The sequence below is a fragment of the Cynocephalus volans genome, chromosome 11, assembly GCF_027409185.1.
Source record: "Cynocephalus volans isolate mCynVol1 chromosome 11, mCynVol1.pri, whole genome shotgun sequence".
Lineage (NCBI taxonomy): Eukaryota > Metazoa > Chordata > Mammalia > Dermoptera > Cynocephalidae > Cynocephalus > Cynocephalus volans.
Window position 1 is genome coordinate 91,806,263 of NC_084470.1, and position 282,705 is coordinate 92,088,967.

A 282,705-nucleotide genomic window follows, 5' to 3' on the forward strand; every position below is an offset into this window, starting at 1 on the left:
TCTGTTCCAGAGGAAGCAATGGTACATCTGATGTATCTCAGAACTCCAAAATAGCAAGTATTTAATTGAATGCTCAAAAAGCCAATTTCAGAACAGCAGCTGAAACTGGGAGGGGTTTGCAGCAAGGACAAAGGATGCTTGGTTAAGTCTGAAGGGGCTGGCAAAGTCCGAGCATAACAAACTTAATTCTAACCTGCAAAGTTCCCTTCTAGTACAAAGCTCCACACTGAAACTCCTTATAGAATCCAAATGGTAAAAGACAATCAATAGAGATTGGGGGTGCGAGGAAGATCGCATTAAATGAACTGTTTTTAAAAAGAATGAAATTGGGCCGAGCCCGTGGTGCACTCGGGAGAGTGCGGCGCTGGGAGCGCGGCGACTGCGGGTTCGGATCCTATATAGGAATGGCCGGTGCACTCACTGGCTGAGTGCCTGTCACGAAAAAGACAAAAAAAAAAAAAAAATGAAATTAAGATTGTCCCATAAAATCCAGAATGTATTATCCTTATGGGAACAATATAAGGATATTAAATAACAACTTGTTCTTTAACTCCTCAGAGAAACAATTGGTCATAAAGTTCTAAGTATATTCTGCACTGAATTTAAACAGCTATGGTTTGCACAATTCATATTTCAATATTTTACACATAGAAAAAAAATACAACCATGAAACTAGAAAAACTGTCAGAAATCATGCCTCCTTTCTAAAAATGCAGTCACTTAACTCCATATAAAAGTTGGTAATAGAAAAGGATCAAAGTCAGATGCCACAAAGTTAGAAGAAAAAATAAGGAACAGAATAATATCCCTACAGACGATGAAAGCATGCCAAAGACGTGCAGATAAAACATTAAAAAGTAACAAATATCTCAAGAAACTAGTAGAGGGGAACTTACTCAACTTAATGCAAACATCTACAAAAAACCTACAGCTACTTAGTGGTGATACTGGAAGCTTTCCCTCTAAAATCAGGAAGGCAAAGTGGCCCCCCCTGACCACTCCTTTTTAATATTGCACCGGAAGTCCTAGCAAGAAAAGGAACTAAAAGTGATATGGATTTAGGAGGAAATAAGACTGTCTTTGTTCACAGATTATGATGATTATGTAGAAAATGCAAGAGAATCAACCAAAAAAACTTATGGAACTAATAAACAATTATAGCAAGATTGCAGGATACAAAGTTGATATAGAAAAGTTCATCAATTTCCTACCAGGGAAATTGGTAGGTGAAGGACTTTTGTATATATCAGCAATGAACAAGTAGAGTTTGAAATAAAAACACAATACCATTTAAATTAGCACCAAAAGATGAAATGACCTAGGTGTAAATCTAACAAGATATGTACAAGATCTATAAGGAAAACTACAGAACTCTGATGAAAGAAATCAAAAGAACTAAATAAATGGAGAGATATCCCATGTTCACGAGTAGGAAGACTCAATACCATGAAGGTGTCAGTTCTCAACTTAATCTGTAGATTCAGTGCAATCCCAATCAAAATCCCAGCAAATTATTCTGTGGATATTAACAGACTGATTCTAAAGTATTAAACATTCTGACACTACCTGACTTCAATACTTAACCATGATGCTGCAGTGAAAGAATAGGCAAATAGATCACTGGAACAGAAAAGAGTTCAGAAATAGACCCAAAAAAATATAGTCATTTGGTCTACAGCAAAAGAGCAAAAATGAAACGATGGAAAAGAGATGGGCTCTTCAACAAGTGGTGCTGAAACAACTGGATATTTACATGCCAAAAAAAAAATAAAATCTAGACACAGATTTTACATGCTTCACATAAATTAACTCAAAATGGATCATAGACCCAAATGTAAAATGAAAAACTATTAAACTCCTGGAAGTAAAATAGAAAACCTAAACCTCGGGTTTGACAATGACTTTTTAGATATAACAACAAAGACACAACCCATAAAAGAAGTAACTGGTAAGCTGGACTTGATTAAATTAAAACCGTCTGCTCTGCAAAAGACACTGTCAAGAAAATAAGACAAGCCACAGTGGGAGAAAATACTTGCAAAAGACATATCTGATAAAGGACTTTTATCCAAAAGATACGAAGAACTCTTAAAACTCAACAAGAAACTGAGCAACCCAATTTAAAAATGGGCAAAAGATCTGAACAGACACCTCATGTACAGATGGCAAGTAATCATATGAAAAGATGCCCAACATCATATATCATTAAGGAACTGCAAATTAAAACAACGAGATACCACTATACACCTACTAAAATGATCAAAATACAAAACCAAATGCTGATAAGGATGTGTAACAACAGGAACTCTCATTCTTTGCAAGAATAGTACAGTCACTTTATAATAATACAGTTTGCCGGTTTCTTACACAACTAAACATAGTCTTAAACATACTCACTACCATGAATACCATACAATCCAGCTGTCCCCACTCCTTGGTATTTACCCAGAGCTGGAAATATGTCCACACAAAAACCTGCACAGGAACATTTATAGCAGCTTTATTCATAATTGCTCAAACTTGGAAGCAACCAAGATGTCCTTCCGTAGGTTAATGAAAAAATCAAACTGTTACTTCCAGACAATGGAATATTTAGTGCTAAAAAGAAATGAGCTGTCCTAGTACTACAGTGGTGGTGTGTAAATCACTTATAACTCTAATACAAAGGTTAGAGGACAAAAACATTAAAATAACTATAATTCCAGAAACTTTAAGTTTCTCATAAAAAATAAATGAAAGACTTTTTATTTTTAAAAATAACCATATCTAAAATAGTTTGTTAATGGATGTACACAATATAAAATTACATGAATTTTTAATTCAAAAATGTAAGTGTGAGGGGGGTTAAAGTTGTAGTTTTTACATGCAATTGAAGTTAAGTTGTTATCAGTCAGCTTAAAATGGACTTATATGGCCAGCCACAAAAAAAATAATGTCTTTTTTTTTTTTCAATGTAAGCATCATGGTAACCACAAAGCAAAAATCTGTAATAGATACACAAAAGAGAAAGTAATCAAAGCATACCACTACAGCAAATCAACATATCACAAAGAAAAACAGCAAGAGAAGAACAAAGGATCTACCAAAACAGCCAGAAAACAATTAACTAATCGCAATAGTAAGTCCTTGCCTATCAGTAATAACTTTGAATATTAAATTCTTCAATAAGAAGACAGAGTGGATGAATGGATAAAAAGCAAGGCCCAACCATATGCTCCCTACAACCTACTCACTTCAGCTTTAAGGACACACATAGACTGAAAGTAAAGAGATGGAAAAAGATATTTCATGCAAATGTAAACTAAAAGAATGTAGGGGTAGCTTTACATGTGTCAGACAAAATATTCTTTAAGACAAAAACTGAACTGTTAAATGAGACAATAAGAACATTATGTAATAATAAAGGGGTCAGTTCATCAAGAAGATATAACAATTATAAATATATATGCATTTAGTGTCAGAATACCTAAATATATAAAGGAAATATTAATAGATCCAGAGGGAGAAATAGCAATACAAAGAGACTTCAATGCCCCACTTTTAATAGATCATCTAGACAGAAAATCAATAAGAGACATTGGACTTCAACTACACTTTAGACCAAGTGGGCCTAACAGACATATACAGAGCATTTTGTCCAATAGCAGCAGAGTACACATTTTTGTCAAGTGCACACAGAACATTCTCCAGGATAGATCATATGGCAGGCCACAAAACAAGTCATCACAAATTTAAGAAGACAAATCATATCAAGTATCTTTTTCCAACCACAATGTGTTGATACTAGAAATTAATAACAGGAGGAAAAGTGGGAAATTTACAAATATGTGGAAATTAAACTCCTGAACAACCAATGGGTCAAAGGAGGGGACTTCAAAAAGTTCGTGGAAAGCAGAATTTAAAAAATAATAGAAATCTTTCCATGAACTTTTTGAAGTCCCCTTGTATAACTTGAGACAAAAGAAAATGGAAACACAACATACCGAAACTTATAGGATGCAGCAAAAGCAATTCTAAGAGGGAAGTTTATAGTGATAAATGCCTATGAAGGACAAAAGGGAGATCTCAAATAAACAACCTAACTTTACATTCTCAAGGATCTAGAAAAAGAACAAACTAAGCCCAAAGTTAGTAGAAGGAAGTAAATAAACATGAGAGCAGAAATAGATGAAATAGACTAGAAAAACAATGATTAATGAAACTAAAACTTGGCTTTTTGAAAAGATGAACAAAATTGACAAACCTTTAGTTAATCTAAGAACAGAGTCTCAAATAAATAAATTAGAAATGGTAGTGGAGACATTACAATTAATACCACAGAAATACAAAGGATCAGAAGAGACTACTATGAACAATTTTATGCCAACACCTTGGATAACCTGGAAGAAATGGATAAATTCCTAGAAACATACAACCTACAAGGACCATATTAAGAAATAGAAAACCTGAACAGACCAATAATGAGTAAGAAGATTGAATGAGTAATCAAAACTTCTCATCAAATAAAAGCCCACAAGCTGGCAGTTAGCTCAGGTGGTTACAATACAGTGTTGACCAAAGTCAAGAGCTTGGATTCCTGTACTGGCCAGCTGCCAAAAAAAACCAAAAAACAAAAACAGGGCTGGCCAGTTAGCTCACATGGGAGAGCATGGTGCTAGTAATGTCAAGGTCACAATTTCAGATTCCCATACCAGCCAGCTGCCAAAAAAAAAGCCCAGGACCCAATGGCTTCATTGGTGAATTCCAATAAGCATTTAAAGAAGAATTAATACCAATTCTTCTCAAACCCTTCCCAAAAAAATTGAAGAGGAAGGAACACTTCCAAACTCATTTTACAAGTTCTGCATTGCCCTTATATCAAAACCAGATAGGAAAGCCTCATACCACAGTCACTATAAGGTAAGAAAATTACAGGCCCATATCCCTGGTAAATATAGATGCAAAAATTCTCAACAAAATACTAGTAAACAGAATTCAACAGCACATTAAAAGGATGATACATCACAAGTGGGATTTACATCTGGGATGTAAGGGTGGTTCAACACACACAAATGTGGATGCACCACATTAACAGAATAAAGGACAAAAATTCATATGATCATCCCTAAGATTGGATGCAGAAAAAGCATTTGACAAAAGCCAACATCCTTTCATGATAAAAACTCTCAACAAATTAGGTATAGAAGGAATGTACATCAACACAATAAAGGCCATATATGACAAGCCCACAACTAATATACTCAGTGGTGAAAACTTGAAAGCTTTTCCTCGAAGATCAGGAATAAGACACGGATACCCACTTTTGGTTCTTCTATTCAACATAGCACAGTAAGTCCTAACCAGAGCAATTAGGCAAGAAAAAGAAAGACATCCAAATCAGAAAGGAAGAAATTAAATTACATCTGTTTGCAGAGCACATGATCTTATATATAGAAAACCCTACAGACTCCACAAAAAAAACTAGTAAACAAATTCACTAAAGTTACAGGATACAAAATCAACCTACAAAAATCAGTTGCATTTCTATACACTGATAACAAACTATCCAAAAAAGAAGTTAAGAAAAAAATCCCATTTACAATAGCATTAAGAGAACAAAATAATTAGGAATAAATTTAGCCAAGGAGGTAAAAGATCTGTACAGTGAAAACTTTAAAAATTGATGAAAGAAATTGAAGAAGAAACAAATAAATGGAAAAATATCTTGTATTCATGGATTAGAAGAATCAGTATTGTCAAAATGTCCATACTACTCAAAGCTAACTACAGATTTAATGCATTCCCTGTCAAAATTCCAATGCATGGGCTGGCTGGTTAGCTCACATGGCTAGATCAACCCCTATATCACCAGCTTCATGGGTTCAGATCTCTATACAGGCCAACCACAAAAAAAAAGAATAGACTCTTCAAAAAATAACAGGAAAACTGGATATCCAGAGGGGAAAAAAATGAAATTGGATCCTTACCTTACACCATAAACAAAAATAAATTGAAAATGGATTAAAGAGGGCTGGCCAGTTATCTCAGTTAGAGCACAGTGTAACACCGAGAGCAAGGGTTCAGATCCCCATACCGGCCAGCCATAAAAAAAAAAAAAGAAAGAAAATGGATTAAAGATTTAAACATAAAATCTAAGACTATAAGACCTCTAGAATAAAACATAAGGGGAAGCATGATATTGGTCTTGACAATGATTTTTTTTTAATATAACACCAAAAGCACAGACAAGAAAACCAAAAATAAGTGGGACTACATCAAACCAAAAGTTTCTTTGTAGCAAAGGAAACATCAAAATATAAAGGCAACCTATATAGAATAGGAGAAAATATTTGCAAACCATGTATCCGAAAAGGAGTTAGTATCCAAAATATGTAAGAAACTTACACAACTCAATAGCAAAGAAAAAGAAAGTATTTTCACAACACACACAAAAGATGGTAACAATGTGAGGTGATGGATATGTTAATTAACTTGATTGTGGTAATCATTTCACAATGTGTACATATATCAGAACATTATTGTACACCTTGATTACATACAATTTTTTTGATCAATTATACCTCAATAAAGCTGAGAGGCGGAGATGAGCTATCTAGCCATGAAAAGACACAGAGGAACCTTAAATGCATATTACTGTGAAAGAAGCCAATCTGAAAAGACTACCTACTATATGAGGGTACTTCCAAAAGTTTGTGGGAAAATAGAATTGAAAGATTATACAAATCTTTCCATGAATTTTTTTCCTTGGTGGTTGGCGGCTGCTACAGGGATTGACCCTTGACGTTGCTGTTATCAGCACCATGCTCTAACCAACCTAGCTAACCAGCCACCCCCTTTTCATGAACTTTTTAAGTACCCTTTTAGATTCCAACAATATAACATATTTTGGAAAATGTGAAGATATGGAGACAGTAAAAAGAACAGCGGTTGCCAGGGATTGGGGGAGAGAGAGGGATGAACAGTCATAGCACTAGGGAGTTCATAGGGCAGTGAAACTTTTGTGTAAGATACTATAATGATAAATAAACATATTATAAATTTGTCAAAATCCATAGAATGTACAACAACAAAAATGAACCCTAACGTAAAATATGGACTTTGGGTGATAATGTGTCAATGTTGGTTCATCAATTGTAACAAATATATGGCTTTGCTGGGGGATGTTGATAGTGGGGGAGGCTGAGCATGTCAGGGGAAAGGGGTATACTGGGGTTCTCTGTACTCTCCGCCCAATTTTTCTGTGAACTTAAAACTGCTCTAAAAAATAAAGTTAAAAAAAAAAAGTCACAAATACAGAAGACAGAAGATAGTCAAAGAAGATGCACCATATGTATAATATGAGTTTCCAAAGAAGAAAAGGCAAGGTAAAAGAATAAGCACCAAAAGCTATAATTTAAGAAAACTTTCCTGAGATATTTTAAACTATAAATCTAAAGAGCATATTGCATACCTAGTAAATTCAAACCAGAATGACCATATCAAGACATTCTAGTAAAATTGTTGGATTTTAATGATAAAGAAAATATCTTAGGCATCCAGGCCAAATAGAAGGGTACTTCAAATAGTTCATGGAAAAATAGAATGAAAAAGATAATATGTGCATGTAACCAAGTGACTAGAAGACAGGAGATTAAACATGCACATCACAAAGAAGTGATTAAAGTTTGCAATGTTGAATAGGCCGATTACCCTGAATAGATCACACGTTGTATACATGTATTGAAATATAACTCTGTACCCCACAAATATGTACAATCAATGTTTCAATAAAAAAAATTTTTAAATAATACAGATCTTTCCATGAATTTTTTGAAGTACCCTCATACACACACACACACACACACACACACACACACACACGTATATGTATGTTACTTATAATGGGAAGAATATTAGGCTGTATCAGACTTTTTGATAGCAATATGTATGGCAAAAGAAAATGGAATAATTAATATAAGGAGAGAGATTATGAGCCAAGTATTTTGTACCAATTGAACTTACTTTCTAGTGTAATAGCAGCAAACTGTCATCAAAATGCAAAAACTTGGGGAATTTTATTTTCACGAACTCTTCCTTAGGAATCTATTAGATTTTTTTTTTTTCTTGTCAGCTTGCCAGTGCAGGGTCAGGGGGGTGGCCCAAACCGATGACCTTGGTATAATAAGGCTGTACTCTAACCAACTTAGCTACCTGGCCAGCCCTAGGAATCTGTTAGAAACTAGGCTTCAGACAACCAAAGTCTGGTAGTAAGGATTAATTATATGTAGTTACATGTAGAACAGACTAAATAAGGGATACAAAGAGAGAGTATCGTATAAAATGATTTGTGTGGCTGCGAAATAGATATCGTACAACTGTATATAAATAAGCAGAAGAGTATTTTTTTAGTAATCATACTGGTGGTAGTATATCCATGTGTTTTAATATGGGATAAAGCAAATGAATACAGTGTTCTTGAGAACCAAGATTCTCAGTGTAGGGGAAAAGGAGATACAGATGTTATAGAGAAGAGGCTTAGCTGAAACCCTGTGAATATCAATATTAACTCATGAGGTATTTTATCACAGGTAGAGAGAGAGATATCCCTTATCTGTCTGTCTATCACATGTGTCTTAGCTCTGTCAACCAGAAAGGCGTAGAAACAGGGCTTCTCAGAGAAAATGGCTATTTCCAGGTCTGGGGAAGATAAGTATAAGGTTAGCCTGGAACATCTTGGCATACCAGTGACTAAGGATACTTAGGGTTAGGTTTAAAGGACTCACAGCAACTTAAAGAGGATTCTGCTGATCAAAGATGAAACATTTTAAGCATTAATTAGGATAATAAATGCAACAGAATTAAATACATCAAGCATGTTTAAGTCCATGAATTCATAATGATACCAAAACATAATTGTTCATTCTGGAGGATGTTAGGGAACCAATTCTTTATTTTTGAAAACTGGTAAATAAAGGGGAAGACCCCAGCATTAATCTTGCCTTTCCTATATGAGTTGTACAGCTGGGTAACTACGTAGCAATTGAAGAAAAGTTTCCCTTTATAGAGGTATTCCCACGAATAACTGAAGAAAGAATGGTAGAATTGAAACATCACTATTTTGCAGCCCCTGATGAATTAAAGATCTAAGCACTGAACATCAACAGCTACTAGCAACACAAAAACAATTAGACATTTTGTATCTCTTGACAAAAAATGTGAAATAGTCATTAAAATGTGAGAACACACACGCCTGAATCTGATTAAGCATCTAGATCCAATTACCAATTTGTTGGAAATACAGAGAACAAAGGAACTTATTTAACTACCCCACAGGGATGAAGCCAGCAAAATTCCAACTGTGGTACACTACATAACAAATGGTCTGGTTTCTATAAAAAGAGACGAAGTGTGGAAAGACATATGAGAGAGAGAAAAGGCAAAGCTAAACTATTGTTTAGAGACACTCACTTGGGTGAAAAAATATAAACAAAAGTTGAGAAGTGATCACAATAAAAATCAAGACAGTGGTTACCCTTAGGAGGGAAGGAAGCGGATAGTGTTTAGGAGCACATAAAGGGGTTCTGGGTGGCTGCCAAGATTCTGTCTCCTTGGTGGGGGTTAGAAGGGTAATTTCTAATAATTCAGGAAGTTGTACATTTATGCTGTTTTCTGTATTTGTGTTATGTTTAAGAAAACGAAAAGCAGTCTTACCTGGCCACTCTAAACAGGCAAACAACCCTGCTGCTAACAGGCCTGAGATAATTGATTGAGCCATTGTCTGATTAATTTCTATATTCCTAGAATCCAGCAGTAGCTGACTTGAGTAAGCATTCAATAAATATTTTATCGAGTGAGTACATGAATTTGAAGAAGGCTCCAACCCACTCAGATTGAATTCCTGCACTGTTTCAGCACCTCCGATGGATCTGTTTGGGTGCCGGCAGCCAGCACCCCTGGTCCTTTGCTCCGCCTAAGTGGCCTGGAAAGGAATCTCAAATTAGAGCTCTATTTGAAACTTTTGTGGGCTGGCCAGTGAGCTCAGTTGGTTAAAGCATGGTATTATAACACCAAAGTCGAGGGTTCAGATCCCCATGCTGGCCAGATGCCAAATAAAAAGAAACTGTGTCTAGTGTGTTCTACCTCATGCTTCTATCACCCTCACTCATCTCCACCAGTGAGAGTGTGACTGGCCATCTGGCCTTCTGGTGCTGTCTGCTCTTAACCATGCAGTTGGCTCTCTTTCCCTGCCCTGTCCTTCTCTCCCAGCCTTTCTGCAGTGTTCTCTGGACACCTTCTCTTTCTCTGATGGACAAAACCTGCCTCCTCATGTCATCTATCGGCCCTCACTGAAACCAGGTTCTCTCCTCAGGACACCACCCCCTGGCAACCCATATAAGTGCAGGCTGCTCCTCTCACACTGTGCTGCATGCAGGTTCTCCCCAGATTTTTCCAGTCAAATACATCTTGTTCCTCAAAATTTCCTACTCCACTGATGCTCGCAATATCCAGTTATTGTATCCTCTAGACCTCATTGTTGCTGGCGTCTTTTAACCTTCCAACCACTCTCTGATTCTTGGACAACGCTAGCTAGTCTACTCCCCCACCCCAACTTCTGCCATTTTCTCACCACTTGGAGGGACATCCTAACCAGGGTGCCTCTCATCTCAAAGTCTTCTGCAAGAATTACTCAGAGTATTCAGGTCAAACACCCAGCTCTCTAGTAACAATCTCCTATCCTTCCAGCTCTGTCACCTCAGCATTAGTCCCTTAGTCCCTCCATTTTCTCCATCTACCGACCCCATTCCAGGCTGTCCTTTTTTGACATCCAACCTAGATCTCATAGCGGGTCTCTGAAACATTCTTTCAGGACACTCGGCTTACCTGGCACCTACCTATCAATCCATAGTCTACCTTCTCTGTGCAACCTCCAGTCTATTAGTGCCACCACAGATTCATGGTCACCTATCAGTCCTTTTATTTATCTTTAGCTCCTTTAGCAACTGTTCCAAACTTTCACCCCTCATCTCAAGACCCTTGGTCCATCCCATTTCTCTTCAGTAATCAACATTGTTTCCTGCTTCCCTGAAAAAATGGATGCGTCAGGCAGGAGCTCCCTAAACTTTGCATTTTCCTTTACCCCAAAAGTGACTTACATCTTTCTGTTTCCTCGCCTCTTCCCAGGCTTACTGGACAGGACATCTCTTGTCTCTGCAAAACCGTCCTCTGCACCCTGGGCAAGCTCCTGCTCACCTCCCTGGGGCCTTGTTCCTTCAGTCATCCTCTCTGACTTTTTCCTCTTACTTGCCATGGCCTGTGGATGTTTGGAAAGCTCCCATATTTAAAGAAATACCCTCTTCTAGGTAACATGCTGATCCTTGTCCACTGCTCGTTCCTTTCATGTACTTGATAATTCCTGAATGAATTCCCATCACTTGTTTCCCCTTCTTACCCGCACTTCAAATTGTCATCTCCAGTCAGTCTCCTCCCAGTCTCTCCCCCACCAAGCAGACCTCAACTGCTCTCCCCACACTCCTGAAATGCTCTTACCAAGTTCAGTGGTGGCCTCCTTGTTCCCAAATCCTGGGGACACATTTTTCCGTCCCTCATACTGAACCTCTCTGCTCCATCTGACCAGCTGACCTTCTCCTTGAACTTTAAGTCCTCAGTTTCTGTAACACCACACTCAGTTCTCCTTACAGCCCTCTGGCCCTCTCTCCGTTGTCCTCTCCTCTGTGGACTTCCATTCCTCTGGCTGTCCTGGATGTTGTGGTGTTTGCCAGTGTTCCATGGCCCCGTGCTCTTTTCACACTAGACAGTCACCCTGAGCAGGCTCATCTGTGCTTCTGATTTCAACCATTACCTGTGTGCTGACATTTGTGACCCAGATTTTTCTCTTGTGCTCCCAAATCTGTATAAGTCAACTGTCCTCTGGACACTCCACCAAGGTGTTCCACATAGATCTTAAACCTAGCACATCTCAAACTGAACTGATCATTTTTGTTTTGGGGGGTGGGGGATTGTTCACTTTTTGGCAGCTGGCTTGTGCAGGGATCCAAACCTTTGACCTTGGTGTTATAACAACGTGCTCTGAATAACTGAACTAACCAGCCAGCCCTGAACTGATCGTCCTGACCCCTGCCATATTGGCAGATCTTGCTAGTGTCTTCCTTAAGGCCAGTCTATCCCCATCCGCACAGTCAGTTGATTACCAAGTGTCCTCAGTTCTGCATACTGATTACCGAACTTCTTACCTCTCTACAGAACCACTGCCATCACCTTGCTTCAGGCAGGCTTCTCATTCCCTGTCATTGAAATTGTCTCCCTTTAACTCAGCCCCCTAACACCACAACCCAAGTGATCTTTCTAAAATGCAAATCTAATTGTGTCCCTCTGCTGATTAAAATCCTTCTGTGGTCCCCATTGCTCTTATGTCCGATCCCTGTACATAGCCTCTGAGCTTTTTCATGATGTGGCCGCTGCCTGTCTCTCCAGACCCCCCTCTTGCCCCTCCCTGCCTCACGCTCTACACTTCAGCATTGCTAAGTGGCTTTTGGTTCTCCACTCACATAATTCTGCTTCTTGCCTCGGTCTCCTTCCTCAAGGTGCCTCCTATTCCGTGAACAGCCTTCCTGACCCTTGCCTGCCTAACTCCTCCTCATACCCCAGTAAAACCTTCCCCTACTCTGCCCACCCCACAAAACACCACGGAAGGTGTCCCTACCCAGAGCCCCCATGACACCCTGCACTTAGCAAATTATACTTTATTTTTACATGTTCATCTATCTCCCCAATCAGACTTACCCTTAAGATAGGGTCTCTGTTCTGTTCATTTTTTTCTGGCTTAAGTGCTTAGCGTACACTAAGTGCTGGAAATGTGTTGAACATCAACCATTATCAGGCTTGCTAGAAAGAAAAACTGTGTTGAATGAAGAAGATTCATCTCCCAAGGGCAAAAATTATAGTCAACGCGGCTACCATATGGGTACATTACCACCTACCAGATGCTGTGCTGAGCAATTCTCATAAATTCCGCCCTCGTTCCTTACAACTTCCCTGTGAGATAGTCACCACTGTTTTCCGCATTTATTCAGCAGGGATTTAGAGAGAGGTGAAGTGACTTATCCAAGTACACACAGGCAGAAGACTGTGATACTTGTTTGCTTTAGTCAGAGTCTTAAGTCCAAAGTCAAACCGCACTGTCAGGAGTGTGCAGAGACTGCTGACTACCCACTCCATTCATTCTCTCCTTTCTAACAGAACCCCAATTTTATTTAGGTTGACAGTGTGCCCAGACAACAGACTACATTTTCAGCCTCCTTTACAGCTACCTGTGCTGTGCGACTCAGTCCCATGGGATTTCCAGAAGTTTCCTCCAGTGAAATGTAGACCAGGTGACTGGAGCTCTGGCAGCCGTCTTGGGCTATGAGGTGTTCCTGAGGATGGAAGCCAGGGTTGAAAATGGCTGTGCAGAAAGATAGGAGCCTGGGTCCCTGAGAACATTGTAGGCCATATCAGTCATGCTCCGGCTACCTCCAGACTTGGTTTTTTTTGTTTGTTTGTTTGTTTTTTAATGTGAAAGTAAAATAAACTGTCTTGTTAAGCCACAGTAGTAGGACTCAGTTAATACACAGCCAAATCTGATACAAGAGGTCAGGTTGAATCTCACCCCTCTTGATCCCATGGGGGCTGACTCAGAGAAGCAGCAGCCAGCACGGGTGATATAAAGCATTTCTTTATTTGAACGTCATTCCACCTGCACTGAAGCTCAAATCCAGCAGCAGCAGAAGGGGTCAGGACCAAAATAAATGTTACCAAATTGGACAACGAACAGCAAGGACACATTCAGACAGAACTTACTAATGGGGTGTAGACAACACCAAACTATCCTAACAACACACAGCACAGGCCCTCAAAGGACCACCAGGCAGAGCTTTGGGAAGGACTGTGGCTCCCTCACTCCCTTCTCAGGAAACACCAGTCCCCCCGCAAAGCCTAGCCCTGAGCCAGACAGGGGCCTGCAGAAGATTCTTGTGCTGGGAAGATCCCAGCTTCTCCAAAGAGAGCATTTTGTTTTCTCTGTTCACACTGGAAGCTGGAGAAGGGTGATTTCCCCTGCACCCAAGCAGGAATCTCAAAAGGCCAGAGAATCTTTCCAAACAGCCTTGTCTACAAGCTCTCATCTTCTTGGCTATTCCAGGATGAAAAGAATCTTGATCCTACCCACATTCTTCACTCCCTCAGGGAAAGTTTTCCTCCATGGTACTGGCCCCACTGAGAAGCTTTTTCACATCCCCAAGGCCCAGAAGGACTTTACTGACCAGTGCTATGGACCAGAGACTGAAACATGTCTAGGTGGTGGCTGATTTGGCCTCTCGTGAAAGAGTCCCCACACCAGGGCAGAGGAAAGTGCGTAGTGCCAGGTCCTCCCTGATCCAGTCACAGCTGGGGGAGGATTTCTTTCAGGGACCTAGTGCCAGAAGGCTCTAGTTTAGGGCCTAAGAGGTCTTCCTGGAGTCAGAACAGAGATGCTGACCTTCTCTGCTGACCACCTCCTGAAGGCTAAAGCCAAATTACCTGCCTCGAGTGAAGGCGAACCTTCCCATGGTGTCGGCATCGCCCCGGGAAAGCCTCACCTGGGGCCCCTGGCTGAAGTGCCTGTTACCCCCTCTGTTCCCACCTCTGCTGACCCCTCAGGGACCAGGCTACAGTTTGGTCCCCACTCCAACCTCTGTCCCTTCCCTGTGTTACTCTGGGAGTACCTCAGACTTCAGCCCACCCAACCCCGCTTCCCTAACCCCAAACTAGTTGCTGTATCTCCAGGCTGCTCATTACTTGCCAGGGCAGCGGCTGGCTCGGGTTAGGGGCAGGGGGCATGGGAACATTGTCCAGTGGCCCCAAAGGAAACTGGCCCCCCTCTTCTGTACCTCACCCACTCCTACCACAGCCTGGACTCGGTTCCCCTCTGCCCACCTTTGTGGGTCCCCCACCCCAAGCCTCCACAAAGGGATGGTGTCTCAGCTGCCTGTGCCCTGGGCCTCCAGCCTTTGGTCTCTGAGGGGGTCAGCTGTAACCTCTCCACCAGGGCACAGGGGTCTGGTGGCCCTTTGGACGGTAGGTGTCCTTGGAGGAACAAGTGCTCAGGCTCCGTCTCTCCTTCCCTTCTCTCTGCATCCCAGTCTTGCCGCCTTTCCCCATACCCCCTCTCCTGTCACCGCTCCCCCAGTCCTAGTCCTTTTTCCATCTTTCCATCCATCGCCCAATCCCCCTGCCATGTTCTCTGTCCCGCATGGTCCCCTCTGTCTCTCTTCCTCTCTCCTTCCTCCATCTGCCCCTCTTTGGTCTCTCTCTGTACCTCTCCTCCTCCCGGCCTCCTCTCTGTCCCCACTCTGTGCTCTCCCAATTCCTGATCACTTCTCCCGGCCCCTCCCCATCCGGCACTGGGCTTTGGTTTGTGGCTTGGAGGAACTCACTCCTGCCCGCCCCACCATGAGGTTCCCCTCACCCTGCCATGTCACACGGACCCTGCTGTACAGCCCCACCCGCAGGGGCGTGGCTGCAGGGAGGGGCTTGCTGGGGACAGGAGAGGGGAGCACAGTGCTGGGGCCAGAGATGGGGGAGGTGTCTGCCCAAGGGGAGCCAGCGGAGGAGGTGGGGTCAGGGCTTGGTAAGGTCCTGGCGTCAAGAGTCCTACCAGGACCCAGTGTCTGATCCGCTTAGGGTCCAGATGGGGGAGCCAGGCAAAGACTTTGTAGGGTCTTTCTCGGCAATGCTAACTCTCAGGTCCAAGTCCTGTGGGAATGAACACAAGGTGGGCAAATACGTGGCACTCAAGCTGCCTCCCCCCTCTGGCTGAGGCCCCCGGAACTACAGGATAACGACACGCTTCCCCATTGAGCCTGCAGGGGGCGCCGCGCTCCGGCTCAGCCGCGGACCCGGCAGCCAGGAGGAGGCGCCGTGCATGAAGCCCGCCTGCCGCCCCTCAACTAGGCGCGCTCACGAGTTGTCCCAGGGTGGGGACAACCAGGGCTGGATGGCTCTGCCGCTAAATCCACAAGGTAACGAGGGGTGTTCAAAAAACACCTGGAGTCTCCCTCACCTGCCCCCTGCCAAGGGGGAAGGAGATACCCCCACAGTGGGAGGAGGGGGAGAGAATACTTCTCATCTGCCCCCCCACGCACACACTCACATGCGCACACTCACACACACGCACACGCACCCTCGCACACGCACACGCACACACTCGTGCCCGGCTCTAAGCTCTGCCCGTCAGGCTGCAGACCCTGGGCATATCACAAGGAGAGTAGAGGGAAAGGAGGAGAAGGCGGCGGGGACAGGTGACAAGGCCTGGGGGTGGGAGGACAGGGGTACCCTGTTCAGAGGTGACCTGCAAGTTCAAGTTATGCAGAAAAGTATCAAAGAGGCAAGACAGTCTCTGCCCTTGGCAGATGCCAGGGTGTGGAGGATGTGAGAAAGGACAGAAGGGGTGGTGCATCCCCTAATTCCCCACCTTTAGGCCCCCTCCGCACCCCCAACACTGACAACAGGGCCAAGAAGTCTGTGCTGTACAAAACAGGCCAGGGTCAAGGGTCCAGTCACGGTGACACATCCCAGCAGAGAGGAGGCCAGGCCAGCCCAGTCTGCGCAGCTCCCAAGCTCCAGCTGCCGAGATCAGGGGCCACCTCCTGTAGCCTCCAGAGCCTGAATGTCTTTTCTCAGGCTCTGGGCTGAGCGGGGCCCAGGCAGCAGTGGACAGGGAGGCCCTGTGCTTTCTCCCTCGGCGCAGCTCAGATTCCTTTGGGAGAGCCGCGAGCAGGCTGTAGCGTAGGCAGAGGAGGCCCCGGGGAGGCTGGTGGCACCTGGAGCTCTGTGGCAGATGTGGTGGAAAGGGCAAAAAAAAGTAGGAAAGAGTCCAGCCCCCCATGGGGCAGTGTCTTGAATACATTTCTGTAGGTGGCAGGGACCAGAGGAGGTGAGGATACAGCCAAGCCACAGCCCTCCAGTCTGAGGGGGCCTGGGGAGCTGGGGCCTCCAAGCCAGGCCAGAGAGGAGAAGAAGAAGCCCAAGCAACTGGGGATTCTGGCTCCCTTAGGTAAAATTGAGGTAGGAGCCAGAATCAGGCCCTCCCAGCATCTGGAGCCCCTCTCCCCTCCCCCCAGCTGCATCCTGGCCCCATTCTCTCATCAAAGCCTGGAGCTCACAGGCCAGCGGGAGGTGAGAAGTCAGTCTGAGATTGGGGTCTTCCCTCGGAGCTTGAATGGAGGGATGAGAGGGCAGGAGACAGGACAAGCTGAGGTCAGGTCAATTCCTGGGCTGTGATCCTGGCCTTCAGGGTCCCTGTGAGTGAGCGACAGGGCAGGGGAGGACTCCCCATCCAGAGACATCACCCCCTGGCCGTAACACGGAGCTTACTGTAGTGCCCACAAAATCTAAGAGAGAGAGAGAGAGAATTGGAGAAAGTCAGAGACCACCCAGGCATTAGAGTTCCCCTCAGCCACTCCCCAGGGCAAATGTGGGCAGACGGGTGAACTGCAAAGGGCAGAGGCTCTGGAATCCCAACCAAGCCTCTGACTAGCAGCATGGCCTTGAGCAAGCCACTGGTCCTCTCCAAGCCCCAATTTCCTCATCTTTTTTTTGGTGGCTTGTCCCAATACAGGGATTCAAACCCATGACCTTGGTGTTATAAGGCTGTGCTCTAACCAACTGAGCTAACCGGCCAGACATCCTCATCTGTAAAACGGGGATAATAGCCTATGTCACAGGGTAATTCTGAAGGGTCAAAAAGAGACAAATAATGTCAGCCAAGGACTTGGCACAATGTTTGGCACAGAGTAAATGCTGGAAATAATATCAATTTTAATTTTTACTTCTGTTCCAGAGGTCTTCGGTTCAGAACTGAACTGCGAGGCTCACTCTCTGCAAACTCCCCATAAGGGATGGAGATCCCCAAGCGCTGAAAGAAGGCAACTTTCTCCCTTCCATCACTTATAACACTGAGTTGTTAGGTGGCTTTAGGGAGGGAGGTGGGAACCCCAGGTGGGCCGACCTCACCTGTCACTTCCCCAAAGTCTTGCACTTCTGGGAGTTGCCACCAGAGGGCAGGCCCTGACCCCACACCAGGAACCACAGAAACCACCTGGTCTAAGAGTCTCTATCAGAAGGAGCTTCTGAGGACCGGTTAGCAAACCAGCAACCCAGGAGACACTGGGACAGGAAATCTCTGGCCTCACCAGGATGAGACAGGCAGCTTGATAGCAGGCAAGAGTTTGGGCTTTGGACTTGGACCTGGGCTCAAATCCTGACTCCACCACTTAAATGACCTCAGGCAAGTTACTAAAGCTCTCTGAACCTGGGCTTGCTTTCTCACTTGTAAAATGTGGCCGTGATACCTGCCTCATCGGGGGTTGTGAGGATTGACAGTTTTGACAGAGCATTCACCACGTGGCAGACCCTGCCTGCCACTTCACAAGCACAATCATTCTTTCTTCCTCACATGACAGCCCTGGGAGGTGTACAATTCTCATCACCCTCATTTTATGAAATGCAGGAAACTGAAGCTGAAGGTTAAGTAGTTTCTAAGCTCAAGCTGCTTCCAATACAGACAATCTGCTTCCACAGTCCAAGAGTTTAATCACAACACTAAACTACCTCCTGCCAAATGAGATAACACGGTGCATATGTTAATCTCACTTGATCCTCACTGCCGTTATTCCCATTGTATAGGTGAGGAGAGACTCCAGGAGATGAATATAATTAATGTAAGTGCTAAACACAGACCCAGCACATACCAAGAGCTCAAGAAGGGTGTGACTATGAACATCACTACTCTCATTTCTCAAAGTAAAGAGCGCACGCCCAGACAGACAAGCGTCCACCAGTGCAGCATGTCCCCTTGCTCTTGGGGAGGGGTCAGCCTCTGGGTCAGAGGACTGCTGGGTACCACCCCTTTGGAAATCGATCTGGCACTAGCATTACAATCTGAAGCACACAATTCCACTTCTGGAAAGGCACCAAGAAAACACTCGCCCATGTGTAGAGAAGGCACTACAAAGATGTTCATTAGGCATTGTCGGTTATAGTAAAAACCTGGAACCCTCCCTAACAGTCCCTGAAGGAATAATTAAATAAACTATAGTTCCTTCATCTTCTGTTGTAATGTTTGTACATGCATAGGAAAGGGTCTGATAACGACCGTTATTCCAGAGGCTCTGGCCTTATGTATAAAATATTTCTTTATTGTATTTTAACCTTATTTGATAATACTAATCATAAAGCATACTGTAATAAACACCTGTTAACTCACCAGTCCAGAACTATAACACTGCAGTAATGTGCACATCCCCACCTGCCTTTGGCTTGTGCCCAGGCTTTCTCCTTCCATCCCAACCACAGGTGACCACTATCCTGCCTTTTCTGTTTTAATCATTTCTTCCCTGTTTCTTATATGTGCGTGCGTGTGTGTGTGTGTGTGTGTGTGTGTGTGTATAGTACTACCATAAATGCATATATGTTTAAACAACACGCTTAGTTTTTCTTGGTTTTGAGCTCAATAAAAATGTCACTCTGTCATCTCTGGAACTTGATCTTTTTTCCCTTTCTCAATATTATGTTGCCAAGACGCATCCATTCCGCCACATAGAACTGAAGGGCATCCATTTTCACAGCTGAGAACTACGCCGTGGTGTGAATATACCACCATTAATCTATCTATCCTCCTGTCGATGGCCATTTAGGTTGTTTCTAGTTGTTTGCTCTTATGAAACCGCTGCCACCAGCATTCTTGCACATTTCTCACGGGTTTTTTACTGCGAGGTGGGTCTGCTGGGTCAATGAGCAGACCTGAGGGATAAGGCCACCTTTGCAAGGTGCTCTCCCACGTGTGCGGAATGCACCCGTGCCCCGCGCCCCGCGCCCCGCGCGTGCACTCGCCTTTGTTCCCCTGCTTCAGCTCCTCCTGCAGCAGGTCTGTTTGCCGGTTGCCCAGCACGAAGGCGAGGAAGGAGAGGATGAGGGCGTTGAGGATGCCGATGATGGCCAGGATGTACGCCCAGCGCACCGAACAGTCCCCCAGGGAGTACTTCCCCGTCTTGGCCCCGCACATGTCCCGGATGGTCTCAGCGTCCCAGCCGTCGGGGAAGATCATGCAGCCCAGGACGAGGCACAGCGCTGAGGGGCGCGAGCGCAGGGCCCACCGCCGGGGCAGGAAGGAAGAGAGAAGGGGTCGTTACGCTCCGGTCTCCGGACACCAGAAGCCCTCCTCGCACTGGCTGCCAGCGCGCCCCTCCGCCCATCAACCCAGCCGAGTGCTTGTTAACCCCTTCCAGTGGCTTCCAGAGGGACAAGAGACAGGGACGAGGGCCTTCCGCCTCGGGGAGCAGAAACTTTCTAGAACCCTCAATGCCCTCTCCCTCCCCCATCAAATCAACTCCTTCTCCAGGAAGGCTTCCAGGAAATATGAGAAAATAGCAAAGCACAGCCACCGCCTTCAGCTCCTTCTAGCATGTTGGCCATCGTTTTTTCTTTTTTTGTCATTCGTTCAACAAATGTGTTTATTGGGTGCCATTTTCCTTTCCTTCAAGATGTTGGAAATTCGTTCTCACTCAAGCGGTGGAGCGCTGTGCTAAGAGAACAGACTGTGGAGTGCGAAGGATAGGGTTTAACCTAGTTCTTCCACTTACTCAGCTGTAGGACCCTGGGGGGTGCCACTGACTCTGAATGGGCCTGTTTCTGTCTGTGCAATGGAAACCACAGTACTTACCTCGCAGGGTGGTTGCCAGGATTAAATGAAGTAGTGCTTGTAAGACACTTCGCTCAGTGTCAGGCACTCACTCAGGTAGCGTTTATTGAAGGCCCACTGGGTGCCATGCAGTAGACCAGAACCGGGGTGGGGGGGAGTACTTGTAACAGGGTACTTTGAAAAGTTTGTGGAAAAGTAGAATTGATAATATGAATCTTTCCATTAACTTTGGGGGGGGGCAGCCAGCTGGTAGAGGGATTGAACCCTGGACCTTGACCTTGGGGTTATCAGCACTGACTGAGCTAATTGACCAACCCCCATGAACTTTTTGAAGACCCTTCATATTCTAGCCTCGTGGAGTTTGCAGTGTAGTGAGGAAGAGCTGCTTTATGGCAAAGCGGTTAAGAAGGCTGGGACTCAAATCCTGGCTCAGTGACCTTGAGCCAGTTCCTTCATCTTTAAGCCTCAGTTTCCTCATCTGTCAAATGGGGATAATGATGGTATCACCAAGTGATTGTAAAGATTATAGGAGGCAGCAACTGTAAAGTGCTTGTCACAGTAAGTCCCTGAGAAATGTCAGCTGTTATTATTAAAGCTAGTCATAACAGTAAAAATATTACACAAATAAGGAAACAATGAAGGGGGGGCGTTGGTTTCAGGTGAGGAGAGACAGACAGAGAAAGGAAGAAGGGGCAGATCAAGAAGGGGCTTCAAAATGGTTCCCTCATTAGCATCCACCAGCCCTTTGTGTCTAACAACCCACCTCTTCCACTTCTAGCCCAGGTGGTCTGGGTGGGCTCTTTTCCAGCACTTAGCCTGGTGCCAGTGACCCAAGCCTGAGCCAATCAGCACATTGCATCCCTCTGGCAACAGCCAATCAGAGCCACCCAGATTAAGTAAACAAACGTGGAGGCATGGTCTTCCCTTTGTTACCAAACTGAAAGGGGTTCCTCACCCACCACTCAAAGGACTAAGAAGTCTCTCACACCAAAGTTTGCCGTGTTGAAAGTTAGCATTTATTTAAATGGCCTTTCAAAGGAGCCATGGTAGCTAAAAGAGCTTTAAGACCCTGGACTTCCTGAGAACTTAAAATCACAGATCTTTACAGGGCAGAGATTGAGGTAGAGGGTCTCAGGAAGCATGTGGGTGTCTGTGTAATTATTTCTGGCATCCTGGCTAAGGTCCTCCTTGTCTCCTTCAAGTCTGGAAGTGTACAAACTTCAAAGCAGGTTTGTAGCAGCAGGTATTCTGTGAAGACAACTTGAGATTGGTATTACAGATGTTATATTAAGCCTTAAGGCATTCGGTTAAGGAACAAACATCCTGACCTTCAAATCAAGTTTTAGCCTAAGGGAGTATATGTTTAATCAACTCTAATCTTATCCTATTATTAACTGAATTTGTTTCTCCTAGGAATCCAGCCTGTCCTACTTGGTCAAGCAGATTTTCTTTTGCTATTTTCCCCTTCCCCCCAAGCCAAGGTCAGTTCCAGCTAGGGTTAGGCAAATAGCTAGAGGAAATCAAGGTCTGGCCCCCGGTTTCACCTTCTGTGGAGCTATGACTTTGTCTGCTGGCTTGATGTTTCCCTCTTATTATCTGTTGGTCCCACCAGCATCTAGGCTACTGTGTCTGAGACCCAAAGGTTCCACAGGGCTCTGGTTGGAGCTGTGGGGCCCTTGACCCCACTCCAGACCCTCGGGGTACTTAACCTGGGTTTTACATGACAGTGATGACATTGTTGGGGTGGTCAGCTCTGCCCATTGTTCATGTGCCCACCTAGTCCTCAGGGTGGGGAGGGGGCCATTGGCTTTGCCAGCTCCCTCCCTCAGCTACTGTACCAAGGAGTGCTCCCTACTGTGTCAAGGAGTGCTCCCTAGGCCCTGGATTCCTCTGGCCTCCAACAGAGCCCCTCCCCCAAGCGTGAAGATGCAGGGCTCTCCCACAGTCCTGGGATCCCACACTTCCTCCGAGGCAAGTCTTCGCTCTAGTGGAACTCACCGCTGCTTAAGGGATGGGCAGAGAGCTCCAGGCAAAGCGAAGGGCAAATACAAAAGCCGAGCGAGTTGAAGAATTAAACAAGTTTGAAGATGCCCGTTAGACACCTGAGCGGAGGCAAGTCCGGAGCCCAGGGGAAAAACCGGGACTGGAGATGTAAATTAGGGAGCTGTGGGCACGTGGGGCATTTAAATCCTTGGGACCGGACATTGTGGAAACTGAAGAGAGGGCTCAGGACTGAGCCCTGGGGAGCTGCAGCATTACCGGGGCGGGAAGAGAAGGAGGAGCCTGCGGAGAAGGCTTGACCGTCCACCTCCCCACATACTCCTGCCACTTTGCCAGACCCTCCAGCACCCTATCGAGGACAGGAGGAGGGTCAAATGCCACGGACGGAGGCAGGGGAGAGAAGAAGCTGCCTCAGCCCGGCCTTTCGCCCGCCCTGGCGTCCCCGTCCCCTGGCGTTCCTAGGCGGGAGTGCTCCTGCCTCCCCAGACCCCGGGCTCTGAATCCGCAGAAAGCCTGTATTGTGGAAGAGCCTGGGCACGGGCCGGACCCACACTGACCCTCCGTCTCCTCTCGGGCCCTCCACTCCCCAGGGCCGGAGGGGCGGGCCCCGCGGAGCCTCTTTCCGCTCCGGCCTGGAGCATCACCGTCTCCATGGAAACCGCGCCCGTCTCACCGCGCTCCGGCTGGGCAGCCCAGGGTGCCTGTGGGCGGTCTCCTCCTCTCCACAGCCCGGGCGGGGGCCCCAGCCAGGTTTTCTTCCCTTTACTCCGCCACTGCACACTCTCTGTCTCTGTCTCTCGCCTGTGCCTCCATTCCTTTCTCCTCTCCTTTATTCGTCTTTCTTTGCCTCTCTCCCTCCCTCCCTCTCTCTCCCCCCTCCCCCCGTCTCTCCCTCTTTCTCCCCCGTCTCTCTGCCCCTCTGTCTCTCTCTCTCTCTCCCTCTTTCTGCCCCCCCTCTCTGTCCCTCTGTCTCTCTCTGTCTCTCTCCCTCTCTCTCCCTCTTTCTCCCCCCCCCGTCCCTCTGTCTCTCTCTGTCTCTCTCTCTCTCTCTCTCTGTCTCTCTCTCCTATACTGTGCTCAAGTCTCAGTCTCGACCCTTCCTTTTCCTTTTTCCGTTTGTCTCTCAGCATTTAACATCCGTTCAGTACCCCTCCTCTTCTCTATTCCTTCTCTGTCTTTTCTCCCTTCTCTATGTCTATCCCCTCACCCTATCCTCTCTCTCGGCCTCTCCCTTGGTACATTCCACAGATAAATGTCTGAGTGCCTATTATGTGCCCGGCACTGTGCAGTGTGTTCGGGACACAGGCAGGCGTGGAAGCAGAGGCATGTGGGGAGGAAGAAAATCAACAAGTCAACACACAAGTAGACTAGTTATCCAAGTCAAGGACTGCTTCAAAGTAAACAAACCAGGAGCTGAGACCCACAATAACCGGGGTGGGCAGAAAAGGCTGGGTCATTCACTCTGCCTCCCTTGCTCTGCAGGGAGAAACACCCAGAAGTCAAACCAATGGAGAAAAGCCAATCAGACAGGTTTCCTTGGACCTGGGGGAAGAAAGGAAGAGCCCCATACGGACAGCCTAGGCCAGGAAAGTGCCCAAGAGGCTCAACCATCAGGAGATGAATGAATGCGGACAAGTCAGGCTTCAGCATTCCCATTTGCTAAATGAGGAAACTGAGGCTGTGGTCTTTGGGTTCCAAGTTCAAGTCTCTTTTGGAAATAATGAGCTGACTGAAGAGCTAGCTACTGCTGAGGCACAGACACGGGTGCAGGGTGCAGAGTGGGGCAAGGTTTCTCAACCTCAGTGTTTTTGACATTCAGGCTGGATGATTCTTCATGGCAGGGGGCCATCCTGTGCATTGTGGGATATTTAGCACCATCTTCGGCCTCTACCGGCCAGAAGCTAGTGGCACCACCACCCCCAGTCGTAATAATTTTTTAAAATGTCTCCAGACATGGCCAGATGTCTCCTGGGGGGGGGGGGGATAGGGGGATTATCCCTGATTTAAAAATCACTGGTGTAGGGACAGGGGCTCTAGGATGGACTCTCTCCAACCAGTTGCCCCAAAGTCCATTGACTTTCCCTGCTCCAAGCAACCAGGAGGTGTTATGACAAAATTAAGGTGAATAATATTAGTATTATTAAATAATGTGATAATAATGTTAAAAAATAGCATTGAGTGCTTAACTATGTGTCAGGGTGCTAAGATCCTGACATTCATTGTCTCATTTAATCCTATTAAAAAATTATGAGGTGGGAAAAAATATCACCGTTATTTTAGAGATGGGGAAACTGAGGCTCAGAGGAATCAAGTATCTGATCCAATGTCACAAGCTAGTAAGTGGTGAGATCTGTATGCAGATAGGTCCTTAATGTTTTTCTCTGAATAGATTTGCTTTTTAATACAGATTTAAATTTAAGTCACTTTCAAAGAAAAGGAAACCAGGATCATTTGCCATAAGTAGAAAGACACTATAAATATAATGAAACCAAAACAATGTTTTTAGATTCTAGTAGATACTTTTGCCTGACAAATGCTCTGAGCCTGAGGGCTAGTCCCTCTTTGTTTCAAAGACCTATTAGTGTGAGAGGAGTTAAAGACATATTAGCACCAAATTAAGACTTCCTCTTTTAAGTTATGAAAGAAATTGGAAATGTACTCACCACTGACTGCCTGATACCATCTTGCATGTGTCCTATATTTGGGAAACACATCCCACCTTGTCCTGCCCCCATAGAAAGATCAGCTTTATTCTTTACACTGTGATTTTAGGCAAAGTCAGTTTACCTCTCTGGGCCTCAGTTTCTTCACCTGTAAAATGAGGGTTACGACATCTGCCCTACCCATTTCATAGAGCTTTTGCTAGAATCAAACGAGAGATAAGAAGTGGCACGGCATATTTCTAAGGGTGGAGTCGGGACAGGACACAGTGACTTTTGGCAGAGTGGGAAAAAAATCTTGGGCAAAAGAGACATGGCTTTTTCCAGGTATTCAAGAAATGCCAGCAGTGGCTGCCCAGGGAAGGAGTTAAGCTTATTTTTTTACCGTGTAACCATGACAGAGACAAATAATTTACTACAATAGCTGTTCATTCCTTCTTAATATTAGAAGCTCCAACTTTTAGCTAAGAACATGACTGTAGAGAATAAAGACTGCACTTTCCAACCTCCCTTGCAGCTAGATATGGCCACATGGCTAAGTAAAAAGTCACGCAGATGTGTTACATGGCTTCAAGGAAACAACTTCCCATAAACAGATTTATAAGGATGCCAGAGTGTGTTCTTTGCCCCTTTTTCTTCATCCCTTTCTCCATCCTGCTGCCTGGAATGCAGATGTGATGGCTAGGAATCTAGCAGCCATCTTCAACAATGAGGATAGAGTCATACCCCAGGAGTGACGGAGCAGAGAGCTAGAAGTTGCTAATGACCTCAGGAGTTATCATACCAGCTCTGGACATTTGTTTTACATAAGGGACTAGAACCCTGGGTTGTTAAATCATGATTATTTGGGATTTTCCTATCACATGCAGCCAAACCTAATCCTAACTGATAGAATAATATTTTATTATGTTTGAATTTTGTATAATGTATATTTATTGGGAAAAAAAATTGTGTCACAGGGCAAGTGGCTTTACCTCTCTAAACTTCAGTTTTGTAATCATAGGAGGGTGATATCTACTTCTCAAGGCTGTGAGAAGGACTGAGCAGTCATCATCGTCAACTGTAATGGCGGTACGCCTCACTGATTGTGGAGTGTGAAGTGGCATGTGCATTTTTGTAAACACACTGACCCCTTGACTCAATTTTATCCTGTGGCTATACTTGTGCATGTACACAAAGGACGCATACCAAGGTGTTCACTGCACCAGCATTTTATAATAAAGGACTGAAAATGTATGTCTATTAAGAAGGAACTGGTTAGATAAGTTATAGTGTATCCATGTTATGGAATACTACTAAGCCATTGAAATGAATGGCTCACAATTGTATATGTTGTCATGGAAAATCTTCTAAGGTATATTAAGAAATAAAAAGGATACGAGGGTACAGAATATCGTATATAGTATAAGCCCATCTATTTTAATAGACTTTATTTTTTAGAACAGTTTTAAATTCACAGCAAAACTGGACAGAGGTTTCAAATATTTCCCATAGACCTCCTGCCCCCCACCCCACAACCTCCCCCACTGTCAACATCCCCCACCACAGTGGTAGATTTGTTAAAATTGATGGACCAACTCTGACACATCATTATCACCCAAAGTCCATAGTTTATATTAGGGTTCACTCTTGGTGTTGTACATTCTATGGGTTTGGACAAATGTGTAATAGCATTTATCCACCATTGTAGTGTCATACAGAGTAGTTTCACTGCCTGAAAATCCCCTGTGCTCTGCTTATTCATCCTTCTCTCCCTCCACACCCTGGCAACCACTGATCTTTCAAAACTGCCTCCACAATGTTTCCTTTTTCAGAATGTCATATAATTGGAATCCCACAGTACGTAGTCTTTTCAGACTGGGCTTCTTTCACTTAGTAATATGCATTTAAGGTTCCTCTATGTCTTTCCATGGCTTGATAGCTCATTTCTTTTTAGTGCTGAATAACAGTCCATTTTCTGGATGTACCATAGTTTGTTTATCCATTCACCTGCTGAAGGACATCTTAGTTGCTTCCAAGTTTGGGCAATTACGATAAAGCTGCTATACACAGCCATGCAGGTTCTTGTGTGGACATGAGTTTTCAACTCCTTTGGGTTAATACCAAGGAGTGTGATTGCTGGATCATATTGTAAGAGTATGTTTACTTTTATAAGAAATTGCCAAACTGTCTTCCAAAGTGGCTGCACCATTTTGCCTTCCTACCAGCAATGAATGAGAGTTTCTGTGGCTTCACATCCTCACCAGCATTTGGTATTGTCATTTGGTGTTGTCAGTGTCCTGGATTCTGGTGATTCTAATAGGTGTGTAGTGGTATATTATTGTTGTTTTAATTTGCATTTCCCTGATGATATATGATGTAGAGCATCTTTTCATGTGCTTATTTGCCATCTGTATATCTTCTTCGGTGAAGTGTCTGTTCAGGTCTTTGACCTGATTTTTAATCAGGTCGTCTTCTCATTTTTGAGTTTTAAGAGTTCTTTTAAACCTTTATATTTTGAATAACAGTTCTTTACCATATATGTCTTTTGCAAATATTTTCTCCCAGTCAGTCCGTGACTTGTTTTTTCATTTTTTTGGACAGTGTCACTTACAGAATAGAACTTTTTAACTTTAATGAAGTCCAACGTATCAATGCTTTCTTTCATCCATCATGCCCTTAGTGTTATATCTAAAAAGTCATTAACAAACCCAGGATCATGAAGATTTTTTTCTTTTAATTTATCAATATACAATGTAGTTGATTTTCATGGCCCTTTACCAATTCCTCCTTTTCCTCCCTCCCTCTTCCACCTTCCCCCCTAAATTTTTTCTATGTTACCTTCTATGAGTTTTACAATTTTACATTTATGTCTGTGATCCATATTGAAGAGTGTAAGGTCTGTATTTATATTGTTAATATTTTTTTGCATGTGGACATTTACTTGTTCCAGCACCGTTTGTTGAAGAGACTGTCTTCTCCATTGTTTTGCTTTTGAGACTTCATCAAAGATCAGTTGACTGTATTTATTCTGGGCTCTGTATTCTGTCCCATTGATCTATTTGTCCATTTTTTCACTGATGCCATTCTGTCTTTTTAAAAATTTTTTTGGTGGCTGGCTGGTAATACCACACTGTCTTAATTACTGTAGTTTTATAGTCAGTCTTAAAGACAGGCAGTGTCAGTCTTCCAACTTTGTTCTTCTCCCTCAATATTGTATGGTTATTCTGGGTCTTTTGCCTATCCATATAAACTTTAAAATCAGTTTGTCAATATCCACAAAATAACTTTCTGGGATTTTGACTGAGATTGCATTGAATTTATAAATCATGTTGGAAAGAACTGCTGTCTTGACAATATTGAGTCTTCCTATCCGTGAACATGGTATATCTCTCCATTTATTTAGTTCTTAGATTTCTTTCATCAGAGTTTTGTAGTTTTCCTCATATAAATCTTGTACACATTTTGTTAAATTTATACCTAAATATTTCATTTTGGGGGGTGCCAATTTAAATGGTATTGTGCTTTTCATTTCATACTCCATTTGTTCATTGCTGGTATATAGGAAAGTGATTAACTTTTGTATATTGACTTTGTATCCTGCAACCTTATATAATCACTTATTAGTTCCAGGAGGGGTTTTTTTTTTTTTTTCTGTTTTGGGGTTTTTTTTTTTTTGGTTGATTCTCTCAGATATTCTACATAGATGATTGTGTCAAACAAAGACAGTTTTACTTCTTTCTTCCCAATCTGTATCCCTTTTATTTCTTTTTTTTTTTTTTTTTTGGTCTTTTTGCATTAAGGACTTCCAGTACAATGTTGAAAAGCATGGCTAAGAGGGGACACCCTTGTCTTGTTCTTGATCTTCATGGAAAAACTTCTAGTTTCTCACCACTTTTTTTTTTTTTTTTGGACTGGTAAGGGGATTGCAACCCTTGGCACAGTGCGGTCAGCACCATGCTCAGCCAGTGAGCACACCGGCCACCACTATATAGGATCCAAACCCGCAGCCTTGGTGCTACCAGCACCACACTCTCCTGAGTGAGCCACGGGGCTGGCCCAAGTTTCTCACCATTAAATATAATGTTGGCTGCAGGTTTTTTGTAGGTATTCTTTATCAAGTTGAGGAAGTTCCCCTCTATTCCTAAGTTACTAAGAGGTTTTATCATGTATAGGTGTTGGATTTTGTCAAATGCTTATTCTGCATCTAATAATATGATCATGTGATTTTTCTTCTTTAGCCTATTGATGTAATGGATTATATTAATTGATTTTCTTTCTTTTTTTTTTTTTTTTTTTGTCTTTTTGTGACTGGTAAGGGGATCGCAACCCTTGGCTTGGTGTCGTCCGCACCGCGCTCAGCCAGTGAGCGCACCAGCCATTCCTATATAGAATCCGAACCCGCAGCGGGAGTGCCGCTGCGCCCCCAAGCGCTGCACTCTCCTGAGTGCACCACGGGGCCGGCCCTTAATTGATTTTCAAATGATGAACCAGCCTAGCATACCTGCGATAAATCCCAGTTGGGCATGGTGTAACATTGTTTTTATACATTGTTGAATTCAATTTGCTAATATTTTGTTGAGAATTTTGCATCCATGTTCATGAGAGATATTGGTTTGTAGTTTTCCGTTCTTGTAAAGTCTTCATATGGTTATGATATTAGGGTAATTCTGGCTTCATAAAGTGAGTTAGGAAGTATTCCCTCTCCTTCTATTTTCTGACAGAGAATGTAGAGAATCAGTATCATTTCTTCCCTTAATGTTTGTTAGAATTCACCAGTGAACCCATCTGGGCCTGATGCTCTCTGTTTCAGAAGGTTATTAATTACTGATTCAAAATCTTTAATAGCTATGGGCCTATTCAGATTGTTTATTTCTTCTTGCATGAATTTTTGGCAGACTGTCTTTCAAGGAACTGGTCCATTTCATTCAGGTTATCAAATTTGTGGTCATAAAGTGGTTCAAAACATTCCTTTCTTATTGCTTTAATGTCCATAGGGTCTAAAGTGATGTCTCTTCTTTTATTTCTTATATTAAAATTTGATTCTCTCTCCCCACCCCCACATTTTCAGTTAGCCTGGGTAGAGGCTTTTCAATTTTACTGATCTTTTCAAAGAACAAGCTTTTTCTTTTGTTGATATTCCGTATTGATTTCCTGTTTTTAACTCAATTGCTTTGTGCTCTAATTTTTATTATTTTTTTTTTCTGCTGCATACTTTGGACTTAATTTGCTTTTTTTTCTACCTTCTTAATATAGAAGCTTAGATAACTGGTTTCAGAGCTTTCTTCTTTTCTAATATATGCATTCAATGACATAAACTTCCCTCTAACTACTGCTTTCACAGCATCCCACAAATTTTAATGAGCTGTATTTTCATTCTCATTTAATTCAAAATATTTTAAAATTTCTATTGAGATTTCTTCTTGGATTCATGTGTTATTTAGAAGTGTTGTTTAATCTCCAAGTATTTTGGTATTTTCCAGCTATCTTTCTGTTATTGATTTCTAGTTTAATTCCATTGTGCTCTGAAATCAGATATTGTAAGATTTCTATTTTTTAAAACAGTTAATGTGTGTTTTTTGGTCCAGAATGTGGTCTGTATTTCTGAATGTTCCATGTGAGCTTGAGAAGAATGTGTATCTTGCTGTTGCTGGATGAACTAGTCTATAGCTGTCCATTATATCCAGTTGATTAATGGTGTTGTTGAGTTCAACTGTGTCCATAATGATTTTCTGCCTGCTGGATCTATCCACTTATGATAGAGGGGTGCTGAAGTCTCCAACTATGATAAGTAGATTCATCTATTTCTCTTTGCAATTCTATCAGGTTTTGCCTCATATATTTTAACACTCTGTTGTTAGGTGCATATACATTAAGGATTCTTATGTCTCTTGGAGAATTGACTGCTTTATCATTTGGTAATGCCCCTCTTTATCCTTAATAAATTTCTTTGCTCTGAAGTCTGCTCTGTCTCAAGTTAATACATCTACTCCTGCTTTCCTTTGATTAGTGTAAGCATGGTATATCTTCCCACATCCATTTGCTTTTAATCTATGTGTGCCTTTATATTTAAAGTGGGTTTCTGGTAGGACAACATATATTTGGATCTTGTTATTTCATCCATTATGACAATCTCTTTTTTTAATTGGTGCATTTACAACATCAATGGATGCTCAAAATGATTATTGATATAGTTGGATTAATATCTACCATATTTGTTACTGTTTTCTATTTGTTGCCCTTGTTATTTGTTCCTATTTTTGTCTTTCACTCTTCTCCTGCCTTTTGTGGTTTTAATTGAACATTTTGTATGATTCCGGTTTTTTCTCCTTTCTTAGAATATCAGTCATACTTCCTTTTTTTTTTAACGTTTTTTAGTAGGTGCCCTAGGGTTTGTAATATACATTTCCAACTAATCCAAGCCCACTTTCAAATAACACTATGCAACTCCAGGGGTAGTACAAGTACCTTATAATAACAAAATAGTCCTAATTCTTCCTTTCTGTCCCTTGTATCATGGCTGTCATTCATTTCACTTTAAGCATGCATAATCATATGTACATAATATACATATGTACATACACACATATGTACTTATGTCTGTATGTACATATGTGTATACATGTGTATATATGTACATACACAATTAAATACATTGCTGTTATTATTTTGAACAAACTGTTATCTGTTAGATCAATTAAGTATAAGAAAAATAAAAGATCTTATTTTACCTTCACTTATTCCTTCTCCCGTGTTGTTCCTTTCCTCATGTAGATTTGACTTTCTGGCCTGTATTGTTTTCCTTCTCTCTAAAGAACTTCTTCTAACACTTCTTGCAAGACACGCCTACTGGCAACAAATTCCCTCAACTTTTGTTTTTCTGAGAAAGTCTTTATTTCTCCTTCATTTTTGAAGGATAATTTTTCAGGGTACAGAATTCTAGGATGGTAGGAGGCATGTTTCTAGGAACACTTTAAAGATTTTACCTCACTCTCTTTTTGTTTGCATGGTTTTTGAGGAGAAGTTGTAATTCTTATCTCTGCTTCTCTATAGGTAATATTTTTTTTTCCTTCTGGTTTCTTTCAGAATGTTTTATCTTTGATTTTCTCTAGTTTGAATATGATATGTCTAGGTATAGTCTTTTGGCATTTATCCTGGTCGGCATTCTGAGCTTCCTGGATCTTTGAGTTGGTGTCTGACATTAATATGGGGAAATTATCCATCATTATTGTCTCAAATATTTCTTCTGTTCCTTTCTTTAGTCTCCTTCTGGTAATATGAACACACATATGTTACACCTTTTGTAGCTGTCCCACAATTCTTGGATATTCTGTTCTGGTTTTTATAAAGTATTTTTCTCTTTGCTTTTCTGTTTTGGAGTTTTTTTGTTTGTTTATTTTGTTTTGTTTTTTGGCAGCTGGCCAGTACAGGGATCTGAACCCATGACCTTAGTGTTACAAGGCTATGCTCTAGTCAACTGAGCTAACTGGCCAGCCCTTGGAGGTTTCTATTGAGATATCCTCAAACTCAGAGATTCTTTACTCAGCCACGTCCAGTCTACTAATAAGCCCATCAAAGGCTTCGTTTCTGTTACAGTGTTTTTGATCTTCAGCATTTCTGTTTGGTTCTTTCTTAGAATTTCCATCTCTCTGCTTACATTGCCCATCTGTTCTTGCAGGCTGTCTAATTTATCTATTAGAACCCTTAGCATACATATCATAGTTATTTTAAGTTCCTGGTCTGATTATTCCAACACCTCTGCCATATCTGAGTCTGGTTCTGATGCTTGCTCTATCTCTTCAAACTGTGTTTTTGCCTTGTAATTTTTTCATTGCCAGAAATTATGTACTGGGTAAAAGGAACTGTTGTAAATAGACCTTCCGTGATGTGGTAATAAGATGTGGGGGGAGGGGAGGTGCAGCGGAAGCATTCTATAGTACTATGATTAGGTCTCAGTCTTTTAGTGAGCCTTGCCCCTGGACTGTGAACTTCACAAATGCTTCTAAGGTTTTTTTCCTCCCCCTCCTTAGGTGAGACTGATGGCTAGAGCCAGATGGAGTTGAGTATTTCCCTTCCCCCAGGTCATTTAGGCTCTGCTAATACCCTAGCAGGTTAGGCCCAGGTTACCTAGTTTCTTCTTAGGGCAGGCCTTTTTTAAGAAGAACAGAGTTCTCTGTCAGATTTCAAAATTGTTCTTTTTTTCCTCCCCCAACCAAAAGTATGAGGGCATTTTTCTCCAATATTCACTATGAGAATCTGGTAAAGCTCCAGGAGGTAAAACTCACAGAAGTGTGGGGGCCCCAGGTGACTGGGTCCCCTGGAGTTCTTATTCTTTCAGACTTGGCCACACTGAGCCTGCAGCAACTTGTCAATTACAGTTCAGTTTTCCTCTGCCCAGGCACTGGTTTCCATAAAGGCTTCTCCTGGTTGTGGGCTTTCGCTCAGGTTAGCTATGATTCTCTGTATCCACCATCAGTCTCTCCAACTTGGAGGGCAGCAGTTTGCTCTGTGAACTCACTCGTTTTAGGAGTTGTTGGTTATTCAGTTTGTCCAGCTTTTCAGTTGTCAGGATAGAGTAGTGATTTCCAAGATTCTTACATTCTCAACCAGAAACCAGAAGTCCACCCATCTATGATTTTATAAAAAGGATGTACATACTACAGAATGCATTGCATCAGTGAGAAAGAACGGGTAGCTCTATAAGGACTGACACAGTGTGCTTTCTGAGACATGGTGTCTACTGGAAAAAACAATCATAATTTTAAAAATATCATACCTGTTTCCAGTGCTAGGCACTGTTCTAACCGCTTTATACGTATTCATTTATTCTTATCCCCATTTTTATAGATGAAGAAACAGGCCCAGAAAGGTTAAGTGGTGTGCCCAAGGTCACACAGCTAGAGGTAACAGAGCTAGGAGTCAGACACAGCCCACCCGGGCCTGAGTCCATGCTCTTAACCACCTCCCCTCTCTCACATAATAAGCAGTTAGAAAGACCATACATAGGCATGATCCCTCTTGTTTTAAAAAAAAAGTAGGGGGTGAGATATGAATGTGTGTATATGTATATTAGAGTCAATCCTCTCAAACACTCTGCTACACCCCACACCAGCCAGAGCAAAAAAAATCCCCCGAAACCCTGCCACTGCTTTATCAACTAAGTTTGTGTGATATTCTAAATCCTTTATTGTCATTTCAACCATGTTCTACAGCATCTTTTTTTTTTTTTTTTTGGTGGCTGGCCAGTACACAGGTCCAAACACTTGACCTTGTGTCAGCATCTTCACTAGAAGATTTCATCTCAAGAAATCACTTTCTTTGTTCATCCATAAGAAGCAATTCATAAAGTTTTATTATGAGGTTGGAGCAATTAACTCACAATTTCTAATTCTCTAGCTATTTCTATCATATCTGCAGTTTCTTCCTCCACTGAAGTCTTAAACCCCTCAACATCATCCATGAGGGTTGGAATCAACTTCTTGCAAACTCCTGCTAATTTTGATATTTTGACCTCCTTCCATGAATCATGAATGTTCTGAATGGCATCTAGAATAGTGAATCCTTTCCAGAGGGTTCTCAATTTGCTTTGCCCAGATCCTTCAGAGGAATCACTGTCTATGGCAGCTATAGCCTTAAATAATAAAACTTGGAAGTCAAAATTACTCCTTGATCCATGGGCTGTAGAATAATGTTGTGTTAGCAGGCATGAAACTGACATTAATGTCCTTGTACATCTCCATTAGAATTCTTGGGTGACCAGGTGCATTGTCACTGAGAAGCAATATTTTTAAAGGAATCTTTTTTTTTTTTTTTTTTTTTTGAGCAGTAGGTCTCAACATTGGGCTCAAAATGTTCACTAAACCATTCTGTAAACAGATGTGCTGTCATCTAGGCTTTGTTGTTCCATTTATAGAGCACAGGCAGAGTAGATTTAGTATAATTCTTAAGAGCCCTAGGATTTTCAGAATGGTAAATGGGCACTGGCTTCAACCTAAAGCCACCAGCTGCATTAGCCCCTAACAAGAGAGTCAGCCTGTCCTTTGAACCTTTGAAGACAGGCACTGACTTCTCTCTAGCTATGCACATCCTAGATGACATCTTCTTCTATTTAAGGATTGTAGGGAAAATGAAGATAAATGGTCAGGGCCCCTCAGATGTTCAGAATCTTGCCAAGTCTTTGATGTAAATATGCCCATGTGTGCAGGTGTTCCTTGGTTACTGTTTGATGTAACTGTGCATTGCACTCAGGTGCTCCTGGGTTGTCTGACTCGCACCCAGGTGTCCTGGGTTATTGGACTTAAGTATAAAGGATGAGTGGCTCTGACCCACGGTGCCCCCCACCCTCAGGATGCCCCTGGTGGGGGGAGGGGCCCAGGGAGGCTGCTACTGCTTCTGGAGGCTGTTTTTTACTGTGGCAACCTCCATCAGTGATCTCAGCTGGATCCTCTGGATCACGTGTGCAGCTTCTGCACCAGCACGTGCTGCTTCTCCTTGCACTTGTATGTTATGGACACGGTTCCTTCCCTCAAACCTCATGAACCAACATCTGCTGCTTCAGACTCTTCTTCTGCAGCTTCCTCACCTCTCTCAGCCTTCATAGAGTTGAAGAGTTAGGGCCTCGCTCTGGATGAGGATTTGGCTTAGGGAATGCTGTGGCTGGTTTGATCTTCTGTCCAGACCATTAATACTTGCTCCACGTCAGCAATAAGGCTGTTTTGCTTTATCATCTGTTGTATTCACCAGAGTAGCACTTTTAGTTTCCTTCAAAAACTTTTCCTTTGCATCCACAACTTGGCTAAACTGTTTAGCAGAAGAGGCAAATCTTTTAGCCCATCTTGGCTTTCCACATGCCTTCCTCATCATTTCTGGCTTTTGATTTAAAGTGAGACACGTGCAACTCTTCTTTTCACTTGATCACCTAGAGGTCATTGTAGGGTTATTAACTGGCCTAATTTTAATATTGTTGTGTCTCAGGGAACAGGAAGGCCCAAGGAGAGGGAGAGAGTTGGGGAAGAGTGGGTCAGTGGAGCAATCAGAACACACAATACTTTTTAAGTTTGTCGTCTTACATGGGCGCGGTTCCTGACACAACAAAACAATTACATTAGCAACGTCAAAGATCATTGACCACAGATCACCATAACAGAAATAATAACAATGCAAATTTTTGAAATATTGGGAGAATTACCAAAATGTGACACAGAGACATGACATGAGCACATGATGTTGGAGAAATGGTACCAACAGACTTTCTCCATGCAGGGTTACCACAAATCTTCGATTTATAAAAATGCAGTGTCTGTGAAGCCCAATAAATTAGGCATGCCTGTACATATACACATATCTAAGCTTGCACATCTATAAACATTCCTGGAAGGACACAGAAGCAATTTAACGATGGTTCTTACCTCTGAGAAGTGGCCTGGGAGAGAAAGGGAGAGAGAGGGAAAGGGGAACTTTCATCCTACACCTTCCTAGGCTATTGAAACAGTTTAACATCTACATATCACTTTTATAATAAAAACAATACTACTGTACCCAATCCTAATCCACCTACTGGACGCTATGGAATCCTCTCAAGCTTTTAAGAAATAATTAAGTAACTAAATAATAATAATTTAAAAACTAAAGGAGAGTTCAAAGAAATACTTGAGTTTAGGGGATAAAGCTAGAATGAGACTAAGAAATGGTGAATAATAAGAGAACATATACTTTATACTCAGGTGTTTGTTTAAAACATGTTATACATGTGCCTTTATATAAAGTTTATTAATGCATTTTATGCTTAGCTATTTTAAAAGTTTAATTAAAATACTGTTACACCATCCTCAAGAGGCCCCTGCTGAGTTGGGGACCCCAAAGGGGGGCCCTTTTTTTTTCAGTTGTCCCCTCCATGCCTGACATGCCACAGCTGCTACCCATTACTGTGGGGTCAGACTGGATGTGCCCCAGGGCCTTCTGTCCCTGCACAGACTCTACAGAGTCCCCCCTCCTCTTTCCCCTGATGAGGCCCCTCTGATCTTCCATCTCCTGTCTTGTCACCTGGGTCCCTCTCACCAGGCCCTGCAGGTGGAAGCTCAGCAGGATGTGAGAAATGGGCCTCAGTGGGGCCTGGCAGACATTGAGAGGCTGCACGAGCTTCCAAAAGGAGACTTTGGTCCCCTAACCACCCACAATTCCCCAGTGGCTCTGTGTGGTAGGAGCCCCTCAGCAAGAGAAGAAAAATCCTGCAAAGTCAAAGGGAGCAGGTGTTGGAAGGCAATCCAGCACTGGGTATCACAGCCTGAAAAAGCTGCTGGCCATAGAATCTGTGGAGCTGAGTCCACGCAACCGTCCCCTAAGGCCCAGCCACCCTCGTTCAAGGTATACCCAGCTGAAATGTGTAAATGTGCTCATCAAAAAAACATGTGCTAGAAGATTCATAGCAGCTTCATTCACAGTCCCAAACTTGGAAACAACCCAAATGTCTATTAATGATATAATGGATAAAGAAATTGTGTGTTTTAATCCAATGGAATAGTATACAGCAATGAGGATGGACAGACTGTGGCTATGCGTGGCAACTAGAAATGTGTGATTCTATTTATACACATTTCAAAAACAGGCAAAACTAGTCCATAGAATTAAAGTCGGGATAGTGGTTAGCTTTGGGGATAGTGATTGGCTGGGGCATGAGGTTTGTGATCTGGATGCTATTTTCACACCACGTTCACTTTGTGACTTTCTTTGAGCTGTAGATGTTTGATTCCTGTGCTTTTCTGTACGTTATACTTCAATGAAATTTGACTTTTTTTAAAAAGGCCGCATGCCATGGTATGTAATGAGTAAACGTTGGAGATAACCAAAATGCTTACCAATAGGTAACTGATTAGTTATAGTACACCCTCACAGTTTGCATACTATATGTCGTTAAAGAGAATGAGGGAGCCCTTTATGTGCTGATGTGGAATGATCTCTGGATACACCTGCCAAGTGAAGACCAGGTCCAGCATGACAGGGCGCAGCACTCCCATTTCTATCAAGAGTGGGGGAAAAAATATGTACGTGGGGAGTGTACAGTGGTACATCAGAAAATTCTTGGGAAAATACAATTAAAAGATAATATGAATCTTTTCATGAACTTTTTGAAGATCCCTCTTGTTTTCTTGTATGCATGTACATAAAATATTTCCAGAAGCATTTATAAGACACTGATAACCTGGTTACTACTAAAGAGGGGAACTGGGTGGCTGGAGGACAGGGGTAGGAGGGGAGTTTTCAGTGATAACGTGCAGCACCTTTTGAATTTGGAACCATGTGAATAAATCACCTATTAAAACTGTGAGGTGGGTGGAAGTTGACTACAAGTAAGTGGCCATTGCCAGAAATTTTCATCCACTTGGAGTGAAATAATTAAAGCAATAAAAAATGGCAATGCACAGCCAAATGTAACTCACCGAAAAAATGGGTTGATCTCAAAAACAGAAAAATGAAAAACAAATAAATAAAAACAAAATCAAAAACAGGAAAATGAAAATCTCTAAGCCCCTTTTGACTGAGCTTGCCAATTTCCAGGAATTTATCCTAATAAAATTCTCATGGATATGCTCTACGATTTAGCTATGAGGATGTCATCACATTGTTTTTTATAAGAGAAAGTGAGGGGGTGAGAAAGAAAAAGAAAAAGAGGAGGGGGAGGGGGAAGAAGAGGGAGAGGAGGAGAAATAGTGGGAAAGAAGGAAAGAAATAACATAATATTCAACAATACGGGAATACAACTCTTTTGTACGATGGAACATTACTCGGCTATTAAATGAACATTGAGGAGAGGGCTGGCCAGTTAGCTCAGTGGGTTAGAGTGCAGCGTTGTAACACCAAGGTCAAGGGTTCCGATCTCCATATCGACCAGCCGCAAAAATAAAAAATAAAAATAAAGCATATGGAGGAAGGTTTAATGACATAGGAAATACTCATTATATGTTAGGTTTTTAAAGGCTTTAAAAAATAACACACACTAATTTCATTTTGGAAAAAATACTTACATAGTTACAGCAAATAGTTCTACAGAATGTACCATGCCGGGCACTATACTAAGTTCTTTACACACACAAATTCATTTCATGTCTACAATGACTCTGGTGTAGGTACTATTATTATCTTCTTTTTACAGATGAGGACACTGAGGCACAGAGAGGTCATTCACATTATCCAAGGTCACACAGCTAGTAAGTTGCAGAACCAGGACTTGAACTCAGACAGCCTGCTCATATCCAATACTCTATACCGTTATGAGTGTAGACCAAGTAGTTAAGAATGACTATCCTGGAGCGAGTGAGATTATGGGTGTAATTCTGCTCATCTAGATTCTCCAATTTTTCTAGAAAGAACAACGATACTTTTAAAAAGCAATAAGAGTCTTAGAAAGGGTGAGATATACAAAAAAGCAAGCATCACAGCATAGAATACATCATCAGCTGCTTGAATGCTCTCAGAGTCCCTCCCTCGAGCTGAGAAAGGTTTTTCTGGAAAGGACCAGACTAGGTTTGGGGCTGAGGAGAGTCTGGTGAAGATCTGTGTCCACATCGGGACCATAGCTTTCAAAGGGAATAGCTTCCCCAGGATCCGGTGCCTAAGGGGGCTGTAGTGAGAACCATCTCACAGGGAGACTCTCAGGGGTAGAAGGTTGGGGTGAAGGAGGGAGGGTGGAGATGCTTGACCACACATCCCTACCTGCCAGGTCTGAGCCTCTCGCTCTGCTCCTGCTTACCCAGGGCAGGGGCTTATCTTGCAAGGGAGGCTGGGCTTCTCCTAACTGTCAACCCATGACCCACCAGATTGGAGAGGTCAAGGCCCAATCTCCATGCCCCTATCAGCTCCCAGGGGGGGACTCCTGTGGCAGGGTTCCTACTCCCCTCCAACCACCCAGACTCTGGAGCCAATCTAGGAGGCATCCTGACTCCTCCCCTTCCCTCACCTCCCACACCCAATATTTGCAAGGCTGATAGGCTCAACCTCCAAAAAATGTCCAGCATCTGACCCCTTCTCTCCATCTCCACCACTACCCCCTTGCTCCAAGCCCCACAGCCTCCCACCTGGAAGATGCAGGAGCGCCTAACTAGTTTCTCTGCTCCCAGCCCTGCCTATCATCGTCTATTGTCCACTCAGCATCCAGAGTGAAAGTTCAAAACAGCTGCTGTCCCTACCCTGGTTAACTCTCTCCAAAAGCTCCCCGTGGCACTCAGGATAACATCCCGACACCTGATCACAGACTACAAGGCCCACAGGCTGGCTCCACCTCCTCTTTTCTTTGCTCCCTACACTCCCGGCCACACTGGCCCCCTCTCTGTCCCTTAAAACATGTCAAATTCATTTGCTCTGCTGGGATGCTCTTCCTCTAAGTCGTTCAGTCCTTGGCTCATGGTTCCTGACCTTGAGGAGCTCACCATTTAGGAGGGGGGTACTGTTGAGAACACAAATACAGTCACTGTAGCTGGTGCCACAGATGCCAGTATGGACAGATAGAACGCTGGTCACTTTGTGTGATAATTACTTGGTAACAGAACTTACTCTCGTCCACCACCCCCGGGCCCAGCCTGCATGGATCTCATCGCCTGTTAATAACCTTCAACCCGCCCCTCCTCCCCTGTTCCCCCATGGCCCTAGTTCAGCTCGGCCACACCCACCTCTAGGATTTGGTTAAAAGCCTCCTGCTGTTCTCCCCACATTCTCTTTCCATTCCAGGTGTCTCCATCCCTCCCCAGTCCACTTTTTCTCCTCCAAAGAAGTAGCCTTCCTCAAGGTGATCTTTTTCAGTTTCTCAGTGGCTAATTTGCCTCCTACCGCTCTGAATTCTCTGTCGCAGTCTCCTTTTCTGGATCTGCCTCCTCTACCCACCCCTTAAAGATTGGTGTTTCCTAGGCAGTCTCCTGATCTCCCTCCACTCACTCTCCCTGGCAATTTCATTCACGCTCAGATTCGTGTGAAGACGCCTCAGATCTCCATCTCCAGCTGAGACCTCTCTCCTCCGTTCCAGGCCTAAATATACAACTGCTTGTTTGAACTTTCCCCTTGCACATCTCAAATTCAACATTCCCAAGCAGGCCTTATCTTCCTCCTCCCCAAACCTGACCTTCCTCCTGCATACTTTGTGAATGTCACTCTAGAGACCCAATCATCCACGGAGGAGACTTGGAGTCCTCTGCAACAGCTGCCTTGTCCTCACCCCCAAGATGCCTTTTGGTCTCCTAACAGGTCCCTGATCTTTCTGCTGTCCCTGCACCAGCCTCAGCATCTCTCACCCAGACCACTGTCCAGGCTCCTCCTTGGGCTCCCTGCTTCCCATCAAGCCTCCTTCTGGTCCATTCCCCACAGCAGCTGCCCAAGCTGTCTTTCTGAAGCCATACCTGGCCCTGGCCTCCTTCATGCCTGCAAGTGATTGCCCATCACCTCGGAATAAGACCCAAACTCCAAAGCCCAACATTCAAGGCTCTCCATATGCCAGCCCTGCTGTGGATTAAATGCCCTCCCCCCCAACTCAGTGAAGCTTGAATTGTGTCCCCCAAGTTTTATGTATTAGAAACTTGGTCCCTACTGTGACTGTTGAGGGGGTGGGAAATCCTATTATGGTAATTGAAAGGGGCCTTGAAGAGGTGATTAGATCGTGGGACCATGCCATAGTGAATGGATTAAAAATGGTGGTCATAGCCACGGTTCTGAGGGCTTTAAAAGGAGAGTACAGGAGGAGCTATCTCTCTCTGCTCTGCCATTTCCTGCCATGTGAGACCCCTGGGTCACTGTCACCACCAACAAGACCCTCCCCAGATGTGTTCCCTGGACTTTGGACTTCCCAGCCTCTGAAACTGTAAGCAATAAATTTTGTTTTCTTGATAAATCACCTAGTTCTAGGTATTTTGTTATAAGCAACAGAAATGGACTAATACACCACTTTTCAAGTCTTATCTCCCAACTCTTCCCACTATTCAACCTTTCCTCCCTTGTTCTAGCACAGACCATGGAATGTTGAAGCCAAAGTGATTTGATTCAGGTCACATAACTAATAACAATTGCTACCATTTATTGAGGGTTTCCTTTGTGCTGGGGTATGTATACATAGTCACAATCAATCCATGAGGTAGTTACTATTATTGTTCCCATTTTATAAGTGATGACTGAGACTCAGAAATCATGTAATGTTCCTAAGGACACTTGGCTGGTAATACCACAATTGGGATTCATTCAGATTGTGTGACCACTGAACTATGCTACCTCCAAAGAAGTGGTTGGTGGAGCTAGGACTTAAATAAGATACCATCATTCATTCATTCAATAGACACATATTAAGCACCTACTATGTGCCAGGCAGTGCTCTCATTGTGCCATTACAGTGCTCTGGGATTAAAGTAAGGTTGACAATGATGAATAACATGAAATAAAAATTTAAAGAAAAAGATAAAAATAAGAGGCTTTCAGAATAAGAACAGCCCAACCCTTGTCCTGAAACCTCTAACCTATCCACTCCACCAACAACCAGGTCTGATTGTGTTTCCCCATGCTTAAAATACTTCAGGGCCTTTGTAGGTATAACACTAAATCCAGGAGCCATAAAAGAGAGAGTTGATGATTTGCTGATGTTAAAAAAAAAATTTTTTTTTTCACCATGGGCGAAAAAAATCCATGGACAAAGTCAAAAGATAAACTGGAAAACAATATTGGAAACTCATATCACAAAAAGCTGTTTCTGTTTTTGGCATTTTTGGGGGTGGCTGGCTGATACAGGGATCCGAACCTTTGACCTTGGTGTTATTGGCTCCACTTTCTACCAAGTGAGCTAACCAGCCAGCCCACAATTTCTATTTTATTTTTTTTCTTTTCTTGGTGGCTGGCTGGTATGGGAATACAAACCTGTTACTTGGGTGATATAAGGCTATACCCTAACCCTAACTGCCCAGCCCTTAAGTTTCTTAACACATAAAAAGTTCTTACAGTTCAAAGAGGAAAAATACGATTAACTTGACAAAAATATTTAAAAGGGACAGCTTACTGAAAAAAATCTATATAAGGTGCTCAACCTCATTTATAATAAGAAAAAGGCAAATTACTACTATAAGAAGTGTGGGTTTTTGTCCATCATGTTGGAAAAAATAAAATGTTTGATAACACACTCAGTTGGCGAAGATGTGGAGAAATGGTTCCTATCAGACATTGCTGGTGAAAGTGTAACTTTGAGCGGCCTCTGTGGAGGACACCATCACTAGATCTGTCAAGTTATGAATATAAACAACCAAATACACACATGGAAAAAAATTGTAAATATATTTATGACTAAATATATATATGACTATAAATAAATGTAAATATATATATATGACTATAAATCTAGCAATTCCCCTACTAGGGCTTTACACTATCCTTATACTTACACATGTATCGAATTATTTATATACAATATTTTTCATGGAAGCATTATTATAGCAAAATATTATAAACAAAAATTAATTGAATAAATTATGACGTATCTATGAAAAAGTTTACCACATAGTAGTTAAGAAAGAGATGGCTCTTTATACACTGACATGAAACAATCTGGAGCAAGACACAGAACAAAGTCTTTAGTATGTTACCATTTGTGGTGATTTGAAAATATGTCCACAAATTCTTTGATATGCCTCCCTTCACAAGGGGAGCCTAATTCTCCTCCTCTTGAATGTGGGCTGGATTTAGGAACTCACTTCTAATAACAGAATGTGGCAGAATTGATGGTATGTGATGTCTGACGTTAGGACATAAAAGGCAGTGTGATAGCCAAAACAATCTTGAAAAAAAAGAACAAAGTTGGAGGATTCACACTTCCTGATTTCAAAACTGACTGCAAAGCAACAGTAATCAAGACAGTCTGGAACTGGCTTAAGGACAGATATACAGATCAGTGGAAAAGAATTGAGAGTCTAGAAATTAACCTACACATTACAGTCAGTTGCTTTTGACAAGAGTACCAAGACAATTCAATGGAGAAAGAATAGTCATTTCAATAAATGGTGCTGGGACAACTGGACAGCCATATGCAAAAGAAGGAAGTTGGATCAGTACCTCACACCACATATAAAACTTAATTTGTGGGCTGGCTGTAGCTCAGTTGGTTAGAGCACAATGTGTTACACCTAGGTCAAGGGTTCAGATCCCCATACGTGCCAGCCACCAAAAAAATTTTTTTAATTGAAAAAGAAAAGAAAAGCTGAAAATTGAGCAGAACAGGGACACAGAGGAAAGAAAAGAGAAGATATAGACCAACATGGGAAGGGGAGCAGAGCTAGGAACTCTGGAAAGCAAGCGGTCACTTTTTTTAATGATACACAAAACAAAAGAGAGAGTTCTGAACTTAGGCTTTCCTGAACCTTACTTTATCAGGAAAACCAATTCCACATAAAAATAACAGAAAAGTTTTTGAGGTGAAATCACATACAAAGTTATTACTATAAGAAAAAAGAGGGGGCTGGCCAGTTAGCTCCATTGGTTAGAGTGTGGTGCTGATAACACCAAGGTCCAGGATTCAATTCCTGTACTGGCCAGCCACACACACGCAAAAAACAAAAAACAAAAAAAATCCTCTTAGAAGAAAACATAGAGGTAAACTTTGTGACCTTGGATTTTTGGATCTGGCAATAACAAAATTAGATATGACACCAAAAGCTCAGGCAATGAAAGAAAGAAAAATAGATAAATCAGACTTTGTATAAACTTTAAACTTTTTTCCTTCAAAGAACACTATCAAGAAAGTGAAAAGATGACTCACAGAATGGAAGAAAGTTCATGGAGTTTGGATGTGTTGTCCCCTCCAAAATTCATGAGGAAATTTGATCCCCAATGTGGCAGTGCTTGAAACTGATTGAGTCATGGGGGTGGATCCCTCATGAATAGATTAATGCTCTCCCTGGGGGAGGGGGAATTAATGAGTGAGTTCTCGCTCTATTAGTTCCCACGAGAGCTCCTTGCTTAAAAGGACCCTGGCACCTACTCTCTCTCTCTTGCTTCCTCTCGCCATGTGATCTGCTCATACCCACCGTCAGCCTGCTATTTTCCACCATGAGTAGAATCAGCCTGAGGCCCGTGCCAGATGCAGCTGTCCCAGAATCGTAAGCCAAATAAACCTCTTTTCCTTATAAATTACCCAGTCTCAGGTAATTCTGTTATAGCAACACAAAACTGACTAAAACAAAAGTACACTATATGCAAATCATCTTTTTTTTTTTTCTTTTTAAGATGACCGGTAAAGGGATCTTAACCCTTGACTTGGTGGTGTCAGCACCACACTCTCCCAAGTGAGCTAACCAGCCATCCCTATATAGGGATCCGAACCCGTGGCCTTGGTGTTATCAGCACTGCACTCTCCCAAGTGAGCCACGGGCTGGCCTGCAAATCATATTTTTAATAAGAGAATTTTATCCAGAATATCTAAAGAACAGTTACAACTCAATAATAAAAAGACAAACTATATGAAAAATGGGCAAAGAATCTAAACAGACATTTCTCCAAAGAATATATACAAATGGCCAATAAGCACAGGAAAAGATTCTCAACACTGCTAATCATTAGGGAAATGCAAATCAAAACTACAGTGAGATACTACTTCATACCCAGTAGGATGACTGTAATCAAAAAGTGAGATAATCACAAGTATTGGTGAGGATATGGAAAAATAGGGACCCTCATACAATGGTGGTGGGAATGTAAAAGGTCCAACCACTATGGAAAACAACCTGGCAGTTCCTCAAAATGTTAAATATAGAGTTTTCATTTGACCCAGTGATAGAGTTTGGATACATTGTGCCCCCAAAGCTCATGTAGAAATCTGATCACCAGTGTGGCAATATTGGGAGCTGTTTTGGTCATGGGGGTAGATCTCTCATGAATAGATTAACACCCAGTGGGGAGGAGGGGAAGTGAGTGAGTTCTCGCTCTATTAGTTTCCACAAGGGCTGGTTGTTTAAAGGACCCTGGCACCTTCCCCCCGCCCCTTCCTCTCATCACACAATCTTGGCACCCACTGGCTGCCTGCCATTTTCCACCATGAGTGGAAGCACCTTGAGGCCCACACCTCTCAGCATCGTGAGCCAAATAAGCCTCTTTTCTTTATAAATTACCCAGTCTCAGGTATTCTGTTATAGCAACATAAAAACAGACTAATACACCCAGCAATTCCACTTCTAGGTATATACCTGAGAGAAATGAAAGCATGTGTCTACACAAGAAGTTGTACGTGAATGTTTATATACCATTATTCATAGTAGCCAAAAGGTGGAAACAACCCAAATGTCCATCAACTGATGACTGGATAAGCAAACTGTTGTATGTCCCTACAATTTAATATTATTCAGCCATAAAAAGGAATGAAGTACCGATGCATGCTACAACATGAGTGAACCTTGAAAACATTATGTCAAGTGAAAGAGGTCAGTCACAAAAGACCATATATTATATGATCCTAGGGCTGGCCAGTGAGCTCAGTTGGTTAGAGTGTGGTGCTGATAACACCAAGGTCCAACAAAAAGAAAAGAAAAATAAAGATCCCATTGATATGAAATGTCCAGAAGAGGCTAATAATACAGGGACAGAAACTAAATTAGTGGATGCTTAGGGATGGGTAGGATGGGGGAAAGGGTATTAGAGGATGATAGCTAAAGTGTATGAGGTTTCTTCTTGAGGTGATGAAAATATCCTAAAATTGATTGTGGTGATGGTTAAACAACTCTGTGAACATACTAAAAACCACTGAGTCATTCACTTTATATGGGTAAATTGTATGACATATGAATTATATTTTAACAAAGTTGTTACCAAAAACGGTGGAGTGGGTTGGCAGATGGCTTCTTCCTCTCTACCCCCCACCCCTTTTTTTAATTTGGTCCAACTTTATTGAAACCTGTTACAGAAGACAATTCAGATAAGAACCATTGTGTGTGGTTTTAAGACCCATAGAAATAAGTTATGTTAAAAGAATATAAAATACATTAATTCAAAATGAACAACATATTCTCATTTAAATTAAATGGTTGCAAATGGTTTCTTCCTAAGCACTTACAACTAGTTATAGCTTTTTGTAAAACCCAGATAACCACTTTGAATTTGAGAAAATCTGCACTTACTGTACATGGAAGACACCCACAGTGGGGGTACTTCGGCCCCCAACTTCCACAAACTACCAGAAGTTAGAAGATACTTGGCTGCTAGATGAAAAAACTTCACATTTTTTCATATCAGGGCAAATTATGCTAGACAAGCAGTTTTAAATGAGCAATAGCTCACATATATTAGAGAAAAATCACCTCTTGCTTTCCAATGCAAAATAAATTCTCTAGACTCCCCTGTCTATAGAGACCATCAGCTCACTATTAAGGCTTGGACCTCAAGAAGGACAATTTGGGAAAAAATGAAAACAGACTTCAATATGAGAATTGGCTGTAGTAGGCTTTTCCTGCAGGAAGCTTCGCTGATTGTTTTTCTTAAGCATTCTCTCAGTCTTCATGCTCTTTTGGGGGTTAATGGGGGGGGGCTGGCAGGTACAGAGATTGAACCCTGGACCTTGGTATTATCAGCAGCATATTCTAACCAACTGAGCTAACCTGCCAGCCCTTCCAAGCTCTTTTTTAAACACACTCCATTCCCAAGATCACTCTGAAAACTTAAAAAATGAATTTGATGGCCCTGACAGCAATCTTCATTATATATGAAGGCAGTGTTTCAACTCATGTCTCTCGATATTTCATCCCATTTCCTACTGACACCGTCCCCCCACCCCTTAGAGTATTTCTCTGCATTGCATTACAAACCCTTACTTTTTCTTAGCTTTAGGTATAACATTTTTCTGTTAGTAAACACTTTTCAAGTCTACACCTAACTTCCTGATACATAAAGCATGGAAGCAGGTGGTGTCCCCTGGGACTGTCTAAAGCTTACTTTTGCATAAACTATTTAGGAAGGTCCCTTGACCTCCAAGTTTGCATTTAGAGATTACAATTCAACATGGAAAACAAATTCGGTTGTCAAACACCTGTTTCTAATTTAGACTAAAGCTATATACCATACAGCAAAACTCTGCATATTAAACTTTATCTCATGCAAACTTAATATTTAAAAGAGTTATTCCAGGCTCCAATGTAGATCACAAACCTACTTAGACTCAAACATGGTAAAACAAATTTTTTAATTTTCCCACTCTTCCTAAAAGAGGTGTGGTCTTTTTGGCTGACAAATCAATCAATGTTATAAATCAGGAACACAATTTTTGACCTGGTAACAGAAAATCATTCTGGTAACCTGGCACATGGCCAAGATTCTACGACTAGAATTAAAGGCATTCTTTTGAATTTTGTCCCTTAATAATTTTTAGAGGAAAATCATGGAGAGGCTTCCAGCTCAGTAGAGACACTGATCAAAGCTTGCTAAAAATGGGTTGGTTTGTAGACCTTGGGTAATGTTCTTCAACAAATTCAATAGGTCAAAGAGTGAGTTTTTCACTGATGGAACACTTCTCTCTCTCTATCTATCTATCTCTCCTCCCCTTTTTCTCTCCCCCTTTCTCTCTCATCACTCATTCTAAGGTCTTCTGCCAACACTCACATGGATGAGCTCAGTGGATCCTTCAGCCCCAGTCAGTCTTCAGGTGACTATAGCCCCAGCTGAGGTCTTGGTTGCAACTCACTACATGAGAGACCTTGAGCCAGAACTACCAACCCAACTAAGCTGCTCTCAAACTCCTGTAACTCATAGAAACACAGATAATAAATGCTTGTTGCTTTCAGCCACTAAGTTTTGGGGTAATGTGTTATGCAGCAACTAATTTACCATTATGTAACTATTTATGGAATTTCTGGGAACGATACTCAAGAAACCGGTAATGTGGCTGCCTCTGAGAGAAACAATGGGGGATGAGGGTGGAAAGGAGACTTACATCTGACTGGATACACTTCTGACTTTTTGAATTATGTATCATGGGCATGTATTAACTTTTCCATGAAGTCAATAGAAGTCTGGGAAAAAATAAAGCAATTTAAAAAGAACCTTTCAACTATCTGCTGCCTACAGATAAAGCCTAAACTCCTTACCATGACTCAGAAGGCCTCTAGGATCCAGCTCCTGCCCACCTCCCCTGTCTCAGCTCTTACCTCTCCTTGCCCTAATTGCTCATAGTCCCCCAAACACACCAACTATTCCCACCTCCGCACCTTTGATCATACTGTCCCCTCTGCCTGGCTTGCCCTGCTCTTTCCTACTCATAATTCAGTTCAAATGTTGTTACCCTTTTTGGAATACTCCCTGGCTGTCCTTAATTGTATTAGAAGTCCCCTTCATGCCCCCATTTCCCTATTATGATTCAATAATTTCGTGTGTCATACCATACTGTGATGATCAGTTTTCTTTCCTGCCTCCCCCAGTAGACTGTGAGCTCCCTGGGAGCAAGGACTCTTACCCAGGATTCCCAGAGCTTTGCACAGTGCCTGACACACACAGGAGGCCTTCAGTAAAGGGCTGATGTGAGAAAGAAAGGAAAGGGGTAGGGAGAGAGGGAGGGAGATAAATGCTGGCAGGCAGGGAGGGAAGGAAGTGAAATGGAGGAGAGGAGGGAGGAAGGGAGACCTGGAGGAGGAGAAAAGAAATGAGGGAGGGAGGAGAGAAATTCTCCCGATGTGCTTAGCAGTGTCATGCACACACAACAAAGACCTATTGGACTGATAAAATCCCAAATCAAATCTGAACCAAAATGCAAGGAAATGGAGAGAAATGTGGATGTATATCCTAAGCGGCAGTGATGGCAGCTCCTGTGATTGCTGCTCCTAGCCCAGAGACTCCCAGTGATTAAAGACCTGCATCTGGAAAGCTGGAAGATACTCACCTCTGGATCTCACCATCCAGCCCCCTGCTGCCACCTCCCACCCCAGCTCTCCCCCAGCTTCCATTCCATGTCACACACTGTTCTCTGCTGTGACCCAAGCACCAGGGCAGTGCCTGGCACATAGTAGGCACTTAATATTGAATGAATTGTGGTCAGAATCATCTCCTTTCAGTGGAAAGAGGAGGGACCTAGGTTCAAGCCCTACTCTGTGACCATGAACTTTTCTCTTCTCTCTGGGACTCAGTTCTCTCGCCTGTGAAATGAGGGGGTTGAGCAAGCTAATTGGTAAGATCCTTCCCAGCTGACAGCTTGTAACTTCTTAAGTTACAACTTCTGTGATCATCCCAGCAAGCACAAACTCTGAGCACCAAGGACTCCTCACAATCGGCTCTTCACTTGGATTCCATCACAAGAACAACAGCGACCATTTATTAGTGCTCACCAGGAACCACACTCAACACTTTACTCCCATCGTTTCATTTATTTCTTTCCACCACCCTCTGAAGTAGGTGCAATAATAATCTCCTTCACAGATGAGGAAACTGAGATTCAGAGAGGCAAACCCACTTATCCAAGGCCACACAGCTGGGAAGTGGCACAGTAGGGATTCTAAGCCCTCTGCACTTAAACTCCTGCCCCACACTGCCCCCTCTGGCCCTCAACCAGCCTTCAGCTGAGTCTCAACTCCAGGTGCGAACACCCCCACCCCAACCCCCATCACCCCACCTCCACCCTCACCCCCACCCCCACCACCCCTCCCCCACTCCCCACCAGCTTACCTCTCCCAGCCCATAGGTAACATTTAGTACACAGAGCTTACAGCTCTAAATTGTAATTTGCGTATGCACTTCCTGCATTCCAGTCCAGTGCTAAGAATAGGTTCTAGATCAATCTAGACTTGCATTGAGTTTCAGCTCCACCTTCTACTAGATGTGTGACCTTTGAGCAATTCATTTTAACAGCTGAAAATTAAATGACACAATGAACGTGAAAATGTCTAGCATAGATACTGGCCCATTGCATGTTCTCAGGAAATGAGAATGACTAGCAGACATCTCCGAAGAAGCCCTGAGGAGCTGACGCCTAATTCCATCAACAGCCACGTGGCTCTTCCATCTCTCTACATATGGCTTTTCTGGCAAAAACCTCCTGCCACTATCTCCATCATTAATTTTCCTTTAACCAAAAGCTTGGGCTTTCAATTAAGACAGATCAAGTTACAGTCCTGGCTGCACCATTTACCACCTGTATGACCTTGGAAAAATGACTTTTTCCTCTTTGAAGCTCAATTTTCTCATCTATAAAATATGAATAATGGTACCTCTCCACAGGATTGTTGTGAGGATTAAATAATATTATGCATGTAAAATGTTTAACACATGGTCTAGCGTATGGTAAAGGCTCAGAAAATGTTAAATATTTTTCTTGAATATTAATAATAGTCATAGCAGCTTCCAATTAACTACTGATTAAAGTCCAGATTCCTTGATCCAGCACACTATGGCTTCCAGCATTCCTTCCTGGCCTCTCATCCTGCTGTCCTCCATGTGGATGCCATAGTCACGCCACACATGGCTTTTTTGCCTCTTTGTCTCCATCTTCCTCTCCATTCAGAATGTTCTCCCACACTTCGCACCTGTCAACACCCTGCCCAGCTCAAGCCTCACTTCCAACTAAGCCAGCAGCCACCTCTGTTGCTGTGGGTTTCCACAGCACATACAGCCCAGCACATATTAGTGTGTATTAGTATGTGTATATTAGTCCGGCACATGTTAGACAGCCCGAGGGGAAGCTTCTGTCTGCACTTGTCTTACCCGCAGTACACCATTTCCAGTTATCACACTTGACTTACCTTTGTGGGAAAGGACCTTTCTCCACTATCAGTCCACATTTTGTTCCAGGGATGGGCATGTGATTCAGGTCTTAGACAAAGTCATTATGATTAATTAAGAGGTGGGCACTTGACCAAAGCTGGGCCAATGAGAATCATCCCTGGAACTTTTCCTGGAATTATTTTTTTCCCACAGGCATTGCTAAACTGAAGAGATGTGAATTCACATCTGCCAGGAGCCTTATTTGTCAGCTTCAAAAGAGAAGTGGACTTAAGATGAGTGAACACAGAGGAACCAAGAAATGGAAAGAGATAGATTCTTCATGGTATTATTTGAGAATCTGAATCCAACCATGCCTGAAACCAGATACTCTTGACTTTCAAGTTGAGTGAGCCAATAAACCCTACCCTCTTTATTTTATTTTAATTCATTTAAGCTAGTTTGAGTTGGATTTCTGTCACTTGCCACTGAAAGATTGCTGACCAGTACTCATACAGTGACCCTATTAGTCGGTAAGCTTCCTGAGAGCAGGGACTGCATTTTATAGACCTAAGATCCTTGGGGGTAGGGATGATATCTTATGCATCTCAGTATTGCAGTACCTAGCACAGGGATGACCACAGAGCAGGTGAGGAATAAACAAAGAAATAAATATCTCTTTGTATTTTCCCAATGGTCCAGTGCTCTGTACTTAAAAGACTCTAAAATACTTGAATAAAAGTTCACTGGAACAAGAATCATATGACATGTATCAGATTCTTGTCTGGCATAATCAAAGCACCATAGGGCTGAAAGAGATACTTTAAATCAACTCACTAATTGCCTCCAGTTACCCATTGTACAAATGGGAAAACTGAGATTTAAACTAAAAAAAAAACTTAACCTGAATGGTGAGTCACAGGCATAGTCAGCCAAGAACCCCCATCCCAACACTCGGAGTCCGTGCTCTGGCCTCTGTCCTGGTGTCACTTTATTAAGCAAAGTGAATTGACCCAGAGAACTCAGAAATCTCTAAGCAAAGTGAATAAACTCCCCAACTCTGCCAAGTGCCCCTCAGCCCACAAGGGAGGGGCAGTAACACAAAGGAAAGTGCCCTGGGCCAGGAGTCAAGAAACCCAGGCCTTAGACCTAGTTTGCTCCCTCACTGGCTGTGTGACATTGGGTAAGCCCTTCAGTTCTCTACACTCAGTTTTATCTCTCTAAAATAAGTGATGGGAAGGTGGAATCTGAAGGAGCTGATCTCTAAAATCCCTGAAATTCTATGATTACATGGGGGTTGTTGGACAGTTCATCAAATCCTCAAGATTAAACCCACATGGATTACAGAGAATTTGAAGGCCAAGAGGTCAGCAACCCATCTGCAGACTCCAAATAAAGGTTGATGAATTGGGGGTTCCAGCTTGACTTTGGAAGAAAAATAGAGTGGAAATACATATCGTTTCTCTAGTACCACTGAGAAATGTGGACAGATGCACCTTACATCCTAAAATTCTCCTTCCTCACCCCCTTTAGAGATTCTAAAATATCCACATCTAAGTTGAATGGGGTGAAATGAATTTGAAACAAGCCCATTACAATGTCCACATCTGAATATATACTGTCTTCTTCAAGGTAGTCCTTTTAGTAATTTAGGCAATTCTTTCACTGGGGCAGTAATTCCTCTCTGCATTTGTATATCTTTTCTTTTCTTTTCTTTTTCTTTCTTTTTTTGGGGTGTGTGTGTGTGTTTTGTTTTTGTCTTTGTTTTTCCCCTGCATTTGTAAAAGTCTCCTTGGGGAAGCAAGCCAGCCTTGTGACTTTGTCCTTACATTTTGGTTTTTATCCCAAGTGACAGTTCTCAATTTGATCACCCATCATATTATCTACAGTTGACCCTGTGTGATTTTCAGCCATTTTCAAAAATCACATTCCTCCTTCAAAAGATGGAGGTTTCCCCTCAATGAAGATATTCAAGAGAATACACCCCGTGCTCCAAAGACAATTCCCTATAATGCTTTGAGTAGTGGAATCATCAGCAAGTGATATAACACCTCCTCTGGGGGTTTCTTTTGTAAAGGCAAACATTTGTTGAATGTCCTGAGGTGATTATTTTAAAAATCATCTCTACTATATGATTATCACATTTTTCCTTCTCTTTCTCATCCCTGAAGCACCCCAAACTTTTTCCTAGCCTTCACCAGTCCTCCTCCCCCATCCTGCCATCCCCTGACCCCACTTTTTGCAGATCAACTCTCTTCCCTCTCAGCAAATAGGCAAACGCCCAAGTTTCTGAGTCTTCAAAATCTGTCTTCGATCGAAAGGTGGGCAGAGGTGTGGGACTCTAATGGATCCTGGAAAACCGTCTCAGCATTTCTTGTTCCCAAGTGGCCCTTCTCTAGTTCTTAGGGCAAGATGACTGTCTTAGCCAAATATTTCAGAGGGTCCCAGGGACTCATTCCCACTGGGCATGGCACCAGAACCCTTCCTGCTTTGGGGGGCGGGGAGGATGAAGAATGCTCTCCAGAGACCCATGTTGCCAGGTGCTGTCAACCACTCACATGTCAAACATTGGATGGACTCTATAGACAGCCTGTTTCCCCCACCCCTACACACACACACACACACACACACACACACACACACACACACTTATCACAGACTTTAAAGTTTACAGGACACTGTTTCATTTGTCCTCTTGGAATCCTCAACATTGTTTTACAGATGAGGAAACCGAGCCTCAGAGAAATAAAGAAAAACACCTAAGTTGATAATGTCAGCAAGTTGGAGGTCCAAGCCGGATCTCTCCATTTCCCATCTCAAGCTTTTTTCAATATAATAGAAATCACACCTAGAGTAATCCATCATTCAGATAAATATTTCCCCTAAGACAGCCAAAAGAGACTCTTAGAGACACTAACATAATGCTAACCAGTCAATACAGGTGGTCTGCCCATATCCAAGCACACAGACCCAAATACCCAATTCTAAGGCTCTGCGCCTGCCCTAAGGTGCCTCTCTCTCATTGAATCCCCTACCCAGTGGCTGCTGAGGGTCAGCCAAAGAGGGGAGTGTCTTAACACAGAGGGACAGAATCTATCTCTGACTCCTCCAAGAAGAGAACCTGTCAGGAAGGAGCCCCCGTTCTCGGCGCCTGTTCTGGGGGTTCCGCCCCCGCCCCTACCCTACCTGCCAAGAGCTGCATCCAGGCACAGATCTTGTAGACCGTGGCGGTGTTGCAGAAGAAGAAAAGCGCAAAGCAGGTGATGCAGCCGAGGATCAGCACCATGGAGAGCAGCACGAAGAAGGCGGCCGCCTTGAAGGCGCTGGACGGGATGGTGCTGAAGTCGGTGAAGGAGCCCCGGCAGGTGAGCTCGCGGCCGGCCAGGCCGCTGCCCACGCAGTAGTGGAAGAGGCCGAAGTAGCCAGGCTTGGGGGTGCTTACGCTGTCGCCCACCCAGTAGGGCTGGATGAAGACCACCACGTTGATGATGGCGAAGCAGATGGTGAAGATGGCCCACAGCACGCCGATGGCCCGCGAGTTCCGCATGTAGTGCTCATGGTAGAGCTTGGAGGCCTCCTGCGAGGGCAGCATGGTGCCCGGGACGGACCGCCGGGCTGCCGGGCGGGAGCTGGGGACGCACGCGAGAAGTAGCCCTGAGTCAAGGGACTCGCGAGGGCGGGGCCTGGGGCGGGGAAATGAGGAAGGGGTCACAAGAGTGTTGGGGCGGTGTGGGGGGGCACTGGCAAAGATCTAGTAGGGGGCTTAGGAAGGGACCATGTGTAAGTTGGGGGGCCCTGGGATGAGAATACGGGAGCTGGAAGTGGGGGGAGCTCGAAAGTGGTCATGGGGGAGTTGGGGAGGGGGTTTGGGATCTAGTATTGGGGGAGCAGGAGGGCGCAGTGGGGAGATGGAATGGAGGCTGGAGTCCGGTATTGGAGGATTAGCAGAGGTGCTGCCTATATGGAGCTCAGAAGGGAATCTGGGGGCTGGTATTAGGGGTAGAGGGAGGTCTGGTGTGGGGTGTCTAGAAAGGGGCTATGAGGCGGGGGCGCTTCTATGAGGGAGGAAGAAGGGGGTAGAAGGCGCTGGTACTGGGGGGTTAGGAAGGTGATCTGGGGGCTGGGACCGTAGGGTTTGAACACGGAGCGGGGGTGGGGGTGTCCTCAGAAGCCAAGGCTGGATGCAGACTGCGGGGAGCCTAGGACTGGCGGGCCAGGACTGGAGGACGAGGGAGCGGGGCCGGCGGGCAGCCCAGGCCGCGAGGGACAGGCGGCGGGCAGGGGCCGTCCCCGGGGCGCTGGGCAGCGGCCGGGCCCCAGGAGGGTCGGGGATGGGGAGGCGGCGGCCCCGCGCCCAGGCCGGACGCGCGCGGAGGCTGCGGCCGCGGAGCGAGAGTGCAGGGAGACCAACCTGGGCCGGGTCGGGGGCGGCGGGTCCGGGACGGGCACTGCCTAGGCGCCTCGGCTCGGCGCTCCCGGCAGCGGCGGCCTCGGCCCAGGCGGCGGCCTCCGCGCGGCCTCCATCTTGCTCGGGTTCTCCCCGGGGCGCGCTCCCGCGCCGAGGCGCGCGCGCTCGTGCACCGGCGGGGGCGCGCTCGCTCGCGGGCGTGCGAGACGAGGCGGAACGGGGGAGGGGCGCTCCCGGTCCTGGAGGTCGGGGACAGGAGTGCACACGGTCCCCGGGGTCCCCCAGCCAGAGCGACAAGCCCCCTCCACAGGAGGGTGCTCTGATTTGGGGAATTCCCTTCTTCCCGCCTGAGCTGTGCGGCTGTCGGTCCCCCCCAAGCCCGTGGGAATGGGGAGGGGCCGAACTGATATGATTCGACAGGGTTTGAACTGGATCTCTTGCTCCCAAATTATCTCCCCAATCACCTATCACGGTGCCTGAAGGTGCGCCATTATGCTTCCAGTCCTTTGAGCCCTGGAGGCGTTGAAGGTTTCCAGAATCTCCTAGGAAACTGCCAGCACCTCTGTGAGAAGGAACCCTCTAAACTGTCAGCAGCCCGCGCCTGCGGTGGGGATTCGCTGGCCGCCAGGGCAAGGAGTGGGGCTGGGGAGCAGGATCCACGATGAGTACCAGGACACAGGTGAGAAGGGGCTGGGGAAGTTGTTGGTTTTCCTCCCCCCATTGTCCCCAGCGCCCAGCCCTGGCATGAAGTGGGCACACCATAGAGATGTGTTAAAGAACAAAGCACCAAAGACAAGGCGCATGGTTAGGGCGCAGAACACGCCAGGAGCACTCCAAGGGAGCCCCTTTGGGTCACTTCCTTCCGTGCTGGAAGATAGCCTTTGGCTTAGGATCTGTCGAGAGCATCGGGGTTGGAACCCAGACAGACTGACTGATAGTTACTAACTCTGTGACCTTGCACTTGTGCTCTCTGAACTTGTTTCCCCATCTGTAAAGTGGGCAGATGGAGCCCCACCTAGTATAAGTGTGTGTAGTGAGGGTGTGTGAAAAATAATTCATGTTCATGGGTCCCAAACACTGAGTCAATCTGTCAAAATTTACACCTATCTGTAATACGACTATGTAGGATTGCTGATTGTCTTTTTTCCAGGGAGGAAGAGAACTGCTCTTTTTTTCTGAGATTATGTACTTTCTACTTTCTTAGCACAAAAATATATTCTTTTTTTCTTTTTTAGGCAGCTGGCTGGTACAGGGATTAGAACCCTTGACCTTAGTGTTATACCACTGTGCTCTAAGCAAGTAACCAGCCAGCCCTGGGAGGGTTCTGTTTTTAAATGTCCTTATTTTGGTAAATTAAAAAATAGGCAACCTTACTTCAACCTCAAATTTCAAAAAAATATTTAAAAATTATGGATCCATGAAATCCCATAATTTGCGGACCTCAGAGCTATGTGAACTGATCTTGTCCACAGCTTGAGCACCGGGTGCTCAAAAAATTTACTTTCTCTTCCCATTGGTTTCTTGGAGAGGGCCTCCTGGCTGTCTCCTGAGAGCCCAGGCTCCTAGGATCACAAGCTGATGGTGCTGTGGCTCTATACCTTCTCCCACCTTACAGATGGGGAACAGGGGCCTAGAAGGGGATTGGCTTATCCAGAGAGATAGATGGATTCTGCCAATCAGACTGACCAATCTGATTTATTAATTTATTCATCCAGCCAAGAAATATGTGTGGGGCCCCTGCAATGTGCCAGGAACAGGCCCTATGCTAGGCACTCAGGAGAAGATGGTGGGTAAAACAGACGTGATCCCATGGGGAGATGGAAGGTGCTGGAAGGAGGGAGCAGGGAAGTGGTCATCCTCAAAGAGCATCTCAAAGGCTCCTTCTGTGAGTGCTCCAGGTTTGGATACTGTTCTGAACATTCCAAGTTACTCCTTACTTTGCCATGGATTGCCGTTATTGTTTTTTCTTCCCCCTAGCCTGCTGAGCCAAGGTAGATGGTCCTGGGGAAACACACACATACATACACATACGCACATCCAGTACTACTCTCCTCAAGGCAAGTACTTAGAGTTCTTGCTGAAGTGGGCCCCCAGTTCCTCTCTGGCTGTTCTATTCTAGCTCTGCAGAACAAAGGCACACTGTAGAGATCAGCCCACCACCCACACCACTTCTGACAACAGTGCTTTTTCTTTGAAGAAATTCCTTTTCCCTCACCCAGGCCCTGGTTTTGGGTCTCTCTCTCTCTCTCTCTCTCTCTCACACACACACACACACACACACACACACACACACACACACACATCAAACTCTACTCCAGAGGGGGCAAATTATCAGGCCTGGACAATGAGAATACCCCATTGTCCTGAGCACAATGACTGTTTTGTCAGTGGGCCCATAACCCAGGCCAAATAGTTGAGAATAATATCCTGGTCATTTATTGCAGTTTACAAGAAAGAGGTGTTCTCTCTCTATTGAGTTTGTTGACTGGGGGGATTGCAAGCTGCAACTAGTGGGGGCCATCTTTGACACACGAAACAGAGAGAGAGAGTATTCAAATGACATAGTTTGAGCACCTGGATCCATCCATGCCTGAAGACATACTTCTGCATTGTTCTCTTAGGGTGAGCCAATAAATTCAATTTTTGCTTAAGCCAGTTTGAGTTGGGTTTTTGTCACTTCCAATCAAAATAGTACTAAATAATTTACCTAAATTTCTCTAAAGGAGAGAGCAGTGGCTTGTATACAGGATTGTTTATATTATAGAATACCTGAATAGGTGAAGTGATTCTGACATATTGAAATTAAAAGACCAGAATTTGAGGCCCTCTCTGCCATGTATTAACTGTGTGACCCAGGACAATGATGCTACTCCTCAGAGCCTTATTTTCTTCATTTGTAAAATGGAGAAAAACATACTTTCCTCCCACAGATGTTGTGAGGATTAAAAGAGATAATGGATAGAAAAGAGCTTTGCAAACTGAAAAAGGCTATAAATGTAAGTTATTATCATTAAATTTTAATAGTAAGCGACTTGTCCAAAGAGTGGAAATAGCAGTAATATTGGAAATGCACTTGCTGAGCAGTGAGTAGCTGGGAAAGCATATGTCCTCATTTTAAAGACTACACTTGGAGCCATTACAGAAAGAAACTTTGAGAACTTTCTACAAGAAAAGCATCTTCTTGACCTCAGGGAGGGGCCGGAGCAGAATGGAAGAGTTGTGGGATCAAGATGTGGACTATAGATCATAAGGCAAGATGGTGTTGGACTGAACACCTGGACAGGAAGAGAAGCCCTCCAGGTACTTCCAGCCAGTATCCTAATGAGGAAAGATTTGTAACTTGCTGTGTCCCCTTATCACTAAGTTAAGTGTCCAGTTATGTCTAACAGTGAGTAAGCTCTTACTTCATTCTAGGTCCCTGATCATTGCTTTACATGTATTGTCTCATTTAATCTTCAAAATAACTCCGTGAGGTAGTGTTATGGATAGAATTATGCTCCCCCCCGCCACCGAACAAAATTCCTATGTTGAAGTCCTAACCCCCAGAACCTCCGAGTGTGACTGCATTTGGAGATAGGACCTTTAAAGAGTTAATTAAGTTAAAATGAGGTGATATGGGTGGGTCTGGGACATAAAGAGTGAGTACAATTTGTAACAATATGTATGCTGGTAATATTGATTTGATCAATATATCTCAATGTTGAACCCCCAAAATATGTATAATCAATTTTGATTCAACAAAAATTAAAAAATAAAATAAAAATAAATAAAGAAGAGATTAGGACGCAGGCAACACACAGACCAAGGGACAACCATATGAGGACACAGCAAAAAGGCAGCCATCTCGAAGCAAAGGAGAGAGGCCTCAGAAGAAACCAAATTTGCCAACACTCAATCTTGGACTTCCAGCCTCCAAAACACTGAGAAAATTAATTTCTGTTGTTTAAGCCACACAGTCTAGTATTTTGTCATGGCAGCCCCAGTGTATTAGTCCATTTTCTGTTGCTTATAATTGAATACCTGATACTGAATAATTAATAACTAATTTATTTCTTGTAGTTTTGGAGGCTGGGAAGTCCAAGTTTCAGGAGGCATACCTGGTGAGGGCCTTCTTGGTGGGGAGTCCCTTGATGACACTGGGTATCACATGGGGAGGGCTGAGAAAGAGCATTTCCATATGCCTTCTTTCTCTCCTTATAAAGCCCCCAATCTACTCCCTGATACCCATAGTCCTCACAATCCTCTTAAAACTCCCACTTTCAAATACCATAGTGAGGATTAAGCTCCAATATGAGTTTGGAGAGGACAAACATTTAAACCCTAGCATCCAGGAAACATATACAGGTCGACAATATTGTATGCTCATTTTACAGATGAGAACACTGCAATTAAACTACTTGCCCAAAGTCACATCTCTAGCAAGTAGAAGAGCTGGGATTTGTCCCCAGGCACCCTGCTCCAAAGCCACATTCTTAAATGCTATGCCATATGAATCATTCTATGGAGAGGATTCAGTTCTTCTCAACTGCCCCTGTTTCCTTTTAACATCCATATCATTTGGTTACAAACACATGCACTGGCATCACCATCTGAGTTCAAGTGTCATTTCTGCAAATCACTAACCGCTCTTAAGCCTCGTTTCCTCATATGTAAAGTGGGGATGATAATAACAGAAATATCTCCCTCCAAGAGTTTTCAAGAACATCAAATGAGATATTGCGCACATAAAGAGCTGAGCACCTGGAAAACATTCAAAAGCTATTTGCCATCAATATTGTATAAATTGGTAGTTCCAGGATTCAAACCTGGGTATGTTATGGTCCAGAGCTAATGCACATAACACTTACAATGAACTGCCCAAATTTCTGAGCCCCTAAGGAGAGGAACTGAGATAGGAAGTGCTCAGTCACCCAGAGGATTGGGTTTCAGGCCACTCCCCTGAGTTTCAGGCCACTCCCTTAGGACTCAAGCCCCACCTCTGAGTCCTAAGCTACTGTGGCCTGTAGTACCATTTTTGGCACCAGAAGATGGAGATTGAGACCACAGGGGGCAGATTTACGTCATCTCTGTAGCCAAGCATGCTCAGTAAAAAGGAATTTACCCCTTAAATGACCTTTCACTGGAGGCACTAGAGAGCACTGTATTAAATATAATATTATTACATCTAATTATATAAATAACCAAATTTATATTATTAAATATAATAATAATATCATTACATTTAATTTATAAATAACCATATTTATATTATTAAATATAATGATATTATTATTTATAATAATAATATTTATTCAAATAAGTATATTTGAATATATTTGATGCATGTGTAGGAATTTGACCAATGAGCATGCTCTAAAAGAGACCAACTGAGCATGTGCAGGCCCAGGGTACATAACTGGGAACCACCCCCTTAGTTGAATATTCATTAGATAGTATGAATATGTATAGACAGCCAAACTATAAAAGCTGAATCCTGGGAGACAGCAGGGCTGTTGCTCCCTCTCCTAGAGCAATTCTGCACTTTGCCTGAGGTGTGTATTTCTTACGTTTTTCTATCAAACTTGCCTTTAGCAGGCTGTGCTCACTTTCCAGCCAGCCTGCACTTTGTCCGTGAAGTGTGTATTTCTTACTTTTGTATTAAACTTGCTGTGGCTGCTGCTCAGTCTCTGGAGCTAGGCTGCACTTTCCCTGTGAAGTCTCTATTTCCTATTCTCTGTATTAAACCTGTTTTCACTTTCTACTGTGACTCTGCTCTTGAATTCTTTCCTGTGGTGGAATCAAGAAACTGGTAAGAGGATGGGATGAGTTGAGGCTGTCTATGGGGCCTCCCCAGACCTCTCCCCCAGTATCAGGACCAGAGCTTTTAAGTCAGATAAATAGGTATTTGTATTCTAACCCTGATACCTAATAGCTGTGTGAGTTTGAATATGTTATCTAAATTCTCTGAACTTCATTTTTTTATCTATAAAATTGAACTAACAACTCCTTAACCACACATGATTTAAATGAGGTAAAATATGTTAGTGGGCTGGCCAGTGGCTCACTTGCGAGAGCATGGTGCTGATAACACCAAAGTCAAGGGTTTGGATCCCTCTACCGGTCAGCTACCTACCAGCCAGCCACCAAAAAAAAATTTTTAGGTGTTGGTCCCATAGTAGATACTGAATTAACATTAGCACAGAGGGTTAACCTTTTGCGAGAAAAGGTTACAGAGGTTAGGTTCTTAGGGATCCCAACCCTTGACTTGGTGTTGTCAGCACCACGCTCTTCCACGTGAGCTAACTGGCCATCCCTATATAGGGATCCGAACCCGCAGCCTTGGTGCTATCAGCACCACACTCTCCCAAGTGAGCCACAGGCCAGCCCAAGAGGTTAGGTTCTAAAGACAATGGAATTGGGGAGGAGTGTGGTGTAAATTACCCTTTAAAAGTCCCTTAATTATCCATAAAATATAATAAGGAAAGTTTTATGTATATCACCCCATCCTGTACCTCTTAGGTACTAAAGTTTAAGAAAACTGAGATAGACGAAAGAAACAAAAAGAAGTTAGTTTAGTTGTAGAGACATTCAAACCATCCTGCCTTTAAAATAATTATTAATCCTTAGAAAATGGGTGAAAGACAAATTTCTAAACGATTCATATTTGCCTGTAGAATTTCCTCTTTACTTATATATGAAAACTTCAAAGCATTAACACATGAAATAGATTAGTTTGTGCTTGTGAGGATTAAAATAAATAGGATAATCACCTCTTAAGGAATCAGTCCTTAAATTAAATGTGTGTATGAGCTATCTGTATATGCTTTAATGGAAAATCCACTGGATTTGTCTGCCCAGCATTCCTTTCCGCCTTTCTTATGATAATAGTAATAGTACCTGGATTCTTTTAGGGAACTTCCCTCCTTCCTTCTCTGGGACATGGGAGTGGATGTGTGTCACAAGCCAGTCAATCATACAGCCCGATTCACCTGGCTTTAATGTTTTGCCCCAGGATAAACAACTGAGCCCATTCCTGGTCAATCAGACATCTACCCTGGGGGGAAGGAGAGAGAGAGATAGAGAGAGGCAAGCTCATTTCTTCATTCCTTGGATCAGAAGCTGTAAAGTGCTACCCTTAAGTTGCAGATGGTCATGTTCACCTCCCCGTGCAGAGCCTGAAGAATAAGGCCAACATGAGCTCAGAAGCTGGGTTGAGAGATGGAGAGACTCTTGATGCCATTTGAGACCCTATGGTCAAAGTTCTACCTGTCTTTCCATGGTTTGCTTAAATCTCCCTTTTTTATTTGAAATGCCCCTTTCAAACAATGGTTTGAATTCACTTTCTGTCTCATGTTCCTGAAAGAGTCCTGGTTGGTACTCTTCCTCAATCCCACACATTATCTCTTGCTCTTTGACATGGGAGTCAAGTCATTCATTCCTTTAAGCACTCAGTCAGTAAATATCAGTGGCACCTCATGTATAACAGGCCCTATGCCAGGCACTGGGGGCACAAAGATGAATAAGACCCAATTGCTGCCTTTGAGGAGCTCACTGTCTAGCAGAAGACCAAGGGAACAGATGGAGTATAATTAGAATGATAGGGAGTCACTCATAGACATTGAGAACCTGTGAATGGGCTCACTGGAGCTGTGATCTTGATTGAATCATCTAAACTCTCTGGATATCAGTTGCATCATCTGTAAAAGAGCCATCATAAAAAATACTATTTCACAGATAATTAAATAAAATAATGTTCTTTATACTTTAAGCAAACTAAAAATGTCAGGAATTATTCATATAATATCAAGATGCTTGCATAATTGTACCATACTTTACTTGTAAACATGTGTATTATTCAGGACTCCTGGGTTGCAAGTGACAGAGACCCAACAAAAACTGGCATTAGCAGGAAAAGGGTCCAAAAGGATTCAGCTGCTCATGTGATGGGATTAGGATTCAATCCCTCCCTGTGGACTCTGCTTTCCTGTTCGTGGTTGTCTCCATGCAGGATCTTCCCAAGCTATGGCAAAATGGCTTTGCTAGCAATTTGGTCAGAGAATGTGATCCGTGTGATACTCATATTTTGGAATCTGTGGAGTATCCCTTTGAGGCCTAGTACACGGTCTATTTTTATAAATGTTCCCTTTGTACTTTAAAAGAATGTGCATTCTCTGTTAATGGAAGAAAGCTTTTCATATGTCTATTAGCTGAAGCCTGTTAATTGTGTTGTTCACATTTTGCAGAGTGTTATGAATTTTTTTTGTCTGCTTGATCCATCAATTTCTGAGAAAGATGTGTTAAGATCAACCATTATGATTGACTGAGAATAGACATGAAGGAATCTTATGGGATGATGTTCTATATCTTGACAGGGTTTAAGTTACACAACTATATGCATTTGTCAAATCCCAGCAAATATACACTTAAGATTTGTGCATTTCATTTTGTTTCAAAAGAATAAAATTGCAATAAGATATTCAACTATAGTTAATAAAGCCTTTAAGGGGAAAGGTACTGATTCTTTAGTTTACTTTGACATGCATAAAAAATAAGATGGGTGAATAAATGGATAGAGATTGAGAGATATGTAAAAAAGCAAGTATAGTAAAGTATTATTGGTAGAATTTAGGCAGTGTGTGGGTATACTCTGTAAGATTCTTTCAACTTGTGTATTTGAAATTTTTCATTAAAAAATGTTGGGGGGAAAAATCCCATTATGATTGATGAGTTTTGAATTTCTTCTGAGTCCACCAGTTTTTGCTACATATATTGAGACTAAGTTGCTATACATATACTAGGATTCTCTTGGTTAGTATTTCCCTGGTGCGTATTCCTTTACCTTTAAAAGTCATTATATTTTTGGAGTGTCTTTTGTAAAAATGAAATAGCTACATAAAAGTAATCCAATATGAGAGTCTCTGTCTTATAATAGGTGAAATTAATCTGTTTACATTTATTGTGATTATTGGTCAATTTGAACTTATTTCTGCAATCTAATTATGTGATTTACATTTACTATGCTTTTTCTATGTGTCTTTTTTTCTCCTTCCCAGCCTTCGTTTCATTGGTCTAGTTTTCTTTATTCTTAGTTTTCTTTCTGCTGGTTTGGAAGATCTGCAATTCATACCTTGTGGGATCTTTCCCAAGTTGATATTTTCCTCTTCATAAAGATAGATTCCAACTACTATTGGTAGAATATCAGAATCAAGTGTTCTTTGAAAAGTGTTCCTCCAAGTCAACAAAGGGGGTGTGAATCTCAGATGTTGTTGGTGCTAAGAGATATCATAGTGTCATGTTATTGCATACAAAGCAATGTTTTGCTAATAGCTATATTATTTGTTTGGTGGTTAGGAAGCAATGATTTTTGGTTTTGACTTTTGAGTAAAATATACACAACATAAAATTTATCCTTTTAAATATTTTTAAATATACTATTTAGTGGCATTAAGCACATTCACAATGTTGTATAACCATCACCACTATTTGTTTCCGGAACTTTTTCATCATTCCAAACAGAAACTCTGTACTCATTAAAAAATAACTCCCTATCCCCTCTCCCAAGCCCCTAGTAACCTCTATTCTACTTTCTTTCTATGAATATTCCAGGTACTTCATCAAAGCAGAATCATGCAATATTTGTCCTTTTGTACCTGGCTTATTTCACCTAGCATAATGTCTTCAGGGTTCATCCATGTAATAGCATGTGTCAGAATTTCATTCCTTCTTAAGGCTGAATAATATTCCATTGTATGTATATGCCATATTTTGTTTATCCATTCATCTGTTGATGGACATTTGTGTTGTTTTGAGCTTTTGACTATTGTAAATGTGCTGCTATAGACATTGGTGTACAAATATCTGTTTGAGTCCCTGCTTCCAATTCTTTTAGAAGTATACCAAGAATTGAAATGCTGGATCGTATGGTAATTCTCTTTAACTTTTTGAGGAACTGCCAAATTGTGTTCCATGGTGGCTGCACCATTTTATATTCCCAACAATAATGCACAATTTCTCCATATCCTTAACAACACTTGTTATTTTCTGGTTGTTTGTTTGCTTGTTTGTTTGTTTATATTAGCCATCCTACTTGGTATTAAATTGGCATTTCGTTGTGGTTTTGATTTGTGTTTTCCTAATGACTAGGGATGTTGAACAAACATCTTCACACGTGTATTTATTGACCATTTGTATATCTTCCTTTGACCATTTGTATATCTTCCTTAGAGAAATGTCTATTCTCATTCTTTTCCCTTATTTATTTGTTTATTTGTTTATTTATTTATTGGTGGCTAGCCAGTAGGAGATCTGAACCCTTGACCTTTGTTATAACACTGCACTCTACCTTTTCCCATTTTTGACTTGGGTTGTTTGTTGTTGAGTTCTAAGAGGTTTTTGTATATCCTGTATATCAATCTCTTATCAGATATATGATTTTCAAATTTTCTTCCATTCTGTGTATTGACTTTTCACTCTCTTGATAGTGTCCTCTGATATACATTTTTCATTATGATGAAATCCAATTTATCTGTTTTTTTCTTTTGCTGCCTGTGCTTTTGGTATTCTATCTAAGAAATCATTGTGAAATCCAGTGTCATGAAGCTCTCTGAAAAAGTGCCTGCCTCATTGTTTACCCCTTCCCAGGAGAGGAATCTCAGTTCCCAGACTCTCCCCTTGTTTTCTTCTAAGAGTTTTATAGTTTTAGCTCTTACGTTTAGGTCTTTGATCTATATAAGTTCATTTTTGTTTATAGTATAAGGAAAGGGTTCAAGTTCATTCTTTTGCAAGTGGACATCCAGGTTTCCCAGCACCATTAATAAAAAGACTATCCTTTCCCTGTTGAATTGTCTTGGCACCTGTATTAATCTGTTTTGTGTTGCTATAAGAGCATACCTGAGACTGGATGATTTACAAAGAAAAATGAAATTTATCGCTTACAGTTTCTGAGGCTGGGAAGTCCAAAGTCCATCTGGTGGTGGTGACAGTGACCCAGGGATCTCACATTGCAAGATGATGGAAGCAGAGAGACCAGAGAAAGAGAGAGAAGAGAGAGAGGAAGACAGACTCTCCTCTTCTTTCAAAACTCTCAGAACCACTCTCCTGATCACCATTTTTAATCCATTCACTACTACATGAGTCCTACAATCCAATCATCTCTTCAAGGCTCCACCTTTCAATTACCATAATAGGATTTCCCACCCTCTTAACCGTCACAGTGGGGGCTAAGCTTCTAATACAAAAAACTTGGGGGACACAACTCAAACTTCAGTGAGTTTGGGGGGACATAATTCAATCCACTACAGCAACCTTGTTGAAAATCAACTGACTATACGAGGGTACTGCAAAAGGTTCATGGAAAAACAGAATTAAAAAAATAATACACATATTTTCATGAACTTTTTGAAGACCTCTCATATATGTGTGTTTATTTCTGGACTCTCTATTCTGTACCTTTGGCCTATATGTCGATCCTTATGCCACTAACCTTCACTGATGTGAAGGAAGTAATGGTTTTAATAATTTTAAATCTTGACATAATAGATTGTTGCTTGTGTATAGATGTTTTACTGTATTTTATTTGTTTTAGAAAATTGGGGGTTAGTGTTGATATGTCATGCATTATCATTTTTCTCATTTAAAACAATGGAATGATAACACCAAGGTTGGAGTTTCGATCCCTGTACCAGCCAGCTGGCAAAAAACAATAACAAGAAAGAAAAAACAAAACAAAAATAAAATAAAATAAAATAAAATAATGGGAACTAGGCTTCCTCTGGTCTATGTTTTCACACAGAACATCTGATTTCTAACACACCTTACTGATGTTAAGCAAGAGATGCCTGTATTTTATTTCCACCCTTTATTGGTTACCCCTATACAAGGTAGTTCATTAAAAAATTGAATTAAAAAGTAATAAAAATCTTTCTAGGAACTTTTTGAAGACCCCTTATATTTTAAAACATGCATACCTAACATAATTTCTAAAATAAATTAAGATTTCTATATTCCTCCTATGCAGAAATGGATTTTAGAATGCTTTAACTTTAAGCCATACTCTTTTTCGTGGCAGAGTAGTGTTTCATTGTGTATGTATACCACATTTTCTTTATGTTTATCTGTCAATGGACACCTAGGTTGATTCCATATCTTGGCTATTTTGAATAATACTGCAATAAACATGGGAGTGCAGATATCTCTTTAGTGTGCTAATTTCCTTTCCTTTGGATAAATGCCCAGCAGTGGATTGCTGGATCATACGGTAGTTCTATTTTTAGGTTTATGAGGAACCTCCATTCTGTTTCACATAATAGTTGTACTAATTTATATTCCCACCACCAGTGTATAAGAGTTCCCTTTCCTCTGCACCCTCACGAGCATTTGTTATTTTTTTGGTTTTTTGCTAATAGTGAAACCAGTGACTTTTAATTAAAAAATAAAACCTGTTTCTCACTCAGCTTGCTCTTTGCCTTGCCAGTAAAATTCCACTAAGGAGCTCCTCCCATAAAACTGTTCCTTCCTAAATAAACAGAATAGTTCAATCAAGATCATAAGACTTTCTTCCTGACCTGTTCTTTAAGATAACATCTCTGACGTTAATGTCACAAGTTGTTTGTCTAAGAGGTTTTGCAAGACCCTTGGAGTCAAACTGGTCTGAACTGACTGTACGCACAGATCTCTCTTCTGAGCCTGCCAGGGTGTCCAATGGGTGACCTTTTGATGTCAGAGGGCCGAAAACTCCACCTCCAGATCATGCTAACACCACAATTTTGTTTGAACACGTGACCCATGAACAGGCATGAAGACAGCTTGCACCTAACAGATAGCTGAAGAACTTTCTCAAAGTTCTTATCCAGTACTTATCCAATACTGCCCTACATGATCCTCACCACCCCTAACCCACTCTCCATAAATGTCTCTAGCTCCTCTCCGCCAAGAAGGCAGATTTGAGATTATTTCCCCATCTCCTTGCTTGGCTGCCTCACGAATAAACCATTTGCTCTGCTGTAAAGATTGGTGTCTCAGCATATTGGCTTGCTATGCATCAGGCAATGGACCCCATTTGATTACAATAGCCATTCTAACTTCACAAATGAGCCTAGAAGACATTATGTTAAGTGAAATAAGTCAGGCATAGAAAGATAAATACTGTGTGTTCTCACTCACATGTGGGGGCTTAAAAAATTAAGATGAACTTTTAGAAGTAGATAATAGAATTGTGGTTACTAGAGGCTGGAAGCAGGAGGATGGAGGGAAGATCAGAGGTTGGTTGATGGGCACAACATTGCAGCTAGATAGGGAAAATAAGTTCTAGTGGCATACAGTAGTTCTAGGCATCTATGATTAATAATTTACCGTATGTCCTCACATGGCTAGAAGAGAGGAGAGCAAATGTTCTCATCACAAAGAAATGGTAAAGTTTCATGGTGATGAATATGCTAATTATCCTGATTTGGTAATCACACATTGTATATATGTATTGAAATATAACTCTATGCCCTGTAAATATGTACAATCAATACATGTCAATTAAAAAATAGGGCCTGCCCATGGCTCACTTGGGAGAGTGTGGTGGTGATAACACCAAGGCCATGGGTTCGGATCCCATATAGGGATGGCCGGTTAGCTCACTTGGAGAGCGTGGTGCTGACAACACCAAGTCAAGGGTTAAGATCCCCTTACCAGTCATCTTAAAAAATAATAATAATAATAAGTTCCTTTAAAAAAAAACCCATACTCTCCCATTTTGGGTGTTATCATTGCCTATGTATTTTCAGTTTCAACTTTTATTTTAAATTCCCTAAAGTTTAATTTTTAAAAGTCAAGTTTATTGAGGTATAATTTATATACAGTTAAATTCACCCTTTTCGGTGTTGACAACCACATACACTTGTGTAACCACTACCAAATAAAATAAAATAAAATAAAATACACAACAGTTTCATCATCCCCCAAATTCCCCACTGCCCTTTGATGATGGCTCCTCACTTCCCTCAAGCCATGGGGAACCACTTATTTGTTTTCTATCCCTGTGGGGTTTGCCTTTTCAAAAACGTCACGTAAATGGGATCATACAATAAGTGCCCTTTTGAGTCTGGCTTCTTTCACTCAGCATAAAGACTATGTAATCCTGTCATGTTGTTGTGCATGGCGTCCAGGGCTGGCCAGTTGCCCCGCCTGGTCAGAGCACAATGTCATAGCACCAGAGGTTGGGGTTCTGATCCTCTTACAAGCCAGCAACCAAAAAAAAAAAAAAAAAGTAATTGGTCCCTTTTAATTGCTGATTAGTGATCCATTGCTTGGATGAACGATGGTTTGCTTATATTTTCACCATTTGAGGGACTTGTGGGAGCATTTGAGTTGTTTCTAGATTTTGACAATTATGAATAAAGCTACTGTAAACATTCTATAGGTTTTTGTATGAATATAAGTAATCATTTCTATAGGGTAAATACCTCGGAGTAATATTGCCGAATCACATGGCAAATACACATTTAACTTTATAAGTGCAGCATTTTACATTTTCACCAGTGATGTACAACGGTTCTAGATGCTCCACATCCTTACCGGTATCTGGTATTGTCTTTTTTTTTTTTTTTTTTTTTTTTCCCAGCCAGTGCAGGGATCAAAACCCAGATCTTGGTGTTATCGGCACCACACTCTAAGGAACTGAATTAACCGGCTGGCCTTTTTTAAAAAAGTTTTTTGTGGGCCGAGCCCATGGCGCACTCGGGAGAGTGCAGCGCTGGGAGCGCAGCAACACTCCAGCCGCGGGTTCGGATCCTATATAGGAATGGCCGCTGCACTCACTGGCTGAGTGCCGGTCACGAAAAAAACGTAAAAAAAATAAATAAATAAAAAGTTTTTTGTGATATAAGTCATTTGAGTAGGTATCTCATTGTGGGAGGTTTTCTGTTTGGGTTTTTGGGGGGTTTTCTTGTGGCTGGCCAGTGTGGGGACCCTAAGCCTTGACCTTGGTTTTACAATGCCGCACTCTAACCAATCGAGCTAACTGGCCAGGCTTCATTGTGGTTTTAGTTTGCATTTCCCTAATGACTAATGATGTTGAGCATCTTTTTATGTGCTTATTTGCTTCATTGGTCATGTTTCGATTCAAATCTTTTGCCCATTTTTTATTGGTTTGTTGATGATCTTATAATGAAATTTTGAGAGTTCTCTGTGTATTATGGATGCAAGTCTTTTATTACATGTGTGTTTTACAAATACTTCATCCCAATTTGTAGCTCATTTTTTCATTCTCTTAACAGTGTCTTTTAAAGAGCAAAATTTCTTAATTTTGATAGTCCAATTTATCGTTTTTTCTTTTAGGGATTATATTTTTTATAGAATAAGAAATTTTTGCTTGATCCAGGTTACAAAACCTTTCCTCCAAGTTTTCTTCCAGAAATTTTATAGGTTTAGCCTTTACCTGTAGGTCTATAACCTATTTTGAGTTAATTTTTGTTTATGATGAAATGTTAGGGTCAAGGTTCGTCTTTTGCATATGGATAGATAATTATTCTGGCATCATTTGTTGGAAGACTATCCTTTTTCCTTCTAACAGCCTTTGTACCTCTGTCAAAAATATATCAAATCACATTGAGATACTTTGTCACATCCACTAGGGTGGCTAAAATTAAAAAGACAGATATTAACAAGTGTTGATGAAGATGTGCAGAAATTGGAACCCTCATACACTGATGATGGGAATGTAAAATGTATTAAAATATTAAATATAGTGTTATCATGTGACCCAGCAATTCCACTCCTGGAATAGGGGGAAAATGACTATGCAACAACCTCAGATCTGGGCCACAGGAAGGCTGCAGGAGCAGAAGTCATTGATCTTGGAAAACCCTAAAGTCCAGTAGATGACATAGAGGCAGATTACCTCAATGGTTCTAACCCGACCATCAGGAGCTTTAGATACACACAGCACACACAATTTAACTTAGTTTGGGGGCAACTGAATGTTCTCCATGTTCCAAGCTCAAGGATCTCACCGAGAGAAATGAAAACATATGTCCACACTGAACTTGTATAAGAAGTGTTCATAGCATTATTCATAATAGCCAAAAAGTGGAAACAACTCAAATGGCCATTGTAGGGGAGGGAAAAATGGCCTGCCTCCACCCTTCTGTGTTCTTTCGTTGGGCTGCAAATTAAATCAACATAAGACAGATTAAAAGGAGAAAAAGTATACAAATTTATTACCTGCACAGGGGCATCGCATAAAAGAAAAGTGAATACCCAATAACCTACTGAGATCTAGAAGCTTATATACCACATTCATAAGAAAGAGGTGAGGGGGAATGTAGGCAATTTAGGGAAGAGTAAATAAATTTTGAGAAAGATGAATGGGCCCTCAGAAGAATAGGTGACTGCCTGGGTATGGTATCAACCTCCAGTCTCCTTTCCTGTTATCTAGTTAATCTTCCCTGGTTGGTAAGATACCCAGGGAGGAGATTCATGACAATTGAGTTCCTTTTGGAGAATCCATCTTTAGGCAGTTAAAGGGAACTCAGAGAAAGCCTCTGCCTGAATCCGCTGTTTCCCAAGTGCCCTTGTTACCAGGCACACAGGTCCGGCCGCCTGCCCCCTTTCAAAAACAAACTGCTCAAAAGTCAAATGTTGGTGAAAATGGAAGTCAGCTTCTATTCAGTAAAACCAATGACCTGAGGAGAGATGTTAGGCAAAGGAGAATGGCCAGACTAAAGCCATTTCCCAGACTCAGGTTTACTCAGAGGGTTTTAAAGAGAGGGCTGAGAGAATGGAACGTGGGAAAGAAAAAGCAGGAGGGAGGGGGACGTGTGCAGTGAGGGCTTCATGCAAGGTCTCAGGTGCAAAGTCTCTCCGAGACTCCATCTGGATTATGCTCCTGTCCTTGCTGTTATCTCAGGGTCCTGCTGGAGGGGTGGAATCAGCATAGCTTTATTGATGTCTTCTTTGGTTTCTCAGTGTGTGGATAGTACGTGCAAGTCTGCAGCTGCAGGTTGGCTGGAAAACAACTTTACATTCATGAAAATAATGTCTTCTTGCCCCTAACCAAGGTTTGAAATATCAACTAACTGTGGGAAAATAGGGAACTCCAAGAAAAGAAAAGGGTGTCTTTTTAAAATTTGCCTACAGCCCATGCAGGTTTAGTTCCCAACATGGCTTTAGTCCTGCTCACCTCAAACCCTCAGCTCAAAGTAATCATGTTTTAGATTCTATTCTCAGGTAATAAAAGTTGTCTCTGAGCAGCCCTCTTCCTGATACGGATACTTTAATGAATGTAGGTTTTACTTATAGATGTAAACTTATTTTACAAAAGGGCAGATTTTTAGAGCTACTCCTGATCTGCAGTTTCTCATGATGAAGGGAAATGATGTCAGTTTGGTCAAGCTACCTAAAATGGAGTCAGGAGGCCATTTTAGCTTGATCTTCAGGCATGTCTCATCTGAGGGCACCTATAACTTTTGAATTCTTGCAATCAATCACATTCAAAGACACCCTGAACTTTTAAACTTGCCTAATCACAAGAGTCACAACCTCCTGGAAGTATAATGACCAACATCTGACAATTGTCTGTCTGCCAACCATTTGTTAACTGTTATTCCACATACCTCCTGTCAAAATGAAAAATTTCTAGCTGATGATTTTCTCACAGACTGTTATAACCAATCCCTTACTGCCAAGACTATTTTCAGATGCCAACACCGATCATGATATTAGTCAATTTTGTAACCACCTCCCCTTCTGATTTTTTTTTTTTTAATCAACCCAACTTCCTTTTTGTTTCTCCAGAGTACTTCTCAAGGAATTTGGAATTGCCTCCCAGGCTGCAGTCACTGAAATTCGGCCCAGATAAATTCTTTGTTGTTTAAGCACGCCTCAGCTTCCTTCCCAGTTCACACTCAGAAAAACTAAGTTAAAATATTCCAAAGAAGTATATTTTGGGGTCATACTCTGTTCTCTTACAGTCATATTTTGGGGTGGTGTGTCCTGAGCCCCAACATGAACTGCTGACTGGATACATAAAATGCGGTATAGCCATACAGTCAGTGGATTATTAATTGACAATAAAAAGGAATTAAATAATCATACATGCTGCAATGTTGCTGAACCTTGAAAACAGTACGCTAAGTGAGATAAGGCAGTCACAAAAGACCACATATTGTATAATTCCATTTTTATGAAATGTCAAGATTAGGCAAATCTATAGAGACAGAAATTAGACTAGTGGTTACCGAGGGTTGAAGGACTGGGAGAGTAGGAAGTAGACAGCTAATGAGTTCAGGGTATTTTTGTTTTGTTTTGTTTTTTGAGGTGTGATAATGTTCTACACAGATTTTGGTGGTGGTTTCACAACTCCATGAACATAATAAAGCCACTGAACTGTACACTTTAAATGGATAAATTTTATGGTATTTGAGTTATATCTCAAAAAAGAAGTTTTCAAAAACCAGTTGGGCTGATGGGGAGCAATAATCAGCTACAATGTATATCAACAAAATAAAATTTAAAAAAAAAAAAAAAAACCAGTTGGGCATATATGTGTCTTTTGCTAGACTCTGCTTTGTTCCATTGATCTAGTCATCTGTCATTTCACCACTACTACTGCACCTTGATTACAGTAGCTTTGTAGGAAGACTTGAGATCGAGGACTATGAATCCTCCAACTTTGCTCTTCTTTTTCAAAATTGTTTTGACCATTCTAGTTCCTTTACTTTTCCACATAAATCCTAGCATATTCTTATTGACTTCTACCAAAATTCATGCTGGAATTTTAAAATGGATTGCACTATAGCTATAGATCAGTTTAGGGAGAATGGATAACGATGCTGAGTTTTCTGATCCATAAACATGATATATCTTGCCGTTTGTCTTAGTCTTCTTTTATTTCTTTCATCAGTGTTTTGTAGTTTTCAGTAAGTGTATAAATCTTACACATATTTTGTTAGGTTTACACTTATTTCATATTTTTTGGTCCTATTCTAAATGACACAATTTTTCACATTTTTATTTTCAATTGTTCTTGCTGGTATATAGAAATGCAGTTTATTTTTTATTTTAATTTTATTTTTGTTTTGTTTTTAGGTTTTTTTGCTGTTGTTGTTCTTTTTTGTTTTGACCTGTAAGGGGATCGCAACCCTCGGCAGGGTGTGGTCTGCACCACGCTTAGCCAGCGAGTGCACCCGCCATCCCCATATAGGATCGGAACCGCGGCCTCAGCACTACCAGCGCCGCACTCTCCCGAATGAGCCACGCGGCAGGCCCTTGTTTTAAGTTTTTATTAAATAAAAGAAGCAGAGGAAAAGAGGGTCCTATGGTCTCTCGAGATGTGGGAGACAGCCATGCCCCGCCCCCCGCCTCTGTTCAAGGTGCACTGTGTAGTGGGTGTAAGCTGTGTGCAGAGGGCAGCTGGGAAAGGCCAGAGGTCATGACCTGTGACCCATCCACCCCTGCTGGAAGACTCCGTGGGCAGGTGTGCAGGCCTGCACGGTGGAAGTCTTCCTTGCTGTAGGTGAAGTCCTTCAGGTAGGTGATGCACTCTGTCTCGTGGTTGTAGCTTCTGACCATCTCCAGCAGCGTGATCTCAATGGTGGACGCCTCCAGAGGACGATCCGGTCCTCACGGCCCAGCTGCAGGAAGCCAGGCATCTGCTTGGCAAAGTCCACGATCTCCCGGACTGAGATGATGGCCAGCTCCGTGAACTGGGCTAAGCGCTGCTGGCAGGCATCTCGGGGATGGGGGTCTGCGCTGGGGGGACGGGGCGTGACTTTGGGCTGGTCAGAGAAGGAGTGTTTGTTGCCCTGCAGCTGGGCCGCCACCAACTGCTGGATCATTAGTCCTGAGCCGCTGTTAACTGGACACCCTCGCCGTCCCCAGAGCCTTGGGCACCCGCCTCGAACCCTCCAGGGATACCACAAGCCCAGAGGCTGAGCTGCCGCTGCCCCAGTTCCCCCAGCTCCACAGGCGACTGCTGCTGTTTTTGCTGCTGCTGCTGCTGCTGCTTCGGAATCTTCTTCAGGAGCCTCCTCCCTGCCTCCTTGCACTTGCGCCGCCTGCAGGCGGCCCTCTGGCAGGCTCCACCGCCCCGGCAGGTATAGCGCCCAGCCCCGACGTGGACCACACTGCGCCGGGAGAAGCGCGGGCAGCCTGCGCCCCCAAGCACGCTGCGGTGGCAGCGGGAGGCCTTGTCCCCGCACACGCGCGCACGCGGCAGGGCTCGTGGCCCTGCTGCTCTGGAGCCGGGCCCTTCTTTCGCTTGCTCTCTGGCTCCTGCTCAGGGTCTGGGATGACCACGCTGCAGGCTGAGCTGGCCCCATCAGTGCCTGGGACATCAGAGTCCGGACCCCGGGCCACGGCTCAGGACTATCCTCCTTTACAGTGGGTGAAGAAGGGGGGGTGCCTGACTGATGGGGGCCATTTCCAGGCAGGGGGGTGTCCAAGGCACTCGTGGTGGGGGGAGGACATGGTGGGGTCTCGCTCCAGGTCCCGCCACTCCGAGCACCAGTGGGGGGCGGGGCACATGGCCGCTTGAGGGTCTCGTGGATGGTCTCTCTCAGGGTCTGCTACTCCCGTTGTCCTGGAAACAGCTAGTGGAGGTGCGAGCTACTCTGTCCCCTCGCTCTGCGTCTCCTCCTCCTCTGTAGCCCCTGACACTCCACCGCTGCTCAGGTCCCTTCGAAAGTAACTTCGCCCGCAATTGACTTTTTAAATTTTGACCATGTATCCCCTGGTATTGCTAAATTACCTATTAGTTCTAGTAGGACTTTTTGGTGGATTCTTTGAGATTTCCTAAATAGACAATCATGTAGTCCTTGAGTACAGTTTTATTTCTTCCTTTCCAATCTATTTATCTATCTATCTATCTATCTATCTATATATATATATATATATTTTTTTTTTTTTTTTTTTTTTTACTTACTGTAACGTTTCATTACATTGTTGAATAGGAGTGATGAGAAGGGATATACTTGCCTGGTCCTCTTTTTTAGTGACACTGGGACACAGAAAACTACTCCCCAAAATATAGTGCTTTGGTGTGCTGAGTGCTTTGAAAATTAAAAGGCCTCAGAATCAAGGCTCCTCTGATCTTGTCTTGTTCTCCTGACCCCAAGTGCAGGGAGGGACCTTCTCTGGAATTTCCTTCTCTGACTGAGAAAGCGTCACAAAAGAAATGCAATTGTCTTGGCATCCTCTCTGTAGGAATCTCATCAGATAAAGAAGAAAGAACAACCCCTGATTTGTCTGGAGGGACTGTGAGGGCACCACACCTGGACAGACCTTTTCACAAGATAATATCTGCCTTTCAGGCTCATTTAAATTCCATTTCATCGTTTACTATCCCTCAAAAGAATTGTCTACATTCCCCTTTTCCCCTCCCCTATGAAGAAGTGGTGTGTAAGTTTCTGTACCCCATTGAGTTATTGAGAAATTACTTTCTTGCGATTCCCCTGTGCATTGCCCCCTCCCAGTATGTTAAAATAATACAGTTTGTTATGCTTTGAATCTGTGTCTATCAGTTGATTTTTCAGAGAAACTTCAGGAGCTGGAAGGGAAAGTCTTCTCTTGGCTCCTACAGTGAAAAGCATTCCACCTTTTACATTAAGTATAATGTCAGATGCAGGTTTTTTGTTAATGCCATTTATCAGGTTAAGGATATTCTCTTCCATTCCTAGTATCCCGGGAGTTTCTATCATGAATGATGTTGGACTTTTTTCTTTTTTTGATATCTTCCTATGGTTTTCTTCATTAGATTCTAGATATGATGAATTACATTTGATTGCCCTTCAAATGATGAATCACCTCTGCATTCCTATGATAAACCCCGTGTGGTCATGATATTGGCATGGTCTGAATGTATCCCTCCAAATTCATGTTGAACCCTAATCCCCATTGTGGTGGTATTAAGAGGTGGGACCTTTCATGAAGTGATTATGTCAAGAGGACTCCTTCCTCATAAACGGGATTAGTGCCCTTGTAAAAGGGGATGAAGGGAGCTCTTTGGTTCCTTCCACCATGAAGACACAGCAACAAGGTGACATCTATGTGTAGTGGGGAACCCTGAGCATTTTCTGACTGTTAGACCTACCTCCTTCCACTGGAGAAACTGTTTCAGAAATTTTATGCTCGGCTGTCTTAATCGCAAACTCCGGCTTGCCTGTTTCCTGCACCCGCCTGTATCTATGTGCTAAGAGGAGACAACAACAGTCTCACACTGCCCTATGGTCTGGATACAAGTTAGGCTCCAGAGCTGACCAATGGACTGTGTCCTATAATCAGCCAATACGGATTAACAGAGCTGCATCCCTCGTTTACACAAGAGGACCTGAATGGGAACTTGGGTGGGAAGTTAGGGTGGAAATTTTGGCTATAAAGACTGCCTCTCTCCTTTGTTGGAGGAGACATTGATCTAGGAGTCTTCACTCCCCAGTGCTCTCCTTGCTTGCAAGCAATAAAGCGCTATAACATCAAAAAGAGCTGTAACACCAAAAAAGCTGTCAACTATTAAAAGAGCTGTAAAACCAATGTTGGTCTTGGATTCCTCTGTGCCAGCACCTCACAACATATGGTGCAGATGGTGAGCTCTTACAAGATGCCAAATCTGCTGGTGCCATGATCTTAGACTTCCCAGTCTCCAGAACTGTGGGAAATAGATTTCTATTGTTTATAAATTACTCAGACTGAGGTATTTTGTTATAGCAGCAGGAACGGACTAAAACAGAAATATTATCTTTTTTATATATTGCTGAGTTCATTTTGGGTCTATGTTAATGAAAGACATTGGTCTGTACTTTCTTCTTCTCTCCCTTTCTCTCTCATAATATCTTAGTCTGATTTCAGTATCAGGGTAACTCAAATAAGAATTAAAATGAGTTGGGAAGTGTTCCTTCTCTTTTGTTTTCTGGGAAACTTTATATAAAATTGGCATTATTTCTTCCTTAAATATCTGATAGAATTTAGTAGTGAAGCTATCTGGGCCTGGAATTTATTTGTTGTTGTTGTTGTTGTTGTTGGAAGATTTTTAACTAGGCATCCAATTTTTGTACAGATATGAGACATTTAGCATACCTATTTCTTCTTAAGTTCCCTTTGGTGGTTTTTTTGTTTTTTGGGTTTTTTTTTTTTTTTTGTACCTTTTAAGGAATTTGTCCATTTTACCTAAGTTGTCAAATTTATGGCCATACATTTCTTGATAATATTCCCTTGTTAACCTTTTAATGTCTGTAGGATTTGTAGGAGTGTACCCTCTTTTGTTCTTTATCTTTTTTAAAAAAATTGTGGCAATAGTCACATAACACAAAATCAACCATGTTAAAGCATACAATTCAGTGGCATTCAGTACATAAAAAATGTTGTGCAACCACCACCTCTGTCTTCCTCCAAAATATTTTCATCACCCTCATCCCGAATCCCTATTAAGCAGTCAGTCCTCATTCCCCCTCCCGACCCAGGATTGGCAACCACCAATTTGCTTTCTGTCTCTGTGGATTTACCTGTTCTACGTATTTTGTATAAATGGCCTTTTGTGTCTGGCTTCTTTCACTTAACATAGTGTTTTCAAGGTTCATTCACGTTGTAACATGTATCAGTAGTTCATTCATTTTTATGGCTGAATAATACTCCCCCTATTTCATTCTCGATAGTGATAATTTATGTCTTCCCTCTTTCTTCCTTGGTCACTCTGGGTAAAGTTTTATCAATTTTATTAATATTTTCAAAGAAACAGATTTAGATTTCATTTACAGTCTCTATTGCTCGATTTTTCAGATTCAGTCATTTCTGTTCTTATCTTTATTATTTCCTTTGCTGGTTTTAGGTTTAATTTATTCTTCCTTTCATACTTTCTTAAATTGGATGCTTAGACTATTGGTTTGAACCTTTGCTGTTGTCTAACATAAGCACTGAAAGCCATAAATTAAAAGATAGTTTTTAGATGTTCAGACTTACTTAGATTTCCCAAATATTTATTAATTTCTTTGCTTTTTACATTCTACTCCCACAATCTGAGCTTAATTTTCTTCTTGCTAAAGTACGTTTGTTACCGAGACCCCAAAGGTCCATTTGCTCACCACTCAATGGCCAATAATTGAGAGACAAGCATTGGTGTAAAGAAAAGTAGCCTTTTATCAGGAAGCCAGAAGCCTGGGGAAATGGTAGACTTAGTCTCAAAGACCATCTCTGCCTCTTCCAGGTTTGCCAAAGGGTTTTATACTGGTCTGTAGTTGAAAGCTGATTCATGGTGACCAAGCAGAGACGTGCAGACATGCTTGAATGTTTCAGATAATCATCAAGGAACTTCCCAGGTAGGAGTTGACCAGTGTCATACCTCATTCTCCATGGATTCAGTTCCTGTTATTCTCAAATAATATCAGGTCAGTAAACTAGTAAAGAATGGCTGTCTGGGTTAGTAATTTTTCTCTCTTTGTGTACAATGTGAGAGCAAGAGTCATTGTGTTCTAGCAATTAGCTGCAGGCTATGTGGTTTGGGTTACAGGAAAAAACAAGTTCTTAAATTCAAAGGCTTAACAAAACGGAGTCACTTTTGTTCAGGCTGTTACAAACTCCCCACTGTCAAATGTTCATTCCATTTCTATGGAATAAGGGGTGTCTGGTTCGTTCTAATTGCTACTAGCTGAACTGGGACTATGAGGGGATTTGAAATAAAATAAAACGTTTTAACCCCCCCCCCTTTTTTTTTTTAATCTTTCTTGGTCCCCTTGTGGGGAACAGAATTCTGTATCATAATTTTAGATTGGGGAATGTACATCTTTTGAGCCAACCATTCCTGTATTCCCATGTAAAGATTGTAGCAGCATTATTTGGTACAGCACAGTAAAATTCCTAGAAACATAATTATTAAAACTATTAGTACTTTTTTCATCAGGACAATCTTTTTTCTCCAAACCAGGAAGAGAGCCAATCAGTTAGAGATAAAGTGGGATCAGACACAGAAACAACTTGTGATTGTATATCTTTTAAAGTACATGATATGTTACCTGAATTATCTGAGATATATACACAGCATTCAGCTTTAATTATAGCATAAGTTCCATTTGAGCTGCAATTAACACATCCAAAGCCATTCTATTTTGTAAAACAGTTTTTGTCATCAGGCCCATTTCTGAGTTAATTAAAGCTGTATTACATATAGTGTGTCTACAGACAGTTGGGCTAATCCAGCCTAATTTGGGGGTATATTATTGGGCCAATGGTCATGAGTATGGCTTCTTTGTTCCCTGCATAAAGGGGCAACACAACTTAAGTGCCTCGTGGTGGGAGTTAGATAACCACTAAGGTAGGCCTGAAATGCGGGAAAGAGGAAGTAGCCCATATATCCAGCAAAAATCTACCTGCAGACTGTCAGCATAGCGCTGGGCCCATTGTAAAAACAAGTTGGAATCATTTGTTTGGCACAGCAAAGGTAAACATAAGAGTAGCAATAGAAAACTGTTATTAAAATCCATGCTGTTAATTACTTTCTTTTTTTAAATAGAAGTTTGAGGTCCTCTAACAGCTCACAAATCCATGGGTCAGGCTTAGGTTCTTCTTCTGGTGGTGCTTTTTTTATCCATGTGGGATGAATCCATGACTTTTAACACTGGCAGGCTTTAGGGAGGCACGGATGGTGGGAAGACATCCAAAGGCCCCTTGCACTCCTCAGTCAGGGTCTGGGTCCTGGTCTCTCCGTGTCTTTAGTAGCATTCTGTCTCCTGGGTTGAAAGGGTGCAGAGGTTCATCTGCTGGAAAAGCTGATCTAGAAAAGGCAAACTGATGTAGAATCTTTAGAGTTTGACATAACTGTTGTACACAAGCTTTCAGATGCAAGTCATATTTTATGTCTAGAGAGGGCGTCTCTAACATGGAGGCTTGGGAGGGTCTCCCATACACAATTTCAAAAGGACTCAATTTGAGTCCATTTCTAGGTGTCACCCTAATACAAAGCAAGGCAATGGGTAACGCTTTAACCCATTTCAGATGAGTTTCCTGGCACATTTTGGCAAGAGTCCTTTTAAGGCATGATTCATCTTTTTCGTTTTTCCTGTGGACTGAGGTCTCCATGACGAATATAGTTTCCATTAGATTTGTACAGCTTCATTCACCTCCTGTGTTATTGTTGAAGTAAATGCAGGTCCATTATCGCTTTACATTGGGCTTTGTAAGCCAAATCAGGGAATTAATTCTTTTAACAAAAACCTGGCTACGTCCGTGGCGTTTTCAGTTCAGGTGCGGTAGGCTTCTACCCATCCAGAGAAAGTATCCACAAACACCAACAGAAATTTAAAATTCCCCATTGTTTTGGGCATTGAGTGAAGCCTATTTGCCAGTCTTAAAAGGAGCGTATCCATTTATATTGTACCCCCTTCTTAGGTGGGAGCTTTTCAGTTTTAGGATTATTTCTAGCATATAGGTGGCATCCTTGAGTGATTTTTTTTGTATAGTCCTCTGAAGATGGGGTCCTTTTAAGTAAGGCCTGACTAAATCTGACAAAGCCTCTTGGCCGTAATAAGTCCCTTTGTGTAGGTGTTTCATAACTGGATATACTAGGGTGTCAGGGGGTAATATCATTCCATGGGTATTTATTTTCCATAAAGAGTTTGAGTCTGTATTTGTAAAGCCCCATTCTTGAATGCATTCCTCATCTCGATCTCTGTAATGGGGCTTAAATTCAAATAAGTCCACATGCGATATCAAAGCCCCTAGTAACAGCATTTCTTTAGCTACCTGTTTTGCTCTTCTATTGGCCATTTGGTTTCCCTTAGTTATTTGGAAATCATCTCTCTGATGGCCTGGGAAACCTTAACTGGCAGCAGAACTGCTTTTAACAATGCCAAGATTTCTGCTGGAAGTTTTATGTCTTTGTTGTCGGAGATTAGTAAAACTGGTTGGATGTCTTTTAAGACTTCCCTTTTAGCAGGTACTGTCTCTTATGTGGACATGTGCCACCCTTTTCAATTCATTGGCTACTGGTTCCACATTTTTGGCACGACCAGGTATCCCATCTGCCCAAACAAGCTCACTCACTCTTTCATAGATCTCTGGTGATATGAGTTCTTCCTTTTGTTTTTTCGGGTGGATGAGTAGCATCTGCAATCGTAGGACTTGCTCTGGGGGTACGTGGACATGGTGTTGCCATTTTTCAGGAGAAAAATGTTACTTGGGCATTTAATTTACATAAAAATCTCAGCCTAACAGAGGGATTGGCCATTCAGGCATGTAGAGGAAGCTGTGCCTCGGTTTCTTATCTCCTAGTTGGCCTTCTAGAGGTTGGAGAAAAAATTTTTGTTGCATCTTTCCCATAACTGTGGCCATGGGGACAGTTCACTGTGTACTTCTAGTCATTTTGGTATTTAATATTGAGCAATTGTTTGGGTCCCTGCTGTCAGCTGCGCCTGGGTTTCTGGTAGGGAAATAACTGTAGACACTGATAAATTCAGGGGAGTCCCTGGGCTTCCCCATTTTTCATCAGAGTTTTCATTCTGTTCTATCATCCATCTCTTGGATTTTTCTTCTTCTTTTGTATTAATACCTCTAGCTGAGTATTGTCTTAATAGAAATTGCCCTGCCCCCAAAAGGGGAACACCTGGACCAAAATGGTGCCCTGTCACGTCTTAGAAGGGGGGACCATCACATTGCCTTAGTCGTATTGGGATGGGGCAGTAGCCCCAGCAGATTCCAAATCACCTGGAAAGTTTTGGGGAGGAGGTGGTGAAGGCAGAGATGTTGCAGGAATAAGCCCTGGGGCTTGTGCAGCGTTCTGATTACCTGTGGGTTTGGAGCGTTTAATGTTGCTAGCAAGTTGCATTCTTCATCCTCTTTCTCTTCTGGACAACAACTATCTGGGAAGGGCTCAATATTTCTTTCTTTTCCCTTTTTCTGTACCATAAGCCATGAGCCTCCCTGTTAGGAATCTTTATTATGTAACAACAAAAAGGCTTGTACATAAAGAATTTTATCTCATTTCCTTGACCTCTGACAAAACAACTTTATTTGGAGTATAGCAGAGTAAAGGAACCGTTTAGAGGCCCGTGCTCTCCTGAATCCAAAAGATACATGGGCCAAGCAGTATTGTAATTAAAAAAAATCATTTTTCCTTTTGTCATGGGATTATAACTATAACTGGATGATTCAGCTAAAATTCTTTTATTTCTAGCTGGGACTGAAGGTACAGTGATGCCCCAAACCCGAGGATCAAGAATTTGTCTCCAACTTCCCACTAGAGAGTTGCAATGGTAGTGGGGACACACATGTTTTACAAGATATTACCCAGATATAATCATCTGTCTTGATGGTCTGAAATACCACCTGTAGAGTGAGGGGGTTTAGGGGTCCCTTCCCAAAGGGATCAGCAATAGCTGGACACTGAGTGTACAATCCCTGGTATAATGTTTCCTGGGCATGGATGTTTCCCAACAGCCAGTTATTGGGTTTTTTTGGAAAATGTGAATCCCCCTGGTGCTGGGTCATGTCCCTGCACCCTGAGATTGCACTCCTTCAATAAGCCAAGCACCTAAAAGAGATGTTGAAGTAACGGGGGCTGGCCCACACTGTTGTAACCAACGTAATTCAAGATTCAAGAGCCCAGTCAGTGCCCCGAGGAGCTGAAATCTAGGTCTGACATTGTGACCAGGACACACGTCCACATGAGGGTCATTCTGCTGGTTTGCTTTAAAGAGAGAAAGAAGCCTAATGACTCTGTCAGTGACTGAGTGCCCCCGCTATTCCAAAATGGAGAAGAACCGGGGTCTGACTGGCAGTCCTCTGGCACTTAATTAAAACAGCAAAACTCTTCCAAGGTGTACCTGCCAACTCAGGAAGACAAGCTGTACCAGCATTTGTCCAGCAGACCAGCTGCCATGTAACAGTTAAAGGACGGGTAGAAAAACCTTGTTTTCCTCTCCCAATAGGTCAAGACAAAGTTAGAATGAGTAGCCAGAGTGACAAACAGAAACAAACATGCGCGTAGCAAACAAACTCCCCATCCTGGGGAACCAGATTACAGTCCTTAAGTTCTTTTCTCCCCAGCCAACTCGTTGCCGCAAATGACCCAACCAGGTCCACACAAGCCAAAAAGGGTTCAAATGGCGAGGCAGGGTGCTCTCAGTGTGCACCCTGATGCGACTTACTGGTAAAAAAATCTCATCAGTGCTTCCAAATGACTTCATTTTCTTCACCAACTGAAAGGGAAAAAGGCAGCTGGCGCCTCAGCTGGGAGGACAGGGAGTGTCCCCAGAGGAAAAAAAAAAAACCCCGCTGGCGGCCACTGCAAAAGAAGTTTCTAAGATCACAGCCACAGAATCAGCTAGCTGCGGGCAACCAGGGCATCTGAGCTGCCACAGCCTCTGTCACTGCAGCAGCCGAGGGGACTAGGCCACCCAGATTGTACCGTGTCCCATCGCGGTTGCCGAATTTGTTACTGAGACCCTAAAGGTTTGTTTACTCACCACTCAGTAGCCAGTAATTGAGAGACAAGTGTTGGTGTAAGGAAAAGTAGCTTTTAATCAGGAAGCCGGAAGCCTGGGGAAATGGTGGACTTAGTCTCAAAGACCATCTCTGCCTCTTCCAGGTTTGCCAAAAGGTTTTATAGTGGTCTGTAGTTGAAAGCCGATTCATGGTGACCAAGCAGAGACGTGCAGACTTGCTTGAGTGTTTCAGATAATCATCAAGGAACTTCCTGGGTAGGCGTTGACCAGTGTCATATTTTGTTCTCCATGGATTCAGTTCCTGTGTTATTCTCAAATAATATCAGGTCAGTAAACTAGTAAAGAATGGCCATCCGGGATAATTTTTCTCTATTGAGGATGTGAGAGCGAAAGTCATTGTGTTCTGGCAATTAGCTGCCGGTTATGTGGTTTGGGTTACAGGAGAAAACAAGTTTTTAAATTCAGAAGTTTAGCAAAATGGAGTCAGTTCTGTTCAGGCTGTTACACATTTTTGACTACTCATCTTTCAGAAAGGACCTTTGAATAGTTAACCGTCTGGGCTTTTTCTTCTCCATCATTCTTGTTATTCTTTCTTTCTAGAACTCCTATTATGTGCATATTGGACCTTCTCATTCAGTTCTTCATATCTTCTAACTGCTAACTCCATTCTACATCTCTCTGTGCTATATTCTAGATAAGTTGATCAGATCTATCTTCAAATTCATTAATTATTTCTTCCACTATATTTAATCTGTTTAACTCATTTAGTAAACTTTTATTTCAATAATTTATTTTTTCATTTTTAGAATTTCTCTTTGGTTCTTTTTCCCACCTGCTTTCTCTTTATGTCATCCTGTTTTAGCCTTATAGTTTTTGGCTCTTGGAACATTCTAAACATAGTTATCTTAAAGACTCTTTCATATTTTAAGTTTCTGTTTCTTGGGGTAAAAATATTCACTTATTTGTGACATTTGTTGAGTATACCAAAATAATAGTTCATTTCCATGTGTGCTTAATCATTTTGACCATGAGACCATCTTCAGCAAGGCCTCCTTCCTACAGGAATCCATATGCCCTGAATTACAGAAATATTCTATGGAGATATGTCACATTTTCTCTGGTAGGGCCTTGTGAATGTCATCAAGTCTAGACCAACTTTTAAGACTATTTCTTTGCTTGGGATGCTTCTTTAAATGGGGTGTAATGGATTCTGACCCCTTTTGCATTTTTGCAAAGATGTGTAGCAAAGATTTAGGATTCTCAGGATAACTTTATGACCCATCAATGACGTCAAGAACCCAAGAACTTTCCATCTTCCTACTCTGAAATCCATCTGTAATATTCTTCATCATGGTCACTAGATGGCTGCAAAAGAGATGGTCATGGCCAGTGAAGAAGAACGGCAGCATCTCCTACTGTGTATCTCTTTTATTAGGGCAGGAAGTCTTTACAGAAGTTACTTCTCAGACTTTTCCTCAGATCCCATTGGCCAGGTCAGGGTAACCTGCCTGCACCTACCCACAAGAGACCCTGGGAAAGTGAGTCTGGGCATTTTGCTTCTCTATAGTGGGAGGTGAGCTGTCCATTGGTGAAGTAATAACAGGTAGGAGTCAGAAACGATTTTTTGGTAGACAACATTTTCAAACATATCTGTGAGAGTATACCGTGAAGAAAAAGATTTTACCACTGTATTAGTCTGTTTCTGTTGCTCATAACAGAATACCTGAAGCTGGGTAATTTAGAAAGAAATGAAATTTATTTCTTACAGTTTTGGAGGCTGGGAAGTCCATATGCCAGGGGACTCACCTGGTGAGGGACTTCTTCTGGGTGGGAACTTTCTACAGGGTCCCATGATGACCAGAGTGTCATAGGGTAGAATGGGCTGAGTAAGAGAGAGCTAACCTTCTCACTTGCTCTCCTTATAAAGCCAACAGAACCATGCCCTTTACTCCATGAATGGATCATTTCATTCACAAGGGCACAGTCCTCACAATCTAATCATCTCTTAAAAGCCCCACTTTTCAAATACCATAATTGGATTGGATTTTGTACTCTCTTAACACTGTTACAATGGCGGTCAAGTTTCCATTACATGAACTTTTGGGGGACACATTTAACCCATAGCAGTCACCAACCCCACCAAGTCCACCATACTAACTGAAATTGAGTATTACTTTTGTAATTAGAATAAAATAGGGCTAATTAATGTTTTCAAAATCTTTCCCAAGAGTTCCAGCCATTTTAGCTAACCTCCCAGCCATCACCTCTAGCAAAAACCCAACCTCTTTGGAAAATCCAACTTATGTATCGTCATTTCGTGTTGCAAGGAAAGAACAAAGAAAGCAACATTTGGTCTTGTATGCCTTGTGTTAGGTCTTTACAGTTCATTACTGCCTTTAATCCTTTCAGTAATCCAGTGATAGATACCAGTGTCACCATTTTACAGATGAGGAAACTGAGGCTCAGAAAAGGGAGGTACTTTCTCACAGTCACACAGCTTGGAAGCCCAGCACAGCCAGGTCAGCCTGACTCCAAAGTCTGTACTCTTTTCTTGGAGCCATTCTGCCTCCTTTCTCCACATCCCAGTTATTTGTAAGGATCAGATTTGAGGACCAAGAAAGTAATCTCCTGGACATCAACTGGTCCTAAAACATCCATTTTGAGGTTGGAAATAATCAGAGTGGGACTTGTTATGAAGTAATCCACCAAACAGGCCCTTGATTATACAAGTGAAATTCCACCAGATTATCTCTGTGGATGCCATTTAGCAATATTAAATTGAGGACATAATTTGGTCTGACTGGAAAGTTAGCTCCCTCTCTCATTCAGGCAGCTGTCCTGAGAGGGACATCCACTGGGAAGCTCAGCCCCCTGGTTCAGATTTTCTATGAACAAGATTCCAATGGAGCCACACATTCCCATAGCACCCAAACCATCTTCCTTGCCACTCTGCCCACCAGACTTGTTGTTCAGCCTCTGCCTTCCCTGTGAGACTGTGACCAGCAAAGCTCGGGGATCTCCCCAACCTTAAGAAACACTGACGTCCAGGCCCTGCACACTGCCTGACATGGAGTATCACTTAGTATGCTTGCTTAATTAGTTGACTGATTAGCAAACCATTGAGAAGGCTAGCATTCATTTGTTCCCAAATTAAGTTGAATTGTGTGTGCTCGGGGTGTTTAAAGTTCCCAATGGTCAGGTAGAAGCAATGAGGGAATCTGCCTCAATGGTGCCTGCTGGTCTTTGAGGGTTTCCCAGGAGCAATGACTTCTGCTCCTCAGGGTCTTCCTGTTCCCCAGATCAGAGATTGTGGCTTAGTCACTGTTCCCCTAAGCTAGACTTGGGGCTTCCTTCCTTCCCATCAGCCCTTGCCTGGTACCCCTGGATGGTAGTACCTCCTCAGAACCAGGAAAGAGGGACCCTTGTCCTTGGCTCATGCTCTAGAAGGTTCCTCATGTCATGAACACATACAGGAAATTTTTGTAAAGGCATTTCTATCATTTAGGACCGATGCTCAGTGCTGACACTGTTCAGCCCATAACCCTAAATGTCCACTCTCATGACTAGCCCCATTCAGACCCCAGGGAAGTGCTTATCCCTATCTCTAAAGACAACTTCAGCCCAATGTTTTCAGTAATTTGTATGTCTGCTGACATTCAAGACAGGCACTGTTTCAAGGTGTGGGAAGGATCTGAGTGGTGAAATCACTGGATAAGAGAATGGACAAATCAATTAATTTGTCAAATCCTTCCCCACAGGCAGCATGAATGCAATAGGCTCTTGCCCAGTGAAGTATGGTTTCCCAGCAGTGCCGGGAGGACAATATCTCTGAATTCCAATGTGTGGTTCCAGAAGGATTCACAAATTAGTTCTGTCTTCACAAGAGTCGCACATGGTAACTGAGAGACATTTTGCAATATTGACAATTACTTTTAACTTTGCATACATGTTTGTCTAGATGTAACTTGTGTGATATGTGATACCAGTTCTTTACGGTGGCAACTAGATGGATGCTGACATTGCAACTGGAGTTCCAAATGGTTTTATCTTTCTAAAAATATTTAATTATATTTAATTAGATTTTCAAAAAATAATTTCAGATTTTTAAAAATAATTTTTTATTTTAAAATTTAACATTCACTTATTGTAATTCTGTTTTCCATTTTAGTTTTAATTTTGTGTATGTTAGATGAAAACACGAACAACTTTTAAATTTTAATATTTTACATTTACTTTAATTACATTTTTAATGAAAATGTATTCAAATTTTTATAGTTTGAATGTAATTTTTAATCCTATGATCATTACTGTCAATAGGACACAGATGATGCAAAAAAACTTGACTTAAACAACATAATTAGTGATGTTTCTGAAAGGACAGTGAGAAAAATAAAGTTAGGGTGTGGTGGTATAACACCAAGGTCAAGGAATTGGATCCTGTACCAGCCAGGTGCCAAAAAAAAAAAGAAAGAAAGAAAAATAAATTTAATAGAATAAATACATAATTATTTATAAATTATGTATTATTTTATTATTCCCTGAAAGTCACATCTGTTAACAAAACACTTAATTCACAATAATTAAATTCAGTCATCTTTAATATTGTGTTGACTCTCAGTCATGTAAAACTGTGACTTGACATATATTTTCCAGTTTTGACATTATGACAGTATAGTGTCAGTGTAGGAGGCTAGAACGTGTTTTATTTAAGTTTGCTTGCCTGCTATAACTGTAAGGTATTTAAACACATGGCATGGGGGGCCTTTATGTGTACTCTTGTCCCAGCTTCTGCAAACATGAGGGGCAAAGCTTCTGCTGGTCTCTCTGCCTTTGCCCTCACCCCAAACCTATTCTCCATACAGAAGCCAGACAGTAATTTTTTTTTCAACATGTTCGTGTCTCGATCATGTCCCTCTCCTGCTGGAAACACTCCTGCGGCTGCCCATTGTCCCTTAAAATAAAGTCTGAATTCCTAACCAAAGCCTGCAAGCCCTTCCTGACTGCCCCTTGCACACCTCTGCTCTCACTGATCTGCCCTTCTCATCCTCGGTCTCTCCAGTTCCCTGAGCTGCTTTCTCTTCCGCAGACACACCAAGTTCATTCCTGCCTCAGGGCCTTTTCTCTTGCTGTTTCCCCCTCCCCATGGCTCTTGGCTCTTCTCAGATCTTCATGGAGTTACTTCTTTCTCATCATTTAGGTCTCAGCTCAAAAGACACCTCCTTACAAAGGCTTTCCTTTTTTTCTTCCCACATCTATTGAGCTCTTACTACGTACCTGGCACTGTAGCAAGTGCTCCAGATCTGATACACAATTTAGTACTTCCAACAGCCCTTTGAGGTTGGTACTTTCTGAGTTCAGAAGAATCAAGTAACTGGAGAACATTATGCTAAGAGAAATAAGCCAAGCATAGAAAAACAAAGACCGCATGATCTCACTTAGATGTGGAATCTAAAATTTGAACTCATAGAAACAGGATAGAAAGGAGTCTGGTGGCAGGGGAAATGGGGAGATGTTGGTCAAAGGGTCCACACCTCCAGTTATATGCAGTGCTGGTAAAACCAAAGTCCCGGGTTCAATCCCTGTACCAGAGAGCCGCAAAAAAATTAAAAAATAAAAATAAGGGCCGAGCCCGTGGCGCACTCGGGAGAGTGCGGCACTGGGAGTGCTGCGACGCTCCCGCCGCGGGTTCGGATCCTACATAGGAATGGCCAGTGCACTCACTGGCTGAGTGCTGGTCACGAAAAAGACCAAAAAAATAAAATAAAATAAAATAAAAAATAAAAATAAAATAAAAATAAAACAACTTTCAATTATAAGATGAGTAAGTTCTGGAGACCAATTGTACAGCATGGTGACTATAGTTAATAATAATATATTACACACTTGAAATTTGCTGAGTAGCTCTTAAGTAAACCCCCCCACACACACACACACGAAAGTAACTCTTAGTAAGTTGAATTATATGAAATTGCCACTTCTGTATGTCAGGCAAGGATTATTTTACTTCGGCAGCTGGCCAGTATGAGATCCAAATCCTTGATCTTGGTGTTATCAGGTGAGCTGACCAGCCAGACTTATTTCTTGGAGTTCTGCTCTTTCATTCTGTTTCTGACAGTGAGTGATAGTTGCCTACACAATACCCATTCTCCCACAATGTCTTCTTTTCAGGAATAAAACTACAGTTTTATTTTGGGAAGCAATGTGCCCGAAAAAAAAAGTCTACTTTTCTCAGCTTTACTTGCTGAGAAAAAGACCAATATGATATAAGTGGAAGTCACTGGATTAGATTTACAGGAAAACCTTTTCTGTGCTCCCTCGCCCTTCCTGCTTCTTGCCTGTAATGTAGATGTGATCTGGAGCCCCAGAAGCCATCCTGAACCATGAGGCAACCATAGGGAGAGAGGCCAAGTGCTAAAGATGGTGCAACCACGGACAGAAGGACCATGTGTCTCTGTGGACCAGGGAGTCACCATGCTGGTCTTGAACTGCCTTTTCTCAGACTAGTTTTATGTGAGAGAAAAATAAACTTCTATCTTGTTTAATGTCTGGTTTCTTATATCTGTTCTCTGTCACTAGCATCAAACAAAATTCCTAACTAATACAAGGGTACTTTTAAAAGTTCATGAAAAATGGAATTAAAAGATAGTATGAATCTTTCCACAAACTTTTTGAAGACCATTTGTATATTGTATACCTTATAAAAAGAACATATTGATTGAATACCTTATAAAAAGAACTTATTGATTGATTCAGCGCTCTCTATCTTGTACTCTCCCAAAACACACAGGCAGAGATAAAGGTTTGGGTGCAGGTAGTTTATTTTGAGAAGCAATTCCAGGAAATAGAGCAGGAGGGAATTGGAAGAGATAAATAGAAAAGAAAAATTCGAAAAGCCAATCCAGGGCACACTGCTGAGATGATTACCACTATGGGCAGCTGGACTCTATCCTACTGGGGAGCCTTGAGGAACCACATACAGATTGTCCAAAAATTGCCTTCCAAAGACCCAGAAAGAGAAGACGTGTTTCCACCATCTCTCCTCCCCCGTTGGTCAAGAGTTGGCCTGGGGTGTTCACTTCTGGGCCCTTGTAGGTGTGTATATGCACCATAATGGTTGATCAACTCCAGCAGATGTCCCCAGACAGAGTGGCAAAAATGCCCCAGGGATCAGAGCAAAACAAACTGGACCCAACTGGAGCAAGATCTGGCAGGCTACATCAGCAAGCAGCTGTTTGCCACAGCAATGGCCAGAGCATAAAGGTGGGCTGAGAGGATGTGACCTAGGGCCTGACAAGGAGAATGGAGCCCCTAATTTTAATACAACAAGACACCAGAGATCAAAGGACTCATTTAGAGAGAGAATTCTCAAGAAAGAAACAGGGGGGCAAATCAAGGAAGGTTCCCAGGTTTCTACCTTGGGAACAGGTAGCCAATGACTGTATTTATTGACTGAGGTAAGGAAGACAGGAAGAGAAGGTGCTTGGGGAGATACAGAGGGATCAAGCATCCAGATAAAATTCTGTTCAGTTTGAGATGTCTGGAGGATATCCACATGGCCACGTGTAGGGGTGACTGAAAATCCAGTCCTGGTGTCAAAGATTGGAGCTGGCCACAGAGGCCTGGAATCAACATTGTGCAGCTGTGAGGTGAAGGAATTTTCCAAGGAGAGAGGGTAGATCGTAGAGAGAAGAAGCAGGAAAAGAGAGCTTAGACATGGTCCCCACGGCACAACTGAGATCTGGGAGACTCTCCAGCCCTATGGCTGGTGACAGAACCAGACACCATTGAGAAGAGAGGCAGGATTCTTGAAACCCAAAGCTCTTGAAGCCAAGAGATAGGTGATCTCAGATCTCTGTTCTTCACTCTCAATCTGCCATCCTCTAGATGACTCTGAGGCAATGCTGCCATTAGTCACCTGGAGCCTTGGACCTTACAGCTTTATAGCTGTCAATCTGCCATAGAGGGTGCATAGGAACAGAAGTTCCTGGAAAGAATTTATAGGATTTTCAAACCAGAAAGGGATGTGGGGAAGGGGAGTTTGCCAAGGTGCTAGACAGCTGCAGAGGAGGCTATGACTAGTCACTGGCAAGAGAAGATGAAGAAGGGACTCTAAGAATCATCTGGAAAGAGCCCTGATAGACATCAGGCATGCTAGAATGAGGTAGGGATACCAAATCTCCTCTAAGTGCTGAGCTGCAGAGGTGTGAAGTCACCATGCCTTTATTAGCTATTGTTTTACTGACAATAATAATGTGATAACAATAGCAACCATTTATTAGGGGCCAGAGCTGTACAAGCATTATCTTGTTAAATCCTTACAATAACCCTCAGAGATAGATATAATCATTATCCTCATTTTGCAAATGAAAAAACTGAGGCTTACAGGTAGGGTAACCAACTATCCCCTTTACTACTTAGAGGTGAAGTGACTTGCACAGGGTCATAACTCTACTTAGAGGTCAAATGACTTTCAAAGGCTCGCACCTCTACTTAGAGGGGAAGTGACTTGCAAGAGTCACATAACAGGTAAGACATAAAGCCAGAATTTAAACCCAAGTCTGTCTGACTCCAGACGTAGTGCTACTAATGCCAGTAATGTGCAGCCATTGTCAGTGTATTGGTTAATTTATGCCTAAACAGGATATTTTTTAAAATCAAGTTCACTGAGATTCTTTAACCTGATAAAGTGAATCTACAAAAAATTTATAGCTAACATCATACTTAGCGGTGAAACATTAAATACTTTCCTTCTAAGTTTGAGATCAAAGCAAAGATGCCCACTCTTGCCACCCTCATTCAATATTGTACTGGGAGTGCTAGTCAGTGTAATAAGAGAAGGAAAAGTAAATAAGAGGCATACAGATTGGGAGGGAAGGGAAGTAACACTATTTTAAGTTACCGACAACACGATCACCTACATTTTTAAAATCACAAATAATCTACAAAAAATTACTGAAACTAATAAGATGCAAAAGAGTACATATTGTATTACCATATGATTTCACCATTTTCTCTGTTATTTGTAGCTTTTTTTCCAGATACTTTTTATAGGATTAAAGAGTTTCCATTATTTCTAGTTTGCTGAGAGGTCTTATCATGAACAGTTGTTGAATTTTATATTTACTTCTTTACATCTATGAAATATTCATTTTTCTGTTAATGTGGTGAATTACATGGATTGATTTGTAGCTTTTAGGTCAATTTCTTATTCCCGCATTTAACCACACTTAGTCATGATGTATTACCCTTTTTGTATATCACAGGATTCACTGGATTTTTTTTTCCAGCTGCCCAGTACAGGGATCAAACCCTACTGGATTTTATTCCGTATTTTATTTAGGATTTTTTCATCTATGTTCATGAGACTTTTTAACTTTTTTGAATGGACTGCAATGTCCTGGTTGGAAAAAATACAGTATACCTTATTGGCCTCTTAAGATGGAAGTTAGATCTTTTTTTTAGTGGCTGGCCAGTATGGTATGGGGATCCAAGCCCTAGCCTCAGTGTTATAAGGCTGCACTCTAACCAACTGAGCTAACCAGCCAGCCAATACTTTTTGTTTGTTTGTTTGTTTCTGGCTGGTATGGGGATCCAAACCCTTGACCTTGGTTTATCAACACTGTGTTCTAACTAACTGAGCTAACTGGCCAGCCCTTACATACTTTCTTCTTTTCTAATATCACTTAAAGCTATATATTTCCCTCTAAGCACTGCTTTAACTTCATTCCAGAATTTTTGGTATGTTGTATTTTTTATTTTCACTCAGTGCCAAATATTTTCTAATAACCATTGTGATTTCTTCTTTGACTCATAGGTTATTTGTTTAATTTCCAAATATTAAGGGATTTTTTCAATTATTTAGAACAATAGTGGTTTATGTTCTATTTGCTACATTCTAATGTTAATTTCTAGTTTAATTCTAATCTAAATAATACCAATTCTCCATAATACCAGAAAATAGAACAATTGGAAACCAAAATTAACAAAACAATACTATTTACAATAGCTCCAAAAAATAAAATACCTATTTATAACTCTGACAAAACAAATATAGTATCTGTATACCAACAATTACAAAATACTGATAACAGAAATCAAAGAAAATCTTTAAAAATGGAGACAAATACTGTGTTCATGGATTGGAAGACTCAATACAGTAAAGATGTTAATTCTCTCCAAACTAATCTATAGATTTTACTGATCTATAGATTTTTTTATTTCCAATCAGAATCCCAACAGGCCTTTTCACAGATAAAGACGAGCTGATTCCAGTTGGTTAGAGAGCAGCCTTATAACACCAAGTTTACGGGTTTGGATCTCTGTATCCTCCAGCTACCAAGAGATAAAATAAAATAAAACAAAACGTATGTGGAAAAGCAAAGGAACTACAATGGCCAAAACAATTTTAAAAAGAAGAAAAAAAGTTGGTGGAATCACTCTATCCAATTTTACAGTAATGAAGAGAGAATAATGTTGGCAAAGGGACAGACACAGAGCTCAATGGGACAGAATGGAGAGTTCAGGAGTAGACTCACACAAATATGGACAATTAATTTTTGGCAAAGAGGCAAAGGCAATTCAATGTCGTTAGGACAATTTTTCAACAAATGGTTTTGGAACAATTGTCATCTAAATGCAAAACAAACAAACAAATAAACTCAACCTAAACCTCACATCTTATACAAAACTTAATTTAAAAATTATTATAGATCCAGATATAAAACTATAAAACAGAAGAAAACAAGAGAGAATCTTTGTGATCCAGGGTTAGGCCAAGTGTTCTTAGGCATGACACCAAAAGCACTGTCATAAAAGAAAAAAAATTGATAAATTGAACTCCATCAAAATTTAAAACTTTTGCTCTGTAATAGACCCTGTAAAGAAAATAAAAAGATAGAAGTGTGCCTGGAGACCTCAGCAGCCACAGGCAGCCACCCACTTAACTAGCAGACAGCAAGTGTGCCCAGGGACCTCAGCAGACACAGACAGCCCCTGCCCCTGTCACAGGCACCACTGCTACACAGGTGGTCTGCCACAGACACTGCCACTTCTGCCACAAAGGCAGCTCACCACCACAGCAGCAGCCACCACTGCCATGCAGGTGGCCCACTGACCACTCAACTTCAATGATACAAAGAGAGTGACCATCAGAGCCTGGTGAAAGAGGTATGTGAGCACACATCTGTGACCCAGTGGCCCAGCCCACAGGGGGAATTATGCTGCCATATGCAGTAGCACATCTGGGGGTGGGAGGTACATGCACAGCCCACACAACTGCCTTGATCCAGAGAGAGACACACATGAAACCCCCCAAGAGTGCAGAAACGACGATACCCAAATAGAGTAAGGAAGAAAATTCCCAGTCACTACCAACCCATCCCCAACTGCAAAGGGGCAAAGGCAATTCAATGTTGTTGGAACAATTTTCAAAAAATGGTTTTGGAACCATTGGTCATCTACATGCAAACAATTGGTCATCTATTTGCATCTACATGCTCCTTCTGGAGCCTCTGCCTGCAGGAAAGAGAAAAGAGAAACTCCACCCAGGGTCACCCATTCAAACTAAGGAGCTCCAGTATACCCCAGTGCACCTACCAGAGTCCTGGGACACTAGTTGTGCTGTGAACAGGCACTCCCAGGGTCACCCACACCAGCCAAAGAGCAACAGCGTACCCAGGTGCTTCTTCCAAGAACTCAAGAGCTTACCTACATCCCTGATGAACCAATATAGTGTCACTAACCTCAGCAAGGAATCACTAAGTGCCCCAGAACCTAGGCCACAGAGGCACTCACATGTAATTCCAGCACTGAATACAGTTGAAGTACCCACACGGAGACAAGACTACTACATCTACCTGGAACCAATTCTAAAACATCCTACTCGGGCTGGCCCATGGCTCACTTGGGAGAGTGTAGTGCTGATAACACCAAGGCCATGGGTTCAGATTCCTATATAGGGATGGCCAGTTAGCTCACTTGGGAGAGCATGGTGCTGACAACACCAAGTCAAGGGTTAAGATCCACTTGCCAGTAATCTTTTTAAAAATAAAAAAAAAAAATCCTACTCAATAGTCAATATGAAACACATCTACAGGAGGAAGTCTCTCTCCCAAAGCCCACTCCAGAGTAATAGAAGAAGCAACTGCTCTACCAGATGACCAGACATCAACCTAGAGATACTGGAAATATGAAAAAACAAGAAAATATGACACCATCAAAGGAATACAGTAATTCACAAATACCAGACCCCATAGAGCAGGGAGCCCTTGAAATGAATGAAAAGGAATTCTGAGCAATGATCTTTTTTTTAATAGCTTATGAATATTCATGAGATACAAAGTTGATTGTCACCCCTCATGCCCAAGATGTGAATGCCAGACTCATACTGGCAGCATATCAATTACCACAAATTGTGTTTGTACCCCATGTCCTCCACCCAATTATCCCCATCCTCCCTCCGCTGCCCCCCGAGCAACAATCTTAAGGAAATTCAATGAGACACAAGAAGATTCAGGTAGATGACACAATGAAATGAGAAAAAAATATGCAGGATATGAAAGAGGAAATTTACAAAGAGATTAATACCTTAAAAAAGAATGTAGCAGAAATCCCTGAACTGAATGATTCATTCAATGAAATAAAAAACACAACCAAGAGCTTAAGAAGCAGGTTAGAGCAGCAGAAGAAAGAATTTGTGATCTTGAAGATGGTCTTTTCAAAATAACCCAGGTGAACAAAAATAAAAAAGAATTTAAAAACATGAAGAAAATCTAAGAGAGCTAGCAGACAATCTTAAATGTACAAACATCTGAATCGTGGGTGTTCCAGAAGGGGAGGAGAAAAGAAAAGTCATTGAAAACCTCTTCAATGAAATAATAGCAGAAAATGTCCCAGGTATAGAGAGAGACACAGACCTTCAGATCCAGGAGGCTCAAAGATCCCCAAACAGATTCAATCCCAAAAGGTCCTCTCCAGGACATATTATAGTCAAACTGGCAAAACTTGAAGACAAAGAGAGAATCTTAAAAACAGCGAAAGTGTCAAGTCACCTATAAGGGAGTCCCCATCAGACCAACAGCAGACTTCTCAGCAGAAACTCTATAAGCCAGAAGAGAATGGAATGATATATTCAAAATACTAAAAGAAAAAAACTGCCAGCCAAGAATACTATACCCAGCAAGGCTATCCTTCAGAAATGAGGGAGAAATAGTGTATTTCCCAGAGGGAAAGAAAAAAGCAAAAAAACCCCAAAACTGTGGGAGTTCACCACCACATTACCAGCCCTACAAGAAATCCTCAAAGGAGTCCTGTATCTGTAATCCAAAAAACATAATCACTACCATGAAGACACAAGAAAGAACAAAACCCACTGGTAGATCAAAAATGTGAACAAGAAAGAAATAATATCTTACCACCCCCAAAAACCAACGAACATGGAAGACTAATAATAAAGGGGGAAGAAAGAAACAAAAGATATTTAAAACATCTAAATAAAAATCGATAAAATGCCAGGAGTAAGACAATATCCTTCAATAACAACCTTAATGTAAATGGATTAAATTCCCCACTCAAAAGACACAGACTGACATTGGATTAAAAAGCTAGACCCAACTATATGCTGTCTTTAAGAGACTTGCCTCACCCATAAAGACACACACAGACTAATAGTGAAAGGATGGAAAAAGATATACCACACAAATGGAAACCAAAAACAAGCAGAAGTAGCTATTCTTATATTGGATAAAATAGACTTTAAATAAAAATCTATGAAAAGAGACAAAGAAGGCCATTATATAATGATAAAGGGATCCATCCAGCAAGAAGACATAACAATCATAAATATATATGCACCCAACACTGGAACACCCTGATATATAAAAGCAAACACTACCAGACCTAACAAAAGAGATAGACCCCAATATGGTAATAGCTGGGGACATGAACAACCCTCTCTCAGCATTGGACAGATCATCTGGGCAACAAATCTACAGAGAAACACAGGATTTAAACTACACTTTAGACCAACTGAACCCAGAAATATCAACAGAACATTTTATCCAACAATGACAGAATATTCATTCTTCTCATCAGCACATGGAACATTCTCCAGGATAGACCACATATCAGGTCACAAATAAAGTCTCAACAAATCTTTAAAAACTGAAATCATTTTGAGTATCTTTTCAGACCAAAATGGATTAAAACTAGAAATAAATAACAAATGAAACTCTGGAAACTATATAAATTCATGGAAATTAAACAACATGCTCCTGAACGACCTGTACATACAAGAAGAAACTAAACAGAAAATAAAAAAATTTATTGAAGCTAATCAAACTGAAGACACATCATACCAAAACCTGTGGGATACTGCAAAAGCAGTACTAAGAGGGGACTTAATTGCAATAAATGCTTACATCAAAAGAACGAATGTCTGGCTGGTTGGCTCAGTTGGTTAGAGCGTGGTGTTATAACACCAAGGTCAAAGGGTTCAGATTCCAGTACTGGCCAGCCACTAAAAAAGAAAAGAAAGAATAGAAAGATTTCAAGTAAACAACCTAATGCTGCACCTTGAAGAACTAGAAGAATGAGAACAATCCAAACCAAATTAGTAGATGGAAAGAAATAATTAAGATCAGAGAAGAACTAAATGAAATAGAGGCCCCAAAAAGATAAAAAAAAAAGATCAATGAAACAAATAGTTGGTTTTAAGAGCAGATAAACAAAATAGGCACACTATTAGGTAGGCTAACTAAAAAAAAACAAGAGAGAAGACCCAAATAACAAAAACCAGAAATGAAAAAGGAGACGTTACAACTGATACCATGGAAATACAAAGGATCATAAAAGACTATCTTAAACAACTATACACCAACAAATTGCAAACTTGGGGGAGGAGCAGCAGTGGCCCCGCAGCCCAGCTTTGCAAAGGCTATCGGCACACCGCAGCCCGCAGGCACCCGGCACGCACCCTCCCTGCCACCAGGATTCCCAAGAGGAAGGTCAGCTCAGCTGAAGGGGCAGCGAAAGAGGAGCCCAAGAGAAGATTGGCGAGGTTATCAGCTAAACCTGCTCCTGCAAAAGAGGAAAGGAAGCCCAAAAAAGGCAGCAGCCAAGGATAAATCTTCAGACAGAAAAGTACAAACAAAAGGGAAAAGGGGGGCAAAGGGAAAACAGGCTGAAGTGACTAACCAAGAAACTAAAGAAGATTTACCTGCAGAAAAGGGAGAAACTAAAAACGAGGAGAGTCCAGCTTCTGATGAAGCAGGAGAGAAAGAAGCCGAGTCAGATGAATATCGTATACCAAGTCTTATCAGTGGTTCCTGTCACCCTTGTACAATCCAGAGGAATATTTTTATCAACTATTTTGTAAATGCAAGTTTTTTAGTAGTTCTAGAAACATTTTTAAGAAGGAGGGAATCCCACCTCATCCCATTTTTAAGTGTAAATGCTTTTTTTTAAGAGGTAAAATCATTCGCTGGTTGTTTAATTTTTGGTGCAAACAGAAAATAGTGGAATATTGAATTATTGGAGGCTTTGACTGTCCTGGGTGTCAGCTTAACATTCCACAGATGGGGGTAGTTTTTATATCCTGTAATACAAAGCATATTAAATGGCAATTTGAAGTTCACAGTCACATATTTACTGTGTCTTGAACATTTAAAATTAGTTCTATTCCCATGTTATTTTTTAGTAGAATTGTTTCTTAAAGAAGACCACTCCTTAATCATAGCTCTCCCTGTCAGAACTGTGTGCACTCTGTAACATCTTTGGTCATGGTAGTCTAGTTTTCCTAATAGTTTTGTTAATGTGTTGTGAATGATTGGAAATTTGATTATGTAGTATACATGATATTAAACTGTGAATTGGTGGGACTTATGTAACAGCTTACCAACATCTGGAGATACTGGTACTTGATATCCTCTTAAGGAAAATTTGCCTCCAAATTTGAAGCTGGAAGGTCACTGGAAAAACTTTTTAAGAAAATCATGATACGTGGCTTTTTAGAATTTGGGTACATATGTTAAGAATTGTGTACAAATTGAAATATCTGTAATGATCCTCAACACAACCAATAAAATCTCAATTATGAAAGTAAAAAAAAGAAAAAAACAAATTGCAAACTTGGAAGAAATGGATAAATTTCTGGACATGAACTTCCAAGACTGAACCAAGAAGACATAAAAAAACTGAATAGACCAATAACAAGCAACAAGGTTGAAGCAGTAATCAAGAGTTTCCAAAAAAAGAAAAGCTCAGGACCGGATGGCTTTACTGCTGAATTCCATCAAACCTTTAAAGAGGAATTAATACCAATTCTCTTCAAACTAGTCCAAAAAATTGAAACAGAGGCCACTTTCCCAAACTCATTCTATGAGGCCAGAATCACACTGGTACCAGAACCAGACAATGATACAACAAAAAAAAGAAAACTACAGGCCAGTATCTCTGATGAACATAAATTGCAAAAATCATCAACAAAATATTAGTAAACAGAATACAGCAACACATCAAAAAAATTATATACCATGATCAAGTGAGATTCATCCCAGGGATGCAAGGATGGTTCAACATATGCAAGTCAATAAATGTGATACACCACATCAACAAAATCAAGGGAAAAAATCATACGATTACCTCAATAGATGCAGAAAAAGCACTTGACAATATTCAACATTATGATAAAGACTCTCAGCAGATTAAGTACAGAAGGAAACTATCTCAACAAAATAAAAGCCTTATATGACAAACCCACCAACAATATCATGCTAAATGGATTAAGGACAGAAACAAGACAAGGATGCCCACTCTCACCACTCCTATTTAACATAGTACCAGAAGTACTAGCCAGAGCAGTCAAGCAAGAGAAACAAATAAAGGGCATCCAGATTAGAAAAGACGAAGTCAAACTGTCCTCGCGTACGTGATCTTATACATGGGAAAACCTAAAGACTACAAAAAACCTCTTAGAATTGATCGATGACTTCAGTAAAGTTGCAGGATACAAAATCAACATGCAAAAATCAGTAGCGTTTTTATACTCCAATAACAAACCAGCAGAAAAAGAAATCAAGAAAATTAACTCAATTACAATAGTCACCAAAAAGAAAAAGGAAAAAAAAAAAACACCTACAAATAAATGTAACCAAGTTGGTGAAAGATCTCTACAACGAGAACTACAAATCACTGCTGAAAGAAATTAAAGAGGATGCAAAACGATGGAAAGACATTCCACTCTCTTGAATTGGAAGAATTCACTCTGCCTAGGAAACTTCTTAGTTAGATCACCCAGTTCATTGGGTATATTCTGTACTTTTCACTTTACCACAGGCACTGGCTGGTTAGCTCAGTTGATTAGAACACAGCTTTATAGCACATTACCACAGGCAACAATGTGGCTAAACTTTCTGCCTCTACCTAGTAAGGATTTCCTTTCCTCCACTTTCCAAGAACATCTTGCTCACTTTCTTTAAGTTCTTACCAAAAGCCTCCCCCAAGGCCAGCAGACTTCTAATGGTCTCTTCAAGGCCCTTTTAACTCTTCTCAAAGTCCTTTCAGCTTCAGCTCCCTGCCTATACTTCAAGTTTTTGTTGAGACATCACCCCACTTCTGGAGCCAAAATCTGTGTTAATTATCTACTTATAGGTAACAAATTAGCCAAAAACTTGGTGGCTTAAAACAACAATAAACATTTATTGTAACATGTATAATCAAGCCAGGAAGGGAAGATTATTAGCCACCCTTTTGGAGGCTGGCTATTACAGGCATGGTCCTTATACCTAGAGCGTGGCCTTTCCAGCATTTCAACTGAGAGTCCCAGGTGTTCCACAAGTCCTTCCACTCTGGCTGGGCTTGAAATCTAATGTCTCCCTTGCACCACACGGCCTCTGAAATCTCTACTTATCGCTGCAGTCTCCACGCAGCTGTTTTCTGCTAGGCCTTTCAGAATCTTGCCTCATGAATTCTCAGCTGAGTTCTGCAGGACCCAAGAGGACTTTTTAGACAGATTGTTGATGCTCCTTCTCCAAGGCTTTCTCCACTCTCATACGCTGCCCCCCAAATCTCAGCCATTTGAGAGCCTCAAATTCCAATCTTTGTTTCCTCTGCCTAGGAAGACTCCCACTCTATGCTTAGGTTCTATACCATGGATGCCCAACAGTTTGAAAAATGTTCTCAGGCAGAGAGCCAGTGTGAATGTGGGGCTCACCTTTTAGGCTTCTTGCCCCGCCCCTCTCTCCCCCTCCCCTCCCCCACACTCTGTCTCTCTGTTTCTTTTTTTTCTTTTTAGGCACACCGTGGCCTGAAAGGTAGGCTTCTCTTCTCTCAAGCATCATAGCCTGCATCAGCTGCTGTCCAATGCTGCAATTGTTTACATATTGCTTAGCTTTTAAAGGTATGCGTGGTAAGAAGCTAAGACCGATACCAGCTACTCCATCACAGGTGAACTGGAATTTCAAAACAGAAGTTTTGAAATGTTGGTAGCAGCTACTGTCAGTGCACTAACCATATCCCCTAAGCACTCATTATTCCTATTCATGCCCACAGCTTCCTACTGAAAGCCCAAAGCCTTTCTCAACATAGGCATGCCTTGTGTTTGTCCAGAAGGCTGATATGCCAGGAAGTTAGTGTCCCTGGAAGCAGCCCTCATCCAATAACAGGGGGACAATTCTGCCATGGTCTCCTGGACATCCCCAGAAGAATTGAGCCTATTTCCCACAGCAATCAGTTGCCCATTAATGCATTGTGTAATGGCATTCTTCTTTTATTTATCTCACCTCTCCATTCCTCTATAAGTTCTTTTTGGAATCACTTCCTCAGTAAACACTTGCACTCAAACTAGTGTCTCAGCAACTGCTTCTGGAGGAGCCAGCACTTCAACAGTTGGTCCTAGACGTGCTTCTCAGTAGGCAGAACTTCAGGATGGTGTTATAGAATTAGATGGCAGCAGGCACCCCACTGCTGGTGTGAATGGTGGCAGCCCCTGGCATGCTGTCACATCAGTGACTCTTACCTGTAGTGACCTGAGATGGAGTACCTAGCCTTTAGCTCTAGTACCTGAAAGAGAAGGTTTTAATTGCAGTGATAACAACTGAGACTTTAGTGGGCTATAATTCACTTCTATGAAAGCTCTGAAGAAAGAAAATAGCAAGCCCAAGTCAGCCAAATTCCACGCATGTAGAAGTCAGAGGCCTTTATGGTAGTGTTTAAGGAGAACTTCATCTTCTGTAGCTGGAGGCCAGACTGTGCTGAAGACCAGGCCCAAGATTTGATGGTTAGGGTAAAAGCTGAATTCATATCTGTATTAGTCCGTTTCTGTTGCTTATAACAGAAATACCAAAACTGGGTGATTTATAAAGAAATGAAATTTAATTCTTACAGTTTGGAGGCTGGGAAGTTCATAGTCCAGGGGACGCATCTGGTGAGGCCTTTTTCTTGGTGATGACTCTCTACAGTGATACAGAGTATCACATGGTGAGAACGGGCTGAGCAAGGGAGCTAACCTTCTCACTTCCTCTCCTTTTAAAGTCATCAGAACGACACCCATTACCATCCATTAAACCATCAATGGATTAATCCATCCATGAGGGTAGAGTCCTCACAATGTAATCACCTCTTAAAGGTCCCACCTTTCAAATACCATAATAGGATTTCCCACCCTCTTAACACTGTTACGGTGGGGATTAAGTTTCCAATACATGAACGTATTTGATACATAGCAATATCTCTGGCAAGTCTCTTTTACTAAAGTCAAGATTCTTATAGAAAAGACATAGGACCTTGACACCCAAGATGGGGACCTTGGGTAGATGTACTTGAGAATCTTGAATCTCAAATTCTGTGGAACCCTCTAGGCCGGCAGTGGCCCCCTCCTGCTTACTATGGGAAAGTAGCTTCCCATTCCCTGGAGACTATGGAAGGTCTCACCTGAGGCAGACTCTCAAAAGATGATGCTGGTCCTTCTCTCAATCTGTCCCCACCTCTCCTCATTGCTTCTCCACCAGTAACTACTGGGGTCGAGTCTCAGCATGGCCTGGGTGGGGAAATACTCCCTGCACTTTGGAAGGAAAAGGGATCATGTACAAAAGAGTTTCAGATCTGACTCAGCAGAAACCAGGAGAACATCTGACACTAGATCTTGAGGAAAGATCCAAACCAGGGAAAGATGACTATTAATAATATAGGAGAGAGATTATTGGTATTAGGGCACTCGCCCATAATTTAGGATTCAAATTCCAGACTATGAGGCCTGAGCCTATCTTCATATTCTGCTGGAGTGACTCTTGAAAGCTTGAGACAACAGTAATCTAGAGTAAATAAGGAAGACTTGCAAAACTGCCTTGGCAGGGTATTGAGGAAAAGGTGAAAAGACTCAGAGAAGTAGCCGTGTTAGAGGACAGAGTAATCAGGTAACCTGATCAGTAACGACAGAGCTGAGCAGCACACCCCAATTTCTAGCTTCCTAACTTTGGACAAGTGACTCAAATTTTCTGAATTTCACTTCCTCAACTGTAAAATTAATTTAATAGTACCCATCTCAAAAAGTTGAGAAGATTCATTGAGATAAAGCATGCAAAGTAGTTGGCCCATAGTGGATTCTCAGAAAAAAAAAAAAAGTTAGGGCTGCGGCTGGTTAGCTCAGTTAGTTGGAGGGTGGCATTATAACACCAAGGTCAAGGGTTCAGATTCCCGTACCAGCTAGCCACACACACACACACACACACACACACACACACACACACACACACACACACACACACACACAAAGTTAGTTTGGGGTATCTCTTTTTTATAGAGCCCCCTGTGTATCTTATAAGGTTTTGTTTTTTTTTTTTAAATCAATCACAGCCTTCAAACATTCCCTGTCAAATCTCTTTCCTGTCTCTTCATGCATCCGGGGCAGATCCCACAGCTCGTTGGTCTTTCTCAGGTATTACCATGTCTGTTACAGAACTCAGGTCTGGCTGCCCACCCCCTCAAGAAGGAAAGAAAAAAAGACTCAGGAGTCAAATGGTTGGTGTTTAGAAAAGCAGATGTATCCAGCTGAAGGAGATGGTAGGTTATCCTGCCTCAAAGACTTAGATTTACTGAGGGACTTTTAAAGAGAGGGTGAGTTAAGGGAATAGAACATGGGAGGTGAAAAGCAGAAGAGAAGGAGACATAAGCCACGAAGGGTCCATGTCTACGAGTCAGGTACAAGTTCTCGCCAAGGCCTTATCTGGTTTCTGTTCTCATCTTCACTGTTATCCCAGGCCTCTGCAAGATTTTGATTTGCTCTGGAGTAGAATCAACTCTTCTGCAAAGTCTTTTGCATAGTTTTGCTTCGCAGAGCTCTGGATCACTTGTCTGGTGTCCACGGTCAGCTTCCAGTCATTTGGCCTTGATCACTTCTTAAAACTCCACAAGTCTCAAAGAATTGTTACCTTTCAAAGTACTGATTAGCTTTTCAGCCTTGTTTTCCTTTTAGCAAGCAAGATAAGTAAGTCAGCGGGTGAGAAGAAAGAATGGAGAGGAAAAAAAAAAACTGTCCTTTTTAAAATCCCTACTCCTCTTCCCCCCATTGCTGCATCCCAAGCAGTTTTAGGTCCCGACATGGCTTCAGTCCTGCTCACTCCAACATGTCTATCTCATGATATTAGATGATACCAGGGCATTATTACTCCACTCTATCCAGAGTCCAAGATCAGACCTTAATTAGCATACCTATGACAACTGCCCTATTCGTAGACTATAAAGATTCCTGAGTTCACTCAATCTGGGAGCATCCAGTGAATTTCTTCACTGCTGAGTGCTCCCTTGCCCAGCAAATAAACTTGATACTTGCTTGTTTATTACTGTAACAAACTTAGTTTTCCCTTAATAGTTGCCCCCACAGAACTTGGCCACCACTGCCTTAAATACCTTGTTCAGGGCAGTCTGTGGCCTAACCAATGTCTGCAGGGTTTTTGTGATGGAAAAAAATAATAATAATAACTGGGGAAAATGGGGAGTGAGGTGGGAACAGAATGAGTTTGTAGGAATGGGTTGAGTGAATAGTAATCAAAAGAGAGTATGGCCTGGAAAAAGGGAGCTGAACTCCAAGCACCTGTCAGAAGAAAGCACAGACCTTTGGGTAGCTGCGCATCCCCATCTGAGCTAAAACAATTGAGACTCAGATGACTCCAGTTATGTTCAGCATAGTCTCCTGCCTAGAAACCCAATAATCTTGCCTTGCTCTTTTTACTACCCTACAACTATTTTTAGTCCACTAATTACTTAATGAGCCAGGCAAAATCTCCAGTGGAGGTGCTAATTGGCAATGAGTTCTCCAACCTTCAGTGAGCATCAGAATCACCTGGGGAGCCTGGTGTTGGGCTCAGAAAACAATACCCCAAAATACAAGGCTTTGACATGCTGAACTAAAGCAGTAGCCTGGTTCTCTCTGACCCTCTCCCTCTCTCCTCTTGTCTCTCAACCTTCTTTCGCTCTCAATGCACAGGATGACCCTTTTCTCTGATAGTCCCTCATCTGCCTTAAGACTGGACTTGCCAAAGAGACCACAATTGCCTTCCATCCTCCTCCCTGAAATCCCACATTCTGTCACAGAAAAGAAGACAGAAATACAGCCACAGACTTGTCCACAAGATAATGTCTGCCTCTCAGGCCCATTCAAATTTCAAAGTTAATTTCTGTCTCCTGGGCCTACTCATTCCCCCTAAAAACAATTGACTACCCTTCTAAAATTACCTGCATCCCCTACTTCCCTCTCCCCTATGAAGACTGTATTTAAGCTTCAACCATGTGGACCTTCTTTGTCTCATACTTTATGCATGGTACCTACATCCATATAAATATTGATAAAATTTGTATGCCTTTTATCCTGCTGATCTTGTTGGAGTGAGCAGGACTGAAGCCATGTTGGGACCTAAAACCACACAGGGTCTAAATGACTTTAAAAGGACATAGTCTTTTTCTTGGCATGCATTTCTCTGAGTTCCCTCTTTTCCCATGGTTAGTTGATATTTTGAACCTTGGTTATGAGGCAACATAACTTTATTTACATAAATGTAAAGTTGTTTTCCAGCCAGCCTGGAGCTGCAGACTTGTATATACTATCCAAACCCTGGAAAACCAAAGAAAACATCAATAAAACTACACCGATTCTACCCCTCCAGCAGGACCCAGAGATAACAGCAAGGACAGGAGCAGAAACCAGAAGGAACCTTGGTGAGAACTTGCACCTGGCTCCTTGCACGGACCCCCCCCCTTCACCCCCGCCACCCCCGCAGCTCACGTGCCCCTCCCTCCTGCTTTTCACTTCCCATTTTCTATTCCCTCAACACCCCTGTAGGGAAAATATAGGAAAATTGTCAGGGACCCTCAGATGTTCAGAATCTTGCCCAGCATTTGATGTAAATACGCACCCAGGTGTTCCTTAGTTATTGTCTAATGTAATTGTGCATGCGCACCCTGGTGTCCTGGGTTATGCACTTAAGTATAGAGGATGAGCGGATCTGATCCACAGAGCCAGCGCCCTGGGGGGGTTATGGAGAGGTCGCTACTACTGCTGGAGGCTGTTGCTGCAAGCTGTTGCTGCCAGGGCCCCCGGGATCTTTCCCAGTTACCTACCATGGACCTGCATGTGAGGTGTCTGGTGACCCAGTCTGTACAGTGGGTTTGAAGGGTCTGAGCCCTAGCCCTGACAATACAAATGGAAACTTAATGTAACTAAAATAATGAAACATTTGGCTTTAGCTATGAATGGCCCTAACCAGACAATTAGTGTAGCTATTGCTATAGCAATACATACACCCCTCTTTAAAATCCCCTCAGTAAACTTGAGTCTTTGAGATGGCTTTAGTCTGGCCATTCTCCATCATGTTTACCGGAGAGATGGGTTTGGCCAACATCTCTCCTCAGGTCATCACTATTCCTAAATAAAAGCTGACTTCCGTTTTCACCAACATTTGACTTTTGAGTGGGTTACTTTTGAAAGGGGGCAGGCAGCGGGACCTGTCGCTGGTAACGAATTTTGGCAAGCCGAACCAGGAGCTGAGTGGCCCTGTAACAACCTGTTTATTGTCCGTTTGTTTTATAGATTCAAATTATCAAACTTTCAGAAGGGATGGCAACAAGATTCTGAGGGTGGGCCACTTGGCTCAGTTGGTTAGCACACAGCATTGAAACACCAAGGTCAAGGGTTCAGTTCCCTGTACAGGCCAGCTGCCAAAGAAAAAGAAATTCTCTTTACTCCTCTACTTGTAAACATGTAGGCTCTGGGACCCCATGAAGTTGGCTCTGCTTGGCTGGCCTATGATGAGACCCAGGAATTTGTCATTTAAACAAGCTCTCTACTAGTTTGATACAAACATGCTTGTTTCAGAGAAAATTATTTTTCATTCATCCATCATGCATTTAATCTCTGAGCACTAGGTTCTTCCCACAGTCAGCTCACTGAAAGGAGGGAGAGGGTCTTATTCGTCCCTGAATCCCCTGCTCAAAACAAGACTTGTCATGGAGAAGGGCACTCAAGAATGTTTGATGTGGGCTGGCCGGTTAGCTCAGTTTGTTATAGAACAGCCTTGTAACACCAAGGTCATGGGTTTGGATCCCAATACTAGCCAGGTGCCCCACCTCCCCCAGAAAAAATGTTTGAGTAAATGAGCCAAGGTCCCCACCCAATTAGCTCCAACACTACGGAGTGAGCACCATGCCAGCATGGCATCAGTGTGGAGAGCGTGGTTTCAGGCACCAGCCTGCCTGGCTGCAGAGTCCTGCCCTGCTATCTGCCTGTAGGGGTCCTTCCTTCACCTTCTCTATGTCTTGGTCTCCTCAAATGCAAGATGGAGTTTGTTAAATTGGGGAGTAAATGAGTTACCATTTTGAAAGTATTCCAAATAGTGCCTGGCCCATGAGTACATTCAGATACAAGTGTAAGCTGTTTATATTATGGGTACTTTGTTGGTAGTTTGAGCAGCCACCATATATTGAGTACCTATTATGTTCTGGGCACCTTACTAAATGCTTTACATACATTATCACATCTCCTCACAACTCTATGAGGAGGCAGGAATTATTGCACCATTTACAGGGGAGGAAACAGACTCGGGGGAAGTAACTTGCCCATGGTTCAATAGTGATGGAGCCAATTGTCTGCCTCATGGGCTGTTCTGTAGCTATGGTTATCAAAGTGGGGTCCCCAGATCAGCCGCAGCAGCCCCCAGAAACTTAGAAATATAAAATTGTGGGCCCCACCCCAGACCAACAGAACCAGAAACTCAGGTTGTAGCCTAACACTCTTTGTTTTAACAAGCACTGCAGAAGTCTGGTAGAGTTCTGATACAAACTCCAGATTAAGAAACCTTGTGCTGGAGGACTGGGGGTGTTCTGGGCTAACCAAATCATCTGCAGTTCCCCACATTTGGGAGGCCCAACAGGCTTGTCAGTGCCTAAACATAGAAAATAAAATTAAGCAAATGACCTCATTGTATATCAAGTTGGAGACTTAACCAAATAGATTTTTTTTTTCTTGTAGCTGGCCAGTTTGGGGATCTGAACTCTTGACCTTGGTATTGTAACACCAAGCTCTAACCAACTGAGCTAACTGGCCAGCCTGAGAATTATTTCTAAATGACTTTAAACATAGAGATTTAATGGGTATCCTTAATGGAATATTTCTAAGAAAAGAACTACAAAGCAAATAAAAACTGACTTTAGTAATCATATTATTAATTTAATTAATTTTTTTTTCTTTTGGAGGCTGGCTGGTATGAAGATACAAACCCTTGACCTTTTGGTATTGTTACATTAGAACTGGTGTATACAGTAAAATACACTAAATAAGTGATTATGTTAATGATGTTAGGACCTGAAATTTTGGGGATAAGAGAAAAGAAATACAAACATAAAATCAGAGGTTAATAAAACATATATCCTTTGGATCCCCATACAGGCCAGCTGCCAAAACAAAAAAACATATCTTGAATTGGAAACATTAGAATAAACCCATGATGTAATTTTCTCTTTCAAAAACAAAATGAAGTGAAAATGTATTTGTTAGATCTGTCCCCTGAAAAGGCCTAGAAACAAGGACCAACCCAATACAATGGGAACTCCCAGCATCCAGATTATGGTCTTTACATAACATTTCCTGCTAAAAGGAATCAGGAATCAGCCCTCCTTGAAGAAATGGCTGATTTCAGGTCTGGAAGAGGAAATGAGTGAGATGAACCTGGAACATCTTGTGATACCAGAAAACAAGAAAGTCATCAAAGACTGCAGCAGTCAAGACAAAAATATATCACCCTGGACGAGCCCACCGTCCCCCTGCCCCACCAAAAGAAAAACACAAAAAGATATCAGTCAACTTGAAGGGGCTCCCTTGGACCAAAGACGGGACAATTTTTTTAATGCTTTTATTTATATATAAATCACATACCATAAGATTCATCCTTTTAAAGTATACAATACAGTGGTTTTTAGTATGTTCACACATTGTGCCTCTATCACCACTGTCTTATTCCAGAATATTTTCATCACCAGATGGAGCAATTTTATGTGTTTGTTTAACATTCTAAAAGGAGAATTTTCTAATCTATACAAAACTAAACAAAATAGTATAATGAACACCTATGTACCCATCACCCAATTTCCCCATTACCTATTCCCTCACTTCCACTCCCACTCCCAGCCCTGCCTCCCGCATCATTTAGAAGCACATCCCAGACCATTTACATTTCAGAAAAATAATGACTGCGATGGATTAAAATACATAAAATCCTGTACCAGCCAGCTGCCAAAAAACCCCACAAAATATAAAATACATTAAAATCTATGAGTTCATAATGATTCTAAAAAATAATCTTCCTTGGTCATATTGCAAAAACTGGTAAGTAAGGTGAAAAAATCAAGGTTTTATCCTGCTTGACAATAATCTATATTTCTGAGTAAACAAAGAGTTGACGAGTTCTTCTTCTTTTTTTTTTTTTTTTTAAAGATGACCAGTAAGGGGATCTCAACCCTTGGCTTGGTGTTGTCAGCACCACAGTCAACCAGTGAGCAAACCGGACATCCCTATATGGGATCCGAACCAATGGCCTTGGTGTTATCAGCACCACACTTTCCCGAGTGAGCCACAGGCTGGACCCAACGAGTTCTTCTTTAAAGGAGAATTCTGCTAGTAAATATAGAGAGAATGATAGGATTAGAATTTCACAATTTTGCAAACTTTCAAGAAATAATGGAACTAGGCAATACCATCAACAACTGCTAAAAACATCAGGTGACATTCTGATGGGGAACTTTGAAATGGCTGAATCAGGCTGAGGATACCTGAGCCCTCTGATCAATCTTAACATCTAAAAAAGAAAGAAAAGTCGACACACTTGAAGTGATGCAATATGCGGCAAATGGCACCACCTAGAAAATCGTTTTACAAACATCTCAAACCTGGATATATCCACCCTTTAGAGCTAATGCCTGGTTTATAGACTATAGGAAATCGAGATACAAGTAAAATGATACCGTGGAATGCAAAAGCCATGGCCAGAATACAGAAAATTCTACAGAAAAAACGATTCAGTGTCTTCAACAAATAAGGGTAAAAAAGAAACAAAAAAAAGAAGAAAGAGAGGACAACTGTTATGACATAAAAGGGACTTGAGATATATGTCAAATGCAACATACAGATCTTGTTTGCATCTTGGTTGGAACCAACCACCTCTGAAATGACATTTATGCCCACACACAACCATTTGACTTATGAAAGGTGACACCACATTGAGTGGAAAAAGATGGCATCTTCAATAAATGGTGTTGGGTTGATTGAATATCCATATGGAAATAAATTACCTTTTGCTCCTATTTCACACTAAATAAATAAAAAAAACTTGGATAACAAGAAAAAAAGAATTCCAGATGAATAATCATAGACCTAAATACAAATGAAATGACACTAAAACTTTCTAGAAGAAAAGCATTAAAAAGAATCTTCAGGACCTTGGGGTGGGCAGAGATTTCTTAACCTTGACACACAAAGTGCTCATCTTACAATAAAAAAAAAAGTGGATAAATTGGACTACATTAAAATTAAATACTTCTACTTATCCAAAGGCACATTAGGAGAGTGAAAAGGCTAGCCACAGAGTGAGAGAAGATATGTGTGATAAATACATTTCATTAAAGAACTCATATCCAGAATATCCAAACATCTTCTACAAATCAATAAGAGAAATACAGACAAACCAATAGAAAAATGGGCAAAAGACATTAATAAGCACTACCCAAAAGAGTGTATTCAAATCAGCAATAAATGTGTGAAAAGAAGATCAACTTTATTAATCAAAGAAATGCAAATTAAAACCAAAATCAGCTATGCTGAAAGAAGCTAGACACATAAGAGTACACACCAGATGATTCCATTTATAGGGAAAGTCTAGGGACAGAAAGCAAATCGGTGTTTGCCTGGGATGGGGACAGGACATGGGTGGGGCTGACTGGGATGGGAACTTTCTGGGGATGATACAAATGTTCAATATCTTGATTATGGTGGTGATTTTATAATTTGGCAACACCCAACAAAATGTACAATTGAAGTGAGTGTATGTGCTCTATAGTGCAATAAAGGTGATCTTTAAAAAGCACATTAAGATACTACTACATTCTCGACAGAACTCCTAAACTGAAAATTACTAAGTATTGTCAAGGATGCAGAGGAACTAGACTCTCATGTTTTGCAGGTGGGGATGTAAATGGGCGCAACCACCTGGGAAAACTCTTATAGAGTTACACATACATCCAGCCATATAACTCAGTAGTTCCACATCTTGGTATTGTCAAAGAACGAAATTACAACAAATTTAGTTGAAGATCTCAATTGGCTTTATTGCTTTTTTCTCTCCTGTTTTCCAATTGGCTTTATTGAGATTCTAGAATCAGGTAACACGTTATTCCATAAAATAGATTAAGTGTTCTAGTGAGCCAAGCAGAGGAGGTTGGTTTTATAGACAGAAAAAGGTAAAGAAATCAGAAACAGAGAACAAAAACAGACTGCTCCGCAACATCTTAGAATGTAAACAAAAAATCGTAATAAATAAACAAACAAAATTTTTAAAGCAGACTGGTCATTTCAAAGTTACTTTCCTTGTAAGGTGGGGACAGGAAGACAAAATAATAGAAAAATAAAATCAGGTTACGGTTACTTCAGGCTGTCTCTTTTGTGTAAGGATTAAAGCAGAGGGAACTTCATTATTACACCTACTGAAGATTTAAACTGCCCTGGGGAGATTGACTGTTATCTTTCTCCTGACTTCTGGGAAAGTCAGACCACAGATTAAGTGACATGGAATTTAGCAGGGGTGACTGCATTTTGATTTTTAGTCTGGTCTTTTAGGACCTAGTGCAAGAACTTAGTCCAAAACAATGGCCTCCTATAATTTTTATTTAACAGTGTATACCTAAGAGAAATGTATATACATAGGTTCACCAAAAAAAGTCTATAAAATAATTCATACAGCACAATTTTTAATAGCCCAAAACCTGAAACACTATAAATGCACATCAGCAATTAAATAAATAAGTTGTCATATATTCATTCATTCAATAGAATAGCAATGAGAATGAAAATTATTACATGTAAAAACATAGAATAATAAGTATAATATTGCCTTAAGGGCATTATGTTGAGGGGAAGTAGCCAAACACGAAAGATTACATATTGTGATTCCATTTGACTAAAGTTCAAAAATAGTCAAAACTCATCTATAGTATTATAAGTCGGGATAGTGATTACCTGGTTTGGGGGCAGGGGGTGGGGAGGGACAAGTTACATGGGAATGGGCAGGAGTGGGGCTTCTTGGGTGCTGGTACATATGTCATACTTAAATAAAAAGTTTACCAAAGAAAGAATTACATTTGTGAGACCATCTGTCTGGCTATGCTAAGGCCTGGAATCCTCACGGCGCCAATTGTAGTGCTCTTAATCCTGGTCGTGACGCCAATTATTTAGCTCCAAGACCACGCAAGTTGTCGGGCTCTTTTACCTACTGGTAGTCCTGCCGACTGGGCGGATGGTTGAGCTAGGGCTGGGTCTGGAGCTCCTAGACCCCTCAAGCCCATTCACACACTGGGTCATAAACCCTTCGTACACCAGGCTGGGTCACCAGACCCCTTCACGTAGGTCTATGAGCTAGGTAACCGGCAAACAGGTCCTTGGAGCCATAGGTTGGAAAGCATGGCTGTGCCGGGCGGATGCCCGAGGCCGACGCCCGCCCGCCTGCTCCAAACACTCTCTCTCTCCCTCTCTCTCTCTCTCTCTCTCTCTCTCTCTCTCTCAAGAACACAAGAGTAGCAACAAAACCAAAAAGACACATTGGCGCACATGCGCACAAACTACACACACACACACACACACACACACACACACACACAATTTGCTTAACTACACACACACACACACACACACACACACACACACACAATTTGCTTACAAAGGATGCTGAACCACACCCAACTGGACCCAAGGCGAGGGCCCTGACCAAAGTATTCTATTTTCCCAACACCATCTGAGAAAACGGAACACAGACTTGGTACTACACCACGTTAATGTAGTTAGGTAGGTTAATGGTCTTGTGGTTATGGATTTTTTTTTAAGAGGCTTATTTATTAGAGATAAATACTTTAGCTTTCATAGATGAAATAATATGATATCTGGGATTTGCTATAAAATGATTTCCTTCACGGATTGATTAAACAGGATAAACTGGCATATGTTGGTTATTGTTGAAACCAGCTAACGGATACATGAGGGTTCATTAGACTAATGTCTCCACTTGTGTGAATGTTTGAAATACTCCACTAACAGCTGAAAACTGAAAAAAAGTAAGTGGCTTTTCAATCTCTGAATTTCAAGCCAGTCACTTCACCTCCCTGACTCCGGGTTTCTTCCTCACTTAAATAGGGTTAATGATATAAGCACTACACTCACAGGGACATTGTGAGGAGTAGTGGAAGAAAACAGCTTTATGAAATGCTGTTTTCTTATTAGTTACTATTGCTATTATAATTGCCAACATCAATTTCCTGCCTCCGAGCGTTCCCTCCTCTCCCTTAATGGTTCACTCCACTCTTCCCCTGGTTCTCCAATGGTTCTTTCCTCTAAGGTCCTACACTCCCACCCCCCAGGAAGCCCCAGTGGTTTAGTCCGGCTTCCCCAGGGGAAACCCCGTGGGGCAGAGCACGCGGCATCTGCGAGTGGCGGCGCCCCCCCCCTCCGACAACTTGGATCGCTCCGCGCAGGAGGTGGGCGGGCAATCGTGGGCAGGGCACGGCACCCGGGCTCCGATTGGTCAGGTCTGAAGTAAACATCCGGCGGGGCGGGGCCGGAAGTGAAAGGAGAAGGCGGTGGCTGAAGCGGTGCGGGAGGTTTCAGAGTCGGAGTCGATGCAGTCAGGTGCCATGGACGGGCCTGAGACACACTGAGGGGACTCAAGGCTGAGCTATGGCCGGCGCTGGGGCCGCTGCCGCCGCTTCGGCGGAGTCCTCGGCATCTTCGGGCAATCCGCCGCCGCAGGAGCCAGGACTTGGGGAGCTGCTGGAGGAGTTCTCTCGGACTCAATACCGGGCCAAAGACGGCAGCGGTACGGGCGGCTCTAAGGTGAGCCTGGAGGTGCAGGAGAAGCCCCCGGACTTGAGGAGTTATAGAGGAAAGAGTGAGGTCAGGGGTCAGAGGAAAGTAGGAGTGGTACCTCCCTGCCGAGAAAGAAGAGAGTTCTCCAAGGTCTGGATCCGGAGAGTAGGCGTCGGGCTTAAAAACCATGGAAAGAGAAACTAGAGCCTGAATGAGCCAAAGAGGGCTGTCCTTTTGGTTTGAGACAAGGGGTTTGGAGGTCAAGGATCAGAGCTGAGGGGCCAGGTTTAAAGTTTAGAGAGGAGGAACTTAGGAAGGTTATTCTCCTGCTTCAAGTGCCTTAGGGAGGGGTCGGTGACAGGGCACAAAACCCCCAGTCTAAGCAAAACAGAGGATTCCTCCAGGTCACAGATCAGAATGAAGGAGCTGGGATAGTGGGGCAGAATGAAGTCAAGAGATGAACGGAATGGGTTGCCTCCTTATAAGTTCTCAGCATGACTTAGGCCCGACCTTTTCCTTCCCTTTGTAGAGCAGGAAAACAGCCCACACTACCTCTGTTCCTTTATCAAAGGAGACCTCAGTTCCTCTTTTTTTTTTTTTTTCCTCCCTTGGGATTCCCCTCAATCGTTTTATCACCAGACCTGAGGAGCTTCCGGTCTGGTCAGGCCATTGCAGTCTGATGGGATTCTTACTGACCCTGCCATCTCTCATTACCCAAGTGGTTTTGGCAGCTTTAGCAACAGGTTTTCCAGTGGGAATCTGTTTCATCTTGAGCCGCAAAACTCTGGTTTGGCTCCAGAGATTACTTAGGCTGGGGACATGCTATAGTTGGCATTTGCTGGTCTCTGAGGTAACCCAGAGAAGACTTTAGTAAAGATGGGGCTTCCTAACTTTCCAGATGACCAAGTATTTTTCACAGCATAGTCCGGGGTTTCAGCATTATCTGGGGTACTTGTGAAAAATAAAGATTCCTTGGTCCCACCTAGACCTACTGAGTCAATTTCTGGGTGGAGGAACCTGGAACTTGCATTTTTTTTTTAAAAGGCTTTTTAATGATGCTTGTGTGCCTTGAAAAAGAAATTTGAAGGTCTATAATTTAAGCCACTGAGTTTTTCCCCTTCCTGTTGGTGTTTAAAGTACTTTTAATGGAGGGTCTTTTGAGTGGCTATAGAAGGCAGGTGGTTTTTCTGGACCCCTCTTCCATCTTATAGTCTTGAAGATTAGGGTTGTTGTAAGTTACACCTGACTTTCACTGCAGCTGGGGTTTATGCCTGTCCAGGCCTTCTGATCTCTTACAAACTTCTCAAGAAGTTGTAGGTCTTAAGCCTTTTTCTTAGTGGGCCTTTCCCTGAACTGTGAACAAAATGAATTTGAAGGAGAGTTGTTCTATTTCATAAGCAAATGGTGTGTAAGGAGACAGCTTTGTCTGCAGCTTTTAGTGATTATGCCAACTAGAGCTTCTAGGTGCTAATCTGTGGCTGGAGAATAGGGAAGAATCTAGTGCCAAGGGAAGATGATAGATTAGTGCCAGTTGTAATAAAGTAGAGCAAGAGTTCTTACATTTCATGGGTTGTGGACTCCCCCTTTGAATCCAATGAAAGCTGTCATCCTCTCTGCCAGATGTCCAACACACAATTTCACATACACTGTTGAGGGGTTCAGGGTTCTTCCCAAAGCATACCACGTATGGGTTAACGAACTACACATAGGGCCTGTTACCCAGCATCATGTCTCTTCCCGGCATTGAAGAATAATAATCACAGAGGCAAATGTCATTTCCAGTGACCTCTTCAGGTCACAGACTGCCTAATTCTTACTGTCAGAACCCCAGAGTCTTCCTTATGCTTGGGTCTCCTCTATGCAGGTCGAGCGCATCGAGAAGAGATGTCTGGAGCTGTTTGGCCGAGACTACTGTTTCAGCGTGATTCCAAATGTGAATGGCGATATCTGCGGCCACTACCCCCGGCACATCGTGTTCCTGGAGTATGAGAGTTCTGAGAAGGAGAAAGACACGTGAGTATCAGGTGACCATAGTGTACATGCCTGGAGAGGCCCTGACATCTCATCCCCAGGGCCAGGAAGTCTGAAGCTGGGCAGGGAGGGCTCACTTTCCTCAGGTGTTAAGCCTTATTGGTATCTTTATTTACTGCAGGGTTTGATAAGTCAGATGGCAGGGTAGCATGGCATAGGATGAGGGGTTGGGAGTCATAGCCCTAGATTTCTTTCATTCCACCCTAGAGCTCATTGTCTTAAGACAGCTGATTTCACACTTCACCTGTCTGAAGCTGTGTCCTTTTCTTAGTGAGTACAGTTGGGAGGTATGCTGTGTCAAGATAGGTTTCAGAGCATTTATTGTATCTAGAGCTTAAGAGCCTAAGGTCCTGAATTTACATCCTGCCTTTGTAACTAACCTTGGGTAAATTATTTAACCTCTTTGATGTTAGTTTTCTCTCTGGTAATTTTCTACCTTGTGTTAGTCATTACAAGGACTAACTAAAATTGTAGAAAAATGGCTGATACAAGTTTGACATTTTTGTTGTAAACATTAGAAGTAAGAGCTGCCATATACTGAGATCCTAACAAGGCCTGAGTGCTTTATGTGGGATAACAGTTCATACCAGAGCAGACACAAAGCACCTGGTGGAGGATGTGGCTCCTCCACCAGGTAGTCAGTAAATGGTAGCAGTTGTTTGATGCTAATAACTAATCACAGCATTGAGGCTCTGGGAAATGGTTTATGTTGATCTCCAAGTTTGTTCCCCTAGTCTCCCTGCTTGCAGCTGACTTTAAGGGAATTCCAGGAGCTATTGTCAACAGTATCTGTGAAATCCTGGCCCTGTGGATGAAATGTGATGAGTGCTACCATAGAGTCATGCTGCAAAGTTCAGCAGGCCCTTGCTACTCAAAGTATGGCCACGGTGTACCCAAGAACTTGTTAGAGAATCTCGGCTCCAGAGCCACTGAACCAGAATCACAAGGCAACAAGATGCCCAGGTGACTCAAATGCACATTAAGGTTTGAGAAGTGCTGCTGTGGGAAAACTGGGGAGAAAGGTTAATTCAGCCTAGGTTGTGAGGATCTGGGAAGACCTCGTGTTCAAGAGCCTTCTGAGCTAGAATTGGAAGGATGAGAAGGAGTTTCCCTGAAATGTCCTTAGGGACCAACTCATATAGGGTCTTGATCATCAGGCTAAGGAGCATGGACTTGTGGCTTGTGTGTGGGTGTCAGTGGTTTTATTGTGCCAGTGTCCTCTGAGCATTCAAGATTACAGATTCCAGAGCCACTCCTGGACCTTCTGAACAGAAATTCCATAGTCTACATTCTCGGAGGACTCCCCAGATGTCTTAGGTATGCTGTAATCCTATAGTCTGAGAACTGCTGTGGCAGGCCACAGAGAGCCAGAGAAGGCTCAGAAGCAGAGGAACAACCAAGTTGGAGGAGTTGGAGGACTAAGCCTTAGTTTTCTCATCTGTAAAGTGGGGACGTCTATAAGAGTGCCTATTTCATGAGGTTGTAGTTTCTTAAGGCAGTTCCCTAAGAAAATGAATGTATTAAGGACTCTGGTATGTAGATCATAGAAATTTTAATACGTTCTCAATTGTAAAACCTAAGAACTCTGGGAATCTCAAAGCCTAAAGAACTGGGTTTTGTTATGCTCCTGTTTGTTTATGGTTCTTAACTCTTCCTAATTTCTTCAGCGTTAGGTAATCTTACCTTCTACAAACCTTTAAGTGGGGCTGGCCAGTTAGCTCTGTTGGTTAGAGCGTGATGCTGATAACACCACGGTTCGATCCCTGTTCCAGCCAACCGCCTAAATAAATACATACATATAAACCTTTAAAGTTTCTGAACAAGAGCTTGTGGGGGGGGCTGGCCCTTCCCCTCCTTTCCACCCTTTTAGTGCTGGATGGTAGTCAAGGTGGCTCTTCTCCACATTGACTTTGTGAGTAAATCACCTGGGGATCTTGTTAACAATGCAGAATCTGATTCAGTAGATCTGAGGTAGTGCCTGAGATTTGGCATTTTCTAACAAGCTCCCAGGTGATGCCAAACCACCCTTAGTAACAGTACATTGAGGATCTGTGTTTGTTGCCTCATGGAAGCTTTTCCTGGAAGGAAACAAGTTCAGTGCTGATTAGTCTAGCCTTTAAAGAGAAGGAAACTGTTTGTTGGGTGCCTACAGTTTGGCAGGTGTTAGCGTTTCACACACAGCTTACTTAAGTCCTGCAGCCACCCAGTGAAGAAGACACTATCACCCCCTTTTTACAGACAAAGCAGTTAAAGCCTAGAGAGGTAACAGACCTTTGCCCAAGATCACTGATGTAGTAAGTGGAGTGGTGTTAAAAGCCAGATTTCCTGACTCTACTCTGTCTACCTGTCTGCCTTTTTTTTCTTTTGCTGCTACAGCTCTCCCACCTTGTCTAGCAGAGCCTCACGTTCCAGGCCAGGGCCACTGTGGAACATCCTTAACTCTAGGGGACATATTGGAGTTTCTTTTTCCTTTTCACTCCTTGCAAGGCATTGAAGTGATGTTGAGTGAGAGATGCCTATTTGTTGAAGGGAAGGGAGTTTAGGTATGTTTGTGTTGGAAGAAATACTTTCTTGTTGCTTTACATATCTGGCTTGAGTGTTACTATAACACTAAGTAGACTGAGTTCAACAGGGTAGAACTGGATTCCGGAAGTGGTTTGGTCCTGTTAAAGAACCTCTCCAATCTGACTTATCTGGGAATAGAAGCATGGACAAGGATCTCTGAATGGCAAACAGATGTGTTTTTCAACTAGAGTTCATTGAGTTGCTGCTGTGTGGTAGACCCCAGGGATCCATTTGGAAGCCAGATAGATGAAGTCTACCCTTAAGTCTAGCAGGTAACAAAGACCAATAAATAAGAACAATATAACAAGAGCTGGAATTAGGGGAAGTACAGGTGAGGCACTGGGGAGTAGTGGTTAAAACAGTGGGCTCAGTGGCCACCCGCCAGGGTTTAGAATCTCAGCTGTGTTGCTCACCTGTTCTGTGACCTGAGCCTCGTGATTTCATGTCACTAACCTGCTTCATCTGTAAAAAGGAACTAATGAGGACCAACTCAGGTAATGTGGGTATAAGCCCTACTTCGTGCCTCATACTATTAAATAATAGTAGCAGTAACATTTATCACAGGAAGTTTTGGGGCACTTAGTAGGAACAGCTAACCTAGTTTTGAGAAATCTGGTACTGGTCAGGGAAAACTTTCCACTGGAAGTTAAGGGACAACAGCATTTTCTTTATTTGCAAATAGTTTTATCTGTGTGTAAATGATGCTCATGAAAAATAAAATCCAGTCAAATAATTCATTTAAATAAATAACAGAAGAAATGTCACCACCTGGTAACATCTTTCAGTGCATATATTACAAACATAAATATGTACACCTACATTTATTCATTAAATTATGAGTATCATGTGCCAGATACAGCTCAGTGCTTACCACTGCAATAAAAAGATCCTAAGGACAAGAGGTAATGAAAATAAAAACAGGAACTAGTGAGAAAACAGAAACTAAACTGGTTCTTTGAGTAGGGGAACCAGAAAATAAACCACTAGCTAGCCTAACGAAAGGCGTGTCTTTACAGTAAAAGACAGCTCCAAGGCCCTTAAAGGGAAATGCTGGCGAGTTCTCCACCTTGGTTTTGAGGCAAGTTCTCCATCTTGGTTTTGAGGCAAGTTTGCTGAATGGAAGAACTCAACTAGGAGAATCAAATGCAGTTTTAAGACATTTAAGGTTTAGAGGGAGCTGCTGGTATGAGCTATATGAGAGTCAGTGAGGACAGATGGTGCTGACCAGAGCTGTGAGAGTGCCTGGAGCCACCAGTAGGTGGAAGGAAGGCTACTGTGAGCAGTACTCTGTGTTCCCTGTTTATATTCTGGTGGAGTCTTGAGTCTAACTCGGCAGTTGTCTCTACTGAGGTGCCTCTTTATTTCCTAGAGAGACTGAGGGAAGGCAGCAGTGCTCTGGTGCTCAACTCTGTGTGCTCAAGTCTGGCTGCTGGGTCCACGCCACCCTGCAGGCCCTTTACAGAGGCACCCCATTCTCCCCAAGTTCTCAATCCTTACTCCTTTCAACAACAACAAAAATTTAATTACAAAAATTACATCTTAAATAAGACCTTACAGACAAATACGCCATGGAAGGTGTAAAGTCTTTTTATACCCCCTTACTCTCTTTCCAAAATCATCAAGCTATTGATCCTGGGATTTATTTGAAGATCCCTTTTTAACTGCAATTTCAGACCCTCACTGATTGTTATATTCTCAAGCCACAGTTAGTAGCCTTTGTAGGTATATTTTTACTAAGAATTCAGTGTTTTTAAGACTTTGTATTTTTATTAACCCCAACAGCATCCAGATACACTTAGAAAGGTCCCACAGATGCGTAGGAGGCACTCGCTTATTCCTTCTGAAACAGTATGTGGGTGCATGTGTACATGAGGAGCCATGCAATAGCACGTGGATTCCTAGAAGGATTAGGATGTGGAAGGGGTTAAATACTCTCTAGGACCTGGCCTGAAAGTTCAACCCTTTTAGGAACATAAGTGTCTTTCCTCCCTTCTGCTCAGCTGCTTTGCATAGCTGGGAAAGCTTCCTACTCTAACTTTCTTGCCTCTTGTTTCTCTTGCTATTGGAAACTCTGACTGGCTGATGTGAGGCCTTTGCAAAGAGTTGGTAGGTGAGTCTGTGAGAGTAGACCCTTTCCTTAGGGAGGCATGATTTGATGTGGGTGTGCCTTGCTCAGCTCAATTCTAAACCTGGCTCTTCTTTGTTCTAGGAGCTCCCTTACCAAACCCATTGCATCAACTACTACACTTCTCAATGCCACAGAGAGCTTCTCTTTCGCCTCCTTTGCCCCAGCTTTCCCTTCTTTATCAGCTCTTTAGACTGTTAAAGATGATTGGAATGTTGATGAGCTATCAAAGGTTTATAGCCATGTGGACCATGAACCTTTATCTCATCCTGCCCCCTAAAAGATCACAGAAATGGCCCTGATGATTTCCAGAGGGTTCCTGGGGCACCAGGTCTTACCGTGAGAGTAAAAAACTGGATACCTTAGATATAATCAGTATTCAGTTTGCTGGGTATATTTCTGTTTTATATACCATGTCTTCAGTTTAATTCACCTTGTTTTCCATCTTAGGTTCTGAACTCAGGGGACTTCCAATTTTAATACCTATTCTAACATCTTTTTTTCCCCTGGAAAACTTTATATCAGTGTTCTAGAATTTAGGAGTTGTAGCATGTATTCAATTTAAAATGAGTATGCTTACACATGATGCAGACCTTGTGTGGGGTCTGTGTGAACAAACATGCATACACAACACGCCCACATAGAAGCCAGCCTGACCTGCCTTTCTTGCCCTGTGTTAGGTTTGAAAGCACCGTGCAAGTGAGCAAGTTGCAAGACCTCATCAACCGCAGCAAGATGGCCAGGTGCAGAGGACGGTTTGTCTGCCCAGTAATCCTGTTCAAGGGCAAGGTAAGGCCCAAACCATGACCTCACGCTCTAAGACCCTCTTCTGGGGTAACTGACTTAATACAAAAGTGTGGGTCTTATTGTTTTCAGCATTTACCAGGCAAGGGTTGGGTAGTTAACTGGGTGCCTGGTACTGTGGAAAGCAGGCCAGAGAAACAGACCAATTCTGATTCAAGGATGATTCTAGGTAGGGAAGAGATACTCAAACCAGAGAACCCCACCCTGTGATCTGGAGCTAGACTGCTGAGGTTCAACTCCTGGCTCTGTAACTTCCTGCCTCTGCAAGGTCTCAGTTTCCTCTTCTGTAAAATGGAAATAATAATCATAACTACATCAAATGTTTATGAAATAGATTAAATCAAGTAAGTCAGTACATTGTTCATCCTGTCAATCCTTTGATTCACCAAGTATTTATTGAGAGTGTATTTTGTGCCAGGGATTGTTTCAGGCCTTGAGATACCTCAGCATATAAAGCAGTCTAAAATCCTTACCTTCATGGAGCATATTATTCTAGTGGTGGTTGTGAATTTGGCTCTCCAGTATGCTCTCACTTGACCTGTCTTACTGTCTTTTGGTGTAAAGGATGTTACTGTTTTGCAGATGAAATGAAGGCTCAAGTGTTTAAATAACTTGAAGTTTATTTTATGCAGTGAGAAAGCTAGGATTTGAGCCTATCTCTGTGGTGTGAGAGGAATTCACCAAAAAGGGCATCGGTGTGGACTGACAGACCGACCAGTAGCCTGGGGAGCGGGACATGCCTTGAGAGTGTTGGAGGACAGGCAGGATGCTGATTGACAGGAAGGGGAAGGCAGACGTTCCAGGCAGATGATATGGCATTGGAAAGGCTTGGAGGTGGGAACAGGAGATGGCCAGGAGGGCTCCCTGACAGGAGTAGAGGGTACATGTCAGAAGCAGAGGATGGAGGGGATTGAATGAAGGGAGATGAATTGCAACCAAGGCGTTTGTGTTTGTCAGGAGAACAATAGTGATTTTTCAGCAGGGAAATACAGAATGCAAGCAGCACTTTGAGGAAAGTGAGTCCAGTAAGAGTGGACTGAAGTACAGAGAGCCTGGAGGAGGGGGAGGAGCAGAGTGCAGTCCATTCACTCATCTAACAGAGCTGGGTGCCTCCGCCATGGACCCAGTGGCACATGGACCGCAGCCGCAGTCACCCAGCCTAAGTGGCTGAGGGCAGGGCAGTGAGAAGGAGTGTGTCTCAGTCCCTGGTATGCCTTCCTTTGGTAAAGTGGGAGAAGGGCAATCAGGAAAGGAGACTCTGCCAAAGGCTGTCTTACGTGGATCAGTTTTAGGGAGAATATGTATGGAAGTTAGGTCCTAGAAACTGATCTTCTTACACCACTTTGGGAAGTTTCATATTCCTGGAAGTTATTGGAGCTCCAGTTAAAGACCACTACTCTGTGGAGCACAGTGCTTGTTACTAGAAATTGCATAGGAAATACTCCAACCAGTGTTCCCAAAGTGGGTTCCATAGAACATCAGTTTAAGGATATACTTGTGAAAAGCATTCCTGTCAAATAAGAGTGAGAAATACTGCACAGTAGATTTGACCTAAGCTCCAGTGTCCAGACTTATAAAGTACATTGATATGTATATTGACATAGTTACGGCTCTAAATCCTGTAGCAGAGAGACCCATGTAATTTTGTCAAGTTCTTATATTTCTCCTTTGTTTGGCAACCATGAAGGAACTTTGCTGAATACATTTGGGAAATACCACACTAAATAGCTCCAGATTCTGGGGGCTTAATCTAGTAGGGGAGTTGTATGGCAGATTGTTAAGATTTATATCCTAGGTGGGCCTGTGAGGAAAGAGCCCTAGACCAACTGATTGCAGAGGGGTGGCGATGGGTTTCTGGGAGGGATTGGTCTGAGGTGGCTTTGGCATTTTTAAATGTTGACAAGGGCTTTGCCAGTAACCCTGCTTTCTTCTCCCTTTGCTTTGCACCTTCTCATCTAGGCAATGTGGTGCCATTTCATACCTCTTAACTTCCCCTGACTAGTGCTCACTTAATACCTGCTTGCATATGCTTTATTCTAGTATGTTAAAGGTCTGTCTTTCCCCTCTGCTGTAATCTCTGTGGGGAAAGAGACCTTCTGTTACTGCCATCCTTCCAGCACCTAGCAGAGTACCAGCATGTAAGTGCATGGTCAGCAGGAAGATGTTGCTCTGGATAAAGCAGTAGTGGGCCCTGTGCTAAGTTCTAGGGAGACAGATGAACATGACAGTCCTTGTCCCTGTGGAGCTCAAGTAGTGGGGAAGGTAGACCCGTGAACAGACAATTGGAGGGAGATTGGGAAGGGCAGGAGAACAGCTTCTGTTGTGAATTGGGGACCTGGCCTTCAAATGTGTGGCTCACAGCAGGCACTGGGTAACTAGTGTGATGGTGGCAGAGTCATTACCAATGCAAGTTCAGGGCAACTACCTCTGCCAGGTTGGGGAAGGGGGGGGGGCATGTTTAGAAATGCTTGCCTTGATTAGAATGCAGCCTTATAACACCAGTGTCAAGGGTTTGGTTCCCCATAGCAGCCAGCTGCCAAAAAAAAAATGCTTGCTTCCTGCTTCTTTCAAAGCTCAGTTCAGTGGCTAGTACAACTGAGGAACTAGATGTTTAATTTTATTTCATTTCAGTTAATTTAAATTTTAAAGCCAAAGCAACGTAAAAGTTTTTGTTAAAAACAACTTTATTTTGAGGCAGGACTACATATCCCTTTAAAAAAAATATATATATATATATATTTTTTTTTTTTTTGGCGGCTGGCCTGTAAAGGGATCAGAACCCTTGGCCTTGGTGTTAGCACCATGCTCTCCCAAGTGATCAAACTGGCCAGCAGTACCTATCCCTTTAAATGCTAAAAATTTAGCATCCTGCTTGAGATATGCTATGAGGGTAAAATACACATCAGATTTTGAGGACTTCATACAAAAAAGTAAAATATTAATTTTTAAAGTGATTGATTATATGTTGACATAATATTTTGGATATGTTGGGCTAAATAAAATACTAAAATTTTTTTTAAACTCAGGTCAAGCATTGAAGGGTAAGATGTTCTCCCATACCATCTTCTTCTCCAATACTTGTGTCTGGCTTTTAGTCAGTTAAAATTGGGACAATTCATCTTTTTGTTCATACCCTTAAGAGGTGAGAGGCAGAGGTTAGCCAATTTTATTCTGTGTGCCAAAGTTGGTTACTACATTAGCAAATCCTGGAGTACTATTATTCCACATGCAGAATTGGAGACCATTCCTAATTAGGTAAATGGAGAGCATTCAGAGTTTCTTGTTTGTTTGTTTTTTTCAGTCAAGAGCTAAGTTTAAAGTGCAGAAATGATGAGTTACAAATTGGATCCTTGAGGCTAAGGCATAGGCATCAAGTTAGAATCTGCAGTGGCTAAGCCCTTACCCCCGGCACTGGCTTGGGACCTTCCTGAAAAATCTGGTGCCCTTCTTAAGGACTTGACCAATTCACTTATTCTTCTCCATCTGACTCTGCATGAGTCCTGCTTGGCCCAGGTCTGGCTGCCTCAATTACCAAAAAGACAAGGACAATAGAAGGGATTTGGGAGAATTGGGACAGAAAGAGAATCTCAAACCTTAACACCCAAGGAGAGGATGTGTGCCTGCTCTGAAAAGATTTAACAGAAAAATGCAAAGGATCATGAGCTCAGGTGCTAGGAGCTTAGCTGAACGGGGGAGAGTGGACACAATACGTGTGCTGAATGAACGCAAACAACCGCCCACCCTCCCGTGGTCTTGCTCTTGAGAATCAGACCTCCCCTTACCAGTGGAGACTTAGGGGTCCTCAACTTGGGGATTGATCTTTTACTGCTAAAGCTTTCCACTTTACTGCTCCTTACTAGGCTGATCGCAAGAGCTCTTAATGGGGACTGGGGATGGGTCCATGAATGGGACCACTGGAAATGTAGGTTAACTGTGGTGTGTGTGTGTGTGTGTATATATATATATATATATATATATATATATATATATATATATATTTGGAGATGATTGATAGCTTTCATCAGATTTTCCAAATGCTTTTAGACCCAGGAAAAGTTAAATGGCCTTCACTGGACCGTATCCTGCTTATGCTGGCAGGAGTCCCAGCCCTTATTCTCCTTAGGCTTCCAGGACAATCTCCCATGAACCTTTTCTTGCCCCAGCACTGAGTAATCACCCCACCCTGCTCCAGGTTATATCTAGGTTGCTTTTCTGTTGCCTACCCCCATACCTAGCTGCTACTGCCTTAGGGAGAGCCAGAAGGTGGCCTAGTGGTTCCCACCTACACTCCTTTCCTGTAGCTCGGTAACAGCAAAAAGTTTCCTTCCTCTTATTTTTTTTTTTCAGGGGGGGGCAGCTGACTAGTATGGGGATCAGAACTTTTGACCTTGCTGTTATCAGCACTGTGCCCTAACAAAGTGAACTAACTGGCCAGCCCACTTTCCCATTATCTTCTAGGTAGAGAAGGAGAAGACTTCAGTGTTTTGCAAACTTCCAGTGACCCACTTTACATTGCCAAGTTGTGTGACCCATTCAGAAGTGGGCTTCACCCCTCTCCACTCTTACAGGGCTACGTCTTCCCAGCCTCTAGCTAAACCCTGGGGTAGTGTGCTTCCCCTCACCAAGTACCTCCGCCCACTCCCCCAATCCTGCTACATCTTGTCCAACACAATTTATTCAAAGGTATAACCTTACAATTAGATATTGAAGATCGTGCTGGTCTCTAGAATTCTAACTCAAAATGATCCTTCAGTGATGAGAAAAAGAGTAAAAGAATATTTAAGCACAGTTGTAGCTATTACATTTTCTTAAATTTCTTTTAAAAAGTCTCCAAAGGGCCGGCCTGTGGCTCACTCGGGAGAGTGCGGTGCTGATAAAAAGTCTCCAAACATTTCTCCCTTAATTGTCATCCCCCCCACCCACCAACCCTGCTGCAAAGGTTGTTCTCCCTACACTAAACAGCTCCAAATATGATCAGCACATAGGCTTTGGAGGTAGGTGGGTTTGGGTGAAATGTCAGCTTACCCCTTATTGTATGACCTTACTCATTACTTACCTTCCCTGCGTCTCTCTTCATCTGTGAAACAGCAGCAGTGCATGCTGCCTGCCACATCTTCCTCATGGGCTTGTTGTGAAAATATAATGAGAAGATGATGTGAATGTTTCCATACCATGCCCCGCACATGCCTGCAACAACTGCCAAATCTTATCCATGACTGTTTGTAACAGTCTGGTGCTTCTTGTTTGTGGGGAGAGACTCCCTTGATAAAGGCTATAGATTAAGTTCTAGGCATCCCGAGACTGACTGCTGTAGCCTCTGCTGATAATTTTCACTGGCCTGGAAGAATCAGGAGTCCCAGGTGTTCCTTCAACTGTGCATGCTTCAGAAAACCAGCTGACCCTGAAAATGCTTTTTCTGTCCCAGCACATTTGCAGGTCGGCCACACTGGCTGGATGGGGGGAGCTGTATGGACGCTCTGGCTACAACTATTTTTTCTCAGGTGAGTGTTGAGCAGCATTCTGTGACAAAGAACAAGAACCCAGTCATAGAGAATAGCCACCCACAGACACAATAGCATAGGTAGAGGGTGTGACTGAGCTGGGTGGAGACAGGAGACTTCCTTTTATCACGTGAGGGGTAAAAAGAACTGCCAGATATATGGGGCATATGGTGCCGAAAGAGACATGAGGGCTGTTCTTGAGGGTTGACCTGGTTGACCCAGCCCATCCATGGCACCATGGGGAAAGAGGCTGGTCAAGAAGCCCCTGGGTGGAACCCCGTGCCACCAGCCTCAGTTCTGACAGACGGGTTTCTCTGGCAGGGGGTGCAGATGATGCCTGGGCAAATGTGGAAGACGTCACGGAGGAGGACTGTGCTCTACGGTCAGTGCCGGGTTGCTCCAGTCAGGGGCTTATGTTAGGGATAGGGCTTCTGGCCTTTGGTGGCCACGTTTATACTGATGGTATATATACATCACTGGTCCAGGTAAGTGGATTGGCTCTTTTCCTTCTACCAGGTCCATGCCCCTGCTATAGAACTGTTGAATTTCATCCAGTAGGTCTGTCTGGAAGCTGACTTTATTGAATTCCTGAACAGTCTTTGTCCTGGCTGCATTTGGGATCTCAGATCCCACCCCTAGGGTTCCTGGTGCTGCAGGTCCAAGATAGGACCCAGACATCTGTGTTTGTTTTAAAGCCCCACAGTTTCCAGCATGCAGCTAGGATGTCAACTACCAGCCTGCCAGGTGCTGCACAGCACACGTGGTACTGAGAACAGGGCAGGGGCTACAGTCCACACCTAGGAGACTGGCGGAAGACGTCTGGAAGGCACGTGTAGAGGCTAGAAGTTACACAGCTACAAAATTCGTGCCATAAGAGGAGCTGGACACAAAACAGTATTTCAAGCCTGTGTAAAGGGAGGAAATGGGCTAAGTTATACTTTCCCTATCCCCTTTCCAAATATTTTTAGAAAACAGCACTATAGGATATCTTAGAAAAAGCTCCTGTGCATGGTCTATACCACATGGAAAGTCTTTAACTGGTGTCAAGCATCTCTGGAATGCACACAAGCACTGTAGTAAGATCAGCTACCCATATCATAGCTCGGTGCATGAAAGGGCATCTTGCTATATCCGGGTTCTGCCAGTTAGCTCTGAAAGCAGCAGCCCTGGCTTGTGCTCAAGAATATTTGGCTCTTCTCCTAAGAACAGGTGACTTCTGCCTCAGCCAGGTCATCTCTTGCAGCAGATACTGTTCTTGGCCAGGAGATTGCCAGGGACAACAAAACAGTAGACATTAAAAAAAAAAAAAAATAATGATGACTGTTTACTCTCTCTTCTCTCTATATCTGCGTGGCTGATCGAAAGGTGGCCTGGGGATTGGAAAAATTTTATCTTTCTCCTTCACAGGCTGCTTAGTAGAGGGAATTCACTTGCTAGTATTTCACAGTAAGTTGATAGAATAGCTCTAAAAAGTCTGAGAATTTCAGTCTGTTACATTATGAGCAAGTCATGTGGCTAAAAATGGTCATAATGGGGAACAGGAGAAGATCAACTCTAGTGGAAGTTCAAAGACTCTATTAGCCACCAGCTTGCTGCCTTTTAGAACTGAGATTATCCCAAGTCTTCTGGCTTAATGTCAAGCAGTGCCGGAAAGCCCTTTCCCTTTTCCAGCTGCAAAGGCCTCCTCTTTGAAATGTGTGCCAGTGACTGAGTAATCTCTTAGAAAGTCACCTTTTTTGCACCCTCCCTGGAACCAGTCGGCCTGTCCCCTTCCTCTAGCTTCTGGAGAAGAGAAACATAAGTTCTTGCCAGTGACATCCATACTTCTTGAAGGGGCTCCACACCCCCAGACTTCTCTGAGTGAACATGCTATGTAACTTCTCCCTCTGGCTCTTTATTTCAGGAGTGGAGACACGCACCTTTTTGATAAGGTCAGAGGCTATGACATCAGGCTGCTTCGGTACCTGTCGGTCAAATACATCTGTGACCTGATGGTGGAGAACAAGAAGGTGAAGTTTGGCATGAAGTGAGTACAGGGCATGCACCTCAAAACAGGCAGAGACAGCATGTTTACAGACATGTGGGGTTGGTTATAGTACATAGCAGTTACTACATGCTGACCTCCTGCCGAGGGTTTTCTGTGCCTCCTCTCACAGTATCTTCACTGATGACTTTTGATTTTTGGCAGCTGGCTGGTACAGGGATTGAACCCTGGACCTTGGTATTATCAGCACCATGCTCTAACTAACTGAGCTAACCAACCAGCCCTTCTCGCCGTATCTTTAAACAGCCCTGCAAGTACTAGTGTCCCTTTTACGGAAAGAAACTGAAGCACAGAGAGGTTAAGTAACTTGCTCAAGGTCATATGTTAGTGACTGCAGGAGCTATGAGTCTCTAATGCTCTCTGCATCCTCTTAGACACCCTTTAATTTTTTATTCCTGGCACCAAGTTCTATGCCATCTCTGGTAGATTAGAATCTCTTTTAAAATAGAACAACAACAAAAAAAAATCAGTGTATCCTAATATTTATTTTAGAGACTACTGTTATATAGAAATACAAATATGGACCACATCTTCATATAATGTGAAACTTTTAAAAAATGGAACCTCCATTAGGGTGATGCAATTGTAGGAGCTTTTTCTGAAATATTGTTAAAGGTTTTCTTTTTTACAGTGTCTTAGTTATTCTAAAAAGTTGTCTTAGAAAATAAGGCATATGGAGGCTGAAGTCAGCTCAGCTATCTGCAGATGTCTGAGTATTCCTTTACCCCTTCCTCCCTTCACCTGTCAGAATGGTTCCCAGTGTTTCTTTTCACATGCTGTTTGTCTACCCTGTGTAGAAGTGGCCTCAGTGATTATTAGAGAAGACAGTAGAGCAGAGTCCCCCGAAAGGGTCCCTTTTGGATCATGTCGCCGTTATTTGGCTCTCATCTGACTCTACCCTCCCAAGTCAGAGTGCCGCACTGCATGCGTTCATGGGGCTTAGCTGGAAGGTCATTCTGCAACTTCTGGTTCCAGTTGAGGCTTGCTACAGTATTGGAAAAGGAGTGACCTCTCTTATTTGATATGTTGGAGTAGGGGGCAGAGAAGTTAGATTTCCTAATTGTTCGAAGTAAGTACTGCTGAAGGGAATCATTCTTAACTCTGAAGAATTGTTTTTTAGCAGAAGGTTCATTTGAAGTTGTTATAGTACTCATTTGGGGAGTTTGTGTGTGTTGTGATGCCATAACACATTGTTTCCCTGTCTTGTAGTGTAACCTCCTCCGAGAAGGTGGACAAAGCCCAGCGCTATGCCGACTTCACTCTCCTCTCCATCCCGTATCCAGGTAGGGGGCTTTTTCCAAGTCAAGTGTCAGGCGTCCTAGGACTAGGGACCCTCGGAGGCCATGAACAAGCCTTCTATACTTAGGTCCATTGGTGCTCTAAGAGCTTTGTCAGCAGCATAGAACAGACGTTTTGTCCCCCAGTCTCAGGTGCTTGCACTTAGAGTAGGACTTAGAGTAGGACTTGTCCTGGAAGGGGCTTTCCACTCAGGCGGTCCATGGATCGAGCACTGGTGCTGGTACTCACTAGTCACAACCTTGAGTGAGTTACTTTACCTCTGCAAGCCTTAAGTTTGCTCAGGTAACAGTTGGAACTTAGAAAGGTTTAGCTCAGAGTTCTGTTGTAAGGTTAGATCACATATATCAATGTGCCCTGTGCACATAAAGTACTATTTGAATATAAAATGATGTACTCAGTACTCTGTTAGCAGCTGCTCATGCTGCTCCAGTCTGAGTGGATGTGAACCTTTGCATGAGCCTTGCAATGATTGAGTTATTAGTGGAAATTTGTGGGAAAAGGCTCTTCTGGTGGTGGAAGAACAAATAATTGCTCTGTCCCCAGGCACTGTACGGTATCTCACCATGTTGCAAAGCACTTTGTCCACAAAGCTGTATCTGTCTCTAGCACACAGAATTGTGTGTGACTTATGGCCGGGGCCATATTTTCTGCACTGGATACTAAAGCTATATTAGTCTGTAACACTCAAGTTTCTGGCGATACCTGCCTGTTAGGAAGGGAGGCCAAGGAACCCTAACATCTGTGCATGACTCCGTCAGCAGACAGCAGGGAACATACTCTTTTTCCTTGAAACCTCTCTCCTATTTCTCAGCACCTGAGACCTTTCTCAGTCTCTTGTTGGGCTTCATCTCCTCAGTCTTGCAGCCACACAGCCAGTAGCAAGGGCAGACTGGTGACACATCATTAGAACTGCAGATTCATTTGGTGCCTTGTAGGGGAGAGTGTCCTCAGCAGATGCAAGCTGGTGGGGTGCAGGCTCCAGCCCCTGATAAAATCTGGCACTCACAGTGGCCGCCTCCTGAGTCTCTCTTAACTCTACTCTGCCAGCTTAGTGTTTGCTAGATAGAGCTGGGAGTGAATCCCAGCCTTAACTCCATGTGTCCTTGAACAAGTCCCTTACCCCTCTGAGCATCAGTTTCATCCTTCATAAAATGAGGATGATAGCACTTATTTCAAAGTAAAGGGTAGGACCCATTCACAAGAGGCACTTAGTAAATAACAGGCCTCATCATGAGTAAATGGGAAGACTCCGGGAACCTCTTCCCTAAAAGCAGCTTTGGGCTGATGCAGATGCTGATATTGGTGCAGTGGGCTTGGCAGCCTCAGACCCGCAATGTAACAGAAGCATCCTACCCAAGCCCGGTGTCCTGCACTGGAGCTATGGGTGGTTCTATCTACAGCTGGCTCTCAGTTCCAGCTTCTGACTCCCAGGAGTGCTTTGGGGACTCCACAGACTGAACTGCTCTCTGCTGAACAAAAGGTTTGCACTGCCTGAGGAACCTAGCATCTCTCTCTCTCTCTTTAGGTTTCAAGTAAGACTTGGTTTAGAAAAAAATAGTTTTGCTATAAGTATAAATAGCACCGCTTCAGAACAGTAGCACAGTATCCATTCTGCTGTAGTTTGGCAAGTTATTAGAAGATTCCCAAAATGTTAACAACCTTTGACCAAGTTATTTTTTTAATAATCTGTCATTAGGCCATAATCCAGCTAACTTGGGGCTGAAGATGTTCATCATGATGTGTATTTGTAATAGCAAAATGGGAAAGGTTTTCATTAATCAGAATAATGATTAAGTAATGGTAATGCATCAGTAGAATGAAATACTACATAGTCATAGAAAAATGCTTAAATTTTTTGACATGGAACAATGCTTAAGATGATAAGGACACAAAATGATATGTAAGCTATGTAAAGAAAAAAGTGCTTACAAAAAGGGTTAGAAGGAAATATGCCAAAATCTTAAAATAAGATGGGTCCGAATTTTTCCCTCCCCTGTTCTTTCCCAAATTTTTATATGTTCCATCTAATGCTTGTATGAGTGTTGGGGGGAGGGTAAGAGGGATCAATAAAAATCCAAAAGCTAGGGCTGGAGAGAGATGCCATTGCACACCCAAACAAGGGGGACAGGAGAAGCATTTTAACTTGATATACTTATGTTCTTGAATTTTTTTGTGCACCTGTGTTACATTATGAAAAGGAAAGGAAACAAAATTACCTTTATCCAAACCAAGTTGTGAAATGTACTTTGATGCTGTTGAAGGAATCTTAGGTGGGCCCTGCAATGACTTTTGAGACCTAGACAGGTACTGCGATGGTACCTGTTCTAGCTGTGTCCAGCTAACTGGGGCTGAGGCTGGCCCTTGGAAATGGGACGTATTCTGGGAACACTTCCTTCAGGGCATCCAAATAGAAGGGGCCAAAACTCTGCAGCACGATTCTAACTTGTTTGCCCTTTGAGCGGCTGCTGTCACCCCGCTTTTGGTCCACCCTTCTTGCCTATAGTGGGTTCAGAAGCCTGTTCAGATAATGAACACCAGGCTTTGCTCTGGGTACCAGGTCTATTTTAATTCCATTGAGCTTCTCACAAAAACTGCTTCTGCATCATGGGCTGGTCTGAGCACAACCTAGTGCCTGCAGTGCTGATTTGAGCAGCTAGAGTTTAGGAAAACAGAGCACTTCAGAGGCGGTCCAAGAGATAATTGGTGTCTCTTCTGAACCTGGGCTCATAAGCCCAGAGCCTCCGTCTGATACTTGTAATTCTTCTTTCTCCCGGTGAGGCACCCAAGAATAGCCTGAAGTGTTAGGGCTGAGGATTGTTTCCTGACTTATGAGTCAGTCATGAAGCCTAGGGATTAGAGTGCAGAAGTGTGTGTGGAGTGAAAGCCCCGTCTGGAAAGCATGGGGTGGGTCTCCAGGGCGTCCTGTCCAGAGGAGCCTTTCCTGCCTTCCTCAGGGGGCCTCAGACAAGAATTTGGCCCAAGTGTTTCTGCAGGGTTCCAAGTGAATATTTTTGGCCTGTGGCCACTTCCACAGAATTTGGACAACTGTTTTGTTGCCTTCTGGGACCTCACCAGACTTGGATTGTGTCCAAAACCACGTGCCCTCTGAAGTTTGTTGGTTGAGGAACTGCAGATAACTGCAAGAAGCTGCTGTCTGAATGTCTTCTCCCACCCTGTGGCCTGAAGCCACCCAGATGCTCACCATGCTGGGGTCAGCAAGGGCAAGCCATAGCCCGGGGCAAGCCACCTGCTGTGTCACAGAGCAAAGCTGCGGGGCTGGCCCTCAGGCTTGGGCTTGTGTTCCAACAGTAGCATGATGATGATGCTGCTCGTGCGGCGCTGTGCCAGGCTGTTTATACGTATAATTTCATTTTATCCTTAAGCTTTTTACAAATAAGAAAAGTAAGGCTTAGAGACATTAAACAAGTTGGTCACAGTCACAGAGCTGAGTGAAAAGCTGGGATTTGAAGCTGGGAATGTTCCAAAACCCTATTCTCTCTACTGTTCCTCTCTATTTTTCAGGGCTTACCCTGGTGAAGTTTATGATTTTTTCTAGCAAATGATACAGAAAAGTACCTTTTTGCCTACTTTGTTGGAGATGGCAGTGTCTCTTGAGCACCTGTTAGGTTTCAGGCACAGATTATAGTCCTTTCCAGTATGTTGGCATGTTCAGTCCTCACTGAAAGTCTGCAAAGTTAGTATTGTTTCCCCATTTTAGAGACAAGGAAGAATGGTCCTCTGCAACTAGGGAAGTTCCTGAAAAAGTTGCTGAGACTCTCACTGTGAGCCATGCTTTTGTTTGCAGGGATTGGCACTGCAGAGACTTATAGGACAAAGGGCCCTGCAATGAAGGGACAGTGACTGGTGACTAGTGAGTACAGGCAGAGAGTCACAAAGAGGCGTGATGGCAGGCAGTGCCTCGAGGAAAAGGCATGTAGCAAGAAAACTGGAGGGGCGCCAGAAGCTCACTCCCTGTCTCTGCCCACCCATCCTAGTCCTCACCTGCATCAGCCTTGGCTTCCCCAGAGCCACCAATGTGCAGAAGTGTGTGAGCTGGGGGCCCCCTCAATCCCACAGCACTCAAGGCCCTGGCTCGGCCAACGACATCTCAGGAGACTTTGGTGCTGGGAAGGGAGGTGTTGTAACTCTGCCCTTCTTTTTCAGGCTGTGAATTTTTCAAGGAATATAAGGATCGGGATTACATGGCTGAAGGGCTCATATTTAACTGGAAGCAGGTATGAGCAGTAACATTCATCAGCTTGGGTCTTAGGTTTCTTTATAAAGGGGGAGAGCAAGGAGAACAACTAGCAGTCTTTTTGAGGAAAATAACTACCATGTTCTTTTCTCTTTTCTTCCCTTAATAAGTCTCTCTTCTCTCTCTCCCTCTTCTCCTTAAATATGCATGTTAAATTCTCATCATATCTATTTTCTTCTCTCCTTTTAATCTCTCCCATTCTCTAAAGGAATTTTTCAAGGACAAGATAGGAAAAGTCCTTCCTCTTTCCTCCATTGTCTTTGTGAATACTGAAAGCAGCTCCTCAGTAAGAGCAGGTTACAGGAAACCTGCCAGAGGTTGAACACGGATTAATCTTGTCTGTTCCAGCAAACAGAGATGTCCAACTGAAAAACTCCACTCAACTGCAGTGGTCTGGTCACTTTGATTTTTAAGCTGTCATTCCCAGTGTAGTGCAGGCATCTGACCCAGAGAAGGCAAGAGCTGTGAGGGAGTTCCTGCCTGTGCTAGGCACAGCTTCAGGACCATGACCTGCCTCGTTACCACAGCCTTTTCTGATGGCCAGCCCACGTCTCACAGGTGACTTTCTATCCCCAGGACTACGTCGATGCCCCATTGAGCATCCCTGACTTCCTGACTCACTCTCTGAACATTGACTGGAGCATGTATCAGGTGAGGGGCCTGACTCAAGCAGGGCAAGGTAAGGGAGGGGGGACCAAGGGGACCCCTGGTGCCATCCCTACCAAATCTCGTGCCAGTGCCTGATGGCCTGGCTTGTACCCTCAGAGACTGTTGTCCCTCTCACCTCTCGCAGCCCAGGAAAAGAGGAACTGCTTATCTGTTTAACTCTGTCTCCCCTGATTCACTCTTGGCCCAGAAAATCAAAGCTTTCTGAACGTGAGTCATTCAAAGATTTGCATCCACCGGGAGGTCTGTTTCCAGAGGACCTCATGGCGTCTGCTTTTCCAGTTCTGAGCTTTAGTGACTTTTTTTCATTTTTTTCCTTTTAAATGTGTTTTCTGCCAGAGGAAGTGCAGAGCCGCCTGACCTCATTTGATTATAGAAACATTAAAATTACTTCCAGTGTGTTCTTCTCCTCTGTCACTTTCCACCATGGAAGAGACTCCTAATCTTACTGGGTGGATCCATCTCTACCCTGTTTAGACCACTCAGCCTAAAGGCTGCCATCAGTCTCGCCTGCCACTCCCTTCAGACAGGACAAGTAGCCTTCTTCTTCCATCTTCTGCACATCCTGTTTCCTCTGCCTGGCTGCTCCTCTTAGCTCCTTTTGTCTGGCTGACACACTGCCCTTCAGGATTTGAAATCCCCTATCTGCCTTCTCTCCTCCATCCCCGGCGGGCTGGATGCCTGCATCTACACTCCTGTTAACCCCCTGGGTGCATCTATCATGGAATTTTCCAGTGGGCTGTAGTCACTGATGTAGAGATCTGCTCCTCTGAGCTCTAGGAGGACAGGGGACCAATGGCTTGAGCATCTCAAGCGTGGAAACAGGCACAGATCCTGGAGCTTGAAAGACCAAGCCAATAAATTCTAGAAAACGTCCTGCCTCCCTACTGTTTTCTTCTATCTTCGGGTCTGGACAGCTCCCGCCTAGCCTTGGGGTCTCCCTTTTTCAGGCCTAGCCCACCAGTGTTAGGCAACTGGGTGCTCTCAGCATTTTGTACTCTGTTGTCCTGATAGCAGAGAAATCTGAAGGCAGGAACCTTATTTATCTTATCTCCATATATCCAGCCTCTAATCACAAGGTAGATGCTCAGTAACTATTTGAGTGAAGTAGAGTGTTGTCAGGCCTCCCCTATGCAGGTGCTTCTGCAAGACAGTGAGCATTTGGGAGGAGAGCAGGCCAATTTGTTATGGCCTGGAAGCCTGGAGAAGGAACAGGTTTGTGGGGGGCCTGTTCCTTGCTCTCAAGTCCCAGGCTGTGTCTAGACAGATGAGTGGCCAGAAGAACCTGGAGGCTTCCTTAATTTGTTGTATGCAGAGGTCTCAAATAGGCCCAACCCCAAGCTGCCCTGCTTCTGGTCCCTTCTAGCACCACTTTTTCTCTGTCTGCAGGTATAAAGTGGAACTACTCACCTAATAATAACCCTGTGACTGTAGGGTTTCCATGCAGGTCCTGCCAGGGATACCTGCCCCTTTAGGAAGGGGTCCCATGCGTTTGAGGAAGAGCTGTGCTTAGTGGATATTGGTCCTGGATCTAGGTCTCAGTCTGCTTGGCCCTTCTGGCAAGACTCTGTGGCCTTGAGCAAATAACCTCACTGCCCCCGAACATGGAGTTGGCAACACCTATTTCAGAGTTGTGGCTAGTCTCAAATATGACCCCTGCACAAAAGTGTCCTCTAAGCTGAAATGCCAGATGGATTTTAATGGTAATTAAGAAGTAGGTGGCTAACTAACTCAAGGGAACGGACTCCGATAACTTTTGGGCATGGAGGCGTCAGGGCTGGAGTGCTAGAGGCAGGCTTCCTCCCATGAGGCCACCTCTTTAGTGTGTCTCACTGGGCCTCCTTGTGTCCTCTTCCTTGGCCAGATGTGGGCTCTGCCCTTTCTGCTCTGTTGGTACTGGGGTCCCAGGACTGTCTCCCTAGCTGATCTCATCTATCATGCACGCCATGAGTACCATGCCAGGCTGCCCAGACCATGGGGTCTGGGTCAGGCCTCAGTGGTCCACACCTACGCCACCTTTTTGCACACGTCCCTTCTTGCAGCCCTTAAGACTCAAGCTGTCCCAAATGGAGTTGGCCATAACCCACCGTTTATCCAGATGTCCAGGCCTGAAGCTCAAGTTCTTTGCTTCCCCATTTATCGCCAGTTCCCATCAGTTTTCTAAATCTTTGCTTCTGGTGAAACTCCAATCTTTCTTGCCTCCATCTCTTTGGCACTAGCTAGTCCAGGCCACCGTCGTCTCACTGCATCTTGCATCTGAGCATGGGGCCACATGGAAATAGTGAATGTAAAGCACTTAGAATAGGCATGGCACAGAGCAAGCCCTCAGATGATACAGCAGGGCTGTCGTTGTCACCCCTGTCTTAACACGCACCTCTGACTTTGCGTTTCCCTCATGCAGTCTTGCTCTGCCTGCTCTTGTGACTGACCGATCCTCCTCCAGCCACACTGACCTCATTTTAGCTCCTTAAATTAAAGAAAGAGTGCCATCTCCAGGTTCACACATGCTGTTCTGTCTCCTTTCCCTCCCCTCTTGCTTATGTCTTTTCATGTCACCATGAGAAGGCTGAGAAGGCTTCCCTGATGATCCCCTTGGATCAGGTTAGGCTCTCCAGTTACGTGGTCCCACAGCATCCAAGAGGTCTCCTTTTAGTCACACACCTGCAGTGGTTCGCTTTGTCTTTCCTCTCCTGTGAACCCATGAGGGCTGAGGTCATTGTATTCAATCGCCATTGTGTCCCCAGCAACAGGCCTTCAGGAGCCACAGTGTGATATTCACTGAATGAATGAATGAATGGTACAAGGAGTTGTGGCAGTACACATGTCTTGCCACCCTCCATGTAACTGGATTGAATTCCTGAGAGGTACGAGTATGGTCCTCCTTTCTGTGCCCTAAGACCACTTCCAGGGGCTGCTCTCCTCAAGCCAGCCCCTGACCGTGAACAAGCAGTGAGGAACATTCTGCAGGTGCCTCCTAGTCCCTGACCACTAAGCCTTAGAGACTCAGGTGCCAAAATGACCTCTGCCTTCACAGGGTTCAGTCTAGGAAAAGAGGCAACAATATAACCATCACCTGTGTAACAGGTTTTGACCCGTGGCCGCAAGAGATGACCCCACAGAGAAGATAATTGGGCTGGGCCTTTGAAGTATGTGTAGGAGTTTGCCAGCCAGAGGAAAGAGTACTCCAGGCATAAAAACATAAGCAGAAGCATGGCGCCCAGCTCTGCTCCCAGAGACTTTTTAATGGAGCACGTAGGATGAGAGAGTCAGAGGTGAGCCTAGATTTTAGCACATCTCCCAGGTTCTCCTCATGCTCAGCAGTCCCCTCTGTTTCTCTCCCTAGTACTGTAGGGAAAGTGCCTGCAGTGTAGCATATAACTCTGAATGTGGACTTGAGAGTCTGACGGGGCTGTATGCACTCCTCAGCTCAGCTGTGGGACTGTGGGCCTCTACTAGCTCAGCCCTCCCCAGCCTGTGGCTCATTTCCCCCAGCACTGGGGCTTGCTGCCTCTCCTCCTCCAGATAGCCGCCGTGGCAGTTGGTGCATTGCTGCTGTCCAGTGCTTGGTCGCTCCTTGCCCTCTCAGGTTGCTATAGTCTTCCCCCAGCTCGCCCAATGCCTCCAGTCTCCCTCTCCTGCTTTTCTTCACCCCTGAGCACAGCTCTGAGAAAATCTGTTGGCAGTGGTATGTCTGACACATTGAGCCAGGTGAATTGAAAGACCCCTTATGCTTCTGCTGGTAATAACTTTACTGGTGCAGCAATGCAGCGGTTGTCTCTGGAGCCACTGAAAGTGGGTCAGAACTCTCTGGGGGCCTTGGAGGGTCAGGTAAATGAGCCTGTTTTAAATTCCCGGGAAAACTATTGCAATTACAGGTGCCGTGTTCCCCCTCTCCCTGGGGAGTGCACACTCACCTGCGTGCACTGCCCTCTCTGCACGCCCCAGTGCTGGCAAGCAGTTATGTCTTAAAAGAACAGAGACTGCCCCCAGCTAGGGAAAAGGGAACTGCAGAACTGGGTCAGGCCCCTCCATGGAATTCCAGATTCTGAGTAGGCTGTTTCTCAGCACGTCTGGCGTAGACCTTTTTCTTGGGCTAGAACAGAGGAAGCAATCTCTTCACTGCTTTGGCTTATTTTCCATCTCTCACCTTGTAGGCCTCCTGTTTAAAAAGATTTGTCTGCCAAACAGATTGCATATATTATTCATCAAAAGACAGTATGCAGTGATTGGCAGTAAAAAGCAAATGACACTTGTTTGAGAAGGTTGATATTTTAGTTGGTTTCTGTGATATGATGGCAGATGAAGGAATGACTCTGCATTTGGCTGTTTGGAGACATTGGTCGCAGGTTTGGGGCTCTTGGTTTACCTTTATTGACTCCCTAGATAGCCACGCTGGGAGCCCAGGACTTACAGGGCACTAACGTGCAGTTGCCTAACAGCCGCTGCTGGGGGACCAGGAGTCTGCGTGTTGCCCGGGCCTCTGTATCCCTTTCCCTTCCTCACCCTCACATCGGGTAGAACACAAAGAGCTAAGGGGTACTCAGGGTGAAGGGTGCAGGGAGAGGTGTAAGGAGCTCTTGGAGCTGGGGAATGAATGTCTCAGATTATCTGGGATTTGAGTCCCATGGCCTGTGACCAAGAGCCATGTGTACTTGTTGCCCACATTTTACTTTTTAAATACTTTAAATTCATTTTACTTTTTAAATATTTTAAATTCCAAGTCTGAGTTTGTATCTATTCTTATACCCCTTTTCTCTGTCTTCTCCAACAGAGTTGGGACCTGGTGCAACAAACACAAAACTACCTGAAACTGCTGCTTTCCATAGTTAACAGTGAAGGTGAGTCTGTCTTTTCCTGAGCCCTTAAGCCATCCTTGCTTCTGAGTGTTCCAAGTTCATGACACCCTGACTGTTTGTTGGGGTCTCACACCTGTCTTTTGCCCTCTGTGAGAGGGATTTGGGGATTCCCTGGAATCCCACAGGCTGGGTGGGAATTGTCCATTGGTAGCTTTATTCCATGTCCTCAAAACCCTGGAAAACAAAATCAAGTCATTGCCATCTGAGACACGCACAGGATGTTTCTATCCTGGCTCAGCTGGCCTTTGAGCTTTGCAATATCGGCCTTGTATGTGGGGCCAGGGTGGGCCTCTAATTCAGAAAGATGAGGCTTAAGATGAGAGAATCAGAGCTGGCTGCTTATTGGATACACACAAGCCCATAGAGGGCCTGTTCTCCGCAGGGTACTCCACCCGTTGGGCTGTTTTGACTGTATGGGGCTGTCTTGCTCAGTGTCTCTAGGGCAGGCTGACCCTAACTCCTCAGTAGTAATCAGGACTTCTGCATGATTGCACTTGCTTGAACAAGTGGACATGTATTGCTTTATGTAACCAAGAATGCGCAGGAGCAGAGTCAGGTGGCTAATAAATATCATAATCTGTTTCTCAAAACCAGTATCTTGTTAGCTTCATGGCCAGCAGCCATTCCAGACTTCTCTCCAGTCATCTTAGCTCTCTTGTGGGAGAGACTACCTCTGTCCCTGAAACTCCAGTAAAAGTCAGAGCTCGTGCTCATTGGCCCAGTTTGGGTCAAGTGCCCATCCTTGAACTAGTCAGTGTGGCCAGGATTGCAAAACAGAAAAGAAAGACCATTGCTGGCCCCTGAAGCTAGGCACAGTTCTCTGCTAGGGCAGTACCACCCCCACAAAGGCTTCTGGAAATGTGTCCTGTAATTCCTGCAGCCCTGCACAGTGGACAGTTATTCCACTCCCAAAATACTCAGTGTCTCCTTGAGAAACGCTGAGCAGGGACATGTAGTCAGGTCTACCTAAACGACCTGGGCAGAGTGAACTGTCCAAGCTGGACTGCTTCCCCAGAGGTACACTGAGAACTGTGGCAGAAGAAAGGACACTGCAGACGGACAGATGCCCTCCATCCAACCCTTTTCTGGGACGAAGTTGGACAGGAGCCTCGGGGAGGCCCACTGGGGAAGGAGGAGACTGTGGGTGGCCAGGGTGGTGGCACTTCCCCTTCTCACCAGCCCATGTCTGGTTCTCCTGTGGGCCTCCTGTTGTGGTTCCTGTGCAGACGACAGCGGGCTGCTGGTACACTGTATCTCAGGCTGGGACCGGACCCCCCTCTTCATCTCCCTCCTGCGCCTTTCCTTGTGGGCTGTGAGTATGGACGGGCTGGCTGTGAACTTAGGGAGCAGTTAGTGAACCCTACCGGGCTCTACTGCTTGGCTGCATTAGGATTGTCTCCAGAACATAGGGAAGATTTGGGGTGAGGGACCCAAATGCTCAGAGCAGATGTTGTGTTTAACCCTGTTTTTGGAGTTGTTGTCAGCCTGTGCTGTCACTGGGCTGGTTGTGGTTCAGCTTCTGAGGAGAGGGTTCTGTCACAGTGAGGTAGCTTCTGATCTTGTCATGTCTCTGGTGGCCTCTTCCAGGATGGGCTCATCCACACGTCCCTGAAGCCTGCTGAGATCCTCTACCTAACTGTGGCCTACGACTGGTTCCTCTTTGGGTAAGCCTTTGAGCCATGTCAGGTTCTGGGGTGGACGGTGCCTTGGTGAGTGTGTTTCTGTACGTGAGTGGCGTGGTGGCTCCCGTGACAGGGGTCAGAGGTAAGGACAATCCCACCCCTTGGGACAGACCAAAGCTGCTGTTCAGGCCCTGCTCACGTGCTGGTGCCCCGGGCCCAGTGTGTCCCTGGTGACCCAGGCCCCCGGCCCTCTTGCCTTGGTGCTGCTCACTTTGACCTCCTTGCTCTCCTCTTTTCAGCCACATGCTGGTAGATCGGCTCAGCAAAGGAGAGGAGGTGAGTGCCGCTCACAGCATGGGAACACAGCTCAGGGCTGACGGGAAGGACAGAATGATGGTCTGTCTGCTTTCCACCCTTTGGGGGAAGTTCCTTGCTTGGGCATTCTGGGCTGAGGCCACCCGTCCCCTCCTCCTCATGCAGGAAAAGCACCAGCGCAGTAGCCCCGCTCTGGGCCTCAGGGTCCTCTGGTGCAGTGGAGAGAACGCTTGCCCACGCATGGGTACAGGCAGCACGCGCTGCCTGTGACCTTCATGTGTCAGTTCCCTTTCCCCTTCTTACAGGCAACCTTGTTTTCTGCACTCAGTTCTGGAACCAGTTCAAGTCCATTTCTGAGCCCCGCATTCTTGCAACTAAAATGCGGAAGGATTTCCCAGACTCTCTCCTCCCCACACCCACCCAGCCATTTTCTGATGCCAGGGCAGTCTCCGCACACAGGGTCCCACCCCACTCTTCGCTGCTGGGCTGCCTCTAGCTCTCCTTCCTATCTGGATGCCCTTCCTTTTCCTCCTTATGTGTAATCCGTCTCCTCTTCTTCCCCCTCACTGCCTTCTGCACGCCCCCATCCTGTGACTGCTTTGTGCAGTCTTTGCTTGTTGGATGTGCCTGCTTTCCCACACGCAGACCTAGAGGCAGGCCCAAGTGTGGCCTCTGGTCGTCCCACTGACTGCCTGGGTGACCGTGGGTAGTGTGCTTCCCTCGCGAGTCTCCAGTGTTGAGTGTGCTGCCTCACTGAGAGCGAGCTCGGGCACTCGGCATGGGCGCTGGCTCACAGTGCTGGCTCTTTCTCTTCTCCCTGCCCCCATCTTCCTGAAGCATCTTTCTCATCTCTCACCCTCCTGAGGCTGCCTCCTTCCAGGGCATCTTATCTCACGCCGCCTCCTTTTGTTCCTCCTCCTCAGCTGCTCCTCTCCCTTCCAAATCTCTTCTTCTGAGCACTTATCGCATCTGCCAGGGCTGCAGAGCTCATAAGCCTGTTCCTCAGAGGCCTCCATGAACTCTGTCAGAGGTGGCGACTTTGGCATTGAAATTGGTGCGTAAAGCCTCTCCTGGGACCCTGCTCGCATCCAGGACAGTCTGCCCTCCATGCCAGTCTCCCTCCTTCCCCCAAAGCAGGCCAGATTCTGTCTTCAGAGACTCAGAGTAGAGGATGGGACTGAGCCGTGGAGCCTGAGTTCACACCCATGGCGTGTCTCAGCATAGCAGTGGGATCTCCAGCTGCAGGCTTGGCCTTCAGAGTGGGCTTTTCTCTAACCCCCACCAGATACTCCAGATATTGATGCTTAAAAAAAACAAGCAACAAAACCAGGCCTATTAAACACCACTGTGCCTCGCCCTGCCTTTGAGGTTTGAGGAACACATTAGCATATTAAAGACTAAAAGGTCTGTGGTGAGAACACCTGTTTAACTTCATTTAACACCGCATTTTCATCCCTGACCTGGGCAACCTCTCCTTTTTTGAGAAAATGTTATTGGGGAATGAGCTCTATGGGATGTCACGTGGGTATTTCTGAGTGAGGGGTTATAGACCATGCCTTTGGTAGTCACTGGGGAGTTTGTTTACAAACCCCAGACACTGAAGCCTTCTGTGCACCTCATGGAGGCCAACTGGGCCAGGGTGCTGTCAGCTGGAAGGGAGGAGAGAATCTGCTCATGGAGGGGGGTGTAGCTGGAGGTCAGGAGCCTCCTTCCCGTGCCCACCTCGTAATTTGGACCCATCCCTCGCAGCTCCTGCATGAGGCAGGTTCTGGGCCAGGCAGTGGCTGTTCCCACCCCCAGCTCTCTTGAACCACTATTTCTGGGTGCTTCCTCCCTCCCCCTAAAAATGTGACCCCTTTCCCTTCATCGTGTTCCTGCCTTGTCCATTGATCCCCCTGCCCCCAGATCATCTCTTTCCCAGCTGTCCTTCCTCATTAGCCTCTCTCCCTGAGGCTCTTAGAAGGAGGGTAGGGGGAGAAGCCACCATTTTCTTTATCTGTTTTAACAGGATTGAGAACACGTGTTGGATTTGAAGATGGTTTGAAAAATTGCTGGCTTAGCCTCTTGCATTCCCAGGAATAAAACACATCCCTTCCTTCCTTGTCCCAGCCCAAGTGCATCTGCCAGGCCCTGCTAAGCTCTCCACCACCCTCACCATTTATAGACCAGAATGTCCAGTGGGGTACCCACAGTGCGGGCTGCTCTCTAGCAGGGAGATGGGCCAGAGTGGCCAGCTGCCCTTTGCTGGGGTTCTGCCCCTCACTACTTCTTCCTGGAGAAGGCGGTCTTCTCACTGTATGCTGCTTTTTGGTCTTACCTTCAGATTTTCTTCTTCTGCTTCAATTTTTTGAAGCATATAACCTCTGAAGAATTCTCTGCTCTGAAGACCCAGAGGTAAGCAGAAACTTGGCTGCTCTCACGCTAGGGCTAAGGAAAACTGAGAAGGGCTGTCCCACAACAGGCAGAGGGTCTCCACCTTCTTCCTGCCCTGCTTCCCTGCATGTTGGCCGGCTGGCTTTCCCCTCCCTGCCTGCCTTCTGAGGCCAAGGTAAGGGTCTCTGGTGAGGGCCATGGGGTGAAGAGGCTCTTCTGTAAGGAAGGCCTTGTTGGGGTCAGTGTAAGTCAGACTAGCAGAAAGGCTTTTCGGCAAATGAGTGATCTCTGGTGACTAGGAGAACAGGGTGTGTTGCTGCAGGGAGAAGCCAGCCCAAGGACAGAAGGCCTCCCAATCCCACATGCCCCTGAGCTGATCATTGCCATTCTGGACTAATGCAGAAAGCACATCTGCACACTGGGCAGCCTGCCATGGAGCAGAAATCTGCTTCCAGTGGAGGAACTGTGCAGGAGTCTTGGCTAGCATTTGCTTCAGGACCGCCATGAGAGCTGGTGTCTTTTCTGAATTCATGTGCCTTCGTAATCCAAGCTCGCATGTTGGGCCAAACTCAGATTCTCAGGGGCCAAGCTGATGAGGAGGCAGGCTTTGCTGGCCTTAGAAATCTGCACCCATGTGTTGGACAGAACCAGGCAGGGTAGATCCCACAAGTGGGCCTGGCATTTAGCAACATTCTAGAGTAGGACCTGTCACCATGAGTTGGAGCTTCTTTCCAGGATGGGCAGGGTGGGAGTGAGGGGGACAAAAGAGACACCAGCTAGATCTAGAATTCACTGTTCTGGGTTCTGTTTACAGGAGGAAGAGTTTGCCAGCCCGGGATGCAGGCTTTACCCTTGAAGATATCTGCATGCTGAGTGAGTACTGGGCCCCAGCAGACCTCCTTTCCTCTGTGCATCTTTCTGTGTATAGACCATGAAGGAACCATTTGTTCTAGAAGCTTCTTTTTCCAGCTGTATGGTATGGAAGAGGTGGGGGATCAGTAATGGGAAAAGATAATGTGCTGACCAGTGGCTCTGGTTCCTCAGGACGGAAGGACCGTGGCAGCTCTACCAGCCTTGGCAGTGACTTGTCCCTGTTCATGGAGAGCTCCCCAGGAGCCACTGGGAGCTTCAGCTATGAGGCTGTGGAACTGGTCCCAGCAGGAGCACCGACTCAGGCAGCTTGGTGAGTAGCCAGACTGGGACCAAGCTTGCTCCCAGCTGTGGCCCAGGGCCACCAGCCCCAGGGAGCCAGATGGAGCCCTAAGAACAAAGTGGGCCCCCAACAGAAGGCCTGAGGGCACAGCTCCATGCTCCTGCTGTTTCTCTGGGCTCCAGAGGCCAGCCATCTGGTTGGTGAGGGGTATTGCCCTGATGTCCCAGGAGCAGAAAGGGCTGGAGCTTCCTGTGGGAAGAAAGAAGCTGCAGGGTGGGTGTTGGGGAAGGGAGGCTGGCGTTAGGAAGCCCTGGAGGTGCTCCCTTGTGTCCTGCATGGGAAGTGGAGGGGCCAGCTAGAGAAAAACAAAAGGTAAGTGCAGGATAATGATTGGGAATTGGGAACTTGTTTGAAGGTCAGCTCTTGAGAATCTGATGTGATCTGAGACCCTGGTGATGTTTCCCTAGACAAATGGCTCAGAATGTTGCACACTTTTTGTTGTTGTGGGGCAGTGGGGGGGGGGGGGCAGTTACTAAACTGCTATTTAAGAGTCATCTTCTAGCACGTACTCTCAGGGCAGTAGGCCAGTGTGATTTGGATGGCACAGTCGCTTTGTAAAGCCCTAGCCCTTGCAGCCCTGTCCCTGAGCCTGATGGTATGCTTGGGGTACGCCCCTCCCATGCAGCATCTTCCCAGAGGAGGTAGAGTCTTGGCCTGGAGCATCAGTGAGGTTGGGACGGCCCCTCAGCTGACAGCCCTGCTCTCTCCACCACAGGAGAAAGAGTCACTCGTCCTCTCCCCAGAGTGTGCTCCGGAACCGGCCACAGCCCTCAGAGGAGCGCCTGCCTTCCCACCAGGGGCTGGTAGAAGCCAAGTCCTCCAGCTCCTCATCCTCAAATCATTCTGACAACTTTTTCAGGATGGGTAGCAGTCCCCTAGAGGTCCCCAAACCCAGGTAAGGAGCTTCACAGCCCCTACTGGTGGAGGTGGCTAGCTCTTTCTCTTAATAAGGCTGAGCGTGGGTTTCCAGCACCTGAGCTAGTATCTCAGGTGGTGTCTTAGGACGTGGCTCCTTGGCATGGGGCCTGGTGGGGCAGTGTACCTATGAGGCCAGAGGAGATCAACAAGCTTGTGTGCCCACTGTTTGGAGCATAGGTTACTGTTTGGGCACAAAGCAATGGCTGGTTCGTAGAGTGATATGAGACTCCTCCTCCTTGGAGCCCTGGCAGAATCCAGGGGAATCTGGAAAGTGTGGTGGTTGTGATGGTTGGGGAGTCAGGGCTGCCTCCACCTTTTGCCTTTGGCAGATCCCAGCCCCCTGGGGACCTCACAGTGTGATTAAAGAGATGGATGTAGATGCTCTGAGTCCCATCTGGCTCTTACCTTCCGTGTCCGAATTGGTGGGGTAGTGAGAAGGACAGATATTAGAGAGCTACTCTAGATGTGCATGGCTGGGGCAGACCATGGGCAACTCACACAACTGGAAAAAGAACCGCACAGCCAGGATGGATGCACTAGAGGTGTGGCCAGAGCATGCTGCAGAAACAGTGTTTCCTAGGTGAGGTTGAAGCCAAGCCCCGGGCCAGAGGCTTAAGATCGAAAGATGGTCTGGCACTGGGGAAAGCATTTCCCAGCTGACTGTCCCACTTTTTCCGTTTCATACCCCTGAAAAAAGAATCCTGTGAATTGCTTTGTCTTCTGAAGCTTTGAGAACGTCTAGCCCTTCTGGCAAGAACAAAGCAGTGTGGGACTTAAGAGGCCCTTAATAAATTTCAGGGAGAAAGGGGCATATAACAGAACAGGCATGAACTTTGGAGCCCATCCCAGATTCGAGCCCAGATCTGCCATATAATGTCTGCATGACTTTGGGACTCAGTTTCCTCCTTGATAACAGGCCTGTTATAAGGAATAACCTTCTGAAACCCTCCTCCCATTGGTGCCATCTGGTTTTTTTCTGAGCAAAGGCAAGCGGAGGAAGATGGGGAAGAGCATCCTCTGCATACAGGCAGAGCAGATAAGCTGTAGGCGAGTAGGAGCTCCAGACTGTACTGTCCAGAGGGGTCCTGTGTGCTCACCTCTACAGGTGAGCCCTTCACCTCAGAACACCTGTCTGTGAGTGCTGGAGCTGAGTCTATCAGACCAAGACCACGAACCCACTGTCCCCATGGGAGGTTTAGTGAATGTGACCAAGCAGAAACATGCCAAGTCCACATGCCTGCTTGGGCCCATCCTCCATGTGGGGCTGGCGTGCATGCCCCCCATGACCCCCCCTTGTGAGCATGGCCGGCTGTCCTCAGGGCTGCAGTGGTACTTGTTACCCTTGCTGTTCTGGGCTGTGGCTCTTGCTCATGGTCCCTGTCTCCTTTTCTGCCTGTGCAGCATTGCTGGACAACTGGGGAGAAAACCAAAAGATTCCTCTTATTCTCTGGGTCCTACCCCAGTCTGAACTGTCCAAACTGCTGGGAGTACTCATGCTGAGGCAGTACTTTGTCACCCTTTCCCGCATCCCAGCCTTTTATTATCCTCTTCTTCCTGCCAAAAGGTCCCACTTTCCAATCTCGTGATAGTTTTCCCTCATCTCACAGGTAGTTTTCTGCCTGTATTTGGTGGCTCAGACTCTTACGGCCAGTCCAGGATGGTCACCAAGGCCCCTCTCTTGGGAGGCTGAGCATGGTTGGGGGTGTCCTCCTGGTCTCAAAGCCCTGTGTGCTGGGGCCTGGGTGAGGCTGGGATAGCTGGACCAAAGTGGGCGCAAGGCTTTGAAAGGCATGGGGTGGGTTGCTGTGAGTATCTGATAGTGCTGCCAGTCTATTTTAGGAATGCCACATATAGCCAAGCAGAGCTGGCCTGGCCAGGAGATGGGGTTCTTCTGAATTGGATGCCTATTTGCCGGAGGTTTTGAAAGACTAGATTATTCAGACTTGGGGCATTCTAATTATGTATTTCCATTAACATTAAAATTAATTTAGTCTCTTTTATCTTAAAGGGCCTGAGGGATCCTGTTATTAGTTTCTCTGCCTCTTAGGTAACAATAGCCAATCAGGTTTTTAATGTGGTTAGGAGGACCTGTATGGAAAGAAACCCTTTTGTAAAGCTATCCATGACAGCCAACATTCCCTTCATAATGTGAATTCTCTGGGTTCTATATGCTGTAAATTTTACAAGCATATCTCTTTTAAAGCAGAACTCAACTGCCCTGTGAAAAGAATCCTTGAAGCTTTGCTCAAAGTGAGGTACTAGGTGTTGTCAGGTTGGGAAGAAAGTTTTGAGGGTTGCTGATTCTTATTGAGCCTCAATCCCATACCCCTCACTGGAAAGACTGGCTTTTAGCACTTTTAGCACTGCTGCCACTGCAGCAGCCTCTGATTGAGCTGCGTTTCTGGACCACTGTTAAGTCTCTCGTCAGCTACAGAACCAGGGTTTAGGAAAGGGCAGGACCAATGCTCTGACCTCACATGCTGCTCCAAGCTCCATGTGGTCTTGGTCTCTGCTCTGATCAGACTTCCCTCAGGGTTAGGGGAGTTGCTAGCACAGCATTGTCCATGCCCAAGAGGGATGGTGCCCCCACTGAGCCCAGCTTAAAGCCAAGCTGCCTGAAGAGCAGGGGAACTTGGCCGAGGGACACCCAGCAGCCTGGTTGAATAGCTAAGTAGCAGCACAGGAAGTAACCTGTGCTGCCCTTTTAGCTGCCCCATCCGCCACCACCTGCTAACTGCTCATTCTGAGCATGAGCTCCATCCCAGGCTGTCTTTATGTGGCAGAGAAGTCAGACTGCTTTCTGCAACACATGGGTTTCTGTTGCATGTTAGATGTGTTCTGGCATGGGTCACAGCTCCAGACCTTGCATGAGTAGTGAGAAGCCTAAAGATGTCACCAGCTTGAGACCAAGAAGAGAAAACATGGAGTCCCAAAAGACTTCTCCTTGGGCTGCTTCAGGAATACAGAGGCCCATGGTTGAGTAACACACATGTGCAATGTTTAAAAGGCTGGGCTGTGGGGCCAGGGGGTATGGGGAGGCCCCATTCCTGGTGCTGTCCACTTGGGCAGAAGCTGTGGGACCATCAGACCATCATCCGGAAGCATCTGAGATAGGCTTGGGGATGGGGGTTGGCAAGTAATAGGTTTGGACTAGGTGACATCCAGGTCCCCTCAAAGCCTAGGATTCTAGGTCTTGGCTCAAGCACTAATTCCGTATGTGATTTCAGACATGTCACTTGATGACTTTGGGTTTTCATTTTCTCATCTATGTAATCTGAGGCTTAGACTGGCATCTCCAAGGTCCTTCCTAGCTATGTGCCTTCAAGCCTCCTATGTCAGCCTTGTCAGTCCAGATACTTCAAATTCGAGTAACAGAAAATGCGTCTGAGTCTGGTTTAAACAATAAAGGAAAACTATCTATGTGGAAAAGTCAGCCTTCGGGTACTGCCTGCTCAAGGGTCTAGCTTCGTTTCCTGTGGTTCTTTCCCCTGACCTCCTTCCACATGCCAGCTTTGTCCTCTGGCCAGCTTCTCTAATGGTGGCAGAGTGGCTGCCAGCAGCTCCTGGGATGACACTCTGCTTCCTCTTTCATATCCAGGGGTAACATGAGGGCCTCTTTTTCCAATCATAGATTAGAAGCTCTGTGCTTTACTCCAGTTGGAGGTTACATGCCCATCCGTGAGCCACTCCCTCAGGCCCACAGCCCTTGGCAGGAAGGAAGACCAGTGTACTATCAGCTAGGGTGGGCTTTGGTCAGACCTGGGTTTCGTTTGCATCTTTGTTACTCTGAGCCGTGTAACTTGGAAAAATCACTTCCTTTCTGAGCTCAGGCTTTTTTTCATCCCATTCTTAATTACTTATTTTTTTGGTAGCTGAGCAGTTAAGGGATCCAAACCCTTGACTTTGTTATCAGCACCATGATCTCCCAAATGAGCTAACCAGCCAGCCCTCATCCCATTTTTAAAGTGGAAATAATGATCCTGGTCCCTGTAAGTTTGGGTTTAAGTGAGGTAACAGAGTAAGTACTTGGCACATAATAAATACTCATCCTTTTCACAAATGCTCTGTAAAGTGCAGCTGTGGTTAAGCACCTGTCTTATCAGCCTGTCACTTATCTGAGGGCCTGTGGGTGAGGTCAGGTCAGGTCACTCAGCAGCTGGGTAAAAGGTCAGGCCAGGCACACCACCCAGACCTGTTCTTGTCTGGGTTCATCCATCTCTGCTTGTATTGGTGGTATTCTACCTCCTTTCGGAAAGGAGTAGCTAAAAGACACCTGCTCTGGGTCACCCCTCAGCAGGGCATCTGGTAGGGGGTGGGAAGGGTGGGAGCTGCTGCTCTCTCGGCGCTGTGGAGAGGGGCCCAGACTGTGTCCAGCTTAAGGGAGTGAAATGTTGGAGAGAAGCATTATGGACAGGATGTGGACAGGTGACCTCTGAAGCATCATCAGCTCAGCTCTCCACTCTGAGGGTGGTTTGGTCACGTGTTCTTTCCATCCCATAACAGAGAAAAGGGGGTGAAGCTCAGGCCTCTCCTTTTGCTACCCTCTTTGTGCTTGAGTAGGAGTATAGGGCAGAAAGTTTGGGATCTTATTAATAGCTGGCTAAGTTACCTAATACTTAGGCTGACTGGAAGGTTTCACCCTCCTTCTTTCAATATGCAGGTGCAGGTCCTTCCTCCTGGTGACTTTCATCTTTACATGTCCCTTCTGGCCAGCTAATCCAGACTGGTATTTGTGAGCACCTCTGCTTAGCACAGCCCCTGGCTCTAAAACCCAGGAGCTGGATGGTCACTTTGCAACCCCTTCTTTGACAAAAGCCTCAAGTAGTAAGATTCGTTTGTAGCCTTTGTGCTTACTCTTGAAAAATTCCAGGATCCACAAAAAGTGGCTCCTCACTGAGACATGCTTCCTGTCCCCTGGGATTGTGTACCCTGCTGCTGTCTACGCTGCCTCACCCGTCCAACAGCTACCCTTTGGCTGCTCCAAGTGCAGTTCTTGCCCGGTGTTACCTGCTGAGACACAAGGGAAGGAAAGGGAAGTGATTAGCCTAGGGGACCAGGAATCCTTAAGGGGAACTGCCCTTACGGCATCCCATTTGTCATTTTCCCCTCAGCAGTGTTGTTCTTTGATAGCTATAGGGGAACAAGTCGGGATGTGAGAAACTTCCTACCCCACTGCCTCTAGCGAGCTATTCCTCCCATCCCCTCAACACTCCAGTTTTTAGTGATTATTTCCCACAAACTGCTAAAACTGGAAGAGATTTTACTCCATAGTTTGAACAGTACATGAGATTTGTGGAGCCAGACTTTCCTCAGAGAGGCTGCTCTGGCTGAAGGGCCAGTACCACCTGGAAGAGACACAGGGCCGGCTTCTCCTGGGAAGCTGCCTCTGATATACAGGCTGCCTGAGCCCAACCAAGTTTCTCCATCTAGAAACAAGAAGGCCCTGCTTTGTCGGCCCCTAGGGGCTTACATCAGGTAACAGACCACGTCCTGTTCTCATCCCTAATGTTGTCATCACATATCTTCTAGAGTTTAGCAGGAATGAGGAATGTGGCAAGTTTGTATGTTTCAGGGGGTTCCGACTCATGGTGGCTTTAACATAGAAAGCCATCTGTTTTCCTTCATCTCAAGGTGGTTCTGTTTCAGGACAAATCTGCAATCAAACTTTGGTTTAAAACTCTCTTGCACTCACTAGCTGTGGGAGCTCCAGCAAGTGTCTTAACACATCTGGGCTGCCATTTCCCCGTCTGTAAGATGGAGATGGTTAAGGATTGTCAGAGCTGCTTGAGGGACCAGTGGGGGCTGTCTCTTCAGACTAAGAACCCTTGAAACCAGCCAGCTGGGTGGGCCTAGGTCAATGAGCATTTTTCCCTGCCTCCTCCCCGCCCCATTCATGCTGGTGCCTTGTTTCTGGGTCCTTACAGGAGCACCTTTGCTGTTCTTGAAGAATAAAGGGTTAAGTATTAAAGCTGATGCACCTCTGAGGATTGGGACCTGGGTTCGCTGATGGGAGGGCTTGTTTGATGTCTCTCTGTCTCTCCCCTACCCCCATCCCATTGCCTGTGCTACTGCCCAGGACAGAGGGGAGGAGTTGGCTGTGTGGGGAGGAGCTGGCAGCAGTAGATTCTCAGCATAACTTTCCTCTCCACCCCCAAACCTCTGTCTGAAAAAGGCCTGATGAAGCTGTCAACTTGCCTGCCTGATTCATCCCTTCCCTCTGGGCAGTCAGTGAGTTTGCTGGGTTGATGCTTCTGAATACAAACTATGGCTCCTAGAAGGCACTGCAGAGGAAGGGGGGGGACCTCAGGGCTCCCACCCCCTCATTCTCAATCTGGGTCACCTCCCTCCATAGACCTCAGTGGCCCGAGTTCTGCGTTTTTCCACCCTGCAAATCTGCATGCCAGGGAGGGTGGGAGATCTTTCCTCCCTGGTTGCCAGGGCATCCAGCCTTGTTCCCTTCCTTTTGGTGCTGTTGAGATTGTCCTTGCTGTGTCAGCCACCAGGGCAGACACACCCTGGTCCCAGGCTTTTGTTCTGGCTCACCTCTTGTCACCACGCTTTGCTCTTGTTCTTTTGCTTCTATAGGTCTGCACAAAGCACTGTTCTCACAGCCAAGCCTGCCTTATGGTCTACTCTTCTCGGTCACTACCTAGCCAGCTTTTTTTTGGTTCCCTTCAAGAAAGTGGTTGACTTTCAGATGCTCCACCAACAGAATCTTGCACCCGTGGCCCAGGCCCTGCATAGCCCCACACCTCCTCCTGGCCTTGATGTCAGGCATATGACTGACCGTGCATCGTCTCCCCTCTCTCTCCTCTCTGCCCCAGATCAGTGGACCATCCCCTGCCCGGATCCTCTCTGTCCACAGACTTTGGCAGCTGGCAGATGGTAACGGGCTGTGGCAGTATTCAGGAACGGGCTGTCGTGCACACAGACTCCTCTCTCCCTTTCAGCTTCCCGGATGAGCTCCCTAACGGTTGTCTGTAAGTGTCTTGCTTGAGAAGGCAGGATGCTGCCTGCCCATATCAAAAGCTGGTGAGCAGTCAGGAGTGCTGGTTAGTAACAAGACAGAGGCCAGCCCTAGGGAGCTGGCCTTGGATCCCTGCCCCTCCCCACACTCTCAGCTGCTGGGCCCCGAGGTAAAAAGGAGGCCTGTGGGCTGATCAGGAAGTGCGTTGCAGTGTGTTCACTGTCCCCAGACTCCAAAACCCGTCCGTGGGTGTCTCAGGTGTACCCTAAGGGAAAGCTGGCTGGACTGTAACTATAGAAGATTCTATTTCTGTACAAGGCTTTGCCTGACATGAGAATCCTTTGAAAGCAGAACAGTGGGAATAGTGAAGGTAGCGTATGGTGGAGGCCAGAGCCAGAGTGGTGCTGGGTTAGCCCAAGGCTGTGCTCTTCCTGACCAGAACCAAGGGTTACTTGCTATCCCTGCCCCCTGATCTTCTCCTTTAGCCTCCGGGCAGGAAAGACAATTGGATGAGAACACAAGATCCCACACCTATAAAACCCTCTTCTTCCGAGACTCCAATACTGGGCTTCCAACTCTTGCGCATCCACCTGACTTAAACAGCTGCCTCAGGGGAAGTCACCTGTCCTTTTGCCTGCTCTGCCACTTCATGGGTGTCAGGCACGGGAGAGCCTCTGCTGGCCTGGTGGGCAGGGTCTGCTCCTTAGATGTGGCTGCCTGAGGGTCTCCTCAGCAAGCCTTCCCTCCACATTTACACCATGGGCTGGATGAACTTCAAATGCTGGGGACTTGTAGCCACCAACGCTTACATATCAGAAGCAAGGTGCCTTGGGAAGTTGGGAAGGTAAAGGGGACCTGGATCCCAGCTGTTAGGGAAGGCAGGAGGTGGCCAGACTTTGGGATTTCAGGATGGTACTCACAGGCCCTGGCCTTGGAGCTGGAAAGTCACTGAAGGGCTCCTGAGGCCACCGTGCCTGGTACAGCCTCCTGCAGCCAAGCTCCTGGCCAGAAATAAGATCTCTTAGATTTTTGAAGGATAGAAAAAAATACTTGCACCTTTCCTACTTCAACCAAACTGGCCTAAAAGCCATCTCTGGAGGATGTACAGACCTCCTGTCCCTGCTTGATAGCACCCCTCCCTTTCTTGGAATTAGCCACTGAAACAAGCAACTCCAGCCCCAGATCACCCAGCCTAGAACCTGCAATTTAGGCCTCAGGCAGTGCTCTGAGCTCCCAGTCAATCCTCCAGTTCTGGGAAGTTCCCAGAGGAGGGCTAGTAGATTCTGCATGATTTCAAGTTTTCCAAGATTGTAGGTTGTGGGGGTAGGGTCAGGATTGATTCCTAGTGAAATCACACTGTATGTGGGTTCTGTGCTTTGTGCTTTGTTATCAGAGAAACTTTTCCTGAATCCTAGCCGCTCTGCTCACCAGCTGTGGCTTGGGTGCCATCCTTGACTTCCGTCAGCCTGTTAGTTCATCTCTTGAGAGAGGGAATAGCACTACACTAGCTCCATTGCCTGCTGTATGTTCTCAGATGGACCATGGATCCTCTCTAGGCTCTAGTTTTCCTGTCTTTAAGTAGGCTGTGGTCTCTGTCCCTTCTGCCTCCCAGAAATGGGAAGCAGGGGAAGCGGGCAGTGAGAATGCACTTGTGTGGATCTTTGGGTGTTCCCTGTGAATACAAACTACTAGTCTTTTTTCTGCTTCTGTTATAAGGAAAAGCTGAGGGAAGTGCACGTGGCCTTTGGCCTGTGTGAAACCTTATTAGAAAGTAAAGATCTAGGGCCATGTGTCTCCCCCAGATGGCAGGAGCGACTTCAGGGTTGTTCATGATATTGCAGGAATGCAGTATCAGCTCCATTTTCTTAGTGCTGTTGTGAGAGCTATTTGACTTTCCTTCCCAGAGGCTGCTGCTTCTGTCTCTCACATACCACTCCTACCAATGTCCTTTCCCTAGGGTCTTATCTGTCCTCCCCATGCTTACCCCAGGACTGTCACTTATCCTCAAACCACCATCTACTTCTCCAAGCCCTGGGATATAAGTTCTTTGGGCTTGGGAATAAGGTACATTGCTGCTGACAGATTCCCAAGGAGGGATTGCCCAGGGATTGGTTTCTTGGGGGGAGAAATTTGGAGTTAAGTGTTCATGGCTAGTATTATTAGTGCTTAGATATATGCAAATGTGAGGGCTCATCTCAGATAGGTCTGTGATCCCTGGGGAGGGCCTTCCAGGGGACCATCAGGAGAAACACCATGTGAGTACCTGATGTTTGAGTCCAGAGGCTGGGTGTAGCTGATGCCTTAGGCCTCATCTGTTAAAGACCCTTCAGGATGTCGAACGGCCTCGTGGAATTCATACTTTGAGCCTGAGTTGGTACTTGTTCCCCTTCTTGTAATTCCAGGAGAGGAGAGAAGGGGGACTTCCTACCTATCTGTGACTAGTGCCTATAGAGGCCAGGGAGGAAAGGGAATCAGAACACAAATCCTGCTGGAAATGCCAACACCCTTCCAGCTGTTTACCTGGGGACCACAGTTCCTGAAGGTACAGCCAGAGCCCTAGACTTCTCCAGTGGGGGACCCCCTCTCCAGGGCAGTCAGTGGGTTCTTCCAGGGCAAGAGCTTCCTCCCAAGATGTGAGGTCTTGGCCTTAAGAAGGCTGAGCCCTTTCAATAGCCAAGGCCTGCTGCTGGATCTTGGGGGTCTCTTTACTGTTAGGTGTAAGACTCATGCCTCTGCTTGTTCTTACAGAGAACAGAAGCTGTCAGCTGTTGAGGAAAAATTCCCTCATGCTCAGCTTCCCCCCAGTTATCATAGAGATAGTTATTTTCCCAACAGAAGGTCATGTCAGTGCCCTAAGTAAAGTTACTGCTCTAGGTGGGAATAGTAACCTGAGGGCTGAGAGGAATGGTTTAAGGGGGGAACAGGGCCAAATATTTGGGGACTGAACCACAGGGTAGTATGGCCACAGGATAGATGCTGGCCCTATGTACAAGAATAGGCAGTGTAGAATGAGGTTGAAGATGCTGGGTTCTGTCCCAGGATAATTCATTTATTTTTTCTGTTCCTCCTTCCCCATAGGCTTGCAGCATTGAGCGATCGAGAGACCCGGCTGCAGGAGGTGCGCTCAGCCTTCTTGGCCACATACAGCAGCACAGTTGGCCTTCGAGCAGCAGCTCCCAGTCCCTCTGGTGCCATTGGGGGCCTGCTGGAGCAGTTTGTCCGTGGTGTCGGACTCCGGGGCACCAGCAGCAGCACCTTGTGAAGCAGCCAGTCCATGACAATTTCCTGCTCCTCTCTCAGCTGAGCCCTTAGTGGAATCAAAGCCATGCCTGGCCAAGGGGTACTTCCAGGTCTAGGGGAAATCTCAGTCCCCCTTGTTCATCATGCACATGGCAGCCCCAAAGCTGAGCAGGGCCAAGGTCAGGGTTTTCCAGCCCTTGGCCTCCTGAGTGGTGACCACGACTTCCTTATCGCTGCCTTCCACCCATCACAGTCTTTGCCAGGATTCCCACAAACTCTCAGAACTGTGTGGGGTTCTCCTGGGGCTTTGTTGAGGCCATGAATTCACAAAAGACCCGAGCCGCCAATTCTTGTTTCCTGGGGAGGAGGGGTTACCTGCACTGAGAATGAGGCAGTTTGACACAGATAACAAAATAAAATCAAAGTCTTTTTTGAACAGCCTCTTGTATTATTTGGTTGCTATCTTTGTGGAGCTATTTGGAAGGTTCTCATTGTATTTGTGCTGGACCAAAGGGGTGGCAGGTGAAGCAGCAAGAGAACCAGAGACCTGGATGTGCCCTGAGCCATGGTAGTCCTCTCAGTGAGATGGGGACATGTTCTCACAAGGCTGTTAAGGTAGGAGTAGGGTCCTCAGGCCTGAGTGGGCTCTAGTCACCTAGGGAGCCTTTTTATCTGTGCAGATTCCCAGAGCTTTCTGAAATTTAGACTTAGCGTTGCTGGGGTGTTCATTTGGCTAGAAATGGGGTTGGGGGGAAATCTTCATCTTTTAACAAGTTCTGCAGGCAGCACAGTCCCAGTACGGATTACCTGAAGCCCTGCCTATGGTGGAGGGACAGGCTTTGGAGGCAACAGATGGTGCACATGTGTGAAGGGGGAGGGCCTCACTGACCACCACCCACTTGTACAGTATGACCTGGAGTAGACTACATCATGAGTGTCTGCATCTCTGACACCATGAAGTCATGAGGCTTTAAAAGCATGGGCAGAGGACTTTGCACAGTGCTTTAACAGCCACCATCCACTGATCTGATTGAACACACATGACGTCATCAATGTGAATACCCAGAGGACTGAAATAATACCAGTGAACGTTTATTGAGCATTTACTGTGTGCTAAGTCCCTTCCTTGGGTTATCTTGATTAAAATCTTACAGCATCCCGAGTGACTGCTGTTATGGTCTTTTTATCAATGAGACTGAGCCAGAGAGGTGTTGAGTAACTTGCCCAAGGTCACACAGCTAATAAGAACAAATGTAACTTTTCCTATCCAGAGACCCAGGTAGGCCAGGAGTGGGAAGACAGAGACAGATTGTTGAGGGAGCCGCTCAGGAAGAGGCGACGATCCCAACGCCCACCGGTGACCCAAATGTTTCAGCACCATGGACAGTTCTGGGGGCTTGGGTTTCAGCGCCTGGGAGAGTCGCGCAGGGTGGACTCTCCCAAGGTGTGGGTTGGAATTGGGGGTCTGGGTAAGGTTCCCGGCCAGCTCGAAGCTGCTCCAATGGGGCGGGGGCCGCCCGCAGGGCCGGGCGGGGCTGTGCTGCCATCTGGAGCCGCTGCCGCCGGCGGCCACTGTCAGGGCGCGAGCGGCGGGAGCGCACGCAGAGCTGGAGGGAGCGCCGCCGCCGCCGCCGCCGCCGCGGCACATGCCGGCCCCTCCGCTGCCGCCGCCCCTAGCCCCCGCGGCCTGGGTCTCGCGGCATCCCAAGGCTCCAGCCGCCCGACCAGCCATGTCTTTCGGCGGAGCCTCTGAGCGCAGCGTCCCAGCCACCAAGATTGAAATTACCGTGTCCTGCCGGTGAGTGGGCCCCGCTGGGGATGGTTTAGGCACTGGCACTGCCCCAGCCCCAACCGGGTCCGGGGTTTCAGCGCGGAAAGGGGCTAGACCCCGGGAGGAGAGGCATCGGGGGCCGGAAAACCACGGGTGGAGACAGGGGAGTCGCTGGCGGGATCAAAGAAGGTCTCCTTGGACAGCACCACCCCGAAAAGAGGGCTTAGCCTGCGGGCTCAAGGGGTGGGTTGGGGGGTCCAGTAAGAGCTGGGCCCCAGGAGGACGAAGTTCTGGGACGAACCCTCTTTCCTGGCCCCTTGGAGGCAGTGTGGGTGCTATGCTTTCAGTTCGCAGAGACATGTTTCCCGGGTAGATTTCCGATGCTGTCCAGAGTGCTGACAGCGCGGACCGCGGCGCGGGGTAGGAATGGGGGAGAGGGGTGCGGTTTGAGCCCCATGCCTCCCCCGGATGCCCAGTTCAGGACAGCGTCGAGGCAGTGGGTTCCAAGATGGTCAACCTTCTGTCTGTCTGTCTGTCTGTTGCTTTTCTCTAGGAACCTGCTAGACCTCGACACCTTCTCCAAGTCCGACCCCAGTAGGCGGCTCCAGGGCCGGGAGGGGGAACTTGGGGTCTGGGCGCAACGGAGGGGCGGGGTGGAGCTGAGGGGTGCGGGCCGACCTGACGTCCTTCCTCCCCCGCCCCCCACCCGCAGTGGTGGTTCTTTACACGCAGAGCCGGGCCAGCCAGGAGTGGCGGGAGGTGAGTCCGAGAGCCCTCTCCCAGCCCAGCGCCGCTCCCGGGAACGCCTGCTCCCCTCAACGCACAGCGCTGACTCTCCAATTCCCCCACCCCCGCCCAGTTCGGACGGACCGAAGTGATCGATAACACGCTGAACCCGGACTTCGTGCGCAAATTCGTCCTCGACTATTTCTTTGAGGAAAAGCAAAATCTGCGCTTCGATGTGTGAGGCCCCGCCCAGAATTCTGGCGGCCCCGCCCCCAGCCTGGATCCGCCCAGATTCTGATGGCCCCGCCCCCGCCTCGCCTCCCAACCTGGCTCCTCCCCCAGGCCTAGGTCGGCCCGACTCTGACGGGCTCCGCCGCAGTCGGCCCCGCCCCACGCCTAGCTTGGCCCCGCCCTTTGGTCAGACCCATCCCAGATCACTGCCCAGGCCTGGCCCTGCCCACAACTCTGCTCCCTGATGTAGATCGGTGGCCGCCCCCTCCCATACGACTCCGCCCCCAATGGGCCCCTGACTCCGTATTGTCCCGTGCCTACCCTCTCCGAGTCTGACTGCTGTTCCAAACAGGACCCAAGATGAATTTGGGTCCAAGGCCGCCCCTCCCTTCACCCACAGTTTTAACCAAGACTCGAAGCCCGACCCCTTTCCCGCTCTCCCACCCAGCCCCACCCCACGCAGGATCCACTCTCTTCCCAGGTACAACGTCGACTCCAAAACCAACATCTCCAAACCGGTGAGCGCGCGTCCCCTCGCGGGCTGGCAGGGCACACAGGAGGCGCTCGGATGTGTTAAATGATCCTCCTTAGAACTCCTACCACTCGACCCCGACCCCACTCCTTCAGGCCCCAACCCACCCTCCTGGCCCTCTCCTGCTCCTGCCTGGGTTTCCTGACGACGCCCCTTAACTCACTGCTCCTCTTTCTTCCCGGCCGCCGCTGGGACCCGCAGAAGGTGAGGCTGAACGGGGCTGGGTGGGGGCTGGGGAGGGTTGGGGACGGTATCTGGAGAGCAGACTTGGACGGATGAAGGACCAAGAAGTAGAGCTCTCCTGGGGACCCTTCCCTCAACACCCTCCGTTAAAGCACATGCCAGGCGGTGTCTCTTGCAACTTTCTGGCGTCTCGGAACTGCCCTGGTCTTGTGCGGCGGCATCAACAGGGCTGGGCTGGGACCCCCGCCCACAGCCTCTCCTGGCCTTGCTGACTCCATGTCCTGACGCAGGATTTCCTGGGACAAGCGTTCCTGGCCCTGGGAGAAGTGATCGGAGGCCAGGGCAGCCGCGTAGAGCGACCCCTCATGTGAGCTAAACGGGAAGGGGGTCCGGGGAGGGAAAGGCGCCTCCAAATTCTCCCTCCCAAGAATGCTGCTGATTGATAGCAGTGGAGGCCGGGATTGCCCCTGGTCAGGAGCCTTCACTGGCTCCCATCACTCTTGTGGGAAAGTCCAATCTCCAGGGCTCTGCTCGTCAGTCTTCTGCCTGACATGTCCTCTCTCTCCTCACCCTTTTTCTAAGTCTGATTCAATCTTTAAGGTCCACTTCCAAGCCCCTCTCCACCGTGAAACTTCCCCTGACTAAATCCAATCCTCAGGAATTTCCATTACCTTCACTCACTAAATATGTATTACACAGTCTCTGCTGTACCCTGTTCTAGGCACCAGGCGTTCATCCATTCCACAAATACTACTGGGCACATACTCAATGTCAGCCACTGATCAAGGGGCTTGGGTTGCAGTGGTGAACAAAACAAAGGTTCCTGCCCTAAGAGATCTCGCTTGTACTCTAGTTGAGGGAGGGGAGACAGTATAAAATAGACATAAGCAAGTAAATTTCATAATATATTAGAATATATTAAGAGCTATGAAAAAAGGAAAAGTAGAGCAGAATAAGGGGCATTGGAAACACTGGGTGGGTAGGAGGGGCAGTACTTATTAGGGTGATCAAACAGGCCTCATGGACAGGTCAACAACCTGTTTTGGGGGGATTTGGGGGGAGGTCTTTTTTTGGTTTTTTGGTGGCTGGCTGGTACAAGGATCAAACCCTGGACCTTGGTGTTATCAGCACCACGTTCTAACCAACTGAGCTAACCTGCCAGCCCTGGAGCAACAACCTGAAGGAGAGAGGGAGAGAGCAGTGCAGACATGTGGAGGAAGAATGTTCCAGGCAGAGGAAACGGCCAGTGCACAAGCCTGGTAGGCTCACAGAACAGCAAGGAGGCCAGTGTGGCTGGAGCCGAGTGAGCAAGGGGAAGGGCAGGAGGAGGTGGGCTTGGAGAGTTCACAGTTAGGGCTTTGTAGCCACTGTAAGGACTTTAGCTTTTACTCTGAAACAGGAGTCACCGGAGGGTTCTGAGCCAAGGAATGACATGATCTGACTATGCTTTCAGAGGATGATGCTGGCTGCTGGGTGGAGAATAAAGCTTGAGTGGGCAAAGGGAGAAGTGGTCAGATTCTGGACATATTTTGAACGTAGAGTCAACAGGTTCCTGAGGGATTAAATATGGATATGAAAGGAAAAGAGGAGTCGAGGATGACACCAAGACCTTTGGCCTGAACAACTGGAAAGATGGAATTGTCCCCAACTGAGGTGGTGGGGAGCAAGTTGGGTGGAGGGATGCAATCGGGAGTTCACCCTGACATGTTGAGTTCCATGTACTTTATTAGACATCTGAGTGGAGGGGTCAAATAGGCAATATGATACATGAGTCTTAGATGTTCTTTAAGGCCATGAAACTAGATGAGATCACTACGGGGATGGAGAGAGAGACTGAGATTCCACAAGTTGGATCTAGGAAGGGAAACTGACAAGGAGAAATTAATGAAACAGGAGGAGAATCAAGAGAAGGTGGTGTTACCCTCGAAGCAGAGTGAAGAAAGTGCATCAAGAAGAGTGTGACCAACCACATGAGATGCTGCTGCAGGTCAAGAAGATGATTGGCCATTGGATTTAGCAAGATGGAGATCACTGGTGACTCTGACAAGCATAGCTTTGAAGGAGAAGTAAAGGGTAGAGAGGTTTAGAAGAGAATGGAAGAGGGGAATGGAAGTCAAGGAAGCTTTCAAGGAGTTTTGCCTCAAAGGAGAGAAGAGAAAAGACGGATCAGGAAATAAGGTCAAGAATAGGTTTGTAATTTTTGAACCCTAGAAAAATTATACCGCGTTTGTATGTTGATGGGAAAGACCCAGTCAAACCTGAAAAATTGATGTAATAAAAAGTGGTGTGAGAATTACTGGAGTGATGTCCTTGTACAGACAAGACAGTATGAAATATAGTACAAGAGGAGGGATAAATAGGCACATGGACAGTTCATTTATAGCATCTGTAGGAAGACACAGTTGTGTGGGTGAAGGTACTGGTGGCAGGGTAGGTGAGGTGGCGGGTGGACGCTTTCTTCCGTTTTGTAAGCAAATGAGAAACAAGGTCATTGGCTGAGAGTGAGGATGGGGGAGGAGCTTTGAGGGTTTGAGGAGAGGAGAAGTGAAACTGCTATGGAGCAGAACTGGACAGTGAAGGGCCTTGGCAGTATAGTGTGATTACCAGGCACTGTTGAGGACTTTCTTGAGGTTTGTGGTCATGCGTTTAAAATGAGACCAGGTACGGGCCAGCCCGTGGCTCACTCGGGAGAGTGCGGTGCTGATAACACCAAAGCCACGGGTTCGGATCCCTGTATAGGGATGGGCCATGGGAGCTTGTTAGGCTCCACCCAGATAATCTGAAGTTGGCTCACTTGGGAGAGCGTGGTGCTGACAACACCAAGTCAAGTGTTAAGAGCCCCTTACAGGCCATCTTTATAAATAAATACATAAATAAATAAATAAATAAAATGAGACCAGGTAGCAAGATGGTATGTTTTCCTCTGGCCATGTTCAGTTGCACAGGGGCAGTATGGGTTAGGCAGAGATTTGTATTTAACTAGGGCTGGGTTCTGCCAAGTAAGTATATCAAAGTGAGAGAAGGGCAAGGGAAAAGAGGCAGGATGCAAGGCAGTGATTATTATAATCATTGGCCAGAACTCGCACTGGGTGAGGAGGGGAGGAAGAGCAACAGGGAGGTGGGTTACAGTAAGGAGGCAATGGGCTCAACGATTTGCTGGTCCTGGATGTACAGGTAAATAACCCCTGTCTTCATCACACTCCCTCTTTTTAAAGCACAGAGTCAGAGATTGAAGGAGTCAAAGAAATTGTTCAACACCCTCATTTTAAAGATGGGGAAAATCACATAGCAAGTTAAAGCCAGGACTTGAGCCCAGCACCCTCCTGACTTAGCTTTCTCTATGCCATACTTGGATCCCTTTGGGAATCAGGGTTCACAGGCCCCTATCAACAAGGCCCCTTACTGCTTGGGGACCCAAGGCAAATTAGAGATTAAGGTCCTTACATGTACCCTTCAAGCACAAGGAGGTGTCCCATCTCGGGTCAGGAGAAGATAAGGCTTCCCTTGGATTTTTTTCTCTCTCTCTTTATAGTCTTCAGAAAGCACAGCAGTTTTGACCTAACAAACAAACCCTTTGTCCCTGGGTCTTGGTAGAAATTCCTTTTTCTCATTCAGAATTGCTATATCAAACTCCACTTGCCTACTGGTTTTGACATTCCACTCCCCCCTGGAAGCTTCCTGAGGGCAGAGTCTAACAAAACTAAAAAGTGCCAACTGTCCAATTCATATCTAGCACAGCACCTGACTTATAGTAGGAACCAGGGTCTGCTTTGAAGAACATAACCACTTCACATCTACAAAGCTTACAAATTGCCTTCCATGCACTCATTCAGATCTCTTCACGACCCTGAAAAATGGTCATGATTCCCATTACATAGAGGAGAAAACTAAGGCCCAGAAAGGGGAAGTAACTTGCCCAGGGTCACACAGCTTGATAAAATCTACCTTGACTCCAATGACTCTAAATCCCATGTCTTTCCCAAACTACAGTTATGTGATGTCCCCTGGCCTAGTCTAACCCCTTCCTACCAGACTGCAGACCCTTCCCAGTCAAAGTCAGGCCCTTCCCCACCAGGAGTCACCCAGGACAGAAGGGGACATGCTCAGGGGACTGTCAGTAAATGGCAAATTGAATCTCCTGACCCACCCAATCCCAGCTTGGCCACCCCAATTGTTGTTGCCCATCCTCCCTCCTCTAAGAGGCTTTTTCTGCTTCCAGGGGTGTACCAGGCAAGAAGTGTGGGACCATATTGCTGACTGCAGAGGAGCTTAGCAATTGTCGGGTCAGTAAGGGCCACATGCTAGACCCAGGAGCTTCCTCCTCTCCCCAAACTCCCTTTAATGGACTGTCTGAAGGTTATGGGCAATTTTGGTGTCAACAGCTCAACTTCATCCATCCCTAGGACATTGCCACCATGCAGCTGTGTGCAAACAAGCTGGATAAGAAGGACTTCTTTGGGAAATCAGACCCCTTCCTGGTGTTCTACAGGAGCAATGAGGATGGCACGTGAGTCACTGCCATCAAGGCTCTTAGGCTGGGTATGGGGCATGTGCTTAACAAATGGAGAAATCTCAAGAATCTCCAGGAGTATTGGGCCTGTCTCTGGATTTAATTCTACCCCCAGGGCAGGTTCTAATCCTCCAGCTCCTTTCCAGGTTCACCATCTGCCACAAGACAGAGGTTGTGAAAAACACACTGAATCCCGTGTGGCAGCCCTTCAGCATCCCTGTGCGGGCACTGTGCAATGGAGACTATGACAGGTGTGTTTCGGCATAAGCTGGAGAGTAAGGAGACAAGGACATGACAGGAGGGTTCATGGGCCCCAGAGTAATGGTAGAAGTGTCATAATAGTGTCCTGCTCAGCGAGACAGTTTTGGACATGGAGATAACGGATGGGGAGGCAGATGGATAGCCACACGGATGGATAGGGGGACTATCCATGGATGAACGGATGAATGGACTGGTAGGTGGTTGGGTCACTGAAAGTGCAAATGAACAAATGAATGAGCAGATACACAGATGGATGGCCAGATGGATGGATAAACTGATAAATTGTTGGATGGATGTGTAAGAGGACTGGTGGGTGGGTTGAGAGGGAGATGAATGAATGAATAGCAGATGAATGGATAATTGGACTGATGGGTGGATTAGTGGATGGACAGATTTTGGGTGGATTAATAGATGGAGGAGTAAATGGATGAGCTGATAGATGTGTCGATGGGTGATAGATGGGTATATGACAATTTGGTAGATGACTGGAGAGGCAGATAGATGATTGGAAAAGTAGGTGGAATAGAAAAGAATGAGTAGAGTGACAGATAGATTGATGGATGGAGAGATGAATGGAGGGTAGATGAGTTACTTGATGGATGGTGTAAAGTAGATGGATGGGTTGACCAAATGAACTAACGAATGGATAGTACAAAGATAGGTGGATAGGTGGGAGGGTGGAAGCATGGATGTGCACATAGATGGATGGTTATGCAGATGAACTGAATGATCAGATGGACAGATGTTGTATAGTTGGATGTTTGGCTGGGCAGATGAATGGACAGAAAGATGGATGCTTGCGTGCATCAGTGAGTCAGTGAATGCCTAAATGTATAGTTAAACAGCTAGATAAAGAGATGGTTTAACAGGTAATTAGACTGGCAAATGTATGGGTAAATGGGTGACTGTATGGATAGATGGTTGGCTGGACTGACACATTACTAGATAGACATATGGATGACTCAGGCATGGTAGTTAAGAACAAAGTCTTTGGAACCAGGATGTTTGAGTTTAAATCAGCTCAATCACTTACTAGCTATGGGTTCTTAGCCAAGTTACTTTTTTTTGTATCTCAATTTCCTTATCCAAAAATAAGAATAATAGTACTTACTTTATATACAGTGATTGCTAAATTAAATGAGACAATCTATGAAAGTGCTGAGAACAGTGCCCGGAATACAATAAGACTAATAAATGGTAAAAGAATAGTAATAGAGGTACTAATAGCATTAGTAGTAGTAATAGCGGTAGATGGTTGGATACATGCATGGACTACTGAATGAATAGATAGGATGGGAGATAGGTTGAAAGATGAACAGGTTGATGGAAGGAAAGATGGGTGGATGGGAAGATGACTTGTGTACAGTGAAGAGGATGGGGTGTCTCTGGGGTTTATCACACTCTAACCTATGTTTATCTCCTACATTTCAGAACAGTGAAGATTGATGTGTATGACTGGGACCGAGATGGAAGGTAGGACTGCCCCACATAGTCCCACTGCCGCACATAGTCCCAGGAGAACCTATACATAACTCAAACAGTTCTCTGTAATATGTGGTACATTCACTAGGAACCCCAAAGCAGCCTTAGGACCCAGGATGGGTGAGGATAGATACCAGGGTCTTGGGTACAACAGATCCCCTCAGTTGTCTCTCTGCCCTTTTCTTCACCTTAGTTTGACCCCCCTTCTGGATCCATCCCTAGTGCTCTTCAGCCTAAGCAGAATAGGGGAGAATAAAACACTGGGTTCAGGCCTGGCTCCAAACCAGCAGCAGCTGCTGCTTACCCACCCCTGGTCTCATTGCAGCCACGATTTCATCGGTGAATTCACCACCAGCTACCGGGAGCTGAGCAAGGCCCAGAACCAGTTCACAGTGTATGAGGTGAGAGTTCCAGCCCTTCCCAGGTTGCCCAGGCCCTCCATCGCAATGTGCTCAGTCTACAGCTCCCTTCCTTTGTTTCTCACCATAACTGTTACCTTCCTCCACTTAGGTACTGAACCCTCGGAAGAAATGTAAGAAGAAGAAGTATGTCAACTCAGGAACCGTGAGTTCTTCCTAAAGCTCTGGCCCTCCCTGGATCCTTCTGTCCTGTCTTCACTGACATAGTGTGATAAATATGGGGGTTATGAAAAGTCAGTGGGCACAGACTTCTTGGATATAGTCATGTTGGGCACAAGGTAGCACCGCTTAAGGTTTTCTTTGTTTTGTTTTGTTTTGTTTTTTTTCACTCAGGAAAATCTTTCAGTCTTTACTCTTTTGCAGGAAAAAAAAGGGAACTTATTATACTTCCCAATTTAACATACTTTTGGAAACTCAGTTTCTGACAGCTTTTCCTTTTTTCCCTTTCAGAAACTGAACAGGGTTGGACAGGTTGGGACAGGGGGTGGGATCATGTGCCTCTCTCCAAAGCCCTACTACACCTCTCTCCCTTCTGCCACCCAATTGCCCTTTCCAAAGTGGCAGGGCTGCCTCCTCTGTCCCACAGGTGACGCTGCTCTCCTTCTCCGTGGACTCTGAATTCACTTTTGTGGATTACATCAAGGGAGGGTGAGTCGCAGGTCAAGCTCTGGGCTGAAAGCCCAGCAATGAGTTACTCCTGGTCTGAGCCTCAGTTTTCTTATTTATGAAGGTCAAGGCCCAATGAGATCATGGAGATAAACTTTAAAACACTTGGCAAACTATAAATGCTCTGCAAAATGGAAAATATTGCCCCTCTTAGTTTCCTTCATGTGGCTACCTTTCATTCCTAGTTTCTGACTCCCCCTGGGAAGATGGCTGTCAGATCAGTGGTCTTCAACAGGGGCCCCAGTAACCTGACTGGGGCCCAGACAAAAGTTATGGCCAGGCAAGAGGGAGAGGCCAAGAGAGAGAAAATCCAAGCAGTCTAGAGAAGACATTCTGCTTGGTTTGGTGGAGGCAGAGAGACCTACGAAAGCTACTTTGCTCCTCTGAATCTCACTTTTCTTCTATGTAAAATGGGGATAATTAGTAATTACTTTAGACTATCATGAGTATTAGATTACATATAATACACTTATTACACAATAAGCATTTAATTCTTTTACCCAAAGTGTGGTCCATGTGCCAGCAGCATCAGCATCACATGGGAGCTTGTTAGGCTCCACCCAGATAATCTGGATCAGAATCTGCATTTTAAATAAGCCCCAGGTGATCTGTATGCACATTAATGTCTGGGAAATACTAGTGTAATAAGTATTAGTCCCTTACTTCTCAACCCATCTACTTCTCCAACAGGACACAATTGAACTTCACAGTGGCCATTGACTTCACAGCTTCCAATGGTAAAGCAGAGATGGGGAAGGGGAAGTGGGGATAGAAAGAATTCTAAGGAGTTATTAGGTATTGGCCTGGGTTCCTACCTGGGGATATGAGTTACCTACCCAGAAAGCCCAAGCTTAAGTAAAACCCAGTCAGGATGGTCCCAGGTAGGAGTGTTGGAGGGAGATTACTGGGTGCAAGGGTAGGCAAAGGGTACAGGAAAATAGATGGGTAGATGGATCAAAGAAGGTTGAAAGGATAGATAGCTTAACAGGTAGATGAGTAAATAGATAGATGGTAGAGAATGGGGGAGTAAGGAGGGATGGATAGTTGAATGGGTGGTGAATGATATACGGATGGATAGATCAATGAACAAACAGAGTGGGTAGGTGGGTTGGTGAGTGAGTACAATAGATTGGAAAAGTGGATGCATGGATGGCATGTGGGTGGACAAATGGACAGATGTTTAAGCTGGGAAAATAACAGGTAAGTAGAGAGGGGCATAAATGAGTGGACAGGTAGACGGATCCATATGAGAATAGATAGACAAGTGAATGAAAGGAATAGATAGGGCTGGCTGTCTGGATAAAATAATATGGCTGCCTGGATGGATGGAAAAGGAAAAGAAATGGCAGGTGGACAAGTGGATGGGTGGATGGATGTGTGGGTAGTCGGATAAATGTATGGATAGATATAGGGATGGGTGGGTAGATAGATGGATAAATGAACAGATGGATGATTGGGTATAATAATGAAAAAGTACATGAATAAAGGATGGTTAAATGGGTAGGAAGATGGATGCATATCAGGATAAGCAGTTGAGTAGATGGATGATCAAGGTGACCATGGAGCTGGGGCTCCTCTGTATCGACAGGAAATCCTCTGCAGCCTACCTCCCTGCACTACATGAGTCCCTACCAGCTCAGCGCCTATGCCATGGCCCTCAAGGCAGTGGGAGAGATCATCCAGGACTATGACAGTGACAAGCTCTTTCCAGCCTATGGCTTTGGGGCCAAGCTGCCCCCAGAGGGACGGATCTCCCACCAGTTCCCCCTGGTACAGTATGGGCCAGAGGCTACAATCCATGCCCTGGCATCTCGCCCACCCAAGTTAATTAATTTCTTCTATTTACATATCTTCAAAGTGCAAGGGCCTATAGAGGAGCAGAAAGCTATGAGAGGGTGGCAGAGCAGGGAGGGAAGCAGGGTGGGGTTTGGAGGGGAGCATGAAAGAGACTGATGGCAAAAGGAAGAAGTGAGCTGGGGTCAGAGTACTCCTAGGTGTACCCTGCATGGGCTTAGCCTGGAAGGACATATTCTTTGACAGAACAACAATGATGAGGACCCCAACTGTGCGGGCATCGAGGGCGTGCTAGAGAGTTATTTCCAGAGCCTACGCACAGTGCAGCTCTACGGGCCCACCTACTTTGCTCCTGTCATCAACCAGGTGGCCAGGTAAGGTGCTGGGTGGGTACTGGGGGAAATGAGAGGGCTCAGACAAGAGACTGACTCCCCAAGGATAGTCAGTACCACTCTTTGGTAAACTCAGGCTTTGTGAGAAGGGGGCAGGTTCAGTGTTGGCCAGGCTCAGGTACAAAGACGTTATATAATACCTTATTGTGGGGCAGAGATGGTGTCAACAGACTACCCCCACCCTGCTCCCTGGGAATGACAACCCAGGCCGCAAGTCTGGGTAAGAGAGAAAAGAGCCTGTCATACGGTTGTGAAGGCACGAGCTTTGACATCAGACCCGGGTGTGAATCTGGCTCCACCACTCACTAATCATGTAACCTTAAGCAACTTAGTCTCTTTAAGCCTCCATTTCACTCCTGTAAGGTGCTGTAACAATGGATGACAATAGCAGCTTCTCTATAGGGTTCTTGTGAGGTTAAAATTAGATAACAGCGTAAGAGGTATTAGCACAGTATCTGGCCAGTAGTAAGTGCTCAATAAATGGTAGATTAAAAGCAGAAGAGTAACTTCCCAAATTTTCAGAATAAAAATATATGAAGCAAAGAAAATACAGATCATACATCAAATGATTTAAAAAAACAAAAACAGAATAAAAAATACAAATAAAAGACAACTAAAACCAAATATCTATCAATTAACATAAATGGGATAAGTTCTGATTGAGCTTAAAAAAGAAAAATATTCTCTGATTAAATTTTAAATAAAAATAAGTAAACCCCAGTATATGCTGAATAGAAGAGACCCAGCGAACACAAAGTACCTCAGAAAGCTCTGAAGTAAAAAGAAACAAAAAGAGAATAAAAGTAGAAGGATTTCAGTGAGATTGATATGTCCATAGACTTTCTTTTTCTCTAATAAAGATTTATTTTCTAATTTATAATGAGGACAGTGTTTTTTTAAATTACAAAAGTAACATAACATCGCTGTAGAAAATTTCAAGGATAGAGAAATGAAATAAGAAATCACCCTGAATACTGCCCTGGGAATGCAGATGTATAACATTTCACTGCTGATTTTTTCACTAATATTGGAGGCTGAGCATATTTTTTGTTGTTATTAAGCAGACTTTTAAAATATTATCTAGGACAATACACTGGCTCATTTATTCATTTATTTAGCAAACATTCAGCAAAGGAGCAGTATAGCGTGAGTGCGGGCTCTGGAGTCAGACTAGCTAAGTCAGTACACCAGTTCTATCACTCACTGCTTTGTGGCTTTAGTCAAGAATCTCTTTTTTTTTTTTTTTTGGCGGCTTGGCTGGTATGGGGATCCAAGCCCTTGACATTAGTGTTATAAGGCTGCACTATAACCAGCAGAGCTTACCAGACAGGCCTGGTCAAGAATCTTAACCTCTCTGTGCCTGTTTCCTCATTTGTAAGATGAGGATAATAGTAAAATCTACATCATAGAGCTGTTATGAAGACTAATTAATATATGTCAGGCACTTACAACGGTGCCTGCCACATCATAAGTGCTGTAAGAGGTAGCTATTACTGTTGCTATTATTATCATTATTACCATTCAAAGGGCATCTGCTATGTGCTCAGTTCTCTGCTGGGGCACTGGAGATTCACAGATGAATCAGATCTACTCCTTGCCCTTGGGAACTCCCGCCTTGGTGCAGGAGACAGAAATATAAATAAATCATTACCTTCTGTAGGCCAGAGCTTCCCAGACATTTCCAGCAAGTCACCTGTCAGCAAAGCCAAGCGATTGCATCCCCTGGGGGAAATCTGGGGACACAGCCAGAAGCAGCCAAGCTGAGAGTGTCTTTGAAGTCTCCATACTTCATCTTAAAAATTCATGCAAATTTTATATTCTTCTCACATTGCATCCGTGTTTGCTTTAATTTAGAAAAAAAAAAGGTGTTTTACGTGTACTTATAGTCATAAGCTTTATCCACCAGATCATGCAGTAGGATGGATGTATCCTGTGGCTTCGAGACCCCCTCAGCACACACGCCAGTACCCTCAGGGGTGTGAGAACCCACTTGGAGGAACAGACAGCCCATTTTAGTGGGTGGCCTAGAGGATGGAGGGAGAGGGGGAGAGGGTGTAGACCTACTGTAGAGGGACGGCTTAGCTGTGTCTAGAGGGCGAGTCAGACTTTATCAGAGAAAGGGGCAGAGTAGGCCTGGTAGAAGGAATGAGATATGAAAAGCACAGAGGCACGAAGGGGCAAGTTTGGGAAACAGCAGATGGTTTAATGTGACCAGAGTGTGCTGTATTTCTGGAGGAGTATCCAGAGAGCAGGCCAGGAATGAGAAGTGATGGAATCAAGAGCTCGGGCTTTAGACTCAGTTGGTCAAGCACAGACTTGGACCCCAGCTTCACCACCCTTTGGAGATGCTACTTAATATCTCTGAATTTCCATTGTCTCATTTAAAAAAATAGGAATTTAAAATGTACCTGCCTCACAGAGTGGCGGTGAGGATTAAATTAGATCACGTATGTCAAGTATGCAGCTGTGATTTTGATGATCACAAAGGACTCTTCATTGTTCCCACCCTACAGTCAAATGAGCACTGACTGGCCTCCCTGCCAGTCATCCATCTCCTCAGCCAACTTCCAGATCTAAACGGCCTTGGAAATGCCAGGAATCTACAGGGAACCAGAGATGTACCTCCCATGCCTCCAAACCCTTCCACAACTCCCACTGCCCCCAGCTCACAAATCCCTTCATCAGTGGCCCTCACCCCACCGCTCCAGCCTCATCTCTCCTCTGTAGTTCTACATGTAACTCCTAGAACATGCTCTCTCTGGGACACTTTTCCCTTTAGCTTCCTAAATCTGCCACCCTACCCCACCCGCCCAACACCTGGCTAAACCCTACTTTTTTTTCAGGTCTTAGGTTAGATGTGATGTCCTCAAAGCCCTAACCTCAATGCATCCTAGCATCTGTCTCCCCTAGGACAATATTCTCTTCTCTGTTGCATATTCAGCATGGAGCTTTGTGCCTGGCACATAGCAGGTGTGCAGTGACTGTTTGTGAAATGAGTGAGTGACAGGAGAAGGTACCAGGCTAGGCCTATGAGGAGGCTGGGGCCAGAATTCAGGAAGGGGGTGGAGACTGCTAAGGAGGATCATGACCCACTCCCACCCTGAACCCCTGAGCAAACTAAACTAGAGCTATTTGAATTCTACATTCTCACCATGCCTTTCCTCTGACTTTTTGATATCAGGTTTAAATACCAGCACTGTCCAATAGAACTTTCTGCAATGATGGAAATGTTCTTTATCTGTGTTGTCCAATATGGTATTCATGAGCCACATATGGATATTGAGCACTTGAAAGGTAGGTAAGGTGACCAAAAAGCTGAATATTTAATTCTATTTAATAATTTAAACTTAAATTGCTACATGTGGCTAGGACTACCTTATTGGACAGCGCAACTCCATCCTTTCCTATTCAGATAGGACTGCAAGTCAAGAGGCCAGGGTATCCCCCACTGCCTTTGTGCGCTCTCTAGGTCTTGCCTTCTTATTTCTTTGGGGTTTGTTTTTTTGTTTTTGGCAGCTGGCCAGTATGGGAATGTGAACCCTTATTATTATTTTTTTTTAAAGATGACCGGTAAGGAGATCTTAACCCTTGGCTTGGTGTTGTCAGCACCATGCTCAGCCAGTGAGCTAACCAGCCATCCCCATATAGGATCCGAACCCGTGGCCTTGGTGTTATCAGCACCACACTCTCCCGAGTGAGCCACGGGCTGGGCCCTGGAATGTGAACCTTTGACCTTGTGTTATATATCACTGTGCTCCAACCAACTGAGCTAATCAGCCAGCCCTTATTTTTCTTAAATGTGAAATAAGGGGACTGGACTCAATGACTTCTGAAGTTCTTTTCAGGTGGAAAAATTTTAGATTCAAAGATTGATGGTGAGAGAAGGAAAAGGAGCTTAGGGAGCAGCTGTTAGACCAGCTGAGGGAGACTGCAGGGAACCCAGTAGCTCAGGCAATGGCATGTGGTCAGCAGAGGAGAGAAGGGAGAGAGAAGAGATGGATGAAAGAGGGAAGAAAGGAAGCCTTCAGCCCTGTCTCTTGCTCTTGTGTAAACATCAAAATCTTTCCAGAGGTTGATAAAGCCCAGTGTGGTCTGGCCTCTGTGCCACCTCACTCACATGGTCCACTCTGCTTCCTTCACTTTCTGACAGGGTGGGCTTCCTTTGGTTCCACCACAGGGTCTTTGTCCATGCTGTTCCCTCTGCCCAGAATGACCCCCCAACACCCTCTTCACTCAGCCTCTTCTCCATCCTCAAACATCACTCACTTAAAGAAGCCTTCACTGACCTTCTGAACCAGGTCAGGATCCCCACTGTACAATGTCATAGAAGTGTCCCCTCCCATCACAGCACTCATCACAGTGGTAATTTTATACCTCTTTGTGTGATTATTGGATTAAGGCTGGGACATATTTGTTTTTTCTCCTGTATATCTCTGGTGCCTACCATAGTAAGTGTTCGATAAATATTACCGGAGGGATGGCAGGCAGCCAGATCTGGTGAAGGAGCATGGGCATCAAAAGCCCCAGTTTTTGCCCACTGCTTACATGCTGGTTGTGCAAGCTTCAGGAGTGGGGTGTTCCCTTGGCCTCTCTGGCTTTCAGCTGGATTCCGATCTTGGCCTCTCATCCAGGGCTGCAGCCAAGATCTCTGATGGTTCCCAGTACTACGTTCTGCTCATCATCACTGACGGGGTCATCTCTGACATGACGCAGACCAAGGAGGCCATCGTCAGTGTAAGTCTGAGGAGGAGGAGGGCTTGGCAGGGAGGGGTCACTGTCAATATTGTGAAGGGGCTGAGATCTTACCATACTTGCAAGCACGTCAGCCTGCCAGTTTCGTGGATGCTCACAGAAGATACAAGACTCCAGGATCAGAGACAAAGGACATTGTTATTACTAGCAAAAGAAGTAGCTGGAATACCAGCACTTACTCTGCTTCTATATGTCTCAATTCCCACAGGATGATGTGAAGAGAGCCAGATGACACCTGTACCCATTGTGGGCTACATTAGAGGAGAGGAACCCTCAGCTAAGGGAATTCAAATCCTTTATAATGGGCAGTAGGCATTCCCGCCTTTTGTTCCAGTGGGATACCTTTTTAAAATTATACTGGACAGTAACTAAACCTGCCCCCTGCTCTAGAAGAAGGCACTATATCTTTTAAGTTTGACTGATATACAAACATCCTTGAAAAAGTAGTCTGGAACAAAGAGAATCAGTAGCTCGGCTCGCAATATGTGCAGAAATGTGATACACACAAAAAATTGTCTCCCAACAATTGCCTGCCTTATTATGGCTGCTCGCCCCAACCATTGCCCTCTCTCCCCTACAGGCCTCCTCACTGCCCATGTCTATCATTATTGTCGGTGTGGGACCAGCCATGTTTGAGGGTGAGTAGGATGGGAAGTGTCCATTTGTAGGACTAAAAACTGGGGAGAAAGGAGCGGGGGATGTCTGGGCACTCAGGCCTGTCTCATAGGAAAGACAAGGTGGACACCCCTGTGGGACCTTGGCTAAGTCACAGACCTCTGAACCTCCTCCCTCACATAACCAAGGCTGCTGATATTAATACTTGCCCCCTGGGGTTCCTGGGAGGATGGAATATGTGGGAAGATACTACGTATAATAATAACTCCCATAACAATGTCTAATATTTGTAGGACTTTAATGTAACCATTAGGTATTCTCATGATGACTCCAAAAAAGAAACTAAGATGGTGGGGGGTAGCATAGGTTGGGGTTGGAGAGACCAATCAGCTGATGGGTGTCTTTTCTGCAGCAATGGAAGAGTTGGACGGTGATGATGTGCGCGTGTCCTCTAGGGGACGCTACGCAGAGCGGGACATCGTTCAGGTAGACCTGACCCAGGGAGAGGTTGTGGAGCTGAGAGGCACAGTGGGAAGGAGAGGCTAAGTTGGGAGCCACTCTCTCTTACTGCCTTCTCAATCACCTACCATTCTCCCTTCTCAGACTTCCATCATTTCTCATTCACTGAACACATTCTTTTGGACAAGTAGGAAGGTTGCTGCAACTTTGGTGGATTCACGGTGTAGGAGATCCCCAAAGTTTCTGCTCTCTAGTGGAGGCAGCCAATAATAAATAATCACACAGCTAAATATCTCATTAAATTGTGATTAGGAATAGCAAATGCCACTATGAGAGCCTATAACAGGGGACCTGACTTAGGTACAACAGTCAGGGAAGGCTTCTATGAGGAAATGACATTTGAGGTGAGGTTTAGAAGAATTGATTTGATTAGATGGTAAAGGGGAGCAAAGGGGAGTGAAGGGGGCTTCTGAGGATAACTCAGTTTTTTAGCTTGAGCAGCTGAGTAAGTGATCGTCCCATTTAGTGGAAAGGGGAAAGCTGGAGGAGAAGATTTGGCAGAAAGAGCTAGGATTCAGTTGTGAATACATTGGGTTTGGAGTATCTGTGACCACTCAATGCAGCGGTAATACGGGCAACAAAATATGTGGTTCTGGACCTTAAAAAAGACAACAGGCTCTCCTTATGGGCCAGTTGCCAAAAAAAAAAGGACACCAGGAATGGATATATAAATTTGGGAGTCACCAAAGAACAGTTTTTCTTCTTCTTCTTCTTCATCGTTCTTTACTTCTCCCTCCCCCTGCTCTGGGCACCCCCCTCCCCCTTCTCACCCCAACTCCTTCCCCTGGGTCTCTTCCCCTTCCCAGCCCCCTTCTCACTAACTCCTCCCCCTTCTTGCCCCAACTTCATCCCCTGGGCTTCTTCCCACTCTCAGGCTCCCCTTTCCCTAGTCCCTACCCCTTCTCTCCCCTGGCCCCTCCTTCCCAACCCTCCCTCCCCTCTCCTGGTCCCCTCCCCTTCCCTCCAGGGAAGTTTTCATAGTCATGAAATTGTATGAAATTACCCAGGAAGAGAGTTAAGAGAGAGGAAAGACCAGGCTTAGAGAGATGGTAGACCCAGAGGAAGTGGGGCAGGGGGGGCGGGGCTTCCAGGAAGGTAGGAGAAGAACCAGAAGAGTGTGGCATCAAGAGTGGAATATGTCCAGGAGGATTGTGGTCAAATGTAACAGAAAGCTAAAGAGATGTCAAGCAAGATGAGGACTAAAAATATATTGCCCACTGGACTGATTTAGCCACATGGGGCTATTGATGACATTAGCAAAAGCAGTTTCAGTGGACTGCATAAAGCCAAACTGGAGGGAGTTGAGGGTGAATAGAAGGTGGGGGAAAGAAGTGGGTGGAGAGAAAGAAATTGTAAAAACCTGCCCAAGAGAGGAAGGGAGAGGTAGTGTGATATTCAGAAAGAGATGTTGAGGGTCAAAGAAGAAGCCTTCTTCCTGCCCCTTCATCCCCTCTGTCCTGGCCACAGCCCACACCTATCGGTCTGTACCTTTCCAGTTCGTCCCATTCAGAGACTACGTTGACCGGTCAGGGAACCAGGTGCTGAGTATGGCCCGACTGGCCAAGGACGTGCTGGCTGAGATCCCGGAACAGCTGCTATCCTACATGCGCACCAGGGACATCCAGCCTCGGCCCCCACCCACTGCCAGCCCCAGCCCGACTCCAGCTCCAGAGCAGCCCTGAGGAGTCCACATATCCAATGCCTAGCAGTCTACTCGCCTGCTCACCTACTGCTTTTGCTGAAGGCCAGAGGGACCTGTAGCCCTGAACCTCATTGGAAGAGCCAGCTTGGAGGATTGGTGCTGGCTGATGAGCCCTCCGCCCCCTGGCCCACAGAAGGGCCTGGCACTATTATCACCTCCCTGTCTTCATGCCAATAATAAAACTGATCTGTACTCCAACTCTGCCTCATGGGTCTTGGGGAGGAAGAATAGGGGACCCAGGGCCTTGGGCCACACCAGGAAGGAGGGAAGAACGGCTTCAGCTAGGGTTCATCGCCATCCTAACTCAGATTTTACCCAATCACTTCTTCACAGATTCTTCAAACGCTTTAAGAAATAAATGAACCTTTGTGTACGTGTACATTTTTTCTCAGAAGAGAGGCCCATAGCTTTCATCAGATTCTCAAAGCGGTTGGCTTTAAGATGACTCTGTATAACTGCTTTGATCCATTTATTCTGAATTTTTTGAATGTGAATAACAACAACTAATGTTTTCTTTGAGCATTCACTATATATCAGACACTGCTAGGTGACAAGAAACATCTCATTTAATCCTCACAACACCCTATGAGATAGATACTATACATTATTCCCATTTTACACATGAGGAAACTGAGGCTCATAGAGGATAAATGACTTGTTTAAGAGAACTCATCATAGGGTCTGGATTCCTGTACCGGCCAGCCACCAGAAAAAAGAAAAAAAAAAAAAAGAGAGAGAGAGAACTCATCAGTTTGACTTTAGATACCAAGATCTTAACCAGCAAACATCTTCCTGGAGTGTCGACTTTATTGGGATGATTATGGAAAACACTCTGTGAAAACACATACATTTTAGTGAGTTGCAAAGTTTGCACTAAGATAAAATAGAAGCTTTCAGCTGCTTCGGGTTTTGCCCCAGAACTCGGGAAGACCCTTTCATGCTCCTTTATGATGACAAGATTGGAGAAGCACTGTTTAACAAGGATGTCTCCCTTGCATCCCAGTTCTCTGAAGCCCCCAAGAACTGACAATAGAGTTTTCCAGCTCCGTTTTACTAATAAGGAACTTGAAGAAGAATTTAACAACTTGCCCAAGTTCACAAAACCAGGAAGTGGCCCGGCCACATTAAATCTGCTCTGTGGTTATCAACACCATCTTCCTGCCAACCCACAGGGTTCCCAGCAGCACTTGAACACGACCACTTCGCTTTACACTAGCCTTTTCTCACCGAACAGCCCCTTGCACCTCCCCAAACCCGGCCCCTTCCTTCAGATCCACACCTTCCCTCCTGCCCTCCAGCCCCTCTCCTTCACCTTTCCCAAGCTCCATCCCTTTCCTTCCGTCACGCCCCGTTTTCCCTGATCGGTCCCCACCCTTTCCCTCCAGCCCCGCCCCTTTACCTTTCCCAGGCCCTGCCCTCTCCTTCCTGAGGCCCACCCTTCTGTTTAGCCCCACTCCTTACCCCGCCATCCTCCGGCATCCTCCGGACTCGGCCCTGCTTCATACATAGCCCCGCCCCCTCCCGCAAACCCCGCCCCATCGACTGTTCTATTCTTCCAGCCCCGCCCGCCTTTACCCATAACTCCAGGTCCCCTTAGACTCAGCCCGATCCCTCTCGCTCTCGGTCCTGCCCCCCAGCCCCGCCCCGTGGCTCTGGCCCCGCCTCGCCGCCTTCCTCGGAGACCAAGGCCAGGTCCCCACCGCAGCCCCGGCGCCAGCGGGAGGGAGGGAGCGGGGAGGGAGGAGGCAGAGGGGGAGGGGAGGAGGGCGGGCTCCTGACGCCCAGCCCCGCGCTCACCGTCCGTAGCCGCAGATTCGCCACAAACGGCCCGACGACCCCGGATCCTGAATTCTGCGACTGCTGTCTCCAGAAACTCCACTCTAAGATGCAGGTGCTAGAGGAGCCCTGTGGAGTGTCCAGGGGCCTTTCTGAGACCCAGAGAACGGCCTCTCGAGCCTCAGTGGGCGGGAGGGCATCCGTGGCGAAAGTGCAGCTAGACAGCGCCGCGGGCCGCGTTTACCCCGCGCAGACGCCGTCGCCGCCGCCGCCGCCGCCGCCGCCGCTGCCGCTGCCACTGCCTTTGCCGCCACGGTCTCCGCCGCCGCCGTCTCCGCGCTGCCTCCCGGAGCCCCCATTGTTCCGTCGGTCCGGGTCCGGAGGCCGGGCAACCTAGCGGCTAGCGAAACGGGCGGCGGCCGACGGAGTTGAGACACCGGGGCGCCGGCGGGACCGGGAGTGGCAGGGGTCAGCGCGGGAATCCCGGGGAGCCGGGGCCAGAGCGTGGGACGGCAAGAGGCCGGGGTGGCGAGGTCTGCGGTCTCCGGAGTTGGGGCTCCCCGCTTCCCGGCCCGTCTTTCCCCGCCGGCCTCCCCAAGTGGGGTCGGAGCCCCGGTGGGCGCCCCCGGCGATGAGCCCGGACTCGAGGTGGCCGGTGAGTGCGGGCCTGGGACCAGGGCAGGAGTGGCCAGCAGGGACGGGGTAGGCTACTTTTGCGGGGCGCTCACTGAGCTGCCCGGCCCGGGACCCCCTCGGACCACTCCAGCCAAGAGAACTGACAGTGCATTCACTCCCAGCCGGCATCCCGGTGCAACAGTGTATTCTTCGGGGCTGCCTGAGCCAATGGCAGGAGGGGAGCCTTGTTACATACACTTTGACAAAGGGGAAACGCCGCCGCATCCGGGGGACAGTGCTGCGGGCCCCGCCGGGCCGGGCCTGGCCTCTCTGGCCCCCGCCCCCTACTTCCTCCAGCCCCCCTGAGCTCCAGCGGTCGTTGCAGCCGCCGTGCCCCCGGGTCCTGGCCCCTCCCCGCGGGCTTTCAGATTCTAAGTTCTCGTTTCTCTCCCTTGTGCCTCTGCTGCCGAGTTCCAGCGGGACATTGCCAGGGCGCTGTGCTACTTCGGGAGCCAGGGCGGCAGAGCTACAGCGTTCACCCGGGACCCCGCTTGGAGAGAGGAGAGCTTGTTTGTGTCTCAGGTTGTTCTGTGTGAAAAGACACAGACGCAGATAGGAAGTAGAAGCAAGTTGCAGTTGAACGTGTAGCTTCACTAATGTGGAAGTCAGGGGGCCGCTGACAGAGAGGCTGGAACAGCACACTTGCCTGGTTAGGTAAGCTGAAGGAAAAGAGAGACCAAGACAGGTCACTTCATCAGGGAGCTCATGGTGGCTCTGTCTGGGATGGTGCCTAGCCCCTAGCTGAATTGTTGAACTCAACTAGGCCAAGAGAAATTGGGCAGTCTCTGACCAAGCTGGGCTTCTGGGGGCTGGTGCCATCTGCTGTCTTCACTCACCCAGGAACATAGGGGAGGGGGAAGGGATTCCGCAAGGACCAGCATGGAGCTGAGCTTGCCTAGATTGTCATGTTCTTGTTTGCACCCTTAGGGCCTGACACTTGGTAGGCATTCACTTGATACTGCATGAATTTGGTGAAGAACTCAAATGTAATATGTGCTGCTATCTGACTAAATGAGCCCAGTTTTCATCTGGCTCCACAGTATATCTCTTAACCCAGTATGTCTCCCAATCCCATAAAGACCTCAGAAATGAGGTATTTCTATATTTGTTTCTGTAATCCAGTGATTTCTTCTGGAGTCCAGGACTAAATCACTGGCTGCCCATTCAGGTTCCTACGAGGACTAACACTAGCTTTCATCCCCTCTCTCTCAACTCCAAATCTGGTGATCTCCTCATTCAGCTATTCATTCAACAGGTTATTCATTCATTTACCAAAGACTGGGTGTCCAATGTATGCTAAGTACTGGGGATATAGAGGTGGATGGGCTCTGGTGTCTATATTGCACAGCTCTCAGTTTAGTGCAGAGAGACAGAATTGTCCAGTGCTGTAAGTGCTATGGTGAAGGTGAGAATGGAATGTCATGGAAACATAGCTCCCCATGGTACAGTCAAATAAGTTACATTTGAACTGGTTTTTTATTGTTTTTGGTGGCTGGCCAGTGCAGGGATCAAACCCTGGACCTTAGTGTTATCAGCACCATGCTCTAACCAACTGAGCTAACTGGCCAGCCTCTTGACCTGAGGGGTTTTTTTTGTTTGTTTGTTTATTTTAAGATGACCAGTAAGGGGATCTTAACCCTTGACTTGGTGTTGTCAGCACCACACTCCCACGTGAGCCACGGGCCAGCCCGAGCTGAATTTTGAAGAATAAGTAGGAACCCATCAATCAGAGAGGATGGATGACATTCTAAATAGAGATAATCTTGCAGGATTGAGAGGTTATAACATTCAGAGAATGGAAAGTTGCCTTGTGTAGACAGAAACAGCTGTGGCTGGTGAACAGAATCTGGAAAGGAGAACTAAGGGCAGACAGTGAAAGAAGCGCCTTCAGTGTCATCATAGAGGATTTGGCTATTATCCTCAAGTAACTGGGAAGCATCAGGAGACTTTTAGTCAAGAGACTGGCATGATTATTGCTGCTTGGTAGAAAGATCACTCTGGCCATATTATGTGAGATTGGGCTGGAGGAGTTGAGACATGGGGCAGGATGACTAGGCAAGAGTTTATGAGGGCCCCGACCAGGGCCATGGTGGAGGAGATGGCATTTGGAGACACTATAGAGGTGGACTGGTCAGGACCTGGTGACCTTTGCAGACAGGGAGGACTGGAGAGAGTGGGGTCTCTGATGTAGGTGGCCAGAAACTTCCCTAGGCCTGTGCTAACTGATTTGTATATTCTAGATGTGACAGCATGGGGGTTGACTTTGACGTGAAGACTTTCTGCCACAACTTGCGGGCAACCAAGCCACCATACGAGTGCCCCATAGAGACCTGCCGCAAGGTGTACAAAAGTTACAGTGGTATTGAGTACCACCTGTACCACTATGATCACGACAACCCACCACCCCCGCAGCAGACTCCACTCCGCAAGCACAAAAAGAAGGGGCGCCAGTCACGCCCAGCCAACAAGCAGTCACCCAGCCCCTCAGAGGTATCACAGTCACCAAGCCGTGAGGTGATGAGCTACGCACAGGCCCAGCGCATGGTGGAGGTGGACCTGCATGGCCGTGTCCACCGCATCAGCATCTTTGACAACCTGGATGTGGTGTCAGAGGATGAGGAAGCACCCGAGGAGACCCTTGAGAATGGCAGCAACAAGGAGAACACTGAGACGCCGGCTGCTACTCCCAAGTCAGGCAAGCATAAGAACAAGGAGAAGCGCAAGGACTCCAACCATCACCACCACCATAATGCTTCTGCCAGCACCACTCCCAAGTTGCCAGAGGTGGTATACCGGGAGCTGGAGCAGGACACCCCTGATGCCCCACCCCGGCCAACTTCCTATTACAGGTAAGACTACCTCTACCTCCCAACTCTGGAAAACTGGTCAAACAGGGCTCAGGAGCCAGGGAGGTGACAGGCACAGATAGGAGTGGCAGGGATAAAGGATAACGGAAGAACACTGATTTTGCCAGGACAGTGAGAGGAACGGTATCTGCACTAGTGGTGACACATACCGTACACTTCCACACACCAGGCCTTGCATTCATTTATAGCCACTCCATTATTTTATTCTCACAACTCTCTTAGGTAGGTATTATTCTCATTTCACAGATGAAGAAACCATGGTCCAGAAAGGGTGCCAGACTTATCAAAAGTCACATGCCAGTAAATAGCTGAACTGGGACTCAAACTCGGGTTTCTCTGACTCCAAAGCTGTACAGTTTCTACTGTACCAAAGATCCTGTTTCTGATTCCTGACCCTCTCCACTCCCTCACTGTGTGACCTTGGAAAATGTGTCCAGCTTCTGGTGGTCTGGTAACCCCATCTGCAGAGCAGGTACAGTACTCCTGTGCCTGCCTAAAGGTAGAAGACAAGGGTCACTGATTTCATTAAGTTCTAAAGCAGTTTGTAAATCTGCAGAGGTAATTTTCTCATTATTTGTTCTATTTTTGTCAACCATCCTTTAGCATGCTTAAGAAATATTTTTGTTGCCTATGTTTGGTACTCCTCCAATGGCCCTTTTATTTATTTTATTTAATTGTCTTTTCATACCCCACTTCTTCCGAAAGTTAGTCACAGTGGCCCCTATTGAAGTCCCAGGCATTGATAAGGCTAAATTCCTTTAACATGAGGTAAAAGATGACGGGGTGGGGGCAGGGTGGTGTTGAAACTACACCCAGAAATCCTAGCCAAAGGATGATACAAAAACCAAATGTTAAACTTCTCTCTGAGAGCCTTGGCATCCATGGCAAAGAGGGCATTCTGAGGAGTTAGTTAAGGAGCAATCTTTGTTGTCAACTAATTAGAAGGCCTGATCTTTGAGTAGGATTTGTCATAAAGGTTTTTATGTGAAAAGCAGTTTTTACCAAAAGTGCAGTCCACGTGATATTACATTAAATCTCAATTCTTTAAAAGCAAATCTGTGGGAACACAGGCTGTATGGCCCAGTATGTCACTTTCCTCTCTCCCCTGTTTGAATTGTAACCAGTCTTCCTCTTCTTTCTTCCATTCGTTCATCTTTTCAGCCCAGCTCCACTTCCTTCTGGCTTTACACTGTCTCCTCTTTCTGTTAGCACTGACTGCCATGTCCACTCCCACTCCTTATCACCCACCCCCAACACACAGACCCCTCCCCAGACCTACCCCTTACAAGGGCTCTTTGGCCCTCTCTGCTTTGGCAGGCAGTCCAGCCCAGCCCATTCAGCTTCTTTTCTTTCTTCCTCCTCTCAGATTCATTCTTTCCTCCTGGGGATCAAATCTTTTCTCCAAGGGAGCAGTTCTCAGTTGGTGTACTGCAATCAGTTGGGAAGAGTGTTGCATGTAATTTATCATTGCTGTTAACGAAACTGCCCAAGTTTTGGAAAAGATTTACTTTTTATATAAATTTGAGGTTACCTCTCTAATAACATCACACTCTCTGGCTTGCATTCTGATATGCTTCCTTGAGGAGGAGAGAGAGGGTGGCATGTCAGCTGGTATGCTAGGAATTGTACATGACATGCAGCCTACCTTATCTGCACTGCAGCCTGTAATCTGAGTGCCTGTGGGAGTGTTATGCATCATCACATAATGTCACATGTGTCGTGGCAGAGAAAAGGGTGAGAACTGGTGCTCAAAAGAGCTAGGCACCAAGGCCTGGAAAGAGCCAGATGGTTCACACCAGCCCTGAGTCATACCGTTCTTCAAAGATGAGGAGGTTGCCATCACCTCGGGGAAGAGGTAGAGGGCTAAGGAAGAAGCCACTTCCTATAGATGTTTCAGTCTCTCCTCCCTTCCACCCCCAAAATGCCTTTTAAATGAACACCGGGTGCCTATTTCTGAGTCACCACAGATATCAGACATGATCCCTGCCTCTCTCCTGTAATGGGGGAGTTAGATACCTTAACAGCTATAAGGCAAGGCAAGGTGGATCAGGGCTATACAAAAGCTTATAATAAAGTTAACATTTATTGAGTCCATGCCAGGCACTGTTCTGAATACTTTATTTGTATTAATTCATTTAATGATCACAACAGCTGTGTGAAATATGTTCAAATTATCATTGCTACTTTACAAGTGAGAAAACTAAGGCCCAGGGAGCTTAGCTCACATGCCTACTGTCATGGGGCCCAGGCATTATGGCTCCAGAGCCTATGGTGCCTGGCCTGCTCCAGCAGTCAGAGCCTCATTTCCCATGTGAAGAGGGGAGGGGAGAGAGACAGGAACTAATAATTTTTCTAGGGCCTACTGTGTGCCATTTGATTTAGCCCATTCAGTTTTGTAATTCCATTTAATTCTGACAGCATCTTTGTGAGTAGATGGTATTATCCTTATTCTATCATCAATACAACTGAGGTTCAGAGAAAAGCAGTGATGTCCTGAAGGTCACAGAGTAGTAGGGGCAGGATTTAAATCCAGGTTTGTTAGAGGCCAAAGCCCCATCCTTTCCATTGTACCCTGTAGTTTACAATGCTAGAGTCCAAGCCACCTAGAACATGGACATGGGACACCTGCTCTGTGTCACAGGCACCTGGAGCAGCCCTCCATGCTAGGCCTGCTGGCCCAGTGAGTGCCATAGGGTGGAGGTTAAGAGCACTGGGACTGGAGGTTGAATGCCAGCTCCGCCACTCCCTGGTCATGTGAACTATTTGTGTTGGGCAGTTAGTTAACTTCTCAAACCTTCAGTTTCCTCATCTACAACTGGGAACAATAAGAACATTGACCCTATGGCTGTGGTGAGATTAAATGTGATAATTTAGCATAATGTCTGGCTCATAGTAAATGCTCGGTAAATCTTAGCTACTATTATTGTTATCGCCTGGGCTATCCAGAGAACAAACACAGTACCTAGAGTTTGAAGGAGCCCTGAGTTGATGCTGGCACCAACTGAGAGAAGCCCCATGGCAGCTCTAGTCAAGGGAGGCCCTGCCAGTTGGCACTAAAACAACTTATATGTGATTTGTCAGTAACATACAAAGACCTTCCTTCCCCTGACTCTTCGCACCATCATCCAGACCACCCCAGTGGGTTTTAGCTGCCTCACCATCCTCCCTTTAGGTGTCAGGCTGAGTCTCTGCATCCCAAGGGTAGTTGTGTCACGTAGCACCTAAGACTCGAGCTTGGAGTGGCAGGCCTGGGTTCACATCCCAGCTCTACCACTTTCTCACAAATGGGCTAGAGCAGGTGCATTAACCTCCCCAAGCCTTAGGTTTCCTTTTCTGCAAAATAGGAATGATTATAGTACTTGTAATACATGGGGTTAAGGTAAGGATGGAATGAGACAACGTATGCAAAGCCATGGGTGTAGAGTAAGTGCTCGGCAGCAAATGTGACTCATTGTCTTTAAGAGAGGTAAATCTCAACCATGTGATGCTGAGCTGCCTTTGTGCACTGCAGGTACATCGAAAAGTCTGCAGAGGAGCTGGATGAGGAAGTAGAGTATGACATGGACGAGGAGGACTACATCTGGCTGGATATCATGAATGAGCGGCGGAAGACGGAGGGCGTGAGTCCCATCCCTCAGGAGATCTTTGAGTACCTAATGGACCGCCTGGAGAAGGAGTCCTACTTTGAGAGTCACAATAAAGGTGACCCCAATGCACTAGTGGATGAAGATGCTGTGTGCTGTATCTGCAATGACGGTGAGTGCCAGAACAGCAATGTCATCCTCTTCTGTGACATGTGCAACCTGGCTGTGCACCAGGAGTGCTATGGTGTCCCCTATATCCCTGAGGGTCAGTGGCTGTGCCGCCGTTGCCTTCAGTCACCCTCCCGTGCAGTGGACTGTGCCCTGTGCCCCAACAAGGGTGGTGCCTTCAAGCAGACAGATGATGGGCGCTGGGCCCATGTGGTGTGTGCCCTGTGGATCCCCGAGGTCTGCTTCGCCAACACAGTCTTCCTAGAGCCTATCGACAGCATCGAGCACATCCCGCCAGCTCGCTGGAAGCTCACCTGCTACATTTGCAAACAGCGGGGCTCAGGGGCCTGTATCCAGTGTCACAAGGCTAACTGCTACACAGCCTTCCACGTGACATGTGCCCAGCAGGCTGGCCTGTACATGAAGATGGAGCCAGTGCGGGAGACAGGTGCCAACGGCACCTCCTTCAGTGTCCGCAAGACAGCCTACTGTGACATCCACACACCCCCAGGCTCAGCACGCCGCCTGCCTGCCCTGTCCCACAGTGAGGGTGAGGAGGAGGAGGATGAAGAGGAGGATGAGGGCAAGAGCTGGAGCTCAGAGAAGGTGAAGAAGGCCAAGGCCAAGTCCCGGATCAAGATGAAGAAGGCACGGAAGATCCTAGCAGAGAAGCGAGCAGCAGCACCTGTGGTATCGGTGCCCTGCATCCCGCCACACAGGTATGAAGGAAGCAGGTAGACAGGTGAGGGAAGAAGCCCTCCTGGAGAGGAACTGACAGTCCCCTGAGTGGAGCGCTGGGGCTGGGTTATCTGCCTCCTATCAGGAGCTGCATAGAAGTAAAAACAAAACAAAAATTCCCAAAGAGGTTATCTTTAGCAGGTCAGAAATTGCCAACCTTTATTAGCCAGAAATACCAACCTTTAATCTAACAGACCTGACAGGTGTTTTAAATTGCCTTTCATTTTGATGGTGTGGTTTGTTAAGTTAGGAAGAAAGAGGATGGAACAGCCACCAGCCACGATGGAAAAAATTGGGCTGGCTAAAGAGAAATAGAATGAAAAAAGGGAAAGGGAAGGCTTAAAAAGTTGTAAAGTGGTTACTGCTGCTCATCTGGGCTATGATCATCAGTTATTTTTAAGTCTTCTGTGCTATTTAGTTAATTTGCTATAGGTTTGTGCTGTACAGTTGTACTTTATCTTAAAACCTTCATGGGCCGAGCCCGTGGCGCACTTGGTAGAGTGCTGCGTTGGGAGCGCGGCGACGCTCCCGCCGCGGGTTCGGATCCTATATGGGACTGACCGGTGAACTCACTGGCTGAGTGCCGGTCACGAAAAAAAAAAAAAAAACGACAAAAAAAAAAAAAAAAAACCTTCAAAGGCTCAGTCTGATTAGGGATCCCAAGGTCAAACAGTACTCTGGGCTACAGTGACTAGAGCAGTCTTAGCGGCAGAACTCCCTGAACCCCTGGTGGACAGGGTTAGGGATGTGGCTTAGTGCAGGGAGCTTGGTTACTGTCTGCTGCGGTGCCATTGATGGCACTGTTAGCTCTTTGCCTTAAGCCCAGGCCTTTTTGACAAGAGATGTATTCCCCATTCATCCTGAATGGGACTGGCCAGAGATCCCTGTTCTGCTTAAGAGAATTAGGGCCAAACAGGTTTTTCTCTTTGTTCCCTGCCTCCCAGGCTCAGTAAAATCACCAACCGCCTGACCATCCAAAGGAAGAGCCAGTTCATGCAGAGGCTGCACAGCTACTGGACACTGAAGCGACAGTCACGGAATGGGGTCCCACTGCTACGTCGTCTGCAGACACACCTGCAGTCGCAGAGGAACTGTGACCAAGTTGGGGTACTGTGTCTGATTCCCTGTGGGTTTGGGAACTAGGGCTAGGGGGACAAGGACCGAGATTTGTGACTGCAGCTTCTTCTTTTTTTTTTTTAAAGATGACTGGTACGGGGATCTTAACCCTTGACTTGGTGTTATCAGCACCATGCTCTCCCAAGTGAGCTAACCGGCCATCCCTATATAGGATCCGAACCCATGGCCTTGGTGTTATCAGCACCGCACTCTCCCAAGTGAGCCACGGGCTGGCCCTGTGACTGCAGCTTCTAGTGTCAGAGGACTTAGGCTGTTTCCTGTTTTAAGCCAGCCCTCAAACCAGACTCAGCATGAAATCCTTATAGTTTATCAGCTTAATGGAAAGGAGTTGTTCCTATGTGTACATTCATTCATTCAACAAACATATACGAGCGTTTACTCTTTACCAGGCCCTGGGGACACATAGATTGAAGAGCTACCCAGAAATTACTGTGCTCCCTCCTTTGGCTTGACCTGCCCTTGACCCAAGTTTCCTGGCCTCTCTCCTCCCCTCTGGCCTTTCCTCTGGCTGCCTCATCATCTCCTGATCCCCCATTTGCTTCTACAGAGAGATTCTGAGGATAAGAACTGGGCCCTTAAAGAACAGCTCAAGTCCTGGCAGAGGCTCCGGCATGACCTGGAGCGAGCTCGGCTGCTGGTGGAACTGATCCGCAAGCGAGAGAAACTCAAAAGAGAGACGGTGAGTGATCCTAGGCCAATGCTATTTTACAAAGGAGAAAACAGACCCAGGAGAAGGAAAAGTATGTGTTCCCTGGCAGGAAGCAACAGGGCTGTTGCTGAAGTCAGGTCTCCTGGTGCTCACTGTGTTCTCAGGCCTACTGGAAGCAGAATGTCACAAGAGTGTGAATGGAATCCTAAATTATGTGATTCAGGTAGCTGGTGCTGGGAGTTCAAGGAAGGGGAAGGCCAGATTAATTGGAGAAAATTTCACTGGGTGGGGCCTTGTAGAAGGTAGACGTGAGTGAATACACCCAGCTGTGGGAGTGGGAAGGAAGGCGGGTTCCCAAGCCAGCTGGAACCATCTTCTCAGACCTTTCTGCCAAAAGACTGGTCTGGGCCTGACTGATCAGGCCTCTTTTTGTATGTCAGATCAAGGTCCAGCAGATCGCCATGGAGATGCAGCTGACCCCTTTCCTTATCCTCCTTCGCAAAACCTTGGAGCAGCTCCAAGAGAAGGACACAGGCAACATCTTCAGCGAGCCGGTCCCTCTGTCTGAGGTAACCGAATTGGACGAAGTAAGAATCCCTTCCCCTCACTCCACCTTCTTTCTGTTCCTCTCCCAGTTGGACCCCTGCTGCAGGTCTGGGCCAGGGACTAGGTGGGGACCTTGAAGAGGGGCTGGTGGCTCTGGGGAAAGATGAACTGGAGCCACATGTATCACCTGGACTCTGTCTTGTCCCTGTCACACCCTAAGGGGCCAGAATGGGAGGCAATCTGCACTCCTTTCCCAGAGGCAGGGACTGAGTCTGCCAAATGAATAATCCCAGGGCAGGAAGACACTTTCGGGGTGCTGAACCCTAGAACGGAGACTTTAGAAGGCTCAGCACTTAAAGAACCAGCTCTGAAGCCCTAGGTCCTGACTGGCAGACTCTTCTCTCTAAAAGGTATAAAATGAGAGGCCTGAGGCAGCGTCCTCCTTAATTATCATTAATTAAAAAGGATAAGAACTGGGCCCTATAGGAATGCAAGGTGACATTATTTCCAGAGGATTCCCCTCGCCATTTTCTTACTGGAGCCTCATATGGCTCAAGGAAGTAGATTTGGCTGTATTTTCATCACCATTTCCCAGGATTAGAAAAGAAGTCCCAGTCCCAGAAAGGTTAAGAGACTTGCCAAGGTCACACAGCTTGTGACTGGTAAAGCCAAACTAGAATCCAGCTTTCCTTTTCCCAGTGCTATATGCCTGCCTCTAACTGTGGTGGGAGGAGGTTGCTGGATGCATTTCACAGGGGTTTGTTAGGAGCAGGGTTCAGGGGAATGAGGAGCATATCTCCACTTGGACACGCCTGCCCTGCTCTCCCAGGTACCTGACTACCTAGACCACATCAAAAAGCCCATGGACTTTTTCACCATGAAGCAGAACTTGGAGGCTTACCGCTACCTGAACTTTGATGATTTTGAGGAGGACTTCAACCTCATCGTCAGCAACTGTCTCAAGTATAACGCCAAGGACACCATCTTCTACCGGGCAGCAGTGCGGCTCCGTGAGCAGGGTGGTGCTGTGCTCCGCCAGGCCCGACGCCAGGCAGAAAAAATGGGCATTGACTTTGAGACGGGCATGCATATCCCTCACAGCCTGGCTGGAGACGAGGCCCCACACCGCACTGAAGATGGTGGGTGATAAGTCTCACACACACATAGAGGCCAGTGCCAGGGATGGACAGTTTTCCAAAAGTCCCCTCCTGGGAGCAGGCAGTGTAGGCAGAAAGCAGCTAGGCTGAGCAGTGGCAGGTTTTCCCCAGGAGTGCTCCCCAAGAAGCCAGACTGGGTGAATGGATAGCAGTGCCTGCCATTCCACATCTTGATGCTGCTATTTTACAGCTGTTGCTGGTGAGAAGCCAAGCGGGGGAAGAGTGGGTTTCTTGCTGCCTGCCCAGGTTCAAGGGGCCCAGAGGGCTGCCCTGAGTCTGACCTTTTCCCCCAACCCTACTCCTAGCAGCAGAGGAAGAGCGGCTGGTCTTACTGGAGAATCAGAAGCACCTGCCAGTGGAAGAGCAGCTGAAGTTGTTGCTGGAGCGGCTAGATGAGGTGAATGCCAGCAAGCAGAGTGTGGGCCGCTCACGGCGTGCAAAGATGATCAAGAAAGAGATGACAGCACTGCGGCGGAAGCTTGCTCACCAGCGGGAGACTGGACGGGATGGGCCTGAGCGGCATGGCCCTTCAAGCCGGGGCAGTCTAACACCCCACCCAGCAGCCTGTGACAAGGATGGGCAGACAGACAGTGCCGCGGAAGAGAGCAGCAGCCAGGAGACAAGCAAAGGTCTGAACCCCATAGCAAGGTGGACCCCAAAGCAAGTCAGACTTGGACTCTGCAGCACACACTCAGTCCCTGCCGCACCCCAGGCAGAGGTCCCTCCTGCACAGCTAGCTGTACTTTCTCCCTCATTCCCCAGTCAGGGGCCTCTTAGCTGCCTCTCTGGCTGTTCGTGTAAGAGTCAATGTTCCAAATTCCATACCCTCAAAATCATCTCCCCAATTCTAGCTGGAGTAATGGTCCTATATACCCAGGGCATGACCCTGGACATATACCTTTCTCACATCAGGCCCCTCACCAACTCTCCTTCTCTCTTTCTCTGCTCCAGGCCTGGGTCCCAACATGTCCTCAACCCCCGCACATGAGGTGGGCAGGAGAACCTCAGTTCTGTTCTCCAAAAAGAACCCGAAGACAGCTGGACCGCCCAAGAGGCCGGGCCGGCCCCCCAAAAACCGGGAAAGCCAGATGACCCCCAGCCACGGAGGCAGTCCTGTGGGGCCCCCCCAGCTGCCCATCATGGGCTCCCTGCGTCAGCGCAAGCGGGGTAGGAGCCCCCGGCCCAGTTCAAGCTCAGACAGCGACAGTGATAAGTCCACAGAAGACCCCCCAATGGGTGAGCCTTACCATCACCCAGCCCCCAAGAGAGTGAGCAAAGTTGCCATTCTTCCCAGCATACTCCCAGCTATCCCTTCATTTGCCCATAAAAGACAAAGCTAGAAGGTCCTTTAAGAATCTTTTAATTCCATCTCATTGTACAGTTGGGAAAACTGAGGCTTAGAGACACTATGATCCAGCTAGATTCCCATCCAGGTCCCCTCCTTTGTATCATTTCACCTTTTCTCTTCTCACCTTCCTTGGGGATCTCCTGCCCTTTAAGCCACTTGTGTTCTAAGGCCAGCAACTGCCAAGGGAGCAAGGGTGGGGCACAGCTGTGGCCAAATGTGGGAGACGCTACCCAGAGCTAGCTCTGCTGGCCAAAGTTGGAGGAATTTGTCAGCATCGAAGGGGGACCCAAGCTCTCAGTCCCTCTTACCCTCATTTCATCTCTGATCTACATCTTCCTGACTGGTTCCTTCCCTCCTCCCCCTCCCCCCAACCAAGACTTACCAGCCAATGGCTTCAGCAGTGGAAACCAGCCAGTGAAGAAGAGTTTCTTGGTATACCGTAATGACTGCAGCCTTCCCCGGAGCAGCTCAGACTCTGAGTCCAGCAGCAGTAGCAGCAGCAGCGCTGCCTCAGACCGGACCAGGTATCATCCCTCCAGAACAAGGCCAGCCTCCAGACATGCCTTCCAGGGCTCACAGGCCTTTCCAGGTTTCCCTTTTGGGAAATGCAGTGGAAGCCATCTCAGCCTAGATTAAGATGGCTCAAACCCAAGATTCTCTGCAAAATAAATGGGAGAGATCAGAGTGTCATTATAATGTAACAAAGGGAACCATCCTGAGTTAAGCTGATAGTTTAGAAGGGAGGTCATAAAACTGGTGCCTTGTGGCCTGGATTTGGCCTGCAGATATATTTTGTTTGGCCAGCATGGTGTTTTTAAAAAATGAATCCAGAAATGCCACATAAAATTACCAGTCTCTGTATTCTCTTTAAAGGTCAGAAGATCTGGCAGATCTGGCCAGTATTTGCTTTTTTTTTTTTTTTTTTTTTAAAGATGACCGGTAAAGGGATCTTAACCCTTGATTTGGTGTTGTCAGCACCACACTCAGCCAGTGAGCTAACCAGCCATCCCTATATGGGATCCGAACCCAAGGCCTTGGTGTTATCAGCACCACACTCTCCCGAGTGAGCCACAGGCCAGCCCAGTATTTGCTTTTAGACAGGGCATGCACTCCTCCCAGTGACTGTTCGATCCAGCCCAACTCAGATCACTAGCCTAGCCCCTGAGGGCATTTGAATTTGAAATTCCCTGTATAGCCTCTGCTTTCCAAAAGTCTCAGACCCCGGGAGCTTAAAAGGAGAGGACACCTAGCAGGCCATTCCCCATTCTTCCCCTCCTTTGAGCTGAGGTCCCATTGTCTTGTCCACAGCACAACACCCTCAAAACAAGGACGGGGCAAGCCTGCCTTCTCTCGGGGCACATTCCCAGAGGACAGTAGTGAGGATACCTCGGGCACTGAGAATGAGGCCTACTCCGTGGGCACTGGCCGCGGCGTGGGCCACAGCAGTAAGTATCCTTGCCAAAGAATAGGGATGCTGGGGACCCAGTGTAAGGGCCTTGCCAGCCCCCCAGCTGCTGATCTGCCCCCTCTCTCCTACTCCTGTGAAGTGGTAAGGAAGAGTCTGAGCCGGGGAGCTGGCTGGCTGTCAGAGGATGAGGACTCTCCACTGGATGCTCTGGACCTTGTGTGGGCCAAATGCCGAGGGTATCCATCATATCCAGCTCTGGTAGGATTCTGTTTCTCTTGTCATACCCCTTGCTTTCCAACCCCACAACACAGACTCACAACTAGCAGACTTTTCCTACTCCCTGCTGAGCTATGGTGCACAAGACTCCTTAGACTGGTGGACAGGTGCAGCTTGAGTACCCATTAGAGGCCCCCAGTCAGTTTCTCCATCTTTACCTTTCCCTTCTTTTTGCCCCTTGGGCTCTGAAATAATTCAGCACAGGAAGAAGCCAAGGGTTAGCACTGCCGCCCTAGTAGCATGATAACTTTTTTCTGTCCTTACTTCAGATGTAGTCTCCGAATTCTTGGGTGGGGCAAGCCTTGGAGAGGAAGTGGACCAAACTGGGCTCTTATTATATATACCCTCAGATCATTGATCCAAAGATGCCCCGAGAAGGTATGTTCCACCATGGGGTTCCCATTCCTGTGCCCCCACTAGAGGTGCTGAAACTTGGGGAGCAGATGACCCAGGAAGCCCGAGAGCATCTCTACCTCGTCCTCTTCTTTGACAACAAACGAACGTGGTAAGGAAGGAGGGAAGCATTTGGTGTGATTCACAGCCACAGATGCAACCCTGTGTGGTATGGGGTCAGACAGCCAGGAAACTCCAGCAATAGACAGGCTGGGCTATCACAAATCAGTGGGGGAGGGACTTTGGACAGATCTTTCAGCAAAAGGATGGTGTTTACCATGAGTCTGACCTAGAGGCTGAGTAGGCAGTAGCTGACAAACAGCTGTAGCTAGAAACCAAAGGACCATCAGTGACTGCGACAAATATGGGCGTGGCTCCCCACCCAGACTCAAATGGCTTTTAGACTTATTTTTCCTATCTCTGCCTCCGTGGTGGGAAGATGAGGATAAAGCAGGCATAAGCATTCCTGCGCTGAATCTCTGTTCTGTTACATTTACTTATGTAGTCTTTTTTATTAATTGTCTGCAGAGGATATTCAGTGTCAGTAAAGTCTGCCTGGAGCCTATGGGACAGGGTGCCTATTTCCAGTTAGGTCAGGGCTCCTCCTTTTTGCACCCATAAATAGCCTTTGCTTTTTTTTTTTTTTTCTTAAAGATGACCGGTAAGGGGATCTCAACCCTTGGCTTAGTGTTGTCAGCACCACGCTCAGCCAGTGAGCGAACCAGCCATCCCTATATAGGATCCGAACTCGTGGCCTTGGTGTTATCGGCACCACACTCCCCCAAGTGAGCCACGGGCCGGCCCTCATAAATAGCCTTTGATTACCTGCCTTAGTGTAACTGTTGCCTAGCTCTTTTTATCACTAGACTGTGAGCAGTCCTTGAGGGCAGGGACTTTCTGTGTAGGTCTGATAACCCCGTGCCCACCACAGAGTCTGGCCAGACTGGGTGCTCAGGAGGTGTTTTTGAATGAATGGAGTGAGGATCACTGGTGCTTGTTGTTCTCTCTGAGATGATTTATTGGATCTTCACCTTGTCCTGTAGGCAGTGGCTGCCCAGAACCAAGCTGGTTCCTCTGGGTGTGAACCAGGACCTAGATAAGGAGAAAATGCTGGAAGGCCGCAAGTCCAACATCCGCAAGTCAGTACAGATCGCCTATCACAGGGCTCTGCAGCACCGCAGCAAGGTGCAAGGCGAGCAGAGCAGTGAGACCAGCGATAGTGACTGATACTGCTCAGCATAGCCCAACCTACAGTGCCCTGTGACCTCTCTCCCCTTTGCTCACTGTCCTGGAGTGGCACCGGCCTCTGCACTGACTCATTCCTGGTCTTGGGGCCAGTCTCAGGGGAAGCTGGGTGGGGGAGGTCCCTCCTGCCCTGAGTGCAGCTGGACTGTACAGAACACTCCAAGGGCCCATGGCAGCTCAGCGCAAGGAGAGCAAAGGTTCCACAAGTCAGAAAGAGCTCCAGAGACTTCATGGCATTGTAGGGCAGGGTGGTAGGCCAAGGTTAGGACACTGCATAAAAACAGGCCATCCCACCACCACTGCCTACTCATGCCAGGAGAATCTGTAACTACCTAGAGGCCTGAGGCCCCTGAAGGTGGTGAGATGAGTGGGCATCTGCCCAGCCTAGCAGTGGAATTGATGTCTGTCCAGCCCGGAAGAGGGGCACTAGGTGACCCCCTCCCCTGCTGTTGTAAATACTGTAATTATCAGAGAATTTAAATTATTCTCATTTGTAACTGCGTTTCCGGGTCGCGCCAGAGTCATTTGGTACTAAAAAGACTGGGGCCTGTCCCCATTTCCTTCTCTTTCCCATAGATTCTCCCCACCTTTCAAACTGGTTTGTATTTATTTCAAAGGAAGAAAATATATTGATTCTTAGAAAATAAACAGTCTGTTTACAATTCTTTGTTCTTGCCTTCTGCCAGGGCAAGGGGATACAAAGAGAATTTCTGTGTCCCAGGGATGGTGTATAATTGGACCCAAGTGGTTGCTGACTGCTGTGCATGCTTGTACTTATAAGACAACAGCAAAGATAATATGAGAGCTCCCATTTCCCATGCACTTAGTGAGTGCCAGCCCCTGTGGTAATCCTTGCAGTAACCATGAGGTAGGTCAATAATAGGCTGGTTATCTCCATGCTAAAGTTTAGAAAAATTAACTTGCCTAAGTTCCCACAGCTAGGAAGTCACAGAGCTAGAATTTGAACTCAGGTCTGTTTGTCTGCAAAGCTGGCTGGCTCTTCAACCGGTATGGTGAACTGCCAGAGGAATAGTCAACTGCCCTTTCCTTGGTGGGCTTCAAAGGCTTCAAGTCATTTGACAGTAGTATGGCCCCACGTGCTTCAGAGTCACTATAGCTGAGACCTTCCCCTCTGCTTAACTGAGGACACGGCAGGGATATAGAAGGTTGCTCTTCATTCATCCCCAAGTTTGGCACCTTCTTTTCCGATTCAATCAACATTTTTTTTTTTTTTGCTTTAATATATATATTTTTTAATTTATCCATATACAATGTAGTTGATTTTCATGTCCCTTTACCAATTCCTCTTTCCCCCTCCCCCTCCCCCTCCAACCAACATTTGTTGAAGGAATGCCTTCCAAGCACTAGGTACCTATGGGGTGGCATGCCTATAGATGAGAGAGACAATCACAGGAAGAAGTGGTTGCCCGAGATCTTGCAGCCACTGAGGAGTGGAACTGAGACAAAGACCACATTTGTCTGATGTCGATACTGTGTTCATGGTGTACCCTGCTACGTGGGACACAAAAATAAATCAGCTGCAGCTCTTGCCCTTCAAGAACTTGCAGTCTAGGGCTGTCCATTTAGCTCAGCTGGTTAGAGCATGATGTTATAACACCAAGGTCTAACATCAAGGTTCGGATTGAGAAAAAAAACAACTTGCAGTCTAATCATTCAGATAGAACTAAAAATCATTATTTTTATTTTATTTATTTATTTATTTTTTTAAAGATGACCGGTAAGGGGATCTTAACCCTTGACTTGGTGTTGTCAGCACCACGCTCAGCCAGTGAGCGAACCGGCCATCCGTATATGGGATCCGAACCCGGGGCCTTGGTGTTATCAGCACCGCACTCTCCCGAGTGAGCCACGGGCCGGCCCGAACTAAAAATCATTATGCTAGAAGGTGAAAAATGGCCCAGATAAAGTTCATGTCTCCTAGCTCATTGCTTTGTCATGTCTTCCTCCAGAAGGGAAGAAATTACATAATACATCTTTCCTGGGTCCAGGCGGCTGCCTCAGGGCCACACATTTGTTTCTTGTTTTTGTTTTTCCCATATAAAGACCGGTAAGGGGATCTTAACCCTTGACTTGGTGTTGTCAGCAGCAAGTGAGCGAACCGGCCATCCCTATATGGGATCCGAACCCGTGGCCTTGGTGTTATCAGCATCGCACTCTCCCGAGTGAGCCACAGGCCGGCCACACATTTGTATTTGGACTCAGCTTAATGAGCCGCCTCTCTGGGCTTCTAGGCCCAGCCTCAGAGAAAGCCCCTACGCAGGCTCCGTTTGGCGTAGGGTCTCAGCTGGTGGCGTATTGTTGCAGGAGTGCCCAAGGCTGAAGGGAGCAACTGTGGCCGAGGCGGGGCACTGCCGAGGGGACAGGTCTCCGAAGGACAGGCCTTTCAGGCCTAAGACTGCGGGGTCGGAGGCCCAGTGAGGACTTGGAGGAGACAAGGCTTATCGGGCCGGCGCTGAAGACAGAATCCTCCGAAGACACACGTTGTGTTGTCACTTAACGGGGGCTCGGAGGGGCCGGAGCTGTGTTCGCGTCCGATTCCTGGTGAAGGGCGGGGGGTGGGGTAGTCATGGGAATACGAGATTCTGAAGACACTCAGAGGAGAAAGGCTCCGTCAGGACGGGCTGGGGAAGGATTTGGTTCTGAGGACAGGCAAGCCCCGAGGAGTCGAAGAGATCTGAGCAGATCAGGCAGGAGGATGTGGACTAAAGTCGCGCCGGAATAGGACACCCTAGTGTGCCAAGCGCATACAATCCCGGAGGGAAAAGGCCAATAGCGGGCGGCGAGCCCAGCGCGCGCCAACCGCTTCGGCGCCTCGCAAAGCCCCGCCTCCCACCGCCACTCCCGCTTTCTCATTGGTCCCTCTCATTTCCTCCTCGGATTGGCTGTCTCTGAGTCAAATAACCAGAGCATGAGCCCTACTTCCGGCGATAGTGAGGTCGGCCCCTGGAGAAACCGGAAGAACACGCGCGAGAAAGCTACCAGAAGTCTCCGCAGCTCCGGGGACAGCCTTGCGCTCCCGGAAGGTCCGCCCCGGTAGAGTATGTCAGGAGGAGGGGGCGGGACCTGCGCCGCAGGAAAGCAGGAGGATTGGGGCAGGCGGTGGGGAGAGGGTGGGAGGGACGGCAGTCTGGTGAACTGCAAAAGGCGGGGCCTGCAGGGAGTGGACGAATTAAATAAAATGGGGCGGGGCCTTAGGCAGAGGACAGACCCAGTGGGCAAGGCCTCAAGGGGCGTGGTCATTGTGCGGTTCTGAGTGGGTGGGGCCATTACGGAGCGGAGCGCGGTGCGGCACTGCTAGCACGCGTCCTTCTGCCCGGTGGCATGGGGCATCGTACTTTAGCATCCACCCCGGCCCTGTGGGCATCCATTCCATGTCCACGCTCTGAGCTGCGCCTGGACCTGGTTCTGGATTCTGGACAGTCCTTCCGGTGAGTGACAGCGCCTGGAGGCCCCTTCCTTGGGGCCCTTTCCTGACTCCTCAGCACTGCCGACCTGGGTGCAAAGGAATGTTGAGGGTGATGGAAGAAACCTCAGGGTACAAAAGAGAAAACAGGCGTGGGTGGTGAGCCTTTATAAAGTAGAGATAATGTCTGTGCAGTGTTGTCGTGAGGATCAAACGATATAACTGATGTAAAAGGTAGAACTTTTACCTTGCAACTGAGTAAACAGTTGGTAAATGGAGCTGTTGTTGGTGGGAGGGACCCCAAAGGGTGCAGGAAGGGAAACTGAGTGCTAGGGCTGTTGTGTACCTGGGGACGTAGGTGGAGGGAGCAAAGCCCTGCACATTGGAGTGGTGTACTGGCGGACCAAGTATGGACACTGACTCAGACTGAGGAACAGCTCTACTGCACTGTGTACAGAGGGGACAAAGGATGGGTTGGCAGGCCCACACTTGCTGAGCTGGAGGCCGTGCGAAAGTACTTCCAGCTAGATGTCAACCTGGCTCAACTGTATCACCATTGGGGTTCCATGGACTCTCACTTCCAAGAGGTGGCTCAGAAATTCCAAGGTGAGTACAGAGCCTGGGGCAGGGTTTAGGGTTCTTGTACATTGCTTAAGTTACTTCTCTGTGACTCAGTTTAACCATTTGTAAAATGGGAATTATATTTACTTCATAGGCTTTTATGAGGATAAAAGGAGCTAATACATGTAAAGTGCTGAGAGTAGTGCCCAGCACAAGTAATTATTATTACTGTTATTATCCTGCTGATCACTATAGTGAAGTGACAAGGATATTGAGCTCAATCCTGGTTGTGTGACCTGGGGCAGGTGACTTCATTCATTCTGCAAATATATACAGAGCAGCTGCTGTATGACTGGGGATACAGCAATGAACAAAATAGACACAAGTACCAGCCAGCTGCCCCCACCTCTGCTGAAATGTACACAAATCTCTGCCCTTATGGTGCTTACATTGTGGCTTCTTTATCTGTGGGATGGGATGGTAACCCAGACCTCACAAGATGCTCTGGGGTGTGAGAGGTCCAGTATTGCTTTGTGTAAAAATGCTATTCCTTGTTCTCCTGGGATCCCCCTGGTGCCTTGGTGCCTAGGATCTAATCTGAGGGTGGGAGGAGGACACTCCTGACAGCAGATGCTTGTCCTGCCCCCTGCCTTTCTGGTCCCCAGGTGTGCGACTACTGCGACAAGACCCCATCGAATGCCTTTTTTCCTTCATCTGCTCCTCCAACAACAACATCCCCCGCATTACCGGCATGGTGGAGCGGCTGTGCCAGGCCTTTGGGCCTCAGCTCATCCAGCTCGATGATGTCACCTACCATGGCTTCCCCAGCCTGCAGGCCCTAGCTGGTGAGTAGGTGGGTCCCCTGCCCCCAAGCCCTCTCTCAGCTTTCAGGATCTGTTTAGTTCTCCCCCAGTCACTATATCCCATCTCAAAGCTTTCTGCTTTCCCAAACACTGCCCTCATGCACAATCGCCCTGCCTTCTCTGATCAGCACCAGTTATGCCTCATCCTCTCTATCCATCCTTGAAAGGGCAGCACCGCACTAGTCTGTGCTTTTTGCCCAGTGTACCATCAGAAACAAAAACAAAAACAAAAACACCTGTGTACAATAGTTTGGGGTTCAATATGCGTTCCAGAGACAGACTGCCTGGGTTTGAAACCCAGCTCTCTCACTTGGGCACATTACTTATCTCTGTGCTTGTTTTTCCATCTGTGAAATGGGTTAATAATAGCACCTCCTATCAGAGTTATCATGGGGGTTGAATAAGTACACATACCACACTTAGCACAGTGCTTGGCACACAGGAAGAATGCAGAAAATTCAAGCTGTTATTGCTGTAGCAAACCCAACAATTTTGCATCCAAGCCAATGTGTTCTTCACAGTAGCCCCTAGGCAAGTATTTTATAGAGGCAAGTATATCATTTGGGAGAGGTGAGAGCCAAGCTAGGGGAAGTGCTTGGGAACTGCATAGCACAGAGAGCCTGCCTCAAGAAAAAATGTTTTTGGTGTTTAGAAACCTGGTCTTGAGTCTCAGCTATCAGCTTAGCAGTCATAAGACGTCAAGGAATTCATTCATCTCTCCCAACTTCTCTTAAATTGTTTGTAGAATGGGAATAAGAATTTGTATCTAGAAGGGTTTTGGGGTAAATAAAGCAATCATGAGGCAGTGTAGTGTAATGGGTTAAGAGCACAGGTGTTGATGTGCCAGACCTGGGTGCAAGATCCCATCTCCACCATGTCTTTTTTTGAGCAAGTTACCTAACCTCTTCTAAGTCCTCATTTTCTCCGTCTGTAAAATGGGGAAAACAACAATACTGTCATCAGGGTCCTTGAGAAAAATAAGCATGATAATGTAACTAAAGCACTTCACCAGGGTGTGATACCCAGCACTTGATAATAGAAGCTGTTGTAATTATCATGACAATTTTTTTAGATCCCGGGTGTGAATGCTCTTTGGAAAGGTTAAGGAGCTCAATTGGGGAGCTCCTACAGGACAGCAAGTCCTTCTCAGTCCCTGGACTGGAGTTGGGCTCCAGTGCCCAACAAATAGTAGGTGTTCAGAAAACATTCATAGGCTGGCTGATTAGCTCAGCTGGTTACAGCACAGCCTTGTAACACCGAGGTCAAGGGTTCAGATCCCCATGCCAGCCAGCTGTCAAAAAAAAAAAATTTTGTAGAGGGGAGAGGGGAAGAACCCAGGCTTTCCAGGCTATAACCCTTTCCTTTGCACATAAAGTGTCCACTGTCTCCTAGAAGGTGGTGAGATGGGAGGGAGTACTTTTAAGAAAAACACAGGAAGCACTTGAAGATGCCTGACCACTGCTCTCCTCCGCATTCCGCACAGGGCCAGAGGCAGAGGCCCACCTCAGGAAGCTGGGCCTGGGGTACCGTGCCCGCTACGTGAGTGCCAGTGCCCAAGCCATTCTAGAACAGGGGGGGATGGCCTGGCTGCAGCAGCTACGAGAGACCCCCTATGAGGAAGCCCACAAGGCCCTCTGTGCCCTGCCTGGGGTGGGCACAAAGGTAAGGCCCCAGGGGGTTAAGAGCTGCCTTCTCCACCAACACTGAGAGTAGGAGAGGAGGATACAAGGCAGGCCTGAGAGCTGGGTGGAAGCCTGGCTTCTGGAGGTATAGCAGGAAGGTGAAAGGATATAAGCAGATGTTTTATTAGAGAAAAAAGCAGAGTGCAGACAGAGTATAAAGGACAGTGTCTTTTGAATGAATTTTTTGAAAGGCCATTTGTTCCTGTACATATATATGCTATATATATGCAGAAATTCCCAGAAGGAATTGCAGGAAACTTAACAATGGTTACCTTTGGGAAAACAAATGGGAAGATGTGTCTACTTTTCATTTTGTTCTTTTCTTAAAATTAACGTACTTAACAAAACTTTGTGTTTGATGTCAACAGGGTTGACTAGCACTAAGGTGATTGGGAATTTGGCATTTTTTTTCTTCTTTATACTTCTCTGTAGTTTAAAAAATGAATAATTTTTGGAAGAATTTTTTTAATGGGCTCTGGACTGAGGCCTAACATTAAATCTTGGTTCTGCCTGTTCCCAGCCATTTGACTTTGCTTAAATCACTACTTTCAGAGCCTTAGTTTTCTTGCCTATGAAATGGGTATAGTAATACCTTCTTCCCAGGTTACGATGAGAACCTGGCCCACATAAGGGTTCACACAGTAGTGGCTCTTATCACACCTATTTTTAAATTAATAGATAGTGTATATTGACTCAGAATATAGAACAATAGTAACCTCAGAGTGGAGGAGGAAGCAGCTGGCTTTGGGGCTAGAAGCAGGATGCTGGCCAGATCCTGCCCTTCCTCCCCAAGGGCTCATTCTGTGTCTGTCACAGGTGGCTGACTGCATCTGCCTGATGGCCCTGGACAAGCCCCAGGCTGTGCCCGTGGACATCCATGTGTGGCAGATCGCGCAACGTGACTACAGCTGGCACCCCTCCACATCCCAGGCCAAGGGCCCGAACCCCCAGGCCAACAAAGAACTGGGTGAGGAGAGAGAGTGGGATGCTGTGGCTGGCAGTGGTCTAACATGTTAGAAACTTCTTACTCTCTTTGTCACCTCTCCCTAAAAGCCTACCTCTGTTGATGGGGAGCAGAATGGGTTAATTAATTTAACCTCATCACTTCTGATTTAGGCAACTTTTTCCGAAGTCTGTGGGGACCTTATGCTGGCTGGGCCCAAGCGGTAAATATACCTAGGTTTCCCCTCCTCCTCTAGCCCAGACCCCACAGGACTTCTCCCCAGCCCTACCCAGTGGACTCTTCCAGCAACCCATCCACATGGATTCTTCCACTACCACCACCGTCCCAAGAGACCCTAAAGGACTCTCCACCCACCCCAGCGGTAGCCCCCAGCCCTGCCCCCCATGGACTCTTCCACCTCCCACACTGTCACCAGTCCCACCAGCCGTGACCTCAGCATACCCTTCTCCTCAGGTGCTGTTCAGTGCTGACCTGCGCCAACTCCACCATGCTGAGCCACCAGTGAAGCGGAGAAAGGGCTCCAAGGGGCCGGAAGGCTAGGTTGGAGACACTGGACAAAGGAATTCCCCAAATACCTTTCCCCTCCATGCCCCCCGTCTCTCCCCCAACCCCACCCAGACTCATGTTGGGAAGGGTCTCCCTAAAACTACCTCAGGGGCCAGCACCCCCAAATCAAGCAGTCAGTTTGCACAACAAGGTGGGGTGGGGGCTATTCGAGGAGACAGAGCTATCTTATGTTTTTATCTTCTTCTCTTTATTATAAGAAGGAACAATAAAATAGAAACATTTGTATGGAAAATGCAGTGAGGAGTGGCAAGGAAGTGGGTGAGGAGGGGATGGGGCAGGGTAACTCCCCAGTTCAGGGAGGGAAAGGGAGCAGACTGCCCCCAGCCCCTCCTTGCAGGGGATCCTGACCCTAGATCCAGAGCTCTAGAGCTGGGGGGGCAGTGTGGGGGACAGTTCCGGGCCTGGCTCCACGCAGCAGTCTCGACAGCAGCAGCCAGCCGCTGGCCCTATGTGGGAAAAGACAGCAGAGTTGGCCGTAGGGGCAGACCCTCCACTCCAGCCTGCGTGCCACTTTGTGGACCACCCATGCCTTCCACAAGCCCTGGTCCTCACCCCCAGCTGCTGGTGTCAGTAGCTCCCCGTGGCTTGCCGTCTGTCCCTGCCCCTCCTGGCTGGTACCCAGCTGCAGTTTCCGCATGTGTCGCACCACAGCCGTGGCATTGAAGGCTTGCTGTGGGAGAGAGGGGACAAGGGACTTCTGAGAGAGGGAGGTCACAGGGCAGGGGCTGTCAGTGGGATTCTTACAATGGTTCTGTTATTTTCATTCAGGTGTTACTTATTGATTCTTCTAAAACCCCCCAAACCTGTACAAGGCTTTATTAAACTATTCAGTTGGGCTGGCCAGTTAGCTCACTTGGTTAGAGCATGGTGCTGATAACACTAAAGTCAAGGGCTTGGATACCCTTACTAGCCAGCCACCAAAAACCAAAATTATATTCAGTCATATTATATATTTATACACGCACACATGCACATATATAAAATGTATATATATAAACAAACTATATAACTCTATATAATTAATTCATATTCACATGTAATAGCAAACACTATACAAGGTACCCCTCAAGGGTACTTCAAAAGTTCATGGAAAGGGCCGAGCCCGTGGCGCACTCGGTAGCGTGCTGCGCTAGCAGCGCGGCGACGCTCCCGCCGCGGGTTAGGATCCTATATAGGAATGGCCGATGCACTTACTGGCTGAGTGCCGGTCACGAAAAGGACAAAAAAAAAAAAAAAAAAAAAAGTTCATGGAAAGATTTGTGTTATCTTTCCATTCTATTTTTCCACAAACTTTTTGAAGTACCGTCATATAGCATTATGTGTCAGGCACTGTTCTATGCACTTACATAGTAATTCATCTTCACAAAACTCTTTGAGGTAGGCACTATCAATGTCACAATTTTCAAAGGAGGAAACTGAGGCACAGAAAGGTTAAGTAACTTGCCCCAGGTATGTGTGTGTGTGTGTGTCTGTGTGTATCATTCTCTAGTCAACATGTCCATCTACATACCTACATGTCCCACATACCCCTCAAATCCACTAAAATCATCCCTCCAAGACATGTTTCTGCCCCTGTGATCACCATCTCAGTGATGGTACCTCTGTCCCGTCTCCAACCAGAATCTTGGGCCAGCCCTTGACAGTTCCTCCTCTTTCCCCCAACATCCATTCATTCCATCATCACCTCTTGTCAATTTTACCTCCTAAATGATTCCTGAATCAACTACTGTTCTCTGGTCCAGGCACCCACTGTCTCCTGCCTGCATCTCTGCCACAGACTCCTAATGGGCCTTCCAGTCTTCTCTCCATGCTGTTTTCTGCATCCTGAGAGCCCTTTCTAAAGGGCAAATTCCTGCTTAAAATCCTTCTGAGATTCCTTAGCACTCTCAAGGTCTAGTCAGTGCTCCATTGTGACAATCAAGGCCCTGAGTGGCCTGGCCCCTATCTGTTCTCCAGCCTGGGCTCCTGCCCCTCAATCCTCTCAGCCCTCCAGTCCAGCCAGACTTAGCACTTGCACTTCCCTGAATGGTCACACTCTCGCTTGCCTCTGGCCCTTTGTACACCCATTCCCCTGCTTCAGAATTATCCCGCTGTGCCTGGCTAATTCCTACTCAGCTGACAGGTCTGACAAATCCATCAGGTCATCACTACCTTAATGAACCTTCCAGAGCCTGTGGGCTGGATCAGATGTTTCCTGAAGAATTATAGACTGTTCTCCCTCTAGACTTGGAGTCCAGGTACCCTCCTGAATATGGTAGGTGTCAGGGGATTTGTTGAATGAATGAATGAATGATGTCCTTCAGTAAGCATCCCTGAGCAGTTACTGTGTGCCCAACTTAATGCTAGGTGCTGTGTGAGCTGAGCCTGAATGGGGGTAGGGAGAATCCTGGGGAGGCTGGGACCCAGGACTAGGGACATGGCTCACCTTCCACTTGGTCTTGGCAAAGTTCTTCTTGATCTGCTCGCTCACTGACTGGTGGATATTCTTATCTAGAGCTGTATCTCCTGCAATCCTAAGATGAGGGTATGTGGCGGGTTGCCTGTGAGGGCAGAGGCAGATCTGGAGGCCCCACACCCCACCCCAGCCCACAGCTTGTGGAGCTCTCACCATGGGTGCTGCAAGGCCTGCTCACAGGTGAACCTCTTCTCTGGATCCTTCTCCATCAAGTGCCGGATGAAATCTTTAGCTAAAACCCAGGACAAAAGCAAAGACAGAAACAGCATGGCAGTGCCTGTGGATACCCCCAAGAGAGTCCCACTACCTCAGGACTGGCCTGGCATCAAAGCAGGACAAAGAGGCTAAATCTGTCCATGCACCACTTCACCCCACCTGTGCTCTTTCTCTAAACCCCCCACCTCCACCCCAAGCTTTCCAGCTCTCCTTTCTCTCTTAAGAGAAACTCGTTCTTAGAGGGCTGGCCGGTTAGCCCAATTGGTTAGCATGTGGTATTATAACACCAGGGTCAAGGGTTCAGGTCCCCTTACCGGCCAGCCACCGAAAAAAAAACACAAAAATCTTGTTCTTAGAGAAGAATCTACTTGGTGTGTAACACTGATGTGTAAACAACTGGTCATGGCTTCACAGGTTTGCTTCTAAATAGGGGCACAAAAGGAGGGATGAAAATGTTTATGGTGGTGTTTTAGGCATTAGGAAGTCAGTAGAGGGGAGGTATTTGCAACAATACTATGTTTGAAGACTGAATGAATGAATGCTACAAGTTTCTCAGTGGGGGGCCAAACAGAGGGAAGCACCTGGGGTGGGTGTCTGGTCTCAAAGACAGCTCTTAGTCTGGGGCTGGGGAATCTGACAGAAGGAAGGTAGTGGGGAGACCCCCAAAGCAGATGAGGAAGGCACCAGAGGAGAGGCCCAGGGAAGAAGGCAAATCCCCAAATACCAGAGTCAGAGATGTCGTCCCAGTAAGGAGAGTCAAACTCGTACTCGGCCTTCAAAATCTGTTCAAAGAGTTTGGCATCATTCTCGTCATAGAAGGGGGGGTAACCGCAGAGCCTGGGCAGGGAGAAACTCATCCTCATTTCCACTTTCAGTGCACCCACCGGCTCCAGGATGGAGCTTGGGGGCCATCCTATGGGTCAGACAGGACCCACAGGAAGGTGTTCCCCCTTTGTAAAGTCTACCCCTCTCTGCCTTGCCCACTCCTGTCTAGCTACACTGGCCTTCTTTCTGTTCCTTGAACATGTCACCAGCTTGCCCTCCTCAGGGCCTTTGCACCTGCTATTCCCTCTGCCTAAACCATTCTTCCCCCACACCTTGAATGTCTGGCTCCCTTGCTTCGTTCAGGATGCCAGTCAAATGTCACCTCCACAGAGAGCCCTACCCTGACCTCCTTATCTGAAATGGCATCCATCCCCATCTCCCTACTCCTACTCGACTTTCCTTCACAACATTTTTTATCACCTGACATTATTTTGTAGATTTATTTCCTTGTTGATTGTCTGCCTCCCCTGTTAGAAGGTCAGCTTCTTGAGGGCAGGCACTTTGTCTGGTTTGTTCTCTGCTAAATACCCAGCCCAGTGCTTGGCACAGTGCCTGAAATATAGTATCTAGTGAATGAAGTAGTATTAACACTTAATTGGTAGATATAATTATGGATGGAAGGAAGGAAGACACAGCAGAGGGAGGAAGAGGAAAGCAGGGGAGAGGACAACTCGAGTACACCCTGCCATGGCCAAACCCTACTTACAGGATGTAGGCAATGACCCCGATGGACCAGCAATCCACAGCCTTGCTGTAGGGCTTCTGGGCCAAGACCTCAGGGGCTATAGAGGAAAGGGGACATGGTGGTGACAATCTCTGCCCTGCAGCTCTCAGTTTCTCCCCCACCCACAGCCCCAGCCCAGGGCTCTCCATACCCACGTATCCTGGGGTCCCACAGGCCGTGGAGAGCACACTGCCTGGGTCCTCCATCTTGGAGAGGCCAAAGTCAGAGATCATGATTTTGGAGTCTTCATCCAAGCTGTAGTATAGCAGATTCTCTGGCTTGGAGGGCAGTAGGGAGGGAAAGGGGCAGTCAGAGATGGACAGAGGCTGACAGAACCTTCTGCCGCCCCAAGCATCCCCTGAGAAACAATAGGTTTCCCAAAGCCACTGTGGCTTCACAGCTGCCATCTTGGCTGGAGGTGTAAGAAACTTTTTAAGGAAGTTCTTAAAAAGGCCAAAAGTTCCAGAAAGGACAAGGGCCTAGAGGGTGTGGGAGGGAAATTTCTGTAAACCTCAGGTGTGTATTGCAAAGCCTAAATAAATTTTTGAGCGCTTATTGTTTGCCAGGCCCTGGATTAGTGCTCAGTTTGGGTTTTTCCTTGAGAGCTTGTTTGGAGGTTCTAGCAGGGGAGCGCAGCTACTCGTATACCCTTGACCGAAGAACGGTCTTCTCCTCTAGCGGGGAAGGTCGTCCTCTTCGACCAAGCGCATAGCTTCGGGAGAGACGCACATGGAGCGGTGAGGGAGGAAGGGGACACCCGCCTAGCCAGCCAGATCAGCCGAATCAACCCTGGCGATCAATGGGGTGACAGATGTCGCAGCCAGATCGCCCTCACATCCAGTTTGGGGTTTTTTGGCAGCTGGCCAGTACGGGGATCCAAACCCATGACCTTGGTGTTACAGGGCTGCACCCTAACCAACTGAGCTAGTCAGCCAGCCCCTCAGTGCCTGCTTTCATTTCATCCTTACAATGTCCCTGCCAGGCCAGTCTGAATAATCTCAGTTTACAGATGAGGAAACTGATGCCTTGAGAGGCAAAGTGACTTGCCTAAGAATGCACAGTTAGGGAGTAGCAGGGCCAGAATTTGAACCCAGCTCTGTCTCACCCTAGCACTCTTCTAGACCAGAGTGAGATGTAGTACAAAATGTGAGCCCCGTCATTATCTCTGAGGAGTAGGATTTCAAGGATTTCTGGCTTCTTTATGCTTTGCTGTCCCATCCCAGTTTTCTACAAAGAGTAAGTGGGACATTTCTTAACAGAAAAAGCCACAAAATGTTATTTGGATAAAGTATCAGCACAATTCATTTTTTGGGTCTCTTTGATTATCTAAATTAGAATGGGAGAAGGCAGTTTAAGGGTTACAAGGTGGATTACGAGGTCCACTTTGCAGATGGGAAGCCAGGGTTCGGCGAGGGAGTGAGAGTTGCCCAAGGTCAAAGAATGAGAGGTTTGCAAAGGCCCCATCCCTGGATGCCCCAGCTCATCACCTTGAGCTCACCTTGAGATCCCGGTGTACAATGCCCAGGTCATGCAGGTACTTGACGGCATCCAGCACCTGGAAGATGAGGCGGCTGGCATCCCGTTCTGTGTAGAAGCCTTTTTCCACGATGCGGTCAAACAGCTCCCCGCCTGACACCCTGCAGCAGGTGATAGGGCAGTCTAGCCAAGGGAGTCAGGGCAGGAGGGAGACTAGCGAGGAAGGGGCAGAGGCAGGGCTACTCACAGCTGCATGATGAGGTAGAGGTGGCCCCCACTCTCATAGATGTCATCTAGGGCTACAATGTTGGGGTGTTTGATCCTGAAAGGAGAAATTAGTTCAGAGCTGAGGACAGCTCAGCCACCTCTCTACTACCTGCAGACTTGGCCAGGACAAACCAAAAGTCAAGAAAGCAGAAGGGTAAACACTGGGCTCTGGCATCAGATGGACCTGGGTCCAAATCCTGCCTCTGCCACCTGCTATTTGGGTGCAGGTGTTTCCACTCATAGCACTGATTGATATATAACTCTTAAAAGTTTGAGAATGAAACAAGATCCATACCTCTCACCATATACTAAAATCAACTCAAAATGGATTAAGGATTTAAATATACACCCTGAAACAATAAAACTTCTTAAAGAAAACATAGGAGAAACACTTCAGGAAATAGGACTGGACACAGACTTCATGAATACGACCCCAAAAGCACGGGCAACCAAAGGGAAAATAAACAAATGGGATTATATCAAACTAAAAAGCTTCTGCACAGCAAAAGAAACAATTAACAGAGTTAAAAGACAACCAACAGAGTGGGAGAAAATATTTGCAAAATATACATCTGACAAAGGATTAATATCCAGAATATATAAGGAACTCAAACAACTTTACAAGAAAAAAACAAGCAACCCAATTAAAAAATGGGCAAAAGAGCTAAGTAGGCATTTCTCTAAGGAAGATATCCAAATGGCCAACAGACATATGAAAAAATGCTCAACATCACTCAGCATCCGGGAAATGCAAATCAAAACCACACTGAGATACCATCTAACCCCAGTTAGGATGGCTAAAATCCAAAAGACTCTGAACGATAAATGCTGGCAAGGTTACGGAGAAAAAGGAACTCTCATACATTGTTGGTGGGACTGCAAAATGGTGCAGCCTCTATGGAAAATGGTATGGAGGTTCCTCAAACAATTGCAGATAGATCTACCATACGACCCAGCTATCCCACTGTTGGGAATATACCCAGAGGAATGGAAATCATCAAGTCGAAGGTATACCTGTTCCCCAATGTTCATCGCAGCACTCTTTACAATAGCCAAGAGTTGGAACCAGCCCAAATGTCCATCATCAGATGAGTGGATACGGAAACTGTGGTATATCTACACAATGGAATACTACTCAGCTATAAAAAAGAATGAAATACTACCATTTGCAACAACATGGATGGACTTTGAGAGAACTATATTAAGTGAAACAAGTCAGGCACAGAAAGAGAAATACCACATGTTCTCACTTATTGGTGGGAGATAAAAATTAATATATAAATTCACACACACACACACACACACACACAAAAAAAAAAAAAAACCAGGTGGGGGAGAAGATATAACAACCACAATTACTTGAAGTTGAAGTTGATACAACAAGCAAACAGAAAGGACATTGTTGGGGGGGAGGGGGGAGGGAGGAGGGAGGGAGGTTTTGGCAATGGGGAGCAATAATCAGCCACAACGTGTATCGACAAAATAAAATTAAAAAAAAAAAAAATGCCAGAACAACAACAACAACAACAAAAAAAGAACCTAGCATAATGCTAGTCACAGTGTGTTCAATAAAAATAAATAAATAAATAAATAAATAACTCTTAAAAGTTTTCTGCGTGTATACATTTGTCAGCCTCCCCCACCAGAACATCAGCTCCAAGTCTAGAGACTTTGTCCTCCTCACCACTCTTTTTCCTGCACGTGATGTAGAGTAGGTGCTCATAATACTTGTGGACCTGAATGTAACCTCTCTGAACCTCAGTTTCTTCATCCATAAAATGAAGCCAATGACAGTAGTTTCCTCAAGGAGTTGGGTGAGGATCATGTGAGATAATGCAGGTAGGGTGCTTAGCACAGTGCCTGGCACACAATAAACCTCAATAAATAAACCAATAATGGTGATTGATCTTGATGATGAGGAAGACTCGGCTCTTCCACAAACTTGCTTTGTGACTTTGGACAAGTATCTTGCTCTCTCTGGCCTCATTCCCCCACACTCACCCCAGATAGTAGAAATGATCATTTCTTCCCTGCCCAGGGTGGGTGGGAAGCTCAGGTGAGAGACTGGAAGTGAAGATTCTCTGTAACATTTTCAGAGAGGGCAGGAGTTTTCACATCAACATGAGAAATTCATAGAACAGTTGGTTGTTGATTTAGTTAGGGGGCAACAGACAGGCATTTTAAAACTTGCTGAGTGGCTTAGGAGGGAGCTTGAGGTGCGTCTAGAGTTAACACCAGCTGAAATATGTGAGTTCAAACCATGTTCAAGGGTTGACCTTTAGACCTGATTGAACAGATTAAACCACTGTAAATAAACACTGGCATCTCAATCACATTTGTCATGTTAGCATTTGTGCCAGGCACTTGAGATAAAAGACCCCTAATGCTCCACACAACCCTGCCAAGTAGAAATTATTATCCCATTTTGTACATGAGCGATTTGAGGCGCAGATTTTAAATGATTTGTCCAAAGCAGGGTCAACCTGGGACAGGGACAGACTGTGGCCCACGCACTTGTGCAGGACAGCGATCTCATTCTCCATGCTGCCCTCCTTGCCCTCCAGGGCCTTCTTGGCGATGCATTTGATGGCCACCAGCTTCTGAGTCCTCTTATCTTCTGCCAGGATTACCTCTGAGAAGGCCCCCCTGTGAGGAGAGGGGATTTGCAAGGTGAGGAACTGGAACTCCAGTTTCCCCCCAGCCTCTCCTCCATCCCCTGTGGGTTATGTGACCACCTCTGGACCAAAGTGGTGGATTGAGCCCCTCCCATCACTCATTCCCTGCTTAGCTCCACAGATGGTCACATGACCCAGGCCCAGCCAGTGAGAATAGTCCATCTCCAGCCCACAGTAATTGGTCATGTGACACAAGCCAGGTTACTGGCACTTTGAGAATGAGGCACTCTTTCTTGCTAAGCTGGTAGGATGTAAGCCTGGAGCTGATGGCAGTCATCTCTGCCACCACTTGGGGAGAGCCTGCTTGAGAATGAAGCGAACGCAGAGGAAATCAGACCTGAGAAATAGTCTCCCTGATAACATCATGGGGGTCCCTGGATTCAGCCATGCCTGAAGTCTCCTACTTCTGAGCTTTTTGATTGTGTGCACGGTTTCTTTTCCTGCTAAAGCCTATTTGAATAATGGCTTTTTTTTTTTGGCAGCTGGCCAGTAAGGGAATCAGAACCCTTGACCTTGGTGTTAGCAACACCATGCTTTAACGAACTGAGTTAACCATCCAGCCCAATCATAGGTAATTTAATACCCTTTAGAACCTTGAAGAATCACCAACATCACCTGGAACTCTGGAAATGCAGACTCTCAGTCCCCACCCCAGATTTACTAAATCTGAACCTACATTTTAACACAATCCTCAGGTAATTTATATGCTCCCTGAAGTTTAAAAAGCAGTGCCTTAGAACTAGGTCTTAGGGGCCGGCCTGTGGCTCACTCGGGAGAGTGTGGTGCTGATAACAACAAGGCCAAGGGTTCGGATCCCTATATAGGGATGGCCGGTTAGCTCAGTGGGTGAGCATGGTGCTGACAACACCAAGTCAAGGGTTAAGAACCCCTTACCGGTCATCTTTTTGAAAAAAAAAAGAACTAGGTCTTAAAAAGGAATAAACTCATTTACATTAAAGTTCACTGATTAAAAGGATTTACTAGAGTTTTCTTTCCACATATATTTGCTTTCCCTGGGAGAATAAGAAGTCATAAGTCAAAGAAAAAAACATCTCTCGTGATGAAATTTCAAGCATTAGGGATAACTAGTAACTGTGGCAACCTCATCACTGGTTTCCAGTCTTGCCCCTCTCCAATTTACCCTCCATGCTGTGGCCACAGTGTCAGTGCTGAATTGCAAACCTGCCAAGAAGTCTTGAATGTCTCCCCATGTCCCATGGGATAACATTTAGCCTCCTTAGCCTGGCTTCCAAGGCACAGCATGAAATGATCCACTGTTGTCTCCAGCCTCTTCCACTCTTCCCCCAACCTCTGATTTTAAGCTGCACCAGGCTCCTTACCTCTTTCCACACATACCGTGCCTCCAAAACTGATTATATTATTCCCTCTGCCTGGATTGCCCTTCTTCCTCTCTGACAAGTGCATACCTACCCATCCTTCAGTCCCCAGCTCCAATGCCCGCTTCTCCAGAAAGCTCCGCCCCTCACCACCCCTCCTGGCAGAAGCCACAGCTCTCTCTGGGCTCTGCGAAGCCCTCACTCCCACCTTTACGAGATCTCAGCACAAACCTGTTGTCATTTTCTGTTATGTCTAGGGCCCCCTTGAGGGGCAGAGACCAGGTTTGAGTTATTTCTGAATTCCCAGAACTAAGAGCCATGCCCAGCCTCAGTTCCCAAACCTAGGCCAGAACTCCCAGCTCTTGGCAGCAAATTGGATAAAATGGCCCTTTCATTCTCCCACACTTTTTTCTCTTCAGCAGGAACAGTAGCAAGAGCAGTAGCAAGAGCAACCCCTGTCCCACCCACTGTCAGCCAGAAGTGAAAAACTGGGACTGGCCTGGGCCATGGCAAGGCCGCCACTGGGCCTGTGCTGTAGGAAACAGGAAGCATTGATCAACTGACCAGAGGAAGCACCACCCTGGACTCCGCCTCCCCCAGCTATCCAGGCCCAGGAGTGAGGACCTTCCCAATTCCTCCCCCAGCTCAGAGACAGCCACCCGCTCCTGTCCTGAGACTTACGTGCCCAGAACATCTCGGAAGTCGTAAATATCCCTAATGTCCTCCGCTTGCTTCCAGCTGGGGCCTTCCACTGCTCCCGGCATGGCCCACTGCCCCCTGGCCACAGCCAGGGCTCCTGGGAAGGGGAGTGGGGGGAGGAGGCTCAGTGGGGCCCAGCCTGCTGTCTGGGAATTTACTGCAGGCTTCATTCATTCATTCAACCCATTTTATTCACTGCTTGATCCATTCATTTGACAAAATCATTCAATGAACATTCATTCATTCACCAGTAATTTATTCAGAAACATCCATTCAGCAAATTCTTATGCCTAGAGAAAAATCTTTCATATTTCTTTTCATCCATGCAGCAAAATTCTTTATTCAATAAAGTCATGCATTCATTCATTCATTTATTCAAGCTCACTTTCCAGTTTCTCCCTCTCCAAATCCAAAACCCAGGGAAACCCTGACCTCTGGGAGGACAACAGATGAAACCCCAGAGCAGCTCATAGAAACACATGGCCATAAAGGATCCCCCTGTCCCCAGAACTAGTGATGTTCCAGCCCCACCCTGGGAATTGCTGGGGTACCTCCTCTCCCTCCTCCTCCTTCTCCCCACCCTGGCCTCTTGAAAATCAGGTTTCTGGCAGCCTGGGCTTCCAGCAATATCTCAGCCACGTTTTTAAATAGCTCCTTCTGCACTGTTACCACGGCAACAGCAGTCATAGCTGGGGCTCCCCAGGCCTTTTCCTTCTGACTCCCCATCTGGGTCCCAGCAGCCTGAGAAATTGTCCTACCCAGTTGGTCTCCTCCTGACCCCATCTCACCCTGTTCCATCCTGAACGTTCTGCTGAGGCCTCTGTCTCATCACTAGGAGAGGGTGGGAGTTCTCTCCCTATTTATCAGTTGGGAAATGGAGAGACAGAGGTTGGAGATGGGTAGGGACTGGGTCCAGGGTTGACCAAATGGCACCCAGCTGGGGCACCAGCTAAGTTTGCTGAGGGCAGAAGCCACGGAGGAGCTGCCCTCAGTTGGTCCATCCAATATGAAGCCAGACTAGGGCCAATTCAGAGAACAGCTTCTCAACCCCATACCCACAGAGGGTAAGGCCAAGACAGCCCAGTATAGGGCCAGCCCCGTGGCTCACTTGGGAGAGTGCGATGCTGATAGCGCCGAGGCCGTGGGTTCGGATCCTATATAGGGATGGCCGGTGCGCTTACTGGCTGAGTGTGGTGCAGACCACATCATGCCGAGGGTTGCGATCCCCTTACCGGTCAAAAAAAGAAAACAGCCCAGTATACTGTGTGATCGTAGGGAGGGCACTTTCCTTCTTTCTTTCCTCTGTGGGAGACTGAGGAGAAGGTACCCTAACTAGAGCTTCTGATGTGAGATTCCACTCTTTGCATGGGACCTTGTTCTCAGGGAGCCCTGGCCACCCATCCTAGGGGCAGAAAGTTCTAGGAAAGGAGACTTGATGTCTTAAACCCAACTGGAAGCCTGGCAAATATAATTCCCACAGTTCCACACACATTCCTGCACCAGACACCACAAATCAAGACCCATCCACACCCCTAATCCCAAACACTTGGCTCCCAGATCCAGCACACCTTGTGTCCAGACACCAGGACACTTGATCACACATGAGCACACAGACATCAGCACACATGTCCACTCACTCCCACAGATATCCTTACACCTGACACCTATCTATCCACGAAAACATCCCTCATCAATATCCCTCTTACACCCCAAAACACAAATCCATACACACCTGGACAAGATGACACACACATACACATACCCATATACCAGACATCCGAGATTCACTCATACCCTAAACCCTCCAGCTCCTCTACCCCACACCTTAGAAGCTCCTATACTCCAAACCAAACCCAACTCCTTACACACCTAAGGCCAAACATCCTCAGTACGTAATTGTACACCCCCACACACACACACACATACAGATTCTGCCTTACTATCCTTAGAGCCAGCAACACCTGGACATCTGTCTCCAATAAAAAACACTGATTCCCAGACATCCCCACCCATATGGATACCCTTACACACCAACGCACCACAACCACGTTCTGATCCACATGCCTGTGCTAAGACGTTAGTACACCCCAACACGGCCCCCCTACATCTATCCCTCCAAATGCCCACGTCCTTCCACATTCAGGCCCAGCTGAACACACACACACACACACACACACACACACACACACACACCCCTCCCCTCCCCACCTCCTCTATTACCCAGTTTCCCACGGGCCTGCCGGACACCTGCTGGGCCCGCCCAGGCACCCCTTCCCATCCTCGGGGGAGAGTACCCAGTGGCCGGGGGCTCCCGCCTCCCCTCCTCAGCGCCCAAGGGCGCAGGCGGGCCGGCCCCCGGCTGTACCTGCGGCTGCCCCGCCGCGGGGCTGGCTGGGAGGCCCGAGGTGGCTGGAGCCGAGCTCCGGCCGCCAGTCCTCGCCGCTGCGTGCCTGGCCCGCCCGCCCGCTGTCTTTCTGGGGCTCGGCTGGGGCTCGGCTGGCTCCCTCCGCCCGCCCGCGGCTCTGATGTCAGTGGAGGAGGAGCCTGCGGCGCAGGGACCGGGGGCTGGGAGGCGAGGTGCCTCCGGGGCTGGGGAAGGGGCGCGGGGACGGGGGCGATGGTTCTGGTTGGAGCCCTGCCGGACGCTTCCCGCCCTGCGTCTGTAGCAGGGCCCCATTTCACAGACCTGACGACTGAGGTCAGAGAGATGAAGGTTTCAAAATCAGCAGTTGGTCAGAGGCAAATCAGGATTCGGACCCACGTCTGTCCGATGCTAGAGGCTGGCCAGTTTGACCCTGTCGCTTCGTGGATTTTCTTTCAGTCCAGTTCTGGGACCTCCCTTAGGGCTCCTGGACTCTTTCTCCCCTCCTTCGCCCCCCAACCTCCAGTGCCCTGAAAGGAATGGGGCCCCCCCCGATGGGCTCAAGAGGCTCGGGGGAGGGTAGGGATGAGGGAGTAGAGAAAGGGCAGGGCAAGAGCAGGCAATGAAGAGAGTCGGGGCAGTCGTAGGGAGGGGGCCCCATCTGACTGGCGGCAAAAATGAGGCCCGAGGTTCCGAGGTTCCGGAGCCAGACAGAGCTGAGGCTCCAATCCCGACACTTGCCCCTCAGAGTGGACGTGGTGCCAGAGGAATTGGGGCAGGGAGGGAAGAGGGAGACGAGAGTTAAATAAGGATTCTGAAGGAGGCAGGCCAAAGAGGATCGAAGCGCCACGTGACTGGGCAGGAGCCAGGGGCCGATGGCTGAGGGCCAGGTGGGGAGGGGGGGCCACGAAGCCCGCCCTGGGACGGCGCCAACGGACTCGACTGAGTTCGGCTTGCGCAAGGCCTTCCTTGGGAAGAAATTCAAAATTCAGTGCAGGGTGGGAAGCGGGGAGCAACTCGCGGGAACGGGGGTGGGGTGGGACTGGGGCCAGGCAGAGGTAGCTTGGAGCCCCCACTCCACCTCCATCGACATCCCGGTGCCACTCCCCACCCTTGAACTCCTGCATTTTGCAGCTCTCCCCAACTTCTTTAGCTGGCCTTTCCCTCATTGGATGGTCAATTTATTATGCCCATTTTACAGATGAGAGAAGAAAATGATTGAGGTTCTTAGGAGGGCTGTGGAGTCTCACTGATCCCAGTCACACTTTACGTCTCTGAGCCTCAGTTTCTTCTTCTGAAATATGGGGATATTGATGAGGACTCAGGATTCTCCAGAGAATTCTGTGTCATACTGGATGTGAAGTGCCTAGAACTCTGTAGTTCTAAACATAAGAGCTAGACTCAGTGTAAACTGAGGCTCAGAGAAAGGACCTGATTTGGCCAGGGACAGGGAACTGAGGGGTAATTTCCCTTTCCCAAATCTCAGTATCTCAGACTCCTGAGCCCATGGAAAAACACACTTCAGTCCAGGGCTGAGCCCCACTCTCCCCTACACCCATCCAGCACACCCACTGAGCTGGGGTTGTTTAACCACAAATTCCTGTTTATCTCAATGACAACACTCCCCGAGTGATAAGGTAGCCTCCGTCCTTCTGAGGACTTGAACAACTTTTATGCTCCATTTTACATTTTGCCTGCTTATGAGCATTTCTGAGGGCACTTGTGCTTTCTTCCTCTTCTTCTTTTTTTTTTTTTTTTTGAAACAAACACATTTTCTGTCCTTTCTCTTTTTAAAATATTTCTACTAAACAAGTAATACATGGCCATTGCAGGAAAGCAACATAAAATATTAAAAACATGCAAAGACTATTTTTGCAACTGGTCAGATTCTTTCACTTTCTACAGGACAGAATCCCAACCTAAACCAGCTTCATCAAAGAGGAACCTATGGTTCACAATAGCTGGCACACATCTTAAAGATGGAACTGGTGACACATTACTCATAGGATTTTCTTTCCTTCTCTCTCCTCTCTTGTCCCTCCTTGTCTCTGTTTCCCTTTGCATGCTGGCTTCTTTTCTTCCTCAGAGTGATCTTCTCTACCTGGCAGGAAACATGGAGTGAGGCAGCCCCAGCCTTCTAACTAAACCCAGCATAAGGAGAACTATACCCAGTTTCATATATCGGTCCTTGGGAAGGACTCTGATTGTCTCCGCTTGAGTGATTCAGTGACATAACTTGGCTTCTTGTCCCCCAAAACTGTTTCCAGGTGAATGAGGTACTATATTGGGCAAGTGTGCTGTGATGGACAGCCACACCAGGATCACGAGGAATGGAAGAGGTATCTTACCCAAAGGAAACAGGGGTGCTAGGCAGGCAAGAATAACAAACTCACCTCATCCCTGCTCCCACCAACCAGAGATAACCAGTCTTAACATTTTTAGTACATATTCTTCCAGAATTTTTTTGGATTCATATATATATACATACTTCCTCCTGCAGCCCCAGTTCCCAATGAGCATATCTGAAGGTATTAATCAAAAATTGAGTCAAGGGGCCGGCCTGTGGCTCACTCGGGAGAGTGTGGTGCTGATAACACCAAGGCCATAGGTTCAGATCCCATATAGGGATGGCCAGTTAGCTCACTGGATAAGCGTGGTGCTGACAACACCAAGTCAAGGGTTAAGATCCCCTTACCGGTCATCTTTTAAATAAATAAATAAATAAATAAATAAATAAAAGAAGAGGTGATTTGTAGCCTTTCAAATTTGAAGTTTAAAAAACTGGTAACACTGAATGAAGGCTGGTGTTGATGTGGGGAATGAGTACTCTTATATTCTAGTGGGAAACTGACATGCTAAAAATCTTTTAGAAGGCAATTTGGCAATACGCACAAAAGGCTTAAATAATGTCCATTTCTTTTGACCCATGAATTCCTCTTCTGGGAATCAATTTCAGGGAAATAATCCTAAATTACTACAAAACGATATGCTCCAAGATATTTGAAAAAGTATTTTTATAATAGCAAGATTTAGAAGAAATCACCAAGAAGGGAATGATGAAAAAAGCATAAGGTACACCTACCAGCTGGAATATTTCACAGCTTGTAAATTAATGGTAATGTAATCTATTTAATAAAAGAAATAAATGCTTATAAGTTTAAGCAGGTATGCAGCATGATAACTTTGATGTAAAATGCAAACCACAAATTTATTCATAGCAAAGAGTGGAGAGGATCACCAGAGTGTTAACAATGTTTAAAAAATTATCTGATTTTTTTTCACTTCTTTCTACGTGTCTGTATTCTCCAAACTTTCTTTGTTGAGTAATATTAACTTTATAATCAAAAAGTCACTTAAAAGAAATTATGCCAAGTTATAACACCAAGGTCAAGGGTTCAGATCCCCATAATGGCAAGCAGCCACAAAAAAAAAAAAAAAAAAAAATGCGAAAAGATGATGGTGTGTACCAATTTGGTGTTCAATTATTTAAATTTTTTATTTTAAATACAGTAGGAAGTAAAATGAATTTAAGTGTCATGTCCATCATATCTTTCTTCTCCTACTGTTGAAACAGTGATGGCACATTAAAAGAAGCTTTGAAATCAGAAAGACTTGGGTTCAAACCCCACCTCTACCAGTTGTGGGACCTTGGGTAAATCATTTCAATGCTTTAAGCCTGAGTTTCCACGTCTATAACATGGCATGATCATACTGATAAGCATGTCTACTTTGTAGGGTGATTTTGAGTACGATACAACTTAAAAAATTTCTTTCACCCAGTAGGCTAGTTCCCTTCTTGCCAGTTGGATCGCCAGCACATATGTGTGCATAGCAGGTGCTCAGTAAAGAATGAGATAGAAGGGAGGGGTTTTACTTTTCTTCTCCTTTTCTAGACATCAGCTGCCCCAGGACAGCGGCTTTTCAAATTATTTCTTTTTTTTTTTTTTTTTTTTTTTTTGTCTTTTTCGTGACCGGCACTCAGCCAGTGAGTGCACCGGCCATTCCTATCTAGGATCCGAACCCGCGGCGGGAGCGGGAGCGTCGCAGCGCTCCTAGCGCCGCACTCTACCAAGTGCGCCACGGGCTCGGCCCTTTTCAAATTATTTCTTCTTTCATTCTTCAACTTCCACATGTTCTAGTCAAGCTCCAGATTTGGGGTTCCCTGATGCCCTCGTGGTGTCTACCCCTACTTTTTCACTGTATCAGGAGCAGCCCATCTTAGGAGGCTCACCACAGGTCCCTCCAGTATTTACCAGGTCTCATTGATTTCTCTTGGCTAACACAGGCATATCCTGGGACAATGATTCTTCCGTGTTTCCTCTGATCCTCAACCCACAATGTCTATAACTTTGTATGATGTGAAGGTGCTGGCAGGCCCAGAGAGGAACATGTAGAATAGGGCCTCTGGGGTCAAAGACCTGGCTTACAAAACTGGCTCACCACCAGCTATCTGATCTAGTCCTTCCTCTTTCAGAATCCCAGTTTCCTCATCTGCAAAATAAGAGTAACCTGCTCTGACATAGGGTTGTTGGAGGAACAAATGGGATAATTCACATAGAGTGCTTGGTACCACCCTAGCTGGGCCCCTTGCAGAAGCATCCTCCCAGAGGTGCATTTTAATAATATGCACTGAGCTTTCATCAAAGGTTGTGATAAGAAATCACTGTGTGAAACTCAATCTCCGCTTGCTGTCAAATTTATGCAGAATCCTTTATTATAAGCTATCTCAAATCCTTTTGAGTGGAAGGAAGGAAGGAAGGAAGGAAGGAAGGAAGGAAGGAAGGAAGGGGAAGGGCAAAGGATAGGAAGGGAAGGAAGCAGGTACAGTTGGAAAGAATGCAGGTTTGGGTTTCTCTAACAGACACCTAAAATAACTTTTTTATTCTACGTGGGCTTTGCTTACACTTCACCTGAAATGACTGTGACTTAAACAAAATGGAGTGTGTAACAGTCTGGCCATAAGCAGTCCAAGACTGGTATGACGACAAGGTAATAGGGACCCTGGCTTTTTATCTTGTTGCTCCACCGTTGCTATGGTGTTATCTTTTTTTTCTTTCCTTTTTTTTTTTTTTTTTTTTTGGTGGCTGGCCAGCACAGGGATCCAACCTGTGACTTTGGTGTTATAACACTGAGCTCTGACCAGCTGAGCTAACTGGCCAGCCTTGGTGTTGTCTTTGACCACATGTTTCAAGATGGCTTGCCACCATGTCTCATGCTAGCTAGGGTGAAAAGGGAGCACAGCGGGGAAACTCCTTGACCTCATAGTTATACACATCTCTTCCACCCACATCTCATTGGCCAAAACTTTGTCACATGACCACTCCTAACTGCAAGGGAAGCTGGGATATTTAGTCTTCAGAAGCTCATGTCCAGCTAAAAATCAGGGGTTCTATTACTATAGAAGAGAGGGAGAACGTATTTTGGAGGACATCTACTGGTTTCTACAACATTCACCATCCTTGCACGTTTATGCTCCCATCTGTCCCAACTTCACTCTCATCCCCTTTAATCAGTCCAGCCTCCGCGCTGCTATCAGAGTACTTCCTGATTTAGAGTGCTATTATGGCACTAACCTGCTCACAAACCACCCTTGGCTCCCTACTACCTAGCAAAGTGATTCTCAAACTTTAATGTGCATCAGGAATCCCCAGGAGGGTATGTTGAAACAGAGATGGTTGGGCCCCAGTCCCAGAATGTCTAATTCAGTAGGTCTGGAGCCTGAGAATTTGCATGTTTACCAAGTTCCTGAGTGATGCTGACACTGCCAGTTCAGGGCTCACACTTGCAGATTCACTGATGTGAAGAATAAAGCTCATGCTCCTTACCCTGCTATCCAAAGCCTCTCCCAACCTGGTCTCAACCTACTTTCCTGCTTCATCGCTTCCCCTTCCCCTCCCCCTCCACACACCCCAGGCTCCAGTCACACTGATGTTCTCACCTCTCTTTAAGCTGGCCAGCTGTTCACACCTCTGTGCCTTGCTGCTTCTTTTGTCTGGGATGTCATCTTCTGCCCAACAACTTTCTTTCCACCTCCTCACTGAAGGCTTTGCCAATGACTGTCTAAGCCACTGTTGTTATTTTCTGCTCCAGATCCCTGCAGACTTTGTACATTCTTCTATTATTGCTCTTATTGCCTTGTATTCTGATTGTCCAGTGATCTCCCCATCTCTGGAGCCTTAGTCACCTCCACAGCACTCAGCCATGGCGACAGGGTCACTGAGTGAGGAAGCAAAAGCATGAATGAGGAAATGGAGGCGAGTAGTTAGAGTGAACAGTGAACGGAGTAACAGGTGAGTGAAGAAGACAGCTGAAGAGTGAGTTAATACACGAACAAGTGAGTTACGGTCTGTCTGTGCGCAGTTCTTTCCACTGAGTCCTGAGCCCCAGGCCAGGAAAGAAATTTACTCCCTGATTCTGTTTCCACAGTTTCAGCCATTGCTTCCTTCTCAGCCAGAGTCAACTGCGACCCAGAGTGTTTATAAGCTTACAGGGCCTGGGGACCCACTGTGGGTCAGGGCTTAACCTCCCTGTCCTCACTTATCTAGTGTTTCCGAAAGTCAGTGTTAGGCATTTGGGACTCTGGAGAAACAATGTTATTATGCACGGTAGATGTCTTCTAGGGCCAGGACACAGAAAACTTTTCTCCCAAACTGGTGATAGGGTGTCAGGATCATTTCAAATCAAAACTGAGGACTTTGAAGTGCTGGAATTAATCTCTCCCTCCTCACAGGGAACCTAGATTCTTCCAGACCCTATAAAGGAGGCCTCCTTAGACCCCAGCAGACACAATATGGCCATAAGAACACTGTTAGGCATGGTGCTACCTGTGGACACTAACCATTCCTGCACCAAGGCTGTGTAGCCTCAGCCAAGCTCTGAACCTCTCTGAGCCTCATGTCCTCTGCAGGCAAGGAATAGTACTACACACCCCGTAGTTGTGTGGTGAGCATGAAATAAGATGTGTTGATGAAGGGCTCAGCACAGAACCAGGCAGATAGTACCTGTGCAATAGAGAATAATCAGAGTTCTCATGACCAATCCCTGAAAGTTACATCTCTTCCCTAATGAACTAGGCCCAGTCAGTCTTCTAGTGTTCTTCCCTCTATTTATAATACCGTATCTACCTTCCTCATCTCACTTAACAATTCTACCCAATTTGGGGACCTAGGCTCCAATCCCACCTCCTCCACAAAACTGTCTCTGTTCCTGGAGCTATTTACCAATGACGCCTACCATACTTATGGTCTGGCCTAATGAAAATGAAAGTGAGTGGTTAATTAAGAGCAGGGGGTCTGCAAGCAGGGTTGTCATATATGGCTGCACAGGTTGGGACCTGCCCAAGTGCAGGGAGTACCATTCACATAGACTGTAATGGGAGTGGGGCCCCAATGAGTTGTGTAATGAAGAGGCTCTGTCTGCCAGTCAAATGGCCTGAGTTTGAATCCTGGCTCACCACTCAATTATTTCACCGAGCAAGGTATGTAACCTCCTAAGCCTCAGTTTCCTTATCTGTGAATGGGATGTTATTAGTACCTACCAATATGGCATAGTTGAGATCAGGTAGTTGAATGAGAACAGTGCCTGGTGCTAACATTTACTGTGCACTTCATGTCATCATCATTATTATAGCTCTTTTCTCATCGTTTCATGTGTGGGTGTCTTTTCTCTCTGAGAAGGCTATGAGCACCCTGGCGACAATGAGTCACTGAAAAGTTGCAGGAGTTTGGCCCTGCAACTAGTGGCAGGCAGGGCCTCCTGCTGTCCCCTCTCTCAGGACCCTCCTTCATCTTTCTTTTTGCCAAAATCCATTTTTATTAGTCAAGCCTTTTAAAATTACAAATGACAAAACTCCAGAACAAACTAGCTCAAGCCAAAAGAAGCATTTGTGGGCTAACATGACTGGAAAGTCCAATGGAGGAGCCAGTGGTTTCCAGTATGGCTGGATTCAGCACTCTAGCTATATCATTAGAACTCTGTCTCCTTCTCCATCTCCTGGCTCTGCTTCTCTGTTGGCTTTATTCTCAGGCAGGTTCTTCCACACAGCAGGACAGCAGGTCACTAGGTGGTCTGAATTTATAGTCTATGGCTTGTGATCCAAAAAGAAGTGAAACTCTCCTCTCACACCCATAGAGCAATCTTATGGAAGGCCTCTGAGTGTCCCAGCTTGGGTCTCATGCCCACTTGGTCCAATCATTGTGGCTAGAGGGGTGGGTACTGTGTCCAAATTGGGGTCATGTGTCCACCCTAGTTTGACAGTCCCATGAGAGCCACATGTGATGGGGAAGGGACATTTGCCAAACAGAAAGAAAGGTGCTGAATATACAAAAATGTTGGCTGTCCCTGCTATTTTTTTTTTTTTTTTTTTGGTGGCTGACCAGTATAGGGATCCATCCAAGCCCTTGACTTTGGTGTTGTAACCCCACACTGTAGCCATCTCAGCTAAACAGCCAGTCTGCACTATACTTCTCTATGACTCAGTTCATAGGTCATTTCCTCAGGGAACCTGCCCGTCTCCAATCCCGTGTGGACCTCGACCTTCCCACAGTAAATGGCAAAGTATTCCCTGTCAGAATAGTCTAGGAACAACTTGAGGCAGGGACCAGAGCATATTTATTCACCTATATCTCTTAGGTCTTGCTTCGTGCCCGGGCTATGGAAGCGATGTTCACTTCCCCCTTCCTACTCCCATCTTGTCAGGTTCCACTCTCTTCACTGCCTTAAGCTTAGTGGGGTGGCAGACTCCACTGTAACTAGTTTAAATCCGTTAGTCATCTCTTGCCACAGTGACTGTTTCAGGAATGGGCATATGAGACCTTGTTTGAGGCCACTGAGACATAAGGGTATTTGGCAAAGGGCTTCTTGCTCTTTTGGGTGGGCCACGGAAGCCAGCCGGCTCCTGCTCTCTCCCATGCTGGACATAAATGAGGAAGCATTTGCCCTCAACTGCTACCCCACAGCCAGAGGGGAACCCATCTCAGGAGAAAGCTGACACGGTGGAGGGCAGTGGAGACACCTACAGACCCTGGACCCTCGATGTCCCTGTTGAGTTGCTGAAGGCCACCCTGTTCCAGGACCGCCAAAGCCCCCAGCCAACACATTTCCTTATTGTTAATCCACCTTGAGCTGGGGGTGTCCAGTTAACTGCAGCCACAAGTATCCTCAGAAAGGTGCTCAGAAAGTTCTCCCTGAATGAATATCATGGGTGAGTGGCCACAGGCTGAGAGCCATCAAGCGTGCCCCCTTGAACCTTGCCACCCACACTGGTTCCTTCCTACCCCACAAGAACAGACATTCAAAGACTCTGGGTGCTTTTTTTGAAAAACCACAGCAGTCACTTTATTCTTAAGTTTGCACTTTACAAAACCACAAGAAGTCCTTGAGGGGGAGAGAGGGGTCGGGGGTGAGGGAGTGGGGGATGGTGATGAGGGGGAAGAGGGAGACCCAGACATAAAGCTCCTCCCATCTTGGGGGCCAAGGAAATACTGGGCCCCAGGCCAGCCCAGCAGGGCCTCCTATGTCCTGGCTGTACAGAGCTAGGCCAAAAGACCTCAGAGAAGGACCACAGTCTTCTAGAGACTGTCACCATTTGGCAGGCAGCCAGAAGCCAAGGCTCTCCATGCCCAGAGAGGGAAGTGGGCCACCCCCACCGCTCCCGCAGGTCAGGGAAGCAGCCGAGGCAGGCGTGAGGGCTACCCATCCAGCAGCTTCAGGATGCTCTCACGCTCCTTCAGAGTCTTCCAGGCCTGGTCCTTCTCCTTCTTGGTGGGGGTCCTCTTCTTCTGCCGGGCAGCCATGATCTTGCGAAAGGCGTCCATGACCTCGTTGTCTGCCATGCGGACCCGCTGCCTCAGCTCCTGCCGGCTCACCTCCTCCTTTGCCAGCCTGTGGGGACCAGCCGGCTGGGTGCCTGGTCACCCCTCTCTCTCCCAGACTCAGCCCACCCACCATCCCAAGCTGGTACTCCTGGAGACCGTTTCATATAATCACGACCAAAAAGCAATTATTGAACCACACTTATATGGCACTGTGTGCTAAGCACTGTTTTAAGCTCTTTAAAACATATATATATATATCACATATTATTTATATATTTCTGAGGAAATATATAAACTTAACTGTCATAACAACCCTGTGAAGTAGTACTATTACTCCTGTGTTACCAGTAAGAAAACTGAAGCTCAAAGAGGACAAGAAATGTCCCAAGATCCCACAACTAGTGAGTGGGAGAGCTGGAGCAGGCCGGCTCCAAACTGTTTCTAAACAATGTTCTTTAGAAGGTGCTCTGCTGCCAGCAGAAGCCCAGCTTACTTCAGCATCCATATTCCAGGGCAACCTAAGGGTCTAGGCAGCCTGAGGCCTGCAGGAGGTGGGTAAGGTGCCAAATCAATCACTCTGAATAGGATCCGACCTGTAAATTCTACTGAAGGTGAAGCTGGAAGGTCACTTAGAGATCTAGTCCAAACTGCCAGTTTTCCAGAAGGGGAAGCAGCTGCTCAAATCAGGGGGTGCCTTGCTTAGGCCCTGAAGCTGGTCTGCAGCAGTCCTCTGGCCTTCTGACAGCCCCAAGTTATTTCTTCACCACCCAGTACTTCTCCAACTGCACACTCCTGCTTTCCTCTCTTCCTCTCTCTCTCTCTCCCTCCCTCAGTGCCTCTTTCATCTGTATTTTCCTTTTCTTGCCCTTGAGAGGCAACATGAACCAGAAAGAGCGTGGATTCAGCTGAGGGCTCAAGTCTAGGCTTGGCTGTTTGTTGGGCATGTGAGTTTCAGCAAAGCACTTCACTTCATGGGGCCTTTATTTCCTAATCTGGTAAACAGGGAAACTACCACCTACCCCTTTGGTTGCTGTCAACATTAAATGAGAGTGTGTACATAAAGCCTTGGGCACATGACAGGCACTCAGCGCACATTAGTCTTCCTTAACCTTAAATACCCTAGCAGCTTGTCAGCAACTACCTCTCCTTTTCATGGTGCATGTCTTTACCAATCATCTACTAGAAGACTGCAAATCTTTTGCTCTGCCTCTTTTCCTATCCCCCAGCACAGTGTCTGGCTGAGAGACAGTAAGAGCTGGCCAAATGAATAAGCGTGCTCTGCCCTGTTGGGGCTCTGTAAGGCTAAGACACAGCTCCTGTGAGAAGCAAGGAGACCTGTTCGGGTTGCTTCTCTATCTCCCTAATGAAAGGGCAGCTACCACCACAGTCTCCCTCAAGATGCCACCTACACCCTTGTTGTGACCAATGCAGGACAAGATGGACAGGAATTGATATCAAATGAACGGCACTGTGGCTAATTCCCTAAATAACTGGCCCTAAAACACTGGTCAATTTCCGGTGTTGGGCCAATAAAAATCACAGATGTCCAACAAAAAGTTAGCAGTTAATTGGTCCAGGTGGAAAGTATATTGGTGTTCACTGTATTATTCTTTCAAATTTTCTGTGTGTATGAAACTTCTCATAGTAAAACTTTGAGGGGGACGAAAGCTTGAAAAGACTTAGAAGTAAACTATACAATGTGAATCACAACGTGAATATAGTTAATACTACTGAACTGTACACTTAAACATGGTTGAGAGAGTAAATTTTATATCTTTTCACAATTAAACCATCAAAGCAAATCCAGATGCCTGAGCCCTATCTGTGGAATTAGAATCTGAGACATAACCAGGGGGGTGGAGCTTAGTACTGATATTTTTTTCAAGGCTCTCCAGGTGATTTAGAGGCCCAGCCAGGTTTGGGAAGCCTCGGCCCCTAGACCACGTGCCCTGCCCCTGCTCACCGCAGCAAGTCGTGCTTCTTGGTGCGGTTGTGGGCACTGAGCGCCTTCAGCTCAGCCTGCCGTTTGCGCAGCTCAGCGAGCACCTCATCCTCCGAGTCCTCCGCAGGGCGGTCCTCAGACTCCAGAAGGCCCTGGGCAATCAGCTCCTCCTTGATGCGGCTCTCCAGGGACTTAGTATGCGGCACACTGTGGGAGAAGCAGGCCCAGAGAGCGACCCCTTCAGTTCCAGGGACAGCTTGCACAGGGGTCCACCTCAGAGGTCCCCAGGGTTCCCCAATGTGAGTGAACACCTTCCTTTCAATTTGGGAACCCCTCTATATCTATCCAGATATAAAAACAGAGGAAGACATATACATCTGGTCTTTTTTTTTAAGTCTTTTGGTCTGGTTTTTTTTTTTTTTTTTTGTCTTTTTCGTGACCAGCACTCAGCCAGTGAGCGCACTGGTCATTCCTATATGGGATCCGAACCCGCGGCGGGAGAGTCGCCGCGCTCCCAGCGCAGCACTCTACCAAGTGCACCACGGGCTCGGCCCTTGGTCTGGTTTTAAAACACAAGCAACATATATCTATTGTCCAAAAAATACAGAAAAACCCATAATGCCAACAACCCAGAGAGAATCCTTTATTTTGTTATATGTTACTATTATTTTTTACATATTTCTATAACTTTATTATATGTTATTATAGTTTTTTTTTCCCGGATTTTGTTATATTATTTTCAATCTTTTGCTATATGTTATTCCAGGTTTTTTTCCCCTGTATGTGCACATACTTAATTATATTTTAAGTAAAAATAGAATCATGCTGTCTATACTAGGCTACAACTGACATTTTCCCCATTGGCACTCTACTGTTTATACCTTTTCATGTCAATTAAGTATATTTCTCTAATATGATTAATAGTTGCAAGTTATTTCATCATATGGAGTTATGACAATTGAGCCAACCAATCCCCTGCAGGTGAACATTTAGGTTATTTACAGTATGAACAGTGCCATGATGAATAACCCTAGACTGAATCTGTGGATGCAGAAATGCTGGGCCAGCACTCACATCTAAGACCTTCATCAGGTTTACCAAACTGCCCTCAGCTTCTCTATTAATGAGGACCTCTCAATGTGGGGATGAACAGAAGCCAACAGAAGCAGAGGTCAGGTTGTGGGGTATGGATAGGATTACACTCACCTGAAGGGCTTGTTCTGATTGCGGGGAGAAGTGCTTGCCCCATCAGCCCCAGACTCTTTCCCAGACATGTCAGGAATAGGAGAGTCCTCCATAGGGGAAATGATATTTTCCTAGAAGACCACAGAAATGGAGTGGAGGGAGAAAGAGCTGTAGTATTTCCACTTTCCTGCTCCTCTCTGACCTACATGGGCAGTCTTCACAGACCAGAAATATCCTTTCATCTTTCCCATCCCACCTCCTCTGGGAAGCTTTCCCAAACTAACCCCAAACAGCTTTGATCATTCTAGAAATCCCCCTTTTTTGGACTGATACCAAAAGAAAGGAATACAGAAAAGCAATGATAACACTCAACAAGATAAAAGAAATAAGTAAGGTTTGTTAAGCACTTGCTATGCACCAGGCACTATGCTAAGCATGCTGTGGCAGAAGCTGCTAGATGTCCAAACACCATGCTCTTCTACATTAGCTGGGCTATGCCTGCCTAGCTGCACTACATTTCCCAGGCTCTCTTGCAGTCAGGTGTGGTCATGTGACAAATCCTCTGGGGTAGAAACTGATCAGAAGAGATAAGAGCCAGAGCTAGTCATGGCCCAAAAAGGATCCTTCACACACTCCTCCTTGTTTTTCTTTCTGTGGGCTTGGAGTGGTGATCACACCCAGAGTGACCTTGTGCACAGTACAAAGCTGGGGTCCCTCTCTGGGGTCCCTGTCTGATGGTGTGGGGAAGGGACCTTCTCCTACCCCTACCTTATTCAACCTGTAACATGTGCCCCAGACTGTTAAATGAGAGATAAATAAACCATTATGTTTGAGCCAGAAGAGAATATTCAGGCTCAATGAGGTAAAGGGGTGTGCCTAAGGTCGGCCACTGGGTATACAGAGACCCTCAAGTTGGGGTTTGAATCATGCCTCTATGTGTGACCTCAAGCAAAGAGTTCACTTCTCTGAGCCTCAATCTTCTCATGTGTAACCCAGGGCTAACCACTGTCCTTATCTCCAGTGATAGGATATGTGGACAGCTCCTGTACAGGGCTCAACTCTTGGTCAACACTCAGTAAAAGTAACTGTGGAATTGTGGATACATTCAGAGGGGGTTATAGACTGGGAGGGGCATAAGTGCGGCTTCTAGCATATGGTAATGTTTTATTTTGTGATCTCCAGGCTGGTAATACAAGCTCATTTGTGAAAATGTATCAAGCTATACATTTATGATCTATGCACTTTTCATTGGGGTGCTCACCTCCACCAGGGCCTGCAGGAGGCGCTGAGTCAGGGCGCCAAAGGGACACCCATCTTCCGGCTGCTCATGCTGGGCCTCAGACTTCTTCAGCAGGGCATCCACATCTGAAGTGGGCAGAGAAGAGGAGCGCAGATGAGCTGATGTTCTGGGAACTTAAGCCCTAGCGTGGGCTGGGCAGGGAGGGGAAGAGACCTACCTTTAGTGTCCAGTTCAGTCAGTGGCCCCATGATACCTTTCTTCTTGTCAGCCACAGCCGCTGCCCGGGCCCCGTCCTTTTGCTCCTCCAGCAGGTCTTCCTGGGCCCAGCGCTGGGAGTAGTGCTTTCCCAGGGGCGGGATCTGTGGGAGAGATACCACCAGCCCTGAGCGGGCAAACACTGGGCAGCCATGTCTGGACTACGTGGCGCTCTCTGTGCACTTGGGCATTGCCAATAAGCTTTTCACTCAGCTGGCCCACTGGCTCACTTGGTTACTGTGTGCTGCTGCTAACACCAAGGTCCAGGGTTCCCATCCCTGTACCAGCCAGCCGCCAAAACAAAAAAATAAATAAATAAATAAAAATAAATAAACCACACTTTTTCATTCATTCCCTCATTCACTCATTTCTTTATCTGTCTCCCAAGTCCCTAGCCCAGGGCCAAGGCTGGTGCCAGGTATAGGTGAGAAGGGACAAAGGACATAAAATCTCTAATTCACACTCTAGTAATGGAGACAGGTACATAAAGAAGTAAAACACACACAGAAGCCGATATGGAACAATTCCCAAGACATAAGGTGCAGAATACTGTGCGTACATGGATCATCTCAGGTCACAGCTATTGCCTCTAGAGAGGAGAATTAGGGATCTTTGGGTCTGGGGTGAAAGGGGATTATCTTTTGTATTGCTTGAACTTACTACTGCCTATATATGTAGTTTTTCAAATAAATTTTTTAAAAATTTAGGTAAGTGAAAGAAGTAGATCAAGGTTCTATGGATGCACAAAGGAAAAACCAACATTTTGCTGGGGAATGTGAAAAGGCGTTCTGGTGGCAGTAATATGAGATCAGGACCCTGAGGGGTGAGTCAGTCTGTTAAGGGTCTCCCCTTAACAGAGCTTACGCAGAGGCCCAGAGAACAGCAAGGACCCTGTGTTGGCCTAGGGTGAGGAAAATGTACTTGGTGCAGCTGGCAAATGCAGCAGTGGAGTGTGACCAAAGAAAATGGAGAGGGGTACTGGGGCTGTGCCAGCAAGGACTGAGAAACTTGGACTCAATCCAGTGACTAACAGGAGCCAGGAGAGGCCTGCAAGCAGGGCCATGTCATGAGCACACCTGATCGTGACAGCTGACCTATGGAAGAGCTCCCCCAACACTTTTCTGTATTTTCTACATTTCTTTTTATGGAGCATGTTTTATTTCCATCATAAAAAAATAAAGATTTATATATTAAAGAAAGAAAAAGAAAGGTCCTTCTGGAGGCCTAAAGGCAGGGAGAGTGTTGAGGCTGTTTGGAAAAAGCTGATGAAGGCTTGAACCAAGGCAGAGGGGATAGAGATGAGGGGACAGGGATGGCCTTCACTGAAGTAGATAGATGCCTGAGGCTGCAGTAGAGGGGAAGTTGTGCAAGGAAAGCTGAGAGCTTGAGCCTGGGTGTCTGGGTGGGTTGAGGAGCAGAAGAAATGCCAGGCAGGACAGGGGAAGGAAGATGATACATCTCTGGTATCTTTGATTTGAGGTGCCTCTGAGCCTTTCTGTTCTCCACCATGTCTATCAAGGTCCAGGGTTTCTACCTTGTTTCTTTATTTTATATTCTCGGTGGCTGGCCGGTATAGGGATCCTAACCTTTGACCCTGGTGTTACGAACACCATGTTCTAACCAGCTGAGCTAACCAGCCAGCCTACTAGGTTTTCTACCTTGTAATGTTCAGCTTCATCTTCTGGGGGTTTCAGTAGCTCCTCTAGTGTGCGCACCTCCTCACTGGTGATGTCAGCACAGTAGGGCTCCACTGAAGCCCAGAACCTGCAGGGAGAAGCAGATTCTGAGTGAGTGCCCCTCTGCCCAAGGCCCCCCTAGAGCCTCCATGGCCAGAATCCTAAGGCCCCCCTCTATGTTCTCTGGATCACAACCTGTTGGGGGCATCATTCTTGGGGATCCGAGGCACATCAATGGGGTCATCAGTGAATTCATATTCCTGGATCTTGGGCTGAAGGTTTTTGGACTTGGGCCTCCCGGGACCAGGGCCCGGTCCATGTCCTGCCTTCCCTTCTAGTTTCTGCTTCTTGGGTTTCCCATGTTTGGGGGGAGCTCCAAGCTCATGTTCTCGACCCAGCTTCAGGAATCGTCGGTCACCTTTCTTATCTTGCCAGTCAGTGAGGATCTGAAATTTACAGACACAGTAACTGAGGGGGAGAAGGAAAGATACCGGATAACTCTCTCCCCGTGAATAAATTAGGATCTAGAATCCAAGGAGGCTCCAAGGTCTTTCCCTATCAGACAAACTCTTAGTCAACCTTCAAAATTCAGCTTCTCTTCCGTGCCCATCTCAGAGGGCTTTATTCACATACTTCTCAACATTCCATATACTTGTTTGCCTGTACGCTAAGTCACCTCTCTATCGCCCAAGCCAGTCACGTGAAGGGCCAAATAAACAATCATACCTTAGCACATTTTAACCCTGGGAAAATGTGCTGGCAGTGACTTTTTGGCGAAGGCAAGCAAGCCTCCCAGCAAACTCTCACTTCAAATGTCACTACAACTGCGAAGTCTTCTCCACATTAGTTACCCGCCTTCTTAGATGCTAAAATTCAACTGATTGTGCCACAGCCCTCCTCAGAAAGCTTCTGTGGATTCCCAGGGACCACAAGTTAATTCTCTCCATCCTTGGAGGTCCAGCTGAAATGGCTTCTCCTTCCTCTATGAGTCTCCAGCACTTCGCACCTCCACTGTAGACCCGATCATGTTGTTTGGTCATACTGGAATAAGCAGTGCACCCCATCTCTTTAACTAGACTATAAACTACTGGGATCAAAAATTTATCTTAACCATCTTTATTCCCCAGGATTTCGCATGGCACCTGGCACACAGGGCTCAAGGGATGTTTATGCAATAAATAAAAATAGTAGTAGCAATAAATAACATTTGAAATGCTTACTTAGTATCAGACATCTGGCTGAGCCTTTACAAAAATTCTCTATCTTCACAAAAGCTCTAAGATAGGGCCTCTTATTCAGCCTACTTTGCAAATAGGGAAACTGATGCTCAGAGATATGAGGCCATTTTCTGAAAGTCACATAGCTAGGAAACAGTAACATTAGCAAATGCTTAGGCCGGGATTCAAATCCAGGTCTCCCCATTCTAGTCCCCTATTACTCCTAATCATAACACCACATCACTTGGTACTTATCTGACCACACCATCCCTTTAGCTGGCAAGCTCCCTGATGGCCAAACTGTCCTAATTACCTCTCTCTAATGTCTAGCACAGGACCCAGAACATAATGGGAGTTGGGCGAATAAAAGCCTAGTGAATTAGAAATCTTGTAATCTATGAGAATCATACACATTCTTGTGTATCTTACGTGTCACACAAGCTCACTTTGGGTCTCTCTCTCTCCCCCCAATAGTCACCTGTACCATGGGCCTCAGCAGATGGGGCTAACTCAATGACCCATCCCATAACTTGTCATAGTCCATCTCTGGTGATGTCCCCTCTGTGGGGTATCACCTGGGTTTCAGCCTCGAGCACGCGCAGGCGCCGGCTGGCAGAGGAAAGCAGGGTCTCAAGCTCTAGCTGCAGAGTGTCCAGCTCCTCGATGCCGATGCCATCATCCTCAGAGCGGGCCAGCACTGCTGTGTAGCGGGGACAGATCTTCAGGTGGTCCACAGACTTGAAGTCATGGAACTGCAAGGGACAGTCCTTCAACTCACTCATGGCCCAAGATATGGGACCCTGTGGGGCTGGAGAGGAGAGGGTGGTTGATGGGCAACAAAATGGCATAAGAAAAGCCCAAGGCTTCTTCCATCCAGGGACAGCCTCAACAAGGAAGCCAGGCTTCAGTACCCTTACTGATGAGGTTGATGGCACAGCTCTTACAGAGCACCCACTGTGTGCCAAGCCAGGTGGTAGATTCTTCACCCAGCCCTGTGAGCAGTGAACACCGTGATCTCCTTTTTACAGAGAAGGAAACTGAGACACTGTAAGGGTGGGTACAGACCTAAGCTTCCAAGATGCAATATTGTTGTTGTTGTTGTCGCTGGTGGGTAAGGGGATTCGAACCCAAGATGGAATTTGAACCCAAGTAGTCCAGAGTCAGCACCCCTAACCACCATGATACAGCACTATGCTCTGTATTCCTGATGCTCTTTCCTTTAGTTCTATTCCTCCTGGGTTTTTCTAAGCCTCTGAGTTCCACTCTCACCTTTTCTCACACACTCCTCCTTTTCCCTTTTTCTATGCTCCTGATAGTGGTTTGGAACGTGGGCTGGTAAGCCAGACAGACTTGAGTTCAAGTCCCGGCTTTACCATTCCCTACGTATATGCCCCTTAACATACTATTTAACCTTTCTGAGTCTCGCTTTTTCCATCTGTAAAATGAGGAAAAAAGAAGTCTCAGTCTATTTCCCCATAAAAAGTCTTAATCTGTAAAATGGGCATAACAACAGTACGTACCTCCCTGGGATGTTCTCAGGATTAAAAGACGATGCCCGTCAAGAGCCCAGTTCAGTGCCTGGTACAGAAGAAGTGGGGCTGTTTAACGGCTGGCCCCACCTGTGGGTCGCATCAGTGTCCCTCCTCCAGGGTCCCCGTCCTCTAGGGAGCCCCTAACGCCGCCTCCGCCCCCTCTGCCTCCTCACCACGGCTTCCTACGGCCCCCGGGCCGCGGGAGGGGGCGTGGAGTTCCCGTCGGCAGGAGCAACCGTCCGGAATTGGCTATGAGCAAGCCCCCAGCAGTTGACGCGAGGGCGCGGAGACGGGGAGGGCGAGCCCACTGGGGGGTGCGGACTGTGAGCCAGCCCCTGGAGCCGGGGCGGGGGTGGTACGCCACGGGCTAAGGCTACAAGACAGCCCGGGCTCGGGGGGCGGGGCTCGGCGGCCGAGATCTCAACTCCGCGGTTGTCCCGCCGAGCCCCAGAGGCGGCACAGGGAGGAGGGGCCCAGAGAAAGGATGAGGGAGCAGAACCGGAAGGAAAGGAGGGCTCCTCCGCCTGGGCTTGTCCTAAGTTGGTGCCCAACCTGAGGTCGACTGTACCATAGCATAACTGGGGGGAGGCTGAGGGAAAGGCGACCAGAAAGCCGAAGGCACGAGCGAGAGCTCCATGGTTACCGGGAGAAGCTTGAGTAGCGGTTGACAACTCAGGAGTTTGTGTCAGTACCGAGATAGTTCTAGCGCAGGAAACTTCCCAAAAGTCCAGGTGTTCCCAGGATCCCTCTCCCCCCGTTCGGAACCTAGATGGTACCGCCCGGAAGTCCGGGCGGAGACTGCGGCTGCGCTTCTCGAGAAAGGACAGGCGTCGAGAGCTGGCCACTTCCGCACTTCCGCTTTCCGGCCCAGCCAGCGCCCGCGATGGTGAGAGAGCCGGGCCTCGGACCGGAGACCCCCGGTGTTCTTCCTCAAGGCTGTGGGCCTGGGGGAGATGCGGCTTTGCCGTGGAGGCCTGGGGTTGAGGGATGCCGGGGTCTGTGGGGGCGCGATGAGCGTGGGAGAAAGAGGGTAGGGCGGGGGCCAAAGTGAGGAAGGGGCGAGCGGGGCGACTCGCTGCGGAGAAGCAGGCCTTGAGGCTTCATGGTCGGGCTTTCGAGGCAGGTAGGGAATATTCCTGAGGCATGCAGGAAGCAGGAAGCGGGCCTCCTAGGCTTGTAACGCCTCGAAGGCACATAGTAGGCCTCGTATCCAGTCGTAGGGCTGCTGAGGTAGGTAGTAGGGCCACCTCCCCATCCATAGTAGAGCTTCCTAAATATACCCCCTTGTCCTGTCCTGTCTTCTTGACCCCAGTTTTCCAGGGCAGGCAGGCGTCCACACTTCCTTATCCCACTCTTCTCGGCAGCTCCAGCCTTGCTTTTATCCGACTGAAGGATCTCTTTTGTGTTGCCTCCACTCAGGTCCCTTCCTGGTCAGAACTGAGCTGTGTCAACCTTACTGTATCTAAGATTGGATACCGCTGGTCCCTCCCTTCCTGGAAGTCCTCCCATTTGTTACATGTGGGCGTTTCTGGGAGTTGTGACTTTGGCTCCACTTCCGTCTCTTTACATTCTCGCTGGTGATACCAATCTAGTCTCCTGGCTTTGATGACTTAGTATGTTCTGGTGACTCCTCAGTTGGCCTTCCTGCCTCACTTTCAAGGTGCACCTGGATTTTTTTTTTTTTTCTTTGCCTGGATATCTTGAAGACAGCTTGAAATTAGACCTCTAGTTAAAACTCATTTTCTCTTCCAGATTTGCTCTTCCTCCTGTGTTCCCTTTCCTGGCTAACTCTGTGTACTCCTCCTACCTCACTGGGGTTTTCTTTCTCTCTGACTGAGGATATGCCTTTTGATTTTAAAAAATTCAAGTTTATTGAAGTATTACAAAAAATTATGTGTGTTTAATTTTTGAAAGGACAGGAGTCACAAAACTGGCCACCTAAAATTAACCCTTTTTAGATTTACTGTTTATGAATATGGACAGTCATGTAATCACTACTATAATCAAGGATAGAGGACATTTTCATTACTCCAAAAAGTTCCCTGAAGTCCATTTGTAACCAGTCCCCTCCTCTCCCTGGCACCCCCAGACAACCACTGATTTTTTTCCTCTTATAGTTTGCCTTTTCCAGATTGTCATATAAAGGGAATTCTTCACTATACATGCTTTTAAATGTGGCTTTTTACCATAATACATTTGAGATTATATGTTTTGTGTATCGGTAGATATTCCTTTTTATTAGTGAGTAGTATTTCATTGTATGGATGAACCATAGTTTGTTGGGAGTTGTTTTATGATTCCATTGTCCTCTACATCTAATGTCACTCCAACCCCTGTAATGCTCTCTACTTCCCCAAGTCCAAGCTCTCAGCAGTGCTTCTTGAATAACCCTCTCTGCTGTATGTCTCACTTCCTTCTCCAATGCATTCTGCACAGAGCCACCATGCAGCTGCAGTCGTGTAACTTCCTCCTCAGAAAGCCCCAATAGTTTCTTACCACATTAAAAGAAGAGCTAGGGGCTGGCTGATAGCTCAAGTTGATTAGAGGGCAGCCTTGTAACATCAAGGTCAAGGATTTGGATCCCCATACTAGCCAGCTGCCAAAAAATAAAGAAAGGAAGCCTAAACTCAGTAGCTTGGCATTTGAGATTCCCCATGATCTTACCCCAACCTACCCTACCTCATCTACTGAATCTAAAATGCTTCCCACATACAGAAACATTGTACTCATTACTGCTGCTGGAACTCTTAATGCCCCTTTGTGTTATTGTAACTTTGCTTAAGTTGGTGGTGGTGGTGTTATTATTTTGTGTATGTGTGGCTGCCTGGTGCAGGGAATCAAACTTGACTTTGGTGTTTATCAGCAGCACAGAAAATGAGTAAGATACTGTATATGTTAGGTTTTGAACTAGGTGCATGCTTCGTAGCTGTGAATAAGATAGACATGGTCTATTGACGATGTGGCTTATAGTCTAGTGAAGGAGAAATCACTTTACAAAAGACATGTGAAGGATGTGTCATTGTAAATTGTAATAAATGCTATGAAGGGGGAAGTCAAGAGAGGCCTCTCTGAGGAAGGAAGAGGCCTTCCCTAACAAGCTGAGATCTCAGGGATGACTTAGGTAAAGGAAGAGGAGCAAAGCCTGCAGATAGGATGGTTTGACATGTGTAAAGTCCTGAGGGGAAAACGTACTTGGCCAATATAAGAAACTGACCACTTAGACTGAAAGGCACCTTAAAGGCCTAGTCTGTTCTGTTCACTGTGGTTTCTGAGAGCTGGTCACCTTCAGTACTGCCTGGCTCTGTGGGAGCTATAGTAAGGCACAAGTGGATTTGTTGAGGCAGATTCTGATCTTCCTCGCCCCTTGAATTTTTTCCTACAGACTGCCACTCTCCGCCCCTACCTGAGTGCCGTGCGGGCCACACTGCAGGCTGCCCTCTGCCTGGAGAACTTCTCCTCCCAGGTCGTTGAACGACACAACAAGCCGGAGGTGGAAGTCAGGTAGGGAAGGAAAAGGTCGGGGTGGAGATGAGGGAGTGCAGCACAAAGGAATGGCTGCTGTCCAGAGGTTGCCATGAACTTATGTCCTGGAGTTGTCGGGACAGCTACAATTGACATATTTTGCTGCCAGATGAACAGTGTTTTCTGATTTGGAGTTAATAAAATAGGATCAGTAGGTTGGTGGGACAAAACCCAGGGGAGAAGCTCCTCTGGAGCCAAGATTGCTTGACACAGGTGTGACTTCTTAGAGTGGAGCTGTTCATGAAGCATCTCCTGTGGTATTATTGAACCCACTGGTAGTTTAAGGAGAAGTCAGAGAATTTCATTATCTGAGATGCTATCTTCACACTTTACTAATTTAAGGATGAAGGACGGGGCCGAACCCGTGGCTCACTCGGCAGAGTGCGGTGCTGGGAGCACAGCAGCGCTCCTGCCGCGAGTTCGGATCCTATATAGGGATGGCCGGTTGGCTCACTGGCTGAGCGCGGTGACAAAAAAGGACAAAAAAAAAAAAAAGGATGAAGGACGTTTTTCCCCTACCAGCCTGGACCCTTCTGGCCCCTGTTCCAAATACTCCATATTTTGAATGATTTTCTGTTATTTAGTTTCCATTTCAAAGTACTCTTTTTCCCCCCTTTTAAAGGTTTTATTATATTTATTTATTTATTTTTGCAGTTGGCCAGTACAGGGATCTGAACCTGTGACCTTGGTGTTTTAAGGCTGTGCTCTAACCAACTGAGCTAAGCGGCCAGCCCCTTTTCCTCTTTAAAATTTAATCTGGGACATATATAACTGAGATAAGCCATGTTACCACATTAAGTGAAATAATTTGATTTGAATTAAAAAAAACTGTTAAGATGTGAGGATGTGCAGTCTTAGGCTAGTTAACATATATGATTTCTAGTAAGCATTTTAAAATGATAACAGCTCACAGGTGCCATCATAGTTAACTACCGTTACAAAAATTTAGGAATTTGGAGGCATCAGCTTGGGACCTGAGCTGATAGGGGGTCTCAGTGGTGAGTAAGTGAATCATTCTGGATCGGTAATTAAAGGAGGCCAAACTGTGTTCAGTTTTAACCTGTCCTCATTTCTAAGGCAGGTTCTCTCCTCATTTCATAAACAGTATACTGGTTTGCCTATAGTTATTAAAATCAGCTGTCTTTTGTAAAGCTCCTGCCATGTGCCAGGCATGCTATTAGACACTTGACCCTTTTTGATCTCTCTCAGTCCTTGCCAGTGAAATAGGCATCAGAGTCATTTTACAGATGAGGAAATTGAGATTCCAACAGGGTAACTTGCCCAAGGAAAGTAACAGAGGAGGCTGGATTCCAAAACCTTTTCGCCCTGATTCCAGAGCCTGTCCTCTTTCTGCTGGAGAACACACTCACTGGCCCCCATCTTGGAGCACCCCTGCTTGTGAGTCTTCTATTCGTTGGCCTCTATGGTCTCAGATAGTGATTCCAAGACCTGCTCTGGGGTCACCCTGACTTTTCCGTCCTTTTATGCTACAGAGGCCTCTATCACATTATGTTTTCAGGAGTAGCAAAGAGCTCCTGCTACAGCCCGTGACCATCAGCAGGAATGAGAAAGAAAAGGTTCTGATTGAGGGCTCCATCAACTCTGTCCGGGTCAGCATTGCTGTGAAACAGGTGAGTTCACCACAAAGGAGGCCAAGTTAGGAGCTATCTTTCATGCCAGTGGTCCCCATCCAAGAGATTAGGGTGCAGAAAACCTAGGCTCTGCTTTCTTGAATGTTCTCAGGAGATGATTTGCCAAACTCAGCAGGTCAGTAAAGTAAAAAGAGAGAGCAACTCCATCATGTAAGCCTTGCTCTGGATTAGAAGATAGAAAATCTATTCCCTGGGGCCTGTTTGGTGTCAGATCACAGAACCATTCCTAAGGAATGAGAAATAAGTCCAGTACAGAAAAATAAGCAGTACTAATACCAATGTGATAGCGACTGTCTCTGAAACTGAGACTTGATATGAAAAACGAAGTTTTATTTCTTGTATGTGTTTCCTCAGGCAATGTTTCACAAATGTCTATCGTTCCCACCACCCCAGTAATTTTCATCATATTTATATATCACATGGACAGTTATTTACTTAATAGATTTCTTTAAATTGACTATTTCTTTACTTAAGTTTGTTTGAAAAGAAACTTTATACCATAAATGGAAAAACAGTATGGCTTGCCACAATAGAGGGCACCTCTAAAAATGAATACAATAAAAACAAAGCAATGTCATTAAGTTCAGACCAGATACTGTTGCCTACAGAAAGCACTAACCCTGGGGCCTGCTGTCTTTGTTAAAATGGAAGCTTAACAAGCTGTTGGGAGGTGTTAAGGGCATATTAGCACCAGCTGCAAAATTCTTTCTTTCAAAATATTGAAAGAAAGTTCAGAAGAGAGAAACTTTGGGGATTATTTCATGTTCAGTGTTATTAAAGCAGAGTCTACTAGAGGTTTATCTCTGATACCCCAGGTGGTACGTGCCACACACTTTGGCACGCACTAGTGAAATGAAAAAGGGAAAGACAGCTTTGAGGATGGGTGTGTGGACTCCGAAAGAGCTGATATAAGACTCTTGCTTGCCAGAATTACCTCTCTTGAGTGGGTGAGGATGAGATCATAGTAATGCCTCATTGAGTTGGAGAGGCCCTAAGGTAGACCCTTCTTTCAGTTGGCAACCAAGTCCCCCATGGTTCAAAGTTCAGGCAGTCATTGCTCCCAATACCACGCCTCCAGCAAGCCTGGGGGAAATTGGGTCAGAAGACCAGGCCTGTAGGTAGGGCTTTTTTTTGCCTAGGGTATCATTTTTAGAGAAATAGATTTCTCCTTTGCCCTCACCAGGCTGATGAGATTGAGAAGATTTTATGTCACAAGTTTATGCGCTTCATGATGATGCGAGCAGAGAACTTCTTTATTCTTCGAAGGAAACCAGTGGAGGTGAGACTTTGTGACCCATGTGTTTGTGATATAGTACCTGGGATTCTATCAGTGAGTGGCCTGAGATTGTTTCCAGAACCAGGATTGCTGTTCCTCCAGCTGTAGGGTACCCACTACCTGAGTTGAGAGTTGGCCTTCATCTCAGCTGGAGTGGGAGCAAGGGGGATCAGAAGTTCAGAAGTTAGTTCTACCTCAACTGTAGAAAAGACAGAAAAGATAAGATGTATTGCCTATCATCCCAGAGTCTACGGTCCAGCAGCAGAAACAGCACAGTGAATTAGAAATGTCTTCCTAAGTTCTGCCACCAACTGAATCATAGTCACTCAAAGCCACAGTTTACTTTGGGTCAATTGTTGCCTGACTTTGTACTTGAATCCTCTCCACAGGCTCCCTACCAGCTCAACTTAACATATCCCCAGTGACAGCAGCTACCCCACAGAGCAGCACACACCATCATCAGACACGTCAGACGTGTTGGCCAAGCTCTTCTTCATCCTGAGCAAAATTCTCTCCTGGTCCTAGATCTAACCTCTGGGGCCACCCAGATAAATAAAATTGGTCTTCCTTACACAACTCTCCAGCAGTAATAAACCTCATTCCAACCCCTCTCCCATGTCATCTCTTCTCCAGACTAAATATTCCCTTTTGTTTGAGTAGATTCTTCTGTAACAAGATTTTAAGTTCCTTCACTCTCCCTTGACTCATTCTGAACGCGTAGCTTTTTGTGCCACATATTGTCTTCTAGAAACGTCTCATATACATAAAATTTTCCACTGAGTTCAGTTGCTTGGATCCAACATAGATACTCCCAAGGGCAGGTGGGATGCTAACTGAAAGAGCATGTAGCTTGAGAGAAGATCCCAGCCATCTGGAAGCATGTGGATGAGTGAAGTAGAGGACATGGCCAGCTCAGTGCTCCTGGAACATGAATTCTCTCATTTCTCCTCTCCCTACCATCTTCTTCCTATAGGGGTATGACATCAGTTTTCTGATCACCAACTTCCACACAGAGCAGATGTACAAACACAAGTTGGTGGACTTTGTGATCCACTTCATGGAGGAGATTGACAAGGAGATCAGCGAGATGAAGCTGTCGGTCAATGCCCGTGCACGCATTGTGGCTGAGGAGTTCCTCAAGAATGTAAGTAGGGGGCCTTACTGGTTTCCTTCCACAGGTGGAAGAAGCCACGGGTCATGTTGAGAACTTAGCATCTGGTGTGAAAGTAGTGCCAGCAGTGGGTTCTATTTCCTGAGGCCTCTTTCCATATCTGGGTGTCTGGGACACTTCTTAGTCTCTTGTAGGGACTTAGACAATCATTCTACATCTAAAATGTCCACAAAGTCAGGCTGGCCAGTTAGCTCAGTTGGTTAAAGTGTGGTGCTGATAACACCAAGGTCCAGGGTTCGATACCTGTACTGGCCAGCCACCCCCCTAAAAATAAAATAAAATGTCCACAAAGTCCTTACCTATGTCTAGTTTAAATACCAAGTGAGGCAAGTCAGGTCCACATGTGAATTTTCTACCAACATAGTTATAGTTAATCATGGTATAATTCCACTTCTCAAAGAGACTTAAATATTTTCCTTCAGTGTCTGTTTCTCAGGCTTAAAGTCATGATTTCTTCGCCTGTTTTTCATCACTTTCATAGCTTAAGTCCTCAGACTCCTCTTAAGTTGTTTGTGCCTTTCCAGGCAAAAGGACTGCAGTCCTCTGGGGAGAAATTGTTTACATTGATGAACTGATGACATAGTTCTACTTGTTTAGATATTCAGGACATGCCTTCTTATTTTTTTTTCCTTCTTCCAAACAATCTTTGGTTTGTTGACATGTTCCACTCAGAGTTGACTGTGATCCCTAGGTGGTAGATTTAGTGTTTACTCCTACCAGTACATACAGACCCAGCACAGAAGGAGTTCAGTTTCCTAAAAATGGAAATTACTCCCACTTCCCCTGGGGTTTAATTATACTGAGGGTGGCCAGCGTACAAATGGTTGTACGTGTGCACAGGGCAGCATGGGAGTTCAGCTCACTTGGGCTGTGGGGTCAGACCACCAGGATGTGAATCCGAGCTCCATGGCCTACTCAGGAATGTCTCTGGATCTCTCAGCTGAGCCTCAGTTTCTTCAGCTGTGAAAGGAAGATACTGTTAATAAGTATTTACCGTTCAGAGTTGTTGAGCATTAAATGAGATCATACATGAAAAACATAGCACCTGGTACGTAGTAAGCTTTCCATGTATTGTAGCATGAAGTTTTATGGCCAGGGTATTAGGAGGCCTCTAGATTGAACTGTGAGGGAAAATGTCCTAACTTAATGTTTGGCTCATTCATTCAACAATTATTTAGTTATTAGAATTATATTTTTATAGAGTTATACAGCTGAAAAAGCATGTTCACATGTCTCATTTAATACTCAAAACAATCTCTGAGTCAGGCATTAAACACCATTTTACAGATGAGTGAACTGGGGCCCTGGAAGTGAAGACAACTGCCCAAGGGTTCTCAGCCAGTAAGTGGAGGAGGAACCAGAAAGTGGAGCTAGGTTTTTGGCTCAAAGGTCTCAGACACTACTATAGCATCTGGCAGGGTCACCAATGCAGGTGCATACAGAGGTCAGGCGGGTGGTGCACAGGAGTGAAATGGGCCTGGTGAGCACCTGCCTTGTCTGAAGAGGATCACTGCCACACACTCCAGGCCATTATGGCTCCATCTTCCATCTTTTCAAAAGAATCCCCAAATCTGGATTTGTACATGGCTTCTTTCTTGTTTTCAAGGTCGGCAACTCATTCATATGCTTTTAAACACTGTATGGGCCAAACAGTACTTATCTTTGGGCTGGTTCAGTTTTTTAGCCATGGGTTAACAACCTCTGATCTGTAAAATGTCCAGAAATATTCTAGGCACCATGGGGGGATATTTGAGGGCAGAAAACATTTCAAGGGCCTGTCCTGGTTGGAGGATCACCCAGAGCTTGACAAAAAGTACCAAATCCTGGGTCCCTCTCCCCTTGGCCCTCTGAGTCCCCTAACTCCTTGCATGTGAGTCCCATGTCTAAAGAAGGCAACCTCAGTTCACCAAGCAAGACAATGGCAGAGCTCTGTAGCAGCATCCATGACATGGCTCAGGCAAGCTGAGGAGAAGCCCTCATCACTGTTAATTTTTCTGCCTTGTGTAGTGCTAGTGTTAGGCCCCATAGGTCACAGCTGAATGCTGGCTGAATTAGAAAGAGGGGCCCATAGGGTATCCTGGGACCCAACCCTGCCCCTCACACCAGCCCACCTCCCCAGAACAGGCCCACCAGGATACGGTAATAACTACCATTCACTGCTTCTTGGTTCTCTTGACAGTTTTAAACCGTTTGGCTGGATCTCGTGGCCTTCCCCCTCGGACTCCCTGTGTCTCTGCAAAGGCATCCTGGAGCCACTCTCCACAGCATCGGCAGCAGTGGGGAGCTGGGTCGGGGTGGGCATTAGATGCGGGAGGGGGGTGGTGTGCTTGCTAGCTGGGCAAGAAAGCAGCATGGACCTGCCCCAAGGCCACATGTGCCTGGTCAGGCTGGCTTCTGATGTTCAGTCCCCTGGGCTGGGACAGATTTTTTTTTTTTTAACGTCTTGAACCTTCAACTCTGTGCTTGTAGGAGACTGTAACCTGTCTTTTTTTTTTTTTTTTTTTTTTTTTTTTTGGTAAACAAACAACCTCCACCTCCTGTAGCTGTGACTGGTCCCAGTGATTGTACCTTATTGGTCGCTGTGGGTCTGGGCGGGCCTGGAGCCAGAAGGCGACTACCTTTTCTCCCCTGTGCCACTCCGGGTGGGGAGGGAGGAAGGTTTCAGATTCCAGTTCCTCTCCATTGCCCTCTATTCCCAAGCCTCCTTGGCCCAGCAGAAGTGGTGGGGACCAGCTTCTTGACCTCTGCCTGAAGATGGCCACTCAGCAGTTGTTGGGGACAAGGGCTGTATTGGTGACCAGCAGCCATGCATAAGAGCTGGGGCCCAAAAGCCAGGCAACCTCTGGCTGCAGAGGCCATTTGGTGCCCTTCCAGCTGAGACGGGCCACTGTTTCGCCTTTTCTGTCAGTGCAGTGCCTGCGCTAGAGGTGGAGAGGTGAGTCCTCCTCCTGCCTGCTCTGGCTCCCTTTCTCCCATGCTCGCTGTCCCTTTTCTGATTCTGGCGAATCCTCCCTCCCTTAATTAAAGTCTCTTCTTGCCCCTTTGGGGCTGCATGAGGTCTGTGCTCTATGTGTATATGTGAAAGGAGGGGAGGTGGGGCTTTTTTCCTTGAGACTATATGGCTGGCACTTGGGCCTGGAGCTCCCCACCGGTGCAGTCCTGTTATTGGTCTTACCATTATGCCAAGGGCCCCCCCAGAAACCTCCCCCACTGAAGTCCAGGCACTACCCATTCCTGAAACTGCTCTCTCTACGTATACAGAGCTTTGGTGCTATTCATGTAATCTCATTTGAGCTAAAAGGTAACCTCAGAGAAACAGTGATCCCATTTCATCGATAAGGAAACAGCTTGCCCCAAATCTCCCAGCCAGTGAGCAAGAGAGTTAACTTCAGCCTGTGCTAAAACAGTAATCACTACCCATGTGTGGCTATTTAGATTTAAATTATTACCATTAAGTTCAAAATCCAGTTCCTTAGTGTAACTAGTGACATTTCAAGTGCTCGGTAGCTACAAGTGACTAGTACCTACCATGGCAGACAGCATGTATATAGACGATTCTGTCATTGCAGAAAATTCTGTTGGATAGTGCTAGACCTTTTTGATGACACCTGAAGTAAAACAAACAAAAACAAAATAAAAGTTGTGTTTGAGTCCTGGGTCTTGCTGAATTTGGGCAAGTTGTTTATACTCTGCCTCAGGTTTCCTAATCTGTGAACAATCTGAGGTGGTCCTGCCACAGGCACCTAATGAACAATAGTCATTTGTTCCACCAGCCCAGTATCTGAGCTGTTAACTTCCAATGTGCTGGGCATGGGGGATGACATTATCCCTGCCGTGAGGAGACTTGGGGGTCCAGTGAAAGAGCTAGGTGTGTAAAGAGGTCCACTGAAGTGTCTGGTATTCACTGTTGGAAGTCTGGGGGGGAAGCCTGGAGTGGGTATTTCTATGAGAGGATGTCAGGAAAAGCTTCAAGAGGGGCTGGCCTTTGAGCTGAGCTTTCAAAGGATTTCCTCCAGATGGCCAAAGGGGTCTCTTGAAGGGGGGGACAAGGTAATGTTAAAGGGAGGAGGGGTTGGGGGTGGGGACAACTTGAACAGCTATTCTCCCTTTATGACATTACCTCTGTGACCTCCTGCCTTCCTGCGTGGCTGAGTTAGGTATGCCCTCCTCTGGGGCACATGGCAATATTCTAGCTTTGCAGTGAATGTCAAAGGTGCTCCCGGCGAAGCTAGATGACCACTAAGGTATGGCAGCTGGTCACTCAACAACCCTCACTGGACAGAATTGCCTGGGTGAGCCAGCCGGAACCCTCATTTGTCACAAATCTATCTCCCAGGGTCCGAAGTCCCTAAAACCACATTTGCGGGGTGACAGGAACTGACGGTGGTTGCCAATCTGCTGATCCTCTCCTGGGGATATGCTTTTTGGGAAGCCCAGTCACCAGCCAAAGGGAGCAGGGAAAGGTGATCTTAGTGGTTGGGGTCAGCTGGACAGGAAGGTGGAAGACCCACCCTCACCATAGGAGCAGATCTACAGGTAACTACCAAAGCTGGCTTCTTGGCCTCATAACACCAAGGTCAAGGGTTTGGATCCCCATACTGGCCAGCTGCCAGAAAAAAAAAATTTCCCGTAGCTTGTCTGGGCTGGACATTGAGGTCATTGGTTAGAACACTGCCTTGTAATACCAAGGTCAAGGGTTTGGATCCCCATACCAGCCAGCCACCAAAAACAAAAACCAGCAAAGCTGGGTTCTTGGACCAGGGTGCTCTTCCCTGGATTCAACTTGAGTGCTAGAAGGCACTGCTAGAGTTTGTCTCTCAAACTGCCTCTTTGCTATGTCCATGGCCAACAAGGCAACCCTTCTGTGTGGTAACATGGAGTCATGTTTAAGAGTGAGGCTTTGGAGTCAGACCTGGGTTCCATGCTGCCTCTGCTTTGTGATTTGAGGCAAATTATTTAACATCTTTGACTTTTGAGGATAATATTTTGCCACAGCCTCCAAAAAGGTTACTTACAGTCTTGGCCTGGAGGCTGAGCATAACTGTTCTGGTCTGTTTCTTCAGCAGTTGACTCAAATGATGATCTGTTTTTCTATTTCCAAGTTATTGGGAGGAGGGTGTTCTCTGCACCTTATGATTATTCCCCCATGTACTGCCCTGGTATTCATATCTGTCCCCCCAACGACCTTGTCCTAGCCCCATCTGCCAGGCCCTGCAGATCTGATCTGGCCTCACCAGGCTCCAGTCACACTGGCTGCCTTTTATTTTCCCAGAAAGGCTTTTACTGTCTTCAGGGCTGTTGCTGAGACTGTTTCCTCTTCCTGGAATGCTATTGCTCCCCTCTTATGCTGGTGCCTCCTGGCTCCTTTGTGTTTATCCTTCAGTTTAAATGTCACTTCTTCAGAGAGGACATCCTTGACCACCGCTATCTAAAGTGTGTCTGCGCCTTCCTGGTTTCACCTCATTGCTTATTCACTGCCCTTACTGTACCTAAAGCTAATTTATTCTTTTGTTGCTTGCTTTTTATTTCCCCACACTGGGCTGTAAGCACCCAGCACAGTGCTTGATCCTCTATAAATGCTGTGGAATGACTCATACCCTAGGGTCACTGGCACACAGGTGCTGGATACGGAACCACGACACTAACACTAACTGGTGGCCCAGCGCTCCTCTCTTCCACCATCAGCTCCTCGCACATCAGGGGTCTGGCCGAGAGTCCTGCCCGCTGAAGGACGCCCTCCCTCGACTGACCCGGGGCCCACAGCAGCCCCTACCCTCTCCCATCCGGCCACCCCGGGTCCGATTGTGCCGGGGGAATGGTTTCCAAGGCGACAGCAAACAGAGGGCGGGGTCTCGGAACGAAGGGCCCGGCTCGGGCCTGGGCAGGGCCCTCCCCGGAGAGGCGGCGAGCGCCGAGGGGAGGCGGGCTCGGGGGCGCGGCGAGGGCGCGCGGCGAGGGGCGCATGCGGGGCCCCGGCCCGGCGCTTCCCCTGGGCTCAGGGGAGCTGGGGCCGGCGCGCCGGGGCTCGGCCGCCTGGTGCCGGCAGGAGGGCGGCCCGGTGTGCAGCTGGCCGCGGAAGCCGCAGCCGTGCGGAGCACGCACAAGTTCCCCCTCCCCGTGGCCCTGGGCGCGCCGCTCCGGGCTCCGGCCGCCCGGAAGGCTGCCATGGCCGGGGCCCACCTCCGCCGGGCCGCAGGAGTCCTGCGCGGGCGGCCCCCTCCGGGCCTTCGAGACGCCCCCCCGCGACTCCCCGCACACCCCGGCCTTGGAGGATCCTCCGCGGCAGGACGGTGAGGCCCAGAGCGGCCCGCCAGCCCCAGCCTGCGACGGCCGCGAAGAAGAGAATGAACCGGGGTCGAAGGAGAGGGGGTCGGGAGAGGAGCGGCGGGGGATGGGCATTCGGATGAAGGGTGCAAAAAGAGAAGGGACATCGGAGAAACCTAGACTGAGACCCTAGGCCGAGCCCCCAACCCACCCGGCCTTTACTCCGCATCTTTCTGCAGGTTCCCTTGTCCTCTGGCCAGGATTCTCCAAGGCGTCTCACCACATGGGCCGGCTCAGAAACGCAAAAATCCACGTGGACAGAGCTGTCAAGGTCGGAGGGGGGCGGCGTTTAGAAAGGGCGGCTCAGCCTGCCTCCCTGCACTATTTAATCACATCCTTTAAAAAAAAAAAAGAAAATAATAATAATAACTTTGACTCCACACCCGTCCTCAACTACCGCCCCATTTTTCTCCCCCCCTCACTCTCGGAGCCAAGCTTCTGGCAGAATTGACTACTCACTCTTTCCTCACCTGAGACGCACTCCCTCCATTCTGGTTCCCTCCCTTCCCCACTGCCATCAGAAACCACTCTAAGGTCTCTGGTGCCCTCCAAGGAGCCAAATCCAGCAGCCTCTTTTCTGTCCTGATCTTGGGTGGGCAGCTTGTGTCATTCTCTGCTACTGCCCCACGCACCCTTCCCCAGTGGCGTCTGACTGCCCACTCCCAGTTTTCCTTTTCTCTCCCTGGCTGCTACTTTTCTGTTGCCTTGATGATTCCTCGGATATTACTGGTTCCCTGGATCCCTCCCCAGTCCGTGGCTGTCTCCATGCTCTGAGTCCAGTCAGTGTGCTGCATCTCTTACATGCCCTTTCCAGCCCAACCTTTAACTCCACACCCCGTAGAGCCAGCCCCCTACTTGACATCTCCACCCAGAGAACTTACAAGCATTTCAAACTCATGTCCCAAACTACCCTCTGATTTTCCTGCCCAAACCTGTCGCCCTCTCCAGTCTCTGGCCTTCTGGATCTGTCAGTTGCTCACCCTTAAGTCTGATCTTTCTCTTTCTACATCCTCACATCTAATCCCATCAGCAAAACTAGTCATCATCTCTATCTTCAAAACAAACCTCAATTCTATCACCTTCTCCCCATCTCCACTGTAAGTACCCTCATCCTAGCTAGCTATTGTGATTTCTCTGCTGTGCAAACCACAACAGCCTTCTAACGGGTCTGCCACCATCCCTGTCCCCCCCATCTTTGGCAGCAAGCCAAACTTGTAAAACCCAAATCTGTTGCAAGGCCTCAGGGCCCTCCACAGTCTAGCCAGTGCCTACTTCCTCAGGATCTCTCCCCTCCTTTTTCACTCCTCTCACCCTGGCCTCCTTTCAGTCCCTCTGGCCTCTCTCCAGCCTCAAGGCCTTTGCACATGCTTTTCTCTCTTCCTGAACTGCAGTTTGCCCAGCTCTGTACATCGGTGGCTCTTTTTCAACCTTCCCTGACCATGTATTTCTAAGTAGTTTCTCTGGGTCCCTAAATATCATATTCTGAAACCAGCCTGCCTAGATTTAAGTTCAGATTTAAACCAGCCTGCTTTTTCACTTAACCACTGTGTGGTCTTGGGCAAACCACTCAACCTCTCTATGCCTCTTTCATAACCAGTAAAATTGGGATAACAGTATCTAATAAAAACGCATTTAAGAGCTTAGTATATAGTAGATACTCAATAGATATTAGCTATTACTATGATCATTATTACTCTGCATATTTATCTCTACTTGTTTATAATGTCTCTCCTACTGCAATATAAAAATTTCCTGAAGACAGAGACCATAACTCTGATACACCATCATATCCACTATATCTGACACTGAGGCGATACTTACTGAACAAGCATCCATCTCTCACCTTACAGCAGAAAAAGATCTTTATGATCCAAGGCCGCTACCCCGTGATCCGGTGTCTCTTGCGCCAGAGGGGCTGGGTGGAGAAGAAGATGGTCCATCACACAGGAACCATCCTGCCACCACCCCAGAAGGATCTGGATAGTTCAGTGATGGGTGACAGCGACACTACTGAGAACGGTGAGCAGTCCCTACCTTTCCACAAGATGCCCCTGCCTGAGTCCCTTTTCTTTGGTTCCCACTGTCCCAGAGTTGAGGTGTTACAGGTCTCTGGGGCAGGGACAGGGGCCTCATCAGGCCTGGGCTCTGCATCCACAGAGGATGAAGACAAGGATGAGGAGTTCCAGCCACCACCGCTGTTGGACTTCGATGATTTACTGGAATTTGATGACCTGGATGGGACACATGCTCTGATGGTGAGGGCCCTGGGGGCCAAGATGAGGCAGGGGGCTAGCAGAGGCTGCCTAGTCAGAGGGAGAGCACTGGCTTCCAGCTGGATGACTTTAGATGTGTCCTTTTCTTCTCTGGCCCTCAGTTTCCCCATCTATAGTAAAAACTAATTGCTTCTCTAAAGGCTGGAAAAGCCGGTAGAGTGGTGAGGGACTCAGCGGGGCTCAGACAAGGCTGGCCTGGGATTCAGAGTTCTGCTAGGTTGTAGCAGAAGCCAGCACAACCTCTGTGCATGGTAATGCCCCCTTCCAGATAAAAACCCCATAATTCCTCTGCCTTTCGCAACTGAAGGCTGGAAGGAAGGGCTTAAAAAGCTCTGAAAGGGCTGGCCGGTTAGCTTACTTGGGAGAGCATGGTGCTAGTAACGCCAAGGTCAAGGATTCTGATCCCCCATACTGGCTAGCTGCCAAAAAATAAAAACTGTAAGAGGCTGGTATGATGGTGTGGAGGACACGAATATTGAATGAGGACACTTGGGTTTGAGTTTGGCACCTCCACTTACTATTTATAGTTCATTAGTTGAACTATAAGAAATTTCCATTTCTGTATGTCAGACAAGGTTTATTTTATTTTACTTTTTGGTGGCTGTCCAGTATGGGGATCCGAACCCTTGACCTTAGTGTTACAAGGCTGTGCTGTAAACCACTTGAGCCACCTAGCCAGCCTGTCAGGCACGGTTTAATAATACTGGCAATTTTATATGGCTCAACCTCGTGAGCCTTTGGGCAAGTCCCTTAGCCTCCCTGTGCCTCAGTTCCCTTATCTGTGAAGTGGGGATAACAGTAGCCTGTACCTTATAGGGTTGTGGTGAGGATTGAGTGGAGGATTAAACGTAAAGGGCTTAGAACAGGGCCTGCTGCGTGGTATTATTGGTAATTAATAATCCTACCTCCCAGAGTTGTAGGTAGGATAGAGAAAGATGCAGTCCATGAAAGAGCCTTTGTCTTTGCTGTGTGCTGGTTGGTTTGGAGTCACTGGTGGCCACAGGCCAGAACAAGGTGTGGCATTCAGTTGTGCAGCTTGGTCACTGCTTAGGGACACACAGCCAAAGGGAGGATGAAAAGCTGGCCTGCTGTCTGCTCACCAAGCACGTGCCCTAGAGAAAGAGATGTCTCTTCTTGCCTTATGCAAAGATGGCGTGTGGGCCAGAGGCCACCTTGGAAGCATTGTGTCCTTCCTGTTCACCTACCCTGCTCAGCAGAGCAGGGAGAAGCCGCCCAGGCTATGCTGCCCACACTGGCCTCCCTCCCCACCTCCCCAGTCCCGCATGGTTCGGAACGAGACCCCCTACTTCATCTGGACCTCTCGGCGGGACGTGCTGGACTGTCGCTTCCTCTCCAAGGATCAGATGATAAACCACTACACCCGGGCTGGCTCCTTTACCACAAAGGTGGGCTCCCCAGGGGAGCAGGAAGAGGAGCTTCCAGCCCCCCAGCCCTTGGCTGGCAGCCCTGCTCCCTGCTCTCCTTGTCAGTAGAGAGAGCTCTCAGGAGAGGGAAGGGTGTATAATTCAGTGGGATTTGGAGTCTGACAGGCTTGAATTCAAATTCAGCCCTGCATGGTATCTGGCACATGTAGACATAATGAGTAAAATGGACTCCAGGATTCAAAGGGGATCTGGAGCCAGAACTAACACCAAATACAATGACTATAAGCAAGTCATTCTGTCCTGAGCAGAGGATACCCATTCTGGCTGATAAAACCATTCTGAGCTTCTCTGAGCCTCAGTTTCCTCATCTTTAAATAAGACTAGCAATAAGGCCTATCTTCTGGGGTTGTGGCAAGGATGAACAGCTCTATAATTGTGACCTACCGTTATATTATGGGTGTGTGCTGGGAAGGATTCCTAGAGGAGACAGTCCCTTCGTGATGTGAAAGGGTGGACAGGAGGGATATGGGCTTTCTCGGCAGAGGGGACAGCTCAGGCGAACACATGGGGATAGATGTGAGCAAGTCATGCCTAGCCAGTGGGGCAGAGGCTCTGAGAGCATCCAGGCAGGGTCTCCCTGAGCTGTCTGGGTGCATGCTGAGTATGGGGGAGTCCCTTGGAGCTCTCTGGCAAGTCCTACCCTGCCCCTCAGCAGCTAACTCCATAGGTGGGTCTATGTCTCAATCTCCGGAATTTGCCATGGTTTGATGAGGCTGATGCTGACTCCTTCTTCCCACGCTGCTACCGCCTGGGGGCTGAGGATGACAAAAAAGCCTTCATAGGTAAGGAGACCCCCAGCCCCATGCCTGGACCTCACAGACTAAAGGACCAGGACTAGAGCTCTGGCTGATATTGGAGAGCAATGGGCCTCTCCTTATGCCCTCATCTGCCCTCCAGATTCCCTTTTATATCCCCAGTTCGTATATTTCCCTTTTGTGGTCTCCCTTCATGAGCCTCCTAGCCTGGTCAACCCTGGCCTCCAGAAAAGCTCAGGAAGTATAGTTTATATTTTATAGCAGGTTCTAAAAGTTGGCCTGTTGGTTAAGTTTGGAATCCAGAATAGGTTCCAGGCATATATCAAGTCCCATTGTCTGGATCGGGTTCCAAAGAAAGGTGTGGGCTTCGGGCTTCTAAGGCAAAATAGGTTCTACCTCCAGAATATGTTCTAAATTCAGGTCAGAATTTAGATTTAGATCAGATGCTAGGTTTAAATTATATTCTAAATCTAAAATAGGTTTTGGGCCAAGATCTAGTTCTCAGGCTAGAATAAATATCAAAAGTGATCAGGAACAGAAGAAGGAAATCAGACAACAGGTTCTTCAGATTCTGAAGGCAGAATATGAGCCAAGTCAGGTCAGATTCTGGGTCTGGTTCTACAGCTGAAACAGGAACCAGGTCCTAACCCATATTCTGGAATCAGAAAAGGTAGTCAGGTTCCAGATCCAAAATGGGGCAGGTCATGATCAGGTTCCGGAACCAGAACAGCCTCGAGCCTAGGGGCTGAGCAGGGTATCCCCTGCCCCGGGAGCAGAGGACTTCTGGCTGACAGCTGCCCGCAACGTCCTCAAGCTGGTGGTGAAGTCTGAATGGAAGTCATACTCTATCCAGGCAGAAGAGGAAGACACCTCAGGTAAGTACTGCGGTTACCTCCACTCTCCCACCTGCTCATCCTCCCACTTCTCCACCCACTTGTTCATCCACATATTGATGCATTGTCCACATTCATCTGCCCATCCATCACCAGTCTGTTCATCTGTCTACCCTCCCATCTATCCATCCCTTCATTTACCCAGCCCCCACCTACCCACCCACTGTTGATCTCATTCATCTACCTGACACCAGCTCCACACTCCCTATTCATCTATCCACTCCCCTATCTGTCCTTCCACAGATCCATCCACCCATCTGTCCACCTGCTTTTCCATCCTCCTACCCACTACCTATATATCCTCCAGTCCATCCACTCATCCATCCTCTGTCCCAACTACCTACACACCTGTCTTCTGATCCATTCATTAATCAATTCACTGCCTCATTCAGCCCTCCCTTGGGCCTGGCATGTGGCCGAGCACCCTAAAGAGGACAGACTAAGAAGACATGGTCCTGCCCATGGGCAGCTCAGGTTTCTGAGGAGGAGGAAGCAGTGAAACCAGGCAGTTCACATGTGGCCCGAGGACCCCTTGTGCCTGAACATAAGGAACAACTGGAGTGGAGGGGGTCACAGGGAGGAACCCTCACTACATTCTGGTGCATCCCATTGCTTGCCTTTTCCCTCTCTGGATTTAGCTCCTACTTCCAAGCCCTAGTCCTATAATCCAGGGACCCATCAGCGAGGGATTCAGGAAAGTAAGAGGCAGCTCTACAGGAAGGAGGAAAATCCCTGCCTCTTCCAGATGGAGACCTTCTCATTGCTGTCTCCCGGATGTGTCATGTACAAGGAAGACTCTGTTGTGTTCCAGGATGAGGGGAACAGGGACACAAAGACCTGAGATGTGGCCAGAGACCCTGTGCTTAAGCTTTTGTAGTGTTGGGCTCAGATGGAGGTCAGATGTTCAGGGGTGAGTCAGGACTGTGAGTTTGCATTCTCTGAGGGGTTATTTTCTAGTGTATCACTTTCAGGTGTGCATCAGGGCCTTGTGTGTGGTAGCATTGCATATGCAGGTCAGCCTATCAGTGTGTTAGTGATTGTAAATGTATATCAGGATTCTGGGACTGGGTCTGAATTTCTGGTGTGTGTTGGGACTTAAGCCATGTTAGATTTGGGGGAGGGGATTCATGTATACTGGTTTCACCTAGGCCAAGGCTTCCAGGGGCATTTTAGGCAGGGTCTCAGGTATGTCAGAGGACCCAGGGACAGAGAGGCTGTAGGTATGTGCTGGAGCTATAAGTGCTGTTGAGGCCTTGGGGACATTTAGGGTGGAGCCTTACGTGAGCGACAGGTCCTGGCACAGTGGGAGCTAAGGGCAAGGCACTAGAGTCTCAGGTGAGTGACGAGTCCCAGGGTGGTAGGGGATCTAAGTTTATGCTGGACCTCAGGTATCTTTAGGGTGAGGTCTCAGGTAAGTGACAGGCCTTGGGACAGTGGGGGCTGTGGCATGTGTCAGATTACTGTCTTGATGTGGGATAGTGACAGGCTCCTCCCTATCCCTACAGGAAACAAACAGCCCACGAAACAGGAAAAAAAGCCAGTGTCAGTGTCCCCAGAGTTTGTAGATGAAGCTCTGTGTGCATGTGAGGAGCACCTGAACAATCTAGCCCACATGGACATCGACAAGGACCTGGAGGCCCCCCTGTACCTCAGCCCTGAGGGCTGGTCCTTCTTCCTCCAGCGCTACTACCAAGTGGTCCAGTGAGTACCCCCACAGCCAGGGCCGTGGGGCATGGACAGGTGCTTAGGGACAGATCTGCTCTGTCTAGCACAGCCCCCACCTCTTCCCCAAGCCTCCCCACTTTGTTCGCCCTGCTACTCTCCTGCTCAGGAGCTATCAAGGGCTCCCACTGCCTCCATAATAGGATCCAAGCCACTCTTCCTGGTTCTTGGTGTAGCATAGTCACTAAAATCATGGCCCATGCTGTCAAGTAGACCTGAGTTCAAATCCTGGCTTCGCAACTTCCAAGCTCTGTGACCTTGGGAACATTGCTAATCTTTATGAGCTTTACTTTTCTCAAATGCAAAATAGATTTAAAAATAATGTCTGAAGGTCAAGGGTTTGGATCCATGTATCAGCTGGCTGCCAAAAAATATTTTTTAAATAAATAAATAAAAATAATGTCTGCCTCAATGATGGAATTAGATAGGATAATTTGTATTATGTGCTCAGCATAGGCTGATAGTATCCACTCACAAAACAGGAATCTAAATCATTTAGATTGTATCCTGGAGGTCATTTCCCAGAGTGTGTTGCACAGGATGCTAATTCTGTAGGAAGTAAACAGATCTTATGAAAAAAGGGCTTTTGTGGTCAATCAAGTTTAGAAAACACTGGGTTGAACAAAGTTGAACAGGTTTCCCTGATGCAGGACTTTTCAGAGCCTACTGGTGGTGCGAATCCCCAAGAGAGATGGAGCATGCAGTGTCTTCATTTGGCCCCAGCACCCTCCCTCCCACAAGCATCGGAGGGGTAGTAGTTTTTTCAGAACACACTTAGGGAAAACGTTCTTGAGCAGGGGAAGGGAGTATCAAGAAGAGACTGGTGCTACTTTAGAAGATCGCACTTATCAGAGGCGTGCAGGAGGGACTAGAGGGAGAAGGCCCCTGACGGCAGGAGAATACTCAGCGAGCGTTTTTTGAGCACTTCCTGTGTGCCAAGCACTGTGCCAGGGTGCAGAAATGAAGTGCATCTGCTGCCCTCAAGGGGGACACAGCTCACAGTGGGAGGTCTGCAACAAGGCAGGTGGGAGTGCTAAGGGTCTCAGCTGGGGTGGTATTGACAGAAAGGAATGGATGGATTTCATTCCCCAGCAGGGGAAACTGAAGAACTAATGAATGATATAATCAGCAAACCCACATCATTAGCAAATAATTCATTTGTATCTTTTCTACATGTCAGAAAATGACAACTAAGTGACCCTATTCTTTCCACTTAGCTAACAGAAAATTTAAAGACATCCTTCCTAAACTAAGAATTATCAAGGCTGTGTTAGAACATTAGGTGTAAAGCACCCAAGTTCTTTTTATTCCCGATGTGGAGACAAGTTCTAGAGGGCTGTAGGAACCTCTCAAAAGATGGGATTACGTAAGAGAATGTATCCTATAAGATACATATAGTGCTGAGTGGTTCAGTACAGACAATTAGCATTCATTCATTCATTCAATATTTACTGCTATGTTTCTCAACTTTTGTTTTACAAATCCACACCTCACCAGCCAGGCTTTTATTAAGGTTGACTTTCCACAAAAACACTGGTTGTTTGTTTTTTTTTTTCTTTTTGCTAAATAAAAAATCATATTGTCATGTTGAATATACTCGTACTTTTGCAAATTATACATGCCCCTACCACACCCATATGACACTTTCCTGGGCCACATCACAGATTTACTGGGCACATACTTTGTGCCATGGACCATGGAAAAGTTTGTCAGGACTTAGGTGTGAATATTCCTGGGAGACCTTGCCAAACCCTCTCCATCTGGCCTTCCCTGTTCCTGCCACTGTTCCCCAGTGGCTGTTGCCCCCTCATTAAAAGAGAGAGAAGTTTTCCATGGCTGGAGACATACAAGGGCTAAGAGGTTAAAGAGAGGTTAGCAGCTAGTGGAGGCTTCCTTCCTATTCAGTTAGAAGCAAAGAAGTGGGAGACTGTGGCCAAGGCAGCCATCCGGGGTATTTTGTGACCTGGTTTAGCTCAGGACATTTTGTCCTGTAGGGAACAGGGTCCGTCTTTATCCGTAAACCCCTGTCTGTACAGCCCGGTTGCTAAGACCAGCTCCTGCCAAAGTGCTTACTTAGCCAACCGTTCACTCATGTAACAAATTTTTAGGGGTCACCTGATGTGCAGGTATAGTGCTTGGGGATGGGAATACAACAGAGAACAACTACAAAAATGTTCTTGCTCTTCGGGAGCTTACGTTCTAGTGAGGGGACACAGGTAAGTGTATGTTTCAGGTGGTAGTAGGTGCTGGGAAGAGAACAAAGCAGAGAGAAGCATGATACAGATGTGCTTGAAATTAGACTAGGAAGGGCCCACCTATCAACCAGGATTAGGTCCGAATTAGGAGGAAAGTGAACCGCAAAAAACAACAGCGGATGAAGGAATCAGGCAGTTTGAATCCTAGCTCAGCCACTCAATTCAGCATGTGGACTTCGGCAAGTCCCTTAACTCTCCAAGCTTCAGTTTACATTTCTCTAAAATGGGACCAGTAATACTTCTCCAGCAGCGCTGTTGAGAGGATGAGTGATAATATATGGAAAGCCATGGCACAGTGCTCGGTACATAGTGGCACCCCATCATTAGGAGCTGAAATGATTATATTCTGCCAAAGGCAATTTTAATGTAATAGGAAGGGAGGTGGCAGAAGGTAGAGTGTTGGAGTCTGGGGGGTGGGGTTGAAGGAAATGGAATTTTCCCAACATTTCCCATTCCCGTAGTCTGGGCAGGTTAGGATTTGGCGGGTGGCTTGAGGGTGGGGATGCAGGTTTGGGAGAGACCTATCTGGATCTTTAGGGGAAGGGGTGACAAGGCTGGTTGGACCATGGCCAGGGGGGCCTATGTCTCCCCTTGTCCTGTCCACCCACCTGTCCCCAGGCCCTGCCCAAGTCCCATCATCTCCCCACAGCGAGGGGGCAGATCTCAGGCACCTCGACTCTCAGGTCCAGCGCTGTGAGGATGTCCTGCAGCAGCTCCAGGCTGTGGTACCCCAGATCAACATGGAAGGGGATCATAACATCTGGATTGTGAAGCCAGGAGCCAAATCCCGCGGACGAGGTGGGGATCAGCCCTTGCTTCCTACCACTGCCCAATTACCTGCATCCCCCTCTAGAGGCCATGGAGGTTAATAGTGCAGGCACTACTGAAGCCAAACTACCTGAGTTCAAACCCCAGATTAATATTCTGTGTGACCTTGAGCAAGTTTTATCACCTCCCTGAACCTCAGTTTCCTCATCTGTGAAATGCAGATGATAATAATACCTCCTGCAAGGTGAGGATTGAATGAAGTAGTGCATCTACAGCTCAGCACACACACGTTGGCTGTTGTAATGATGATGCCAGGTCTTCCTCTTCTGCCCTCAGAATTTGGGTTAATGCTTTAGATAGGATTGGGGATAATCACGTGCAGTTAGTTGCTTGTCATGTAAGGGCTCTCAGATTCAACCAGGGTATCTTTGGGTATAATAGCACAGTGGTGAAGAACATGGATGCTGGGAGCTGGACCCCCTGGGTTTAAACCCAAGCTCTGCCTCCTGCTACCTGGAAAACTTTGGACAGGTTGGTTAAGCTCTTCTGTGCCCCATCTTGTCATCAAAAACATGGAGCCAATACCCACTCCAGAGGATTAAATGGGTATAATGTACATAAAGTACTTAGATGCTGTACCTTTCCATAGGAACTGCTATATAGTGCTGTTATTAACTACTATTCTGGCTGCTCAGCCAAGCGTGAATGGAATCTGAACAGGACAGCCAGCAAGCTGGGGCAGTGCATTAGCCCAGCCTTTAAAGACTGTAAGGATTCCCAGGATAGAGAAAACAGACTTTTGGCACCAGGTCCCTCCAAATACTGTCCTTGGGTGAGTTTCTTTATGTCCAGGTGAAGCTGTCGCAGCTCCAGACACTGTGGGACACTCCTCTTGAGATGTTACATCAAAATCAGCAACGACAGGTTCTTTTCTTTTTTAATCTTAGAAATAGTTTTGTTGCTTTTTTCCAATTATGAAAATAAGAGTTTATTGTTTAAAGAAAAACTAAAAACAAGAAAGCAAGAAAGCCACCCTTGATTTCACTAAGAGTTAACTTCGGTGAACCTTTTGGTGTATTTCTTTCTATACTTTCTTCTATGCATTTGGAGTGCATATATGTGTATTTTATTTTAAACAAGAACATCCTGTTCCGTATCCTCTTTTTTTCACTTATTATATCTTTCCCTATCAGTTAGTATAACTCATTTCTGTTTTGCACCTTTCTTTTTTCTTAACAATATTGGAGATCATTCCATTTCAGTACATCTAGATTTTTATTTTATTTTTTTCTGTTTTTAACTTATTATTATAGGCACTTTCAAACGTACACAAAAGTAGAGAGAATAATACAATGAATCTCCATATACCTTAGCACCAAATTTTAACATTTTATCTCCATTTTAAAAAAATTTAATTGAAGTGTATATATGATATACTTCATTGAAAGAGATACCCATTGTGAGTATATAGCTCAATGAATTGTCATAAAGTGAACACAATCGTGGAAACAACACCCAGAGCCAAAAAATTAAACATTACCTGTATCCTAGAGGGCCCCTCCCAATCTCTACCTTCCCAAAATGGCAACACCTATCCTGACTTACAATACCATAGATCAGTGTTGCCTGTTTTGGGATTTAATATAAATGTATGGTACATTTATACTGTACCTCATTCAATTTTACCTCATTCTATTTCACCGCTCTTACCTCATTCTATTTTATAGCTAAAATAGAATGAGCCTAATCTGGTTTAGATGATCATTATAGACTTATCTAATCCTTTTCCAGTGGCTGTTTAGATGGCCTCCATTTTTTCCTTTTTATTTGTTGATTGATTGATTGCTCTTACAAGCAACACTGTGACGAACATCATGTGCAGATGTCTTTGAGGTCTTTTCCATTTATTTCCTTAGGATAAATTCCTAGAAGTGAAATTGCTTGGGTCAAAGGGCATGAACAGTCTTAATTTTTTGTTACACAAGACATCATGTTCTTAGGAATCTTGGTAATTGATCTGGCCATTTGAGAAAGGATCTGATCTGGGAAGCAGGCACAAGTTTTTCTGTACCACTGGCAGGTGATCAGGCTGCTTTAGAGGCTAAATAGGGAAGGAATGAAAGTGATTTGTGAGTGTGTGTGTTTGGTTTCTACCATGATTCTGTTTTTTACCAGCATTAAAATCATGCCCTGTAAGCATATGATACTTAACTTCACTCATTATAAAACATAAAATTAGAATAAGACCACTCCACAGCTGTGAGAACTAAAAAAAAGAGAGATAAAGAGAGATACCATTTTCAACCTAGGAGAATGGCCAAAATAATCAATCAATCAGTCAGTCAGTATTGGGTGGGATGTGGGCAAACACGCAATCTCATACTTTCTCTCTGAGAGTGCAGGTTGGTAGAACATCTTCGGCAATTTAAAATGAAAAGTGCACATACCCTAGTTAGCAAATCTCCAGCTAGAAATCTGTTCTACGGGTAATAATAATGATATGAGTTAACATTTACTGAGTGCTCACGATGTGCCAAGCACTATCCCAAATTCTTACAATGCTTTAATTTATATAATCCTGTGAAACTGGATATAGACTCACATAACCTGGAAGGATACCCATAAAGACCTGGAAGCAACAGTTGGCTGCCTCTAGAGAAGGGGACATATTTTTTGTCACATGCCCTTTTGTACTCATTTTTGTTTTTGTTGTTTTATATTCTGTTAATTATTGGGGGAAAAATAATATATGCACATGATTTTTCAAAAAAGCCCAGTACTGGGCCGGCCCATGGCTCACTCGGGAGAGTGTGGTGCTGATAACACCAAGGCCACGGGCGCGGGGTTCCCTATGTAGGGATGGCCAGTTAGCTCACTGGGTGAGTGTGGTGCTGACATACCAAGTCAAGGGTTAAGATGACCTTACCAGTCATCTTTAAAAAAAAAAAAAAAAGAAAGAAAAGCCCAGTACTATTGACATTTTTATCCATGTATATATTCCTTTTCAACCAAACACAATTAATTAGAAAAATTAAAAGTCCTTAGCAAGTTCTCAGCTTTTCCAAAGGGAGCAGGGTTCTGATTGAGGGAGGCAGCCTTCCCCACTTGGAACTATCATTTCCACGGGGATGAGATCTTCTGTAGAGCTGCCCTGGGTCCGCTGGCCCTTCTCCCAGCCTTACTGCGCCTTACTGCCTTCCTTCCCCCTTAGGCATCACGTGCATGGACCACCTGGAGGAGGTGCTGAAGCTTGTGGACTGCAACCCCATGATGATGAAGGACGGCAAGTGGGTGGTGCAGAAGTATATTGAGCGGCCCCTGCTCATCTTTGGCACCAAGTTTGACTTGAGACAGTGGTTCCTGGTGACCGACTGGAACCCTCTTACTGTGTGGTTCTACCATGACAGCTATATCCGCTTCTCCACGCAGCCATTCTCCCTGAAGAACCTGGACAAGTGAGCCCCATCGCTGACCTCCCTTGAGCTCCCAGTCTGGTTGAGGAGCTGAGCAAACAGGCGATTTCAGTGCAGGGGAATCATGCAGCAGCGCTGAGCTCCAAACAGACTCTGCAGGCAGGCAGGCCCTCCATCTATCCAACCATCCTCCCTTCTAGCCGATACTGAGTGTGTACCCTGTGCCGTTCTCTGTTCTAAACACTTGGGATACAGTGGTGAACAAAACAAGATCCCAGCAAGAGAGCTCACATTCTAGCAGGGAGAAACAGACAAGCAATGAACATAAGTAAAATTATCTAATACGTCAAAAGGTGATATGTGATATGAAAAATAAAAAAGAAAACGTAGAGCAGGGTAAAGGGAGGTCAGGAGAAATTCAAGAGGAGAAAGGCAAGATGCAGTATTAACTCATGAGGCCAAAGAAAGCCTTGTTGAGGCCTGGCTTCAAATTCCATCTCTGCAGCTTCCAAGCTGTGTGGTTTTGGTCCAGTGAAAACCTATTTACACCTAATTTCCACATCTGAAGAATGGAGGCAGTAGTGTGAAACTCATAATTATAGCTATCAATTATTGTGTGCTTCGTATGTGAAGATGCAAGCACTCTGTGTAGATTATCTCAGTCATTCTTCATAAAAACCCAATGAGTGGGTACTATTATTAACCTCATTGTGCAGAAGTGAGGAGCACACAGGTTAAATGACCTGCCTAAGATCTCATAACCAGTCAGTGGTGAAGATGGGAACTTGAACACATCTTGGCAACTACAGGGCCCTGCTCTTACCCACTTTATTTATTTTTACTTGTAAATATTGTCTACAACATCTCTTACTCCACCTTTATCTTCCAAGCACTAGGAGGGTAAACTGAGACTATGCACAAAGGACTTAACACTGTGGCCCCCACAGTTGGCATTCTCATAGTAGTTCTAAGAGATAAGACTGGTTCTAGGCCTAAGAGAATGTAGGGGGTCCCAGGCCTTTGTCCTTTTTGTCCTCCCCATCTCAAGTTGAATGGTCCAGGGAGGCCCGGGGCTGGTCCCAAGATTCACCTGCACTCCCCGAGTTTGGGTGGGAGGGGCACAAGGGGCCAGACCTCAGCTTTCTGTTCTCTGCCCCAGATCGGTGCACCTGTGCAACAACTCCATCCAGAAGCACCTGGAGAATTCATGCCATCGGCATCCACTGCTGCCTCCAGACAACATGTGGTCCAGTCAAAAGCTCCAGGCCCACCTGCAGGAGATGGGAGCCCCAAATGCTTGGTCCACCATCATTGTGCCTGGCATGAAGGCTGCCGTGATCCACACGCTTCAGACCTCCCAGGACACCGTGCAGTGTCGGAAGGCCAGCTTCGAGCTCTACGGTGCTGACTTTGTGTTCGGTGAGGACTTCCAGCCCTGGTTGATTGAGATCAATGCCAGCCCCACCATGGCGCCTTCCACGGCTGTCACCGCCCGGCTCTGTGCTGATGTGCAAGCTGACACCCTGCGTGTGGTCATTGACTGGCGGCTGGACCACAACTGTGACACTGGAGGCTTCGAGCTCATCTATAAGCAGGTAAGGTGGTGGACACCAGGCAGGACCTCAGGGAGTCTGCACCTTCTTCCAGGAAGCCCCGTAGTGAATGAAGCACAGGGCTCTATAGTTAGGCCCAGTTCAAGACCCAGGGTTCAAGTCCCAGTTCTGCCAAGGTGACTTAGTATAGCCACTTCACCTCCTTGAGCCTCAGTTACCTCATCTGTGAAATGGAGATAATATTATTCTCATGGGGTTTGGGAGAATGAAATCAGCTAATATGGATATTTCTAGAGAGGCATATAGCATAGTGTTAAGAGCATAGACTGGAACTCCTTGGGTTTAAATCCCTGAACTATGAGCTTTACAACTTTCAACAAGTTCCTAACCTCTAGGTGGTCTCAGCTTCTCATCTGTAAGGCAAGAATAAAAATAGTACCTAATTCATACAGTTATGAGAATTAAATAAGTTGATATAAGTAAAGTATTTTAGGATAGTGCCTGGCACATAGTAAATCCTATACAAGTTTTGGCTATTGTTGTTATTACCTAATAAGGTTGATTCATGATAAATGGCATCACCCACATAATGCATGAACCTACAGTAAGAGTCAATTAATGGCAGCTGCTATCGTTATTATTATTTTACTCATCTTCTTCCAAAAAGACATTGAGTCTATGTATAGAATAGAATAGGATTTTTATTTATTTATTTTTTTAAAAAGATGACCGGTAAGGGGATCTCAACCCTTGGCTTGGTGTTGTCAGCACCACGCTCAGCCAGTGAGCCAACCGGCCATCCCTATATAGGATCCGAACCCATGGCCTTGGTATTATCAGCACCGCACTCTCCCCGAGTGAGCCCCGGTCTGGCCCTAGAATAGGATTTTTAACAATTAGTCAGAAAACCAATTTCAAGGGTTTCTGTGCTCTGGAAATAACTTCTGGCAGTTTAATTAAGTGCTTTCTGATTAGGGTTCAGCTTCTGTCAAGGTTTGGCTACAGAGAAAGAACATGCTGTAACAAACCTCAGTGTCCTTGTCTTTGTTACAGTAACTAGTCATACCTTAAATTAATATATTGGCATTTTGGTTTCAAAAATGTAAACAAGAGGGCCCACCCCGTGGCGCACTCGGGAGAGTGCGGCGCTGGGAGCGCTGCAGCGCTCCCGCCGCGGGTTCGGATCCTATATAGGGATGGCCGGTGCGCTCCCTGCGGCCGGTCACAAAAAAAAAAAAAAAATGTAAACAAGGAAATACAAGGGCAGGAAAATATGATAAAGCCAAGGGGAAAGGTACCATTGTAGTGCAGTGGTTCCTAGATGCTGGTTCATAGTCCAGAATCACCTGGAAAGCTTTTTAAAGGTGTGGAGGTCAGGAGGCCCTAACCCCAAAGATTGATCCAAAATGTATGGCTTGGGGACTGTGCATCTGCATTTTTCAGAAGTCCTGTTGTCTCCCAAATGTCATGTATCACTGATTTGTTTTTGTTTTTTAGGCCAACATGTAATCAAAGTTCACACCTCGATTTGTTTTTTGTCTCTTTAATCTCTTTCAATCTAGGACAGTCCGAGTGCTTTTTCTCCCCCATGGTTTTGATCTTTTGAAGGGACCAGGCAGGTGGTTTTGTAGAACTGGCCCACATTCTGGATTTATCTGATTGTTTCCTGTGGTGTTGTTTAACTTAGTCTTTGTTATCTGAATGTCATGTGAATCAGAAGTGAGGTCAAACAGCTTGATGAGGTTCAGGTTAAACATTTTGGCAAGAACACTTCGGAGGTGATGCTGGGTACCTCATGTGGCATCACAAGGCACATACTGTCAGTGTCTCACCATTAGTGATGCTAAGTTTGACCATGGGTTAAGGTGGTAGCTAGCAGATCTATCCATTATAAGTTACATCCTCCCCTTTGCAGTTATTAACTACTTTGTAAGGTGATACTTAGGCTGTATGCAAATTATATATTTTCCTGTCATCCTTTTTACCTAATTGTTTTGATATCTAGTTTTGATTTTTGCCTGTTAGAGTTGCAGAATGGTGTATTTTTACTTCTATTGTTCATTCTATATTTATTAGCTGAGAGTCTTCTGTAAAGATGAGCTTTCCTTCATCATGTCTGGCTATTCGGGAGCTCTAATAGCTGTATTTTTAACAAGTGCCAAGTAATTCTGATGTTTAGATAGATTCTAACCAGTATCCTTTGATGACACAGAAGAGCCTCAAACTAGCTCCAGGCTAAAAGGAGGATTGTTAGCAGGGAGGCGTGGGGGCTCTCCAAGAGCCCAGCTGCAGGAAGTACATCTTGGTTTAAGAGGTACTGAAAATTGTAAGGGAGCTCCTTTCTTGGTCACTTACCTCTGCCTCCGTCTACTTCATTCTCTCCACAGACTGCCTTCTTTAAGGCTTTTAGTTTCTGCTCCTCTATAACCTGTGTTCACGTGAGGATCTAGGCAGGCTCCAAGCCTCTTATCTGTCTGGGTGTCATAACTCAGATTCTCTCTGCAGAGAGCCTGATTGGCTCAGCTCAGAAAGCTGTCCATCAGCAGTGGCTTGTGGAAGTGGAGACCCACACATTCCAGCAGCGGCTTGGGACAGCTTAGGAGGGCAGTGGGGTGGAGGGGTGCTGGTGGGGGCATGGCTAGGACTCCCCCACTCCTCTGGGTTACTAACCCCTAGGGCTCTGTGGCTCTCTAGGTACTGATTCAGGCCTCTGGGGCCAGACCCTTTCGAAGACAGAGGTGGGCTTCCCATTTCTCAGCCCAGAAACTTCTCTTGACCTGGTGCCTCAGAAGTGAATTTTATCTCTGCTCTGGATCTTGCTGGGCCAAAGATTCTAGCACTACTGTCTGAGTGGGCCTTGTCTCCCCTTTTTGCCCACAGCCTGCCGTGGAAGTGCCCCAATATGTGGGCATCCGGCTCCTGGTAGAGGGCTCCACCATCAAGAAGCCCATGGCCATGTGTCATCGGCGGATGGGGGTCCGCCCAGCACTTCCTCATCTGCTGACCCAGCGAGGCTCTGGGGAAGGCAAAGACTCGGGGACCCCTACCCACAGGTCAGCTTCTAGGAAAGTTGCTGGGGCCAAGAGCTTGGGGCACACTGAGAAGCCAGACTCCAGTGCCAACACCTTGGCCTCCAGAAAAGAGAAGAAAGGCAAGGCGGAATGTGCCACATCCGTAGTCCAACCCAGTCTTCGGAAGTGTTACCCCCCCAGCACCAGCATGGGCTGCATTTTCACCATGACTTTTGCTAGTGGGGATAGACAACCCTCCCGCTTGAACAGATTGCCATTGAGCCCAAAGAACCCCCAGGCCTTGGGTAAGACCATTTCCCCAAAGCACCCCTGTGTCCCAAGGCAATTTCTGCCCGCTCTCCAAGCCTCTCCTAGCTACTTGGATTTGCTCCCCAATCAAAGAGCCACCAGTAGCAAGTAAAAGCTACTATTCACAAAGTATTATTTTTAAATACACAGCCAAATGAATGTTGTCCCCTCCAAAGTAGTGACCCTGTGAGGCAGTTAGATTTACTTCAAAGATGCCAGGACTCAATCCCAGGTTGATCTCTCTCCAGAGCCCAAGTTTTGCTGCTGCAGCATTCTGCCTTTGCCTCCATGCAGAGTCGCCTCTGGGGGAAAGGAACTAATATTTTATACAGCACTTAGTTTACACTGTGCTGCTACCTAACCAGCTCTTTCAGTCCTCACAGCAACCTAGCGAGGTAGGTACTGTCATCCCCGTTTTCCAGCCGAGGTATCAGGAAGTTTAAGGAAGTTGCCCGAAGTCGCACAGCTCAGAAGGGGCAGAGCTGGGATGCAGACCCAGGTCTGTTGGACTCCTGTGTTCCTCCCACTGCCTCTGAAGGAGAAACCTGGAGGGTTCCATCTGTCCTCACCCCGCGCCCCCATCCCCCCGACCCTCTGCACACACCTTGTGGGGCAACTGGTCAGCCTCTGGCCCTCCCTGGGCCTCACAACTTACCTTGCTCCCACAGCCCCTAACCACTTCCCCCGCCTCAACACCAAGGCCCCGCTGCCTTCTCCCCATGTGCTCCGACCCCAGGGGTTGGGCCTCAGACTGCAGCACAGCAAGCTGGTGGGCTCTAAGGCCCTGTCGACCACAGGCAAGGCCTTGATGACTCTACCTACAGCCAAGGTTTTGATTTCTCTCCCACCTAACCTTGATCTCAAGCTGGCACCCAGCATCCTGAAGCCACAAAAGGTGAGCCGCAAATTGTGACTCACACCCTGGTGGGCAGTGCTGAGCACCGGGGTCAGGGCTGGACGGCACAGGCAGAGGGCAGATCCCCGGCTGGCTGTGCCCCAGGAAGAGCTTGTCTCCCTCAGAACCCTCTTCCTAGACAGATCCTTGATCATCGCGCCCCTTTTCCCCTTCTTTCACACTGAGGCTGTTGCTCTCCAGCACCTTCAAGGCCCCCATCCTGGAAGTGCCTTGTCACCTCTGCCCTTTGAAGTCGGAACTCTTCCTAGCACCCATAGGAAGGTCAAGACCAAAGGCAAGTTCAAGGCCAGACTCTGCAACAAACCCAAAGCATGCCCTGAGAAGAGACTGAGCCTCCTGGAACCCCTGCCCCTTATTGATATATTCCAGAGGCCAGGGGGCATGGGCAACAGGAGGCTAGGGAAGCCCGTGCATCAGTCCCTACTACCCCTGTCCTGGATCCAGCACCAAATAAAAAGCAGCAAGTGAAGTATTCTGGGCTCCATTTCTGTTGGAGGGTGAAGAGCAGGTGGGTCAAGACCCTCTACCCCAAGGTCCACAGCAAGAGCTGGAGGCCATCAACAGCTGCTGTACGCAGCCAGGCCCAGAACTCCCACCTGGTGACAGACATGGGCTTCCTGTTCAGGGACTCCTATGGCATCTCCAATCCTTGGGTAGGGGTGAGAGGGATAAGCTTTCATTTTACTGATGAGGAAACTGAGTCTGAAAGAGGAGATGTGGCTTGCCCAAGATCATGTGGCAGTGAGAAGGCAGGGACACATTGCCAGAGCTGCTGACTGCTGGGAGTCCCCCCAGCCCCAGAGAATAAGCTGGCTGGCAGCAGAATGACATCTAATGGTCACAGACACAGGGGAAAAGGTGGACCTTCCCTAAACCAGCCCTTCTCCAGATGGAGTAGGTCTTGGTCTCTTCCTCAGTAAGGGGCTAAGGTCACCTAAAAATGGAATATCCAACAAGCTACACCCATGGTATTTCCTAGTTGTAGTGGGTTGAACGGTGGCCCCCAAAAGATATGTCTTCCTGGAACCTGTGAATGTGACCTTATGTGTGAAAAGAGTCTTTGTTGATTTAATTAAATTTAAGATCTTCAGATAAAATCATACTGGATTATCTGGGTGGGCCCTAAACCCAATGGCAAGTGTCCTTGTAAGAGTCAGAAAAGAAGAAACAGACATGAGGATAAGTCTATGTGAAGATGGGGTCAGAGATTGGTGTGATGCAGCCACAAGCCAAGGGACACCTGGCACCACCAGTGAATCTAGGAAGTAATCTCCCTTAGAGTCTTCAGATGAGGTGGCGCTAACACCTTGATTTTGAACCTCTGGCTTCCAGAACTGAGATTTCTGCTGTTCTATGCCACTCAGGTTGTGGTAATTTGTTACTGAAGCCATAGGTAACTAGTACACTAGTCAAGCTGAAGATACACATGCTCTGATCCAGAATTTCTTGCATAACTAAACCAGGAAACGTGTACAAGCAGACTCACGGCAGTATAGTGACAACTAAGTGACCTAACTGCTCTATTCAAACTCTGGAATTCAGACTAGGTGCCATACAAGACAGATGCATTTCACACTTTGGAGCAAGAGCAATCACAAAAGAATATATACAGCATGATTCCACTTACAGAAAATTCAACAGGCAAAATGAGGGCTGACCCTGTGTGGCGCACTCGGGAGAGTGCGGCGCTGGGAGCGCAGCAGCGCTCCGCCGCGGGTTCGGATCCTATATAAGGATGGCCGGTGGCTCACTGGCTGAGCGCGGTGCGGCCGGTCACACAAAAAAAATGACACACACACACACACAAAATGAAACATTGTTTAGAGATGCATATGTATGTGGTAAAACTTAAAAAGAAAAGCAAAGAATTCTCCCAAGTCAGGGCAGTCGATTCTAACCTAGACTGAACAGTAGAACCCCTTCAGGAACTTTAAAAAAAGACTGATGCCAGGGTCCCCACCCCAGGCCAATAAAACTGGAATCTCTGGGGTGCAGAACCATGGGGAAGCATGAGGATTTACGCTTCCTGTGGGGGTGGGGGAGGGGGATTCTCATGTGGGGCCAGGGTTGAAAACTGCTGCTCTACAAGAAAGAAGGTGCTTCTATTTCATGCCCCAAGCGGGGGTTATATAGGTGTCACTTTATAATTCTTTAAATCACAGAGCTGTTTTAGGCACTCCTCGTATGTTTGATACATCTTTTTGTTGTTGGTGGTGGTGGTGGTGGCTGGCCAGTACGGTGTATTTCACAATTTTTTAAAGCAAAAGATAGTCACAGAAAGAATTCTGACCACCTGGGGGAGGGGGAAATGGGGCGTTAATGTTCAATGGGTATAAAGTTTCAGTTTTACAAGATGAAAAGAATTCTGGAGATGGATGGTGGTGCTGGCTGCACAACACTGAATGTACTTAATGCCACTGACTGTACACTTCAAAAATGGTTATGGTCAATTTTATGTTATTTGTATTTTACCACAATTAAAAACAGAAAAATCTGACATCTCCTCCCATCCAGGATCGAGACAGAAACTGCCAAATAAAAAGACCATATATTCATCTCAGCAGAAAGCAAGGTCTGTGATAAACATTTACTTCCTCAGCAAATCCTCAAAACCATACAGTGAGGTAGGAACTTTTATTATCTCAAGTCCAGAGAGGTGAAGTCACTTGCCTGATGCCACAAGCAAGCAAGGAGCCGCCCCAGGATGTCATCTTAGGTTTATGTGACTAAAGGTCCTTAAACATGGCCCCCCTGGGGGTTGGAGGCGCGGTTAGGAACAGAGGGAGGACTGTTGTTGGAGGAGCCCCAGGCACTGTAGGGTCCTGGAAAAATAAGGTGGCAGGGGCGCCAGAAGCTTGATGGGGGTGTCCCTGGACCTGGTGCCTGGGAGGAGGAGACAGTGCAGGTGGAGATGCAAGGGCAGCCGGGCAGCCTGGGAGGGGCTCAGGCGGAGGCGTCTGAGGAGGGCCTCCTCCAGGACCTGGGGTGGGAGAGGCACGTCAGCAGAAGTTCCAACCAGCTGAGCACCCAGCTCTTAACCAAATGGGAGTGAGGGACTCCGGTCTGCAGCTGTTACTCCTTTCCTCTCTACACACACACACTCACACTGGAGCAGAGCCTGGCTCGGAGTTCACCAAATCAGTTTCCTCCTGGCACCCAGCACAACTATAGTTCCCAGCCCCCCTTGCAGTTTGGTGAGGCCATGTGCTCAGAGCTCTAGCCAATGGAATGTGAGTGAAAGTATGTACGCCACTTCCAGACCTGGCCCATAGAAGCCTTGTCCACCTGAATCTACACTGCCTTCTCTCATCTGGCTGAATATCAACAGCCTGGAACCCTGAGTGACTGCTTGGAGGAAAGCCCACTCCTAACCCACTCCCATTAATTGGACTTAACATGAGAGGAAAATTATTATATTAAGACTCTGGTACTTTAGGGTTACTCTGTTAGCACAGATAGAGGTACCCTAAAACCACACACGCAATGTTTTTTACCCCTTGTACCCAACAGAATCAAAGAATGGCAGACTTGGAAGGGCTTTTAGAAATCAGCCACTTCAAATCCCTTATTGAATAGATATGCAGAATGAGGCCCAGGAGAGGGTATGTCACTTGCCCGAGGCCACACAGCAAGACAGGGGTACAAATAGACTAGGAAGCCAAGAGCCCTGCCTCCCAGTCCCAAGCTGCATAGCTAATGCCTGGAGATGCTGCCCACCCTCACCACCCAGCCCCAGAAGGTAGCAGGCAGGTGGGCTTAGGTACCTGTTTTGAGGGCTTGGTGCTCTCAGCTGGCAGCAGAAAGCGCTGGCCCAGGACAGTGCCCACATGAGCAGAGTACGTGTGGTCCCCAAGCACAGGGCAGAGCTGTAGTACCATGTGCACCTGTAGTTGACTGGGGAACACTGGAAAACAGGAAGGACAGGATAAATGGTGGGTGGCTGCTCTTTCTGTCCCACCCAGTACTGTCCCTCCCTTTTCCTTTAGGGAAACACCACCCCATTCTCAGATCATGTAGTGTCAGTGAGATCAATGCTAGGGGCCCTGCCTCCAGACATGGGCACATGACCAGGTCAGGACAATGACACCTGGCCTGTGGGATTTGTTCATTATTAGGTGCAACCCTGAATTAATTGTTGAAGCTACTGGGTACAAGGACTGCTCCTTCCTGCTATGGTGCTAAACTGGTGGGGGGTGAGCCTGGAGCTGCCTCCAACTGAACCTGGTCGCATACACCCTTAGGGCCCATCAAATGTTCCCTAGGCTGCTGCTGAGTGCCACCACCCTTCCACCCATTTCCCTTCGCGAGCCGAGTCCAGACCCACCTGTCAGTGGCTGCAACTGGACTAGGGCACAGCCAGAGCCTGTGGCCACCACTCGGAAGTGGCTGGAGGTCCTCTTGACACCTTCCAAGATGTCCTTTCGGGATGGGGACTTCACTGGAACTACCTTGTGGTGCCAGCCAAGAATGAACAAGCTTTACACACCTGGAACCTAAACCAGACCCTCTCTGCTCCCAACAGGCTCAGGACACGGCCATGGTATAGGCAGTGGTCACTTGCCTATTCTAAGGGACAAGAGACCAGCCACCCCAAGTCCATAACCCTGATGCCTCTGTAGTAGTAATATATCTGGAAGGACCCAACCTCTTCCCTGCCCAGACCCTGACTCACAAGATTGACCCCATCAATGTGTTCCAGCTTCAGAGCTGCCTGGATCTTCCCCTGAGAAGTAGCTGGGATCCCATCAGTGACAGCACTGAGAAAGGAGCAGGAGGGGGTCTCAGAGTGGCTTGCTGAGATCTCCCCACCCCCTAGGAGCCTCCCAGCACCTCTCACCAGTAGGTGGCTGTGGGTCTCTGGGCTCTCCGAGAGTGGATGTAGAACTTCTGCAGGTGGCTTGCTGTCTGGGGACAACTGCAAAGGAGTACAAGCCCAGAGGTCTCCCTGGAGGAAGGGGACAAGTCACACCAGTTAAAGTCCCTTGGGCTCATCCACAAAAAAAGACCCCAAGGAAGGAACACTGACCTGCTTAAGGCCAGACAGTAGCACCAGGACTATCACCCAGACCTCCTCCTGAGAAACAAGTAAGGCTTCCCCTTGTTCGATGACAAGACTATGTAGCTTAATGTGCTTCTCATTTTGCCCTGGCCCCCAGGAGGCTCAGAGCCAAATGTCAGAACAACTACTACCAATTGCGAGCTACCATGTACCAGGCACTCTACTAGTTATTTTATATATGTTAGTTCTTAAATACCTGAATTCCCCACAGACAAGCTCATGAATTTGTGGAGTTACAGAAATATTTCATCTCAAGTACCATCTCTAATTCATGGCAGTTAGAGGAAAGAATATCATGGACAGACTAGCAATGTCTGCCACGAGTATGGGCTTGGAGCAGTGACTGCACCCTGAGCACAGGTATTATTATCTCTATTTTATGATTAAGGGAAATGAGGCTCAGTGAGGTTTCATGCTTTGCCTAATATCACACAGTTTGTACGTGAGGATTTGGAACCCATATCCATCGCTTCCTCTTCCTTTTCACAGTCCTTGTATCCTACCTCTATGATCTCAAACCTTCCTGTAGAAAATGTCTCAGCTTATTCCCAAGCAGCTGTTTCCCCACCTCAGAAGGATGCCTGTCCTCCTACCTTCTTATCACCCCCACCACTTACTTCCCAGGTGCTTGGACAACCTGGAGCTCCTGCTCCCCAACCCCCAGGGACTGGCTCAGCTCTGGCAGCACAGAGAGCAATGTCAGCTCTCCTGCTTTTCCTGAAAAATAAGAAAAAGTACAAGTTGCTCGCAGAGGCCAAAGCTTCATCCCACCATCCCCTTCTCTTTGCTATTACTTCCCATAGAGACATCAAACCCCTGTTCACTGCATTCCCTTCCAAAGCCGCCTGCCCATACCTGTCACTGGCAGACCCTGTGGCTTGTTCAACGTCACTAGAGGTCCTGAAACATATATGACATGAACATCAGCAACAGCAAAACTAATGGTAAATCTTTATTCATCACTTAAAGAGTTTACAAAGCACTTTCTCATTCATCTTAGCATGTGGCCCCATGACAATGCTCAGATATAAATTATCAACCCCACCCCCATTGAACTGTTCCTCACACATGCCAAGCTCACTGCCACCTCAGGGCCTTTGCATGTGCTGTTTCCTCTGTCCCAGATTTTCATGGCACTGGCTCCTTCATATCATCCTGGCTCAAATGTCACACCACAGAGAGGTCTGAATCCCCAATCTAATGTCTGTCCCCCTCCTATCATAATACCCCGTTTTAGTTTATTCATAGCTCTGATCACTAGTAATGTGTTCTGATTAATCCATTTCTCCTACTAGAATGTTGGCTTCCTGAGTACAGGAACCATATCTATCTTTTCAGCATTGTATAGCCTGCCTAGAACAGTGCCTGGAACATAGCGTATGTTCAATACATAGTAGAGAAAATGAATAAATCACTGAATGGAGACTGAGGCTCAAAAATTAAGCGATTTTCCTAAAGCCACACAGCAAGCTGATTACAGAGCCCAGATATGTCTGACTCCAAAGCCTGAGTTTTGTCCATCGATAAAACAATTTTTTATTATGGCAATTTCCATTACTGAGTGCGTACTATGTGCAAGGCCCTCTAGTTATTTGCAACCACTCCTCCCCCTCCTAACCCCATCACCACGATGCTGAAGCTCAGAGAGATTGTGTGGCTCGTCCCAGCTCATGCTGCTTAGCGGGAAGCAGATCCAGGATTTAACCCCGAGGGCTTTAGTGGAGAGCCCAGCCAACACCCGTGAAGGTTTGGGATCCGCTCCCCGGTCTCTGCGCAGCTGTCCCTCCCACACCTCACCTTTCTCGTCCACCACGGCCGCCCTCAGTACATCAACCAACTCCTCCCGACTGAGGTTCTTTGGCCGCAACAGCCCCGGGAAAGGCTGGTCCCCGAGGGGCCCCAACCGTTTGCTGGAGCCTCTAGGTTGCAGCTGATGCCTGGAAAAAGTGGGGGAAGCAACAGGGGATTCATTCGTTTCCTGAGTTGCCGCCTGCCCATTCCTATCCTCCACACGGCTCTTCCCAAATCCTGCCGCCTCCTACAAGTGCCTCAGAACGCCTGGGCTGATCGTCCCAACAATTCAGATTCGACTAATCCCACTTTACAGAGGAGGAACGGGGGCTCAGAGAGGCCGAGAGACTAGTTTAGGGGCACACAGCAGAGCCGGGATTAAAACCTATAACTACCTAATCCAGATCCCGCGCATCCCCCGTCCCCCGCCCTAGCCTCCCTCCCACACGAAGCGGGGAGGACTGAATCACCGGGCCTCGGTGCCAAAGCGTGTGTCTTTGGGCGCAGCGCGGACCCCTAGGCCCCGCCGCCAGCAACCCGAGACCCGACCCAAAGCACGACATCCCCACATTTCCCGAGCGCAGACAGTGCGCATGTGTATCCAGAAGGGCAGCCCCCACGCACACCTTTCGTGCGCTGATTGGTCAGATCGACCGTCAATCGGCCGTCAATCGGAATAGCGAGCAGGCAGGGCTGAAAGACGTCAGAAGGCGGAGCTTTGCCGCTACTCCGGAAGAGAATCCATAAACTCGCTCCTATGCCTTTGGGGAAACTGAGGCACAGAAGCTGAGGAATTTACTCGGGGTCAGAAAACCTGTCTTAGGACAAAACCGGGATGAAAAGTCGAAGTTTTCTGATTACCATTCCAATTCTTAGAAGCCTTATGATTTCAGAAAATCCCCAGTGTGCACAATTTTGTAAGGCAAATTGGGAAGAAAAAAAAAAAAACGTCACCCCAGGAAACCTGCTTCGAAAAAACACAACCTGGTGCATAATCCAAAAAGAGAAAAAGGCAAGAAGCAGAAATAGCATTGCTTGGGCCGAGCCCGTGGCGCACTTGGTAGAGTGCTGCGCTGGCAGCGCGGCGACGCTCCCGCCGCGGGTTCGGATCCTATATAGGACTGACCGGTGCCGGTCACGAAAAAACGACAAAAAAAATAAAATAAAATAAAATAAAATAAAGGGTCATGTGTCTGAACAGGACTCACATTCCATCCAACAGGTGGCAGTAGCCCCCCTACCTCCCCACATTTAAAAAAAAAAAAAAAAAAAAAAAAAAAGAAATAGCATTGCTTGCCAAAACCAAAACAAAACATATCTCAAAACTGGCAAACATAGATTGTCCTGTGATGAGATCTGTAGGAGAAATTGTCAACAAGACTCAGGCCCCACCTGCAAAGAGTTCACCGAGTTGACAGAGTTAAGGTCACAGCGTCACAACCCATCTTGTGGAATGCTGTGGAGGTGCTGCTGAGAGGGAAGAGCAGGAGCAAAGGTGAAATCAGAGAAGGCTGCCCAGCGTGGGTTGTGATGGAGGGAGGGGTGGTGAAGAACTAGTAGAAATTTATCAGGATAAGGGCCGGCCCGTGGCTCACTTGGGAGAGCGTGGTGCTGACAACACCAAGTCAAGGGTTAAGATCCCCTTACCGGTCATCTTTTTTTTTTTTTTTTTTTTTTTTTTGTCTTTTTCGTGACCGGTACTCCGCCAGTGAGTGCACCGGCCATTCCTATATAGGATCCGAACCCGCGGCGGGAGCGTCCCTGCGCTCCCAACGCCGCACTCTCCCAAGTGCACCACGGCTCGGCCCTTACCGGTCATCTTTTAAAAAAAGAAAAAGAAACTCACCAGGATGAAAGGTGTGTGTTGGGGCTGGAGGAGGGTTGGTAGAGGGGAAAGCAACAAGGAAAAACCAAATGTTAAGTGAAAAACAAACAAACAAAAACAATTAGAACTATATGAAAGTTACAGGCAACCTGTGAATAGTAGTCCCCCTTATCCGCGGGGTTCCGTTCCAAGACCCCCAGTGGACGCCTGAGCCCAGGGTAGTACCTACCGGTCCCTATGTATAACGTGCTTTTTCATCTGAAAACCTAGACGGTTGCTAAGGCTGGGGGTAGCGTGTACAGCTTGGATACACTGGACAAGGGGATGCTTCCCGGTCCCCGAGAGATTTCACCAAGCTACTCAGAACAGAGGGCTGTTTATTTATTTGGCGGCTGACCAGAAGGGGGATCGGGAATCCGAACCCTTGACCTTGAAGTGACAAGGCGGCTTGCGCTCTAACCTGCTGAGCGAGCCCGCCAGCCGGAAGCGCATTTAAATCTTATGAATTGGAGGGCCGGTTAGCTCAGTTGGTCAGAGCGCAGCCTTATAATACCAAGGTCTTGGATTTCGGTACTCCCCCATCCCCATCCTGAGCAGTCGCCAAAATAAATAAATCTTAGGACTTGTTTATTCCTGGAATTTTCCATTTAATATTTTAGACCACGATGGCGGCAGGTAACTGAAACCATGAAAAGCAAAACCGAGGATAAGGGAGGACTATTGCACTGTTTTGCTTACTAAGAGCATTATAACTTTCAATTATTGATTGAAATGATTGCTTGCATTAACAAAACACTGTAAATAAACCCAAATCCTGTACAGAGGAGTGGCTAAATCAGTTGTAGCACATCTATACCACTGAGCCATTAATTAGAATGTGTAAGGTCTGTATGAGCTCATGTGAATCAATCTACAGAAAATATTTAATCAAAAAAGCAAAGTGAAGGACAATGTAACTGGAATATGCATATGTGTGTAATATATATATTTATTAATTATATTTATATACTTCTGCATTTCTGAAAGGACACAAAAACAAGACGGTGGTTACTTCTGGAGGAGTCAGAGGGGAGCAGATGAATAATTATCTTTACCCTTTGGAACTGCTTACAATTTTTACCTCATTGACATATTTCTTCCTCACACACACACACACACACACACACACACACACACACACACACACAGAGTTTAGAAATCTAAGCCAGATGTAAAAGACTATATGCTTCATAAAAATTTTTCTAATAAAAAAATTGAATTGACAAAAATAGAAAAAAAATGTTAAAAAGAGAGTATGATTCTATTTATATGACTTTTTAGAAAAGGCAAACTATATCGGCAAAAACCACTGGTTGCCAGTGTCTTGTGTTGAGTTGGGGATAGGGGAAGAGGGGGGACTATAAAGGGACATAAGGGGGGTTTTTGGCACTCTGGAAATGGTAGTTACATAACTATATACAGGTATTTTCTGTTTTTAAATTTTTATTCATGTATTTTTTCTATCTGTATTTTTATTTTTGATGGATTTTGGACATGACCTGCGCCACTGTGCACACAATGAGCACAAAATAGCTGCCGGCCTCATCTTCCACTCCAGCACCAAGCCCCTCCCCACTTCCCTTTAAGAGAAGCCTCCTGACTTAAACAGAAACTGCTTTTGCTTCTTTTTTTTTTTTTTTTTTTTTTTTCTTTTCGTGACCGGCGCTCAGCCAGGGAGTGCACTGGTCATTCTTATATAGGATCCGAACCCGCGGCGGGAGCGTCGCTGCGCTGCTAGCGCAGCACGCTACCGAGTGCACCACAGGCTCAGCCCTGCTTTTGCTTCTGCAAGGATGCAGTTCTCCACCCCAATCCACATTAGCATAATGACCCTCCTTGCTGTTATCAGCCAGCCCTTGGTGCACTATATAAGCTCTACCACCCCCACGTCTGGTGCTGTCCCCCATTTTCAGGACAGCTTTGAGCCCCATTTTGAGCGCAGCCCGGCAGATTCTTCTCCTTTAATAAAGTTTGGATGGTACCCGGCATCTCGGCTCACTTTCTTTAAATTTTATTTATTTTCTGATTTGT

At 46.0% G+C, this 282,705-nt stretch overlaps 10 protein-coding genes and 1 pseudogene across 27 annotated transcripts; 7 read left to right on the forward strand and 4 right to left on the reverse strand.

The window, feature by feature from the left end:
- Positions 1-17,304: 17,304 nt before the first annotated feature.
- On the reverse strand, positions 17,305-55,621 carry LHFPL4 (LHFPL tetraspan subfamily member 4). The gene is made up of 3 exons (XM_063115295.1): positions 55,216-55,621; positions 19,906-20,142; positions 17,305-17,405 (listed from the first exon to the last, which is right to left on the reverse strand). The coding sequence occupies exons 1-3, from the start codon at positions 55,619-55,621 to the stop codon at positions 17,305-17,307; spliced, it is 744 nt and encodes a 247-aa protein (XP_062971365.1).
- A 38,359-nt stretch (positions 55,622-93,980) lies between these two features.
- Positions 93,981-101,286, forward strand: LOC134390142 (non-histone chromosomal protein HMG-14-like; annotated as a pseudogene).
- Positions 101,287-117,185: 15,899 nt separating this feature from the next.
- MTMR14 (myotubularin related protein 14) lies at positions 117,186-160,654 on the forward strand. 4 transcript variants are annotated; one of them, XM_063113554.1, is made up of 19 exons: positions 117,186-117,454; positions 119,292-119,440; positions 124,829-124,937; positions 130,378-130,453; positions 130,775-130,835; positions 132,357-132,479; positions 133,707-133,780; positions 137,961-138,031; positions 138,628-138,702; positions 143,489-143,555; positions 144,800-144,885; positions 145,161-145,237; positions 145,495-145,531; positions 147,834-147,904; positions 148,698-148,756; positions 148,928-149,066; positions 149,812-149,991; positions 156,839-156,994; positions 160,060-160,654. In XM_063113554.1, exons 1-19 carry the CDS (start codon positions 117,299-117,301, stop codon positions 160,241-160,243), a joined length of 1,950 nt encoding a protein of 649 aa, XP_062969624.1. In that variant the 5' UTR covers positions 117,186-117,298; the 3' UTR covers positions 160,244-160,654. The 4 variants fall into 4 exon arrangements, with proteins under 4 accessions (XP_062969624.1, XP_062969625.1, XP_062969626.1 ...); XM_063113555.1 differs by lacking the exon at positions 156,839-156,994; XM_063113556.1 differs by lacking the exons at positions 117,186-117,454; positions 119,292-119,440; positions 130,775-130,835 and having other exon boundaries at positions 124,856-124,937.
- A 1,297-nt stretch (positions 160,655-161,951) lies between these two features.
- Positions 161,952-180,756, forward strand: CPNE9 (copine family member 9). Its single transcript, XM_063114506.1, has 21 exons — positions 161,952-162,019; positions 162,546-162,586; positions 162,705-162,751; positions 162,852-162,955; positions 163,431-163,467; positions 163,683-163,685; positions 163,955-164,031; positions 167,884-167,947; positions 168,068-168,171; positions 168,321-168,425; positions 169,867-169,908; positions 170,243-170,318; positions 170,428-170,481; positions 170,923-170,984; positions 171,693-171,739; positions 172,591-172,772; positions 173,043-173,170; positions 177,820-177,922; positions 178,521-178,578; positions 178,968-179,041; positions 180,571-180,756. Exons 1-21 carry the CDS (start codon positions 161,952-161,954, stop codon positions 180,754-180,756), a joined length of 1,662 nt encoding a protein of 553 aa, XP_062970576.1.
- A 2,056-nt stretch (positions 180,757-182,812) lies between these two features.
- On the forward strand, positions 182,813-199,405 carry BRPF1 (bromodomain and PHD finger containing 1). Of its 8 annotated transcripts, none has more exons than XM_063114414.1 (14): positions 182,814-183,207; positions 185,468-186,076; positions 189,606-190,565; positions 191,529-191,691; positions 192,269-192,400; positions 192,811-192,957; positions 193,746-194,055; positions 194,379-194,702; positions 195,025-195,309; positions 195,798-195,945; positions 196,730-196,866; positions 196,969-197,087; positions 197,456-197,610; positions 198,542-199,405. In XM_063114414.1, exons 2-14 carry the CDS (start codon positions 185,478-185,480, stop codon positions 198,723-198,725), a joined length of 3,663 nt encoding a protein of 1,220 aa, XP_062970484.1. In that variant the 5' UTR covers positions 182,814-183,207; positions 185,468-185,477; the 3' UTR covers positions 198,726-199,405. The 8 variants fall into 8 exon arrangements, with proteins under 8 accessions (XP_062970481.1, XP_062970483.1, XP_062970488.1 ...); XM_063114415.1 differs by having other exon boundaries at positions 194,382-194,702; XM_063114416.1 differs by having other exon boundaries at positions 192,811-192,939.
- Positions 199,406-202,033: 2,628 nt separating this feature from the next.
- Positions 202,034-207,449, forward strand: OGG1 (8-oxoguanine DNA glycosylase). The gene is made up of 7 exons (XM_063113623.1): positions 202,034-202,192; positions 202,526-202,773; positions 203,394-203,573; positions 205,075-205,253; positions 206,090-206,240; positions 206,390-206,439; positions 206,691-207,449. Exons 1-7 carry the CDS (start codon positions 202,086-202,088, stop codon positions 206,775-206,777), a joined length of 1,002 nt encoding a protein of 333 aa, XP_062969693.1. The 5' UTR covers positions 202,034-202,085; the 3' UTR covers positions 206,778-207,449.
- On the reverse strand, positions 207,010-225,983 carry CAMK1 (calcium/calmodulin dependent protein kinase I). Of its 3 annotated transcripts, none has more exons than XM_063113622.1 (12): positions 225,779-225,983; positions 217,461-217,575; positions 215,282-215,413; positions 212,748-212,822; positions 212,523-212,661; positions 211,176-211,302; positions 211,007-211,082; positions 210,200-210,312; positions 209,413-209,491; positions 209,230-209,317; positions 207,357-207,474; positions 207,010-207,250 (listed from the first exon to the last, which is right to left on the reverse strand). In XM_063113622.1, exons 2-12 carry the CDS (start codon positions 217,541-217,543, stop codon positions 207,168-207,170), a joined length of 1,113 nt encoding a protein of 370 aa, XP_062969692.1. In that variant the 5' UTR covers positions 217,544-217,575; positions 225,779-225,983; the 3' UTR covers positions 207,010-207,167. The 3 variants fall into 3 exon arrangements, with proteins under 3 accessions (XP_062969692.1, XP_062969691.1, XP_062969690.1); XM_063113621.1 differs by lacking the exon at positions 225,779-225,983 and adding an exon at positions 219,844-219,945; XM_063113620.1 differs by lacking the exons at positions 217,461-217,575; positions 225,779-225,983 and adding an exon at positions 217,011-217,166.
- A 3,166-nt stretch (positions 225,984-229,149) lies between these two features.
- TADA3 (transcriptional adaptor 3) lies at positions 229,150-239,200 on the reverse strand. Of its 2 annotated transcripts, XM_063114909.1 has the most exons (10): positions 238,876-239,200; positions 238,691-238,748; positions 237,746-237,978; positions 236,149-236,399; positions 235,936-236,041; positions 234,240-234,381; positions 234,044-234,147; positions 232,804-232,913; positions 231,619-231,804; positions 229,150-229,722 (listed from the first exon to the last, which is right to left on the reverse strand). In XM_063114909.1, exons 3-10 carry the CDS (start codon positions 237,950-237,952, stop codon positions 229,530-229,532), a joined length of 1,299 nt encoding a protein of 432 aa, XP_062970979.1. In that variant the 5' UTR covers positions 237,953-237,978; positions 238,691-238,748; positions 238,876-239,200; the 3' UTR covers positions 229,150-229,529. The 2 variants fall into 2 exon arrangements, with proteins under 2 accessions (XP_062970979.1, XP_062970980.1); XM_063114910.1 differs by lacking the exon at positions 238,691-238,748.
- A 316-nt stretch (positions 239,201-239,516) lies between these two features.
- Positions 239,517-248,830, forward strand: ARPC4 (actin related protein 2/3 complex subunit 4). Its single transcript, XM_063113603.1, has 6 exons — positions 239,517-239,588; positions 242,085-242,203; positions 243,744-243,855; positions 245,060-245,155; positions 246,126-246,296; positions 248,503-248,830. The coding sequence occupies exons 1-6, from the start codon at positions 239,586-239,588 to the stop codon at positions 248,506-248,508; spliced, it is 507 nt and encodes a 168-aa protein (XP_062969673.1). The 5' UTR covers positions 239,517-239,585; the 3' UTR covers positions 248,509-248,830.
- A 3,455-nt stretch (positions 248,831-252,285) lies between these two features.
- On the forward strand, positions 252,286-273,000 carry TTLL3 (tubulin tyrosine ligase like 3). 4 transcript variants are annotated; one of them, XM_063113601.1, is made up of 15 exons: positions 252,286-252,613; positions 252,827-252,918; positions 254,498-254,666; positions 254,805-254,902; positions 256,198-256,326; positions 257,033-257,147; positions 257,897-257,995; positions 259,519-259,714; positions 262,640-262,788; positions 265,970-266,213; positions 267,331-267,766; positions 270,605-270,777; positions 271,467-271,543; positions 271,713-271,939; positions 272,141-273,000. In XM_063113601.1, exons 1-15 carry the CDS (start codon positions 252,286-252,288, stop codon positions 272,426-272,428), a joined length of 2,820 nt encoding a protein of 939 aa, XP_062969671.1. In that variant the 3' UTR covers positions 272,429-273,000. The 4 variants fall into 4 exon arrangements, with proteins under 4 accessions (XP_062969671.1, XP_062969669.1, XP_062969670.1 ...); XM_063113599.1 differs by lacking the exon at positions 271,467-271,543 and having other exon boundaries at positions 270,605-271,040; XM_063113600.1 differs by lacking the exon at positions 271,467-271,543 and having other exon boundaries at positions 254,501-254,666; positions 270,605-271,040.
- Positions 273,001-274,533: 1,533 nt separating this feature from the next.
- On the reverse strand, positions 274,534-279,405 carry RPUSD3 (RNA pseudouridine synthase D3). 2 transcript variants are annotated; one of them, XM_063114527.1, is made up of 9 exons: positions 279,281-279,405; positions 278,817-278,956; positions 277,875-277,919; positions 277,637-277,736; positions 276,798-276,905; positions 276,633-276,717; positions 276,285-276,408; positions 275,725-275,864; positions 274,534-274,940 (listed from the first exon to the last, which is right to left on the reverse strand). In XM_063114527.1, exons 1-9 carry the CDS (start codon positions 279,403-279,405, stop codon positions 274,731-274,733), a joined length of 1,077 nt encoding a protein of 358 aa, XP_062970597.1. In that variant the 3' UTR covers positions 274,534-274,730. The 2 variants fall into 2 exon arrangements, with proteins under 2 accessions (XP_062970597.1, XP_062970598.1); XM_063114528.1 differs by having other exon boundaries at positions 276,798-276,875; positions 279,281-279,384.
- Between the last annotated feature and the right edge of the window lie 3,300 nt (positions 279,406-282,705).

What these genes read in the sequence shown, in the direction of transcription:
- BRPF1 (XM_063114411.1), top strand. Translation starts at nt 185,478, where the DNA reads ATGGGGGTTGACTTTGACGTGAAGACTTTCTGCCACAACTTGCGGGCA. An exon ending in GGAACTGTGACCAAGTTGGG is followed by an intron (nt 191,692 to 192,268) that starts GTACTGTGTCTG and finishes TTGCTTCTACAG; the next exon opens with AGAGATTCTGAGGATAAGAA. An exon ending in ATCCATCATATCCAGCTCTG is followed by an intron (nt 197,088 to 197,455) that starts GTAGGATTCTGT and finishes ATATACCCTCAG; the next exon opens with ATCATTGATCCAAAGATGCC.
- ARPC4 (XM_063113603.1), top strand. An exon ending in AAGCCGGAGGTGGAAGTCAG is followed by an intron (nt 242,204 to 243,743) that starts GTAGGGAAGGAA and finishes TTATGTTTTCAG; the next exon opens with GAGTAGCAAAGAGCTCCTGC. An exon ending in TTCGAAGGAAACCAGTGGAG is followed by an intron (nt 245,156 to 246,125) that starts GTGAGACTTTGT and finishes TTCTTCCTATAG; the next exon opens with GGGTATGACATCAGTTTTCT.
- TADA3 (XM_063114910.1), bottom strand. Translation starts at nt 237,952, where the DNA reads ATGAGTGAGTTGAAGGACTGTCCCTTGCAGTTCCATGACTTCAAGTCT. An exon ending in AAGAATGATGCCCCCAACAG is followed by an intron (nt 236,042 to 236,148) that starts GTTGTGATCCAG and finishes TTCTCCCTGCAG; the next exon opens with GTTCTGGGCTTCAGTGGAGC. An exon ending in TCCTGCAGGCCCTGGTGGAG is followed by an intron (nt 232,914 to 234,043) that starts GTGAGCACCCCA and finishes GTGGTCTTCTAG; the next exon opens with GAAAATATCATTTCCCCTAT.
- CPNE9 (XM_063114506.1), top strand. Translation starts at nt 161,952, where the DNA reads ATGTCTTTCGGCGGAGCCTCTGAGCGCAGCGTCCCAGCCACCAAGATT. An exon ending in AGGAGCAATGAGGATGGCAC is followed by an intron (nt 168,172 to 168,320) that starts GTGAGTCACTGC and finishes GCTCCTTTCCAG; the next exon opens with GTTCACCATCTGCCACAAGA. An exon ending in GGGACCAGCCATGTTTGAGG is followed by an intron (nt 178,579 to 178,967) that starts GTGAGTAGGATG and finishes TCTTTTCTGCAG; the next exon opens with CAATGGAAGAGTTGGACGGT.
- RPUSD3 (XM_063114527.1), bottom strand. Translation starts at nt 279,405, where the DNA reads ATGCGCACTGTCTGCGCTCGGGAAATGTGGGGATGTCGTGCTTTGGGT. An exon ending in AGACCCACAGCCACCTACTG is followed by an intron (nt 276,718 to 276,797) that starts GTGAGAGGTGCT and finishes CTCCTTTCTCAG; the next exon opens with TGCTGTCACTGATGGGATCC. An exon ending in GCACCAAGCCCTCAAAACAG is followed by an intron (nt 274,941 to 275,724) that starts GTACCTAAGCCC and finishes CTCCCACCCCAG; the next exon opens with GTCCTGGAGGAGGCCCTCCT.
- MTMR14 (XM_063113554.1), top strand. Translation starts at nt 117,299, where the DNA reads ATGGCCGGCGCTGGGGCCGCTGCCGCCGCTTCGGCGGAGTCCTCGGCA. An exon ending in TCTGAGAAGGAGAAAGACAC is followed by an intron (nt 119,441 to 124,828) that starts GTGAGTATCAGG and finishes GCCCTGTGTTAG; the next exon opens with GTTTGAAAGCACCGTGCAAG. An exon ending in AAGGTGAAGTTTGGCATGAA is followed by an intron (nt 132,480 to 133,706) that starts GTGAGTACAGGG and finishes CCTGTCTTGTAG; the next exon opens with TGTAACCTCCTCCGAGAAGG.
- LHFPL4 (XM_063115295.1), bottom strand. Translation starts at nt 55,621, where the DNA reads ATGCTGCCCTCGCAGGAGGCCTCCAAGCTCTACCATGAGCACTACATG. An exon ending in CTGGATGCAGCTCTTGGCAG is followed by an intron (nt 20,143 to 55,215) that starts GTAGGGTAGGGG and finishes CGCGCCCCTCAG; the next exon opens with CGCTGTGCCTCGTCCTGGGC. An exon ending in GCTGAAGCAGGGGAACAAAG is followed by an intron (nt 17,406 to 19,905) that starts GCGAGTGCACGC and finishes TCTCTCTCTTAG; the next exon opens with ATTTTGTGGGCACTACAGTA.
- TTLL3 (XM_063113599.1), top strand. Translation starts at nt 252,286, where the DNA reads ATGCGGGGCCCCGGCCCGGCGCTTCCCCTGGGCTCAGGGGAGCTGGGG. An exon ending in GGATCCTCCGCGGCAGGACG is followed by an intron (nt 252,614 to 252,826) that starts GTGAGGCCCAGA and finishes ATCTTTCTGCAG; the next exon opens with GTTCCCTTGTCCTCTGGCCA. An exon ending in TCGAGCTCATCTATAAGCAG is followed by an intron (nt 267,767 to 270,604) that starts GTAAGGTGGTGG and finishes TTTTGCCCACAG; the next exon opens with CCTGCCGTGGAAGTGCCCCA.
- OGG1 (XM_063113623.1), top strand. Translation starts at nt 202,086, where the DNA reads ATGGGGCATCGTACTTTAGCATCCACCCCGGCCCTGTGGGCATCCATT. An exon ending in GGTGGCTCAGAAATTCCAAG is followed by an intron (nt 202,774 to 203,393) that starts GTGAGTACAGAG and finishes TCTGGTCCCCAG; the next exon opens with GTGTGCGACTACTGCGACAA. An exon ending in TGCCTGGGGTGGGCACAAAG is followed by an intron (nt 205,254 to 206,089) that starts GTAAGGCCCCAG and finishes TGTCTGTCACAG; the next exon opens with GTGGCTGACTGCATCTGCCT.
- CAMK1 (XM_063113620.1), bottom strand. Translation starts at nt 217,099, where the DNA reads ATGGCTCTTAGTTCTGGGAATTCAGAAATAACTCAAACCTGGTCTCTG. An exon ending in TTGTACACCGGGATCTCAAG is followed by an intron (nt 211,303 to 212,522) that starts GTGAGCTCAAGG and finishes CTGCCCTCCAAG; the next exon opens with CCAGAGAATCTGCTATACTA. An exon ending in GGGGTCATTGCCTACATCCT is followed by an intron (nt 210,313 to 211,006) that starts GTAAGTAGGGTT and finishes CTCCCTGCCCAG; the next exon opens with GCTCTGCGGTTACCCCCCCT.